Here is a 288,358-nt window from a genome sequence, read left to right on the forward strand (position 1 = left end):
CTGGAGGAAGTCTTTCATTCGTGTAACAGGCATGAACGATTCAACCCTTCGCTCATTTAAAGGGCTTTTCCTGCAGTCTGCAGTCGACACCTCTGCCTTGAGGCGATGAGCCATGATGGGGTTGCAATGAAGGCCGCCAAACAGTAAATCCTTCCTTTTCGTTCACCGTGCTGTGCGGTGTCTGTCAAAGCCTCAGAACCTCAGTATTGTTTTTGTGGAAAACGAAACATGATAGTACCTAAACAAACTACTATAAAAGTATATGACTAAAAACAAAAGAAAAGAAAAGAAAAGAAAAGAAAAGAAAAGAAAAGAAAAGAAAAGAAAAGAAAAGAAAAGAAAGCAGAAAAACATAAATAAATAAATACACTAAACCAAAACAAAAATGAAACAAAAAGCAAAGCAAAATACCAAACAAATCAAAAATAAAACAAAACAAAACAACAACACAAAGCAAAACAAAAATGAAACAAAAAACAAAGCATCAAAGCACTAAACAAAAAACCCACAGCAATAAAAACAGCGAAACACTAAACAAAATAAAAATAAAATAAAAACTGAACACAAGCAGCAACAACAACAACAACAACAAATAAATAAATAAATAAATAAATAAATTAAACAAAAAGCAAAGTATTAAACCCTAAACAAAAAACCTGAACACTAAAGCAAGACCCTAAGCAAAACAATAATAAAAAACAACACAATAAAGCAAAAATAAATAAATAAATAATAATAATAATAATAATAATAATAATAAAATAAATAAATAAAACAAATGAAACAAAAAGCAATAATATAACAAAAAGGAAACAAAAAATCAAAGGAAAAAAAAGGAAAGCAACAAAAACACTAAACAAAAAACCTGAACACTAAAGCAAGACCCTAAGCAAAACAATAATAAAAAAACAACACAACAAAGCAAAAAAATTTAAATAAATAAATAATAATAATAATAAAATAAATAAATAAAACAAATGAAACAAAAAGCAATAATATAACAAAAAGGAAACAAAAAATCAAAAGAAAAAAAGAAAAACAACAAAACACTAAAATAAAGAGAAAAACTTAAGGTCATTAACAGACAGAAGGACAGAAATGGACAAACAATGTATGAAATGTCCTAGCAGAATTCAATAATTTTTCACTAAATATGTTATTAATAAAATATATGAAAAGTTTTTTTGCAGAAACAGTTAACTCCGTTTTTTTTTAAATCATGTTTTTATTGTTTCAATGTTTTAGTTAGCTGTATTTTTTTAGTTATTATTTAACCTAATCAAAATAATCCAACTGCAGTTTAATTGGGATTAATTGGAATGCACAATGAAAAAACATGGTTTTATCATGGAGTTGTCGGTTTTTGCAAAATAACTCCTCATATTTAATTTTTTGAAACTATATTTTCTTTTTTTTCTATTATTGTAGTTATTTAAGCATATGTTTGTTTGTTTGTTTTTTATAAAACCAAAGGTACTGTTACCAACAACAAAAAAGTGGATATAGATTTTGTAAATGTTGCAAGCTAGATTTAAATTCTGCTTATATCAGCCACGTTTATGACTTCTTCTCAAGTCTACTTTGGTAAAGATGAATAACAATGATCCATAGGTTTATGGTGTGGTGTCATCTCGGGGACGGTGGGAAGAGATGCTAACTGCACTGATAAATGGCCTTATACTGTCCAGCTCTGCCTATTAAACATGTTTCTTATTATCGATCAAGCTAAACAACCTGATGGAGGGGGAGAGAAGTCACCTTGATATAATTCTATCTATCAATCATTCCTGAGGCCCTCTTAGACACGGCTGGCACTGCCATTAGCACAGGCTGGCATTATGTTCGGGAAGAAGAGCTACTGGGTTTTTGGTGATTAGACTGATGAATGGTCAAACATCACATATATGATGGTGTTTTTTACTCATTCAAATCTAATTTACTATGGTTGAAAAATTCTGCATTTCTTTTCAAAAGTATTACAGACATTTTGGCTGTGTTTGTTTCTCTGGTTCTCTTTTCGTTTCCCAATCTAAATGCATACTAGCTAGAAAAAATATAGGCTTGGTGAACATATATATGCTTGGTGTATGATTAAGCTCGCTCCCCTTCTAGACTCAGTATTACCATAATACAGAAATCTACCGTGAAAAATTAGTCAAGAATGAAAAGGCTAAAGAGCTCAGAGATCACGTAAGCCTAAATCCTGGGGCTAAAAATAGCCCAAAGTTCAAAATATGGGCATATGAGTGTCATTGTATGCTTTCTGGATTTCTAGAAAATGCTGTTTGCATGGGTGAACATCAGATACCATTTAAATGTAATTTTCAATGCTATTTCATGTGGCAAATCAAGCATATTTTTGATTTACCAATCAACAGGAAATATTTTCCCTTCTATTTTTTGGCATTTCTACTATTGTTCTAACTTCAGACTGCTTTCTCCCACACAAAACAACTACTGCTGGACCATCATCCTTTGTGTACAACCCAAGGCCAGATTTTCCAATGGAACTGGAATGGAAAAAACACAGATCTTACATATCATAAGTCATTATGGACAATGTAAGAACACTGGATAAAGGAATGGAAGACTCTCAGATCTCACCAGGATCCATGGGGACTGCGAAGATGGTTTTCTCTCTCAGAAACTTGACTAGGAGCCGATACTTCTGATTCCAAGGATGGACTTGCTGGAATTTCAATCATATACACATATACAAGCAAGAAAGCTCTTGGGCAGCATGGCTGGGACAGTGTTCTTCAACTACTTGAGTGCCTTCAACAACACCATTTGGATTCAACAACACCATCTTAATTCATTATTCAATTACGATACTTTTATGCTGCTTTTTTTGCCTTTTGTAGAGATTGACACCACTCATCCTCATTGACTGCGATTATGGGGAAATGAGTGGCTCGGACATTCTTCAAAACATCTCCATTTCTGTTCAACAAAGGTGTGGATTTACATGATGGTCTGTAAATGATGACAGAATTGTTGTCCTTTAAAACACTCTGAAACTGAAAATGTATCATCTGTAGGTTCAAAAAACGTGTCATTTAAATCACATACCAGAGCTCATGTATCAGATAATTATAGCAAAATGTTGTCTGTTTAAACCTAGCAATGATAAAGTAATCACAAAATAAAAATGAAAATTTACCATCAGGCTCCTCATGAGGCTCCTGTTTTCAGCTAAAGGTCAATGACTCATCCATGTGGCCGCTGTGGCCCTTCTCTTGTTCTCCAGCCGCTCTCCAATCAGGAAGGCGCGAGGAAACAATTTGCCCAACACCTGGTCTGGGATCATGCTGGAACACGCTTGGTCTGCACTCGTTCGGGTCGCAGCCGTGATGGAGCTCTCGCGGCTTCCAGAAGTTTCTGTACTGTTGAAAGACATATGGCTGGGCACGGTTTTGCGTAACCTCTCTGAGCCCTTACCATCTGCCTGCAGGCCCAGGTGTGCCCGGTCTGGCAGGCTTCAACTCAGCTTCCCCGCACCACTGGAGTGCTGTCATTCACCACTGCACTTCAGCTGATCTCAGACCAGCTCCAAACATTAGATCAATGAGCCCACAGCAGCAGGGGCTACAATTAAATCAACAACAGACTGAAAATTAACTCGGTTCCTCTGATCTTTCATACACTAAAACAATATAAGGATGTCACTGCATGACAGACAGATTAACCACAGACTGGATGGTCGTTTGCTGGTCCAAATGTACTGCTTCTGTTGATTTGAAATCTGTTCCAGCCAGAGGCTAGTTTTGAAACTGTAGCTTGCCCAGTCAAAAAGCTAATCAGAATTTAAAGCTTGAATGTGTTTCATTTTTTAAAAAACAACAAAAAATCCAAAATCCTATACAAACATTTTGACCAAAAAGCTGAGAAAAATTGCAGATTGGATTCAGAATGATGATCAAAACATAGATGGAGTAGGTCACTTCCATCAACACCCCCAAAGCTGCACAGTCCTATACCATATCCTGGGGGTCAACATTTAATTCGTTACCGTTAGGCAGTTTTGATTTATATAGTGTTTATAGGGATAGTTCACCCCAAAATTAAAATTCTGTCATTAATTCCTCACCCTCATGTCATTCCAAACCTAAGATGTTTTTGATGAAATCCGAGAGCTTTCTGACCCTCCATCGATAGCAACACAACTGACACATTCAAGACCCAGAAAGGCAGAAAGGACATCATTAAAATCCAAATCCATATGACATCAGTGGTTCAACAGTAATTTTATGAAGCTACGAGAATACTTTTTCTGTGCAAAGAAAACAAAAATAACTACTTTATTCGACAAATTCTTCTCTTTCATGTCAGTCTTTAACATGCATTCACAAGAGTTTCACGACGCTTACGTGTGCATTCTACATCAGAGTGTGTCAACACACTTGCAGTTTTATCTTAATTTGTGTACCAAAAATAAAAAATTAAGTTCTTACTGGTTTGGATTTTGAAATCAGCTACTATTTAATTTTATTGCCTCGCGTCTCCAACACTGATTTCAGTTAGCCATTACTAAGGTTAGCCAAATAGCTATTTAGCCATTGTTTTAGCAACGACACCATCTTCAGCTAAAATCAGTAAAACGTATGTGTTTTGACCTTTTATTTACATGACAATGGCGTTTTGAAAATGCAAACTTGTTTCAAAGAGCAAGTTTTTGGAAACAGTATTGTTATAACCTCTGTGTAAACTAAGAAAATGTGATTTTGTGGAAACCGTGACATTCTGCGCGTGTATGTGCACAGGCACATAGTGACATCACCATCTACTGGCCTGGCATGCATAATACAGCGTTTTTAGTCATTCTTGTGGATCCGTGTAAATGGGAATTGCTTTGACAAGATTGACGTCTGGATGCAAAACCTGTTTCCAAAACCAACATTTTTTTTCAGTTTAGTACATTGTTGTTGTGTAATCATACACTCAGTCTTGCTCTATTCTGACTTGTAATGCCTACTTTTCAATTAATTCACAATGGATAAAACCCTAACCATTTTTTCTTATTGAACATCCTGTGGGATTTTAATGGCTTCTGACAAGTGCAGAATTTTGTAAATTTTAAAGTTGTTCTGACTTAAATATACTGGCGACAGACTTGAGAAAGAAGTCCAAAGTTTTTACAGCATTTCTGTACATATAATTCTTCTAGTTGTAATTCATGGGTGAGGATTATGCTAATTATGAATGAGCAATTTATTTACGAGTTACTGGAATTCATTAACATACATGTTTAACTATTAAATATGAGGTGTATGAAGCTTTTGTGAACCTGGAAGAGTTTTCGGGAATTACACCGAATTTACTCATATATCTACCAAAGTTTAATGGAAGAGGTCCGTTGAGTTTAAATCTAATCACAGATTTTCTATCACAGTTGTCTGAAAATGTGCAAAAGTGTGCACTGGCAAGTTCAAAAAACCCCAAGAGAGCTTTCAGCAACAAATTATTTGGTTTTGTTGACAGTGAAGCCATAAATGTGCCATGAATACACTCTACTGAATGTGTCGTCTGTACCCCAGTCCTACAGCATTCAGAACATGTTGGAGGCCTTGATCTATTTTATCCATTTTGCCATTTCATTTTAAAACTCAAACATACCTTTATGCAGTCGTGAAAAGACATGCAGTGATTGTAAAGACGTGTTCGTTCAATAACTTGAAGCCCCTTGCTGTGCCACCTGTTGCCAAGCAGGCAAGTCCTCTATTGTGCTTCCTGCCATTAAGGAGCCAGTTCAGAATAACTATAGCAATTCATCCATTACAAACGCAGCCTTTAGCTCTGCACGTTTTTGTTCCCTAAAGGAAAATAACAATCACTGAGTCACAAGAGCATTTTTTTTTTTTGAGGACCTACGAGGTTGTGAAGGGTTTTTTTTTTATAAATGTTGATTGTAGGGACGTTCTAGTAACATGGTCTGCTGAATTATCAGACTACAACATAGGATCGTAGGGAGAAGGAAGCAGCGTTTGATCAGTCATCAGGTGTCAACGGCAGCTCTGAAACGCAGGCCGAGGCGGCAGCTCTTGTTTGTGTCTCGCTCGTAGCTCTTCAAAGTGCCTCGGCGGCTCACCAGCGCTCATTTAAATGGAAACTTTCTTTCAAATTTCCACCGTTGCTCCTGTTGACACAGGACAGTTTCCTGAGGAAAAAAAAATACAGTTATTTCTTCCTTTATTCCTTTTGCTTTTTTTTTCACTCTGCCCTCTTCTCTCGCGCATGTTTGTGAGGATGATTAATGGCCGGATCTGAGATGCAGAACAGAGGTTATCAAAGGATTTGAGCTGTTCTACAACACCACATTAATTACATCACACGGCAGGGAAGGTGCCGAGCGGCACTAGGAAGTACAACAAACACGGTTTTGATTTGCACAGGAACTGTGTTCTGTATTTTAATGGAATTGCATTAGAATGTTTACAATGTAAATTTAACAGTAATTTATTATAAAATTGGTTTGTGGTCAAAATATAACCATACTGCACTACACTGTGGGATAATAGAACTAAAATTATTCCTAAAGTTTAAAAAGAGAAAAAAAAACAATAAGATTAAATGTATAATGTTGCAGATGTCTCTTGATTTTTCTACTGAGAAAGAAAAACCCAGTGATCTCGCACGTGTTTCCTAAAGTTTAAAAAGAGATTTCAACATCATCTGTGCTCAGATTCGCAAAAATGCCAAAGTCTACAATAAAATATCACTAATCTCTATATAAACTCAACAAATTCTCATTAAATTGTTCTAAAACGATCCGAGCTATAGTTATTAATGCTGTAGTTATGTACTCATACGGTATATTACCAAATGTCTCAGTGTCTATTGCTATCTTTATCTTTTATGAAATTTTAGAATGTTTATGATTGTAATCACAAGAGTAATCAGAAATAAAAACAAAAATAATAAAATAATTGATAATGTTAATAGATGCATTATTATTATTATTACAAATATTTTTATTTTTATCTTTAAGATGTTTATAATTGGAATCACAAAAATAATCAAAAAACTAAAATAATAAAATAATTTATATTAATGTTAATATATTTATGTTTAATCATAAAAATAATAATGTATTTCACACACATTTAAGGAATAATGGCCAATTTTAATAATTATCTGTGGTTAACTTTTAGTTTGGGTTGCTAACTGAGTAAATAGAAATCAACAGTCTTAAATTATCTTAGCTTACAAAATATTACATTTCAAAACAGTATTATTACAAACTATTGAATTTTATTTATTTATTTATTTTTTCATGCTGGGAATTAAAAGACTGCAAAGTTGGGACATTTAGACATGCTATTACAAGTTATGTGTAAATATACAACAGACATAACTGTGAATCCTGATTGATTATTAATAATAAACTTTATATCTACAACTACTCTAAAACTGTGAACACACAGCTACTGTAGCAGAGAGGAATACACTGTAAATACACAGTAAACTACCTCGTATATTTAATGATGAAGAGATCATCTGAGCCCATCATGAAGACATGAAAAAAACTAGCCTGCTCCCGTTCAGCCGCAACACCCTTCAGGAGCAACAGACAACCTGAACTTCTCAAGTTAACTTTAACGAAAAGGAAAAGAATCGAATCTCTGTATATACGCGGAGATGGTAAATGTTAGCCCGCCTGCTGCATCCTACTCCATATCACTTGGCCCGTTATGAAAAATAGTTTGCTATTTTGGAACCCCCCCCTGGCAGCCATAGTGGATCACCACAGACCCCGAGCTCATTTATCTTTTGTCAGAGATGAAGCCAAACTAACGCCATCTCCCGAAGCAGCTAAAGAATGAGGAGGGGAGAAGGGAGGTAAAAATAAACCGCCAGCACTCAGGTAACGACACGGAGAAGTCACTTTACAAGTAATGTGTGGCTTTTTAAAAGTGGAACTCTGTCGTTCCATTAGGACATTAAACACTTTTTGTTCCCAGGCAACCTGATTAGAAGTGTCTTTCCCCAGCTGAAAGTTTGGGAAGAAACATGACGACAGGGAGCAAAATAAGAGAAGTGTTTTGCTGACTGGTGAATGACTCGCTCGCTGTCCTGAAACATTAATGTCTGACAGAATCAGCTCAAATTGAGGCGTGATGGAGACTGCAGAGAAACTGTGATACAGTTATGCTTGTTTTTGTCACTTTCTCTCTCTACTCTCATAGAGTGGTGGGGTGGGGTGCGTATTAATGTATGCTAAATCTTTATAATTTCATTGTAGGTGAGATGGGGGCTAGTTGTCACAATGGATACATCTCAATAGCTATAAGGTTTTAAAAGCCACATTGCAACTTTGTCCACCAAATTAAAATTATAGTGTTATCATATTTTTATTTTTGGGTGAACACAATAAAACCACAATGACATTCAAGAGCCAGCTATATGATTAAGCAAGTGTGTATTTCCAGAAATGCCTCAGCAAGTTGTCATATGTGTTCTACAGATTTTATGTTTTACAAGTGTTTTTGTAATTTTAGGAACTGTATAAATTACAGTATATGTCAGCCAAAGCAAAGAATATTACCTTTTACATTTTTGCTATTTTACGTATGATTTTTTCAGTGTTTCACAATTGTTTTACTGTTAAAATTGTGCTAAACAGCCTTTAATACATTTTTAAATGACAAGTTCCCATTGTGATAACATGCCCAGCTATTAAATTAACTGGATATTTTTTCCAGAATAATTGAATTTCAGTGTTTATGATTTGCTACTTTATTGTTTCAATTGCTCAAATAAAGAAGCTTCACATATTTTGATTATATAAAGAACATTTTTCACTGGAGCTTCAATATTTTTGAATAGCTTCACTTTGTTTTTCATATAAAGAACATTTTTTCCCATCAAATGAGCATTTTAGTGCTGTAGTAAGGCTTGAAAGTGCATTTGTTTTTACCTAATAGATACTATATGTTTTTAAAAACAAATGCAATATCCTTATTCTATTTATTTGTATCATATTTGTATTCTATATTCTTAAATATACCATTAACTGGGACAATATTAATGTTAACATTTATATTCACAGGCTAATTACCTAAAAAAAATGGATTATGGCATGTGAGCAAACATAGCTGTTGCAATCTCCTAGTCTCAAATATCTCTCTCTCTCTCTCACTTTTCTTTGCCTGAGGCCATGTGATTGCCCATCACTTCAAGGTCTGTGGCTCCGTGCACGACTGAGTGCGCTCGCCATGCGATAAGCCAGCCGCCTCTGAATAACACATCTGCCTGACAGGGCAATGATCGGCCCGTCTCTGTAAAATAATCGTCCCAGAGTTCCTTGCCGCCCAGGTATCAGCGTTTATGATTTTTACTCAGGCATAGTGTAGGACGTGACAACAACAATCCTTGTCCCATGTGCTCAGCGTTGCAGCCAGCTGCCTCGCCATGACAAAGACTGACTGACTCCTTCTTCTATCACAAATACACACGCACCTCAGGGGAGCGCCGTCACAGTTTCGGTGGCATCGGTCCAGAGAGATAAACACTACCGGCCCGGTGCTGTACCTCTGCAGCTCTGTCAGTCAGGACATATGCTGGGATTATAAATAAATAAATATACGGCCGCTCCATCGTGATTGCCTCTCCATGCCTGATGTGGCACGCTGATGGCTCACGGCCGTTGGAGATGAGCACATGATGACACGTCTGGAGTCAAACGGCAGTAAATGACACACTGAGAAACTGTCCCATAATGCAAAATGATGATACAACAAGATAAAACAAGTTTCTGTCTGCCTTAGTATTCCCCTTGTAGCTGGAATATGTTATAAAAGCCTATTACATAGTATTTGAGTACTAATTATGGCAAAATGCAAACATTTTTAACATGTTGGCATAGTTTCTACTACAACATTCCACTCAAATGTCAACTGCTAGCAAAACTAATGTGGATTATGATAATTATGTACCTATAAATGCAATGCTTAATTTGACTTAAAACTGCTGCAAGTCATTTAACAGATTACATTTCATAAATATATATTTAAGATACAATTTAAGTACATCAAAAATATCCAGAAAACATGATTTCAAAAAGTTCTCTCTGACCTTTATGAGACACATAAAAATACACATACTTCATCAACTATTATTCAACACTACTGTACAAAACAAAAAAAATTATTAAAATTTTTTTTTTTTAAAGAAGTCTGTTATGTTCACAAAGGACACATTTATTATTATAAAAAAACAGTAAAAACTGTAATATTAATAGCTGTTTTCAATTGTAGGGTCAGAGCCTTCGAATTAAGAAGTCAAAACAAATAGTTATTTTTAGTCATATTAGTAATTTGCATGTTGTTTAAAACTTCCTCCATATAGTGGATGTTAAGCTAATTGACATTCAATTCTAATTTGAATTAGCGGTCTTATTTCCGAAGGCGTCTTTCTAGTCTTGCATACAGTGGATGCTCAAGCGGGCCTTGTTTTTTGTGCCTTTGTAGCACACCAAAGTTTTAAAGGGGAGGGGTAGGGGAGCACTGCTGCTCCCTCTGGGAGGGGTAGATGTTGCCCTCGTTCGGCTTTGGCCTGCTTTCTTTGTTGTATCCTATTCTGGTAACATTTTTTCGACGCCAACCTGTTAAAGTTGTGAAATGCCCATTGTTCTTCTGACAACAAGAGTTGCGGGGGTTGAATCCTTTGACATGAACCCAAAGGAGCGCTCATGATAAGTTATTGAGCTCGTGTAACCTGGGCCACTATTGCATCTGCCTTTGTTTTTGCTTTTTTTAATACCACATCCCATAGCACTGTCACAGAATCATACACAAGAATTCGAACAGCTTGTTATTTCAGCACAAACATACAGTATGGAAGCCTAAAAAGTCAAAACATACAGTATGGAAGCCTGTTTCCCCAACTGAAAAAAAAAAATTAAAAAGTCAATTGTGACTTTTTATCTCGCAATTCTGACTTTTTTCTAACAACTGCGAGTTTATATCTCACAGTTCTGACTTCTTTTCTCATAATTGCGAGGTATAAAGTCAGAATTACGAGATGTAAATTCACTGTGTGAGTTTACATTTCGCAATTCTGACTTTTTTTCTCAGAATTCTTTATAACTTGCAATTGTGAGTTTACATGGTCGCACAAGTTTTTATGGCTTTTTATAAAAAAATTCTAAGAAAAAAAAGTCAGAATTGCGAGATAAAAAATTCTGACTTATTTTTCTCACAATTGTGAATTTACATCTCGTAATTCTGACTTTATACAGTATCTCACAATTCTAAGAAAAAAAAAAGTCAGAATTGTGAGATCTAAACTTGCAGTTGTGAGAAAAAATCAGAATTATAAGTTTATGTTGCATTTCTGACTTCATAACACACAATTGCACCTCTATAAATTTCATTATAAACTTAATTGTGACTTTTTATCTCATAATTCTGACTTTATTTCTCATATTTGTGACTTTATATTATGCAATTCTGACTTCTTAAAGAAAAAATTTCAGAATCGCAAGAAAAATTGAGAGATAAAAAAAAAATCGCAATCACTTTTTGATTTTTTATTCAGTGGTGCAAACAGGTTTCCACACAATTGCTGTGTTTTTTGTTTTTGTTTTTTTTTTTAGCACGGAAAACCAGTGTGGATGAAACATCAGGCAAGGGGTGCAGAACCCTAACAGAGCTCCTGACTAGCAGAGATGGTGAAAAGGCTAGAAGTGGCTTATTGTGCCACAGACAAGTACATGACCAGTAGTCCTTTAAAAAATCCTTTCAAGCACTGGTTATCACTTGTGAGCAGTAATAGTGGGCCGCTCATTAGAAAACTGAATGAAAATGAAATGTGGAAATCATTTACATTTAATAAGAATATGTGCTCTACCTCAAAATTGTATTCGTTTTGGAAAATAAATGTAAAATATTTTTATTATTCATATTTTTTATTATTATTAATTTATATTGTTTAATAAATTAGGAAATATTTTAGTTCATTTATAAAATTTTTGTAAAATTATATGTTTTTGACTTTAACACAGGCATGTTTTTATATGACAATCAATTCAGTGAAGCACACAAACAGTTAACATTGGAAGGAATAAGAAGACATATTTTGGAATCATGAAAACCGCATATTGAATTCCTTTAAAATACAGCTAAACGGAAAGCTGGGTAATATCTGGAACATTGTGCTTGGAGCAAGTTACATATCAAATATAGGCATAAAGGAACATCCATAATCTGAAAAACCTTTCTCGGTTGTGGGGCATAATTTTCATGAGTGAGGTTATGCACACGAAACACACAAAATGTTAATCTGGAGTTATGAAATAGTGACGCCGATTAAAAAAAAAAAGAAAGACAAAAGACGATAAAGGCACTGCAGACAAAGAAAAGAGTTCCTATTTAAAATCACAACCACAAGGCTGTGATAAAATCTTTCTTTTTTTCTCTTTGCACAAAGGGTCTACTACTGTAACTCCCTGTTTCTCATTCAGTCAAATTCTGAGGCTATTATAGTCATATATGGCACCAGCTATAGTGTTAAACAACAAATGATCAAATACTAACATACATAAAACACAACAAAACAAATACGCTGGTTGTGAGGTAACATTACACACAAGTTTGTGAGGTACAATTGCCAATAACAGCAGTATGCTGGTAATATTTAGACCAACAACATGACTATGCGTGTGCTAATGTTTTATACAATACATTGATAAAGAAGTTAATACTGAATAACTTACATTTTGTGTTCACCAATAGAAATGGTTCCAAACAAAGCCGCAGTAGATTAATAACAGTCATGTGTCCAATGAATCAGAATGTTTGTTTGCTTTTAATAGACTGATGCCTCTGCAACAATATAATTACTAACTTGGGGTTTTGGAGTCATAATGATTGTTCATATGATTCTTTAAAATCTGGAGACTGAAATGCAGTATGCATAAAAGCTGTATCATTCGAGAAAATTATTTAAAATATGGACCCTTCAGGAAAAGAAGTCTGTGTGTTTCACAGTGTCCAGGAATGCTGTTAATAATGAAGGGTGTTGTTAGCGAGCATGCATGAGTGTGTTTTATGTGTATGCTTGAATCCATGCGTAAACATACAAACAGACTGCAAATACTGCCCAGCCAACTGGCAGTCACATCCAGCTGGGTTACAGGCCTGACTGCCTAATGAAAGTCTCTCTCTTTCTTTTCGCCTCTTTCTCACCCTAGAGACTGCAAGCCTTTTAAACTGTACACTGTAAGAAGAACTGAGGGGCTTGCACTGGCTTCTGCATGCATGCTCTCATACACCCTGATCCCCCCAAAAAACAGCAGGAGACACACACAAGCACTGGCTGAAGGTGTAGCGTTGTGTTTACATCTCAAAATACATCCATATCGATAGCCCAGCTGTGCATCAAAAGCCCATTAATGCAATAGTAACCCGTTTCAAAACACAGGAATGCATTTATGCTGCAGAGGATTGCCAATAGCAGTTTTATCAACCAACTGCTGGGGCTGAACATAAAAATGATGGCAAATCAAATATCTGGACATGAAACTGCTGTTTGAAAAGGTCCATATTGATTTTTCTCTGATAAAGTCAATGCATACACTTTATTTAAACTGACATGTCCTCCTCAGGGAGTCTTTTGTGTCTAAACTCACTTATGAGGTCCATATGACGATTAAATTGAAGGAGCAAGACAAAAAGACATCTTTATTACTCAGAGGTTGCTCTTTCATTGCTTAGGAGACCTTATTTTTTATTCTGGAATACAATTTTATGCTTAGACACCTGGTAGATATCACTGAAATAGCTCTGTGGCATCCTTAAAATTCATTCACACCAAGAACAATAACTGTAAAGATAACTATAATCGTGACTATATAAGTGTCCATAAGTGCACATTGCAGTTTTGTCGTCTTCCACTTTAAATGCTCGAGCTCTTCAGTTGTGTCGATTCTGATTGGCTGTCAGTGTTTTTATTGCTCACCTAGTGAAAAATAAATATACTAAAATGTATTTGAAAAACATTTATTTCATGCTAAGTATACTATAAATACATTTACATATTTGTGTACTTATACCCTGCAATTGTACTTTTAGTATACTAAACTGGTTTACTTAAAGTCTACTAATTTTGTGCTTAATGTACTTTAATTGTGTGGAAGTCCAACTAAAGAGACACTCAAGTATATTAGATTGTGCTAAAGTGCAACTATTGCAAGTATATGTCAGGTGTACTTTAAATATTTAGCATTTAAATTATTCAATATTATTCAATAATTATGCAGTATTATTCAAAGTTCATAATCCTCATCAATAGTGACATTAAAACACATATCATTGCTGCCATGTCATTGGAGTGCAGTTATTCTTCTTGTTATTTACCTATAGCATCTAATAGCATTTAGTATGATTTTCCCCTGACTCTTTTTCTGAAGGCAAAACAATAAAACCAGAAGACCTCAATAAAATGTACTGTCTCAGAAAAGCAAGTGAGATATTATTTGTGATTTAGAAGGATCTAAACTTCCTGTCAGAGACTTTTAAAGAGACTTGCAGTGCCTCGCTCACCTGTTAAGTGCTTACGAACAACAATGTTCAGAAACAGTCTGCTTAAATAGCCTTTGCTCTGTGGGCCTATATATCGAGACTGTAAGGTCTAATAAAAGGTTCAAGCGAGAGTTAGTTTCGCGGCGAGGGAAAGGGCAGCGGTTTTTCCCTGTGCCCCGCTTCCATTAGCGCAGCTCCCTTGTGTGTAATGACCAGGCCCAATGCTTATCCTGGCATAAGACGTAAAGCAATCGAGCCCCTGCCTCGAACGGCATGGCTGGAGCGATTCGGGAAATAACAAGGAGCCGCGGCCCTGACCGGGTCTGGAAACAACTGAACGCTCATTAAGAACGGACTGATGGGAAAGAGAGAAGCTAATGTAGCAAGTCAAACGGATTTGCTTTCTCTCATTATTTCTCTTCCTGTCTCTCTCTCAGCTCACTTCCTGTCCCCGCAGTCTCCCTTTAAATAATTCTTCTCATCCCTTCATAATCTGAAAACGAGAGGGTGCACTTTGCACATTTAGAGAAACTCTTCAATGAAAATATTTAAGCAGTCTAGTCAAACACCTTGTGGAGAGTTTGAGCCTGTAGAGGCTAGAAAAAGCGGCCGTGAGCCAGGGAGCAGTTGCTGAGAATGAATGATTAGGGGCCGTCCGCTCTTCGCCAAGTGCCACGGGGCCAAAGTGGCTCGGGTTTACAGGGGCGTTATCGATAATTTATTGGATCATCTGCTTTTTCTCTCACGCCAAGCCAAGATAAAGAGGAGTGAGGCCTCTCGACAGAAGCCAGCGCTCAAACTCACTTCACCAGAGCGGATGGTTCGACAGACGCCAACAAGTTATTTGCATCAACATATGGGATTTAGCCTTGTGACTGCATTGTAACGCTGTTGTAGAATGGGGCACAATTAGACAGTTTGAAGTTTTCTTTTCCATAGAGGAACTTGAATTTGACTAATGGCCTGAGTAAAGTGAATCACATTTTGGAAAACTCCTTTGACGGAGAGAGTTCTTGGCGATAACAAAGTATCTTTTCTTGCACATTACAGTACATCAATTCTTAAAGTCTGTGTGAATTGCCCGTTTCACTTATACTGTATAATATGATGCATTGCAGAGTGAAAAGGGCTATTCAACAAAAACAAAAAGGGGCATGAAGTAATTTATTTCCATAATCAGAATGGAATCAAAAATGAATGCCAGTTTATTAAATTGGCATCTAAATAGTTATTTGGTCATTGGTTAACAATAAGAGCATGATGCATTTTTTTGGCTCCTAGCAAATGTACTCAAAAATACATTGAAAAGCAATTAACAAATATACTGTTTCAAATGTCTGTATTAAAAATGTTTCAATGTTTTTAAAGTTTTTTTTAAAGGGATATTTCACCCAAAAATGAAAAGTCTGTCATTAATTACTCACTCTAATGTTGTTCCAAACCCGTAAGACCTTAGTTCATCTTCGGAACACAAATTAAAATTTTTGACAGAATCTTAGAGCTCTCTGACCCTCCACAGACAGCAAGGATATTACCATGATCAACGCACAGAAATCCCATGTGACAAATGTCCATGTGACATCAGAGGTTCAACCATAATTTTACGAAGCTACGAGAATACTTTTTGTTCACAAAGAAAACAATAATAACATAATTTATTTAACAGTTCTTCTCCCCGAGTTACTGTCTTCCACCATTTTGGAGAGTACCCCAGAACGTAATCAATGTAGTAAGATTAGGGGTCGTTCACATATCGCGTCTTTTGCGCGCTCAAATTCGTTATTTTAAATGTAGATGTGTGGCAGCCGGCATCATAATGGGAGCGACTCTCATTTTTTATCGAGATAAAAACGTTTCAACTTTTCAGAATGCCGCAAGCGCACTGACAAGAACCAACCAATCAGCTTCATCCTTTCCCGTAACAACATCGAAAGCTCAGCCAAGATGAAGGAACAGCTGATCATAGCTGTACAGGGATAGCCATTTTTAAATAAATTTTGAAGCAGAGCAATAGCAAGTGATTTTTAGTGCTGCAAATCAATTTATCCTTTGCTGAAACTTCCGCGTCTTCATGGGGAGTACAGGTCATGGCTGCTTAGCAATGGCGGACGCCTCCAGAGCGCAAGCACCCAAACGCTTTGGAAGAAAGCAGAAAGCGGTGCACCTCGCGTTTTCCACACATTTTAGGCGCGCGACCTGAACAGCCCCTTACTCTCCAACATGGTGCTTTAGTGTGACACGGAGGAGACGAATTGTTGAATAAAGTCGTTATTTTTGTTTTCTTCGCGCACAAAATTCTCATAGCTTTGTAAAATTACGGTTAAACCACTAATGTCACATGGATTATTTTAACGATCTCAATGTTATGTTTCTGAGCTTGGACCGTATAAGGATCCTTGCTGTCTGGGAGGGTCAGAGAGCTCACGGAATGCATCAAAAATATCTTAATTTGTGTTTCGAAGATGAACAAAGATCTTACGGGCTTGGAACGACATGAGGGTGAGTAATTAATGACAGTAATTTAAAGTTAGTGGGGTCCATATTAATTTCACATTCACTCCACAATGCATTCAATCGTTTGCTCCAAGTTAAAACCACCTTTTGTAATTACAGCCTCTCTTCATTATCTTCCCAATGAGACACTTGTGTCTTGAGCTCGACGCACAGCCATATATGTGAACATGCTTTTACCTCAATAATTCATAATCGGGGAGGGATGCTGAATAATTGAACTGAACTTGAAGGCTTTTTTGCACAGTGGAGCTTTTACATTGGGCTTGATGTATCTGGAAGAGAGCAGGAGGGGGGATAGAGTGCATAGTGCTAAGCTGTGTTTTCACCACTCGTCTCATTGATCAATAATTTAGAGAGACCCTCTGACTGGGACCTGTGCACGCCAAAAACTAGTCAATGACACAACCCAAAATCCCTTTCACGCTCCTTAATCCACCATTACCTCATACTGCACAAAGGCACGCTTGAATTCTGAAAAAATGGAACTCGCCCTCCACAGTTCTAGGAAATACTGAGGCAATATTACAGTAAGTGCCTTTCATGTAGGAAATGAGGATTGCTGGTGGAAAAAACAGAATAGCCAATACGAACCAATGTGGGCACTGCAGGGCAGCCGTGCTCGCGTTCTCCCTGGCTGATGGGAAAAAGAGCAACAGCTCAGGGCGGCGCTTTATCGCACGAACAAGCTCTTGAGCTCCAGACCCGCTCACCAAACCATCATCAAAGGCTGTGGAACAGAGAGAAACTGCCCCGTCGACTCTGATCTCGGGTTGTTAAGGCATGGCAAGTGACTAATTAACACAAAAGAAACCAGCGGGCGCCTGCGGAGCAGTAGGCTGAATTGAGGGATGCTTGAATGTACCTGGAGAGCACATGAATTCATAAAACGTGCAGAGGCCTGGTGGAGACTCGTTTAAACGGTATGCAGATACACTTTTGGGAGGGTTGCGTCAAGTCCTGGAGACTGAAGATCCAGAGGCAGTTTGAGGACATCGATTGCGCTTCCTCTGATCTGGGCTTGCAGACAAACAGGCATGGGTAGCGCAGAGGGTGTTAGCAATTTATACTTCACCCAGACTTGATCTTCAAGCGCGAATCATTTGTGCTCTCCTCAAGTCCTTCTAGGGCAAAAGAACAGAACACTTTAGCACAGTTTTAAAAAGATGGCTTAGTATGGAAATAGAATACACTTTTAAATGGATAGGTTTTTATTATTATTATTTGTTCTTACAAATGAGGAAAATTGTCACGTTGTTCCAAACCTGTACAAGTTTCTTTTTTCTGTTCATCTCAAAAGAAGAAATTCAAACAGGTTTGGAACAACTTGAGAGTGACTAAATGATAACAAAACTGTCTTTTAAGTCTGGACTGAATGTGGTGTTTTTTTAGACTTTTAATTGCAATTAAATGCAATTCTATTGCTGTTTATAGTACATTTACATTAAATGAAATTAAATTAACTAAGTGTATTTAAGTGTGTTAAGAGACAGTCATGAAAGTATCTCGAAGTACAATTAAATAGTCTTTTATTTAATATTTTATTTAGTTTTATTATAGTTTTATATAATATTAATATTATATTTATTAGAATTACCTGATACAGGAGGACATGGCAAGAGCTTCCGTCTACTGGAAAGCGCACACCATGGGGCTCAAGACATGGATCGTTTGTTTTTCCCACCTGGACCGTGGGATTCCTCAAACATTGTTCAAAGCTCAAACCAAGACTAGAAAAAAAAAAAAAAAAAAAAACACCCGAGGTTATGAGCAACCCTCACCACTGAGAATCTGAATACGACGATATCTCCCCCATTTAGAGGTCAAGCTGGGCTTTGTCTGATGTGATTTATGATACAGAAGCTCACCTAGGACTATTGAGGAAAATACTGTACATGTCACCCTGCATTGCTTGGTTAGAAAAACAGCATCTGATCACTGGTGATAGCCGGAGCTTGTAGAAATGAAGACGGGCACAACATGTCCGAGGCAGCGGTGGTTAATCTTCATCTGCGGTCAGAGGTTCCTCGTGTCCCCTGAAGTTCATGTTTCCTGTATTGATTAAAGGCTGCTGGATGGGCCCTCCTGTTTTGAGGGGGAAAAGTTCTCCTTGATGAGTTTCTCAGCTGACTTACCTCTATTGTTCAGATAGAGGATAAATAGCACAGCACTTGATGGAAAAACCACATAGGACATCTCTCTAATATCTCAACTGTTTCCCCAAGATCTCCAATGATGTCAAATGGAGTGCAAATTGAGGTTTTTGCATAGGTTTCCTGATTCTCAGATGTGTCTCCTGTAAAGAAGATCCTTCATTACATAAAATATACGATCAGTTCATGCATTTCCCAGCAAATGAACACATGACCTTGGCATTGCTAGTGTCATTTTCTCCAAGAACTCACATCTGCTTTTTTCCAGAGTTCCAGAAGAGATCTCAACAGTCTCTCAAACTGTGCTCAGACTTGCCAAAGTACCAAATCTACAAGCAAAAGTCACAGATTTCAGTATGCTTTATTGATATGTACAAATATAGAAGCAATCAAAATGAAAACTAGACTAGAAATGAGCTAATATAATAATTACTATAAACTTTATTAGGTATATATAATATTATATTTTAAAGGAAAATTTAAAGTGACTCCTGAGATCAATAATATAATATTTTATGATATATAATAATTTATATATATATTTTTTATCATACTCATTATATTATGTCTTATAATAAAATATATAATTATATAATATATTTGTATTTGTAAATATTATAGGCCTACAATATGTTTCTGTTATACGTATAAAAAAATGTTTACACATTTATTTTTTCTAAGGAACTTTCATTTTATTTGTTTAAATATTTTTTTTTCATAAGGAATTTTAGTAAAGTACGTGACTTTAGAGATTAAGTATATAACATAATATAATATTTATAACACTTTTATATATCAGTCATTATATTATAAATCTTAATAATAAAAAAATGCAATATAAATCATTCCTTTTTAAATTATTATACAGTATGTTGAATGTAAACATGATGATGAATCTTTATTTTTCCTAAAGATTTTTAAAAGCGACTTATTAGAAATTCTTTAATATACATTATATCTAAACTTTTATAAACTTTTTGTTTTTTTTGTTTTTATAAACTCCTACTGTAATAAACAAATATAATTATAAGTATAAATTTTTACAGACTATATTACATTTTTATATAAATCATGGTCCTATGTGTGTAAATAATGATTTTGTGTAATTAATATAATATCTTATTGTTATCTTATTGTATTGTACAGTATGTCCCTATTGTATGTAAACAATGATTTTGTTTGTTTCCATATTTTCTTTTCCAAGGGAATTTAAAAATGACTTCTGAGATGAAGCTGACACTTCACTGAAACACTGTGAAGCCCCCTCTTCCAAATAAAATATTCCTCAGGGAAAATAAAATAGCCCTCTGTGAGTTTGGCCTTACTCTGCTAGTCATACAGACCATTCATAATGCTAATAAAAACACCTACGCAGCTTTTGAGTTCTGAAATGTTTGATCAAATATGTAAAAGCGTATTAAATTGAGCGTCAAGCCAATACCGAACACACTAGACTGCCTTTTATAAATACAGACATGGAAGAGAATCAAAAGACGGCAAGTATGCCACCAGCCGCCATGGGAAAGGGCTGCAGCGTCTCTCGTCTTTGTCTTTCCTTCAGCAGAGAAAAAGACAACAGCGGCAGCTCAAACGCGGCGCGTAGTCACGCAGGTTATATCTACGCCTGTGTTCTACAAAGACATGATGGCAACAAGCACTTAATTTGTGGTTAGGTCTTTATAGTGAGGTGTGCTTATCCCCACAGGAGTTCATTATATCCACAGGCCTGCTTCATTGTCTTCTCCCCCCCGACACACTCCTCTTGTGGGATGATTTAATGCAATTCTCTCGGTAATAAACAACTGAAGTGCATGACCACAAACACACCGCATATATTATCCTCTTGGTTTTTTTTCTACTTTTTTTCCTCTTTGGAAGGTTATTCTATCATGTAAATGAGTCCGTGCCAAAACATATTTTTTAGCCGCTGTTATTATTCTCGCCGAGTATCATTTGCAGTCAAGAATGTGATTTTTATTGCCCTTCAGAGGATTGTTATAGATTCTTTTATTATGCAACAGCGAGGCCTTTAAATATATGATGAGATGATGATTTTAAATATGACGATATTAATATATCAGATGGAAGGAAAATCATTTAAAATCATAAGAGCGTTAAAATAAAATTGTCCTTTTAGAGTCCAAGCTATATCAACTGCCAAAAAGGACTTATGCTTTATAATGTTAGTGAAATGAGCAAAAATAATAAACACAAGCAAAGAAATTAAATTGTAGGAATTAACATGGTGATCTCATACATATAGTATTTATAAAAGTCATAAAAATGTTGCATTAGATTACTTCAAGTACCAAGTATGTAAAAGCCCTACAGAAAACTAGTTTAAAACATGTGCCATGTATTCTTTGTATTCATGCTGGCTTAATATGGCTTTAACAAATTTATAACCTTTTCAAGAAAAGTATCAATTATAAAGTCATGTGGTGTAACCAAGTAAAAAGTAATATTTTCCTTGTGCCTTAAATACTTAAAAACATAAATATGTGCAGTGTATGAATCATCCTTTTCAAAAAGTATTTAAATATGTATTGTATTTTCAAGGTAAAAAGTATTTATTATAAATATCATGATTTACAGATTTATAAATATATTTAAGTTTTAGGGGAGTTGCACCACATGACATCTTGAATTAATGGCTCCAAAAAAATACCAAAATTATTTATTTGTTTTGAGAAACTTTAAAATGCAGAAATGTAAACATTTAGAAAGAAGAGGTGCATTTTTATTAGAATGTTCATATTTTTAAATTTCTTATTTTTCATTTTAATAACTTACTAATTAAAGTTGTAGTAATTTTTTTTTTTTTCAAATAAGTCAATATAGTTTTTGATCATTTTTATTTCAGTTTTAGTTATTTTAGTTCAAATTTTCATAAAAATAGAAATGTTGTCTTGGCATCCAGCTGAACTTTTTAATATTTGATTTTATTATTGTTTATTTTATAAATAGTCTTCATTTTATAAAATTATAAATATATATCTTAAAATTTAGAAAATTATGGATTTTTGTATTTTCTATTATTTTAGTTTTGGTAAACTATTATATCTTTTGTATGAACTGCATTTTTAATATAATACTTAATAAATCCAGACAAAAAGTGTCACGTCTTTGATATTGTTTGAATCAGTGTATTGAAACTGACTGTACATTTACTAGAAACACACTGTTAAAAATAATTTAGCTCTTTATCTTTCAATGCCATCCGACTATTCTCAATCCTCGCGTGGGCCCACGTGAAGAATTATGAACATGAAGCCAATTGTCTTGTTCACTAACTTCTTCTTAGTATATTATTACATTCATACATTTTTTATAAGAGTATGATATAATTTAACACACACTTTATGTGCAGATACTTATGAATACTAATCAGTAAAGTAACAGATCTGAATCTCTCTTTGTACGCACACTTTGATTTTATCTCTGACTGCTTTTATTTTACACACCCAGCTGCTAGACAATGGTTTCTGTAAGTGTGTTCTCTCGCTTACAGAGCTGTGTTCTTTAAAGCCTCGGTTCAAGTGTTCGTTTTTAAACTTTTGCCTTGAGCTGCGGCGACTGCGGACCATCTGTGGTGGCGGAGGGGACAACTGTTGCTAACTAAATTAGCCAGCTCCATCATCTTGATACATCAGTGGAGTACCTGGGCTCTCGATGACCTTTCCCTCTCCCTGTACCCAGCCCTCTGTCCTCGCTAATATAGATGCAAACAGAACTGGGTCAAGCTCCAGGTATAAATCTTCCTTGGCAAGGCACAGCGCTGTTTGCCAGGTCTCCACCGCGGGCACGTGTGACGGACAGAGAAAGAGAGAGTGGGAGAGATGGAGAGAGAGGATGGATGGGGAGCAGGGCTGGAGGCGCGGATGGCATCGTCACTGCCCGTGGTTAAAGAGCAGGCGGTTGCTGCCCGAAGGCCTGCCTCCTGCTCAGATAGCAGTTGGTCTGTACCTTGTGTTTCGTTGAACGGCAGAGTGTGTTTTTATAGGAGGGTTGACCAAGCATTTATTTCCTGTGCCTAAAAAGTCAGCCTAGGCATGAGCATGTTTTTCAAGGAAAATTAAATGAAATCAGGGAACGGAAAATGAATGATTTGGGCGGAGGCGGGGGGGAAACTAACTGCAGTTGCTAACTGGAAGGCATTTTAGGGGTTCACTTAATTATATTAAACTATTTTTTGATCTAAAAAAATAAATGAAACAATTATATTACACACACGTCACAATATAATTATTCAATATTATGCTTTCTTGTTTTTTCACACACACACATACAGTATATTAATATTAATATATATATAATTTTTTTATATTCTGAGCAGAAGTGATTCAGTTGACCTATCGGTCATCTTTAGGTTTCAGCGCCATAGAGAAACATTGGAACATCCGAAGCTTTTATTCGGTTTAATGGTGTTTATGCTACAAAAATGGAAAAACATGTGCCTGTGGTACTTGTAACACTGATTCCAGGTATCCAGAGAGGATGGGCAATAGAATTTATTTTATTGCATTACCTAAACCAAAACAATAAAGAGCAAAATGTCCCTAAGCATTTAACCCCAATCCCAGTGAAGACAAAAACGTTCCTTTTCTGGCTGTCATACTCTCATTAAGTTACCATTTTTACAATAGTGATGGCAGTAATATGAGACTTCTCCTGCTTGCATTGTGATCTGTAAACCCTTGCTTTGAGTTACCCACCATATTTATTTTAAAATATTTTATATATCCCTCCATGGAATATTTAATTCCCACTTGAATGGTGGCCCTTCTGTGTCCAAAATTATGCAAATACATCGTGGGACCAGGTTTTCACACTGACAGCTGTCATTGTGAGACACTGAGCAGCTCCGTTTGTTTGTCCGAGGGAGCAACAGTAACCGAGGGGGGCGGGACTTACCGATAGGTCAATTGGAGCACGAGTCTGAGCAGTAGTAATTCATTTGGCGCCTGAGTCTGAGTAGTAGCGACTAATGTGTAATTAGATTTTTTAGTTTGGCTTACATTGTATTTGTTTAAATGGAATCTTTAGTCAGCCAACAGGAGGCGTTGAAAAAGTTTTGACTTCACTTTTGTTCACACTAACCATTTAAAGTCAGAAGTCTGAAAGAGCTTTATTGCCAAGTATGTTTGCACATACAAGGAATTTGTCTTGAAACAGTGTGTCACAAGCTTCCAGTACACATAGACAACAACACACGGATAATAAAAATATGAATAAAATACACGTGTATAAATATATATTAAACAACAAAAAGAAAAAAAAAGACACAAAGAAAGAATAAATATGTACAAGTGTGCTATAGATAAAATAGAATATTAATTGAATAAAAAATAAAGTTGTAGGGATCCTATGTAATAGGATGTAGGGTGATAAGTATAAGGTTATTGCACAATGGGAGAACATTTAACTGTTCATGAGGTAGATTGCCTGGGGAAAGAAACTGTTCTTGTGCCTGGCTGTCCTGGTATTTGGTGCTCTGTAGCGCCGACCAGATGGCAAAAGTTCAAAAAGGAGATGGCTTGGATGTGATGGATCCAAAGTGATATTCTGAGCCATTTTCCTCACTCTGGATGTAGCTATACAGTTATTGGAGGGTGGGCAGGGAAGCACCAATAATCCGTTCAGCAGTCCGAACCATTCTCTGTAGTCTTCTGATGTCTGATTTTGTAGCTGAACCAAACCAGACAGTTATTGATGTGCACAGAACAGGCTCAATGACGGTTGAGTAGAACTGTTTCAGCAGTTCCTGTGGCAGGTTGAATTTCATCAGCTGGTGAAGGAAGTACAACCTCTGCTGGGCCTTCTTAACAATAGAGTTGATGTGAGTGTCCCCCTTCAGGTCCTGAGAGATGGTGGTTCCCAGGAGTCTGAATGACTCCACTGCAGTCACAGTGCTGTTCATGATGGTGAGTGGGGGGAGTGCAGAAGGTTCCTCCTGAAGGCAACGATCAACTCCACTGTTTTGAGCGTGCTGAGCTCCAGGTTGTTAATGCTGCACCAGACAGTCAGCTCTTTTATCTTCTGTCTGTAAGCAGACTCGTCTCTGTCCTTGATGAGGCCAATGACTGTAGTGTCTTCTGCAAACTTCCGGAGCTTGATAGAGGGGTCTTTAGAAGTGCATTCGTTGGTGTACAGGGAGAAGAGCAGTGGGGAGAGGACACGACCCTGAGGGGTGCCAGCAACCAGTGACTGACTGTCACAAAACAGAAATTCAGCGACGTCAATATAATGTGATTGTTTATCAAGTCATATGATCCAAGTTGGCCTTTACACTTTCTCTATGTTAAAGCATGTTTTATTCATGTTTTAGAGTATGGTTTAAAAGACGAAGAAAAAAAGTAGAAATGGTACAGTACATCGCCATTTTGCTCTTACTTTACTTGAACGCACCTGACATCGTAATTACAACTTTCCAGGAGGACTTGAATACACAATAAGGCCATCTATGGCCGTACATGTGTTATTTGTTCCCTCCGTAAATCAATTTGCTCTTTTCGTGGAATTTCATACCCAAAATTACATACTTCCAAAACAGATGTTTGGAGGAAATGTGAGAAAGAAACAGAAGCCATTTTCCCTATTAGAAGTTCATCAGATTGATTGTGAAACTGACATTTCAAGAAAAAAAAAAAAAAAAACAATGTACATACAGTTAGTTTTCAAACCTGACAGCGCAATTCAAAAAACATCCTTTGTTCCTCATTACAACAATAAAAATATTCCTGGCTTTCTCTGGGTTTTCGCTGAATCAAATCAGTCCTCACAGCTATAAAGCATTTAGGCGTAATTGCGTTTCAATCACCTTGTGCAAAGGACAGTAGTTTTACGGACATCATGTCCCTATCATGTCTCTTTGGTGACATACCGTCTGTGTAAAATTAAATCCTCACTTCAGCATTACATCTGTGTGAAATCATAACTCAGGTTTGAGAGAACACAGGCCTAGTCGGCAAAATACAGTCCTAATCAATTTTACAGCTGCCTTCTGGCACTGCGCAGGTAATGAGAAAGAAGTGGCTACAAATTTGAACGCTGACAAAACCATGAGTGACTAGCAACTCTTTTTTTCGTAAAACCATGGAAGCTTTATTGCCTTAACGTCTGCTGGAGCTTCGCTCACTCAATATTTACAGCCGGGTGCAGAAGTGATGACATGATTTAAATGGACGTTTGCTGAGGCGCTTTTTTATGCGAAGGCTTTTAGGAGCTGTCTTTTTCACAGCGATGATGGGCCGTTCCATTGCCCCATTCCGCAGGGGTGTTGTTTGGAGAGATTTCATGGAATAGTGCCATTTTACCCAGACAGACCTATTCCACAGGCTACCATTAGCCTCATGCTCTAGCGTACACACACCTGCGACTGATACGTTCTTTCCTTTGAGCTTCTTTGCTTATGTAACATATAACTGGCCCTTGGGTGCTGTGAGGTAATGTGTGCTGAAACCTCACTATCCTTGCTTGTGTTGTGTGTTTTTTTTCTGTGCTAGCTACTAGCGGCATGCAAAACTTGTCATTTTGAGGTACTTTAACCCTTAAGAAAGGCTAGTAAGTGACCTACTGACTGAAGTTAGCAAGTTAGAGACTGAGTTCAATGGCAAAATGCAAGGTAACTCTGCATGTTAAAGAACTTTCTACATGCTATTGCCTGATATAGATTGTTTTATGAGGAAATCTTAAATTAAAGTTATTAATTGCAAGAAAAAGTCTGAAATTACCTGGATTTTGGGGTTAACTCTTCTTTATAACCTTATTTTGGCAGCATCAACTTCCACTGAACATATCCTGTAGCAGCTAAGCAGATTAGCACACCAATTTGAGAAGATTCATCCTTACACTTCTGAGTTCATTGATATTTTTGGGATTCCTTGCGAGAACTGCTATCACGTCACTGCATATCAATCGAGTAGGTCTAGAGAATTCAGAAAAGTTTTCACAATTATTTTGCAGTTAGTGTTGTGAACTTAACACCATACATAAATTTAAAGAGAAATGTTCCAAATCTGTATTGTTTTTTAAATAATAAGGATGCACAATATTTACTACACAGAGCAAAACATGCTCAAAATGTGATCGTGGTTTTGCGCAGCTTGTCAGTGAACAACGGCTCTGTATAGTAAATGCTGCTTCACGTGAAAGCACGCATGTGTAGAGATTTACCGCTGATTACAGAACCGGCTTTACTGAAGAGATGCGCATTAATATCGTGCCGATATTTATCATGCATCCCTATTAAATAATAATATATGTCTCATACAGTGGGATTCAATAGGCTCTAGTTTTGTTTTGGACCCCACTGAGTTTCATTGTATAGACAAAAAAAGGTGAAACATTCTTAAAAATATCTTACTTTCTGTTCCACTAAGGAAAGAAAGTCATACAGGTTTGGAACGACAAGAGGGTGAATAAATTATGAATATTCAGTTAATTTACTGCGTAAACTGTACCTTTTAGAATCATTCTAGTGCATTTCAAATTGATCACAGACACACACACACACACACACATACACACACAAATATCAAACACTGTCCTTTTCAGTAAAAAAAAAAAAAAAAAAAATCTTAGGATGGCATAAGGGAAGACAAAAAGAGCAATTAAAGAAGAGTTTTAATTTTCTCTCAACAACTGCTATAGCTCATTCTCATCTGAGGAAAATGATCAAAGAAAAAAACAAAAGCTTCGAAACCAAAGTACTGCAGCTTTCTGTAGCAATTAATGAACTGAAGCCAATGAGACAATTACAATTGGTCTTAAAATGCAGCAAAACATTTATATTCTTGAATCTGAATCTATAATTACAACAAACCATCACCATTAAAAACAACAGTTTATCAATCAATCAATTTATCTGATTAGGAAGATCATTCAGTCTGGTTTAATAAACTATAGATCTACTGATTTGTTTAAAATATTTGACTCAGTAGAACTATTTGTTCATAAATACTTTAATATTTTAATCATTAACGTGTCAAAGAAAGCTAGATCTGGCATAAAGCTATCAAATGACTTCAGAAGACTTGGAATAAAGTGCACAAGTCACACTTGTGCAATATTTTTGCATTCTTTTTAAATTTTAAAGACCTTTGGTCACTGTAAATACACGGAGAACACGCTTTGATTTTTTTGTATCTTTTTGTATCCCACAGATTAAAGAAAGTCAAAGGTAGCAACATGAGGGTGAGTACATGACAAACCATTCATTTTGGGGTGAACTATTCCTTTACGGAATTAATAGACTGATGTTTCATATGTGTAATTATTTTAATTTTTTTTTTTTTGACCAAACAATTGAAATGAAAACTCCTAAACAATAATTAGGCTGGACTCAGGATCATGTAAAGAAAGTGTTTACATCACATTTACATCATTTACTCACACCAGAAATCTTTTAATGCATCATAAAGGCAAAAATGAAAGAGAATTCAAAATAAATCTTATTGATACGGCGCACTTTCTCCTTCAAGTTGTTTTGCATACTTCAAAACAACTACACATACTGGAAGTGCCAGAAGACAAACTGCAGTACAGTTCAAACAGATGAAATAAATGATTATGGAGAAGCATAACCCACAGCGACGGCTGAGTACCAGCGGAGTTTGTGAACCAGAAGTTTACACCAGGGGTTTTGGTTCCTCTTTTGCACTGATCTTGAACCTGTTTTTCTGAAGAGTACCTGATGCTATATTTTCAGAAGTCTGGTCCGAGATCAGCATAAAAAGACACCCACCCTGGGGCTCTAGCAGGGACTAAAAAATACACCTGCACGAGCGCATGCATCAGGCGGACTCCAGGCCGCTCTACAGATAAATCGTGCTCTCTCCGAGCGGGAGTGTGCCAGCCTCCAGGTGCTCTCGCTAGTCGGAGTGATATTTCCTGCTCAGCTCCTCGCAGCGCTGTGCCACTGCCCGGGGATGCAGCAAGACTAAATGAAACACGGACACTGTACAAGTTTCCAATCAAAATTTCCATAATTCATTTTCACGCCATTTTTTTTTTCCTGGAGTGCATATTAGAGGGAGGGAGAGGAAACCCCCAACACACTCTCTCAGGGAATATGAATCCTAATCCTACCACAGGCTGAAGAGCGGCGTTACCTGCCATCAATACACTGACATTTTCGGCCACTGAACATTTTCACCCAAAAGTCACATGTGAAGAGCTGAAAGATGAAACTGAACTGGAAATACCATTGATCCATTTGAAATTACCCAGGTTTAAGCATATATTGTAAATGCTGGCTGACTTGCAAATTAAAAATCAGCCAGTGTCAATATTTGTGGTATATCTAGAACATGAAGAATTGTTTCTGCACTGATACAAAAATAAAAAATGATGCTATACTACAATAAAAAAATATTTTTTTATAATAATAATAATAATAATAATAATAATAACAATAATAATAATAATAATAATAATAATAATAATAATAATAATAATTATTATTATTATTATTATTATTATTATTATTATTACATGCATTATAGAGAACAAAAAACATTTAAATCATTATTAATAATTTCCTAATATTTATTAATTCATTGTTAATAATAAATATTATTACAACAATATCAAAATAATAATAATAATTATTATCATTACTATTGTTGTTGTTGTGGTTTATGCATTATTATTTATAATACTGTTGTCATTTTAATTATATATCAGTACAATATTAATTATAATAAGAATTATTGTTGTTGCTGTTGTAGAATTATTATAATTGCTTTATAATTAAACTTCTTTAGATTTGTCATTTATTAATAATTCTAAATAATATTTTATTATTGTTTTATATTTTTTAAATATTTTATATTTTTTTATTTTATTATTAAGCTATTTTTTTATTTTATTATTAATTATTATTATTAATATTATTGTTCTTATTTTGAGTTACATACCATTAGATTACAATACAAAGTAATAAAAAATTTATTATTATTAGAATTATTATTATTATTATTATTCTTTAGAATGATTTTATTAGTAGTTTCAGAAATAATATTGTATTATTGTTGTTATTCTTTAGAATAAATAACAATAACACCAGTGATAAAACAATACTAAAGAACAACAAGAATATTAATTTATTATTATTATTATTATTATTAATGATTATTATTTTTAATTTTTTTAATTAATTGCATAACATTAGACTACAATATTCATTTCAGTTTTATGTCTGCAGAATTTCTGTTTTCAACCAATAATTTTATTTTAACTTATTATGAACTGAAGGACCAAACCAGCTGTCCGTGACGCTCGGTATGCCACAACTTTGAAAAGCCTCCTCAGCTTGCCTGAGCATCAGCAGCGATTCATTTCAAAGCTGCTTCCTCACAGTTGTTTCTTACCTTATCAATAAATAACGTCTCGCTCTTTTCCTCCTTTCCCACTCTCTCTTTATATTTATCTGACTGGCTCGCTGGCTTCTTCAAGTCTTTTAGCTGCCGTGGGATGTCTAGGGGCTGCTGTAAAGAGCAGTAGCTATTCTCTTTTTCTGTACGGTTAAACGTTTCCCGGCAGTTCGGTTGTATTTTCTCCCTCATGCTCTCCAGAACCGTTTTTCCTCACATTTTTTTTTTTTTTAACCGGAATAGGTCCCAAAACGACTGGCCAAGCAGATAAACACGTTTGATCAGGACTACTTTGTTGTATACTCCAAAATAAACAAAAGAAACAAAACTCCCCAAACTTGCTCAACCGCCCATATAACGGACGCAGACGCACAAACACCGCACGCTGACTCCATGTTGCAAACGAGAACAAAATTAAAACCTAACCCTCGAACCAGAACCATACTTATCCCTCATCCTTCATCTTCGCCGCACTTCCACCTTTAAATTGTTTATGTCTCCTTTACATATAATTTATTATACATTTTATTGACAGTTTTGTCAAAGAGCTTTTAATTAGAACTGGCAAAGGAGTACATTTCGAAACAAAACCAGAAATGCAGCCAACTTCCAAATCCAAACCGTTTCTCCCGCTGTCTCTATCTTTTCCCGCTTTCTCTCTCTTCTTTCTCTGTTGAAAGGGCCTGGACACCAGGTGCTCATGTAGATGTAGAGCATTTTTCCCTGTGGCGTGATAAATTGGTCCACATAAAGGGGGTATTCATCCAAAAAACTACAGTCTGCCTCTCATGCTCCTGTGTTGAGAGAAAAAGAAAAAAAAACAGACAGAAATGCAACTGATATCGCTTAATAAGTCAGCATACATTTCGCAGTCACTGCCTTATTGCCCACAGGTTGGATGTTTGTGTGCGAATGTAAGGTCTGTCATTGTTTACTTGTCCTCATGTCCTTTCTAAACCTCTGTGACTTTCTTTCTGATAAGTGTTTCAATTGTTTTGTCATACAGTGGAGGTCAAAGGAGTCCAAACATCTTCGTTTGTGTCCCATATACATTTAGAACGACATGAGGGTGAGTAAATGATGACTGAATACATTTTTGGGTGAAATATCCCTTTAGAGATGCTATGAAATCAAAATTGGAGTTTTGTGGCTTTTAGTCATATATCTGTTAGCTTTTAGGCTGAAACATTAATGCTATAGTGTACTCAAAACAGTTAACAAAAAAAAAGAAAACAGGCCTTTAAGAGGAACAACAACAATTTATTATTATAATTTTTATTATCATCATTATGTTTTCACAGAAGGCTGTTTATTATAGTATATATTATATTATTAGTATTAATTAATTATTATTATAGTTGTAACAATAATAGTAAATAAAAAAAAAAAAAAAAAAAAAAATAATACTAATCTTAATTCTAAACTTAAAAAAAAAAAAAAAAAAAAATAATATATTATTATTCTGATTGTTATTCTTAATTTAAAAAACTACTAAAAATAATATTATTTTATTACTTTTTTTTGTTCAATATTTATAATTAAATAAATACATTTAATAACAATAATAATAATTGTAAAGACAATATTAACCATATTTATTATTATTATTTTTATTATAATTATTATTAACATATATTCATATTAATAATTATTAAAATAAAAATAATAATAATAATAATAATAATAATTTAAATATAATAATTCTAATTTAAATCTAAAATCTATTAAATATAAATACAAAATTCAAAATTCTATTCTATTACTGTTTTTCTTTAGACGTAATAGTTTTAAGGAATAAATATCATATTCATTATTATTATTATTATTATTATTATTAATGTATTTCAAAAATAAATAATAATCAATAATAAAAAAAAAACTTTAAAAATAATTAAAAAAAAAAATATATCCCATTTACTCAGAATTATATAAAATCCCCTTTACTCAGAAGTATGTAAATTAATAATAATAACAATAATAATAGACCAGTGGAGGGAGCTTGGACAGTGCTGCATCACTCTTGGGTGTCTGTACATGTGAAGATCTCTCCTGGATTAAATATTTACAAGCACAATACAGCAGTGACAGCAAACATCACTTCTGCTCTTGAAGGGTCTGCTCCTCTCCAAAAATTCCCCCCTTTTAACCCCCCACCACAAAAATCCCTCTCTCAAAAACACTTTCTCCACACTATAACAAAAAAGATATCACCACCGCCTGTTCAACAATATCGGCCCAATACTCAGTGTGACAAAAAGAGTTTATTTTCTTCCCTTTCGGTTATCAGCCGAGGATGAAGAAGACGAAGAAAAAAGCAGAATCCTCAGTGTGAGATATAGCCTGAGGTAAGACACAGGTGGATGAAGCCAGGAGCAGGGTCACGGTAAAGATTTATATTATGTACAAAGTAAAGAACAAGAAGAAAAATGGCCATCCGTGGAGCACTGCAGTGAAGCGAGTGAACCAGCTGTTCATGAAGCGCAGGGGGAAGTGGTCAGGTAAGACAGAGGCCTGGAAATAATAATCACAAGCCCATCTGCTGACCTGAGACTGCATGGCCCCAGGGCCCAAGACACACCGCCCTCCGTATGGAGCTTATGGCCCCAACAGGGGCACCGCATTCAGCCCAGGCGCGGGCTCGGTGTGCTCCTGACACACGGCCACATGCTCCCATTCTGTGTTTGTTCCTGATACTGTGATGAATGCTGCTGGGTTACTGCTGTGACGGCTTTATGGACGGGGTGAACGTGGACGGGTGTGAAGCTATGGACACTTCTGTCCCTGGGGTCCATTTTTATCAAATGAACACACTGTAGTGTTTTACCCTTGCAGTAGATCCAGATTTTTAAACCTGAAACCTATTTTTAAAATACATTTTAAAAACCTACTGATATGAAATAATATTTTTATAAATATTTAATATTAAATGTATTTCACCAAAGAGACAACAGTGTCAGTGATGAGCTTTAGATAAAATGAGGATATGTAAATAAATAAAGGTAAATATCACTTGTAAACAGAATTTGTCATTTCCACAGCTGTAATTTGGTTCAGTAGTATTAAAAATAATAATAATAATAATAATAAATAACGTCTTGCTATGGCTAATTTCATAATTAGCATTTAATTATTTTTTTTATTTAATCTAATATATACATATCTATAGATATCATCATCTCTATATATATAATCATATCTATATATATATACATCTATATATATATCTCTATATGCGACAATAGAAAATCAAGGTATTTTTTCATGAGTTAGTGAATTTTCATCAGCGACAATAGAAAATCAAGGTAAACTAATGGTCAACAGAGCATTTTTATTGTGCGTCATTTCCAATCAAGTTGCAATTTTGTCAAATTATGCAAAAAATAAAGTGTAAAAGTTAATGTGTGAAAGTAGGCTATTACTGTATATTAGCTTTAAAATAAAACTAAAAAAAAAAAAACAAACCAATCCACTACAAAAAAAAAAAAACAAAAAAAAAATAAAATATTACATTAATAAGAGATGGGAATTAAATTTGTACAGAAAAATGACAGAAATCGCTCAAATAGATAAATCACATTAAATAAATTAAACTAGTGGAAAAGTAAAAAGTAAATTTATGAAGAAAATATATGTTCCTTACAGGGCCAGAAGTGGCCATGGTTGAAGAAACACCCGTCTACGTTCACCTGCGTACCTGGAAAAATGAAACCCGTTGTCTTTCTGTTTATACAGAGTGATTGCTTTAAAATGGATTGCCTTTAAATCCCCTGTCTTGGGTTTTGTTCTAATGGGCTGTTATCCCCACAGCAAGCGTGATGATTTATTCAGTCACGCGTAATCTACAATGTGATGAATTTCACGCCCGCGGAATAATACACAGAGGGGTGCTTTTCAACATACAGCAAAGCTGAAATGCCTTGAGAAAAGCCAGCTCATATGTCTAAAAGCCAAACTAGTTCTATTTTAATTTAACCATTTATTTTTGGCGTTTAATAGAGCTTGAGATGGCACATTAACGAAACCTGAGATTAAAACATTTATCATATTAGAGTGCTTATAGCTGATTTCCAGCACACGCATCCATAATGGCCTCTCCTGGAACAAATCAATATTGTGTTACACCATAATTGACCGATTAGGAGGCTAAGAAGAGTGAAAAGTCGAATTATAATTATACGTGATAAAAATAAGGGGCTGGAGGAACGTGAGGAGAAGCAACAAAGATGAGCCATACTAGGAGGCCCCTGAACGCTGACTCCGATCTCACGGATCCGCCACTCCGCGCTCCCTTTGAACCCACTTAACAGGATACATGACAGGCGCGAGTCTTCAACGCGGCCCCTGCTGCTAATTATGAGCGCCAAAGAAGAGGATTTTTAAACTGAACCCTGCAAGAGGCTACTTTCCATCGCGATGGTGAACATGGGGCTTCACCGTTGACGGGAAGTGAGCCCCGGTCCGGCATATGAAGAACACACAAGTCATAAATCATAGCGGTGTAGGACAGGTGCGTTGGCCAAAGAAGAGACGCTTGAGGAGGGAAGCACTGGAGTCGACCGCATGGAACGTCTATGGAGATCTATGGAGAGGAAGTTATAAGTAAATGTATACTTAACAACCAAGACCTTTGACTCTGAATCCAATAGAGGGCCTGATGGGCTTCCATAAAGGTTGAAGTTGAGCCTTTTCTTAAGCTCCACCCCCTTTGGATTCTGTTGCTCGCTCAGACAAGCTTGACAGAGCATATCATAATAAAGTGAAGATATTGGTGAAAAGAGTAGATAAAAACATGTTATTCTTGGCTGGAATGACAGGGAAATTTTTTTGTAATCATTTTCTTAAGAAAAAAAACAAATTATACAATAACATGATTAAAAATGGAGACTGTCAAGTCATTAAAATAGAGATTTACTATGTAAATAAAACAATCAAAAAAAATTAAACCATTAGTCAAAAATACCATTAATTTAACATGGGTCTCAAGGCATGGTCAGATTAGTGGAATTATAGCAAAATTTCACAAGCAAAAAAAAGTGATCCATTTGTCAAAAATTTAAGTAACTTTAAAACCAAGCCGATTCTGTTGCCAATACAGCAAATTCTTGTGAAAAACCTGAAACCCATGTGAAATGTGTGACAGGATTTTTATTTTATTTTATTTTTTGATCCACACTCACTCACTCATGTAGATTCCTCTTGAAATTACGAAAATTTCACAGAGCAACAAAAAATGCAAAGTTATTGTTTTTTTTTTGTTTTTTTTTTTTTAGAAAAACCATGACATCAACATGCTGACATAAATTTTAATTTATTACACTAAAAATAAAATCATTTGAATAGAATTAATGATAATTAAAATATCTGTTAATGGAGACTCTGCCCATAAATAAAGTTACAATTTAAGTTACTACCATTAATTTAACATAGGACTTAATGCATGATCATTTAGTAGAAATTCTGCAAAAAACTTTGCAAGCAATCAAATTTTTGCAATACATCCAAAATTTGTCCATTGTCAATAATATGTAGCATAACAAAGTACCGCTCACATACAAGTCACTTTAAAACCAAGCAGCTTTCTGTTGGTCGATTTGGCAAATTTGCGTGAAAAACTTGAATTAGTTTTATCTTGATGCGAAATTGCGGATTGCACTGTTCTGTCCATGAATTTTCACAGAGCATGGTAAATGTGGTCATGCCATTAGTGATATGTTGTTCAACAATTGCTAAATTAGGATAGGTCACCTATGTTTTTAAGGCGGGGCTTAGCGAAAGGTTAGTTAAAACCAAAAACAGCCCAATGAAGCTGTTTATCATTTACTCAAATAACTATTTTTAAGATCTTTAAAACCAAGAACCACAAAAGCAACACACTAAATTTTGAAGAACATTTTCAATACAATAAAAAAATTAATATAATTTAATATAAATACTGATTATTACTAAATTTAATAAAATACATTACATTTAGTAATAATAAAAAATTATACTGAATACAATTTACAAAAAATATCCTTCAATAATTTCTCCGAGATTTTTCATGAAAAAAAAAAAAAAAAAAAAAAAAAAAAACAATGAAGAACCAGAGATGATAAACTGTTTTTATGTATTATATCTTTAATAATAATCTAATAGGGTTGCAGATTTGTTCAAATCATTAATCCTAAGTATGAACATAATTCAGCTTCTTCTTTGAGTTCTTATTGCTAATCATCTGAGTGCTTAATCTTATCAATAATACGGATGGACAATTCGTGCCACCCTTTCTAAAAAAGGCAACCATGCAGAAGTGCCACAGATTGTTTTGTAAATGTATACAACTTCACAGAAACTCATACACACGCGAGATCCCTGACGTGTGCATTCAGTATGCGTTACACAAAAGCAACCTTTATTGACTCTGATGGAGAGCAATAAACAGATCATCACCCCATCATAGCCATCATACTGCTGACCTAAACAGATGTTTTGTCTTACAGACAGCAGCCTGTGAAGTTCGCAAGCAGGCTGTCAGTGACGATAGTATTGATGCAATTTTGAGGGCTGAAGAAAACAAGAACTTTGCTGAGGTTCCCACTTTGAAATGAGAAAGGAAGATCGCACAAATAGGCGAAGGCAAATTTTAATTACATCGATTCAGCTCCCCAAAATGTATAATTCTTCCACCCAGTCAGCACAGTCTGTGTTTTCTCTCGCAGCCAAGGGGAGACGGTGTGTTTTGTAAAGCCTTGCACTTCACACAGTCAATACACAAAAAGCACCAACACAAAAGCTCAGTTTTGCCGCTATCAACATAATAAGTGAAAGTTCTGTGACAGAGGAGGCAAAAAAAACCACGCACAGTATTCAAAAGCCCCACTTAAAAATGATCACCATCGCAAAATGGCAGGGAGGAATATGAAATATGTAATTATAGAAAGAAGTGAGATGCGTGTTGTTTACCCCATAGTAACTAATTCCATATTTTATTAACACCTCTGTTTTCCTGCAGCAGACACATCTGCCATGCTGATCCACCATTTCTTTTTCTAATAGTAGACATTATGCATACAGAATGATAACCTTTCAATGTCAGCAAGATGACAAAGGAAGACATGCATAGCAGACATATGTGGTTCAAAACTCAGGAGTAAAGAAAACATTTATGATTCTCTTTTTTTGGCTTTGGGCCTCAATACAAATGGTTTAATTATAGAATAATTCTTTCTTAAAATTGCCTGCATTTGATGTTTCATTCATTCATTTCAACACTGTTTTGCAGCACACCAATTGTTCTGTTGAACAAATGTAGAATAACCCATCAACATCCATCCAGACTGAAGAAACTGTTTTAGTGAATCTCATAATAATATGTGCGGGTCATATTTAACCCCTGTTATTTGGACTACGAACCTGTTATTAGGGCTTCAACCCTGTTATTATGTTGTTTTAAATAGTAACATTCATTTCATGACAATTAAGCACATTTTCTCCGATAATTATGATTACTGTAATGCATCATTACATAAACCGGGTAATTCCGGTGTTGACAGTAACAGGGTTGACAGTTTTACAGTTCATTTAGCCACTTCTTTGAGTGTTTATCGGAAAGTTTTCATATTATATAGAATGCTGACATTTTTATAGTTAATCCAGTCGTTTAAATGTACAAAATCATTGTAACAGGGTTGACATTTTTGGTTTATTTAGCCATTATATAGGCTATTAGCAAACCCAATCTCATTAGAAATTGTAACTATTTTACCTGCTGGCAATTTCGTATGAATTTGTACAATGTGACTGATCCAGAAATGTACGATTTTAAGAAACAAGAAAACATGAAGGACAACCCCTAAAGCTTAGACTTCAGTGGAGCTTAAGCCAAACATAAAAATGAGATCATAGCACCAACTCTCAAAAACATAAAATAGTTATGAATTTGCATGAGAGTGTGTTGATATTAACTTTAAGCTCAAGGTCATGACACTGCAAGGTATTTATTAGAGAATTAATAATGTTGATATTTCTACAGATTTTTTTATTATACAAAATTTTGGTAACAGAGTTGACTATTTAAGACTATTTAAGACCCAACAAAATATTAGTATTTATTCACATCCTAAAAAAGTCATTATAACTATACATCTTTTTTATAAGGGGACGTTATTACAAAAACAGGGTTGACAGTCTGGAAACAACTTCAAGCCTTTTTAGTAAAATATCATTAGTATCAGAACATTATGAAATATTAAAATCTAAAATTATTTTCAAAGTGCTTCTTGTCATACAGTATTCCAGAATTAATAATCCTGACATTTCTACAGATTTTTTACTGTACAAAATTATAATAATAGGGTTCACTATTTAAATTCCTTTCCCTGACAAATCCAACTAAATATTATTAGTACTTTTTCATACCCTGAAAAGTCATTATGACTGTAGATCATTTTAAAGGGGCATTATTATGATAACAGGGTTGACAGCCTGGGAACAACTTCAGATATTTTAGTAAACTATTATTATTATTATTTTATTTATATTATTTAAGTATTAAAACATTCTGAAATATTATAAAATAAAAAAAATTAAAAAAATTCTCAAAATTATACTCATAAAATATACAAAAAATCCAATAAATAAAACAATTAACAATGCTGATATTTCTACTGATTTTTTTAATATACAAAATTGTGGTATCAAGGTCGATTAACATCATCCCCTGCAGACAACACCCAAGAAAATATAATTTTGTATAATTTTTTTAAATAAATTCATCTATTATTATAATGTTTGGGTGGAAAATGTGCAGAATTTTCAGGAAAATACTGTCAAAGTGCAAAACATCTTAATGCAGGAAAAGAATCTTTAAAGCGAAATGTAATGAATCTTCATGGGATTCATCCTGTTTAAGGGTATAAAGAACATGTCTTTGTAGCCCCACAGCATTTATGATACAGTTTCCTGTATTACATACGAATTGATCTGTTTCACCACTGCATGCCCAGCTCTCAGTCAAAAAAGAAGAAAACAGGCGAGGAGAAATGATCCGTGTTCTACGGATTGCCTAAGGCATGAATTAGTTTCCACCTGCCCTCCTCTGTTACGCACTTAGCACCCTCTTTTTCTCTGTAATGGCAGTTGGCGAAAGCCAGGGGCTAAAAAAACCTCTTTCTGTTCACTGGTTTGTTTTGAAGGCTGAGTGTGGAGATGGCCATGGATAATTTCGCCGGGTTAACTACTCTGACCTAAAGGTAATTGTCATAAAAAGTGCTGTCATATGCCTTTTATGTCTCCCCTCCTGTGTCTTTCTTTAGTGTGAGCTGGTCTGGTGCGAGAGGACAAGAAGAAAAAAATACAACTAGCTACAATGGCAGCCACACAAAGCTTCAAGTCGACATGAAATCAAAATTTACTTCTTTTTTTTTACTTCCTTAATACATGGTGAATGGTGCTGGTTCTTTGGAACCAGTAACTAAATATTTTACTACATATCCTGCCTCTGAACAGACATGCTTCAGGCGACAGATTCTTAAGTAATTTAAAAGCAGCTTTTGATGCAATGTTCAGATGCAACAGTCTCATTATAATTTGTACGAGATGAAATCATATAACAGCTATATATGGCTGGTGTTGGTGTACAAGTTTAAGAAATTATATAAAGCCTATTTTAAATAGCTGCAAAGGAAATTGATGGGAAAATGTCCTGAAATTGTGTATGACATTTTTATATGGTTAGTTATTTAGTTATTTACAAAATAAATAAAACATTTTTATTACAACAAATAAAAACAAAAAAAAACAAAAAAATTAAAATAATAAAAAATTAAAATAATAAAAATTAAAAAAAAAAAATCAAAAAAAAAAAATTACGAGGCCCCAGCAATAGAGGGAAGTGATTTAGTTTTGTTTTGCTAAAATCTTGCCACACTACCTAAATCTACTAGACGAATAAACAAACAAACAAATAAATAAATAAAACAAAATATATATTAGACGGGAGCGGTTTTGTTTTGTTTTGCTTGATATTTTGTTATTCTTAAAAATGTACTAAATTAAAAAAATAAATAAAACAAATGTCTAAGCTATTTGAAAATGCTATTGTTTTATTTTTCTTAAATCTGGCTTGACTTTTGTTCTTCTTAAAAATGAACTTGATGAAAACAAAACAAAAAACAATATCTACAGTAAACCTTGCTAGACTAAACAAACAAACAAAAAGACTAGACTTTTTGTTCTTTTAAAGAATGTACTTGATGTAAACAAACAAACAAAAAGATAAAACACAAATATGTAAACAAACAATATTTAATTCATATTCATATTATTTAATTACATAATGCTAGACTTCCAAAACTAAAAATCAACAGATGAGAGTGATCAAACAAATCATCTACAAAATATAGATATACCTCTTTTTCTTCCTAAAATCATTATATAAATAATATTCTAATAAATTATACAAAAATTAAAATATTTTAAGACCTGATGCAAAACTTCCTAGCCTAAATCTAGAGTTGAAATGGTTTCATACTAGGTGCCGACACCCTACCGATAAGGTTTGTGTGATCCTAATACAATGATACTCAACTCTATAAACATCTGATTAGTGTACAGCTAACACGCCCATCCGTGAGGTCCATCATTTTTGAGTACTTCTCAACTCGACCTGAACCGTGGCCTCTGAAATCACTAGTAATTGCATGAGGGAATATGGATGCGAAAGCCCACTGCGAGATCCAGGCAGGGCTGCTTGAATTAGCGACTGGTTAGGTTGATGTTTCAACTCGCTGAAGCTTTGACAGCGCTTTGTACTGAATGATTGTTCTCCAGACAGCTGAGCGAGGTAGTGCGCTCGCGCTCCGTGTTGTTTGAAAGCCCAAAAGGATACGCAGCAGCATCATCATCAAAGTCCAGCACGCCTTCCATGTGTCAGCCGGGCCTTAATCTCCCTCTCTGAGGGCAACGTCTCTGATCACTCTATTCAATCGATGGTGTTTGAATAAAGGAATATAAAAGATCTAGCCTGCGATATTTCAGTGGCATACAATTACGGAAAAGTATCGGGTGGTTTTACGGCTCTACTTATGACAGATACTATCAATCACTAGTTCTACCAACTCACACGGTAGATAAAGTTGATATTAGTCTATATAGGACACATCTGTTTCTGTTAGTTGAGTCAAAGTTTAATTAATTCTCAAGTCGTTTTTATTTTTAGATGCCGTATTTTTATTTATTGCCATGTGGTAATGAGGCTGAATAATGGAAATGTGTTGCAGTTAGCTGGGGGTATGCAACGCATCGATGCGCAACACAGCCATAAAAAAAAAAAAACGAATGTAGCGCTCAGCCTAAACCCCACTTTGTACCTTTTTCGTCTTTTATATCACCTCAAGACTCCGGTTTACACTGGAGAATCACTGGAGGATCATTTTTTTCCTCACAACTTTTTAAAGAGAAAATTAGTCTTCTCCCCTCCAGCGGAGTTCAAGGACAGGTCTGTACAACCCAGAGAAACACACAGCAGCTAGGACCTTGGCTTTAGATGGAAACGGCATCTAGGGACCCTTTCATGCCTGGATTGAGCTTAGACAGAGGCGTAACCTTAAGCCCTTTGCTTCCTAGATCAATAGGAGTTGAACCAGTGCAAGTGCTTTGTCTTCATTGGTCCCTTTCCCAACAGCTAAGCCCAACGTCATTGAGTTAGCTTTGGCAAGTCACTGGTTTAAGCTAATGGGCAATGTTAGCATGGCATTGGAAACAATATCTCGGAGTACAATGATTTCTATATCAACACTATTCGATTGCATGTAGCCATGCCATTTTTAGGGCATTAAGTTAAAAATGTCAGGGTGGTACAACTCTTAATAATAATAATAATAATAATAAACTCTTAATAAAATTAAATGAATGGAATTCTTGCAAAAAAACCTAATTAAATAATACAGTTTAGCTTAATACATAATTATTAATGATTTAAGTATTAAAACTATACTTTTGAGGGGGAAAGGTCATTTGGTGACACCAAAAACAACAACAACAACCAAATTTCCTGACTGTGTTTCAAGGTCACTGAGTGACACAAGTGACCTGAAATAGCTGATAATTTGAACTTAAATTGACAAGACAAAGCTAGTTTAGGCTGTCAAATGTCATGTGGTATGACTTTCAAAAAATATAATGATATTTAATTAACAAATAGTTTTATATTTGCAAGAATCTTTTCACTTTGAAAAAATAAATTTAAAAACCTTTTTGAAAAAAGAAAATTTAACAAGCAACAAAGATGCAAAGTTTAAGGAAAATGTTTTATTTGGTTACACCACATGACATTACATTTAAAAACATTTCTTGGAAGTTTTTTTTTTTTTTTTTTTTTAAAGCATATGAAATCAACATGAATAGAAAAGTGCAATTCTAAGAACTTGTCACACATTTTTAACTATTTATAAATATATAAGTTTTTTTTTCTTTATTGTCTACACTCATTGACCCATATTACATAAAACATTTCGAAAAAATACAAATAAAAACTAGAATTGCATCTATAAAGTGATTCTGTTTTGTGGTTAATTTTTGGTTTAATAACTCTCTTGTACATTCACATCTCTCAATTGCCTTTCACCGATCATGTCCCACAGTAGGAAGTGACAGCTATAAATTCATGCCTTACAAGACTTTACTATAATTAGCCTAGCGTGAAAAGTTCTTTCCCTGGTCAGATGGTCAGCGCTTGAGGGCAATATGTCACACCGAGTGGGCACAAAAGGTAGCCAAATAATGCCTATTGAGGACCAGGTGCAATGGCGCAAAAATTTTGCTAGAGTCTGCCAATTTTAGGCAATGCTAAGCTAAGTGAAGATTGCCAGGCTGCTAGCGAGAGACTAGTATGAGACATAGCTCTACAATTCACCCTCATGGACAAATTGGTGCCTCCTCAACTAAACTTAAGGAACTTGATGTCCTTGAATGACTCCTGAAAGTTACAAAATAAAAGGAACAGAGGGAGGGAGAAGTCAATGTCCAACAAAGCTGAAAAATCAACTATGGATCTCTGTAATAAGTTCCAACGTCAAATCTAAAGTCGCTGTTTTGGCTGCAGAACTAAACAAATGAGGTTTGTCTCTGTAATGATGTATTTGAGCAGAGCGCTCCATGCAAGGGCAAGACCTTAATCTGTCTTCATTTGTCTGACTGCGTGAACTCAACTCAGTTCTTTTTAGTGGATATGGGCAGCCTTTCAGACATCTAATGTACTTGGCTTCGTCAATAAATAGTATATTGTACAAGAACAAAATCAGTGGTTTTCCACATATAATCATGCTCTGTGTCCTCAGATATAGCTTTACCTTTGTCCTAAAGTGGTTTGAATAAACAATCAGTAATAAATATAATTAATTAAAATATATTAATAAAATATTACATAAATATATATTAAAATAAAAAATATATATATATATTTTTTTCATTAATTTAAGGGGCCAGCCATGATATTTAAATGGCCTTCCATTATTACTTTTTTCCATATCATTATAAAAAAAATAAACATTAATTTAAGGGGCCAGCCATGATTGCTAAATGGCGTCTCATTTTAAAAACAATAATAATATTCATTTATTCAATATAACATTTTTCTATATTTTTATATATAAAATCTATAACTATTTTATTTACATGAAAACATTCATTCATTCATTCAACGTAATAATATAATGTAAGCTTTAGCTTTAACCTTTAAATGCAGAAAAAAATCTATAAAGATTTTATTTCAATTTAAAATGACAAATTATTATAAATTAACCTTATATGAGTTATAAGTGCAACGTTGTAGTAAAACTAGTAAAATATTTTTCTGGCATGTTTGCTGAATTTATGACCGTCTGTTGACCTCTCACATCATTCCACCTCAAGTGATCTCCACACCTTTCATTTCCACATGGATTTCACACCATTACATAAAATTGCATTACATATATTGTATATCATCTGTTTTCATATAGACGCAAGATTCTTAATCAAAAATGGTTGTTAAATAAGCAAAATAATGTGATAAAGATGCTTTATTTCCTATCCTTCATGCCACAATCATTAAAACTTCCCAATATTTATGATTGCTGACTTTCTCAGAACAAAGACTGAGTGAAAATGTTTAAAATTCAGAACCGTTTTTTACATTCCTGTTGAAGTTTTGATCAATGAATGCAATCCCAATCCCAACCAGCACAATAAAACAAAACAGAAAAAATCTGAAAGTCTGGAGGTACTGCTAGTTATCTGTTTCCCAGCTGAAGTTTTTGGGTTAGGATAAAGGAGTGCGGTGTCCTTGTAGAATATGGATGATAAATTGTTCTTGCCGTATTGATACCGTGGTTATGAATCTTTCAAGGTAGATGGAATGTGAGAAGAAAGGCATCGGAGAATAAACATTAATGACGGGTCAATTTTTTGCGACTCCCAAATCAATGCATAAATAAATAATCATCATTCAGTGAAATTTATTGATTGTCCGCTAATGAGTAAGATCAGGTTATTTATCACGTTTCTAAACTTGATGAACAGCATCCTGAAAACCTTTTCAAAACAACAAGAAGTAAATTATGTGCAATTTAAGACAAAAAAAATCATATTGTGATAGTACTTGCTCTCTTAGATGCTGAGAACTTTCTAACTCAACAATCTTTTGCAGACTGAACCAGCAGCACAGCAACAGGGCGAACATCAGTATGGACCCTTGGTGCGTGCAACGGGTCGCGACCTCTTTACACGCGGCCCCGCGGAGGCCCGGGTCAGCACACACCTGAACCCTACCCCTCGCACTGGGCATCCGGGCTCAGAGCCACTGAACCAGCCTGACCTCCACTCCACACTCTTACTCCTCAGAGACTTTACAAACAACACAGGAGACACACACTGGCACTTTGTTAACATATACTTCACAGTCTGCAGCCAGCCAGGGGAAATATAGACAGAGATGAATGTATAGACACTCAGTTTATAGATGATATATGGGCTGAATTTGTATGCATGATGGCAAGAAACTCTCATTAGCTATTTGCTTTATTAGAGATATTGCTGTTCATGTTAGAGTGATTATACACATGTAAAAAACAATTTTTCAAAGTTGTAAATAAAACAAAGATTATTGAATACACTTTACATTTAATTTAGCGTTACTTAGCATTTCTTTGTAATTATTTGTGAAATTTACTAGATGTTTCCTGGTGAAAACTGTTTTAGTGTATTTTTGAGATTTATAAGCACACAACAATGTCACAACAATATCATAATTACACAAAAAATCATTTTGTCTCGTGTTCCTGTAAAAAAATATCTATTTTACATTTTTTTTAAAATGTATTCAAGCTGAAATGATATAAAATAAGAATATATATATATATATATATATATATATATATATATATATATATATCTATATATATATATATATATATATATATATATATAACAAGGTTAAAGAAAAGGTTTAGATTTAAAACCAACTGGAAAAACTATTTGCCATGGAGTAAGAAAAAATCTACTTAATTAAAGATATATTTTCTGAAAGTAAGTCAAATTTTATTTAATTATTTTTATTAGACAGATTTTTAAAGGATGTTTTGACAATTTAGCTGAAAAAAAAGACAAAAACACTGATTTAAAAAAATCATTGTTGCTGTATGCCTGTGACAAAGCTTTTTCTTTGAGCTGTTTCATAATAAGTCATAATGTAATTATATTATTATTAATCACATAAGTATTCATTGGGAAGATTTACGTGAAAAAAACTACATTTCCCATCATTCGCTTTTGGCTTTTTATTTTGTTATTTAAAAAAGCTTCTTGTCTTTGTTGAGACATTAGAAAAGAAAGTTCTCCAATATGTCTATGTTATACCAATCCAAAGGAACGCTATATTGTATTTGTGACTTCTAAATGTCTCCCAACTTCCCAGGAGGACCTGAAGGCATATCATTTTCCATTAAGTCAGGCCTTAAAAAATCAGCCTGTATTTTGGTCAATATCACCATCTTGTGGACATGAACCTGTCTGTGCCCAGGGTGCCTCAAAGAAGAAAAAGAGCTCAAAGAATCACAATACCTGAGATCTACAGTGCCACACCATACAATGACATTCTAGAAAACCATGTGCTTTCAACACAAGTTCGGTGAGAGTTTTGTGTGTGTGTGTGTGTGTGTGTGTGTGTGTGTGTGTGTGTGTGTGTGTGTGTGTGTGTGTGTGTGTGTGTGTGTGTGTGTGTGTGTGTGTGTGTGTGTGTTTGTGTGTGTGTGTGTTCTAACATGTCCATGTGATATACATAAAGAAATGATTTACAGAGTGACCTACACAAAACCCAAACATCAGCTCTTTTGGGAAGAATTGAAACCTCATTTATGCTCTTGTGTCTGGAAGGAAGGAAAATCCCTGTGTCCATGTTGTGGAAATCCTTTCCCAGAAGAACATTTAGTCATCATTTACTTACACTCATGATGTTCCAGACCCGTGGAACACAAAAAAAGATATTTTGAAGAATGTTTTTGCTATTTTTATCAACACAAATCAATGGCCTTAAAAAGTTTTAAACTCCAAAAAGGGCATAAAGGTAAGGCAAAATTGATCCATACTATTTGAGCGATATATTTCTAGTCATCTGAAGTTTGCACAATCACTTTGTATATCTAAAAAAAAAAAAAAAAAAAAAAAAAAAAAAACAGAAGCACACACATCACAGAAAAAAATTCTCAAACTGGCTGCTCAACAAAAAATTATTGATAATGAAAAAATATTTAAAAAATAACAGACTATCACAGTCTGTCTGTTATTAAATCTTTATATTTTTGGAGCCTAGGTGCCTAGCCTTTACGCAATTACTTTGTCTGAATTCTTTTTTAATATTATTTTTTCAATATTTATATTTAAATGTTTACATATTTATACATAAATAAAATGATTACATTTAAATATTTGTAAATACATATTAAAAATATTAAAAATTAAAAATTAAAAATAAAGTATTAATTATATTAACATATGCATACACAGACTACATCAAATGTAGCAGCACCTTCCTGTGGCTGAGTGGTAGAGCATTGGATTAGGAGCACAAAAGGTCATGGGTTCGATTCCCAGGGAACACACATACTGGTAAAAAAGTGTATAGCCTGAATGCACTGTAAGTAGCTTTGGATAAAAGTATCTGCTAAATGCATAAATGTAAACACTGGATCATGCAAGTCACATGATCAAACATCAGGATTTTGGTGATTTAATTTGAGAGTGACTTTATCTAAATATCGTTTGTGAATTGCAGAAGAAATAATCTCAACATGAGGGTTAATAAATGATGGCTATTTTTGGGTGAAATATCCCTTTAAGACAGGTGGTTTTTAAAATCAAATGCTGGACAAGCACACATATATGTGATTCTTGGGTGCCTGCATTCTTTTGGCAATATGCTGTATTAAGAATTGACATTTATGTACTAGATATCACATTCACAAAAAAAGTGGGACTGTCCAGAGATTTTCCAGGAAAGAGTAACTGGGAAAAGAAGAAAAGCGGTAAACAAGACACTCTCATGAGTGAAGTCGTTTGTCCACATCTTCACCTGCTCAGGGTCAGACAGGAAATGAGATGACTTTATCATTGTTGTCACTTTGTCTTTGGTTGGTTAGGCAGCTTCCTCTCATGGATTGGCTTCGCGGATGATGGCGCAGGTGAGCCCCGCCGAGAGATCCACCACCTCTCTCGAAGAGCCCCACTTTTTAATATGCAACATCTGTGCCGGGGAGAGCATTCCAAAATGGCTGCTCCTTGGAGGATGACAGCGGAGTCTGCTCAGAACTTGGGCAGGGGGCGTTTGTAACTGCGAGGTTATACACAGATGTTAGCGATGTTCACAATGTCACTTTGTCCTTTGTTACAATGGCCCGGGGAGAACTATTTTTGGGCGATTACTTCTTTGCTTCTACTATCCACAGAGTTTCCGCTGTCCGTATAACATTCCTGCTCTTGGATCGTTCGGGTCAATGGACTCCCGATCAACCAGGTGCTACGGAGGTAATCTGACATGCAGCGAGAGCTGAAAACTCTATGGAGTGCCCGCATTCTCCACCAGCGGGCTTATCTGAAATCTTAAGAATGTGAGCGAGGAGGTTTGTGCACCTGCTGCTCCTCTGGGATCTCTGGATCTTAGAAGAAGAGGCCTGGGGACTTGTTAGGCATCACAGGGATGCTGGAGATTTAGGGGAACGTGTCTGTGTGTGACTGCCTGTGTATCTTGAGAAGACCATTTCTCTGCAGACACTGGAGGATTCGCAGATGAACAAAAACACTCTGAGAATGATGACGGAGCCCTGAATAAAGACACGTGGAAAGAGCACGGTGACAGCTGAGAAACGGAGATCTTTGTACTGTATATACACGCTGTGTAAATAAGTATGTATCTGTGTGCTATGCTATTTTTATTCTTCTTCAGAATTTTCTGCAATTAATTCAGCTCAAGCCGCTCGAGGGACAGTTCTCCCAGAAATGAAAATTCAGTCATTATTCACTCTAATGTTGCTTTTCTCCCTGGAGAATTTCTCAAGAATGTTCACGCAACTCTTTTCCACATGACTGTAAACGTGGTCCATACAACGTGTGCACTATATTCCAAAATGTACTGAAAACATACAGTTTTGTGTGAGGACCAAAAGAAAAATACAAAAATTCAAAAATCTCAATCGAACTGGCATTCAGATTCAAATACGATATGTTGCCGCAACAGATTTAATATGCAACACAATTTGGTCGTTTTTTTTTTTGTTCCGTTGCCATCCATTTATATGTATGCAAATGCGTCAGACCAGAAACGCAATCTCATGCAAAAAGTTTTACATTTCTCTACATACAGAAGTTCAAGTTTGGTGAATTCTGACCAGCAAATTCGCAATCACATGAAACTGCTTTACATTGAAAGCATTGAACTGTGACCGACCAATCAGCTGTAAGCATGACTTCAGCAACAGTTAAATGGATGAAACCAATGTATCCAAATTAATTTAGAAATGAAAATCAAGCTCGTTAAAGCAGGAAGGATTCTGATAGCCTGTGATTGTTTTTATCATTCATCAGTTGGATTTTTTTTTAAGTGATTCCATTGATATCACTCATCTGTATCGTTAACATTACAGTTATAGTGAGGACTCTGGCAGATCAGACACATCTAAAGCTGACATATATATTAGGTTGTATATATATATATATATATATATATATATATATATATATATATATATCTATATATATAAATAGGTTGCATGAAACAAAAATTGTGGCTGTCTTTTCAGTGTGTACTAGGAATTGCCGTCTACAGCAACGTCATTTGTGTTTATAAATCATGGTGGGTGAGGGTGTTTTCGTACGCGTTTGGCCAATCAATGTCTACTTACAGTATGTCACGGGTAGTACAAGTTGTGCTGGCTAGACCCTGCTCATGATTAGGAGCTAATTTGGTTCTTGAAAAAGCCAATCCAGTACTAAAATCGCACCCAGTTCCGGTGGTGCGAAAACGCCAAAAAGTGGGTAGTTCCATAATTAGTTCTGGTACTATGAAAAGGTTCCCGCAACAAGAATACTTTTTTTACACACACACAAAAAAAATAAAAAATAACGACTTTATTAAACAATTTGTCTCCTCTATGTCTGTCCACATCACCGCATCACAATTGTTGAATAAAGTCATTATTTTTGTTTTCTTAGTGTACAAAAAGTATTCTTGTCACTTCATAACATTACGGTTGAACCACTGATGGCAGCTGGACTATTCTGAAGATTTCTTTCATACTTTTCTGGATCTTGACAGTCTATGGGACAGTCAAAAGTCTCCCGGTTTTCATCCAAAATATCTTAAATTGTGTTCCGAAGACGAACAAAGCTAAATAAACTATTTAAACCAAATGGGGGTAAGTGATTAATGATAACATTTTTATTTTGGGGTGGGGAAGGGGTAAATAAACTAGTTATATCTATAACATACTAAAGACAGAGAGAGAGAGAGAGAGAGAGGGAGAGAGAGCAAAATAAGTGTCAGGCGTAAAAGAGCATATAGTTATTGTGTTGGGGCCCCATGCCTGAAATTTGCTTAGGGCCCCCAAATCACTAAGTCTACCCCTGGTGTTGATTCTCAAACACAGTCAAGTTTCTAAAGCAGAGTAATTTATGCAATAACCAAAGCCTAAAATATAATCTTACCTGAAACTTCAACACTCATATATCCTTTTGGAATTGCAAATCTAGTTTCATTTTTGTGATTTAAATGAAATAATATATTATCTTATGAAACGGGAAGTGCAAGGATGAACACACAGACTTTATCAACAGTATAGTGAGGAATAAAGCATGAGGTAAGTCACAACAACTGATCCCATCTGTGCAACAGCGGGGAACAGTCTAATTCAGCGCCAGTTTATTAATATTCCCCTTCTTTAAAGAACAAAAATAATTCAGCTATGATCTGAAGGGGTCTGTCAATGGGATCACACTGCCAGTTTTCAACCAAGACACTGAGGAGAAACCAAGAGCGAGAGAAATTAGAAATGAGTAAAGAATATCAGGCGATAGAGAGCTTGATTCTTTTTGCATGCTTACGAACGCATTCATATTTAATGCTCATCATCAGGGGCTGCGTTTGAGCATAGGAGGATGCCATTGCTATTTTTTCCCCACACCCCTTGAGCCAACTCCTTGTGACAGCCCTCCGCTCCATCCCAGCAAATTATCTGCATGAGTTCCTGCGAACAAAAACAGCCCAGTGCCAACGGAGCGAGGCCCGGCCACCGCCGTCGTCCTGCGACTGGGAGGGGACGGTCAGGCACGGTCGGGCACGTCACTTTGGATCAGCCGTCTCTCCGTACCTCGCATCATCTCGGTTAGAGGATGAATGTAGAGGAGGGGAAGTCTAGGAAGATCCCAGCTGCCGTCGCTGGAGAGAACAGAGATAATGTGGCCATATGTGGAGAATGGCATGAGATAAGTAGCCACTGAAACGCTGAGGTGGCTTCCCAGAGGCCTTTGATGCTCGTGGCTATGCGAGTTGACTACAGGCCTTCTGAGAAGACTAGTTGTCTTGACATACTGTGTGTCGCTCAGATTTAACTTAGTCTCTTTGATGCAATAAATAACAGCATGCATGCTGGTAGTAAAACTATAGACATGCAACACAAACAACACGTGATTTGATAAAAATATCATTATAGCTGGATATTAAATCAACATCTAAGCATCTTTAGATCATTGAATTCAAAGGCATGGTCTTTTATCTGCATATGATAAAGTATTTAATTTATGCAACTGGCTTGGCAAGGCTAGAGCACTAAACTGATGATTTTTTAAAGTTTGGTTTTTCTGAATTCTTTGAACAAGGTAAAATAAATATGAAACCAAAAAAGGTAATAAGCTACATCTTTTTAATGTGTATATTTAATGCACTATAAAAGTGTTCTAGTGCACACATAATGTTATAAACAGAATTATACATACACCTTATAATTATATTCATGCTCTCATAAATATTTGTAATCAGATATTATTAATTATAATACTTTACTATTTAAAAAATGAATTAAATCACAAAAATAAGATAATCAACACTTTGATATCTTATTCCTAGCCAAAGTTAAGACTTTTTAACTTTACAAGATTTTTTTTCTTAATAAAAACAGAAATGCAAACTATTTAATATATGTTCATATATTCAAACTATGCTATTCCATGAAATTATATATATATATATATATATATATATATATATATATATATATATATATATATATATATATATATATATATATATATATATATATATATATATATTCATGGATTTTTTTTCATGGAAAACAGTTTTTTTATTTTACAGTTTGTGATTTTATAATTCTATACATTTTATTATATTTTCAATATTTCCAGTAAGAAGTCTAGAGTACTACTTAGCACTCATGAATAGTTAAGTATTATGTATTTTATAAAATTTATGGGTATTTATATTTTTAAATGACTTTTTTTCATTATAAATGAATGATTTAATAAATGATTTCATTATATTATAATGTTTTTAAAATTCATAAATGTTTAGCTATTTTTAATTTCTATAATCATTTTGACACTAACAGCAAGTTAAATTCCTTGAACTTCTGAAAAATGCTTTTGAAGTCTAAAATTATATCACGTGTACTATAATGCATTAGGAATAACTTTAGGCTTCTTAGAAAGCGTTACCAAAGAAATGATAAAACAATATTTTCCTATATTTAGGTTTCACAATCACTTCTCACTTTTCACTCATTCATTTTCAGTTACAGTATTTCCATTTTTAAATTACCAATAAGGAAGCTTTACAAATCAGACTGCAGTATATGTTAATGTTGATAATTAAGAAATCTTTCCAGCATGATACTAGAGGAACATCCTCATATCTCAGCGTTTATGTAGAGTGCAACAGCATCCTCTCCTGGCCAGCTCTGTTATGACACCTTTAGGATGAAGAGTTTGACCACTGGTCCACTGAGACCTGATTAGTAAATCATCTCTTCTCTGGCCTCCTTCTCAAGGATATGAGTTGACGCCGAAGGAGACTTGAAAAATTGACTATCGTAAAAATAAACTTGTCTTCGAAGATACATGCTCACCGAGCCCCAAATTGGCCCAAATTTAAAGCTATATACATAGACATCCCTTCAATTACACTGACTCGCAAAGTACATAGAGGACAGAGAACTTTAAAAGACTCAAAGCCTGGTTCTTTTGATTTATGCATGACAACAAACCCAGTTTTAATTGACTCTGAAATACGATAAATCAAAGTTGTGCATCACGGTGTTCAATTAAAAGCAGCGTGCATCAATTATGAATGAATAATGAGTTTTTGCATACCCTATTTGAAGAACCTACGGATGACAGATTTGGTTTTAAACTAGTTCACTGGCGTTTCAAATCTTGAATAAATAAAAGAGCAAGAAAATAATTTGAAACACAATTTCATACATTTTTATAAGGAATCTGCCTGTTTGGTTTGTACAAAGCTGCATGTACTTGCTCAAATTAGTTGTAGGGATTTGTTAGGAACCTAAATCCTGAAAAAATAACATAATCCTTTTGTGAAAGCTTTCGAATGTATTGCTGTCACTCTGCGTTCTGAACAAACAGCACAAGCAGGATATGTCTCCTAATTGCTGTAATGGAAGACTTCTTGTTGAGGATTTTTGAAAGGCGCATACGCATTACCTGCAAGCATGTTTGTGTTTTCGTTGCAGCTTTTTTGCTCAAAACCACATTCAACAGCACAGTGTGCCATCCATATTCATGCGATATTTGCTGGGAGGCATTTTTGTGTCTCCTAAAAATAGCACGTGGAAGAAAAAGAGACTCACAAAGCCACAATGCTGCATTCGTATGAGCTTTCTGGAAGGAAGCCGGTAAACAAATGTCTCTTCATTGAACCTTCCGCTCGATCTGCAGTGTAAACAAGAGTAAATTATTTGCAAGGTCACTTTAAGGTAAAGTTCAGGGTGTCGATACACGGGAAGTGATGAAATAACGTTGTGCTTTGTGCCTCTGAGGTCTCACACTTATTTCCATACGACAACGTGGCGTCTTATGAGCTCATAACTCATGTCACGTTGTTGCCGCCTATATGATTGTATAAAGTAAGAGCTGCGAGTGTGTTTAGTGTGTAGCAGTGACAAATTTATGGATTTCGGTATTGGCTTGTGAATATGTCACTCTGATTTGTATGATTTAGATGGAAGGTTCAGGCTTTTATGGTAAATGTCACAGGTGTTTGCTCAGATAGAGAGCAACACGAGTTATACATGGTGCATTAAAAAAATTGTTTACCCACCTTGTCCATTTTCAAGATGTAGATGAGTTTGTTTCTTCATCATAACAGATTTGGAGGAATGTAGCATTACATCACTTGTTCACCAGTGGATGCTCTGCAGTGAATGGGTGCCGTCAGAATGAGAGTCCAAACAGCTGATTAAAAACATCACAATAATCTATAAGTAATCCGCACTACTCCAGTCCATCAATTAATGTCTTGTGGATCAATTACTTGTGGATTATTGTGATGTTTTTATCAACTGTTTGGACTCTCATTCTGACGGCACCCATTCACTGCAGAGGATCAATTGTCGAGCAAAGAGATGTAATGCAAAATTTCTCCAAATCTGTTTTGATGAAGAAACAAACTTATTTATATCTTGGATGACCTGAGGGTGAGTAACATTTTTTTTAGCAAATTTTCATTTTTGGGTGAACTATTTCTTTAAAGAACACTGTAATGATATTTTAACAATATTTGGTATAATCTTTCTTTAATTATAACCTATATAATAAATATGCAAATATATATCATAAAACAGCCTAATAAACAATTATTTTACATTTATTCAGAATGAATTTAAAACAAATGCATACAAATACTACCTTTTTTAACACATCAAGAAAATGAGAATTTGGTGGCAAATGAGCTTTGGATATGCATTTTTTTTTAACATTCTGAAACACAAAAGAAGATATTTTGAAGATTGTTTTATATGCACAAAATCAGTTGGAACATTCTTCAAAATATCTTCTTTTGTGTTCACATTTTAATTTACATTTTAATGGGTAATATGAAAATTGAAAGGGAATTTATACCTCTAACAAACATATAATGAAATTTTCAATCAAAATTGGCATTGTTTTGGAAGACAGGGGCATGAGGGCAAGTAAATAAGCAAATGGTTTGAATAACCTTTTAATCTGAGCTCTCTAAACAGCAGGTTATCACGGCCACCAGTAGAGGACAGCACTCGCTCAGTCTTTAATGGTCATCACCTTTTGTCACTATAAATTAATTCTGTCTGTTGTGAGCAAAATATCTTTCATTCTCTATTACCTGAGAAACCACCAGCATTTAATTAGACCTACAATACCAGATGGGAAATACTGAACTTTGTTAATCAAATCCTACATATATCACATATAATCACTTAATGAACCTTCATTTGGTAGATTAAATGGGCTTCTGTTGCAGAGCTCTGTTCATTTGTTATGCATGCCTTTCATTTGTGGCAAAGCTCCCAGGTTAAATTAGTTTTTAGATTTTTATCACTCTGCTGCATCCGTTTTAGCCTCTGTGATTCCGATCACAGGCGATACTGATTACCTTTAACGCTTAAAAGTTTAAAAGTTGCGTCCGGTTGGAAAAGCTTATTTCTGGGAAGCTGGAAATAGCTGCCGTGGCTGAGGCAGTGCTCTCAAACGTGTGTCTATACAAACACACACACACACATGCATTCAGAAAATCATGACAGACCTGCAACTTGGTATCGTAACATGGAAGATGTTGACCCAGATGTGACCCAGACCAGCAACTGAACCTCAGATATGATTAGGTAGGCATCAATGCTGTGGGTGACGTCTGACTGATTTTTAAATGATGTCTGACTAGGAGAGAATAGAGTATAATAGATAAAGAACACGTCACATGATCATAACTAGTCACACTGTCTTTGATCTCCTGTTGAACTCAATTGGCTTTCAATATGTATGAAACAATATGATAAAATACAATACAATAGCAAGACAAGTACTAAATATCATGAATTAATAATTCATAAACACCATTATGTTTTCGAGGAGTCAGAACTAATCTTGCCTTGTTATAAAAAGGTAAAATTATTTGATATTTTAAGAGATTTATTGATCATGGCACGGTCATCAAGGACTGCATGGGTCTGGTTTTGTTGGTTGCACCACATGACTTTGATTTTGTGAACAAATTATTAAAATATTTTTAATTAATATTAATTGTATATATTTATAAGCAGTGAAGCAATGTGTGTGTGTGTGTGTGTGTGTGTGTGTGTGTGTGTATGTGTGTGTGTATATATATATATATATATATATATATATATATATTATTATTATTATTATTATTATTATTATTATTATTATTAATAATATATATATAATACCCCCGACCCCCCCCCCCCCCCCATTTCATCCTTTTACTGATATCATTATGATTTCAGGACAATCAAATCACATGTGTAATTGTGTAATTACATGTGTAAACTCCATTTTTAATGAGTAAATAAAAAAATATTAAATTAATTAAAGAGCAAAAAAAAAAAAGTGTCATGACATCAACCCTATGAGAACACCAAGCCGCACAATTTGAGATGTCATTGAAGCCAGTTGCACAAACGGTGAGGGACAAGTTGCACACCAAAGTTTAATACTTAAGGTGTGTTTTGAATCAAAAATCAAATCTATGAATTTATTTCACACTGTCTACTGTCAGTCAGGGATATTGTTTCAGAATAATGAGACAGAACATGAGCTGTATCTCTTTTCATAGGCAGGCGGCACGCTCCTTATGAGCCTTGTTGTTGACAGCATGCAGGGCAATTAAAACTAGAAATGAACCACACGCTGCACAGTTTACCCCTCTATGAGCTGTTCAGATGCCAGGGGCTACACTGAGCTGTCAACCTGTAGGATGTCTCTACAGGTACCTGTCACACAAACACACACATCCAGCCTGTCATCGCTTCCACCATTAGAGAGTGACATGTGTACAAACAGCCTCATGCTACGAGATCTACAAAGCACACCCACACGGCATGTGGATTGTGACCTTAAAGGCAGGAATCAAATGCATGTTGAGCCGGTAAGCATGCAGAGATTTGTTTTTAATACACATAGGCTATACACATACATACATATTCATCAAAGAAAATCTGAATTTTAGCCTTACCTTAGCAAACCCTCAGAAGACCTTGGCTACAAAACACATGAAATTAAATAACTCCCCAATAACCACAGAGAACACTTTAGTAACCACCTAACTAACCAACCTGTCCTCCAACCAATTTGCCCGTATAGGTCGTTTGTCCAAATCCCTGAAATATGACCAATCAGAGTGTATACTACAATTGTGCCCCTATCTGCAAAAGGTAGTTTTCATATTAAGGTTTTGTACTCAGGTTTTGTGTAGCTCAGTTGGTAGAGTATTGTATTATACGACGATATGTAATTATGCAATCATGGGTTCAATCCCAGAGAACGCACTTGCTCATAAAATGTATAGGCTATGCTCTATAAATCATAATTTAGCATGATTTCTGTGAGGGGAAGGTTTAGGGGTGGGGTTAGGTGTGGTTATTCGAACGAATAAGCCACCTAGTAAAATATGTACGAATTACTGTGAGATCGTTGTAATAAGTCCACACATTGCATTTAAATAAACGCGCATTTTGATTGGTAATGACGTTTTAAGGTGAGATTTAAATATTGCAGCATTATAATGTCATTTTTACACAGAGATTGGTAGGTCTGTTAGTAAAATTTGTTGACTATAGCAATCTTTGTTGCATTATGTGCCAATCATGACCGTTCAAAAATGGGGAGAGAGCACTTTCCAAGTTTTTTCTCCAAAGTGTGCTTGCCTGTAACTCAAAAAGTATTAAAGATATTTTAATGCCCTTTTAGATATTGGGTCTTAACAAACGTTCCTTTTGGTATCTTAATTTTTAAGGCCCTATATGGTTCGGTTCCAGAGATACTGGAATTTCAATATGGCTCCAGGAGTAAATCATTAAATTATACACTGCACAAAGAAGAATATGCAGGGTTTTTATACATTGTACATTGAACACTTTAGGAAGCACCCTAACAACTATACCTTAGCAATCACCAGAATGCTCAAAAAACATCTACCAACATCCTAACAATAAGCAAGGAATCCTTAAAAAAAACACCCAGAACAATAGAAGTAACCATGTATCAAAATCCTACAAATTAGCCTTAGAAACTACCCTCCCTTAGCAACCATCTAGCAACACCCTAGCTACAACATAAAACAATTCAACAACTGCCTTTCAACCACATAGAACACTTAAATAAACACCTAGCAACACCCTAGCAACCATTTAGATCTCCTATATCACCTAGCAATGTCCTAACCACTCAGAATACCTTAGCAACCACCAGAATGCTAAAATAATTATCTAACAATATCTTAACAATGAGCAAGAAACAATGAACACCTTAAAAACTACCTAGAAACCACTCAAAACACCTTAGCAACCATCTAGCTACATCCTACCAGTGACCTAACAACCAGCTAGAACAGCGTAGATGATGCCTAGTAAACACCCAGAACACTCAAGTAACCATCTAGCAACATTCTAGCAATGAGTCAAGACACCGTAAAAAGAACTATCTACCAATGTCCTAGCAACCAGCCAGAACACCATAGCACCTGCCTAGCAACCACCCAGAACAGCACAGACATTTTTTTTTTTTTTTTTCTTTGAGACATGGTTTTGTCAAGACAACATTCAAAGTTTATTTTGACAAAACTTTTCTAGTTTTCACTCTGTTTTCTTGAAGGTCGTTCATCAAAAGCGGTGGTTCGTTATGTGTTTAAAAGGGTGCTAAGAGGAAAAACAACAACATCCTTATCACGATTCAGGTCGACACAGTGGAATATTCAACACTGTTAATTGCAGGCAGTATTTTTCCACAACACTGTGACATTTTGAAGCGGAAACCCTCTCAGACAAGGTGAATTGATTGGTTTAGCACTTCAAAAGACACTTTACAAAATACTGAGTCAGCATGAAAGGGCCTTGTGCTAGCAGAGGACTTGCACCAGACAGCAACCAACCTCTGATGTCTCTGAAAGGCCGAAATAAACCAAAATATTTAATGTTTGAGTAGTGCAAGTAACAAAAAACTAGGTATTAGCATTTTTAGAAAAAAAAAACGTGCTTGCCAAAACTCGCCAACTTAGCTTCAACACAGAACAAGTTAACAACTGCTCAGCAACCACACCAAACACTTTAGTAACCACCCAAGCAACCACTCGGATGTTCTTAACCACCTAACAGCATCCTAAAAACACTCAGAGTACCTTAGCAACCAGCAGTACCATCAAATAACCATCTAGGAACATCCTAACAATGAGCAAGAACACCCTAAAAACCACAAAAACCACTCTAAACAGCTTAGCAACTATCTAGCCACATCCTAGCGATGACCATGGTGCTAGAAAGTTGCGGGTTGTTGCCATGTTGAATTTAATTTTAGGGGTGTGTAAAGATCCCTTACCCTGAGTATAAATGATATATGAAAGTATGTTTCAATTGGTGCATTCCATTTGTACTCGGAAGTTGGAAATTCCAAATTCCCGGTAGGAACTTTCAAGTCCTAAATTCACAATTGTGAGATAACATTAAACTTACAAAAAATTAAGTTGCAATTTTGAGATTTAAAAGTTAAGTTATAATTATCTTTTTTTTTTCTTCCATGGCAAGCACCATTAATGAGATAAAATGAACCTGTCAAAACATGACTAATGAACATGTAGGTGTAAGTCAGGTCAGACAGGGTGTAGACTGCCCTACATTAGCATCATAACCTTTATTAAACTGTGACATTTACAGGAGTAGTTCACCTGATGTGCCTCGGCTGGTTACGAGAGATCCTCTCCAGACCAGATATTCATTATTTACACTCATGATGTTAAACCACATTCAATGTACGATTAATTCAATAAATGGTTTTATACAGACTGACTTTCCACATTTAGGTTCTCACAATGAAGTGCTGTTCTGTTAATCAGAACTCTGACATCTCACCTGAGGCTATGTCTCATGATTTCACACAAGGACTTGGACAAATGTGCACCTCTAGTTCAACTCCAGGATAGCTTAATGGTCTACCAACCTCCTAGCAATGTCCTAGAAACCATCGAGAACATCTTAACAACCACTTACTGTAGCACTTATCTGTCCCCCCAGAACATCTTAGAAACCACCTCGAACACCTATGTAACCACTTACAACAGGGTTTCCTAAAATTTGTCCCATGAGAGCCACTGCCCAGCAGAGTTCCACTTAAACCCTGATTAAACTTGTTAATTCTACAAGGCAGTGGCTCTCCAGGGATGGATTTCAGGATCCTTGAACTAGAACAATCCTGCTCCTGGACATCCTTGAAGTTTCTAGTAATCCTGAAGACCTTGATTAGCTGGTTTAGTTATGTTTAACTAGAACTGGAGCTAAACTCTGCAGGACAGTGGCTGTCCAGAAAAGGATTGGATACTCCAGAACACCTTAGAAACCACCTAGCAATGGATTAGCAACAACTCAAAACATCTCCCTAACCAATTAAAATGCCCAAGCAACCACCTAGAACAGGGGTTCCTAATCCTGCCTCTCAAGGGCTAACATCCTTCAGAGTTGAGATACAACTTTCTCCAGCACACCTGCCTAAAAGCTTCTGGTTCAGGTGTGTTTAAACAGGATTAGAGCTGATCTGGCCCTCCAGGAGCACAACTCACAAAATGCTAACCATTTTTAATGCCACTTAGAGAAGGGTGCATAAATCCTGCTCCTCGAGAATTAGTGGTCCTTCAGGAGCAGGACTGAAAAAAAAAAGTCAAAAAGTACCTTAGTAGTCTTTGAAGTATCAAGTAAATACCATGTGCATGAATGTAGACATCATTCAGTACTATATCAAAATACTACGGCATTACCATCAGATTCTATCACTGTGGCTTGGTACTGCCACATTACTTTATAAGGATAGACAAATATCTTGCAATTGAAACTAAATCAAGCAATATACAGTGCCTCGTAAAAAATTCAGAGGCTGTTCCATCAATTTTCCGAGGCTTCCACGTGGTTCTTTTAAAGTCAGGGCTTCTTTGTGCCACCCTCAGATGTTATGCAGAGCTCTTGACATGCTTGACTGCTGCACCTTTATTCTGCTCTCGACTCCTGAACTCTGAAGCTCCTTCAAAGTTATTGTTGGCCTCTCTGTGGCTTTTCTCACATGTCTGGGAGGTTTGATATAGCTTCCATTTCCTGATAACCCAATATGCTGTGCCCATTAGGGCATCCAAGCACTATAATAATGTTTTTTTCTGATTCGTGCATTAGTTTGAGTTTATTTCTAACCTGTTTGGAACACACTTCAGTCTTCATGTTTACAGCTATCCTTCGTCAACAATTATTAATTACCCTGGGGTTTTGTACGAATATGTGGCAGAAATTATGTTATTCACAGGTAGAGGCATCAGCTGTGCCTCTCAAAGGGACAGTCTTCCTTAAAATGAAAATTTGTCCCCATTTATTCACTCTAATGTGATTCCAAATCTATATGACTTTCTTCTATAGAACACAAATGGAGTGATTTAAAGATTCAAGCTTCAAACATGTAATACATGGGGGCTGTTTCATAAAAGATGCTAAGAAAAGCGAGGACTAAATTCCAAAACCTGAATTGAAATAACCTAACAAATCAATCGGTACTAAAGCGGTTTCATAAATGACAATTTAAGTTCAAAACATACATTCTGCTAAAATATTTGTTGTCATTGTGTGAATTCGTTCTAACTCGTTTTTATTCACTCGTTTAGTGGACTATGTTAGTCACCATATTTGATCCCCAAGGTATTGGAATTTATACTGACATCTGCTGGTGTGGATGGATGAAAATATTGTGTTGTGATTGGATGAGATTTTTTTTTTTTTTTTTTTTTTTTGCATTTTTCAGACTTTCATTGTAAAAAAAAAAAAGAAATATGTTCTTCAGGACATTTTACTTGAGTTCAACAAAAGAAAGTAAGTTATTTGGATTTAAAACATTTTTTAATGGGTGAACTAACCATGTGAAGAACACAAAGCAATGTCACATTTAATAATCAGTTGCTTAAGTGCCTAAAATGTAAAATATCAAACTTAATTTCAACTAAACTTTTTAAAATTCAATAAAATTGCAAAATAAGATTCAGTTAAGGCTCTGGATACTTGCAAAGCAAACTAAATAAACCACTACGTGTCTATATGCTTTTTGAAACAGTGTTTAATGAAGCCACTGTAGCTCCTTGTATTCATGTGAGTGAAACCCTTTACCATCCGCATATGAAAGAGTAGGATTGAGTATTACATTCTCTGTGTGGTCTAAATGACGTTAATTGCTGCGACTGAAAAGGCTATTCAGGTGAGTGCGGCATGGATTCCTCTCCCTTGTTGTGTCTTTTGTGGAAAGCGTAGTCACAACGAAGGCTTCCATGGTTAGGTGGGTGGGTGTGTGTTTTGGCTAGTTGTCTCATGCAATAAGCTTCTTCTCCCACACAGTGATTCACAAAGCAGAGTATACATACAGAAGCTCATAAAACAAAACAAACGATAAAAAAAAAAATGGTTTACTTTCTTTATCGTACAACATTAAGCCTACTTTATTGTTTGTAGAGCTCACATTAGTGTTATATTACCTACATTTAAAAGAAGAAACTGAATTTTAAAGGGATAGTTCAAGCAAAAATAAACATTTTGACATAATTTACTCACTCTCATGTCATTCCAAATCAGTTTGACTTTCTTCTGCAGAACACAAGAGATGATATTCTGAAGAATGTAATCTATACTTTGGAGCCCAGACTTTCACGGTATGGACAAAAAATGTTTTTCAAAAATCATTTCGTACAAGCGAAAACATTTTCATTTTTTTATGTGTGTACTTCTCAAACCACAATAAAAAACTTGTAAATTTAGCTGCATCCATTAATATAGAAATCTATGAGTTGAATGCAGAAACATTAGGGGGCATTTAAGATAAACACTGCCCTTTTACTAAAAACAACATCTCACACCACAAAAGGTTTTCTGGATCATTTCACATTACCAATGAAACACCTCACTTCTCATTAAGACATCTTGAGCTACAAGCAAACAGCCCAACACTAAGGCTCCGAATTAGCTTTTGTCCCCCAGTCTATATTCAACCAGATGGTTCAATCTCTAAAGAAATCAATGCAATGTGATCTTTCACCACCATTTCATTGCAAAATGCCACACAATGAGATTTTAATGGGTGAATATCACAAAATCTGTTAGAACATTGCCTTATTCAACAATTTTATTGAAATTCTTAACTATTTTACATTTTGGTGAAATGGCGGCTAATTCCTATGAATTTGTTCAATCTAATTTGTGCATTTTTTTATGATCTACGCCCTACTGATGGTTGTTTAGAGGTAGACTTTATGATTACTTTTGCATCTGATAAATTCATATGAAATCTCCACTTTATATTATACTTACATTATTCATAATTAAAGTTGATTTCTAGATTCAACAATATTTACGATTAATATTCAAATACTGCTGAGCGATAGTAACAAAAAACTTTGTCAGAAAATTAACCTTTAAATATCAGTTTCTGCTAGTTAGCAAAGCCTTTAGTTAACATAAGTAGATGCACAACACTCAGGGCCTCAAAAAGCTTGTTTCTCACATAAAAGTTATTCATAAATGAACTGTTGTGGATATCGTTCTCCTTGGTTTTGTTCCAATTCGCCATTGTTAAACATACATGCATCATTTTTCATGCTTGACCTAATTGCTGTGGCCTTTCCGGAGAAAATAATGCTCACAATATCAAAACCTGTTGTAGAACTAGCATTATGTAATACAGTGAACTCCATGAATCATGTACACGAGCCAGCCTACTGTACAACAAAACCACAGAGGGAAAAATAAGGAAGAATTCACAGCGGGAGCTCTAGCAACGACAATTTAAAGCTCCCACCGTGAGCCTCTCTTTGCTTCTCTGAGCACCTGATTATGCTGAGAGAGGCTGCTTTGCACTGCGCTATTGTAAAACAAATATCTGGATGTCATCGGCACATCTTTCCCCGGTTTATTCCTGACATCTCCAATAATAGCTTCCACTCACGTTTCAATGATACTTATGTTATTCGAGCACTTTCTTTAGCCGTTTGACCGTCTACTTGAGCGTAGTGAGGTGGGGGACAGATCAGAAGGATATGATGTGGTTTCATCTGCTTCTCTCCTAAAATGGACTTGAGTATAAAAATAAGACAAGCGTAAATACATGTAAATAGTTTTTCTGTATAGTGCAGAAACAATGAAAAGCTGGACTGAATCTAATTCTCTGCCGGCTGCATCTATTTTTGAACCAGGCGAAGTTATATAAGATGTTCACTTGGAGTGAGATGTTAATTTAATTACTGCTAATCATTTCAGTTTTGTCGTTTTACTTCTTAAATATTGTCATTGTAAAATAACTGTATTTTTGTTTCTACAACTATGGATAATATTGAAAAAGAGCAACCATATAGACTACAGAGAAATGCCATACTGTTGTACAATGATGGCATCAGATGGTACTTTCACAATGGATGATATCATGTTTATGTACTATGGTTTTTTCGAGGTACCTCACATAATACTATTGTATTGCTATAGTAAATGACCAAAAGTTATTGTATAATTATATACAGTGTCTACCGTAACGCCATATTGCAGCTGAAAATGCAAAATAAATTTACTACTATGAAAATCCATAATAAATCACTATAAAATTGTTCAAATAATGTAAAACATGTTTAGAATAATTCTGTCATTCCCATTTATTTATTTATTGGTGGAAACTAGAGTACCATGGTATTTTTGTGATAATTAGCTTGAAAATGAAAACTGGGACATTCTTTAGATAAAATAAAAACAGCAATTTCCTGCTTTAATCTACTTTGCATTTAAGCTGAGATTGGACATTTTGTCATTAGCAATAGGATTTTTCTCATTTCTAATGAAGTTTCATGTCATTGGTTGTTTTTATGAAGACTCCACTGGTGTAAACTGATATGTTAAACACTTTCAGGCACGAAAAAGGATTCAGGTTTCCAGAAATAACCACTAATTAATTTACATATTCGCAAAATAATTGGCTGTATTAATACTGACACTTAGGCATATTATCCCAAAAATGTCTATTTGAATTAAATTTCATTGGCGTCCTGTAGGAGTCACTGCTGCCATAGAAAAGCATACATTCACTCAAGTATTGAGTGCATTATTATAATAATTTGGCAAACACTTATGACTTATGTAGGTCATTTACTATAAAATATCTGTTTTCTAGGTCTTTTTCATGTGATTTGTAGACTATTCAATCATATGTTAGGACAAAACAACTTATCCTAATAGACTTGTCCTTCCTCCTAGAGAATTCAAAGCATCATTTCATTGAGTCCTCAAGGTTTTAATGCATCATAAATGTCCCTCATACCTGAAATAAGGCTGTTCTGAATTCATGAATTTCTCCAGCCTGTCATCACGAAGTGATACCAACCATAATTATCCCACTTATAACATTTTGAATTTTACGTTCAGTGGTAGCTGTAGCAATCTGAAACCCGATTGGCACCTATTGAGATTATTGCTGCTATCATTCAGCTGTTGCAGCTTTTGACGCATGAGGACACAATTTAGCGTTGAGTGTTTCGGAGAAAACCACTCCAAAACCTTTTACTGTAGGACAAAATTTCCCTCCTACAGCTGTTTGGAGAAGATCAAGGGCGCTAAATGTTAGCAAAGCTATTCGTTATGCTAAGGCTACTTTGAGGGCCTTTAGTGTCGCTAAATCAATGCTAAGTAACAATAAACTTGTTGTCACATATTGTTTTGTTTGAGTGAGTTGGCAAACACGTTTCCTGTTTTTTAGCAGCACAGTATGGGGATCAGATGTCAGCCATCTGGATATAGGTGAGTCAGTCCCACTATTTGGCTTTGGCCTTGTTTGAGAGACACTGAGAGAGATTCTTATGCAGCATACTATTGTAATTATGTGTCATCTTTTTGCAAACTGTGTAAAAACAGCAACAATTCATATTCATTCAAGTAAAATGCTGGCACTTTGATAATGTTTTTTTAGTATATTTACACAAAACCCACTACTATGATGCTAAGCTGTTGTTATGTAGTTGATAAGGTGTTCTGAATGTGTTTACCATGTTTTATCTGTTTTTGTAGTCTGTAAGACAAAAAATTATTTGTCTAGAAAAATTATAGCGCAATTTTCACACGATTATGATTCACATCTGTTGGGACAAGTTACATGCCAAAGTTTAATACTTGTAATACTACCAATGCGGCAGATGGGCTGAACAATTTTTTTGACAGTAGGTGGCGCTTACAGGAAAGCCGAAATACCCGGTTACTATGGTACACAAAAAGTGTTTGCCCAACTTTCTCTTTCTGACACCTGTTTGTTTTGGAAAAGATTGGAAGTCTGTTTGTGAGCGCCACCAAGTTTATAGTTTCGTGTAACAGCAGTGGCTCTTGGCATGTGACTGAAAACACAAATCTCAATGGTTGGCCAGTTTTATTCATAGTGTGATGGAAATAAGATCACCTCTCTGAATAAAAAATTGTGTCACACTGACAACATGCGAATGTTCGTGAGAGTCTGAACAGACAGTTAACGGACATTTATTTTAATTAAAATATTCATTACACCAAATTTTCGCACCAAATATTGATTTCGATGTGAATAGCGATTTAGGGTTGAAAAAGTATTAAAATCTCGAATGTTAAGTAAAAGTTACAGCAATAGTAATGTGTTTGTTTAGTAAACACCGCTAAGCGGTCGCTCCAACTGAACATTTTTGCGTTTAAAAAACGTAATGCGCAGGACAGAAATAGAAATAAATGGTAAAAAGGTTTTAAGATGCTTTTTAAAAGTTGAACTACTTTTAACTTGCCAAATATTCAGAACGCACGTGCATTTACATATAAAATCACTAAATAAGCACTGAAAACATTCTGTGCAAAACAGCTAATGCCGCTAATAAAACATATGGAAAACTACACTAGTAGCATTGCATGTGTAATATTCATTTCATTTAAAGAGCGCTTTGAAAAGTATAAGAAAGTCAAATATGCCAAGTTGGTGTTTCAAATGGCATTATTTATCTTTTCATTGTTTAACTTGTTACAGTACATAGTGTCATTCTAATTGTAAGATCACAGTATTTTAAGCAGTCTGATTCTATAAATGAGGTACATGCGAAATCTCAACTGTATACATTTAACTTCTAAAAGTATTCAGCATATGGTGTTTCTCAGTGATTAGGGCCTGGAAAATGATCCTCATGTGCATGTGCCAGTCTCACGTGAGGGCTGTGGCACATGCAGGGCTGATGGTTTGGCATTGGTATGCACTGATGCATAAATGCATAAAAGCAACCAGGGCCTGGAAGTGAGCCTGAATGAGCAGCAGCCACTGGTCCATTAGTGAACTATCAAATTAAATCTGAATAAGGAATTTTTTATCTTACAGTATATAGCCATATGCCCATTGCTTAAAGGATCTCATTTACATTTATGGTATTTATCTGACACTCCAGAGTGGCTTACTGAAAGTGATTTGACATAAGAGACCGCCGTGGTCAACAGATGGCAAGCATGAAATTCAGAAAGTCATCTGCCAGGAATAAAAAAATCATTACCTGTAAAACAATAGTTATAGCTATCAATGTCAACACAGGTCGTTTATAACAGTTTATAGTAGCTTCAATCAACGTGTCATTATTACATAACTTCACATATATAGTGCTAGTCAGTTGTTCATGTTCTCTCAAAAATAAATATATGTGAGAATATTTTGTTATGATTTAGGCTAAAATAAAATAAAATAAAATTAAATTAAATTAAATAAAATTTTTCTCAGACCAAATCTGAAAAGAAAAGCCCAGCTGATATTTATGGTCAGTGTGGGAGTGTGGATAAAAGCCCCTTTCAGATGAAAGGCAGGATCTCCATGTTTTTTTCTCCCATCCTTTCCAGCCTTTCTGTGTTGCCATGGATGAGAGAAAGAGAAGGCACAAAGGTGCTTTTTTAATGCTAATTTGGGACGATTTTCTTGCTCTATGTGCTATATTGATGAACTGCGTCTACCCTTTTGCAACTCTCTGTGATTGCTTCTGTCTGGTGTTTTGAATTAAAGAAAGGGATGGAAAAAGTGGGATTATGACTGCTTATTTAATTAATATTTTATAATATATATATATATATATTATTATATATATATATAATATATATATATATATATATATATATATATATATATATATATATATATCTCAGCCCTGAATCAACATCCATGGGGTTTCCCGTCATCTAATATAATCACAAGGAAGTGATTACTCTGTGTGTTTTGAGCTTTAGATCTTACTGTAATCTCAATGCTCTCAGCCCTGAATCAACATCCATGGGGTTTCCCGTCATCCAGGAATTCAACTGACTTTCTGTGTCACATAGTCTTCAATGACAGGGCTGATCCCTGGGCCTCCAGAAGGTGCTGTTTGCATATTAAGAAATGATTATGCTACATCCTGCTCTATAATAATTAAGCAGGGCATGAGTAGGCACCTGTTCTAATATGATGGAGCCTTGAGGCATAGGGTATTTGCCTTAGTCCAGCCCCCTATATAGGGTCAATCACCAGAAAGCCTATGAGTTCATCTGAGCAAAGAAACACTGAGCTAATTACAAAGCAAGGAAAATATGAGGTCATATCCGTAATCTCCCTCACATACATGGAGTCAATGATGTCTAGAACAAATGAAGTAATAATTTAAATAATAATAAAAAAAATAAAAAAAAATAATCTTATAAAACAATAACAATAAACAGCAATTATAAAATAACAACAAACAAACAAATATGGTATTTGTATATTGTGAATATATGTTGTGGAAATGATAGGTGGTAAAAACATTTTCGAATGTGTTAGTAAAAGCGTAATAATTGTAACCAATTGTAACTTAATTGTAATTGGAAAAGGGCATGCCATATGACATATTATTTAGTCCATAAAAAAAAATTACTTTAATTTTTAATTTTATTCATAAAATGGCATAAAAATCTCAACAAAACGTCATTTAAAAAATCGTATGCTTATTATTAATCTTAGTGAATTATGTTTTAATTAGACACTTGCTAATTGAAAATATTTGTTTGAATGACATATTAATCCATAAAAAGTTACATGTAGCTATCAAATGCCATGAACAAATATCTACAAAACATAAAAAATCATATCAATCATAACCATTATTTTTCCTCTAATTTATTTTTGTATTCATAAAAAATAAACATTTTATTTAAAACAGATTTCACTTTATTGTCATGGTGGACTGTAATGTGTTTGAAGTTAAAGAATCAGCCTTGGACCTGCATGTTTGTTCATTGTGGACATCACAGGTTGTGAAAGTCAAGGCTATTGCCAGAAGACGTGTTCTCACATGCATCACGTCTAAAAGGTGTATCCTGTTTATACAACCATAATTAGATCTTAACTGTAATCAGCATCTTGTCATGGTTGGTAAGAGCAGAGCCGGTCATGGTTGATGTCATCTCCATAACATGTATGTGTGTTTGGACACGTATGTGTCAGGATTACAGTGACTACATAACCCAGGCCAGCTGCAGACGGATCCAGTACGTGCAAAACTCACACGTGCCCAGCAAACCTAATAACCCCTCTATACAGTACCTTCAGAACTAGTGAATTCTACATTTAAAGGGATAGTTCACCCAAAAATTAAAATTGGCTGTGAATACTCATCCTTATCCCATCCAAGATATAGGTGACTTTTTTTCAAGAAGAACAGTAAATAAGTTTTTTACCTGAAATTGTGGTCCTTAGTGATTAATAAAACTCTAGTCATCGGCTACCATCAATTTTAGAGTCATAAAAGCATATCAACCCAAAATTAATACCTGTGGCTCCTGACGATATATATTGAGGTCTTACGATATGAAACAAACAGTTTGTGGATGAAACTCAACAATATTTACAGCATTATTACCTGTGATCCACAGCCTCAGGCAAATGGTCCAGAGTCCGGTTTGTGAACGAATCATTCTTTTGAACTGGTTCTTTTTGGTGAACTAGTTGAATCAGTTCACCAAATCGAACTGAACCGTCTTAACAGTTTGCGGCTCGAGCAGCACAGAGCTACTAAATCTTACTCAATTAAAACTGACTTTCAGACATGCCTGACAAATAGTGAGCCAGTGATATGCATATGTTTGAACCAAATACTTGAATGAAGGGGCGATTTGAATGTTTTTAGGGTTTCTCATTGTTTATGTAAAAAGGTGAGCTGAACACTTAGCTATTCACTTCATATGCAAATATCCACATTTCACATCATTATTGGATGCTTTAATAATATAACTGTGTATACGTTACATCATTGCATGATTATGTAAATGAAACTAGTGAACTGAACCAGTTCATTTAAATGAACTGTCCAAAGGAATCAGTTTGTGGAAAATAATAAGATTTCCCCGTTGCATAAGACTCAGGATTACAGGTAATAATGTAGTAAATAATGATCAGTTTCTTGCACATAATAACTCAATATATCAACAAGACCCAAAAGTATCAATTTAAGAATCAACAATAAACTTTATTTTCCTTAAAATCCTTTTTTATTCCTTTTATTCTTAAAGAAAGTCACAAATCAAAAATTCCAATGATTTCAGCTAAAAAATCTTCTTTACTGTGCTGCTGAAGAAATAAAAAAAAGTCACCTACATCTTGGATGGCCTGAGGGTGAGTAAATTTACAGAAAATGTTCATTTTGGGTGAACTATCCCTTTAAGACTGCTCTTATGTGTACTTGATGTTAGCATAGTTGTCATAGAGTCTGCAATAACAAATGCTAGCGGCAAGCTGAAAGAAGATTTTTTATGAGGTCAGAACTGTAGAGATAGGAGAGTATGCTTAACTCTTCAAACCAGCTTCCACACAAATCAATTGATTTAGGATGTGTTCAGCATGTCATTAAGTCATAAACATGACAGAGGAACATTGTGAACTCCATGCAAAATCAAATATATGAATCAGACTATGAAAGGTTCACCAAAGTGCAAAGTGTAATATAAAACTGTAATTGACAAGGTGTTAATAACAGCAGATGCTCAGTGCAAAAAGTGTTTAGTTCCAAACTGAGACAAAAGAGAACATTTAAAGCCAAGTTAGTCAATGTGTTACAACATTGTACAGCACACTACATAGTGACACCTTGGCAACCATCTAGAAATCAACACAAAACACATTAGAAACGTCAAAATCCTCCAATGTAACAACTTAGCAACTGCATAGCAACCACACAGAAAACCCCTTAACAACCACATATCAGTGTCCTACCAGTTGCATAGAAAAAAGCACTAAAATATTCAAAACACCCTAGCAACAGCATATCAATGCCCTGTCAACCACTCAGAACAACATAGCAACTGCACAACAATGTGCTTAAAAATCTCCTATGCAACACCTTGGCAATGCATAGCAACACCCTGACAACCAACCCATAAAACACACAAAAATCCTTTTGCAACCACAATTAGCAATGTGCTAAAAGCACAGAACACTAGCAATGATATAGCAGCACCCTGCTAACCGCATAACAATGCAGTTAACCATCCAGAACACCCTAGACAAGACATAGAGATGTATAAATATATATATATATATATATATATATATATATATATGTGTGTGTGTGTGTGTGTATGTGTGTGTGTGTGTGTGTGTGTATACTGTATGTGTGTGTGTGTGTGTGTGCGTGCGTGCATGTGTGTGTGTTAGTATGTGTGTAAAAGTAAAAGAAAGATGGAGAGCCGGGCTCAGGCGTTCATGTGGAAGCTGCTCCCCAAACGGGCATTGTGCATGACTGAGCCGATTCATTTTCCCATGCTGTGACGCAGGAACATGAAGCTGCACTCATAATCATGGCCTGCTGATTACTCTGAATGACCGAGACACACTGACTCTATATGCAGAAGGCCGACAAGTTCAATTAACACAAAATGTACTGCAAACACACCACTGGGCTAACACGACAGGCAAATAAATTGATGTTAAATTATGAGGTCTCGCTTCTCCCTTGATGGGGAACAGGGCCTACAGAGGCTCGCCGCTCAGGTCAGATGTTATTAGGATTTGAAAGACATCCAAATCAGTCCCAACAGAGAACATAGACCACAACGTGTGTGTGTGTGTGTGTGTGTGTGTGTGTGTGTGTGTGTGTGTGTGTGTGTGTGTGTGTGTGTGTGTGTGTGTGTGATGCAAAAAGTATATTCACATTGTAAAAGTCAAACCTGTGATATGGTTTCAGAGTACTGATATATATGCATACATTGATGGCCATTTTTTCATGATCCCCAGTAATGGAAAATAAGGATTTTTAGTAGCATTTGTTCTGATTATTAGCAGCAAGCATCAATATATTACTGCTGTGCTTTAAAGGTTTTGGTCAAACCCATACCCTAAATATTGAGCTTCAGTGCATAACTCATCCCACACTGTTTGGACATGAATGCATCTCAGATCATGCAGTTTGTTGAGAAAAGTTTTTCTAAGGACTTTTTTGCACATTTGCAAAGCCATATGTTTAAAATCTTCAAAACACCTTAGAAATGTGCTTTAAAAACACTTTAAAAAGCACTTTAGCAACTGCAAAACAAAGCCCTGGCAACCACTCAGAATACCACACACAACACACACAAAATGTCTTACAGCAATGTGCTAAAAAATGCCACACATATCACCTAATAACTGAATAGCAAAGCCCCCACCCCCCCCCCCCCCAAAATAAAACACTTTAGCAACTAACAACACCCTAACAACATCAGAGCAATGTTCTAAAAAAAAAAAACTTCCCACACAAAACACCTTAGCAACCTCCTGGCAACCACTCAGAACACCATGAAGACTACATGGTAATGTGCTAAAAAAAAAGCCCACATTAAACACCTTGGTAACTGCGTAGCAACAACCAAACTACATAACAACACCCTAACAACTTCAGAGCAATGTGCCAAACACACACACACACACATACAAAACATCATACTAAAATATGTCACATCACCTTATAACTGAATAACAAAGCCCTAAAAAACAAAAAGATTAACAGCTGCATAGTAACACTCTGGCAACCACTCACAATACCCCAATGACTGCAATGACGGCAATGTGCAAACAAAACCCCACACAAAACACCTTAGCAACCCCATAGAAACACCCTAACAAAATTAGAGCAATGTGCAAAACACACACACACCCACACATAAAAAAAACTTAACAGCTGCATATCAGTGCCCTAGCAACTGCAATGTAATGTGCTTAAAACCACAGAAAACACCTTAGCAACCTCAACAGTGCACAGTACACCCAGCAACTACCGCGCTAAAACACACAAAACCACATTTTCATTTGAGTTTTCAAATCCTTCTCTTTCCAATCAGGAGAAATGAAAGCAAACTTGACTGTGACTTCAACATGTCACAAGACTTCTCAAATAATCTCTCCACCGCAAGCAAAACAAATAACACAATCTCAAATGTAAACTAGCTGTTTAATTGGCAAGCCAAGACTCTGTCAAAATACAAACAGACGATATGGAAAGTGTGCTTGTATCCCCTCCGTGGTTGTTGGAACCGCATGGAAGGAAGCCAACGAAGTTAAACAAACATGCCGCCTTTTACCGTAAATGACTGTTTTTACTTTATTCACTGAAGGAAGTGTTACTCCAAAAGTTTATTTAGGGAAAACCCTCATTCATTAAACATGCAAATAAAGTGGCATCTGAAACTATCACTCCTTGCAACAAAATGCACCATCCGATATTTGGTATCAAAGTGATCTTGTCCTAAAACAACAGTAAGCTATGTCGCTAACAGCATGATGTCATACCCATTACAGAGAACAGGAAGACAATTTGCCAGTTGTCAACTGCCGTCCATGTTGACTCTCATAGATTGCAAATACAGCCAGATGCGACTGACAGTGATGTCGAACACAATAAACTCTGCTCTCACGGATAACCGATAGCTAATAACCGGCTTATGATGAAAATACATCCACACAATATGTCCATTTATTAATGAGGTGGACAAGTGACGAGCTAGTCGTTTTGTTGTCATAAAACAGACGTGTTGCTATGCATTAAATCATCACTTAGACATCATGTTTGGCTCTAAAACTGTTCAATATCCATGTCAGAACTGCATGCTAGTCAGTTTTACAACAAGTTTCTCCTGTCGAGGATCAGATATGGCTCACATTTTCCTGTTGTTAGCATTAGCTCACACACTACATCCATTTCTTTCTGGAAAAACAAGAAAAAGTTGAAACTGTAAAGCTACTGATGTAATGGCAACTGTTCTGTTCTGTTCTGTTCTGTTCTGTTCTTCTGTTCTGTTCTGTTCTGTCGTAGCTGTGAGTTTAGTACTTTGTGAGGAAACATGTGATAGTTCTTAGTGTTACCCAGAAAACAGGATACAGGTTTAAATCATTTGAAATACTTATGCTTAATGTTACACTGTCAGATATGCAAAAGAAATCTATCGTATCTCTTTCTCTGGCTACTGTGGTATAGACCACCAGGGCCATATACAGAATTCCTAAAAGAATTTGGAGATTTCCTCTCAGACCTGTTGGTTACCGCTGATAAAGCGCTAATTTTCGGAGATTTTAACATTCATATTGATAATACAAATGATGCATTAGGACTTGTGTTTTACTAACTTATTAAACTGTTTTGGAGTAAAGCAAAATGTCACCGGGCCCACTCATCGTTTTAATCATACGCTAGACTTAATTATATCGCATGGAATCGATATTACTGACATAGATATCGTACCTCAAAGTGATGATGTTACTGACCATTTCCTTGTATCGTGCATTCTGCGTATTAATAATAATAACTATATAGCTTCGCGTTATCGTCCGGCAGAACTATTGTTCCAGCCACCAAAGACAGATTCGCAAATAACCTGCCTGATTTATCTCAACTGCTCTGTGTACCCATAAATACACATGAACTAGACAAAATGACTGGCAATATGGGCACTATCTTCTCTAATACATTAGAAGCTGTTGCCCCCATCAAATTGAAAAAGGTTAGAGAAAAACGTACTGTGCCATGGTACAACAGTAATACCCACGCTCTCAAGAAAGAAACTCGTAGTCTTGAGCGCAAATGGAGAAAAAACTAACTTGGAAGTTTTTAGAATTGCGTGGAAAAACAGTATGTCCAGCTATAGACAGGCTCTAAAAACTGCCAGGACCGAGCATATCCACAAACTCATAGAAAACAACCAAAACAATCCAAGGTTTTTATTTAGCACAGTGGCTAGATTAACAAATAACCAGACGCCACCCGATCTAAATATTCCCTCACAGTTAAATAGTAATGACTTTATGAATTTCTTCACTGATAAAATAGATAACATCAGAAATACAATAACAAATGTAGATTCTACAGCGTCTAATACTTTAGGTTTATCTATCGCACCCAAAGATAAACTGCAGTGCTTTACAACTATAGGACAGGAAGAGATAAATAAACTTATCACTGCATCTAAACCAACAACATGTTTATTAGATCCTGTACCCACTAAATTACTGAAAGAGTTGTTACCTGTAGCAGAAAAACCGCTTCTCAATATTATTAACTCGTCGTTATCTTTAGGTCACGTCCCAAAACCATTCAAGCTGGCGGTTATTAAGCCTCTTATTAAGAAACCACAACTAGATCCTAGTCAACTGGCAAATTACAGACCCATTTCAAATCTTCCATTTATGTCTAAAATTTTAGAAAAAGTTGTGTCTGCTCAATTGTGCTCCTACCTGCAAAAAAATGATCTCTATGAAGAATTTCAGTCGGGTTTCAGGCCCCATCATAGCACAGAAACTGCACTTGTTAAAATTACAAATGACTTGCTTCTTGCATCAGACCAAGGCTGCATCTCATTGCTAGTTTTACTTGATCTTAGTGCTACGTTCGACACCATAGATCACGACATACTCATAGATAGATTACAAAACTATACAGGTATCCAAGGGCAGGCTTTAAGATGGTTTAGATCCTACCTGTCCGATCGCTACCACTTTGTTTATCTAAATGGGGAGTCATCTCATTTATCACCAGTAAAATATGGAGTGCCACAAGGATCTGTCCTAGGTCCTCTGCTATTTTCAATATACATGTTGCCCCTTGGTAATATCATTAGAAAATACGGGATTAGTTTCCACTGTTATGCTGATGATACTCAACTATATATCTCAACAAGACCAGGTGAAACTTCTAAATTATCTAAGCTAACAGAATGTGTTAAAAATGTAAAAGATTGGATGACCAATAATTTTCTCCTATTAAATTCAGATAAGACAGAGATATTACTAATTGGACCAGAAAACATTACACAGAATCTCGTAGATTACAATTTGCAACTAGACGGATGTACTGTTACTTCCTCTACTCTATACTAATCTGGGGGTTATATTAGACAGTAACTTGTCTTTTGAAAATCATATTTCCCATGTTACAAAACAGCATTCTTCCATCTTAGAAACATTGCCAAGCTACGAAACATGTTACCTGTTCCTGATGCAGAAAAGCTAGTTCATGCATTCATGACCTCTAGACTGGACTATTGTAATGCACTGCTAGGTGGTTGTCCTGCATCCTCATAAACAAGCTACAGGTAGTCCAAAATGCAGCAGATAGAGTCCTTACCCAGGTCAAGAAAATATGATCATATTACCCCAATACTACAGTCTCTGCACTGGCTACCTATTAAGTTCCGTATCAGTTACAAAATATTATTACTTACTTATAAGGCCCTTAATGGCTTAGCTCCTGCGTACCTAACTAGTCTTCTACCACGCTAACAACCCATCACGCTCCCTAAGGCCCAAAACGCTGGACTTTTGATAGTACCTAGGATAGCAAAGTCCACTAAAGGAGGTAGAGCTTTTCGCATTTGGCACCCAAACTCTGGAACAGCCTTCCTGATAATGTTCGGGGCTCAGACACACTCTCTCTGTTTAAATCTAGATTAAAAACACACCTCTTTGGCCAAGCATTCAAATAATGCATCTCATAATTTTGGACTGCAGTTATATCTGATCAAATGTGCATTATTATTCTTTAGCTTGGGTTAAACAAATTAATTTTACTTGGCTGGAACAGCAGCTACGCTAAAAAAGACTATACCAGCCCCTCAGATTACCTCAGATGATACATCCCGTGGTAACTAGGATTTACACAAGCTCCAGTCTGGATCCAGAACACCTGAGAAGAGATGATGCCAGCCCCTCAGAGGACCTCAGATGATGCTAACCCAGAGACAACATACAGAACTACCACATTTTGCTATAAGTTTGATTGCAAAATTGCTGTTAATAGTGTTAATCGTCTGTTTGTTTACGTCTTTTTATTGATTTTTCTGAACATTTCTGCCATATGCACATGAACTGACAGTCACCACTGATAAGCTACTACTAAATATTGTAGAAACTTAATTTTCTGTAAAGTTGCTTTGTAATGATTTGTATCGTAAAAAGCGCTATACAAATAAACTTGAATTGAATTGAATTGAATAGTTGATGCTGACTTAAAACTTCTTGATATTAGTGTGACTAGCCAGACAGAACATTCCGGCCAGGTATGCCATCTCCGAGGAGAGGACAATTCAAAACCTTGCTCCCTAATCAGGCACTTTGAGTTATCTAGAGCTGTGCCTTACACCATGTTTGCTTTAGCTGGTGAAGCTAGTTGATTAGCTTAGCAAGTACAAATTTACATAACTCATGCCACACTGTTTTTGTTGATGCATCACATCATACAGTTTTTTTTTTAGGAGAAATGTTGTAGGCATTACCCTAGAAACAGCATTGCAACATCCAGAACACCTTAGCAACCACATAGCAACACCCCAATTTGATGTAATTTAGCATGAATGATTAGCTACTTCATTTTTTTGTTCATCTATAATGAAACTAAGAATAAAAAGTACCTCAAATTCCCCCATTGTGGAACTATGAAATATGTTTTCTGAAGATTGCATGTGTACGGCCAGTGCTTGTCGAATCTTTTATGATGTTTTATTGGTTAATTAGGATGTAATAGTCCTCTCTGTCCCAGGAACATAGAGATTCACCTGCATAACCAAGCAACAGCTCGCTCGCTGGACACCAGAGAAGATTTGCCTTCCTGTCCAGAAAAGACAACCACTTGACACATATTCATATGAATCCAGCATCTTCTGCAAAGCTCTGGAAAGTTCTGAATAATACATTGCAACACTACACGTTCTTCAAACATTTCTGCTGAAACACTAAACACTTTCTGTGCCTATGACAAATGTGCACAAAATCCCTCCTATTTTCATTTATTTATTACTTTATATCAATTGAATTATAGCAGCCTTATAGAAAGTATATGATTAAAGATATAATAGAATATAATATAATATACAAAATAGCAGAATATAAAAGTGCTTTATGTGGCAATATTATTATACATTTTAAGATATTAACTATAATTAATTTAATGAGACAAAATGAATCCTTATTCTTCATAGATAGAGCATATATTATATTATATAACAAAATAATAGAATTGTATAATTCGTATAACAAAATAATAGAAAAAAGTGCTTTAATTATACATTTCAAGATATTAATAAATAATTTAATGAGACTAAATATACCCTTATGTATAATATAATATAATATAATATAATATAATATAATATAATATAATATAATATAATATAATATAATATAATATAATATAACAATTAAAAATAATTAATTTCATATGAATAAATCAACCTGACTACATTAACAAAAGGGTCAGATCAGGTATGAACAATGAAAACTTAAGAATTTCAAAAGTGTTACTTCCAAGCCTTGAAAAGTAATAGAAATTAATTAAATCCTAAAATCTTTCTATAGCCAATATACATTTTTCTATGAGCTATAAATGGCTCTTTGTAAATGTAATCTCTACAGAATGATTTTTACTGTGAAGTCCTTAAATGGCTGGAAATGTCCTGAGAAAATCATGGCACACTTTTGCACAGCTGTTTTGATATGAAAGGCAATCCGACACGTGGCAATCAGCCACCAACAGGCAGTGGGAACCACCTGTAAATCCCCATTTGTAACATGACCACGTCAGCTGAATCAACATGGAATACAAAGATGGCTGCTATATCTGCTCCCACACAGGCTCTGAGAAAACCCATTACACCAAGCTCCTGAACAATAAACACAATAGCAAGGTGGTCTTACTCCTTTATGATCGCACTAGAATGGGGGGATGGGGGGGGGGGGGTTAAACGTACGTCACTAATGGAAATCAGAGGGGGCTTCTCACAGGATCGTCATAAAGAATTGTTAAAAAGACACAAGCAACATTGTGGAGTATGTATGTTCACGTACAGAATAAGTGAACCAGTCATGATCGCAATATTTTTTTTTTCCTCAAGCCAATCTCTGTATATATAAGCAGTACCTAATAATAATAAAAAATATATATAAAAGTGAAAGTAAACTCGATACAGTAAATGTTAAAGGAATAGTACACCCAAAAATAAATATTTGCTAAACAATTTACACTGACATTTCTAATTTCAAATAAATCATCTATCCATAATATTGCTTTCACCTCGTCAGATTCATGAGAGAAATATGCACAGATCAAGCACTGTTTACAAGAAAACAATCCAAAACAGTTCTAAAGAAATATGTTGGTGGATTTTTATGTGAGAGGAGAACAGATATGGACTTTTTTTTATTGGAAAAGTGTTATTATGGATCATTGACTACTGATATGTTAAAAATTCTTGATGGATATGTTTCTTACAAACACAAAGCTTTTCACTTCACAAAACATTAATTGATGAACTTGAGTGGTGTGGATTACTTGTGAATTACTGTGATGTTTTTATTAGCTGTTTGGACTCATTCTGACGGCACCCATTCACTGCAGAGGATCCATTGGTCAGCAAGTGATAAAATGTCTGAATGTCTCTGAATCTATTCTGATGAAGAAACAAACTCATGTAGATCTACATGGATAGCCTGGGGTTGATTACATTTTTTGCAAATTTCCATTTATGTGGTAAACTATGCCTTTAAGTCCCAAAACCTCAAAATATTAGGGGATTTTCAAAAGCCCCTAGAAAAGTCAACGAAATTAATGCATACTGTAAATCTTAAAAAGTCATATTTAGTAACTCTAAACCAAAGGTCAAAAGGATGATTACACAAGGAACTGTTTTAAAGGTTTTTGTTTGTTGTTATCAGAGATTAAAACACATTAAATATGATAGTGTTGTCAGTTTTCAATTGGCCTGTAAATTATTATACACTTAAAACCTTTACTTTTTACTTTTAACCTTTAAGACTAATGACGATATTTTATTATTTTTCGTAGTTTGCATTTTCATTGCACATTTCTTGGCCCTTCTTTATAGCGCCCATCCCCAGAGCCAGACTAAAAGCTTTAAGCTTAATATTTAACCACAGATATCACTAACTTAAAATAGCAACGGATGCTCTGAATGATACATCAGCACTGCTGAAAGCAATGCATATCACTCCAGAAAATTAGTTTATGGTCCTGTCTGCTTTCTCTAAAAACAACCAGCCAGACTATTAATAAATAGGCTGCTGAGGTAAGAACTGTACTTTGGGCCTCTTAGCTAAGTGGAAATACAAGCAAAGAGACATTAATAAATTAAATTTGCCCTTGAAAGCCAAAACAGTGGATTCACATTCAGTGGATGTATTTAGCAAGTAATGTGACCAAACCAATGTTTTTTTCCTGGTTTCAAATAGAGAAATTATGCATAAAATAAGCAGCTGGGTAATGCAATCTACTTTGATTGATGCCAAAGCAGATGTACTCAGCCAGGCTGATTGCTCATAAATCAAATGCTTAATTTAATTTGATTTGAGGACATAATAACAATACTACTGAACAATGATCAAAAAAATAAAAAATGCTTTACACTGTAGAACAGTGACAGAAAAGAACAGTTAATTCATCTGGAAGGCCAAACAAATAGCAGTGATTGCTGTTGACAGTGCCTAACTGTGCAGAGCTCGACGTGGCAAGACATTGGGCCAATCCATGCTGAAAGGAGTTGCCTGGCAACAATCAGCTCTCTCTCTTTTCCCCATAGATTAAGCCTGGACTTTCTGGAAAAACGTGAATAAAGTATAACTAACTACCATCTCTCTATAGAGTAGTCTATAAAGGAGTATGATTCGGGATGTCATTTCTTGCACTGCGGTGCTGCTTAATGCATTTTACATGCATTTCCACTCAGCTATTTACAGTGCATTATGAATCATAGTTAATTTCATGATTTTACTAAAATGTCGATGTGATTAAACGGGCAATGTCGGACAATAAAACAGGCAAGAAGTCATAAAAACATTGGAGTGTCTATTAACACTAAGGGTCCGTTTACACAACATTTTTAGCCAAAAAGTGGAAACTTTTTATGCATTTTGCCTGTTCGTTTACACGACAACAGCGTTTTGGGGACCGAAAATGCATATTTTTATAAAACGGCACCGTTATCGTTTCTGTGTAAACACCCAATACGGGAATCTTTGAAAACGGTGACGTCATACACATGAGTAGTACTTTTTAGGTATGTACGTATGCAGTACGTGTCAATTTTAAAGGCAAGCGCGAACAAACATACACAGCAATGGAAGAATATATGTTACTGTTTTTGCTGCTCAAGAGTTTGCTAACACTTCTCCAGCAAAGTATGGATTTACTTCACCAATATTACAACCAACAGCAGAGACACATCATATACAACATACTGTATATGGCCTGGCATACGTAATACAGCGTTTTTGGCCATTTTCACAGATATGTGTAAACATGAATCATTTTGATAACATTGTCGTGAATTGCTAAGAAAATATGTTATTTTCACTTAGTGCAAATAGCCTATGCCTAAAAACAGAGAGGCGCCCAAGTTATACCTAGAGCAACCATCCAAAACTTGCAACATGCAACTACATAAAAATCTAGTTTAGAATGGTATTATTTAAATCATTTTAAATAATACATTTTATTATATAATTTTTAAGTAAACAACCCAAAAATATATGCAATATTTATCATTATGTATAGAGTTACATTTGGTAATTAATTACTTTCTAAACATGACTCTTCATTAGATTAGTTTAAATTAAATGATTCAAACTGTCATCCATGGCCATCTGTCAAAAGCATGTTATGAATATTCTCATGGTTATTGATATGTATGTTCTTCATGTATATGTTAAGAGGCTTGACTTCCCTCTTTCATTCATTTCCACTAATATCTCTCTCTCTCTGCGTACTGATATAATGAATAAGAGCGCACATAACCCAGAGCAGGCTGTATGTGGTTTTGTTTTCAAGTATTCCAGCACATGCATAAATGTGACAGTTTGGCCGGGAAGCACATGGCAAACCCATGTGCTTCAGGGTGTTATGTGATCAAAGTGCTTTGCGCAAAAAAGAGTGCTTTATATGCGCACTGAAGTAAAATGATCAGAGATGGACGAGTTTGACAAAACTTTATTATTCCTGGGTCTCTTACACTCTTAAAAATAAAGGAGCTTAAAATGTTCTTCACAGCGATGCCATAGAAGAACCATTTTTGGTTCCACAAAGAACCATTCAGTCATAGGTTCTATAAAGAACCATCTTTTTTTACCTTTTTATAATTTGAAGAACCTTCTTTTGCCACAAAAACCTTTTGTAAAACAGATAGGTTCTTCAGATGTTAAAGGTTTTTTATGGAACCATTTAGACAAAAACGTTCTTCTATGGCATCGTGAAGCACCTTTATTTTTAAGAGTGTACTGTATGTGATGTATTCTGTGACTGCTAACTAGAATTCTATTCAAGTTTTAATGGAGTGGGCTATTTTAAAGCGCAAACTGCATGTGAGGAAGAATTCCACTATTCTTCTCCCAAAAATGTTTTTTTTTTTTTCATCAGTGTACTCAGAAATCAATCTTTCAAATCAATCTGAAATCAGTTTAAGTCTTGAAATGGTTAAGATCAGGGGTTAAGTGATTTTTGATCCATGGAAAATCATAACCTTCCTTTTACTCATGCTAAATGCTTGTCTAGATGGCAAGCCTCGGCCTAGGCAGCAAGCCTGTTTGAAAAAAAGAAAAAAAAAGGAGCTAGTTTAATGAGAATGAGCCATCTCCTCCTCAAGTTACTCCGGGTATTTATAATCCCTGCAAAGGTCAGCAGGAAACAACAGGCTTAGTGGAAATCAGAGAAGGTGAGTTCTTTTGCAATCAGTGCGACTTGTTATTATTTACCTCCTCCAATGAAAGATCATGTTAATGGTAAGCCCCACCATTTACAGTAGGCATTACTGACGTCTCAAATGGCGCACTCTTTTAAGTTTAGCGATGTGGAAGGTGCTGTTACTGTAATCCCAACTACCATCCACCCCACTAACTTTTAATAAAAGATGCCTCTGTAAGGGGAAAAAAGGAAGCCATTGATTGATTTACTGGACATATGTTGCCTGAGGTAATAGTTAAAACAGCAGCCTCATTTGTCTGCCACAAGAGCAATTGTATAGTGATTTCTCCATAATTTGTATATTGCATTTAAAAATCTTGTTACATGTGAACGGCTACGTGTAAGAGTGTAGTGGAAATCAAGCCGCTCAAGATGAGACAAGGAAAAATGGAGGCCATTACGGAAGCTTTTAAGACTGCCGTGCTTTGATTCAGTCACAGCTGTTCTTATCATGAATAAAAGATTATTTGTTGACTAAATACCTAAAATCATGCTTCCCATCAAGAATAAAAGACCACAAGACTGATACAGTTTTTGTCGTTTAATAAAAAAGAAGTCTTTGGCAGATAAACAGATTTGGCAATAAATAACACTTCCTATAATATATACAAATACATGCATGCACGCACTCACACAAAATAAATTAAGCAATTGTTGGATTTATAATGTGACAATGCAAGTGAGAGGAAGATCACAGTTGCCCAAAATATAGTCTCTTTTCATGCTGGACATCTTGTTAACGACTTTGAATCGGAGCAACCTCTGGCAGAGATCATCCTCCGATATACTGTCAAAGAAAAAGTCCTCATTAAAGATCGGATTGCGGCTCTTCCTAATGACCGTGCTGCGCTGTTTCTGGACTTTTCCGGGCATTAGAGAGAGACTGACGCTGCAGTTAATGCTTTTAGGGTCCACCGACAGAGTGTACAGGCCTTCCGCACTTATGAGGCGGATACGCAGTCTCTGGTTTTCAGGGCAGTACTCCGCAGACAGCCGCAAGGTACCGTCCCTTCCTACAGGCACCAGATTCTCCTTCATCACCCTCTCCCGGTGCAGAACCAAGTCCATGGGGAAGATAGCCGGAGGTGCCAAGCTGAACCCACACGGGAGAGGTTCAACAAGGCCTTCGGATGCTCTTCTCATAATATTGGGGCTGTTGTCTGTGGAGCTACCCTCATCAGTCGATAGGGAATTGTTTCTGGACATGGCAACCTTCCGGAGGTTGCGGTAGTGAAGTTTCTCATAGTTAAGTGCTTTGAGGAGTGAGGGTTTTGGTGGGCATCTGTTCAGGAGAGGAGAACTGAAAGGGGAGGACTCTGCTGAGGAAGTGGTATCGCTATCTAGAGTTCCCTGTCGGTGCAAAGAGAAGCCTTTTGGAGAAACTCTAGAAGCAAGAGTATTTAGGCTGAAGGAAGAAGGGGAGGATGTAGATGGCAATATGGGGGAAGCTGATTTGGAGCAAGTGCTTGATCTACTGCGGGGAAGAACCAAGGGGATTCCACTCGAGTTGGGGTCGTTGTGGAAAAGGGACTCCTTTCTCCTGGTGTGGGGACTTTCAAGCAAGGTGCAAAAGCCATAGCAGGTTTGAGCTTTAGCTAAGTGGGGCAGGGACAGTGCAGCCTGGCTTTGAGGATCAGCATTGGTGGTTTCCTCATCACTACAGCCGTTTTCAAACGGCCCATCATCAACACTCTCCACCTGGATAATATGGTTATTGGAAAGCTCTCGGGCAATGACCTCCTTCTTTGGACTTCCTTTGTCACACAGAGACACTCGGATACATGGAGTTGGCCTCCCCTGCTCCATACTCTTGCCCTCCACTGGGGTTGAGATCTTGGGGGGAATGCAGAACTCGGGGATAGTGTCCGGGGTAATGATGTTTGGACACAGCAAGACTTTCTTGGCTTTGTCAATGGATGACTTGTCTCCGAACATGATGTCACCGATTTTGAAGCTGTATTCCGCTATGGGAAGTGGCAGGTTGGTCCTCTCGACGGACACTCGGATCTTCTCTACCACCCACATTGGAATTCCGTTTGGACTCAAAGTAGAAACTCTGCAAAAGTGGAAGGTTCTGCAGTTATAATACTGGTCCACTTAGATTTATTCCAAAATTGTGCAATAGTCGAAATGTCAAAAGTTCATCAAACATTTTGAAGGCTGCTTACCTTATGCACCTGGTTCTCCAGTGGAGGTCTTTAGCGTCTGTTTAGACAGGACTTTGTTCTACACACTGCATTAAACAGGGTCTTCAGGGTGATAGCCAAGACTCTCTAACCAGCAGGCTCAGACTCTCTCCTGTTAGACCAGCTTGTCATTGTGACACATGTGAAGGGCTCTTGGCCTTTTATAGAGAACAGCATTGTGGGTGGGGAGAAGGGCTATTTGAACACACCCTCGAGTGGTAAGAGAGGGCTGCCCTTCTCACAAGGCTACTGGTTCCTATAGAAATGTGCAAGCCATGACACTTTAATCTAAGCAACCCAACAGTGGGAAAGGTAAAGGCCAGTGTGATAAGAAAATTGCAATGAAATTCAATGCATTTGGTTGATAAAACAAAGCCATGTGTTTGTGTTTGATTTTCCATTACTCTGTGTGAGAATCGTGATGTTAGATGTGGGTTATAGGTTAGTAATGATGCACATCCAAATGCCTCTGGCATTTCTGATGCAAAGACGTCAATACTGGATATACCAGTGACAGAATACAGCCTTTGATGTATCTAGGTCAGCAAATATTAAGGTCTAAAGCAAATTTACTGAGCTTACAAACACTCATTTACAAGCTAGGTACAATAATATATAGTTGCATAAAACTCTAATGGAAAGGGGTCTGCTGATTGTAGGATTTGTGCAGGTTGTTGCTTAAAATGAAATGTTTTTTGGCCATTTTGCTATTTTTATTCAGAGATATTTTCATATCGGCTGAACTGCTGGTTAGTCCACATGCTGAAATATTTATATAGCAAAGATTAGCGACAACACTGTTTACTTCAGTCATTTTTTTCATGCACAAAATAAACGTTTACATGCACAATCTTACACTGAATATGCTTAATACTCGACAATGTGTATGGTCATGAAAACAAGAAAATGCAATGCAGAAATATAAAATAGTCTACCTTTGCAAGACATTGATGGAATAACAAATGCAGACATTTCAAAGATGCCCTCTTGTGGCAGGATACAAAACAGCTCTGCAAAATTTGAATGTTGGATTAGCTGTATAGTTCTCTAATACTCAATATTCTCATATATCTCTGAAATATCATATTAGTCGTGTTTCACCAGATATTTCCTAAATATTTGTTTTGATAAGATGTGTGCAGGGTAGTATTAGATTATGTACCTTTACATGGGTTATTTACAGTATCTCTCTCAAACTAGACAGCCTTCTAAGACGTCATGCTTGGTATATATGTCTTTGTTGACTGTTAGCTCATGGTCAAAGTTCAAGGGGGCATTGCAGTAACCTTAGAGAATCAGAGAGATTGTTCGACGTAATGATCCTAGAGTGTGGTGATGCTTCGCTGATGGTTTCTAAGAACTGTTGTGATCACACTGAGTAATATTTAAGGCCTTTAACAGCAGGAAAGGCTTACTCTAATGTTTGAAAAGCATGAAGTAAACAAGTGCTCCAATGCTGATAAAAGTTTTTAAACAGAACTTAGAAAGTCATTTAGAGATTACAAACAGCTGTACAGGAAATAACTGCCTTATAAATAGGATTGTGAGATCACACTGTGACATACCGCAGCAGAAGTCACCCCCTGCTGGTCCCACACCAGTTTGGTGGATTTAGCATTAGGGGGTCCCAAACTTTTAAGCCCGCGACCCCCATGATAAATGCGCTGCTGCCTCAAGTAACCAAACATCAGCTCCCTTTTTTTTGGAGCCTCCAAATGCAAAAAAAAAAAAAAAAAAAAAAAAAAAAACAAAATATTAAACAACAACAAAAAAACAACAAAAAACAAACATAAAAAAAAAAAAAAAAAAGCTGTGCTGTTTCCCGCGACCCCCATTATAAATGCGGCTGCTGCCCCGACCCCGCACCCCCCCCCCCTTTTTTTTGGAGCAAACAGCCGGATACGCTGTGTTGCTGCGCGTGATGTACGTACGTAACTTGATTGTGATTGACGCTGACGTAATGTAATGTCTGGGACAAAATTTTAATCCATTTTAGTGCATCAATAAAACAATAAATAAAATTTTTGAATTTTCAAATTAAACCATTTTACAAAATAAACAAAATAATTACAACAATAAAATTATTATTATTATTTTTGAAGAAAATAAAGAATTCTTATTTTTAACTACATAAAACAGAATTCTACTACAACAAAGAGTTTTACACGACAACATTTTCAGCCAAAAACGGGAAACTTTTTATACGTTTTGACTGTTTGTTTACACGACTACTGCGTTTTGCAGACTGCGTTTGGGGACTGAAAACGCATATTTTTGAAAACGGGTTTCAAAGTGCACGTTTTTGACTAAACCCACATCTATTCCTTTCAAACAAACGATACGGGATGCGTTTTGCAGAATCTTTTTTTGAAAAACACCCGAGACGATGTCGAAACGGTGATGTCATGCGCGTGCATAGTATGTGTTAGGTATGTAGACATGTGCAGTACATGTCGATTTTAAAGGAAAGTGCAAACAAACATACACAACAATGGCGGAGTATATGATACTGTCTTTGCTGCTCAAGAGTCTGCTAACGCTTCTTCAGCGAAGTGTGGATTTACTTCATCAATATTACAACCAACAGCGGAGACGTATCATATACAACATATAATCGTCACTTCCCTACAGATTTTGTTTTTTAACAAGATGACAGTGCCAACTACTGGCCCGGCATACGTAATACAGCATTTTTGGCCTTTTTCGTGGATATGTGTAAATGCAAATCTTTTGAAAACGTTGTGTATGTGAAACTTTTTAAAAACGCAAGGGAAAAAATTCAATTTTTGACTACATCGTTGTCGCGTAAACGTAGCCTTAGATCACATCGTACTTCTCAGAAAAGTTACGTTTTTGTACACCACACACCATTCACAGTTCTTCCTGTTTTTTTTTCTTCTTTTAAATGGGTCCCTTTGAGCAGCAGTTGGTTTTAATGATTATCATCATGGGTCACCATGTAATGAACACCATGTGTATAGGGTCACCTTTAAACGTGACCTCAGAATACCACCCTGAGAGCTATTTCACTATACTGCTTCAAAACAAACAAACAAACAAACAAAAAAATACATAGCCCATTAGAGGACAAGAAGGCCTCTAACAGTATAACATGAAAAACGGCAAGGTTTAAACCCTGCAGCTTTCAGTGTGAACACTAGAGGACAGCATCCTGTTAGTTATATGACTAAAGCTTATCCGTCAAAGGACACTTTGAGGTCACGAGGGCATGGAGATGAGCTGACTGCGCTGATGACTGGTCATGACTGCCTCTTTATTTACATTTCCTTTGTTCCGGTTAATCCATAATATATGCAGCAAAAGAAACAGCAATAATTACACAGTAGACTACTATATATTGGCAGTGTGTCAATACATTGTTGTGTATACGCCTGCATTTTCACACTATAACATTAATAATTTCAAATAAAATCTGTATAAATAAAATATTATAAATATAATATGTATGTATATGTAATACAATAAATATTAAAGTGTATGTGTGTGTCTGTGTGCATACCAATTAAATTTTAAAATATGTTATGTATGTATGTATATATGTTAAATACATGTTTGTGTTTTATACATATATTCATTTCAATAATTAAAAAATATACTATTTTAAAATATTATAAATATGTCACAATACATATTAAATAAAATTTATGAATGCGTGTGTTTTATTACTTTATTTTTACATTTAAACAAATTAGAACATCTTTAAAAATCTCCTTTATCAACTGATTCAGTGACAGATGCGTGTTATATATTGGTGTAAAAATAGAGTTCTTGGTGATTTCCTTTGGTCTGTCTGCGAGTACTACACACACACCTTTTAATTCTTTCTTTTTGCATTTGACAGTACATAACCTCTAATAATACATCTAATTTTCTGCTCTATTAGCCTCATTAGTGGTGCTTGCATATTCATCATGTACACAAGCAAGCAGCAGTTCAAGCTCCATCATCACGACAACACTATCAGTTACAGCCAGGGTTCCAGATGAGCTACAGTGCGTGCACACACACACACACACACACACACACACACACACACACACACACACACACAAACACACACACAGACAAACCAACTGAAATCAAATCAGAGCTTATATATGACTCTACGCTTCAGGAGAAATACTCAATACATACTTCATAACGTCCCAGACCGGTCACTGCAGTAAAGGTCACACTGTGTACAAGACAGACTGCAGACAGACGTCTGTGAAGCCTTCCGGGACCGGCCTATAAATGTTTGATGACAGCTCTCTCTGAGTATCACTAACATATGGAACCTGAGCATCTCTCTGAAAAAGACAACTGACTCCCAGCCTGTTTTTAACATTTGAGTTGTGAATCCAACACTCAAATGTTAAGTTAAGTACATTTAATAAGAACATTATCTCAGGCTGAGACAACATATCTAGCCTCAGTAATGGAGCTTTTAGCTTTTATTAAAAAAAAAAAAAAACCTATCAGTAGGTAATATCATGTAATATCAGTAATACACAATTAGATTTTTACTACACACTGTAAAATCATGGTTTTCTAAGGTTGCATAAATAAAGCAAATATTATTGGAGTATGTTTTACAAAAAAATACAAATAAAAAATACTGTTTCTTTCTACCAAAAAAAAAAAGAAAAAGAAAGAAAGAAAAAGTAAAATTTTGTACTTTAAAATGTCATGTTTAATTCAGTGTGTTACTTGCCATTTCTATGTCATTATGTGTGAAAATTACTAGCAATCTCTGAGTGAGAATTTCAGTGCAGACGGAATGATATTTTTCTGGTTTTGGCCAATTTGAGAAAATCATGGACTGCTAAAAAAAGAAATGGAAATTATTTTGTGCATTATTTCCTAGGTAAGGGTGTAGATTCTTTTTTTCTTTCTTTTTTCTTTCTTTCTTTCTTTCTTTCTTTCTTTCTTTATTATTTATTTGTGTGTGTAAATATTGTGTGAAATATTTCTATTTTTATATATTTATCTAATTTGCTATTACTAAATTATATTGTACATTTTATGTATCAATTTTATTACCTACAAAATAAAATATTTATATATTTTATTTAATTTATAATATATATTTAGTTCAGATGGACTGATATTTAGCCTTTCTGAGAATATCAGCATCTGCTGAAAATAGAGATGAAAGATATTTTGCATTATTTTTGCAGTTTCAAATTTCGTTTACAAGTGTGTAAACATATTGTGCAAACTTTTTTTGGTACATATTGTGTAAACTATTTTTTTAATGCAACGATTATTAATTTGCTACGATTGAATTATAGATTTTACATTTGTAAAATATATTTCTACATAAACTGTGTATTATGTATGTATGCACACACACCCATATGATTTTGTTATCTTGCTTTTGTCCATTATATTACTATTATTCCTGCTTCTTCACTATGCACATTTAAAGGTCCAGGTTTTGAGATCCACACAAGTTTCGCTCGCATACACACACTGATGCACGTCTTTAGTTTATTATCTGGGTGTGTAACGCTGATAGTAAGCAACGAATCGTTCAATAATCGCACTTGAGCTGAAGGACTTATCTCAACATCCTATCTCCTCGATGGGGGACCCTAGTAACAAGAGGGGCGGGGCTTCGTGTTCCAGAGGCAGGACCGCAGCTCGGCTCGCGCTGCCTCTAAATCAACTCAATCATCTCTCGCGCACGAGAGTGCTGGCTGCCTTTCAGGTGAGAAATCCTGATATTTAGCTTTTTCTGTTATTTGTAAATGAGTCGTTTTGAGGCGACGCAGGTGTAGTTCCTCTTTCGGTCGGAGTTCAAGCCGCTTTGGTGTTGATTTATGGTGGACGTGTAATGATGGAGCCGAATGAATGGGCGGTGTTGAGTCTCGAGCGGCGTGCTGTTTGAATTCTGCGATCTGTCAGTGAATTTGAAGCCGCTGATTTATTCTTTCTCGCATGTGAGTGCATGGAGCGTGCATATTGATAATCTGTCATGATTTCGCCTGCTGGCATTTTTAATATGTTATTCTGGTAAATTCAAGGATAATTTCAGCTATTCTAGGTGCATGGAGAGTTGCTTGACACAGTTTTACCTTTTCTGAATATATTGTTGGAAGTCACGGTGATTTTGGGATTCATGGAGTCCCACAGCGTTTTGACATCGAGGAACGGGGCGCGTAGCCTCCCTCTCACGGATGATGGATGGATATCTTTGGAAATTATATACGGCCTTTTTACATGCAAGGTGCCAGCGCAAGCTGTTTGCAAATGACTTAAATGTATCGATGTGAACGAATCGGTTTTTTAATTATTATTATTATTCGGACCTGTTCAGTGAACCGATTCACAAAACTGTTCTTAATGATTCGGTCTCGAGTGAACAACTCGTCGACTTTCTGAACCCAGAACCGTGGCTGACTTTAGCATACTGGTGTTTTTATTTATGGCATATCTTTACTGTATACAGCATACAACGAGTAGTATGTTAATCTTACGTTCTGTTCGAATTCAGTGCGTTTATTTCGAATATGATCGAGTCGCAGCGATCCGGGTTAACTACTCGTTTAACAGAACCGTTTGATTCGAACACGTTCGATTCGTAATGAGTCGAAATCCCATGAGTGTGCTGATTGGGTGAGATGATTTTGGAGAGAACCAAGAATTTGACTGATTGGGCGAAACGTAAGTTACTTGAATAAGAGAATAACAGACATATGCAAAATGACATAAAATGCGAAATAGCTTACACCTGGTTTTATTAAAGTATATGTAAATGCAATTATGATTGGGATTTAAAAGAGTTATTATCTATTTATTATTTTATTTTTATTATCTAAATAATGGAGTTTCAATCTTTTAGATGTCACAGACCCCCAGATATGATCATCTTAATGCCAGGGCCCCGTCCTAAAATTTAAAAGACAACTCTATGTGAAAAATTAATATTATTTAAAAATATTTGAATAGTATTTAGTAGGGGTGTGACGAGACACGAGACTGGGTTCATGAGAACGAGACGAGACGAGATTTTTAGACTTTTTAAAAAGAAATCCTCATTGACTAAATATATAGGGGAAAGTAGGGTTTTATTCAACTGAAAAACACAAAATGCAAAAAATTTAGAAGCATTTTGAAATCAACATGTGCTTTATGAAATTAAACTTCTATTATATATCTACATAATATAATATATCTATTATATACAGCAATAAACAACCTGTAAACTAGAGCTGCACAATTCTGGATAAATTGAGATGTATTTTTATATATAAATTAGAGATCACGATTATCTCACAATTCTGAAGAAAAAAAAAGATTAGAAAACTAAACAAAATAAAATAATTTACTAGTTGTTTTGACAAAATGTTCATTGCTTAAGTCCTAATATATTAATTAAATATATTAATTTAAAAAAAAATTCAGTCAGTGTCTCAATTCATAAAGACTTGCTTCATTATTAGAACCTCCTGAATGAATGATTCAATGACACATACTTTTTTTAAACAGGCAGATGTCGCCACCTCCTGGCGGAAGAGGATAAGCGTTACAATACACACGTGTTTAGATAATTCGTTTTGAACGCTACTGTAGAGAGTAAGTGTTTATACCCAAACTATAAACTTTTATCCAAGTACTTATGTTAATTAAATGTCTGTAACACAGAAATAATGATTTTTTTGTGTTGCTCTTTCTGGATCGGCAGCGGCCTGAATGATTCATTAACACGGGCAGCGACAAAACGTGCTCTCACGCTCCACGGACACTCACGATGTGAAACAGTCGTAATAGACATAGCTGAATCGTTGTCTTTCAGGAATAAGATTGCGTGTGTGTTTGAATTGAGATCGCGATCTTTAAACGATTAATTGTGCAACTCTAATGTAAACTGCAAATTGTTTTGCGAGGATATCGCCACGTTCTTGCGAGACCAGACAGATCTCGCGGGACACATCGGATCTCGCGAGACCTCGTACCACGAGATCTCGTCACATCCCTAGTATTTAGTTTCTGTTATGTTACATTACCGTTTTTTCTACTCACTACTGTACTGTTTTATTTTTTATGTATTCATTTATATTATAATTTACATTTATAATTTATAATATTTTTAAAGTCAATGTATTTATTTAGGTTTATCTCATTTTCCCCTAAACTTCCTCTAAACCAAAGTACAAAAGCGGAACAAAAAAATGAAATGACAATAAATAACATTAGTGATAAAACGTAAAAAAAATAAATAAAATCAGATTTTTTTTTTAAAATCCAATTTAGCGTACCTAATTTTTTTTAGTTAAATAGGCCACGCCTTTAATATTTTGTCAGCTTCAGCCCTTTTAGCCCATGTTGAATTCGAAATCAACGCGTCTTTGATCATTTTCACATTGACATTACATTACATGTTGAGACTACATGTATGGTGAATTTGGTAGGGATCAGGCAAAAAAAAAAAAAAAAAAAAAAAAGTAATTTGCAAAGGTAGTTGTTTTTTGTTTTTATGTAATATCCCTGATGGAATGCGTGTCTTGAAGCTATAATGTTGTATCAAGAAGATGGCTCTTGGTAATTTGTAGATTAATTGTACTGCGGTTACATCAAACTATCCTTTTAGCCCAATAGCTACTTGATTGCAAGTGCATCTTAACAAACATTGTTGTGATAAGCCAGGAAAGCTAAGCAGGTAACAGATACATCACAAGATGATGCATTGAACCCTCACTTCAAAATGCATTCTTGCCTACAACATAAGTCATATTTTCTTTAGAGTTGCACTCACATCTTTTTTTCAGCAAGCAATATCAAAGCATCACACACTATACACACTTTAATGGCAGTCTTCTCCACAGTTAATAGCCTGAAATGGATTATTGTCTTAGGTAATCACACATAAGTGGATATATGGACTGTGTGCAAGTCATATCCATATATAAGGCAGTTCAGGCTCTTTGAAGAAATCCGTGTTTTCCTCCAGTGCCGCGTCACACCCCTTGCAATCTGTACTTCAAAGATATGACAGCTCATAATGTATGAATGTACGTTACCTTAGAGCAGTGCATATCAGTATATAAGAGACTGAACTAGCAAAGCCAGAGGCATCAATAGATCTGGATTTGATCATTTGGTGCGATCAATAGAGTTTAAATGTAAACCAAATGATTGAAAGTGCATTTCACTTCTTCATCACCACCATCTCATGCGTCACATGAGGCAGGATGGCGCATACAGTGTGACTGTGACACAAATAATATGCACTTTGACCTAGTTTTAACAATCTATTAAGATAGTCAATCAATCATGCCCCTATTGCTACCAGCTTGGTTGCTTTTTAAAAAACAACCGGGTTTGTGTTGACCTGAAATGCATTAACATTCACATTTATTTAGCATAAATTGCATTTAAATTTTTGAATCTGTGTTAGTTGATACACTGAGGATGGCCGTCGTCACTATGCAAGGAAAAGGAAATTAGCACGGCTGTTTTGACAGGAAAAAGGAATGTGTCTGTATGCGCTGGACTTTGTCACAGTCATATGAGGTCAAGCTGCTGACCTTTTAGTATTATATTTTGTTCTTAATGAGATACATTAATTTTTATTAATGTAATAAAAATCCATCTATCTATCTATCTATCTATCTATCTATCTATCTATCTATCTATCTATCTATCTATCTATCAAATCTTATGATTATTGAGATATTATCTGATTTGAACAGTTATTTTTCTGTTGCTTTCATTTGGTGAATGATTCCTAAAGAAATAAATTACCCACATTTTATTTATATATTTATTTGTTTGTATCAGCTGATATTGCATATTTAATTCTTTATGCTCATTTCTCTATTTTTATCATTTAGTTTGCCATCATCTTGTGCTAACTAGATTAAGTTAATTTAATTAGTTAACGCCGTTAACTATTGTTATGTTTAGAAAATCTCAAAATGATTATCCATTTTTCTTACAGTACAATATAATATTGTGACGCCTAAATGCAGTTTTAGATTTTAAGCTCTTAAAATTATTATTTCAGTTTTCCATGTCTTTTTACTTTGTTTAGAAAATTGTATTTGAATGAGTCCATGAATGAGATTATTTCTGGGCACAATAGTCTAATTTGGTTGCATCCTTCTGATTCATGAAGTCTGACTGGTGAAAAGGCCTCTGGTACTCTAAGATGACACGAGAAAGGATGTGTGTTTTTGTGATGAAAGGGCACGATGGGAATTAAAATGCATGATTAATGGACAGAGAGCTTGATGGTAAAGGTTATTGCTTATTATGTGTATTGATTATTTTCAGCCTCTTTTTTTTCAGCTGGGTGATGTAAAGATGTGGTGAGCATCAACTGTATCTTTGGGGAACATTTGTTGTTATTTAGCCTATATCTCTCAAAATTGCTTGTATGACCACTTTGTGTATCTAGAGTATATCATTCAGTTACATCCATATTCTTGCTGTTGGTTTTTCAAAAAATGGTCAGTTTGCCAAGTGAAATGTAGGAAATCATGCTTGAAATTACTAGTTGGTCATGCTCTTTGCATTAAACTGAAATCTTATTCAATTTATGAAACTTTACATTTTTTTCCCATATCATCGGGAAGGAGATAATACAGCTAACACCTGCTTTCCTCTGGCTGTATATCCCATATGTGAGGTTATAATTAGCTCTCGCTCTAAGTGTCACAATCTGGGATGCAGCTTTTTGCTTGCCAACTACATCTGATAAAATCTATGGTACTAGTGACACCACACGCAGAGGACAAAACGAGAATAAAATGGAGGGGAATGGGAAGAAGCAATCAGCTGAAAATGTAAATTCATCTCAGAATCTCTATCACCCAAGAAACAAATAAAGAAAAATATTTCAGACAAGATGCCGCAATTTCTGTGCTAGTGTACAAGAATATCTCATGAGAGTTGACTAATTGACTGATAGTCCAACAACTGACTAGTCGAATAGTGAGAAGTATAGGGCACTATGAAATCAGTCTTATTTTTTTTCTCAAACTCAGTTTTATTTTTATGAAATGATTTCCATTAATTTTATGGATTCCATTTTAATTGTTTAATAATCAAATGCATTTCTAATTAATTGATTTTATAACAAATTATTTATTATTTTCTTTCTTTTTTCAGAAATACTGTGTTGTGGATTAACATTTTTCTTCTAAATAAATTCTGGTAAATTATTTTTCTGGTAAATATTCATTTAAAAAATAATATTTTAATTAGGGCTGGACAATATATCGAACGATATGATCATGCGCATCTCGTCAGTAAAGCCGGTTCCATCGCTATATCGAGTTATTATTCACCTGCTTTCAAATGGAGGAGCTGCTGGACAGTTCTGGAAGCTGTCATTATCAAAGGCGACTCTTCAATAATGAACTCGATTTCTTCAACTACGTTAAACCAAACTTTTAGGCCGCGATTTACCGGCTTTAATCATGGAACCAGAATATGATGAACATGCTATGACGATAGGAGCTGCCATTGAACAAGAAGAAGAATATGATGATATTATTTTGCTTATTGAACAAGAAGAAGAATATGATGATAGGCCTAGTTCTTCTCAAAAGATATGGTAAAATGCTCCTAAAATGACTCTTAGGGCAGTTCTAGAAATTGTTTATGTGTTCATGTATGATTCAGCGATTCCGTCTGTGTCGTGGGAATCATAGGGCCCTATATAGGGCAGTTTGTCATTTTTTTTGTATTTTAATTTTTAGTTTTAATATTATAGCTTGCTATCATTTAGACAGGTTACACAGTAAAACTCCTTTACATCTTTAAGTTTAACTTTAAGCCCAGAGAACTGTTGCTTGAATGCTAAGTCTGAGCATTTCAATTTAATCTGACTGACGAATTCTGTAGTGCCCCATTAATAATGTATTGATTGACTGAGAAAAAGTACTGTGAAAGCAGCACTTTCAAGATGCTGGAAAAACTTGTAGCAGCAACCAACTTCATTCTGAACTCCTCTGAAACTGGTATGAGGTAATATGATTGGGTAATTAATGTGAGTCATATCAGCTTACCTCTTGTACATTCTACCTACGTATTTTCCCAAAGAGTGTAATTAAAATCATGCTTTCTGAATGTGTTTCTTTTTTTTTTTTTCAGTTGGATCATGGGCCTGCTGTTAAGTAGGTCATTATCAAATGGCTTTGGATTACATTGGGCCATTATGTCTTGGGATATTTGGGCTGTCCTCCAAAATTGAAATAGTGAAAAGGCAGGAGATTGTTGTTTGACTGTTGTGGATGGTTGGCTAATCTGGCTATGTGCATTTTAAGATTAAACTAATACTCTTAAATAGGCCTATAGGCCTTTGGCATTAGTGAGGTCCTAATGATGTTGTGATGCCCTAACGATATGCCATATGGTAAAGGACATCCGTCCAGGATTAAAATCAGTCACCTATTTATAGTTATTGGTATAGTTCATCCAAAAATTGAGACATTAGTCATCAAAATCCCACTCTGATTTAGCTTTTGCATGTTTTATGAGTGATTGTGAGTCATAAGAATATTTTTATGCTTTTTTTGTCCTTTATGGATCTTGACATTCACTGATCCCAGTTTACTTTTATACGGAAAAGAGCAGCTTGAACATTCTGCAAAATGTCTCCTTGTATATTTCATAGAAAAAGACACATAAACAAATTAAGGCGAGTTTGGGGTGAGTAAATCTCCAAAATGCTCAATAAAAGATTTCCAAAATTCATGTTTAAATATCCCATAGTATTTTTCTTTGGGAAACTGGAAAAATATTGGTGGTAGACCAATGTAGTTGGCAGCCAAACTGAATGGGTTGACGTTTTGCGTAGCTGATTTCTGAGGCTTTTGATTATAGCCTAATGTTTATAGCATATGGTTCATTAGGCTAATTGAATAAAATGTACTCACTTCACTTATGGAATTGATTCGGAGTAATTAGTTTGCATCTTAATGAGCTGTGGCTGATTTGCTTGGTTTAGTATCAGTTTAGTTTGATGTGTTTTGGGTTGGTAAATTAATGTTTTACCATATTAAGACAGCACAGTCAAAATACTACAGTTCTGAACTGAGCCGTACTGAGCTGATAAAGCTTTGTGTTGTCTGCACAATAAGCCTAGTCATTGTACATACAATGGATGGAGAGATAAAGTTTCTTGCAAGTTAGTTTAACTGGGTAATGGTTGCCCAGTTTAATGTTATTCATTGTAATAGCTGGTAACTTGCCTTTAACACGATTCGAAAGCCCTTAATGATAAGCTGTTTTGTATTAACTAGAGCGACTCCCCTCTTCCCTCTGCAAATCAATTAGCAAGTGTTTTCCCCATTTCTGTTGTTGCAGTTGTTTCATCTCCAAGAATAACAGGCCTGGTTGGAATTCCTCAGGAAATGTTTAGTTGATGGACCAGGAGACACAAAGGTTCATGGCTCATTGTCAGTGGAGAAAATCAGTGTAGAGTTGGTCCAGAAATGAGTGTGAATCTGTGGGTGTTTTTTTATGGTTGTACTGTTTAATTTAAGTTAAACCTTTGGGTTCTCCATCCAACTGGTAGGCTAGGTTACCCAGCAAACATCATACTGGTCTATGATTATGTTTTTGCTCCACATCCCTAGGGTGCCTTTTATAACAGAATCTTTGATGGATTTCACTGAATGGCCAAACAGTTTCACAGTTTGTGTTTCACAGTAAAAAGAAAGACATATAGGTTTGGAATGACATGGGGGTGAGTAAATGATGGCAGAATTGTCATTTATAGGCGAACAGAAAATCAAAATGTACCTAACATACTTTCTTAACAACCTTTCTGGTGTTATAACTAAGTCTTTTTTTTCATGGGAATATCATGATCTCATAAAGAATAATAAGTCACACTGTATTTTAAGGTCCAATTCTCGCCATTAACAAACTAATTAACTATCAAATTTGCCTCAAGAAACTCCTAGTTTGCTGCTTAGGTAGTTGTTAAATTTAGGAATTGGGTAGGATTAGAGATATAGCTAGAATATTGTCATGCAGAATATGTGCTTTATACAGTAAGTACTAATAAACAGCCAATATGTTAATAATAGTCATGCTGATAAGCAACTAGTTAATCGTGAGAATTGGTCCCTATACTAAAGTGTTATCAAATAATATTAATCAGTAATATCATATTCAGTGTTACTCTGCAATACTCCACATTATGGAAGTTATATTTGTTGTGAATCATGTTGTCTTTAACACAAAGATCATTTATGAGCTCCTTCAAAGATTTTAATTGCAAGGATCCATGTTGACTATGCTTTGAGCAGTTAAAATTAGCTCTTTCATTCACAGGCTAGCAGATAAAAGGAAGAAATGTAGTGCTTCATCTTTTGTTCCCAGTGAGGCTGTTTGGCTTGAATAGAGGAATGTTTGAATGGTTCTTGTCTGGCCTGGTCCTGCTTGTAAAAGTCTCGGGTGTGGATTGTGTTATTGTCAGCTTTGGTACTCTGTGGATTTGTAGTGTACGGTAGCGGAGGACAATGTGGTATTGTGTGTTAAGGTCTATTTTGCATGAGTACTTCAAGTGCAATCGATGAAAATTGTGCCATCGGAAAGCACAGTATGTCAGCGTATTTACAGTACTGTACTCTAAAACCATTAGCGGTAGTTGCATGCCAGCTCTCATCAAAGTCAAGATGACAGAATGTTTCCCACGAGTGCTTATGCAGTTCCAGAACCACACCTCGACTCATTTTGCCTTTCTTTCCCATTGTTTTTCCAGATGAACTAAACTCGACAGAAGTGTAAGGCACAGGGGGCTGGGTGGGGGGGATTGTTGGTTCTATGGATGTCATTGTTGGAATGATTCTCTCCTCCTCATTCACATTTTCTAGCTCTCCACTCACTTCCTCTCACCTCTCCTCACAGTCGGAGGACACTCCAAGGGGGCTCGTTCAGGGTCGGAAGTAAGCAAAATAAAAGGGAAGACCAACAGAGTGTGTCCCAGTGTTCGGGCGGTGCTCTGTGATTAGACGGGACTCTATCTCTGTAGCTGTGTTGTGGAACTGTTGCTGGGTTACTGCTCAGGGAGCATGGGGTGTTGGGAAATGGGTCGGTCATGGAAGTCATTGTTTGGTCAACTTTGGAAGGTTTGTACAGTTGCCAGGAATTTTACTCTGGAGAGTTGTTGTTAGAAGATTGTTGCTGTTGATGCTTGACAGATGTTGATTATGATAAGGATTGAGGTGATTATGATTGCAGAGTACATGTTGGTGATGGCAAAAGTGGCAAGGATAAAGATATTACTGTTTACTCTTGTATGGGCTGCAGTTTCACCATCATCATTCTCACCGTCTGCGGTATTTATATGTGTGGAAGACTTATGTGGACTTCAGGGTAGAAATCAGCTCTGTGACTGGTAGGATCTTGCAGCCTACATGTTTCTCTTGGTTAAACATATTAACTCTCACCACTGACAGCTTCACTGAATTGATGCATCAAATGTGGTTTGGATACAGAGCCACCCTCAGTTTTCTTTGGTTTACATAAAAAGGAGGTTTCTAATTACTTCACCACCAGCTGCACCATACGGAATTGCAAAAATAAGCAGATTTTTACATTTTCTGGGGAAATGAAACTCCACAACATGATTCTGGTCAAGCATCACCCAAAAATTATGTCATTAATTACTCACCCTCATGTAGTTTCAAACCCGTAAGACCTTCGTTCTTCTTCGGAACACAAATTAAGGTATTTTTGATGAAATCCGAGAGCTTTCTGACCCTGAATAGACAGCAATGCAACTGACATGTTCATGGCCCAGAAAGAAAGTAAGGACATTGTTAAAATAGTCCATGTGACATCAGTGGTTCAACCGTAATTTTATGAAGCAACGAGAATACTTTTTGGGCACAAAGAAAACAAAAATAACTTCATTCAACAATTTCTTCACCTTTTCCACGTCAGACTTCAGCGCTCATTCGTGACAGTACCACAACGCATTTTTAACAATGTCATTGCTACCTTTTTGGGCCTTGAACGTGGAAGTTGTGTTGCTGTCTATGGAGGGTCAGAATGCTCTCGGATTTCATCAAAAATATCTTAATTTGTGTTTCGAAGATGAATGATCTTTTACCGGTTTGGGACGACATGAGGGTGGGTAATTAATGACAGAATTTTCATTTTTGGGGAAACTATTTCTTTAACCCTGCTCCTGGATACCCACCATCCTGCAGAATTTAGTGCCAACCCTAATCAAACACAAGCAGCACATCAAGGTCTTCAGGATCACTTGAAAAGGAGCAAGTCGGAACATTTTTAGAACAGTGTTGAAGATATTTGTTCTAAGATATCATGGTGGTTCTCCAAGGTCTTTCTATGGTGTTGAATGCTGAATGGCTTCAAGTACATTTCTGTGTGGTTGCTAGTGTGGTCTGAGTAGAACTACACTGTAAAAAAAAAAAAGTTGGGCTACTTAAAAAAAGTATGCAAACTGATTGCCTTGAAAAAACTAAGTGAAGTGAAATAGGAATAGTATGTTGTACTGACAAATGCTTAGTTAATATAGTTAACTTACACAAGAGTTCTAGTAACTAAAAAAAGAACTGTAGGGGGTACTTGATCCTTTCATTTAGGTTTACTCACAACTTCTACTCACTGACTCCCAGAATGCATTGCGCAGAATAAATTATGCAGTTGCTTTGTTTTACAGTTGTTGTTTTTATTTGCCAATTTTATTTGCTGTCTTGTGTCAGTAGTAGCACAACAAAAAGAGCAAATAAAATGGCTATTGTTACAATTAATGAAAATAAATTAAACTTAATTGTTACCATTGTTGTGATGCACGTGATGAATGTTTAAGCGTGTGTGACTTCAGCATATTACCACACAATATTTAAGGATTATATAAAAAGCATATCAAGGTATTTATGAAAAATAAAATCTCAAAAATGTCATTATTAAACGCACACAGAAAAATGCTTTAATTAAAAAATATGTCATTTTATAAAAGAAACCTATTTATTACTTCTCTTTGAAATCAAATAACTCTGATTTCATAATGCATTGCTGCATTAACAGAGAAAAAATTATAGTGACATAAATGAAGTTTCAAGTGCACAACCAAAGGGAACGCTAATCACTATCATGGTGAGCTAAAAACAAAACCCGCAATTAGCAACATATTAGTGCACTGTTGCCTCTCACTGGTTTATTAATGTCATTGGTTCCTTTGTGGCTACTTGAATATGTTAAGTAAGTGTCACTCAAAAAAAGTAAGTAGATTGTTTTATTTGCCTTGAAAGTAGCTGCAACTTAATAAAACCTAGTTAGTATAACAACTAAGTAAAGATAACTAATTAAATCTAATGTATGTCTTTGGTTTCAGCAGGTCGTGTAGGTGGGTACTTACAGTATAGGCCCAAATTAGGGCTGCACGATTAATCGCATGCATTTGTCATGCGTGTCTCATCAGTAAAGCCGGTTCCGTGATTAGCGGTAAATGTCTGTCACCTGTTCATTCAAACAGGAGCGGCAGTTAATACACAGGCCGTAGTTCACTGAAAAGCTACGCAATATTCTGTTCATAATTGAGATTAATCGCATTCGATTATGAACACGATATTGCGTACCTTTTCAGTGAACTACGGCTCTGTGTATGAACTCCCGGTGCATTTGAAAACAGGTGACGGATATTTACCGCTAATCACGGAACCAGCTTTACTGATGAGACACGCATGACAAATGCATGCGATTAATTGTGCAGCCCTAGCCCAAATCAAAAGATTCCACCCCAAGTGATTTTCTTATCTCTGTGGCTGAATTCCCTTCTTCATTGTATGTCTATGGTATTGTACTATGGTAATTAAGTAAGAACAAAGATTTCAACGTCTTCCATTGTACTTTTAAATGGTTAGCCCAGACCCAAACGCACACCATTGATTGACACATCAGACCACTTAATCAAACGTAGCAATGGTTTGACAGAACCACAGAAGACAGTGTTTACACTATTCAGGAATATAGCAGTCATAATTGTCTCTGCACTTGGATTGGATGGGTGTATTGCTTTGTTTTTGTTTTTATTTAGTTTTATATTGCTTTCTAAGTTTCATAATCCCAGATGTAGCCTTTCTTATTCAGTGAAGATGAATAAAGCTCCGAGATAGACACATTCTGTCAGATGTTTTCTTTCAATTCTTCACTTTTTTAAATTCTGGTTTGTCACAAAATAGAAGCCAATTTAGTATTTTTGTATAAAAATATTCTGCAGTAATTTCACACTAAGGTGCATTTATTTAGTAGTATTGTATTGAGTCAAGCCGTTTACTCTGTTTTCTCCTGATCTTGTCGTTCCCTGGAAAAAGACAGCAATTACAAATATTGGCCCTTGTGAACTGTTTTGACCCATGGGTCAATGGTTTGTACAGCCTTTGTGACCTTAAACCAGAGGTCAAAAGGATGCATGCTGGTAGTATAGACAAGACAAACATACACACTCTTGGGGTTTTATTGATTGATTTTGAGGGCACAGCTTGCTCATATATTGAGGAGACTCTGGTAATTGGCTTGGAGAAAAAGTGTTTACACGTCGGCCTTTCATTAATTTTCTGTGGGAGATCATGAGATACTGTCTCGCGCATACTGGGGCATTGTGGAAAAGAAAAGTCATTGATTCACTCACTCAACCTACCACACAAACAGGAAATGAAAACTAACAAAGTAAAACCAAAACCTCAATATATGAAGCTTCTGTTAAGCAAGGCTTTTTCCTCATTCGGTTTACACCATTTAAAGAAGTCTGTTGGAAAGTTTCAAACATTTTTGCATCTCAAAAGGGTTAATTGATTAGCCATAGTGTTCACAGTTTTGCTTAAATAGCCTCCTGGATAAAACCTACTTGCTTAAAGGTATAGGCTAGTTTACCCAAAAATAAAAACTATCCCATGATTTAATCGCCTCAAGCCATCTTAAGTGTATATGACTTTCTTCTTTCAGACTAATACTATCAGAGTTTTATTTAAAAACGTCTTGTATATTCGTCTTAAAGAAGAAAGTCATATATGTCTAGGATGACTTGAAGGTGAGTAAATCAAGGGATAATTTTCATTTTTGGGCGAACTGTCTTTTTAAACCAGCCTGAGCTTTAAAATAAGCAGTTTTTTATAAACTTCCTAAAAATAACAAATTCAAATTCCAATCATAAAGATTGCATGAAACATCTGGAAAACTGTTTTAGTTACACAGTGCCTTTTTAAGTGACATCAGTCAATAAAAATTGGAAATAATTTCCTTGGAATAATTGATCCTTGGAATAGTTGGAATAATTAAGTGATCTTTTGCACCATATGTTTGCGAAAAGTAATTTCGTAATTTCGTTTGGTCCCACTAGTTGCACAGAAATTACTTTAACTGACCTAGAAACCACATGCCACATCCTCTCTGTATCAACTAGCATCCCTCAGCTCCTTCTGTTCTCTCCAGCTAAGAGTGAGCGTGCCCACTGTACTTTTGGCAGTGTCACCATGACTCCAGTCCATTAAGAGAATTAGCATGGGGCTCTCCCGAGGCCATGCTGGATGGGATTGCCCCACCAATCAGCACACAGACAGCCCCACTTGGCAGCCCGTCCCCTCTGGAGTCGTAGGTTAATGACAGGGCTGCTTAAGAGATTGCTCTCTGCACAGCTCATTCAGAATGAAGCAGAGAGAAGAAACGGCACGATAAATTGATCCGGTGCCGATGGGTGTCTGTCTTTTCTTCCTGCGGAGGCATTAATTCTGTGTTACCGAGGATTTTTAATCAGCATCTGCGGGTAATGAATGACCACCATGGCTGGAACATTTATTCTCGTAGATACTTGTAGCTGTGATTTTTGAATGACTGGATGCAAAGGAATAGGAATCCATTGGTAAGCACATCTAAAGATCTTCTTTCGAGAATCACGTGTAGTTATCACCTGGCTGGAGGATGTCCTTGTGAGTGTCTAGTGAAGATGTCATGTCTGTTCTCTGTTTACTGCTGGGAATACTGCTGTGTTCTGCTGAGGTTTTCTGTGACAAGTTGCTGACCCAGCAACAACAGCAGCAATCTCTCTTCCTCCGCCTCTCTTTCTGCCGTTCACTGCACTCCACTTGCCTACTTCCTTTCCATTCCTGTCTTGGAATGGATTCACAGCTTTTCTTTTTCTCTTGATATTGTCATATCCTATCCTATCGCATATCTTCTCTTCTCCTCTCCTTTTACTTGCCTTTTCTATCCAGTCCTAGCCTATCCTAGCCTATCCTATCCTATCCTATCCTATCCTATCCTATCCTATCCTATCCTTTTTATCCCTTCCTGTTTCTTTGCTTATCCTATCTGTTCATATCTTTTTGCATCCCTTTTTGCCTATCCTGTCCTGTCCTATGCTTTTATATCACTTCTTGTTTCTTTGCTCATCCTATCCTTTTTCATCTTTTCACATCCCCTTTTCTTTGCCTTTTCAGTTTAATAGTTTCTTATACTTTTGCATCTTTTTTCTTTGCCTTTTTCTGTCCAATCCTATCCTATGCTTTTGCTTCCCTTCCTGTTTCTTTGCCCATCCTATCCTTTCATATCCTTTTGCATCCCATTATTTCATATCATGTTATCCTATCCTGTGCTTTCGCACATTTATTTCCTGTTTCTTCACCTATTCTACACTCTAAAAAAATGCTGGGTTAAAAACAACCCAACTTGGTTATTTGGCAACCCAGCGCTGGGTAAATATTGGACAGAACACATGCTGGGTTATTCTGAACCCAGCTGGTTGGGTTAAACATTTTACCCATCATGCTGGGTCGTTTAATTTATTGTTTACATTTTTTTAAATTGCTAGCTTAAAATGGGCTGGAAATTAAAAATCACACACATAATTACTATAGGCAACAGCAATAATCAAAAGATGAACATTTTTTATTAAGCAATCACACCCATGGACAAACTAGCTAGTTAACCTTACTAATTGACAAGTCTTCTGTTGGATGACTTATTGACTAGCTGACCATTGTGACCCATCAGACTTGGATGAGACGAGTGTAAACAGCATGCTTTCACCTGAGAGAGACACACAGCTTAAAGAGAGAGAGCTTATATTGTGTTAGCAAAAAGCATAATCATTGACCTTGTCTTACGGTCGCACTTGGGTTTTGTTCCCTATGAAGATAGCAGAGAAAAAGACTCTGCGTGAGTGATATACCTGCCTTCATATTAGAGATATATGTGGTGGCTTGCTTTACAAGCTCTTTGGTCGGTGTGTGTTTTCTGATGTGTCTGTAGTGTGGACAATCTCACTGCAGGGCCTGTTTAATTCTGCACATGAGCTTTTTCATTACCCTCTACTTTAACTGTCCGTTCTAATCGCTGGAGCAATTAGCAGCCTGAAACGGTGCATATGAGAGGGTGGAAGAAAAGATAACGTCAGGATCTCTAAGGAATCTTACCTCCACAGTGTACTTAATGATTATTTTGTCCTCTAAAAGATAAAGACATCGTGCCTGGGAACAAGAATAGCTGAGGACAGCTGCTCCGTTCTCCAGGTGTCTGTGTACAGAGCTGTTTGCCTGTGTGTATTTGCGCTCTTAATGAAGAACAGGGTGGAGGACTTTTATCAGGGCAGTGGGACGACCACAGAGCAGTGATGAGTGAGCTGCCTTTGAGGTGCTTTTGTATCAGGTAGAAAGGAACTGTATCATATTACTGTCTACTCAATAGCTGTATCCAGCCTCCTGTGTTCATGTTTACCTGATTGTTACCAGCTTACACATTGTTATTCTGCTAATTACATGTAATAAAATGATAGTCTTTTGACAAGGCACAAAGTGTTTATGTAATATCATATTTAGCAGATACCTATGTTATCTATCACATCATTTTTCCAACCCTGTTGCTTCTCTCTTTTTGAAAAATGCCAAAAGTAGCAATGTCAAAAGTATCAAGGATTCGGTTGATACTAAAATAAAAACAATTAAACACATTTTATTCTAATTTGTTCATTGGGTTTTATTGCTAATTGTTTATTTAATTATTAATTGCATTGAACGTGAAGCTGTAAAGGGTGACATGGTTCGTCATTTGATGTTATTATTGTTATTATTTGATGATTATTTGACATAACTTCATGTTGTTCTGTTTTCCCGTTCTTTTGCCTGTTTGAAACAAAATCTCAATGCAATGGGACAAAGCATTGTGTTTGCTCTCCCAAACTCAAACTGACATTTAATTTCCTATTTAAATTTAAGAAGAGTAAGCAAACCTGTGCCGACCCTCTTCATCTCCAAGCCAGAAAGCTGCATGAAATTCAAGCAAATTCACACGGTTGCAATCAAACAAATATGCTGAATCCCAATTTGCATAATATCCATCCTATATAGTCTAGAAGATAAGGATTTGCATATCCCAAGTCACTTTTTACAAGACATTTCTGGGAAGGTGTACTATTTCTGGTGGATTTTTAAAATATGTATCCATGTATGCGTTTTTGGTTGTTACCCATAATTCCTTGTGCCTACACAAGATGTTTGTTTGCGACGGTTCTATTTTGGATATCAAGATTATTCTCAACACAGGCTTTAGCCTCACTTTGTGCATAAAAGTACATATATTGCTACATACATTGCATACATAATTCAAGTTTTTAGTGTAGTACTACAGCTATTACCCTGTCTTGTTAGCGTGACACAATTTGGCTTCATTTGGAACGAGTATACTATTTTTTTCTTTCCCTTTGTGGCTTTACATTTATGTCCGACTGTTTTTCACCCTTGTGTTTAATATATAATACTCTGCTCATTAAAGTGCGCCGTATTCATGCACTGCCTCATTATAAGGAATACGAACAGAGTGTTGGCCCCTTGAGAGCTTTGCTCATGAATGCTGGGTAAAGGGTCTCTTTTATTAATGGTAGAGGTACACAAGGTGCTATGATTCACTGAGGCAAATGAGTCCGTAATATCAGTTGCAGATAAATGCATGGTTACAAAAGGACATAAGTACTAATATGTACCAAAGCAGTAGCCAAAATGAGCAGAAATAGAGTTCTGAATGTAATGGGTGGCGAGAGATGTGGTGCAGATGGTCTTGTGTTGTAGACAAAAGAATGGGTCACATGCTTAGGGGTTCATATAATTCTATAATGCATGAGAGAGAGATATGGGAAATGTAGACAGGTGTGGCTTGCCATTGGTAATGGAGTGGCACGAATTTAGGCATAATTCAGTGGTTATCCCGCTCTACCTGCATCCACCTTAAAGTCATGGAAAACAAAGGGATGATGGTGAATGGATGGTGGAAGTCTTGTTGTTGCAATTAGATAGAATCTTGTTGAATACACACATTTCGAGTTTGTTGGATTCTGGTTAGTCTCAGCACAAAGCAAAACACAAAAACATGCTAATTTAAAAATGTGACTATACTTTAATTTAATCCAAACTGTGTACATATTTAATTTTAAAGGGCTTTTGAAAACATTGTAGAGTTATTCAGCCAAGAATAACAACTAGGTTAGCTTAAAAAAAAAAAAAAAAAGCCCAGAACTGGTTTTCTGACTGATATACATTCTCTAACACACATATTTTAGATTCACAATTCATTCTGGTGTTAAAAATAGTAAATATCATCATGTCCTCCTGTTTTTTTGCCTAATAAAAGTTATAGGAGCATTAAATAGTTAAAGAAACTTCATTCTAATGCTCATTATATTAGCGGTAGTCGCGCTTATGCTAACATTTAAGTACTTTATTAACAGCGTTCATTTCAATCCAACATTCAAATTAAAATATTGAATAATAGTCATAACAGAAGGGGTGTTTCCCACAGACTTGCACTCTATTTGTGGTGGCATATATAGGCTATGCAAATTCATTCTCTGCCAGCAGGAGGTGATTGTAGAGCAGGAGAGATAGAGGTTTCCCCAGTAACAGCTGTAATCAAATAAGTGCTGCGCTCACAAACGCTGCTCAGGCATTACAGGCAAGATGAAATGAATATGACATCCATAATTTTCTGAAGACAGTTGGTTTCCTTCAGAAATACAGTGATATAAAAACACCCGCACCGCTTTTCGACTTTGACATGTGCAGTGCTCATGCTTATTCAGTGAAGTCAAAGCCTTTTGGACAATCTATTTGTGGTGGTCAATTTTGATATTGTGGAGGGCCGCCACAAATAAATAAATGTATGGGAAACACAATGAAACTTACCTGCTTGAACTATTTCATTTGATCTGGGTGTCTGTCTTTAAAGTGTTCTGTTAGTTTGGTGTGTTTCCTCCTCCTGATGTTGCCACGTCTCAGTGCTTTTATGAAGGGAGCGCATCTGCACACCTTTCGGATGGCGCTTCAAGAACCGGGTTGACCGGGCACTCGGTACCACCGGTACTTTAAAAAACCTGGTAGCGTAACATTTTCATTTTTTTAGTACCGATTTGGTACCGAAGTACCGGGTCTTTTGACAACACTAGTTCAACTATAGTATCATTATAGTTATCGGTGTAGTTATCAGCCTTGGTCTGAATAGGATTTATTTTGTTATTATTGTATTTTATTTGTAGTTTTAGTTTTATTCATTTTTGTTTAAATGTATTTAAGTTTTTAATTGTTAACTTATAATCAATAAATTGGTGATATTTAGGGGTCCACGATAAATATCGGCCGATAATTAATGCGCATCTCGTCAGTAAAGCCGGTTCTCTAATCAGCGGTAAATTCCATCAGGTGCATGATTTCACAGCTGCTCTATGTAAAATCACACACCTGATGGAATTTACAGCTGATTAGAGAACCGGCTTTACTGACGAGATGCGCATTAATTATCGGCCGATATTTATCGTGCACCCCTAGTGATATTATAATCATTTTAGCCATTTATTGATTATTGTTTAACAAACATAATTCAGTTTTTCATATTAGCCAGAATTTCAGTACTGATGCATACCTTAAAACATTCATAAAACAAGAATTGGATTATGGAGTCAATATAATATCACATATATACGCAAAAAAATAAAGTTTTGCAAAAGAAAATAAAGTTTTGCAAACAAAAATTAAAGTATTGAGGAAAATAATTTTGCTTTTTGCAAACAAAAATAAAGAATTGCAAAACATAAATGATACCGCGCGAAAGCAATGATTTTGCAATACATATTTTCCATGGTCATATCTACAATTTTATTTGCAACACTGATTTTATTTTGCGCGTCAGTCTAGTTTGAGCTTGCGCTGCAGTTTTTTCCTGTGCGCTTCATTTTTCTGCGCGTCTCGCTTTGTGGCGCTGTTTTGACGTGGGGGTGGAGTCAAGGGGCAGGGGCGTGTACAACATGCCTCCCTGGAAATGACGTCATCGGCCCGAGACGCAGCTCACTGATCCAGGTACTGTCATGATGAGCAGATGCATGCGAGTGGATCGCTTCCTTTTATTCACTAGCATTAAAACATGCATGGTTTCATTTTATTAACTTTATTAACAAATGTATATGTGTATTAGCAGCGTTTGCTCAAGTTAAAGAAGTTGTTACCATGCACATCTGTTGTTTATTTCTCTCGATGTGCAGTCTTTTACTGGCATAAAGTTGGCTTGACGTTGGAAGTTCGATATTCGGAAATCTAGGGACCGTCTCTAAAGTTACATGCGAAACTACTATTACACACTTCTCTAACGTCAATAGCATGCAAGTAGAATGACTAACAGTCATGAAAACAACTGTTAACTGTTCATCCAGGTGTCAACTATAATGCACATCTTTTATATTTTTTGATAATTATTAAAATAAACTGTAAATCATATGTAAAATATTGCTACTTTTCATTACACTTTTCATTAAAGTGCACTTTAGAGGATGAAATTTAACAATAATCTTATAATAATAAATACTAGAATTATAAAATGAAATAATTCGCTAGTTTCATTTGTAAATGAAAACACTAATTTAACAAAGAACGTTAATTAGGTAAGCAATACACGAATTAAAAGGGGAAATAAGCATAACAATAAATATAAAAATATAGCCCTATTTAATATAATATTATTATCAATTATTATATACGGTTAGCCTATATGAATACATGAATGATGCATTTATATAGCGTTTTATAATGTATTGTTGTAACACCCAATTTCGCTGTACGATTCATGTGGGGGGTCTCTCCCTCAACCACCAGCAGTGTGCAGCATCCACTTGGATATATTATATATATATAATGATAAGATAAAATAATAAAAGCCCCTTATATGCACATATATTACATAAAAAGACACGATCAACGGACTGTGGGATGGATAAAAAATATTTTATCAATCTCTGATAATCTCAGGTTGCTATGGGGTCACGCGGGTTTGTTTATGCATTAAACTCGTGCCAAAATTAAACCAAAAAGATTCGAGCTTCATTTTTTTTAAATCTTACAATGACAGTCATTTATTAATTTATGCCAGGAGTTATGTAAATGAAAAACGAAGTCGAGATCGATATAAAACTTGAGTCGTAGACCTCTTTAATGATGTACGTTATAATTTATGAAGTGAATTGCATAATTTTACATTAAAAACTAGCAGTAACTCTGAACTAATGTGAACAAAGAACGCTTCTGTGCGCTGGCGTCCTCCCACAGGTTAGATCTTAAACAAACACTGTTAATACACATTCAGTTAACCAAATGAAACACATACACATTTAATGCTATAAAAATTGTGTGACTGGCATAAAGTTGGCTTGACGTTGGACGTTCGATATTCGCAAATCTAGGGGACCGTCTCTAAAGTTACATGCGAAACTACTATACACTTCTCTAACGTCAATAGCTTGCAAGGAGAATGACTAACAGTCATGAAAACAACGGTTAACTGTTCATCCAGGTGTCAGCTATAATGCACATCTTTTATATTTTTGATAATTATTAAAATAAACTAAATCATATGTAAAATATTGCTAATTTTCATTACCGAATGGGCTCAAATGTAAAATATGCCATAATTTGAAGCTCAATAGCATTTGAACAGAATGACTCACTTTCATAAAACATACTATAAAGTGTTCATCTAGGTGTCAACTATAATGCACACCATTCATATTTTTCATAATTATTCAAATAAACTGTAAAATCATATGTAAAATATTGCTACTTTTCATTACCGAATGCACTTAAATACAAATTTAAAGCTCAATAGCATTTAAACAGAATGACTCACTTTCATAAAACAAACTGTAAAGTGTTCATCTTCGTGTCAACTATAATGCACACCGTTCATATTTTTCATAATTATTCAAATAAACTGTAAATCATATGTAAAATATTGCTATTTTTCATTTGAGCTTTTGAGCTTTAAATTAGTGTTTACGTCCATTTGGTAATGAAAAGTAGCAATATTTTACATATGATTTACAGTTTATTTTAATAATTATCAAAAAATATAAAAGGTGTGCATTATAGTTGACACCTGGATGAACAGTTAACAGTTGTTTTCATGACTGTTAGTCATTCTCCTTGCATGCTATTGACGTTAGAGAAGTGTATAGTAGTTTTCGCATGTAACTTTAGAGACGGTCCCTAGATTTGCGAATATCGAACGTCCAACGTCAAGCCAACTTTATACCAGTAAAAGACTGCACATCGAGCGAAATAAACAATAGATGTGCATGGTAACAACTTCTTTAACTTGAGCAAACGCTGCTAATACACATATACATTTGTCAATAAAGTTAATAAAACGAAACCATGCATGTTTTAATGCTAGAGAATAAAAGGAAGCGATCCACTCGCATGCATCTGCTCATCATGACAGTACCTGGATCAGTGAGCTGCGTCTCGGGCCGATGACGTCACTTCCAGGGAGGCATGTTGTACACGCCCCTGCCCCTTGACTCCACCCCCACGTCAAAACATCGCCACAAAGCGAGACGCGCAGAAAAATGAAGCGCACAGGAAAAACTGCAGCGCAAGATAAAACTAGACTGACACGCAAAATAAATTCAGTGTTGCAAATAAAATTGTAGATATGACCATGGAAAATATGTATTGCAAAATCATTGCTTTCGCGCGGTTATCATTTATGTTTTTGCAATTCTTTATTTTTGTTTGCAAAAAGCAAAATTATTTTCCTCAATACTTTAATTTTTGTTTGCAAAACCTTTATTTTCCTTTGCAAGAATCAAGAATTGGATTGCGAAAAGTTGGCATTACGTATCAGAATGGAATTTCATTTTGTCCATCAGGAATCAAGAATTGGATTGCGAAAAGTTGGCATTACGTATCAGAATGGAATCGGTGTTTTAAAGGGAGAGTTATTTCTTTGTCTTTGAAACAACATAAACTAATGATTTGTACGACCATGAATATTTCTATCATGTTGATATATCATAAAGCAAATTGTGTACACCATGTAATAGACCAGACTTCATTCCAGTAGTCACATCTCAGAGTTCTGGTTTATAATAGTGCATTATTTGTATTGTTCCACTGAAAATATTTTACGCGCTGCATGCATTTTTAAAGATCCTATAATAAGTGCCACAAGCTGAACTCATTCCTTTTCAGAAGAGGCTATGCAAATGTCGCTTTGTACAAAGTTATACAGAAATGTAAAATCAGGAGGAATATCTAATAAGGATGTTACGGAGGCGTTGAGGTGATTTTGAATGTTCGAATCGTGTCCCTTCCACGTAACGCTAAGCACTGAATCTCCCCCTTAACTGTTATCAGTTCTGGAACAGTCTGCTGGTTGCCCCGGATTGGCTCCAGATAGAACGGGATTACTGCCATCCTTATGATCTTGGAGCAGTGTTTACTCTCCCCAGTGATATTAGACCAAGCAGCAGTTAATAATATTGTCATAAAAAGTCAGTTACGCGTTTGGAGACAGATGAGAGAATACCTTAAATATAAATCTCTCTCTCTTTTAATTCCAATTGCAAATAACCCCCTCATTCCCCCCTTCAAGGTTGGATACAACCTTTACTCAATGGAAGGAATTGGGTATATGCACAATCAAGGACCTTTATCTTGATGGGGCTTTAGCTTCCTTTATGCAACTACAACAGAAATATAATCTCCCAAAAAAAAATCATTTTTTTCAGATTTTTTTACAAATAAGGAATTACCTACGTACATATAAAGTTTTCCCTAGACGAGGTCCCGCCCTCAGTCATAGATGATTGTCTTATACAGTTCAGAGGAAACAAATGTCAGCTATCTTTAATTTATGGAAGGTTACTAGCAGTTACTTCCCCTTCTACAAAGTTGATCAGAGAGGAATGTGAGCGAGAGATTGGAGTTGGAATCTCTGAGGAGGTTTGGCAGAGTGGCTTGGAGGATATTGATAAACAATCAGTCAACACTAGACTATGCCTCATTCAATTTAAGGTTCTACATAGATTACACTTCTCTAAAAAGAAATTACATAGGATTTTTTCCCAATATCTCTCCTATTTGTGATAAATGTAAAAGAGAGGATGCGGATTTGGCTCATAGTTTTATTTTCTGTCATAAAATACAGGGATTCTGGTGTGAGCTATTTAAAGTGCTTTCAGATATTCTTAATGTGAACTTGGCTCCAGACCCTGTGCTCATTATATTAGGGCATTCTAATTATATATGCTCATTGAACAGTGCTCAACAGAAATTCCTTACATACTGTTTGATAACAGCCAAGAAATTGTTATTATTGTTTTGGAAAAAGGTTAATCCTCCCGCAATCAAACTATGGCTTGAGGAACTGATATCTACTCTGCACTTGGAACGAACCAGATATCTTTTAAAAGGCAACATTAAACAATTTCACAAGATTGGGACCCTTTCTTCTGTTACCTCAAAAGTAATTATATTCCTTAATTCAATGTATTGTAACTTAAAAGTTATTTTGAATGTCACTGTATTGTATATTAACAGGGCTTGGGATGGGGTGTTACAATTTTGTTATGTTTTTGTGTTTTTTGTGTGCATATAAGAAAATTAATCATGGATCATCTGATTATTGTAAGGTTTTTTTGATAATTGAATAAAAAATTTATTTGACAAAAAAGTAAAGTGACCATGCATTTACCTGTTATCAGTTCTACAGTCACAGCTAGAGTTAATTTCCTTATCACTGATCTCAAATCAGCGCTACAGGCAGGACAACAGACGCATTGATTTAATGACCGTCAGTATCACTGCAAGTAAACCGCAGACCGGGGAAGAGCTAATCGCGGCGATGGAAATATGTGCAGTATTTACAATTTGATTTGATTTCTCCGTTGCCAGGGGAGAAAGGCTGTAGTGAATTATGAGGCCGTCATGCCAACGGAGGCACATTGGATTAATCCACAGGGCGTTTGGCGGGGGCTCGAGTTGCTAAATTGTGCATTGTTTGATGAGAAGCCAGATTTGGGTAAAACTCCTGAGGGTCTCCTTGACGGTATAGAGTGCAACAGTCTGGTTCCAGAAGTAAAAACTCCATTCATTTTCTACATGGGGAAATAATTTTTTAATGGTTACATTCTTATAAATCTTTAAAGACAGACCTACTGTGAGCTCCAAGATTGTTAATCAATGGTATATGGTTTAGTTAAAATAGTTAGTTTGCATTATCTCAACTTCTCTTTAAAATAATCCAAATTTGACCAATGTTTAACAGCTGAATTTGTGCTGAAAAACTACATTACCCATGATTCTGTAAAGAAAATTCCACTAATCAGAGGCCACATATAAACTGTAAAGTTTCAAGAGTCACAGCTGCATTTAAATACTGAAGTGAATCCACTAAATTGTTATGCTCGGTGACTAAAAAACCGTTGACAGGGGCATCGTGTTTTGTTTATGTTTGGAAGGCTGCTTTTCAGAGCGTGTTCTTGAAGGGTTTCCATGTCTTATAAAAGGGATAGTTTACCCAAAAATTAAAATTCTGTCATTAATTAATCACCCTCATGTCATTCCAAACCCTTAAGACCTTTGTTCATCTTCAGAACACAAATTAAGATATTTTTGATAAAATCTGAGAGCTCTCTGACCCTCCCATAGACAGCAAGGGTCCTAACATGATCAAGGTCCAGAAATGTAGCACGGACATTGTTCAAATAGTCCATTTGACAACAGGGGTGTATGCGTCATGATATTCTCCACAATGGTTGCACGCCACAGCAAAGGGGATGAAGAGGAGAAGAATTGTTGAATAAATTCATTATTTTTGATTTCTTTGCTCACAAAATGTATTCTCGTAGCTTCCTTAAATCACGGTTGAATCCCTGATGTCTCATGTACATGAGGGTAAGTAATTAATGAACGAATTTTCATTTTTTGGGTGAACTAACCATTTAAGGATTTGTTGTTTTAGCTTGGCTTATGAAGCGATCCAGTTTAGCAAGTTAATAAAGTAGATGGGTGCAGGTCACAATATTTGGTATGTGACTTAGTTCTGACATAAAGCACTTGGATTTAAATTTATTATGGCCTTGTTTTTATTGCTTGGGTTTTTCCTAGCAAGATCTGGCAACACTGATGAGTCAAGACATCATCATCGGTGATTTCTTGCACCGTGCATATAGAAGAAAGACACAGATACGCATTTAAATACCTCATTAACAACTAGTTGTTCAGTTTGGTCTTCTACACACTACGTAGAATTATGCAGTTCTCGCTAAGTGAAATTTTTGGGTGTCAGTTTGGTTGTGTAATATGGTTGTCATTCTTATAAATTACTGAACTTTATGCATGGATTAAGCACTAAAAGGTAAATTGACATACAAATTTAGTTGCAAATCTATCATGATTTCATAAAGCACCGCGAATGAAACAACCGCTATAATCACGCTATTCTACCAAAATGTTTGTGCATATTTCGCAATAAACTTAATATTTATATTTTTTTATTTATATAATGCAATATAATATGTTTTATAGGGCAGATGTCTGCAATTACATTATAAACTGTAATCTCCAGTTATGTCATAAAGCTGCCCAAACAACACGCTGAACATGTTCCCTTAAATCATGCACCTTTCTTGCTAAATGTAGCCCTGGCATGCTTGGCCATGTGTGGACAGAAGTATCTGATTCCTTTCATGGTAGTGGGTAGTGAGCTAAGCTTAGAGACTAATTTCATTACTACTCTTCCCATCATCTCCCTCTGAATAGAAGAGCATCACTAATCATTCAGAATCCTTTGAGGGGGTGGGGTGGGTAGGAGTGGTTCTTTTTTAGTCGGAAATGCAGTGAAGTGCACACTGTGGTTTAATTTGCTTGTAACTCTGACTAAATACTGTGTAACTCTACACCAATTTTTATTGAAATGGAATGTTTTGGGATTTCATTAGTAATTTGTCTTTTATCATTTAGATAATGGAGTCCCTTGACAGATGTTATCCAGACAGACACTTTATGGCTCATAATGGTGTCATGCAATCATAGAAGTGCCAGTATATGATCTATCCCATAAATTATTTTGAATTGTGGCAATCTTAATGATTCTAAGCGACTAGCGCATACACCGGATGCGAGCAGCTCGGCGCGACAAAATTCTATAGAATCCATTATAATCAGCGATGCTGTCTACACTGGATGCGGCGCGACACGACACAACAAATCCCCGACAGTAAACTGTTGCCGCATTCTGTTTATGATGTACTGACACAAAGTTCAAATGATTTTTAACGGTCGCTTTGCCGCGTCCAGTGTAGACAGACTTTAGCTGTTGCGGCACGACAGCTGTCACGTCCGGTGTAGACACTGTGTTATTTTGCATTTAAGTTCTGGCATTTTTGGGATGATAATCATTAATTAGCACAGATTTTGCATTTTAAATCTGATATCTCAATGAATTCAACAGGTTAACTAACACTTATTTTAATTATCATCTCTCAATGAATACAGTCATCAGTATCACTTGATTAAATATGGACTCTATCTTAATGATTTTAATCACAGTTTTTAAATTTAAAAGTTTTAATTTTAAAATTTCAATTACGATGAACTATCACTGATTTTTAGTTGACTCATGTCTCCATGAACACAGTCATTAGCTTTCAGTGACTTTGAATTTTGATGTTTCAATAAACATTCATCACTGATTTTTAGTTTGAATTATTCCAACTGTATTACAGTCACCAATTCAAAAAAACAAAAGTTATTGCAGTCACAAAAACCTGGTATCTTTTGATAAGTGATGTAAATTGGTGCAAAGTGTTATCAAAGTGCCCCAGAAAGTCCTGTCTATAGGGCCTTTCGCACCGCTTTAGTTCCAGAACTACATGTACAGTACTAAAGTACTGGGACGATTTTGTGCAAACTATTTCCCAGTACCATTTAAAGGGTTGCATTCACACAGACGGTTTGTTCAAGGAAGCGATGTAAGCCGGTCGACAGTGACGTCATTTGTGCGTGGCGTTCAACAACAGAAACAAAGAACAACGTTAAAAACAGGAGGATGGGGGACGCTGGGATCAGAGCGGTTTTTTGGTTGTTTCTCGTGGGTTTCACAATAACACAAAAATGGAAATTCAACGTATACGTAAATCTAAAGCGCTTGAAAGAACGGAAAAGACGACAAACAATCTCCGACGACAACTGGCAGTGCTACATTTGCTACAAGTTCATACACTTCACCATACTCCCAAATTTCACATATCACCATAATTAACAAATAAGTTTACATGGTGTTTTAAATCATGGCGGGTGAGGGCGTTTTCGAACGTGTCTGGTCATTCAATGTCTACTTATGTCACGGGTAGTACCAGTTGTGCTGGTTAGACCCTGTTCCGGAGTAGGAGCTAAATTGGTTCTCGAAAAAAACAATCCAGTACTAAAATGGCACCCAGTTCCTGTGGTGCGAAAATGCTCAAAAGTGGGTAGTTCCACAATGAATTCTGGTACTATGAAAAGGTCCCCGGGTTTCGAAAGGCCCTTATGGCCTTCCTGTGTTGTTCTGTTCATAAATCAGATTCCAGTAACATCTGCAGCAGTAATGCTAATGTAGCCCAGTATGGAGAGACAAAAAACGCATTGATTTCATTTCCTGGCCCTCTGTGTAGCTTTGGACTTGATTATACGGGAATGTCATATCTAAGAGGAAGATTAGAGGAACCTGTGTCTATGGGGACTGAGACTATGTGCTCTGCCTCACAAGTAGAAGAGCTTTAGTTTAAGAGGTCTGTTTTCCCTCCCTTGAACTTTCACTCACACTTAAAGCTCAAATAAAGCTCAAGAGAAAGACCTCATGCTTGTTCCAGACTGAGTTTTCGTGTAATTGGTCAACCGTCTTTGTCTCTTTTGGTGTACTGATAATGAAATGTATATCTGGTGCTGTCATCTCTGGCAGGGATCTTTCAGTTTAATTAGAGAAGCTCTGAGTTTTCCATTTTGTGGTTTGCCGAAAAGTCAGAAACATTTTGTGTGAATATCCTTGTACATCATATCTGCCATTGTTTTGGCCAATTTAGAAAAAAATTGTTTACCTTCAGAATACATTAATGGTGTTGTTGTCAAATTATTCTTCAGTGCACGTTCTTCCAAAGAATTTGTTTATCTTTGTAATTTTTCCTCAAAATATAATCATATACTTCACCTCTAGAATGACTTTCCTTTTCGACTGTCAGCTTTGGCTTTACTGTGCAAGCTATCGCTTAATGCTAAGTAGCTATTTAAGTATTGATTTAGGCCAGGTAATGCCAACAGTTTTAAAATCTTGTCAGTACTAATTAACTAACTAATTATTCCAATTTAACACAGTTAAATTTATGGCAGTTCATTTAAAATCGTTTTCTTAAAAGCTTTCCTTTTCTTGCCAAATATCCTGCTATTCCTCACTTTGAAAATGACATTATAGAAGTAAAATGGGTTGTAAATTCTTTTTATGTTGACTTCAAATATTAACCTACAAATTTAAATAGACCTATATATAAATAATTGAATGACAAGCTACATATTTTATACAGTAATAAGCTAGTTGAAGCTGATGATAAACTTGTTTGTCTTGTTTTTTTCAGCATAGAATATATGCTGAAAAAAATTTGATATATCTTCATTACATTAATATATTTCTGTCACAATATTTTCAAGTTAAACCACACTTTTATTTTGACGGGTTGCTGTGAAGACCTTTTAGTTTCTGTTTGTAGGCTGTAAAATGCTCATGACATGACTCTCAGAGCAGCTGGATATTCATTTTATGCCTTCATATACTCATTTATTGAGGCAGCAGAGACTGACATCAGTATGTTTGTAGTTAATGTAACCGTGTCATTCATTTACAGAGACACGCAGAACATGCAGGATTCATATTCAAAAAGTATTATTGCAGCTTAATATTCACATACACTAGTCGTGTTTTGATCCAAGTGTTCTTTTGATTTATCCATCCAAAATTTGGCAAATTCCACGCTATACAGTAAATTCTGTTTTTATGACTGGATTCCACGATTAAGTCCACATTTTCCACATTGTGTAAATCATGGAGCCCTAAATATGGTTATTAGTAATGCAAGACCAAAATGAATTAATATGGAATCTCTTTCAAACAATGTAGGTTACAACAAATTTACAGTAGTGGTGATAACTTTAGGAAAGTATGTTTACTGTGAATGTTTAACCATCCATTTTCTCAATATTTATTATTCTGAACTGGAATTATTTTTATGCTCTCACATGATACGCCAAGTATTGTTCATTCATTGTAATGTATGATAATGGTATGAGATTTTGCTGAAGGCATCCTGTCAAACAGGAAACAGTCACTGTATTGAACGTGTGGGATGTTTTTGAGTAGGTACGAGATAAAACCCCCTCAGCAATAGCACCTGTCCATCCTTTATCCGACGGCATTTGTTCTGAGACGTGACTCTCGTCTTTATGTCCCCCTTGAGGGCATAAGTGTTCAAACTCTATAGCCATGAGACTTTCTGTGGTATAAGCAGTTCTTTTGATACTGTCATATAAAGCCAAGCATAAATAGCTTGCCCTTTCATTATATCCTTGTGGTACAAAAGCTTGAAAGCATTTTTGACTTGTATTAGATTACACTGAACAAGCTTTACCCATGTTGGTGTTACGAATAGATTTAATCTGAAACCTGAACAAATTCATAATTGTCAAATAGCAGCAAGTACATTGAATAAGTTTATTTAGAACATGAACATCAAAGCTTTTTCAATGTTATTGTTTGTCTATAGCACACAATAGCCTTATGAAAATGTACTGTAATTGTTTTACTATAGTAACAGTAATATTTTAGGGTAACTATGAATTATTGTAGACTAATTATTGATTAAAAGAGATTTACAAGAGATATACTACTGTAGTATATTTAAAGGAGTAAAGGGATAGTATTTATTATACTACAGCTGTGACAGTTTCTTCAGTTAAAGCCATAGCTATAGATTTTAAACAAAAAAAAAAAACAATTTTTTTCTTTTAATTATTAATATTATTAATAGTAATCAAACGATAAATAACAGTTAATTACTTAAAAACTCTGCAATAACAAGTATTTCTTTATATTATTTTTGTGTAATCTAACGCTCAATTACAGTTAATTACTTAAAAAACAAATCTCCAAAAAATAACAATTACCAAATACTTTATTTATCTTAAAATACAATAATGCAAATTACGCCTCATAAAAAAAAATTAACTAAATGAGTAATGAAAAAAAAAATTTGGGCATTTCCAAAACACAGGCATTGCTGTGGCACATGTTTGTGGGTGAAGTTTATCCACAAACCACCAAAACATTACTCTATTAATGGCTTTCCCTAATTTTTTATGATTTTGGGAAGTCTTAGTTATCTTAAACTTTCTGACTTTTCAAGCCTTTCACATGAATTCGTTGCAATTTTAAAGGATCGTCTTAAATGTTAAAACATTACCATATTTGTGTTGTGTGAGCGTGTGTGTGTATATAAACACTGATTTGTGTTGCTGTACTAAGAGTTAGACTTCAGCTCTCTTTAATTACACTCTACATTTAAGAACGGACCTCTGGCACCATGGACTACTGATTGTGTTTTTATACAAACCGAACATGTTGTACCTACATAATTATTAGGGACAGAAAGCCTAGAAGATAAATTTATCTTGTATACTGTGTTCCAATGAACGGAGGTCCCGTCACGGGTTTTGGAACGATTGCACAATCTTTTTGGTTTTTGGTGAACTACATTTAAAGTACTACAGTGCTTTGGACAATCTTCATCCATAATAGGTCATATACTGAACAAAGATGACTAGACAATTAAACTACCTTTTCCACAATAAATAAACATTCAAAGATAAAGAAAAACTAATTTTTTTTTTTTATTGACTGCTATATAATAATATCCATATTGATTTAACTTCCCCTGTCAGATTGGAAATGTCTATAACATTAAGTTTTCCTTAAACATATCATAACCATTTACACATCCTTCAAAATGCATCTATATAAAAAGCTATCGAGCCAACAATTAAAATGTCTATAATGCCCCAACCACCAAAACCATGCTCTATTAATGGCTTTCCCTAAGATTTTGGCAATGCCTATTGCTTTTAGCGTCCCCAAAAAATAGCCCAACAAAAACATACATACATATTTCATAGTATCACATAAAATCAGCCTAATTGTGGCTAATGCTGTAATGAGGAGAACCATTTAAGGATACAGTGATTTGAGGGTTACAGATCTGCTGGGTTGGCAGAGCTGGTCTCGCACAGTCTTAACACTTGATTCTGGATTCTGAAACTACCTTTGCAGGAGAACAGAGAAATTTGTGACGCCTGCAGTCCAAAAGCCGACCCCCCTGCCATGTTCTGTAAGCTTTAAGTACATTGCAGTGATCCAGTCTGCTGGAAGTCAAAAAATTCCTATAAAACCTGTGTAATTTTTGTTTTTAGCATCCCCGTTAATTAGTTGGGTAGTTCACCCCCCGCAAATACAGAAAATTCTGTAGCTATGGTTTCATATTTTTTTAACTTCCATCTCACTCTCACTCACTAAAGAACACAGGAGCCCATTGACTTCCATTGTATGGGGAGGGAAGAAGGGAGGGAAAAAACCTAGACATCTCTCTCTCTCTCTCTCTCTCTCTCTCTCTCTCTCTCTCTCTCTCTCTCTCATCATTTTAAAGTATAGATGTTATTGTATGCATTATTCTGTATTTTATTGCAGTAAAACTAGGCAGCTATTTGAATAAAATATTTATTTGTTGTTTAATTTGCAAAATTATGTATTTTTAAAATATAGTTTTATGTGCAGTCTGTATTGTTTTTTACATTTTTGCAGTATAGATTTATATTTGTTTTAAATAAATAAAAAAATCAGTAATCAAATAAATAATTCCTATTTTAAAAAGTATTTATATAATATAAAGCATATTATTATAGGGTTGCAAAAAGGTGGAAATTTCAAGTAAATTTTTTAGAAAGTTTGCGGACATTTTCCACCCCTTTGCAACTATAATTACATAATATATAAAGTACAACAAATAAAATAATGCATTTTAATCTTAATGGACAAGTATTAAATTACACAAGTATTATTTTAGTATTATTTATATAGTATTACAGTATTTATTAATATTTGCCTTTTTATTTTCAGTTTTCAATTTAATTTTAGTTTAAGGTTTAGTAATTTTGTGTGCTTTTGATTATTATGAAAGACATATTTTTAGCCTTATTTTTATTTTTTAGTCATTCTAGTACTTAAAATTTCACTTTTACTTAATTTTTCACTTTCACTTTCAAAATTATTTCAGTTATTTCATAAGGCAAGCTTTCTAATTTCTTATCGTTTAAATGTTGCACCTGATATTCATGTTTTATGATATTCAGCTTTATTTCAATTAACTGAAATGCTTTTTTAAAATATTTTACTTTTAGTTAACAATAACAACACTACAAAATAATTGTTAGTTGCAGCCCTAAAAATTTAACAATAAAATGGCTGTGCTTATCATTCATAATAGAAAATAAATAAATTGGAATATACGTAGACAAATGCAAAATAGCAGCATGTTCGCTGGTGGTCTCAGACTTCAGGACCCCTGTGTAATAGGCTACACGGCATGCTTCTAAATTCAGTGCATGGGATGTTCTAAATGCTCAGCTGTGGATTCTAAATTAATGCTAATTAATGTAAGCTATCATACACACATGTTGTCCCTGTCTGCTTAACACGGACTTTAAACAGAAACAAATCTGTTTAGCAGATTGTTGATTTGCTGAGTAATTCACCTTCATCAAAAAGAGAAATAATCTATTTTTCCACTCGCAATCAGCAGATTTTATTGGACACATAAAGTGGACATATTGAATCATTTCTTGAACAATTTGGTATTTTTTTGTTGTTGTGATTGTAGGCTTGTGACAGAAACATGGTCCAGTCTGGCTCTGAGTGCTCTGTTACCCACAGTCCCCTGTCCAGATATGCCTTTCTGTCTGTTCTCAGTGAATCAGCTTACTCCAGACATCCATCATGTCCCTGAATAGCGACTCCTCAGGGGCTGAAACACAGTATCTTGCTCTTTCCAAACAAGGGGCTTCTTCCACGCTAGCAAGAGAATCTTGCAGTACCGACTGGATGTGACGTCACCGAAGAGCAACCGTGCCACCAGCAGTGACCCCAGCACAGTGTCTCTTTTATTCATCTGGTCTTGAATTCTTGAAAGATGTGAATTGGTTCTTCTTGGCGTTCTGTAGCTCCTGTGTTTCCTGTCTTCAAATGGTTTTTGTTACATGTCTTATCAATCTTCTGCTACATGGGAGACGTCTGTTCACCACATGCCATCTACATACAGATGGGCACTGTTCATTGACTGCAGTCTCTCACAGGATATAGTTTTATAATGTTGTACTGTTTGTTTGTTGTATAGACATACAGCAAAAAAATAGCCAATAGTGATGTGCAAAGCTCGCAGTCATTCGGTTGTTAGAACAAATTCAAACAAAGTCATCAATCTAAAAGAATGAATATCGAGTAATAATTTCTCACCCTCGTGTTGCTCCAAAACTGTGACTCACTTTCTTCTGTGGAATACAAGTGAAGCTATTTTGAAGAACTGTTTGCGTCCACATAATGAAAGTCAACAGTTGGTTTAAATCTAGGAGCGTGCAATATATTTTTGTCTACGATAATATCGTAATTGATGTTTTAAGGATGTGTGAGCTGACATTATCGAGTATGTCACTCTCTTTGCAAAAAAACAAGCAAAAACGCATCTCGAGAGTCCAAAAGAATTGACTGTGTGATGAAGCCAATTATAGTTAGAATGCCGCCATAATTCAAGTTATGGAAGCAAAACAATATCCCTGTATGTTCTTCTTTTTAAATATTTCCAAGATATGATATAGTTAATTAATATCACTCAAGCAAGACTATGACACACTATGACTATTTCATAGTCAAAAATAATAATAAATAAATAAAATAAAATTTGAGGAGAAGGGACAACAAAAACTACTGGAGATGCAATGATAGACGTCCACATTGATTTCTTGTGTAAGGAGGTTTAGAGAGAAACTTTTATCAGCTTATTGCTCATAACTTCTGGAGAGAAATAGCACAGACACTGGACAGATGAAACTTTCTGGTGTGCATATATTATACATTCAGCTGTATGCATACTAGTGTTTGGGTCGAAACTGAAGTATAGGTATTTAGCTGACAGTCTAAACATTAACATGCTAATGCACAGCATGTCGTTAGGTTAGCACGCTGAAAATGAGGAGTTGTCTCTAAATTCATTTTTGCATCCCTGATCAAAAAAAGTAACTAAACCGAATCTAGATAAGTTAACTAACAACTTAGGTTATTGGATAGTTGGTTGTTGGGCAGCTAGTCAGTACTTTACAGTTTGCACTTAAGGGAAAGTGTTTTTCTGCATTTATGCAATATGGATTACCTAAATTTGTTGAACATGCATCTTGGGATTTGAGTTTTCCTGCCAAATGGATGTCATCTGGCCATGAGCAGTGTTTTCATCCTGATCTGCCCTTGACAGAGCTCCAGTGATGGCCATAGAGAGTCATAAGAGGAAGTGCTCTATATTTCTTCTTAGGCTCTTTCCAATGCTTCCCTCGACATCCGTACGCCACCCCACTCAGGAAGGGAATTGTATTGGGAATGTCTCCCGAGTGCCCCCAAGGGTTCAGGTGAGATTTATAAATCATTATTATGCAATGTTATGGTTTTGTCCTCCGGATAGTGCAGGCAATTCAGGAAGTAGAGGAGTTGCAATATGCAGGTAGTGGGCTCAAAAGAGCTCAGTCCTCTAGTGTTTAATAGAGCTGTCAGCACTGATGTTTCCCCTCCTGCTGCTCTTAAAGAGTGCAGGAACTTAAGTGTGTCATGGAAGAGCAGTGTGTTTCATCACTTCCCGTTCACTGTAGCCGACAGCTGAGGTGCTGATTCCTAATTTCCATATTACACAGGAAAACCACTTTGGCCTATTGCCGTGTTAGAGTTCTGATTGGCTTGGGTGACGTTTTTTAACCAATTAGAATCCCCGATCTAAATAGTCTACTGAAACATCTTGAAACTTAATCTCAGAAGTAGGCTATACTTTAGTTTTGATGCACAAGTTAGAATATGAAACAGCCAAATGCATAGCCTTTCAATGTAAATTCTAGCTACATCTACATCTGGATACATTTTAAACTGCATCTTTTTCCCTGGATTTTGCCTTTTTGAAGCAAAATTTTTGCCTTTGAAGAGCGCTTTCAAAAAGTTTGTTTTCCTTGACAAAGAAAAAAAAGAAGCTGTCTTAGCATGGACTGAAGGCCAAAAAGGAGAACATATTAGTGTGGACAAGGCCTGAGGAGACAGAAATAAATCAACAACACATTACTTAAGACAGCAAAAATCAATAGATTGAGGGCATTAAAATATACTCTAGTTTAAACGTGTTCAAAAGTATTGTTTTTAATTTGTGGAGAGAAAAGGTGCAGATACTAGACAAGGATACATCTTTTGCATGTGTCAAGACCCTATGTTCACAGAGACTATATTTAAAATATACTGTGCAGATGCTATCAAATCAAGTAATGTGTGTTTGACTGTGTACTTAATCTAACATAAGCATAAAAATAACCTAAGTATACTTTGGGATAGTGTACATGTAAAAAAACAACAACTAACAAATACTTTTAAAAGCTAAAATGTATGGCTTTGTAAGTTCAGATCCAGAAGGGAGGCTGTTTATGTTCTTGGAGGCGCGCTGACGTTGTGTTTTAGGGTGTGAGCTTGTAAAGGTCTCTTGTAATGAAATGAGTGGGACGCTTGGCATTTGAAACAGTTGTCAGGCACAAATGCCAAACTGATTTAGTCTACATCTTTAAGATTTTTTTTTTTTTTTCAAACCTCCATGGTATGTAGTGGATATACAGGGTTAACCATTACTAATTCACCGTTGACATTGCATAACTTGCAGATTTAGTGTTGTGACATATTTGTAAATGGTTTCAATGAGAAACAGCAGTCTGGTTAGTTTCAATATATTGTATTTGCTGGAGATGTTTTTGTTTTGTTTTTCTTGAATGAGAGTCCTTAGTGCCACTTTGCATTAGATTTTCTTGTATATTATCAGTGCTGGGGTTTGCCAGCCTCCGCAGAAAGACATGCTGTGATTTAAGGCATTTTGATGCTTTGCATGGTGGCGGGGGTTTTGTAGGCATGTATCCGTTTCTTTCAAACTAGGCTTCACAATCCTGTCACAACAACATGTAAATATTCCCAGGCTGTTTGTGAAAAAGCTGTCTGCTCTTTCAGTTTGCTTATACCTCTTATTATTTCCCTACTTTTGGACAATACTTTGAGTTCTCCGGCATGTCCACTTCCCTTTCTCACAAAATGTTTAGCCTTTTTTTTGCCCTTTGAGGTTTCCTGAATTGTGTAATTGGCTTTTCAATGTAACGGCTGTCAAGCCCTTGATGTGGTCCAGACAGTTCCCACCATCTGATTGGCATGTCTCTGCTCTTCTGGGGTTTTTTTTAAGCGTTTTTAATACTGGTGGTTGTATAAAAAAAAAAAAAAGAAAAGAAAAAGATAATATTAATAAAGATGCTTTGGAAAATGTTTTTTAAATATTCAGAAGCTCATTTTTATGTATTTATTTAATTATTTAAGCACATAAAATGTAAACGTGCTTCAGAACAATATTTAAAATTGATCTCTTTTTATTTTATTAATGTTCTAAAGTGGCTTCATATAAAATCTAAAGATGTTTGGGAACCACATATATGTATATATATATTTTTTATTTTGTTGTATTCAAATGTTCTGAAGATCTTTTGTTTGGTTGGTTATTTATTTATTTATTTATTTTAGTGCTGTCAAAGGATTAATCACGATTAATCACATCCAAAAGAAAAGTTTTTGTTTACATAATATATGCATGTGTACTGTGTATATTTATTATGTGTATATAAATACACACATACAGTATATATTTTGAAAATATTTACATCTATATGCATTTATATTCTTATATTGTATATTATATATAAATAACATATTTTTATTAAATAAATACATGCTTGTGTTTGTATTTATATAAACATAATAAATAGCTGTACACAGTATACACACATATATTATGTAAACAAGAACTTTTATTTTGGATGCAATTAATCATTTGACAGCACTTATTTATTTATTTATATTCATGTATTTATTTATATTCTAAATAAGTTATGTTTCTAAGATATGTTTTGTTAATTTAGTTTTTTGTTTAAGATGTAAAGATGCTTTGGATATAATGCTGTGGCAATATTAATATTTTTTGTATTTAAATGTTCTAAAGGTGCCTTGGAGTTTGTTCTTTCATTCATTCATTCATTCATTTGAAATGTTGCAAAGCTGCTTTTGAAAAAAAAAAGTGTGTTAAGTGTGTTGTATATTTATGTAAAAATGTAAAGATGCTTTGGAACGATATTTATTATTATTTTTATTTTATTTTAATATTCAAAGCTGTTTTTTTTTTGTTTGATTCTTGCTATCAAAATTCATTTATTTTTTTTCCCCTGCTCACTCAAATTTAAATGAACCCCTATTGGTGCAAAAGATCTTGACTAATGGGTAAAAATATGTCACAAATATGTAGAACATGGCCCCTTTAAGATTCATTGTAGGGAAGGCTGTTGAAATGGCCAGATTATCTCCAAGGGAGGCCTCTGTGTCCATGTGTCATGCTGGAAATTAGAAAGGCCTTTGCGCTCATTACGGGAATCAAGTTAAAGAGAAATGTTAGGGCCTGACCGGGCCTCAGGCTGTAGCTCACCAGACTCAAACCCCCTTCCTTTCCATCCTCTCCCCCACTAACGACCGGTTTCAGTGACCTCCACACCACCCGTTCGCCCGTATGCATGCTGCTATAATGACCAGCCCCTGATGGCAGGGTCTGCCGGAATCAAACACCCCAACACAAGTGATCCTTTGTTCCGTTAACAGTCCCCATTTAACCGAGTGACAAGTAGAGGAAGACAAGCAGCATGGCCTGTGATTAGACCTTAATGTGTTGAAAGTCACACCAAGCTCGGTTCGTCTATCGTAAAAAGCCAGTCTGCATTTAGATGCTGAGTGAATTCAGCCCATTTAAAAGTACATTGCATAATAGAAACAAAAACTGAGCTAAATTCTTCTCTTTGGTCACTATCCCAATGCCATTAGCAGCATTTGGAGGTTTTATGGTTATGGAATAACTATTTAACATGCAGGCTGTCAAGAGCTCCCAGCACGAAGTGCTTAGATCAGCTGCAGTGATTCAGCAAAATCATATTTGTCAGTCGACTTCCTGTTTCTAATGGTGTGTTCGCTCCCTTTTCAGCTGTGGTGATTTGATTTCTGTGGCAAAGAAGGCAGGAATTTAATCATTGTTCTGTTATTTATTAATTTGAGGATTATATAGACACAAAGGAATACATTTGTTCAGGAGGATTTTGGCTATGATGTGTTGAGCCCTGACGTAGCAGTTTGTGCACTTGCTTCAACACATTGAGCTGTGGTGCTCATTAGGAATGGGGCGGTGTGAGATTTTGATGGTATGATAACCTTAAGCAAAAATATCACGGTTTCACAGTATCGCTGTATGGTCGCCGTGATTTTGCCAAGTAAGACATGTACCTGGATCAACATCTTTTGTTGATCCTGTATCAACATCATTGTCAAAAAATATAGACTTAACCCAGACCATGCCCCTAAACCTAACCCTACCCATAATTTATTCCTAAAATCAGTGGGAAATGAAAGCTGATTAACAAAGGTGTAGAAGAACCTAACCCTGATTGTAAGCCTAAAACAGATATTTCCTGAAAAATTACATCTCAATTCTGATTGGTTGATTGGAATGTTGTTCCAGGATCAACAAGGATGTTGATCCAGGAACATGTTGTACTTGGTGAAATCACGCTCACCATCACGGAATTGTTGTTACAGCTCTGAAATGTGTTATTTTTAAATAACTGGGTAAAAAAAAAATATTTTTTTTTTTCCTGCTGGACACAATATATTTAGTTTTTGAGCAACATACAGAATATTAGTTTATTTATTAATTTTGTTTAAAATAAAAAAATAAAGACATCTTTATTTAACCTAAATATGTAATTACAGTTATTTAATTTTAGTTATATAATTCATATACATATTATTTATATAATTTCAATTTAATTTAGTTATATAATAATAATCATACACATAATTTGATTTAATAATAACCCAATTTGAAGCAAAAACAGAATGTTCTGACAAGCTTTGTGAAATTATACCACGTAAACTTTTCAGAAGACAGTCAGCTCCCCTCAGAAACACATTCATATAAACCCCCAAATCAATATTGAGGATTTTCTTCCAGTAGTTTGTGCATCATGAACAGTGAGTGATCTTCCTGCTACAGAATTTTTCTCTGTGCATCTTCAGCGTCTCTGGCCTGTGTTAACGGGCGTTAACAGGCTTCATATTTTCACATAAATGACATTTTGGAAAATAATTGCATTGCATCGCAGTTTGTCCAGAACAGAGAGTTGCAATAAGGCAAAAAATGGCTGGTTGCCGATCATGTAAAGTCAAAGTATATTTCGGCCGTCCGCGCACTGTCGGCATTACGTTATTTTCGTCATCAAGAGGGCTCGCAGACAGCCGCGCACCCCATGGTACTGCGCAAGTGTCGAGCTCATCCGTGTGCACGAGACAGAAAGGAACGCTGAATGTGAAGTGTACCCGGGCCATCCTACACACACGTGACTGAGCGCTTGCTCGCACCAACAGTAAGAGGAGGAGTCAGTGTTACTCTCTACACTGCACTCAGCCTGAGGGATTCCTACTCTTTCAGTCATCAAGGAAACATGGAAAACAGCGCATACTGCAGGAACGGTATAATGGAAAAAATTAGTGGGCAAATTTTTTTTTAATTTTTGTGCATTTTGTGTTTTTCAGGTGAATAAAAGACAATTTTTCCCTATATATTTCATCACTGAGGATTTCTTTAAAAAAGTAAAAAATCTTGTCTCGTCTCGTTCTCGTGAACCCAGTCTCGTGTCTCGTCTCGTGGGAGAAGTGTCTCGTCATACCCCTAGTGTACTGAGTCTGCAAAGGTAAAGTATACCTGTACATAAGAAATGAGTGAGTATGCTGTTTGGAACATAATACCACAATATAAATATCTTGCAAACCAGTCCTGCAGTCCAAAGTGTTGTGGGCAGTTCTTTCTGAAAAAGAATAAATGGATGTATATGTATATGTTGTATAGGCATAAAGAGATAAAGTTCACCTCTGACCAGCCTTTGACCTCCTGCGCCTTTCGTTGTTGTCCATCATGTCCTGTCCCTTCTTCATTATCCGTATGAATAACCTGGAAATAAAATCCAGTGAGACTTTAATCTCCAGGTGCAGGTGTTCAGACTCAAGCGCTGCTTCAGTAAGGATTAGCGTTGACTGTCACAGTCAGTTGCTCGGACTCCTTCCGAAGGTCCCTAATGAAAAGCGCCAATCTTTTGTTGCTCCTGTGGAGGCCCGCGGCTGGGAAAGCGGCCTGGTGCACCGTGACTGGGGCTCAACAACAGCCACCGGCCTCGGGAACAACCCAAACTCGGGTTGCCATGGAAACCCGCGGATGTGGAGCATGAAAAAAACGTAGCGTGGCAGCATCCCTCTTCACGTGTTAAAGCGCTAATCCTTTAGCTGCTCCCAGCCTCCTCCTGTCCATCTCATGTTTTAACCACTGTGGAAAGCCCTTGGGTGTCGTGGGCATTTGAGTCACAGTTTTGGCATCATATCCAGATGTCCTTCCAGACATGAATTAGTTTCAGAGTAGAGATGGGCATTTGAGCGCGAGAGCAGGAGTGTGTTCAGAATACATTCGCTGTGACCCGCTGAACCCGAGCTATTAGTTTCTCATCAGGGAACACATGACTGCGAGAACACCTTTGTGTTTAATCTTGCTTCACCGGGACTTCAAGGCTGGACAGATTGTTCTGTAATGTGACCGGTGTGCTCTTGCTCTACTGTAATTATTGAGTTATGCTGTTAGGCTCATGATATGGTACTTTCAGACACCGCAGTGGCCTGGTTTACAAATACATGCAAGCTTCACATGAACATCACTTAATGCAGTTGTAATCCAAAATGAAATATGCAAAATAGCATTATTATTGTTATGCAAACTAAGAAACAACAACAATTTGCATAATAGATATTTAGATAATAGATAATAAAACAATAGATTGTTTTTGTTATTTTGTTTATTGACTTTTTAAATAATGTACTATATTAAAATAATGTGTTCTAAATTATTATTATTATTATTATTATTAAAAGCAATAACAATTAGGATATTAATATTTTGAAAGTAAATGCATTAATTATTAAATTATGATTTAAATAAGTAATATTAATTAATATGATTTAATAATGTTAACTACTTATGATGGTTATAATAGTAATTTATAACAATACATTAGTTAATACTAATATTTTTAATTAATATTATATTATTAATTTAATATTATCTATTTATTCTATTTGTTAAATTTGGCATTGTATATTATATTAAAAAGTATTATTATTATTATTATTATTAATTATTATTATTATTATAATAATAATAATAATAATAAATATAAACTAATTACAATAATAATTTCCATTATAAAATTTTATTGTGACAATTTTTTAAATTAAAAGTGAAAAATGACATTTTTTTTTTTTGTAAATGTTATTGTGACAATAATAGTCATTTATAACCATGCAGACTGCATTATTTAATAATAATAATACTAATTATTATTATTATTATTATTATTATTATTATTATTAGTTATTATTCAGTTCTAAAATAATTTCTAAATAGATAAATGAATAATAAATCTATTAATAATAATGTATTATTATTATTATTATTATTATTCAAACAACATTTGCATCATCACCAATAATAATTATAATAGTAGTAGTACATTAATAAGTAAATAACAGATAAATATGTTAAATTATTAGTAATAACATTTATAAAGTATTAGTGATAACAACAACATGCAAAATGCTGTTTCACTGGGATTTCATGTTGTTTGGTTCTTTTTGCTTGGATATCCAAGCAGTAGCAATGAGGTATATTTTTTGGCAGTTATAGTTTATGGAAAAATTGTGTGCTTTTGTGTTTGTCATCCAGATCATGTAGCACTGCTTCTCACCTGAATTCACCAGCAAGTCTATCTATCTATCAAAGTTTGGCTTTGCAGTAACACTGTTCCTGTTATTCAGTGTAAATCAGCTCGGCATTTGCTCTGTTCTCCAGAAACGCCCTTATTTGCCAGCTATCCCACATCACTGCACTTCCTTTGAACACCATGAAGTGAATAATGTTTTGGAGGACAAACCGACGTTTTTCACTTCTTGAAGTCAATTTAAACTTCAATTTTTCATTCTCGTTCCAAAGCTTTTAGTTTGAGCTGTAAAAGGAAACGTGTATGCTTTGACTCCTCTATTCTGCCTTCAGAAAATAATGGTTGATTCTGGTTTGCTTTGGACTCCCAGCTTTGCTATTCATTTTAAACGCTGACTCTGGTTGTTGACCAATCATTAATCACGGCGTTGCCCATACAGTCAGATACTGCCAAGCTAATTGAGAGTGGAGGGAAAGCCAGTCTTGCATGAGTGCTTTATCTAACAGCTCACTGAGAGGCTTGCTCTGTTTTTCTCTTCTTCAGGCCCTGGCTACATGGAGAGGGAATTTGAACTTGTTTACAGGTGTAAACTGATAAAACTACGTTTTAACTTGAATTCGATGGAAGTGGCTCGCTTTAGCAAAGGCATGATCTTAATTTGCATACCTCGAGATACTGAGTGACAACTGATCATTATGCATTTTATTCCAAGTAAACTGTTATACTGTTATTTTTGCTCTAAATAAGGGTTTTGTGATATCCGAATTTTTGATACCATAGAAATTTCATAATTCTTGTCACCATTGTCGGTATCACAAAAAAAAAAATACTAGCCTAAATAAAAAACAAAAATAAAAAATTAGGTGTATAAAACAGCATATTCTTCATTGTGTAAATTAAATATGTATTGCTACTTATTAAAGTTTTAAAAAGTGATTTAGTCAAGGGCAGTGAGAGATTTTCTTTTTTGTTATTTGATTAACAGGAATGACAGACAATAGGAATATTAGACTGCTGTCACTTTAAGAGCTGCTCAGACCCAATACACTGTTACACAGGTGTTTTCTTTCTCAGCTGTTTGTTTTCACTTAAGACCCAAATTACTGTGTTTACAAGGATACTTGTAAAGATGGCCATTTTGACACATACAAGTGTGTGTATTTAACTGTTCAAGGCCTATAAAGTGAAAAAATAAATACTCCCGAGCTCTATGAGCACCATCTTCACGTGCACACACCTCTCTGACAGTGTTCAGAAACAGTCTCTCAGACTGCACGCATATAGCGAAATAAATTCTATTTCGTAGTTGATTACTTTGCTTAAAATTACTTGTTTTTATACCGTAATGCTTAAAAACGTGTGCAAACGATACGTTTTCCTGACCACGTAGCACAGCAACGTCATGTGAGCATGTAACCGCGAAAATCTAAAATTGCTACCGGCTGACAAATTTCTACCTGTTTATCTTCCACCCCTAAAATTGATATAGTGATTTATTTTTCATTTATGAAGACAAAACAGTGTAGAATTTGAATATCATTAATCAGTCATCTACCATAACATAATGTTCTTCTAGGTTTTGGATAGAAATGTAGTATTGATGCATATTTTGCATGCTAATTTCCACAAATTTTTCATGTATAGGCAAAAGGGACTATCCCTTTCTATCTGTCATAATCAATCTCTATCCTATCAGTGATAAAAAAGACAAAAGCATCTCTCCATTTAGTCTCAGCCTCAGACGTCACGCCCACGGAATGCTGGCTGAACGTCTGATGCATATGGGACACAAAAGTGGGAACACTTCAGGAGTGTCAAAGTCGTCATCGGATTGGTTGAATTCTACATGATTTCCGCGAGACGTGTGTGTCGCGTTCTTTAACATTCCGCCTGGAAACAAAGATACAGTGGCGCCAAAACTCCCCATGACAGAAGAAAGCCGCTGTGTTTACAACTGTGACGACGAGTGCTTATTAGGATCAGCTGAACGCTGGATTTTCAAAAGTATGTGAAATATTTAAAGTTTGCGGCATAGAATCTTTCAAATATGTCCGAGAGTTTTACACACTGGTCTGTTATTGTGGCGACATTTCCACGCCTCGAAACGTGCCGCTGAATGAAACGAACTGTGATTGGTTGTTTGACATGCCAGTCAAGCAGCCTCATGGGTGGCCTCGGCCAGTGAAAGCTGCCATGAATTCCAGACCTTCAGTTTGATGGTCTGGCTACACGAGACTACTCTCCATTGAGCCCTTTGTACAGTTCTGGCGATCTTCAATGCTGCTAGCTGACAGATGGCTTTCTCCCATTGCTTTTTCAATTTTTTACAAGCAGTCTGATGTGATCATACTCATTCCAGCTGGTCTCTTCACCTCCTCAGCAGACTCTCCACAGCAGCATTCTGTAGGGTGGTTAGTGTAGAGAACACCTCAAGTGGACGAGAAGTGTTAGTTAAGCCAAGTGTACAACACAAAAAGACAACTTTTTTGGTTTTACATCAGCGTTATGAGTCATATATAATATATGCATTGCAACTTGCAAAATATCATTCAAAGTATTACAACATTTTATCAGTATGTGGTTTATAGCCCTGTGATTTTGCTGACAGAATCACTAAATCCACTCAAAAATGGAATTTACTATGATGAAGAATGTCATGGTGAAATATTGAATATGTGTCTGTGGAATATTAAACTGCAAAAAAGGCTACTTAGATATGAAGTCTGCATATTCTGCAATCTAAGTTTGAATGAATGGCATAAATATATTATTGTTGTACAGTGCTCTTCTCAAAGTAATAATGGGGGGGGGGTGGTCCAGAAAAATTAAAATGATAAACTTAATCTGGAAAAATTTGAAACACATTTTATAATTCCCTAAATATATATATATATATTCTTTTTTTTCTTTATATATATATATATCTTTTTTTCTTTTTTTTTCTTTTTTTTCTTTTTTAGGAACGTTTAATAAACTGTCTTTAATTTATTGTATAATTTTCATGATTACAATTAATTTTACATGCTTTTTGAATACCTTAAAAAAAAAATGATTTCACTGGGCCCAACAAATTCTCTCAAACATCTCGCACAAGTGTGCTCACTAGAAACATCCTGTGATCTAGGGGTTTTGTCACAGATTTAAAGCATGAAAAATAGTGGAAAACTGAGTTTTTGTTTGTGTATATAAGTTGCAACATCGTGTCAATGAGTGCAGACGACCTTTGAGATAAAGATGGCACATCTGTGCCCTACGCAGCATATATATGGACAAGCAGGGGTGCTGTCATGGCAGCAGTGGCCGTCCGGTGCAAATGTACATCCAGCAGCATGTAACCCCAGTCACTTCTCACTTTGATCAGCAGCACTCACTGTATTTTTCTTTCCTGGAGCCGTGAAATACACAAAGTCACGGTGTAGACAATACACTCAGTCTTTGGCTCCCACAAGCTTTTTCTTTCGTCTCAGCTGGACTTATACGATTGAAAACCGTAGTACACACCATCTAGTTTATCTAAACCTGTCAGACCTATCGAGCCTCACCATTGTTTACGCTGACTCGCATAAACTCCTTGCTTGAGCGGCTTCAGCCTCTTTGTCAGCCGTCCTGACTCAATCTCCAAGCGTCCCTCTCGCTGTTCCTCATGTTTAACCGTGATCATGTTTCCAAACATCTCTTGCTCTTCGCTTTCAAGACCTACTCCATTACATCACAGTCAAGGTCTCGATCACGGTTCTTGACATTACAGTCAGCAGGGATTTTAACCCAGTTCTAGCTTTCTCTCTCATTCTGTCTATTGTCTCCTGTTTAGATATAAGCCCAATAATATATATATAAATATTATCTATCTATCTATCTATCTATCTATCTATCTATCTATACAGACAGACTATCGATAGACATATTTTTACTGTGTTTTAGGAAATAAGCCTCTTATTATATATATATATATATATATATATATATATATATATATATATATATATATATATATATATATATATATATATATATATAAAATTTTTTTTTTTTTTTATTTTTATTTTTTTATTATTATTATTATTTTACTCTGTCAGGTTTCATGATAAGGCAAGGTTAATTTAGGTTGTGAAATGTCATGTTGTGGGACTTACAAAAAAAACATAATTATTTATGAATTAATAATTTATGATAACCTAGCATTTAACATTTTTAGACTTATTAAAATCTTTCTTTAAAAAAAAGGTTTCCCAAAACCATTTGAAACCAACAGGAATACAGCAAATACATTTCTGAAAACTTGGCATGTGTTTTAAACTAGATTTTTAAAAGCTTTTTTGTTTTCTTTATCATGGACTCTGTTATTTGTCACTGACCCTGGTTTGCTGGTTGGAAGATTGCAGAGTTGTGATTTACTGCCCTTGGCAGACAGCGTGGGATTTATGTTGCACAAGGCCGTTCGCGTGTGGCTTGCTGCTAATGGGTTAGAGGCTAGGCTAGCTGACTCGATTCTGTCAGCTCATGTTCTGATGTTGCTTTATTGGCTATTTCTTTCTAAACTGATCAGAGCCCTGTGATAAACTTGTAATATCCTTTCACCCCATGGCGTTTTTTTTTTTTTAGTCTTCTCATGTAAGACTGTGATTTTAGCTGACCTGAGACCTGTGTTATGTGTGTTACTCTGTCAAAACATACTTGAGGTCCATTTTAGTGGTTTTGGCAACCATGTCTTTGAAAAGAGAGATTTTCTTGTCGTTTCCTTTGAAGGTGCAGAATGTTATGAGCCAGCAAGTGAACCTGTTTTAGGTTTGTCTGGAAACTGTTACAGTGAAACGTGAGAGGTAACATTCTTAGTGTCTTTTTCAGACACATCGTCATGATTTTTAACTCCAACAGTTGAAACGTTTAGTTCTGCTGAAACTCTAAACTACCACCTGTGGTCGTTCAAAACAGTCTTCTACCCTAATAAAAAATAAAACCTTTTACCTTTAATATGTGTGAAAATCCCCATTTGCATACCTCATAATCACAGAGTTGTTTTGTAAGGTATATTCTAGTGGGTCATTTGACCCGTACACCTCTGTGTTGTGTTGACCAAGTTTATAGATGAGCACTTCCGAGCATGAATAATCAGTGGATTTGCCCCTATATGCTACATATTTGGCATAAAATCTTTGAATTTCATTTGAAGGACATAGTGACATGTAAACTAGATATCTGTGTGTAGATCTGTTTATTTTTATAATATTGAAATAGTCTGTAATTATTCATTTTGAATTGTTAAAAAGTCTACGCACATTTGCTGAGGCTTCTGAGGTATTTTAACTTTATTTGCAGAGGTTTTTGATGAACTTTAGTTTTGTTTTCTGAGGGTTTTAAGGTACTTCAGTATTTTTTTTTTTTTTTTTGAGGTACTTGAGTTCTTTTAAAATTAGTTATTTGAAGTACTTGAGTTGTTCCTTGTGGTTTTTGAAGTATGCCTACTTATTTTGTTTTGTTTTCTAATGTTTCTGGGGTACTTGAATAGTTATTTAAGATTTTTTGAGGTACTTGAGTTCTTTGAGGTTTTTGAATTGCTCATTTTCTTCTTTGGAGTTTTTAGGTGCTTATTTTGTTCTTTGAGGTTTTGAGGTACTTGAGTTTTGTTTTCTGGGGTCTTTGATGTGCTTTTGTTTTCTGAGGTATTTGAGGTTTTTAAGGTAGGCCTATTTGATTTTTTTTATGGCAATAAATTGTGCATCATTTGTTATAGCTAAAATTTTAAAATTGAACAACATTTAACAAATGAAGTAATAATATTTTTTTCTTTTTTAACCCTTCAAAATATTTCTGTTCTATTTGTGTCTCTTAATGAAACAATTTCCAAACAGCTTCTTTGTACCTCATATAGGACAATGACTATCACACAAGCAAACAATATTTTCGCAACCCCTTTGGTCTCTTGTCAAACATGCAATCATTCATACAGTTGCCAACTCATTATGTGGCCACAACTGAAAACAACTTGAATTTTCATTTAAGTGTGGTCAGACACCTGTCCTATCTAAGTGGCGGTTATTGGATAAAATATGCTGGTTAGTTAGTGGACCAGACCTTATGCTGATAGTCACAAGTCCAGCTACATGAGACCACAGGTCATGCTACACACTCCAGCACTGTATACAAGATGACAAACATGAGTTTTCTGCCTTTGTATCAACAAGATTTCCCTTCATAACTGTCACTTTCCATTGACATTCATGCATACTTTAGGTTATCTGGTACATTTACATTTGCGATACTATATCTGTCTGGACAGGTCTATAGGAGAGGAACAAGGGAGGGAAAGAGAGGGACGGAGTGCTAGTAATTGAGTCTTTTGTTTTTTCTTCTTTCATGAGTGAGAGTGAGAATGAGAGAGGACAGAAATAGCTCAGAATAACAGGCCAGTGTTTCTGCCTGATTTGATTACATTCCTGGCAGTGTGTTTTTATATTTCGCTCTTGAGGCAGCCGCTGGAAGGTTACTAGAGATCAGCAAACCTGCTGCCCCTCCTCCCTCCATCCTCCCGCTGACTGACATTCCCTCCGACAGCGGCCCGATGAGAAGTCTGCAGAATTCAGTTGTAGAAAAGCTTCCTGTGAGGTTAATTGATAATGGCAGCTGCCCGGCCCACATCACAGAATTCACTGAACCCCAGTCCACCACTGAGACGGGAGGTCTGGCTGTCTGCTTCACCATCAAACCGTCAGTTTGGGTGGACTTTTAATCTGAGAAAAAGTAACACTGTAAACTTTTAACAAGTTGAATAGACTACATACTTACTCAGCTTCCCGGAGTATGCTGCTTTGTATGTTTCAGAGTAAAGGGCGGCACTGTTTACACACGAGCAGCTCACGATCCAGTGTTTTCAGCAGCTCTGTTCATGGTAAATACAGCAAACTGTATCTCTGCATGTGCTGTGAGTTTAACATGTATTTCGTATTGCATTTTGTGTGCTAGGTTCACCTTATTTAGACATTTGCATAATTTCCAGTGTTTTTGTGGACAGACGTTTACAGCATTTTTACCAGTATTTCGCCAAAATAAAACTTTTAAAAGCTTAAACGTTCTTGAAAGCTTAAACATTTTTGATTGATTTTGAACGAAACTTGAATGTTTGAAAGTGAAGAATTTAAGATGTAAACATTAGTATTACAACTTGTGTAAAACACAAATGTTATGTACATTTGTGTGTAAGTGTAATTTACAACAGTAATGTGTTTTTATTAACATTTTTATAATGCTTTTTTAATGTTTGAGCCCACTTTAAAAGTCAGTTATAAAGTGAAATGTTTATCATAATGCAGTTCAGATCACAATATATAATAAAATAATCAAAATATAGTGTTGTATAGTCCTAAATATAAATAAATGTAAAATCAGATGCGATCAGATCCAATCCCACAATTCTCTTTTTATTCACAGACAGTTTTGAAACCGGTCACCCACCACAGCGTCTGGTAGATAAGACTCACCACTGTGCAAAAACACCTTTATTTGGCTAGTGGTGGGTGTTAATTTGCCACCCTGCTGTTGTTTTTGTAATTTACAAAAATTAGTACATTTGTATTAGCATGCACTTTGTCAAGAATTAACAGCAGTTAACTAGTGATTGTTACCGATTAAGTAAATAGCCCAAATAAATGCCACCAAAACGTTAACTTTATGGTTAGCCGTAGAGTCAGAAGTGTGCCATTAAACCCTAGAGAGCAGTTTGAGTACTGAATCCAGGCTGTTGGGGAGTGAATTGTAATGGAGAGATTATTGGGGAGCCGGAGTGTGTTTTTTGGAGTTAGTGGGACTCCTACCCTGTGAGGCGTGGTTAAGCACTACACACACACACACACCGTGGCCATGGCAACTCAAGCGGGTGGGTGTCTGAGTATATGCAGCTGTTAGGGTGGAGATGAGATGTTCTCTTCCTCTCTCACACTCATTCTCCATGTCTCGTTTCTGTCCCTGTAATAAGATAAGGAGGGATTCTGAATGTATTATGTATTCTTAGTCTTAATGAATCCTCTCATTGGCCCTCACTCCGTCTTCTCCCACAGTATGTCCTGGGATCACAACCTAACACTAATTAACTGGGAGTTTTACTTTGAAGGGCAGGAAGTTGCTTTTGGCATGGATGTCACTTTAAAAGTGCTGTGAAGTGGACGTAACTGTCACAGAATGACTAAGGTGAATGTTAATTACATGGTGCACAAATAAATGCAAAGGATCTAGTAGCAGATAAAATCCAAGTAAAAACTCAATCATTTTGATTATTAAATTAAAAACTAAAAACCATTTATTCTCAGTGTTTCCACTAGGGGTGCTATAGCTAGCATTTTGAAAAGAATCTTGCTGAACTTGATAGTTTTTGTTCAAATGTTCAAACATTTATAGATAGAGACCTGAATAATAACACGTCTGGGTTAAAGGCACAGACATTTGAAGTTAACTCTATCGCCCCCTTGAGTACGGAGGTTTGTTACCTCAAGAGTAAGTTAAAGGGATAGTTCACCCCCAACAATTAAAGTTCTGTCATTTACTCACCCTCACGTCTAAACAAATCTTTGAAGTGTTTTTTTTCCCTATGTTGTTTTGGACCCCATTGACTTTCATTGTATATACAAAAAAAATAAATGATAAACAAAAAAAAAATTTTAGTGCAATGGGACCATTGCACTTGAAATTCACTGAATAGAAATGATAAACTAGTAGTGTGTGTACTTCTATTTGTGATGCCCATGAGCATTTGTTTTTGGGTGTGTTGTTTCCTCACCCTTCTTGACTGTTTGTTACTCTGCCCCTGTGCTTGTTAGGAGAATTATGTCTCTGCAGACTTTCAGCTAGATCACAAGGAATCACCTTATATCGGACTAAATCACACAGAAACCTCTGAAGATGAGATCAGCTTCGGAAAGGGTTGATCTCAATGTCACTGTGTGTTTGGAAGCGCTGGAGGCCAGTGTGAACATGGCAGAAACTTAAAACACACAAGACTGTTAACACATTGATTAGTTTGTGAGATCCAATGAGCTTCAAAGAGGCCAAATTGCCATATGGTTGAGGGTGAATTTCAATGGGGATTGGAAAATGAGAGAGAGAGAGAGAGCTGGTGGTGGATGTTCTACATTGTGTGGTATTTTTAGCGTCTGAAGAGCCTCTTTTTCGGTTTTTCCCAGAGACAAGGATTCATCATTTCTGTCAGCTAGCATAGCACTAGCGTAGTGCTAATATAGCTGAATAAAAACATAACCTCCAAACTCTTTCTTACTACTCCATCATTTTTGTTAAATCCTCAAAACATCACCACTATCATACCTACAACATAACACTTTTAGCATTAATAAACCCTCCATGGAGTCGATTAACGCGTATACGCGTTTTGGGGTATTTTCTCCTGAGAACCCCGAAAAGAACTTAAATTACACTTTCAGTTTTGATCGTACAGATAAGTGCAATACATCAATCGAATCTGTAAAGGGTCTACTTTTTTTTGTATACAGACATTAACAAACAAAACTTTGTGCACTTATAAAAATAAAGGTGCTGTCTGCAGCCTTTGTCTGCGCTCTTCAGATACAAATGCGTCATTAAAATGAACTGTAACTCAGTGAATACTCAACGAAGAGGACTAGGGAGAGAGAGTATCTATAGAAAGCCTGACATGTCTACTTTTAAACTAAACAAGTGTGCTGAAAACCAAATATTCTGTGAAAAGTAATCCATATGAAAAACACGCGATGGATTATCTTCTAATGCGCCAGCCCCCGCGCCCGAGCGCGCTTTTGAGATGTGAAGCGCGCGGCTTTTGAATAGCCCACACAACAGAAACAACGCAGCGAGACTTAAGTTTTTATAATTTTACACACGCGAAGAGGAATAAGTTAATTCACCCATTGATGGTTGAGTTTGTGAGATCCTCAAAAAAAAGAATGAGCTTATTCAAAGAGTTCAAATTGCCATTTTATTTATGGTTTTCACATAACGTGTAAACATTTTACTAGTTAGACTTTTTCCAAAGACTTTTTCCAGAGGGTGATAATCAAGTGAAATATTATGAAGTTTCAATAACAATATACACTACTATACCATCAAAAGCTTGATGGGGATTTATCAATGGTACTGAACAATGGAACAAATTGGAAAATGAGAGAGAGAGAGAGAGCTGGTGGTGGATGTTCTACATTGTGTGGTTTTTTGTATTTTTAGAAGGATTGTCTGAAGAGCCTCTTTTTTTTCTTTTTTAACCACTCAGAGACAAGGATATCATATTTCTGTCAGCTAGCATAGTGACACACTAGCGTAGTGCTAATTATAGCTGAAATTCAAAGTTGAACGGAACCAAAAAGTGCAAACTCGAGAAACAAGATGATTTTCACATCATAGAGGCTATTTCTCAAAATATAGCAATTTTACCATCAACCACGCATCCATTTTTTTTCTCAAAAACATCAGTTTAAGCTTTAACATAGCACTTTTAGCATTTATGGTTATTAATTGGGAAATGTTCAGTTGTTTAAGCTTTAACATAGCACTTTTAGCATTTATGGTTATTAATTGGGAAATGTTCATCCAGGCTGGTTTGGGTGATTGACTTCAAAGCAACAGGGCCAAGATTGACCTGGTGGACCATCTTCCCTCCATTTCCATTCTGGTCCAGACTTGTTTGTGCTGCTGTTACCAGCTTAGATCCACTGCTCACTAGCAGAACTTAACTGGTAAAGCTTGTTGACTAGTGAAGCTAGATTACCAAGAAAGTATTGCTGGTTAAACCAGTTAAGAAGCCTCATGGGGATACCAGCATCCAAAATTCTGCAACCTGGTTAGGACAGGAAGACTGCTTTGACTAAGATGATGGAAAAGCTACCATGTTATTTGATTGTCTCAGCCTGGTATGGCCTAGTTTTTCCAGTCGAGTTGTAAAATTATCCGAAACAGTTTGGAGACTTAACAAGAATCCTATCTTGTGTCCACTTCATGTGTTGCATCCATGATATTAACCTCCTTCTCATTCAAGACCGCCAACCTCTCCTGAAATACGATTGACCCAATTATCACACAATGGTGTCAGTTTTATCAGAAGACCGAAAAATCCACTCAGGATCCCAGTGCACTGTAATGTAACTAAGAAGCCAAAGTCTTGAGCAGATTTGACAATTATCTTCGTCTACGGGTCAACGTGCCATTGTCATTTGCATTTAGAACTAGAGCAGGGATTTTCCACACTCTCTACATAGCCGTATGTCCTTTCCATGCAAATCACAAACTTCCATCCCAAATAAAAGTCTTCTTTTGTTCAAAAAGCCTGTCTGAATGATCAAACAATCAATTGCATCATGTTTGTGATCGTCAGGCTTTGTCACTCTGTCCTGGTTTAGCTGGAGCCTGTATTAATTTGCTACATCAGTGGAAGTCCTTAAGGACTTGTCTGTGTCCCTCCTTGTCTCGATGCGTCTCAGTGCCGTAGGGAGGGGCCAGATGTCCCAAAATGTCTTAAAATACCCTGACTAACCTTCCCCTTCTACTACTGAAAGACTAGCGTTACCAGGTAAGAAGTCAGGTTTTTTTTTTTTATAAAATGCAATGATAAACTTGGTTATGTAGCAAAGTTTGACTTTGATGTGGACTCTTATTAACCCTATCCCACACTAACCATAACCTAAGTCTCAACCTACCATTTCCTTCTCATTTAGGTGTAGGTTGGATGGAAATGATAGGTTGATAAGAATGTGAATTGCTAGTCATTGTGAGGGGAAAAAAAGGATGTCCGGTCTTGATGCTTAATTTTTTTTTTATTGCAGTGTAGCAGTGAAGACCCAAGACAAAATAACCCCAATTATTCCAAAACCAGTGCAGTTTGTCAAACTGTTTACCCCACAAGATATGCAAAAGTTGTGGTTTGTGAGGTATTGAAGCTCAGGCACCACATTTGTCTAAGATGGTTCTCGATGTCCTGCTTCTGATCCCTCAGTAAAGTCGATTGATGAACCTCAATTGTTTGGACAGTTGTCCATCACTGTGACACCTTGGGGCGATGTTGTTAAATAAAACTGGTTGAGTGGCATTCATATCACAACAGCCTGTAATTTCTTGCAGCATGTTGTTCCCGAACCAGCATTGTCCTATTTGGGTAAATCATGTTAAGCATTATATTAATTATATAGAATTAAAACGTGGTACACTCTCATAAAAAAAATAGTTCCTTTAGGGGTATATCAGCTTGTCACTGTGGCAATACCCAAAGGGACATCTTTGTACTTTCTTTATTTCTAAAGGTTGCATGGTAGTACCTTAGAACAGTAATATTCATTCTTATGTTACTAATAACGCACGCTTTAAGGGTAAAGAATATACAAAGGTGTTCCATTTGAGAGTACTGCCCTAGTGACAAGCTGATGTACCCCTAAAGGGATCATAATAAGGGGCTTTCGTACCGCGTAGTTCTAGGAACTTAGTTTTGGGAACTAGTCAGAATGATGGTTCCTAAAGAACCAATTTCCCCCTCAGACCATTTTCCTAGTTGCATTTGCAACAGGAACTCTGAAGCAGCTGACAGCGACATCTTTATTCGTACATTTGTGTCACTGGTAGTTCCTATAGAACTGTTTTTGACCCTACTCTATAGTAGGAGCTAATTTAGTTCTCCCAAACGGAGTTCCTAGAACTAAATACAACACGCCAAAAGGCGGGAACTTCCGCCAATAGTTCTAGGAACTATGAAAAGGTTTCTTGGTGCGAAAGACCCTATAATGCCGTAAGAGTAAATATTACTACCTTAAGGATATAATTACTCTAAGGTACTAATAGGTACTAAAGAAGGTACAAAGGTACCCCTTTAGGGATACTGCCCCGGTGTGACAAGCTGTTGTACCCCTAAAGGTACCATTTTTACAAATTTTTTTGGATGGTACTTATTTACAAGTCTTTCTACTCCAAGGAATAGTCTTTTGGGAGTTGTTGAACCTAGCTGATAATATGATGACCTACACTGCACATTAAAAAAAAATTTGTTTGTTTATTTTTTTATTATACAAACTAATTTATAGATCACGATTAATGAGAGTGCTGTATGGATATGGTAAATCTGGTCTCATATTTCTGCTCTAATCACAATGCACTTAAATTTCATGCTTAATGCTTATAAGACACGCATGCTTAAGATAGACTACTTGCTGTTCCTGCAGCGACCCATAATACAGGAATCGTAATGAAGCAATGGCAATGATTCTGGGGTACAGGATAAATCAGACACGGCTCTTTACAGCTCCTGTATTTATGAAGGTTGATTAATGTGCGTACGGAGAGGCAAGCTGTTTTTAAAGCCGTCTGATTTATGGTTTTTCAATTACTCCCAGTTTGATGACTCTGAGATCGTTAATATGGATGTCATCATTTGCAGTGGGGTTGTGGTTGGTTGTGGATCTAAACACAGTTAGCATCATTAATAGCTTGCCATAAGAACAGTAAACAGCTGCTGTGACATATGAGAATGCTTTTGATTGGTTGCCAAGGTTTGCAGTTGCTAGGGTGTTCTGGATTGTTGCAAGCCTGGCAGTTGCTAAGTAGCTGCTAGGAATACTCTATTCAGTTGCTATTGTGCTTTATTTAGGGTTGCTAGGGCATTGCTATGTAGCACTGTTAGTTTGTTCTGGCTGGTTTCTAGGTAGTTGATATGGTGTTCTTTGGGGTTGCTACGGCGTTGATGTGTTTGAGTGTTTCGTGTGTGTATTGCTAGGGTGTTCTGGGTTGTTGCCAGGGCATTTCTAGGGTGCTGCTAGGGGATTACGTAAGTAATTAAGTACTTTTTTTTTTAAATAATTACAAATTGAAAAACATAATTAAAACAGTTTTAGGTCAAGAATTTTAATACTAATATAACTTAAAAAAATACAAGCAAGTAGCAAATAATAAAGGGGAACATAGAAACATATTACATAGAAGCATCTAAAAAAAAATAGTGCTTTCAGTATTTAAGATTATCTGACATTTTTCTGAACTGATCTTTACTGACATCATAGACAGCGGGAGATCTATTAAGCTGCATTCACAAGTAATGTGGCTTGTCCTGTCCGTTTAATCCCTTAAGATATAACTGGATGTGTTTACATTAATTTTGCGTCATAAAAACTTTTTGAGATGCAAGAGCATTAAACCACTTAGACAGAGTTGCCAGAGCCGCAAGCGCGAGCAGTCTTCACAAACAAAGCACACGTCAGCAGTTTAAATTGAAGGCAGCCTTCTGTTAGTGAGGTTCATATTTTAAATAAGTCCACTGCATTCCAAACCACATAAATGATGACTTCATAGAGCATTTGTAAGGAAAATACAGAGGGGCGAGACCACACACTTCAAGTTTAACATCAAACAAAGCGGCCATCTCTCACAGCGCATCCTGTGCAATGAAGCCTGTGAATGTCATTGTAATTCGTTTCAACCTTTCCGAACTTTATGAAAGATTATTTTACGGAAGGTTCGAGTGGTATTTGAGGAATTTGAAGCAAGCAGAATATGGGTGTTTCTAAACCAAACTCGGCGTCATCGTGCATCTGGGTAAAACTAAGCTCAGAATCGATTCTGAAATTCTACGAATCGACCCAGAACCACCCAAAATAAAAACCAGAGAGAGAAACATATAAATATTATTAATTTTTTTTATTATTATTCTCCTAACCCTAGTCTTTATGCAGTTGTGATGTTTTTTAGGGTTCCTATGGAATTGCTATGCAGTTGGGGATGCCAGGCCATTGCTAGGTTTTTCTGGGTTGTTGCTAGGATGTTTTTGTTAGGTAGTTACTGAGGTATGCTTGGTGGTTGCTGGGCAGTTTGCTTGGGTGTTTAGAGCTAAGCTAAGCTAAGTTGGGAGGGTATTCTGGGTGGTGGCTATGGTGTTGCTAGGCAGTTGCTTGGATTTTGTGGGAGGTTACAAAGGTGTTTCTAGGCAGTTGCTAGGTGGTTGCTTACTTGCCCAATTCTAAATAACCCAGCCCCAAGGGTTTTATGAAATTACAGTATGTGATATGTTGAGCCATGATGCTCATGTGGCTGGCATGAGTTTGAGTATGGCTTACACCATTTTCCAGTTTTGTTTCTTCTTTCTTCCTATCATTTTCCTGTCATTTCTTTCCAATTATTGTCAATAAAAGTGGGGCTATGTGATTCACTACCATGTCCTGATATGGCTTGATGAGACAAGCACGTGCTATACATGTGAATGAACCAAGGCAGCAAATGAAAAAAGAGGCGAAGAGAGAGCAGGAAATTACAGGGATGAGTCCAATAATGAGCCGCTTTGGTTCGGTTACTTCAGATGGTCATGGTGATCTGAATGTTGTGAAGTGAAGCGAGTGCTGTCTAAATGCTAAATGGGATTCTTGGAAATTCAAGGCCACATTCTCCTGTGATGAAAGATTGGTCTCTAAATGAAAAATTGTATCATCATTTACTCATCTACATGTAATTTCAAACCTCTATGACTTGCTTTCTTCTGTTGACTTTTGAAGTAGAAGTTTCTGTTTCCTTTTTTTTTTTTGTAATGGGGTCCAAAATAACTATACCACAACAACTACTACTATACAAAAAAAAAAACACTGTCGTTCAAAAGTTTGGGTTCAGTAAGATTCTCAAAGGGATCATATGATGCTTTTTTTAAAGATCATTATTTTGTGTATTTGGTGTAACAGAATATGTTGACATGCTTTAATGTTCAAAAAACACATTATTTTTCAAATACTGTACATTATTTTAGGTCCTCTATTCCCCGCCTTTCTCAAATGCATAATTTTCTACAAAGTCCCTCCTTCTGACAAGCACAGTCTGCTCTGATTGGCCAACTGACCCAGTGCATTGTGATTGGCCGATCACGGCAAGCACTCGTCGGAAATGTAACACCCCTTTCCATAATCGTGATCTTCATCTTTCAAAAAAAAGTAAAGACAGTTAATAAAGTCCTTAGTTTTACCATCAGTTCAAGCCCGAAAGGGGAACAGAATCGAGTGACAGACACAGTGATGAAGCTTCTATGTGTTTGCAGTATACAAGCCACAGATGGCTAAGACAGCTGACTCCACTGTGTGACCCTGTCTCTCTCTCTCACACACACACATATGCACACACAAAACGCGCAAAACTCCGCATTTGAACAGTCAATAGCAAATACTTTAATAATAAAACATACTTACAGTAGCTGATTAAGAAGCGCCAGATTGTCATAGCAAAGTCAGAATTACCTCCTCTCCTAGATTCACAAAACGGTCATCCATAAAATGTGTTGCTGTTCTGTTGTAAGTAATCTTAAAGCTTCCTTAATGCATCTACTTGTAAAGTGCTTTCGCCACAGCATCTCCCTGATGTGGCTGCTTCAACACTAACTGCGGTTACTGAGACCACGCCTTCTTTCTTTGCGTGAACATTTGGGTGGCATTACACAAATATTTCCACATAGTGACGTAGACATGTGGTGGTCTGTTTGAATGAGCCGTTTTAGGGAGACGTGGCAGTCTTATCTTTGATAAAGAATATCTCTTTGGATTTGAGACTTTAGGGCCGTTACATAGTCAACGCGAGCAACGCAAGCAAGCAATGCGAGTGACGCGAACGACACGCTCCCCTTTCATAGTCTAAACAGTGGACGCAAGCGTCACAGGCGATGCGTGTATGCAATACACCGCTCACGCAACAGGGGGTAGTAGAGTCAGGTGATATTAGTAGAGTCGAGTCACGTGATATTCAGATCACAATGGCAACTGAAGAGGAGTGCATTCTATTGCTGATTTTACATCGGCGGCAACAAAGGCACCGCAGAGATAGGCGGTGGTATGTTATACGTATAAGCTCGCATCATTTTTCCTCTTCGCCCGCCATTGTATTCAAACCTTCTTCTTCTGTAAACATAATATACTTGAATTAATGTACAGTACTTGCAATGTCGCCCCCACTGACAACGCATAGTATTGCATGCATCGGCGCGTCGCGTATCAAAAACTAGGACGACACATTTGGCTACGCACCGACGCATAATGGCGGCCGAAGCGTAACGATGCGTAGTCTTGGGGACGCGTATGCGTATTGATGCGTTGACTATGAAATGGCACTTAGTCTCAAGGATCTTATCTATTCACGAACAGCTTGTAACACTCCAAAGAGAAAGGAAAGCTTGAAATCACATCATATGACCCCTTTAAAGGAGCCTCTTATGCTCATCAAGGCTGTATTTATTTGATCAAAAATACAGAAAAAAAACAACTTAATATTGTGAAATATAATTGCAATTTAAATTCCGGGTTTTCTATTTTAATGTACTTTAAAATATAATTTATTCCTGTGATGCAAAGCTGAATTTTCAGCATCATTACTTCAGTCTTCAGTGTCACATCATCTTTCAGAAATCATTCTAATATGCTGATCAATTATCAGTGTTGTAAACAGTTGTGCTGCTTAATTTTTATTTATTTATTTATTCATTTTTTTGGAACCTGTGAAACTTTTTTTCAGGATATTTTTTTTGAACAGCATTTATTCCAAATAAAAATATTTTATAAGAGTATAAGTCTTTAGTATCACTTTGTATCGATTTAACACATCCTTGCGAAATAAAAGTATTAATTTCTTTAAAAAAGAAAGAAAAAAATGATATTTTAAATTGAAATAATATTTCACAAAAATTACATTTCTTTTTCTGTATTTTTGATCAAATAGATACAGCCTTGATGGGCATAAAAAAGAAACATAAAAAAACTACTAATCCCAAGCTTTTGATCTTCTTCAGAAGATCTTTTTGGATAAACGTTCCCTTTAACCGTAAGTTATTTATTTACACGCGTAAAGATTTCCTCATTCCGAGCTTAGATCATCATGTCCAGTTTCACATTCAGATTCGCCTGTGATCTGTGGAAACTCATCAGTTGAAAGCAGCATTATGTCTAGTGCATACCAGAGCAGCTAGGTAAAGCAGATGATCGCTGTGATACGGAGCTCTTGTGTTTGTGTGTGTTTGAGAGGGAGCCTGCTGTAGATCGCCCTCATGTCTTTCCATATCTCCATCTCCCTCAAAATATCCTGTTTGTCTTTCCAAGCTAAAGTTCACTCAGACCATCCCCAAATAGATGGAGTGTTTTCATTTGACGAAAAAATGATAAAGAAGAACAAGACCTATGATCGTCTCTCTATTTATTCGACCTTCGTCAATATTACCTTTGATATCGCCCTTCCTTTGTTGCGGTGCCAATGTTTATAATAAAAGTAAGTCTCACAAAGATAGGCCTTGTTTAACGCAACCATCCTGGCCTCTCATTGCTAGCAGCTGGCCGGTGATGTTTACAAATCACAGCTGGAGGTTCTTGTGTCCATCTTCCAAAGCCGTTTGGAATTCTTGCTCCAGTTCCGAGCGCAAACGCTTCCAGATTGTTGCTCTACGGGGCCTGACTCTCATACCAACCGGGGCATGAGAAAATGGTTTGGGAGACCACATAGACACACATTTGCACACAGTGTGATCATTAGCAAGGATTCAGAAGTTTGTGACTCACTGCTTTTAGATGTTCGGAGAGGGATGGTTATTTGGACATCTGGCGAAACTAAGTAAGAATTAGAAAACAATATCATCTGTAGTACTAACTGTCAGTCGTGTGTAAACAGTAAACAGAATGCTCATAGCAACACATATTGAATAGTTTAGACTTAACAGAAGACAAATTTGTACAAGCTGACACCGCCAACCAATTCTAGATGAACCATAGCCATAGACGTCATACGTCTGGACAAGCCGTGGAAGAGTCAATCAGTGTTTGATACATTTTGTACACAAAAAATGGCAAGAGCTGATTGATTTCGCTAGACAGAATCTGGCTTTTAGCAAGTCCAATCTGATTGACTGTCTTTATGCAATTTCCTGGAGTTGAGCTGTGGAGGTTTTTGACAGTATGCTGGGGGAAAAAAAAACTTCTGCTTCTTCAGAAAACACCTCAAAAAAACACTTTTTTTTTAAAAACAATAAAACATTAAAAGTGCAAAGTTATAACTAAAAGAAAAATTAACATTAAAATGTTAAGAAATCTGAATGTTATTTTAAACTAACAATGAACAACACGTGTAGCAATTTAGAGACTTTGACTGGAATGGATGATGTCATTATTGCATTTTTTTATGGACTCGTTAAAAAATATACATTGTATTACTAAAATATTATATTTACACTAGACTGTTAATTTCACTTTCATGTCTTATGGTCTGTTTTTGATGAGTTTGTCTTATTTTTTTATTTTGTCTGTTTTTTGTTTGTTAGGTTTTGGGGGTGTTTTTTGTTTTGTTTTTTTTTTCTGAAATTTTCACGATTTAAAATAACTTTTCTATTTTAGTGTGTTAAATTATTGCTATGATGGCAAAGCTGAATTTTCTGCATCATTACTCCAGTGTTCAGTGTCACATGATTTTTCAGAAATTATTCTAATATGCCGATTTGCTGCTCAATAAATATTTATTTTCATTTTTGAAATGTAATATATTTTTTTAAGATTCTTTATTAATAGAAAGTACAAAAGAACAACATTTATTTGAACGAAAGTTTTGTATCATACATGTTTTCTTTCCTGTCACGTTTTTCCATGAAGACTTTAATGCTAACTTTATTAATATACATGTTTCCAACACAAATCAATAAAACTGATTAGCTATGCATTGTTATAGTAGTTGTAAACAAGATGCAGTGTGGGCCAAACTTTACTTATAGTCAAAGTTACAATCAAAGTTTTTCCCTGCTATAATACCTGTTTAGGTGAGAAGAACCAGACGACTGAAAGTACACTCTCCTTCCGATCACACACTCTGTAATGAATTCAGGACTAGTGGCCTCTGGGGCTCTGCTCTTTGCTTTTGTTATTACTGCAAATCACCGTACTGCAATCCCTTCCAGATGGCCCCATCTTCTCCCTCGGCCCAATTGAATTGGCAGTTTTTACGACTGCATCCCCAAGCATGTTTTCATGCGTCTTTTTGTCTACATCCGGAAACTTTTTTTTTCTTTTTTTGGTAAATACAACAGCATAACTTAATTTGGCTGCAGTCGTGGAGAAGCCCTGGCTCTGTTTAGAGAGTATGCCCTCGAGAGGCACTTTAAAGTCCAATGTTAAAAGCAGATGATGCTTAGAAAGCATCATGTCAGATTTCATGTCTGTTGCTGAGGCAGGACTGGCTAATTAGCTGATCTTGAACTTTCTGCAGTGGTCACAGAGGAGAAGAGTTGTTCTCAAAAAGCAGAAGTTAGGACTGCAAAATTGTTTAAAAAAGGTAGTATTAAATAAAGAATGATGGGATTACAATTACAGTTTCTACAATTATCTGTTTGTGAAAAGACAGGATTACAATTATTCATGTTATGTCAGAAATGTTATTTTTTATTGTAGTGTGTTTGTAGTGTGTTCATTTCAGTTTCATTTGTTTTGGGTTTTGTGTTGGGTTTTTTGGTTTGGTTTGATTTGGTCTGGTCTGGTCCAGATAAATATTATAACCAGTCACACACTTGTCCAGTGGGTGCATAAATCCAATGACAGATCAGATACATTTCAGTGAATCTACAAAGCTTGAATAAAATTACAATTTATATCAAGGGGAATCATCAACAGTTATGATTTGTCTCATTCTTGTACTCTGAGTAGGTGTTGCATCAAGAGTAGAGAGCTCCAAATGAAAGATTAGAATGTAACTAGCCTAACCTTACAGTTATATAAATGGCTGCTTACCTCACCCACCTCTTTGACAATTCCTCTGGCATCCCTCCACCTCCCCAACTCCACCTTTAGTCTCTATAATTAAATCAATCCAGGGGGGTGGTGTTTAAGGAAAGAGGCTGAGTTGAGTTTCTTTTACTTCTCCAGTGTAGACAGCAAATCAAATCTGTTTGCAGTTTATCATTCTTAAAGTTTTGAACATTTGAACCTCTTGTTAAACTTAGATATGTATGGAATCTTCTTCGACAGAATTGATCAAGATATTCACAATTATATCTGTGGACCTGATTATCATAGTGGCTTGTATGTAACCACCTTGGAATTACCCAGAATACCCTAGAAACCAACTAGCAATGCCTTAGCAACCACTTGGAACACCTTAGCAACCACATAGCATTTAGATTTAAGACATTTAGATTTAAAACAGTACATTTTACCGTATTTAAATCCATTCCCTATATTTTTTGACACAATCAGTTGAAAAAGTGCACAGGGCTTTGGTTAATTCTTATATTACTGTGGCGATTCCTGCTTTCCTAGTGTCCCCCAGGAGTCAATTATTACTGCATGTACAGTAGAGAGTCACATGCTTTTTAGGGGTTAAACAGTGTGAGAGGTGAAATGCTTTGAGCCTGGCTGGAAGTTCGGTAAGAAGTGAGAGGTATTTTTCTGCGTCTGTCACAAAGGGCCAGAAGGAGAAATGGGAGTGTCCAGTGTGGGGCTTCTGGGAGGTTGTAGACGAGAGATTAAGGTGGCAGGCGGTATGTCACTTTGCTTGCCTTCTCACAGTCTTTAGCTTTCTCCATCTTGCAGACTCAGTGTCATATATGAGCCATAGATATGCGGTCATGCGCATTGTGCATGCAAGTACATTAGCAAGGTCAGACGATTGTTCTCGCAATACAGCTGAAGGGTCAATGATGTATAAGAGTGCCTGTGATATAAAAAAAAAGCAAAATTCTTTTAAAAATCTAGTTGTAATTTTACATTTACATTGAATAATTTAGCAGACGCTTTTATCCAAATGAGGAGAACGATAGAAGCAATCAGATGAACGAGAGAAGAACAATATGCAAGTGCTGTGACAAGTCTCAGTTAGTCTAGCACAGTACACAGAGCTAGTTTTTGTTTAACAGAATAGAATAGAATAGAATAGAATAGAATAGAATAGAATAGAATAGAATAGAATAGGTAAGTGCTAGTATTAGTTTGTCTGGTGCTGGTGAAAAAAGTTTTGTCATTAGACGTTTTTTGAAAATGGCCAAAGACTTGACTGTTCGAATAGAGATAGGGAGGTCATTCAACCAGCTGGGCACAGTCCAGGAAAAGGTCTGTGATAGTGATTTTTTTTTTTTTGCCTTTTTGGGATAGCACCACAAGGCATCGTTCACTTGCAGAACACAAGCTTCTGGAGGGTGCATAAGTTTGAACTAAAGAGTTTAGGTATATTGGTGCAGTGCCAGTTGTTGTCTTGTAGGCAAACAACAGTACTTTGAATTTGATGTTAGCAGCTACTGGTAGCTAGTGTAAACTGATGAAGAGAGGTGTAACGTGAGCTTTTTTCAGCTTTGTTAAAGACCACTCTTACTGCTGCATTCTGGATCAGTTGCAGAGGCTTGATAGTACATGTGGGAAGGCCCGCCAAGAAAGCATTACAATAGTCCAGTCTGGAGAGAACAAGAGCTTGGACAAGGAGTTGTGCAGCTTGCTCTGATAGGAAGGGTCTAATCTTCCTAATGTTGTGTAAGGCAAATCTGCAGGACCGGGCCATTGAAGCAATATGGTCTGTGAAGCTTAACTGATCATCGATCATAACTCTAAGGTTCCTGGCTATCTTGGAAGGAGTTATGGTTGACGAACCCAACTGTATAGAGAAGTTGTGATGAAGTGCTGGGTTGGCTGAGTCCACGAGCAGTTCTGTCTTAGTATGTTGAGTTGAAGGTGATGGTCCCTCATCCAGCTAGAAATGTCCCTCAAAATATCAGAAAATCTACCAGAAACCCGTCGGATCATCTGGTTGGAATAAGAAGTAGAGTGGAGTGTCATCAGCATAGAAGTGATAAGAAAAGTCATGCTTCTAAATGACAGATCATAATGATGACATGTAGATGGAGAAGAGAAGAGGTCCAAGCACTGAGCCTTGAGGAACCCCATTAGCAAAAAGTTGTGACTTAGAAACCTCACCCCTCTAAGACACCTTGAAAGACCTACCTGAGAGGTAAGACTTGAACCATTGGAGTGCGGTTCCTGAGATGCCCATCTTTCTTAGGGTGGACAGGAGAATCTGGTGGTTAACTGTGTCAAAAGCAGCAGACAGATCCAGCAAGATGAGTACTGATGATTTGGAAGCTGCTCTTGCCAGTCTCAGGGCTTCAGTAACCGAGAGCAGTCTCAGTTGAGTGGCTACATTTGAAGCCAGATTGGTTGTTCTCCAGTAGGTTGTTCTGTGCAAGGAACATAGAAAGTTGGTTGAACACAACTCACTCAAGTGTCTTTGCAATGAACAATAAGGGATTTGATTAGAAAAAAATAAAATAATAAAAATGCAAATATATATATTTAAATATATATATATATATATATATATATATATATATATATATATATATATATATATATATATATATATATAACTTTTACCATGTTTTTTGTTTTGCATTTTTATTATATTAATTCATTTACATTATACAAACTTTTTACAGAAATCACTCACTAATACAATAAGTCACAAACTAAAACACAAAACAATCGAAAATACAGTCTGTACAGTATAAAAAAAAAACATTATGTCTATGGAATGTCCCCATGAAACAATGAAACCCAATGTGTGTGTGGTCTCTGTGGGACTTCTCATCTGGTCCTCAATACCTCTGCATGTCCCTTGTGTACCCTACTAGGAATGAAAGGACTGTACAGAGCTATTCTCCCTGCTTATTATTGTGTGTATGTGTGTGCGTGCACACATGCACACTTGGTGACTGAGTGAGTAGACAATGTGGAGCTCATTCACAATTCCATTATCAAAAAAAGATTAGTCCTCTCTGTCTTCTGTTAAATTATTCCTGGCGCTGGTGAGATACTATCAGATAGACACATCTCACTTCATACTTGACTGTCAATCACTTCAGCTGGACTGTCTGACTGTGATTTCTGGGTAGTTTGTAATGGTTTCTTTGATTTGAGAGTATGTCTCCTCTATTTGGTCTGAGTTTTTGATATTTATTTTAGTTTGATACTGATTTTAAAGTACTTTGTCAAGCTGAAGTGTCAGAGAATCTGGCCAGGGTCTTTTACTACAGCAGTACCCATATTCTGGTTTACTTCACCTTGTGAGGCCTCAGAGAAACAAAACCATTTTCTTCAAATTTGATGCATATAAGAATCTGATACAGGTGAGATGGCAGTTTGATCTTGGTTACGAGATCATTATCTGATATTAATTGAAAGTCTGATCTCTTTTGCAAGTCTGCGGGCTGTTACGAGTAATAATATTAATAATTCCTTACATTTATATAGCACTTTTCTGGGCACTCATAGCGTTTTACGTAGAAGGGGGTAATCTCCTCAACCACCACCAGTGTGCCGCATCCACCTGGATGATGCAACGGCAGCCATATTGCGCCAGAACGCCCACCACACACCAGCTTATTGGTGGAGAGGAGATCGAGTGATGAAGCAAATCAGTTTATGGGGATGGTTAGGAGGCCATGATGGTTGGAGGTCAATAGGCGAATTTGGCCAGGATGCCTAAGTTCTCAGGTATGAATCTGATCTCAATTTTGTGTCTGATCTGTTACAAATCAAATCTCTGGTACAAATCTGATCTCAGTTACGAGTCAGATCTCTTCTCTTCTCTTCTCTGATCTCTGTGTCTGTTTTGATCTCATCTAAGTCTGACTTTTTACAAATCTCATGTCACATACAGAGTCTGATCTCGGGTATAAGTCAAATCTCTTATGCAATCCTGATATCAATTATGAGTCTGATCTCAGTTAAGAGTTGGATCTCTGTTACGAATAAAATCACTGGTACAAATCTCATGTCAGTTACAGATCAGATCTCTGCTCTGATTACTGTTGCAAATCTGATCTCTCATTTGAGTCTGATCTGTTACAGTTCAAATCTTTGATATGAATCTGATCTGTTGTGAGTCTGATGTCTGGTACGAGTCGAACCTCTGATATGATTTAGATCTCAGTTATGAGTCAAATCTCTAATATGATTCTGAAGTTTCAGGTATGTTCTCTACTCTGAATCTGATCTCTGTTGCTGATCTGATCGCTGCTTTGAGTCTGATCTGTTGGGAGTCAAATCTGTGGTACGAGTCAAGTCTATTTTACAAATCTTATCTCCGTTACAAACTAATTTCTGGTGCAAATATTGTGTCTGATGTGTTACAAATCAAATCTCTGGTACAAATCTGATCTCAGTTACGAGTCAGATCTCTGTACTGAATCTGATTTTTGTTGCAGATCTGATCTCCTCTAAGTCTGATTTGTTACAAGTCAAATTTCTATGAGTCTGATCTCTGGTATGGGTCAAATCTCTTATAGTATACAATCCTGATCTCAGATATGAGTCTGATCTCAGTTACGAGTTGTATCTTTGTTACGAATGAAATCACTGATGCAAATTTCATGTCAGATCTTTGCTCTGGGTCTTTATGTTGCAAATCTGATCTTTCATTTTATCGTTATCTGTTACGGGTCAAATTTCTGGTATGATCTGATCTCAGTTGTAAGTCTTGAAACTCTAATACAATTTTTAACTCAGAAATCTCAGCATATGCTGGTTAGGTATGTTTTGAAGAAATGCACCTGATTTTAACATGATTAAAATTCTCCTGCTCATAACCATTTTATAACCAGCTCAGGATCAGCTTAAACCAGCTCATGACTAAATAAAGCTCATGACTAAATAAAGACCAGATTAAACCAGCTCAAACCAGCTGGCATGTTTTTTTTTCCCCAATAGGGTCTAATTTATGTTGCAGATCTGATTGCTGCTTTGAGTCTGATCTGTTGGGAGTCAAATATCTGGTATTTATCTGATCTATTGCGAGTCTGATATGAATAAAATTTCTTATACTAGTCTGACCTCAGTTACTAGTCTGATCTCAGTTCCAAACAAATCTCAGGTAAAAATCTCATGTCAGTTAACAAGTCTGATTTCTGCAGATCTGATTTCTGGTATGAATCTGATCTCAGTTACTTGTCACTTCTCTACTCTTATGTCTGTTGCCAATCTGATTTCGGCTCTGAGTTTGATGATTATGAATCTGATCTTGTGTTTTTCTGATCTCTATTGATATCTTGTAGCGTCAATCAATCACTACCATAATTCAAAATATTCTGTTTGATCTTAACCTCTCTATAACCACTTTACCTGATTTTTAAAACTGGAATGTGTCTCTCTTGTGCAAAGATTACATTTCATAGCTGTGATATTTGGTTGAGGTTGAGTGAGCTTAGGCTAAACACCCAGTTGACAGTAGAATCTTTTCCTCTGCTCAGTATTTAAAGGGCAGTGCTGTTCTACTAATCTAATAACTACATTACAGACGTCTCTTGGCAGTAAGAAGCTCATATTGTAAGCCTACACAAAGCTCTGATCTCTCTCTCATATCCACAGTCACACACATATCATCAATAATCACTACAATAGAACAAAACAACAAAAAACCACTTGTGTTCACATTTACTTCTGCTCCAGTTAATCCAGATTAAAACATGTTTTGATGTCGTGGTGTGGACCTCAAAGAATGAATGTGTGCTGGTCGTTTCAGAGAACTGACAGATTGTTTCTTTCGGTCTCTACAGGTGTGCTAGTGGGTGCTCCCATTTGAGCAGCAGTCACGATGGTGGCCCTGTCGCTGAAGATTTGTGTGCGACAGTGCAATGTGGTCAAGACGATGCAGTTTGAACCCTCAACTCCGGTTTATGACGCCTGCAGGATTATCAGAGAGCGAGTTCCAGAGGCCCAAAGTGGACAAGGTAAGATTTGCAGAATATTCCTCTAGGCTTCCCACCATTTTACGCTCTTCCATGAGACTACAACTCCCACCTTTGTGATGTTATCAAAACATTTCTGACTCAATCAGTGGTGTGTTTGGGGGTGGGACTATCTTTTTGTTCAACCAATGGTAGATGGGGGAGTTTTCTTGAAAGTTTTCGCAAGTCTTTTTGAAATTCTGTTTGGTGTCGTTAGAAGTTAAAATTGTACGCTTTACTCTTTAACCAGCCTTGGTTAAGTTTGGATTAGGCAAGTCATTTTAGAGGCACAACAATTCATTACGTTTTAAATAAAGATTACTTTTTTATCTTATTGGAATAAAATACACTGTACTATTCAAGTTTGTTTAAATTAATTAGGTTAATTCTGGATTCATATTTACAATTTTATAATTGACACACATGTATTCAAATTGCCACATTTTGTCACATTTTCTGAGGAAAAATCTGGAATTACTTGGAATGGATTTAAATATGGTACACTGTGTTAGAGAAAACAAGAATACTAAATTTTTTGCAGGTGATAGTATTATCAAAATATTCCTTAAACACTTGGGAAAGGGGAACTTTTGTGTTCGGTCTAAATTTTGTAAAAATGTGCAGAGCTTCCCAGAAGTTTGGATTCGATTTGTGTTTATACCAGCTGCTTCACATCAGTAGATGTTTCTGTATCCGTCATGTCAAAACTTGGGCGGTAAAGTGTTACCCTACAGTTTGTGCAACCTCAGCTGATGACCAGTTCTGCTTCAGAGTGAGTCTGATGGATAAGTGCACTCTTTCTCTTTCCATCTCCACTCAAGTCATCAAACGGCCACAAAGTCAAGCATTAATGTTCTCTGCTCACTAGAGCTTGCAAAATGGACTCCTGTGCGCTATCAGCTCAACAGGGGTCATCGCTTTGGGATGAGTCTGCAGCTCTGCCACTCTGTGTACATTCATTATTCGGCCAGCTACAGTTATATGACTGTTTTCCCATGTGATGCACATGATTGCTGCCCTCAATAGCCACAATGAATTGGACTCATTTTATAAATGTCAATTGTTTCTTTTAGGATCAAAGACAAACTGCTTTGTGGTTTTAATGAAGAGTCTGAAATTTATTACGACCGTATTTGTAGACGTAACTGGATCTCTTTGATTTAGTATCTGCTTCCATGGGGCAAGTTGTTGTGTAATTATGTAAAATCTATTGCAGCATCAGATTACGGGCTCTTCCTGTCCGATGATGACCCCAGGAAAGGAATCTGGTTGGAATCAGGGCGCACACTTGATTATTACATGCTGCGGAATGGGGTAAATCACATTATTTGACTTATCTCTATTCTCTTAAGACTTTCGTAAGTTTTTATTTCCATTGTGATTTTAAGCTTCATTTCAGCACTTATTCTCATCGTGTACAGGACGTCCTGGAGTACAAGAAAAAACAGAGACCTCAGAAGATCAAAATGCTGGATGGAACCATCAAAACCATAATGGTGGATGACTCCAAAACAGTAGGGGAGCTTTTGGTCACCATCTGCAGTAGGATAGGTGGGTCCTTCTTTTATCCTGTCAAGTTTGGCATAAATATTGGGCTTACAACTTACCTGGGGGGTATTCCAGAAAGCAGGTTATGTGACATACCCGGGTATGTTTAAGGATAAGCGGATAAACTCAACTTTCGGTTCCAAAAACGGAGGTAACTTTCAGGGTATGTAAGTAGACATAGCAACTTATTCTCTGAACATAACCTGCTCCGTAGTAGGTTCTGTTTCAGGGTTGGTCCACCTTAGCACTATCAGCACATGCTTGACCTACTGACGAGACTCCAGTTGGTGTGACGTGTGTGACGTGTCTGTGCACAGTATTATATATTATTACAATGTAGTTATGTAATATATATATATATAGTAGTCTATTACACAAGTGCTGATTTTGTCCCAAATATCATGAGTATAATGTGATTTTATACAACAGTTCATTAAGTAAGTTGATATTGTTATATTTTTAACTAAAATATTATGTTTTTGCTCAATTTTGCAGAGAACATATTACCTAAAGTCACAGCAGAATTGTTGCACGTCTCCGAGCAACACAGCAGTTTAGTTTCTGAATGAATCCGCATTTTGAACGAATCATGTGAATCAATGATTCAATAGTCTGTTCATAAAGAGAGCCATTTATTTAATTGCTGAATGAATCAGCTGTTGAACGAATCAAATGAACACATTTTACCTGCTGGCAGATTTAGTTTCTCATTTAGAGTATAATTTCATAAAAAAGTAAATAAATAATAATAATAATAATAAAAATAAAATACATTAAAGGATAGTTCACCCAAAAATTTTTAATTCTGTCATCATTTACTCACCCTCATGTTGTTTCAAACCTTTATTTTGTGGAACATAAAAGAAGGTACTGTATTCTGAAGATGGTTGGTAACAAAACTGTTTTAGTTACTAATGGCTTATATAAAAAATACTGAGATGTTTCTCAAATTATCTTCTTTTATGTTCCATAGTTTACTAGTTAAAATATTTCTTACTAAAGCTACAGTTTGTAAAGTTTACTTGATACTTTCTCATTTAACACAAAAACAGCTTTAAATAATCTTTTGTGTGTATTTTCAGTCAAATTTATTTTGCAATTAATTAGATTGATTAATCAACACATCATGTAATTAATTAGATTAAAAAATTGTAATCGACTGACAGCCCTAATAATAATAATAATATATATATATATTAATATATATTTTTTTACTATTATTATTATTATTATTATTGGCATATATAATAGTTATATGTATAAATTATAAAACACTATTATAACAAGGTAATTTTTAATTTATTATATTTTTATTTCATTCTATATTATCTCACACATCATGGGTCTGCATTTTCTATAATGTATTTCTAGAATAAAAATACATTTCTGATATGACTTATTATATAATTAGCATCAAACAAACAATATATTATTATGAATATATATTATTCTCAAGGATTAAAGTTTTAATTGGAAAAAAATAAAAATGATTGCACAACCACCAGTTAAGAAGCATGACGCGTTTTTTCTTAGCGTCCGTTTCCAAATGCTGTGTATAGTAAGAGTAACATTGTCGGTCATCAGGCGATATTGAAGTTTTTCTTTAGTTCTTATTTGTTCCACTTAACTTAAATTGAAACCAAACTTAACTTAAAACCTAACTTAAAACCTAACTAACTTAACTTAATCAACTTAAAGGTCTATATTTGGTAAAGTTGTATTAGGTGCTTGTTTGTGTATGTTAATTGTATCTATTTTCACATTTAGATCATTTAAACTTAATTTTTTTATCTCAAAATAAATATACATTTGTCATACTGTATATTATAATGTTGTGGTGCCTGAATTCACTTGTAGTATTTAAAATGATCGATTTTAGTGTTTATTGTTTATAATTAATACAAAATAGTATACAATTATAATATTTGCCATTTATCGGTATCTGCCAGGATTTGTAATATCGGTACACCACTAGTAGCAATTAAACAAAATATCTTTTATTTTGTTCTCATTATGTCCAATATTGGATTTATGACTCTTAAGCATCACATGAAAAATATGACTTTACATGGTCCTTTTCCATTTAAATGGCCAGTTTAAGCGACAATGTGATGGAACTTAAAGCCTTAGCCTCCTCATTTACATTAAGTAATTTCTTTCTATTTTCCTGAATGATTTACAGTCAGGCTGTTTTCATAAATTCATGTAAGCTGAATGATATTTATTTAGTTTCATACAAAACCTGTGCTGGAGAGTTTGAAAGACTGATGGAAAGAGAGTGCTGATTGTCTTGTGCTCCACAGGAATCACTAATTATGAGGAGTACTCACTGATTCAAGAGCAGGTGGAGGAGAAGCGTGAGGATGGGATGGGAACACTAAAGAAAGACAGAACCCTCCTGCGAGACGAGAGGAAGATGGAGAAGCTGAAAGCCAAACTTCACACAGATGATGATTGTGAGACTCCTGGCAACTGTGAAAATAAAACATTAGCAAACAAACCACCCTGCCAGATTTACCCACACTGAGAGACTCTCAGACAGGCTTAAAGGAATTTTACACAGTCCAGATCTTTTAATGATATAATAACTGGTGTCATAGACCCCCTTAGTATATGCTCACTGGATTTGAACAGTGTTGTTAATTTACAATTAAAAGCATGAATTTGATTGCTAATGCTAACATGGTCCAATATTTAATTCCCAGTGAACTGGCTGGACCACAGTCGGACATTTCGGGAGCAGGGCGTAGAGGAGAGCGAGATATTACTTCTACGAAGGAAGTTCTTCTATTCTGACCAGAATGTAGACTCTCGTGATCCTGTCCAGCTCAACCTTCTCTATGTACAGGTAAAAGATCAGTTTTGATCACTTTTTGTGCCCTTTTTCTATTTCAGACCACATACTGACTTAATGTATCATGTTTTTGCCAAAAAGCTAAATATGCCACAAAACAACAAGGTCACAGCCAATCAGACCATATTTGAAATAAAATATACAGTTATGTGGAGCAGTACTTTTGACCAATGATATTTCACTGTGAGCGGAGCTAGACATCATTACTTTAAATTACATTTAGTCATTTGGCAGACTCTTTTATCCAAAGCAACTTACAATTGGGGGATACATTAAGCGATTTTTTTTATGATGAAGTCAAGGTGCTTCGAAAGAGATGTGTTTTCAGCTGTCGTTTGAAAATTTTCAGAGATTCAGCATTACAGATAGGGGTGGGAAGATCATTCCACCAGCCAGGAATGGTGAACGAGAATGTTCTGGAAAGTGATTTTGAGCCTTTCTGTGATGGTACCACGAGGCGTCGCTCACTAGCGGATCTCAGATTTCTGGAGGGGATGTAGATACGTAGTAGTGAGTGGAAGTAGGTGGGTGCTGAGCCTGTGGCTGTTCTATATGCAAGCATCAATGTCTTGAACTTGATGCGAGGCACAACCGGTAACCAGTGCAAGGAGATAAAGAGAGGTGTGATGTGGGATTGTAGAAGAACCTAGCTGGATGGAGAAATCATACAGTAGAGTTGGAGTTGCAAGAAAGACAAGAAGCTCAGTCTTTGCCAGGTTGAGCTGTAGGTGATATTCTTTCATCCATGCCGAGATATCCGCCAACCATCCTGAGATCCGTGCAGCTAACGTTGGATCATCTGGTTGAAATGAAAGATAGAGCTGTGTGTCATCAGCATAGCAATGGTAGGAGAAGCCATGTGCCTTTATGATGTTACCCAGTGATGTCGTGTATATGGAGAAGAGGAGGGGTCCAAGAACTGATCCCTGAGGAACCCCAGTGACCAGTTAATGTGCTTCGGATACCTCCCCTCCCCAAGCCACCCTGAAAGACCTACCACTGAAATAGGATTCAAACAAGGGATGTGGAATCCCTGTGATGCCCAGTGATGAGAGGGCAGTCAACATGACTTGACGAATGGAAACAAAGCAATCATCAAATGTCTTGCAGAGAAGGGGTTTTGTTTGCTGAGATTTAGAGTGACAGCTTCTTGACCTGAAGTATTTTGCCATGATGCCCTGTGTAATTATTGATAATTATGCTTGATCTTAACAATAATAATCAATTTTATCGACTTGTTTTCACTCTCTTTTACTGACATTCTGTCTGTCCTCTATCAGCCTTTTTGGCTGGTTTAACTGTATTGCACCAGTTAGCCAAAACCTCTTCGTCACCACCTGCTCTAACAATTAATTAATTTCTCAGAGCCACTGTCGCACAGAAATGTAGGTGTTAGATGGTTTTATGAAAGCAGTGAAATAGTGACACAGCTCTTATGAATGAATTATTGGTCAGCCCAGAAGGAAATGCAGATATCTTCACAGTTGCTGATTTGTCGATTGTCTTTTTCACCGCCGTAGGCAGTATGGATTACTTTTCCCTCACATCTCCTCCTAATTAGGCACTTTTTTCAGAGTTTTGCATAGTTTTTCAGATCGCAATAAACTTGAAATGCCAGAAAGCACAGAGAATCAAATGTGGGAATTTAGACCAATGAGATGATGTTCGGGGCGGAGCTAAACAGCATAACACAACATATTTTGATGGTTAGTTTAGAACAAAAAAACTAATTTTTGCAATTAATGAAGCACCAGTTTTTGTAATTTCCTAAAGGCTATGCTAGTGTATCTTTACCACTTGTTAAAAATAAATAAATAACAGCACAACTGATCACAACCGATAAAACTTTATCATGTGATATTTTTTTCCATCATGCTAAGCTTGCACATGATCTTACATGTGATGTCACACACTCACACAAGCATATTTCGTTCTCTCTCTGGTTTGAGTCAAATGGACTTATGTCACAAAGTGGCCAGTGGGTCTTCATGCATCATGTTTATGTATGTAAATGTGTGTGTGAGTAGTGCAGTGTGAATGTGTGTGTCCGCTCAAGGAGCTCTGCGCTAGTGCGTAGTTTCCCTCGAGGCCGTGAGCTGTTGTAGCAGACGGGCCGCTGTGCTCTGACCGGCCTCTGGAGCACACGGCTCGCTGCAGATGCATTAGTGTGTCTGCCTGAGGATTTCAGAGCAACTTCCCACCGACAAACACACACATTCTCTGTCACCTGCACTTAATAACTTATATAAGATGATGGATAAGCACTTATTTTTGCCAATATAAGGTCAGTATTTCTGGGCTTGAAAGGAAAACATGGCTATATCCTTGTTTTTAAACGTGTGTGTACAATATTTCAAGTTTGCACATACCGTACACTTAAAAAATACACAAAAACAAAAAATGTGGCAATATCATGGTGCATGCTGTGGTTTTTACGTAACCAAAAATCATGATATTAGTATGGTAACCTACATACTACACTGTATTACCATGCGTGGTGTTTTTAACCTTGGTACTGTCCAGAAAATATGGTAATACCATGTTCAAAAACATTATACAAATATGGTGCCATATTCATTTATCATAGTATAGAATGTACATGGTACTACATGGTATTTTTAAAGAAAACCATGGTATTAGCATGGTAAATTTCCAAAAAGAAAATGGTATTACCATGGTACTAGTATCATCATGATATTTGTCTTAAACACATAATAATGCCATGGTATCCTGTTATATACTGAATTACTATGAATACTGCATTTGTATACCATTCCTGCTGAGGAAAATAAGCAGCTAAAACTTTTTTTTTTTTTTAATCTGGTCAGGCTGGTCAGCTTAATAACTGATAGATTTACTGAGGTGTTTTGTATGTCCATGCTGGTAAAAAGGTGCATGTGAGTCACCACACACACACACATGCACGCATACTGTAACACTTCTCCTCCCTTTCCTCAGTCTCCCTCTGTCTCTGTCTTCCTCTGTAGTAAACACACACGCCCGCGTGAAATTCTCTGACATGGTGCCACACACACCCACATACTTTGAGAAACAGAAGAGGGCAGCTCTCACACACACGCACACACACACACTGAGGCTGCTGCACATGTATGCGCTCAGGAGTGTTTGGCAGGCTGAAGGGGACTTCTCTGCTCCGCGCTGGGGGCGTGACCGCATCATATCTCAGTTTGTCATGATGTGTTCCCATTAAAACCTCACTGACTGTATCTGCTACTGTTACCATGTTGATGTCATCTGGGAGTGATGCGAGATGATTGGTGGGTGTCCTGAGGGTGGGGCCCCTCACACACGGACTTGTTTATGATGATGTAAAGCTTCCATGACCTCAGTCCCCACTCACAACATCAGCCAAGCATGTGTGCGTACATTTCTGCCTCTGCTCTTCTAATGACTTCCTCCAGATTGATTGAAAACTCACAAACATGGCTCTGCGAATAGATGCCGCTTGTTTTCTAGATGCTCTCTTGGCGGTGGCGAGGATGGCACTAAAATTTTTCTGTAAGATGCACCCTTTCGGGTTTTAAACTGAACTACACTGAGGTGTATATCAGGAGACGCTTGAACAGATGGGCTGTCCGCTTTCATAGCGGCTGCAGGCCGTCTGTAATATTAGACTGCACTCCGTGTCACCACACAGGGTTATTGAAATATCTTAAAGGGATAGTTCACCTAAAAATTATAATCTGTCAGAATTTACTTGCCCTCATGTTGTTCCAATCCCATATGCTGTTACTTTCTCTGTGGAGCTCAAAAAGAAGAATTTTTAAAGAATTCTCGAACTGCTTTTCCATATAACAGAGATTCCTGAACTTTTTTTGGCAGCTGAACCTCTTTTCACATTCACATTTTAATTTTTTTTTATTTTTTTTATTTTTTATTTTTTATGTTGGTCACCCAAAATCAAATGATTCATACTTTTTAGTAAGTGTTTTATTTATTGTAATTTTAAGTATTTTGATTCATCAATTGATTGATTAATCAGTAGCTTTTCATCAACTCACAAACCCCCTGCATTTCCTTCACAAACCGTAATTTGGAAACTCTTTGTTTTCTGTTTGGTTGAGATTCGGTTTTTAATTTAATTTTATTTTTTATTCTTTATTTTTTATTTTTTTTCATTTGGATTTTACCATTTTTAGTGGGGGGTGTTTTTTTTTTTTTTTTTTTTGGGGGGGGGGGGGGGGGGGGGGGGGGGTTGCGATTTTTTTTCTGTTTGTTATTGGTTAGTTAGCTTTGTTGGGTTTTGTTTTGGAGGGTTTTTTTTGTTTTTTTTTTTTAGTTTTTTTTTTGTTTGTTTGTTTTTGTTTTGTTGGGTTTTCTTTTGAGTGTGTTGGTTTGGTTTACTTTATTTTGGTTTTGTTTAGATTGGTTTGTTTTTGAATTTGACTGATATTGTTTGTTTACATTTTACAATTTAATCATTTAGCAGACGCTTTTATCCAAAGCGACTTACAAATAGAAGCAATCAGATCAACAAGAGAACAACAACGGTATACAAGTGCTATGGACTCAGTTAGTCTAGTACAGAACACGTAGCCAGTGAAATTTTTTATTTTTTATTTTAATTGAATATGATAGACAAGAAAAAGAAAAGGTAAGTACTAGTATTAGTTGGTTAAGTGCAGGCGAAAAAGATGAGTCTTTAGAAGTTTTTGAAAATATGAGTAAAGGACTCAGCTGTGCGAATTGAGATCGGGAGGTCATTCCACCAGCTGGGCGCAATCCAGGAAAAAGTCCGTGAGAGTTTTGAACCTCTTTGGGATGGCACCACAAGGCGTCGTTCACTTGCAGAGCGCAAACATCTGGAGGGCGCATAAGATTGAACTAATGAGCTTAGGTATGTTGGCGTCGTTTGGTTTTGTTTAGATTGGTTTGTTTTTGAATTTGACTGATATTGTTATTAGTTGTTATATAGTATTCTTGTATGAACTTGTTTGGAAAAAATAGTGTAAAGTTTCTTTTAAATTTCAAATTTTCCACTAAAAAAAAACAAACAAACAAAACAAGCGTAATGACATGAAATTAAACAAACGATAACAAAATATGAACTAATATGTAATATTACTCCAATTGCTCCTTTTATGCCTTTTTTTCCTTTTGGGCATTTGTATCTCTGCTGAAATAGAGAAACTAATTTTGCCCCTAAGATTGTGTCAGTACAATCCCAGTAAGTCTGTTAAAGCGTGCCTGCAGGAATCACATGTTACGAATTGTGTGCTACTGCTTAAAAAAACAAGATGTCAAGATGAGAAGCCTTCCTCAACTCACAATATATATATTTTTTTGCAGCTATATGTTGCTAAATTTGCTTATTAGCGATGCACAATCTCATCTCCGCACAGAGATTCTTGTTAAAATACTGATCTGAATATTCTTTAAAGGTATTGATGGCTCTTCAGATGTTTTGGTCTGCTTGTCTGCTTAGCGAATGCACCGCATTCTTTCTGTAACATCTTTGTTAGCACCCTCATTACATTCTGTAACATCTGCTCTTGTTTCCTGTCTCTGTTTCAGGCCAGGGATGACATTCTGAACGGATCCCACCCCGTGTCCTTTGATAAGGCCTGCGAGTTCGCTGGAATTCAGGCACAGATCCAATTCGGTCCCCACGTGGAGCAAAAACACAAGCCAGGATTTTTAGAGTAAGACCACATGCCTTGTAGCTGCGGTATCATATGCAGCCCATTCAACACTGTCACTGTAACACACACACACACACACACACACACACACACACACACACACACACAGACACAGGCTCTTTCAGTTGTTATCTGATTACATTTTAGACCAGACAATTATTTGCAAGAATTCTGTGCTGTCTGGAAACCTTAAGAGTCGGTGTGGGCGTACATTGTGAAGATGTAATTCCCGCACGGATGACCTCATGTGTTTTGTTCTGCTCTGATGGAAAAATGTTTGTGTAGTATAAGAGTAAACATGTGAAATGTATTTGCAGCCTGAAGGAGTTCCTACCAAAAGAATACATCAAACAGAGGGGGGCGGAGAAGAGAATTTTTCAGGTATGTGACCCTCTGATGGCTTTACACTATCCGTTATTCTAAGAAAACATACCATTAGGCACTATCCATGACTAACACACAGCCTGAAACAGCCTGAAACCATTAAAAAAAGAACGGATTTTGAATATTTCAACACATGGTCAGTGATTTGTGTATTTCCCCTTAATTTTAAACTTTAATTAATACAAAAATTTTATTTTATACAAAATTGTAAAAATTAAAATCTGAGTAACAGGGTTGAAAATCAAGCTGAAATTAAATCCTAGCTTGTCTGGAATCAAAGCTTTGTTTGTAATTATTGATACATTTGCTAGCAATGGAATTTTTTTTATTATCATTTCTTTCAGTTTTTGTTTTTTATTAAAGTACCTTTGGTAACAGGGTTGAATGGTTGAGCTGAAATCGCAATAAACAACAGAGGCTGTAAAAAAAAATGATGTGTTATATTGCAAAATATGGGATACAGCTAAATATTTAACTTTTGGTAGTTAAAAAGATTTCATTAAAGTTTGTTTCATTGAAATTGTTTTATTACAATGTACAAAATATCAATTCAATAGATAATTTCAGTTCTGTAGATAACTGTATGATTTTAATTACCATTGGCAAAAAATAAGAAAAAAGAAATCTTACATACATTGTTGTTTACTGTGATTTCAGCTCAACCATTCAGCCCTATTTCCAAAGTTATTGTAAGAAAACCAAAAGGAAAGAAATCAAACAAATATTTTTCTAATTAATAGGAAATTTAGCAATAATGACAAACAAAAGTTTGATTCCAAACTAACTAGCTCGTAATATAAGCTACATTTTTCAACCCTGTTACTCAGAGACATGTATGTATGTATGTATGTATGTATGTGGGAAATCGTAGCCTTGTGTATGGGGTATGTCGTGTATGTAGCCTACGTACGTAGAGATGTTTGTATGGGGAAAATCATAGCCTTGTGTGTTAGAGAGTCGGACTCGGCAACTACCTACGGTTGAGGTGTTTGAGCAAGGGCACCGCAATACCCCCCAACTGCTCCCTGGGCGCCGCAGCATAAATGGCTGCCCACTGCTCCGGGTGTGTGTTCACGGTGTGTGTGTGTGGATGGGTTAAATGCAGAGTACGAATTCTGTATGGCACTACTTGGTATGGGGTCAACCTATGTGTGTGTATGAATGTGTGTGAGTATGGGTCACCATACTTATATAATATATATATGTGGTATATATATATATATATTTTTTTGGATGCAATTAATCACAATCAATCATTTGACAACACAAATAAATACTTACCCCATTTTGGATGCAATTAATCACAATCAATCGTTTGACAGCACTAATAAATGTGACCCTCTGTGTGAAATCCGGGCTAAAATCTCAAAATCTAATTATGAGATCATGCGCATCAAAGTTTGATTTCAACCATTAATTTCACTATAATTTCAATCTTTGACATGGCCTTACTCAGTCAATAAAAAGGTTAAGTTTTCTCAGAATGTTCTTTACCTTATAAATGATGATTTTATGTAGAAAACAGTATAATCACAAAAAAATTAATTTAGGCTTTCACAGAGAGGGTCACATCTGAGTATTACTTCTCATAACGTGTTTTTATACATGTTTTCAGCATATATTGAGCTCTCCAGTGTGAATTAAAACCTGATTAAAAACACAACAGACTAAGTTGGCTTGTAACCAAAAGGTTGTTGGTTCAAATCCCACAATGGCTGAGAAGTATTCATATCTTAATCTCCTCACCAGGATCACAAAAGCTGCGGTGAGATCACAGAGATTGAGGCAAAAGTAAAGTATGTGAAGCTTGCCAGGTCCCTACGCACATACGGAGTGTCCTTTTTCCTGGTGAAGGTGAGTATTTTACAGTTCAAACTTAAGATTGTGATTCTGTTGAAAGTGTTAAAATGCAGATAAATATACACAAACAGTTGTGCATGTAGCCAGCTAATATCACACAACAGAACATTTTTATTAAGAGTTATTGCCCTTGTACAGTATAATCCTGTGCTGCACAATAGTTTTCTCTTATCACCGTCAATTCAGACTGCAAGCTCACAAGTCGAGTAAAATATCATTTCTTTTTCTGTGGCGCAGCACTGCCAATACTTACCGTAGCCATGCAGAAAACTTTGGACTGTACAGTAAACCAGCAAAAAGAGTGTTTTGATTAATTGGAACCAATGGAACTAATTCATACTATCAGCACAATCAGAGAATACAAGCACAGACAGATTCAAAATAATGTCCAAAAGACTGTCTATAGCGGATTCTTCAACAACAAGCACTTTATTTCTTAAGGGTAGCTTGAATTTAGATTGGTGTGTGGTGATGGTGTGGTGTGTGTGTTTGTGTGTGTGTGTGTGGGTGTGTGTGTGTTGTGTGGTGTGTGTGTGTGTGAATGTGTGTGTGTGTGTGTGTGGTTGTTTGAAAATGAAGTTAAAATATAAACCCCTTTCCTTGAAAATAAATTTTTTAATTTAAAAAACCCCCAAAATCCTGAAAAAAACAAACCCCGTCCTAAAATTTTACACCAATAGCTTGAATTTTAGGGCACAACAACATTATGGAACAACTTCACCTATGGATTAGTTGCCCTGCAGTATATGTATATTTGTCAACAGTCAACTGTATGAAATGAAAGATGATGTACAGATCTGGGGCGGGGCTAGTGTGTTAACAGCGTTAAAATATTTTAATCGCGTTATTTTTTCATAGCTAATTAAGTTAATGCGTTAAAAATCTTAGAATCCTTTTAATTCATGTAAAATTATTTCATAATTATTTCATGTTTTGTTATTTTTGTGTTTAGAATTTTAGTATAAAAGAATATTATGTATATAATTTTTGGCCACAGAATGCAGCAACTGACCAATCATAATCAAGTATTCCAGAGGCCCTTGTAATTAATTGTTAGATTTAAGCAAATAAGCCTGTGTGTGTTTATCCATATACAGGGTTCTTAGAAAGTGTTTCCGTTTATTTCAGTTGTGTTTGTGTTTTTAAGACTATTAAGCATTCTTAAGCTGTACGGTACACAGAGGAAGATTTACAAGCTGCCCGCTCAAGGATCAGTTTCAGGTCATTAGTGGAGTGTAGCTAAGTGCCCGGTTTCAAATTAATAGCACCTAACATTAGATTGCACTGCTCGGAATGAGCAAAAACGCCGTCCCTGACCAACGCAGACAATTAGACAATGAACATTTACCAAAAAAAAAAACTATATTTACCCACATTGCATAAGCCTCACCCTTGAAAAGCGATGCCATTCAGGACTGTAAACAATGTCAGCAGGTCGTTATTTATAATGCACTCTTATCAGAGGTTGTTATTTTCGACCCACAGGTGAAAACAATAGCCTGGAGATGTCCGGCGCAAGAGGTCATTTAAACGTTTAGTGTTTGTTTTTATTATGTATTTGTGCGGTGGTAAGAGTCCTCTGGCAGGATGCCATCAGTGGGCAATTGTTTTGGTTCATGAGTGTGTGAGAGATGAAGGGAAATGGCAAAAGGCACCAGGCCACGGTCGAGTAGCACATATACTGTAGTCTAGTTTTAGACGCTGCCGCCCATTTAGCAGCTGCACTGCCTGATTGGCTGGATGGTGTACTGTGTGGAGAATATGCATTTACACATCGGTATCAAGGTGCAACTGTATGATTTTGTAAACCAGATTTCCATATACTGTATGTATCATGTATGACAGTTATTAAAGAACAAAGAATCTTGAAGTGACTTATGAGTTTGAGAATCTTAAAAAGAGTCAATTCACATACATTCAGAATCGTAAATGTCTCCAAAACATCTGTTAAATGCTGTTCTAACATATAAACAACGTCAAATAAATGTTTGGTTGAAATATGTGTGCTATCAGAGAGAATGTTCCAGTTATGTTATCTTTAAATACCCAGAGAGATCGTTTGACAAGTAGAGTTTTCGTTCCTGTGTTGACGTATTTCCTGTTGAAACAAGAAGTTTGAGGAGGGATATCAAAGGCCTCTATTTGTTTTTTAATATATAATATGTTTTAGTTATGTCACAAGTTCTCAGCTGAGATCATGATTTGCTTCATGCTAATTGTGGAATCATGAGGCAGAACGTTTTAATTATTAGGAGCATTTGATTGGTTGATCGCTGTAGTGCAGGATGAGTCATCGGTACTTTACATCTGTTTTCCTTGAAAAAGTAAAAAAAAAATGCTAAAGATTACATTTTTTAATTCTATTATTTAATACTCTGAAACACTCAACTGTGGTCAAACATGATATATTATTTATAATCATTTGATTGAATGTTTTTATAAATGTAATGCATAATAAAATTATACACAATTATTTATATATAATTTGTTTACTTGCACTAAATGTAGTTATTAAACACATGTACATGTAGTTATTAAAATACAATTCATATTATAATAATATAGTACATATTATAGACATCTAATACATATATATAACCAAACAATGACCAAACAATCCGTTACTCTGCAGACACTGTGGTAATATATATATATATATATATATATATATAAAATATCCAGACAATGACCAAACAATCCAACACCCTACAGACACATACTCAATCAACATATGACCAAACAATCCGTTACTCTGCAGACACTGTGGTAAGGCGTTGAAAGAGAGTTGAAATAAGGACAGTGAACTGCTTACAGAGCGATACTCTTTCAACATGATTAATGAGCAAAACAAATTTTGTAATCGCATAAATACTGAAATGAAGTCAGCAATCAGCAGCCCATTGTGTATTTCGGTCCTCGCCACACAAAACACAAACGCCATGTGTTATTTTTCAACAGGAGAAGATGAAAAGCAAGAATAAGTTGGTCCCGCGTCTGCTGGGCATTACCAAAGAGTCAGTGATGAGGGTGGATGAGAAGACCAAAGAGGTGGTGCAGGAGTGGCCCCTCACCACAGTCAAGAGGTGGGCAGCCTCACCCAAGAGCTTCACACTGGTACGTTACATTATTCACTCCATTTAACACGAGCCACAGTGTGTTTGGATTCTTCCTTGGATTCTGCATTCACTTTATCTGCTCAGTAGGTTTATATACTTCTGCATACAGTGAATAAAAGTATGAAAGTATTTGGTCACTTAATATTGTCATGGCAGCTGCCTCTGTAATAAGAAATTACAGTAAATTGAAATGTAATGCATACATTTAAGTATTTTTATATCGTATTCAAGACTGTTCTTAATATATGTTTTCACACATTTATATTGAGCGGCATTGACCGTAACCACTTATATCATTGTAAAACTGTTGTTTTGGCTATAATCTAATAATAGTTGTTTTTTCCTTGATAAAATGCCCCAGTCCTCTACTACTTGAGTGTTTTAACCTTGCTGTGCGATGCGCAGTTCTGCTCCACCATTAAGAGCCACTTTTAGCATCTCATGTGCAGCACTTGTGCTCCAAGGACAGTTGGCTGACTTCCTGTCAGCTAAAGCAGAATAAGCTCATCAACACAGCCTTGAGATGTGTGCTTCTCATATCTGTTGTGTGTGTGTGTGTGTGTGTGTGTGTGTGTGTGTGGTGTGTTTTGTGTGGGTGTGTGTGTGTGTGTGTGTCTCTCAACTCATAGCAGAATACATTGTGTGTGTGTGTGTGTGTGTGTGTGTGTGGTTTCATGCAGGATTTTGGTGAGTACCAGGAGAGCTATTACTCTGTCCAGACCACAGAAGGGGAGCAGATCTCTCAACTCATCGCAGGATACATTGACATCATCCTTAAGAAAGCAAGTCACCGGCTCTTCAACATGTGAATTGTGAATTAAAGGAACAGTTCATCCAAAAAGAGAACATTATTCACATTTCCCATGTTTAAACTTTCTGCCGTAATTGTAATTTTTGGGTGAACTATCTCATAGTGATCTATCCTGTAGATATTCCTTTTTTTTGGTGCAGTTTATTTATTTATTTACTTACTAAAATATTTTCCTCCCCTTATTTTACAGAAACAGAGTAAAGATCGGTTTGGTTTGGACGGTGATGAGGAATCCACCATGCTGGAAGAATCTGTATCCCCGAAAAAGTCAGTGGAAATCTCTTGTTCTTGTCCCATGATACCTTGTTTTCAGGCAGCAAAACAGACACCTTCTTGTCACACTTATAATTGTGTTGTGCTAATTTTTTTATTTCTACAAACATCTACTTTTCAATTATCTGAAGTACAAAATCACAGTAACAGGGTTGACTGTTTTACAGTGTAATTTGACTTTAAAAGCCTTTTGCTCAAGGTTGTGATACTATAAAGAGAATGTAATACTTATATTTCTACAAATATCTAGTTTTCATTAATTACTTGCTTACTATACAAAATCTTGATAACAGGGTTGACTGTTTTACAGTTTAATTTAACCTTACAAGCCTTTTGCTTAAAGTTGTGACACCAGAAAGAGAACATAATACTTATATTATTATGTTCTGTTTTTACTTAATTATGTTTGCTGTTTTTACTTAACAGGGTTGATATTTTAAGATAGTCCCATAATGACAAATGTAACAAAATAATCAAAGCATATTATCCACTGTTTTTCACAAAATGAACTCCAAAATATTAGTAAGGATCAGTTTGGTTAGGACTATGATAAGGAAATCCACCATGTTGGATGAATCTGTACGTGTTTCAGCCAACAGCCATCTCATCACACTTTTAATTGCATTGTGATTACACACCTAAAACATTTTTTTTGTTGAATCACTGTGTTTCATTTGTATTCACCTCATAGTGGAACTAAGGTGTCTAATGACATTGGAGGAAATGCTTGGGCTGTACGCTGCCATTTTCGATTACAAGGAGATAGAGACACTTTTTTCTCTTCTTTTACCCTTGATGTGGAAGGCGCTGAGGGCAAGAGAGCGAGATTATTATTTCCACAAAAAGCGCTACCTCATCAGCAAAACGTAATTTAAGCTATCAGGTTTCTGGAAGAGAGAGAGATAGTGAATGTGTGAACATCTCGCTATTTCTCAGCCGCTCAGTAAATGTATCTTGGTATTTATGTATTTGGGTCATTCTGAGTAACGGTTGTCTTTTGCAGTTTGAGTAAGTACATTTCTGTAAATTTTCAAACATTCTACCAAACAAATAAGTGTTGTTAAGAAGTTAAAGTAATAGCAATTAGGATATAATTATGGCTTCAAAAGGGTACTATATAAAGATTGGCAATAACAGGGTTGACAGTTTTATGGTTTAATTTGACTTTAGACTTGATATTTCTGCAAATCTAGTTGTGATTAATACATTGTTTACTATAGAAAATCATTTTAACAGGGGTTGCTGTTCAAAGTCAAAATCAAATTTCAAGGTGCTTCTTAGAGAATTTAATTCTGATATTTTTACGAATATCCATTTTTCAATTATCTGAAACACAGCAACAGGGTTGACTGTTTTATATTTTAATTTGACTTTACAAGCCTTTTTCTTGGGGTCATGGCATTATAAAGAGAATGTAATGCTGATGTTTCTACATATCCAATTATCAGTAATAAGTTACATACTATACAAAATCGTGCTAACAGGGTTGACAGTTGTACAGTTTAATTTGACAATACAAGCCTTCTGTTCAAGGTTGTGAAACATGTTGTTTTAAAAGCATAATTTAATTTTAATATTGATACAATTAGCCAACTTTTAATTAAGCAGATTCTTACTACACAAAAACATGGTAACAGGGTTGATATTTATCATATTTGATAAGGTTTTCCAGACAAATGTAAAGTTCCACTGTTTTTTCACTGAATAAATTTTAATTTACATGCATCTGTATATTAATACAGTGATAAATAGCAGTAATAGATTTAACTAATAGATAACAGTAGTAACAAATTTAGCTACACTTTTTTTTACAGCTTTATTTATTTTTTAATGAAAATGAAATAACACTAATAACATGACAATTTATGAAAAATCAAACTATATATTTGTTTCCCACTTATAGTAAGATCCAAAATTCTTGAGACTGTTTGGAAAATCTGCTTTGAATTTTTTCAATAATTACATCAATAAAAACTTTAAATATATTATTAAAAAAAATTAAAAAAAATTAAAAACAAAAAGAAAACTATTTAAAGTATTATATGGCCCCATACTTCAACTCCAGCAGTGCTTTTATCTGGCCTGGGCTCTGGTTCTGTCAGAATGGGATATACAGATGGGTCACGTCCTCTCAAGCGCTGCCTGAAAAGTGGTTGTTATGGGCGACGGCATCCCACTTCTCTCTGTTGGAGAGGGGGAGACATCGGGCATCAGTGCCTGAGTCTGTCCTTGTGCCAGCCTACTCATGTTACTTCTAGCACTATAATCCTAAAATTGAGGCTTCTCACAATGAGCTGTAATTAAGCAATAGTGCCTGAAGCGTCTGTTTTCCTGGTGTGGATAGGGAAGCGTTGCTCAGCTGATTTTAATGGCTGTCAGTAATTACCGTAACAACAACAACAACCATCATTCGCAGATATAAGGGTGAATGCAGGCTGACAGCATCTGATAATGAGCCATTACTTCTTCGTAGGTCCACCATCCTCCAGCAGCAGTTTAATCGGGTGGGTCGAGTTGAGCATGGGTCAGTGGCGCTGCCTGGCATCATGCGCTCGGGGTCAAATGGGGGCCCCGACACATTCAACATGGGCACCATGCCCTCGTCTCAACAGCAGATCACCATGGGACAGCTGCACAGAGGACACATGCCCCCTCTGGTGAGAATATGCAACTGCAATGATGTTTATATCACTGTCGCATCATATGCGGAGCGGTTCTGCTTTCACGGTTCCATCTGTTGCCTAAATCTTCATTGTGATTTATTTGTGCCTAACATACTGTAAATTAGACTGTCACATTTGATAATCGGGATAATTGGTTGTTTTTTGCTTTCAGGTTTACGATTGTGGCGACTTGGTGAATTATTAAAATTGATAGTTACGTAGCATTTATCAAATTTTCTCTGCACTGCTATTTTAGTGTACAACTTTTTATATTTAAGACACTATTATACTTTTTATTATTATTTTAAATTAAAAATTGAACAAATATTTTCCATTTTCATTTTAGACTAGTTTTTTTCAGAGATTTTGTTTTTTAAATAGTGTTTTAATGAATTTTTATTTCAGTATTCGTTAGCTATTTTAGTTTATTAAGTTAAACTAAATGAAAATTCGATTTTCTTAAAGTAAATATATATATTTTTTATTATTAAAAATGGACTAAAAACTTTGTACTACAAACAGAAAAGTTTCACATACAGATAATAACATTGTCAAAACAATCCCCTCATTACATGGATCTGCGAAAATGACTAAAAATGTTGTATTGTGCATGCCAGGCCAGTAGTTGGCGATATTACTTTGTAAAGAACACTACGTGTCTGCAAACAGACCTATAGATTGAACATGTAATATGTATGCACATGACAAAACGTTTTTACTGTCCTATTAACTGCCAAGTAAATTACACTGTCCATCTGCCATCAGTGGTTCAACCGTAACATTATGAAGTGACGACAATACTTTTTGTATGTGAAGAAAACTAAAATAATGACTTTATTCAACAATTTGTCTCCTCTGTGTCTCTCCGCATCACCGTAGCACCATTTTGGAGAATATCTGCTGAAAGCAGGCAGCGTACGCTCTTCTGTGTCAGCCGTGCCACAAGGATACGTTTTTTACATACGTACAATGTATTTACGTTTTTTACATACTTACAACATATTTACGGTTTGATTTGAACTAGATACAGCGTATCCTTGTGGCGCGGCTGACAAAAAGTATTCTCGTCGCTTCATTACGTTATGGTTGAACCACTTATGGCAGATGGACCATTCTGATGATATCTTTCATACTTTTCTGGACCTTGACAGTGTAAGTTACTTGGCAGTTAATGGGACAGTCTCACGCCTTCCCTGTTTTTATCCAAAATATCTTAAATTGTGTTCCGAAGACGAACAAAGCTTTTACGGGTTTGAAACGACATGGGGGTAAGTGATTAATGACAAAATTTTCATTTTGGGGTGGAGTATACCTTTAATGGCCAAAACAAAAAGTGTTTTCTATTTTTAATTAAAAACAGTGTTAACTATTTAGTTAGTTAACTATATTATTATATTAGTTAAACTATATTATAGTTTAAGTTAATTATAACCTTTTCTAAACCTATGCAGTGTAACCTAGTGGTTTATGATCTAAACTGGTAACCATAGGGTTCTGCGTTCGAATCCCACCCAGGTTTGCCCTTGCTTACTGTAAGGCCAGAACATCTACACAAATATGCAAAATTTATCTTCAAATGTTTGTGGCATTAAACCACTAGGAGTGTACAGCATGTTAAGGTGCACATTTACAGTACCATTTTTAGTGAATTTTTGTGGGTGTATCCAGTCATTTCAACAGGATTCAATGCAATGTGAAAGATTTCCCCACACAGATTTCACAAGAAGTAAAGTGACTGCTGTGTGAGCAATACATAACTACACTATTGACTGAACTTTTTTCTTGTCGAAGTCGAAGATTTCACTGCACTTTTATTCAGGTAGCTAGCTGTAAAATGCTTCTCAAACTGTTACTCTAACCTTACTTGAAAATTAACTAAGATAGTTCATGTGCACTTCATACACTACAATGCACTAAACAGATTCATATCTAGCTTGTGATTGCGTACATCCATAGAGTTTGTTAAAACCCAATTTTTTTTTTTTTTTTTTTTTTTTTTGCATAAAATGACTCTTGTGCCGTCAGAGTCTGGCCCAGCAAGCACTGATGGGAACTATCAACACCAGTATGCAGGCTGTCCAGCAGGCACAAGCTGACCTGGGAGAAGTAGACAATCTTCCACCACTAGGACAAGACATGGTAAGAAATTATACTAAGAAAATCAAACTTTTTTTAATGTAAAGTGTGGAACTAGTGCAAAAATGTTGTATTGCTGTAAACCTTGATATTTCTTAGAAAAAAGACATGAATATGCTAGTATTCACTCTCCTTTCTTTTCTACAAAAAGGCATCCCGAGTGTGGGTTCAAAACAAGGTGGATGAATCAAAACACGAGATTCACTCCCAAGTGGACGCCATCACGGCTGGAACCGCGTCAGTGGTCAACCTCACTGCCGGTATGTAACCGAATGAGAAATTACCCATAAACCTTCTGGACCTTTATTTACATACAAAAAAATACATGGTTTTCATTTTGTTTTTAGTACTTTTTACTTTTATGTAATAAAATTTAATACAATTGTATTAAAGTAAATTAAAATACAATTTTATTTTAAAAAATACTTTTTTTCCTTTGTGCATCTTTTCCAATTAAACTATAAGTATGACAAATTCTGCAAAATTATTATTTTAGTGTGTATTACAGAAGAATAACATTTGAAATTAGCCCTAGCAAGACAAACAATGTGGTGGAAATGAAATTTATGTTGGAAATGATCTTAACTTTCCTAAAAATGATTGCTGTGATGAATATACACTGTTGGACATTATTTCAGGCCATAAATGAATAAACATCATTTGTCCAATACCACTAGTGGATGAAAATGATGATGGTTTAGAAGGAATGGACACATGCAATATCTACTTTTCTTGGTTTATACCAGCAACTGATGAAGGAAAAATGTGTTTCCTCTCACTGCTAAATAATAAGTCACTCTCCAATTGCACTAATAAATATTTCCATTAATGAATGTGAAGTTTTTTGTCCTGAAGCTGAACTGTTTGGCAGGATTTGTGTATTCCTTCCCACGTTCTGGAGAGCTTCCATGCGGACCAGACCAGGTTTTTGCTGGATTTAATCTCCTCATGCCATCTGTTTGATAGTGCGGAGATTTGCCTGTTAACCAGCAGCCCGGCTCAGACTTTACTGCTTTTTTGCAGCCTGTGCTTTACATCTGTTCTCATACCCTGAAGAGCTTGTTAGGATATGATGTGAAGTGTGGATGTGTAAACTAGAGACGGAATGCATGCGTGTTTGGCTTCATATGGATCTCATTTTGAGCGAGATCACTAATAATGATCATATTATAGCATGTTGCAGATCTGAGCAGTGCATGTTGAAGCCATGAAAGTAAAATTGTCTCTACTTGCTCCTGGTTTTATTGTGAACAATTTATCAGTTTATTGTTTATTTTTCTTACTTATCAAATTCAGTCTTAAAATACTGAAGTCAGTAATATAAATATATGACTTATTACATATTTAAAACTATAATCAAGTAAACAAAGAGCGAAATCAACAAACAAATCTGTAAAAATATATATAGATTTTTTTTTCAGTTATTACCAAAATTGAATTGTGGTGTCATTTCTAGAGGTCAACCGATGTATCGGTTTTGCCGATTAATTGGCACCGATAGTTGATTGCTGAAACAATCGGTTATCTGCAAAAATCCATGCCGAAAGTTTTCCGGGTTGCGTCCGTTGCTGGACCGGCTGAGAAGGGTCTTTTTTCATTATACAGCGCTAGAGCGGCCTCTAGTGGTTGAAATCACTGACAGCACGTGCTATTTGGTTAGACACGTGATGCTGCACGCTGAACAGAGCGAGAAACTTCAGACCCAGGTTTAAATGCAGCTAACAGAAAATCCTGCCGTGCCACAGAGCGCCATTAACATAGTTTTCCATAAAATTACATTATATTCACCCCGAATCATTGTTAATGTACATAATGAATTGTATATTGAGCATTTTCATCGAAACATTTGTCTTTCTGTGGCTCTAATAAAGTCTGTATGCTTCATTTATAAAGCTATAATATAGATCGCTCTTTCCGTTTGCTCTGTTTTTTTAAACATTGAACTTCAAACTTATCTTTGACTCATTGTTCATTCTTGAAGTAAACTTGTGTCCGTTTGGTGAATAAATAAACTGTTTTAGACCGGTGCTTGAGTTGAACGTGATGCATTCGGAGTGTGTGTGATACCGGTGAGTTCTCCTAGACTCAGTGCTGCTCTTTTTTTTTTTTTTTTTTCGATAATCATTAAGTTTTCAAGAATAGAAGCAGTTTAAGTGTGAGAGTATACATTGTGCTGGTATAATTGTAGTGCCCTGTAATCTCTGTGATGCGGAAAACGCTGACTGAATCGCGGAATCCAGTCATAAACACAGAATTCACAGTTTAATGCGGAATGTCATGGAATTGGTCAAATTTTGAATTAATTAATTAAAAGTAGGTCATTACACTTAAAACAAATCGCAATATGGACTAGTATATGTTACTGTTAAGCTGCAAAAGTCAATTTAAATATGAATCCTGCATGTTCTGCGTGACTCTAATGAATGACGCAGACGCAAAGTTTTATTTATACTGAAGTGCGTGTGACGCTCGCGGTGATTTCAGCTTCTGTCGTCTCTCTAAATGAGGACGTAAACACATGAACAATATCTCCAGAACTGAGAGAGATTTCATGAGCTTCTGACCATTTGATTTGAGTAAAACTAGCCTCATATCACATACACAGAACCGTAAAGGTATTCACGGCACCCCGTCAAAATAAAAGTCTGGTCTATTTTTCAGTATAATATACATAACCTACTACTACTACTACTACTAAAATGAAACAAACATTATTTATTAAGGAATAATCACACAACATTTCTTCCATGTTTTAATTTAAATAATAAATCCCCTTTTTTTGCCAAAAAAAGTTTGCTTAATTTTCAGTAATTTAAAAGTTAAAAGAAATTAATGTTTCATGCCTTCATTTGATAAAAAAAAAAAAACACAACACACAATTTTTGAAGGGAAAAAAACAAAAAAAAACATGAGGCATCTTTAAGAAAAAAATAAATAAATTAAGTTGTTTTATGGATTCAAATAATCAGACATGCCAAAACACAGAATTTGGTAACAATAAAAAATATGGTGAGAGAAAAAAACATAAAAACATTTCATAGGGCCCTAAACATGTAATTTTTGTGAAACCTTTCATTAAATTGATGTGAAAATTATATAGTTTCATGGTTTATAATTTAATTAGACTTGCTTTTTGATTAATAAACTTTAACTATAAAACAGAGTGGAGAAAAAGACTAAAATGGAAGAAAACAGAAAAACAGAATCCAGAAAAATTAAAACGGAAATAACGGAATTTGGAAAAAAATAAAACGGAATTTAGGAAAAAAATAAAACCGATTTTGTGGTGATTTCAACATTTACTATTACTGTTATTATTACTTTTATTATTATTATTACAAGTATGATTCAGTACTGTTTTTTTTTTTAAATAAAGCACTATTTTAGTTTTTGTTCAGTATTTATTTTAAAAACTATCGGTTAATTAATCGGTATCGGCCAGTGTGGTCCAACCTAGCTATCGGTATCGGCAAAATCCACTATTGGTCGACCTCTAGTCATTTCAGTCACATTTTTTTTCATGTGTCAGAGAATAGCTTAAGATAAAACGAGTCATGTAATGTTTAAAAAAAATGACGTTTAAGAAAAGTCAAGTAAATTTAATCTATTTTGTGCATCATTTCAAAGCTGTAGTTTTGTAGTGTTAATTTAGTATTATTTATATACTATTATAGTTTTAATTAATATTTGAATTAATTTAATTTTTATATTGTTAGTTTTCATTTTAAATGTAAGATTTTTTTCTATATGCAGTACCTTTAATTTGTAGTTCTTAGTTTTAATAATTTAAGTACTTTAACGTATTTATTTCAGAGATATCGTAATTAATTTTTGTTATAGATTGTCATCTAATAGTACTATTTTTTTTAATTTCAGTTTTATTTCAGTTACTTACAATGATTTTTAATAGTTTTAGTTTCAGTTAACAATTACAGCACCTGTCAAGTTATGCAGAAAGTATGAAATTATGATTCAGTTGAATTAAGTTAATTTTATATTCTCAGTTTTTATTTTAATTTTTAGTTTAAAATTTAAGGTTTAGTAATTTTATGTGATTTTTAAATATAAATATATATATTATATAATATATATAATATATATATCATATAATAATATATATATTATATTATATATTTTTTTTTTTTTTTTATTTTATTTTTTTTTTTTTTTAATTTTGTATTTAGTACTGTTTTGTTCCAGTATTTTGCTAGGACAACATTTCTCATTTTGTTTTAGACAATTTTTTTTTCATCTAGTAGTAATACTTTATTTTGTTTGCTATATTTCAATTACTATTATTTTCAATAATTGTTAATATTTTGTTTCCGTTAACAATAACATCACTTGTCAAGTTATACAGAAATTGTGAAATTATGGTTTAATTGTGTGTATTTGAGACACAAAATAATAGATATCTTTAATTCTATTCATATACCATGTTTTAATAATATTTTTAATTATTCTTAGCCAAACAAAAGAGCATTTTTAATTTTAGAAATATAACAAAAATTTCATTCCCGCCACAATCATTTACAGAATATGTGAATAGTTACTGATAGTTTGTTTCTGTTTTTAAGTGAACTCAAACTTTAAATCTCTCAGTCTTTGTCCATCTCTCTTTCCAATCCTTCCAGGTGACCCTACGGACACGGATTACACCGCCGTGGGCTGCGCCATCACCACCATCTCCTCCAACCTGACCGAGATGTCCAAAGGGGTGAAGCTCCTGGCGGCTCTGATGGAGGACGAGGTGGGCAGCGGGCAGAATCTGATGGGGGCGGCCCGGACCCTCACAGGGGCCGTTTCTGACCTGCTCAGAGCCGTGGAACCAGCTTCTGGAGAGGTGACGAATGCAAACACGCAAACCCCTCGACCCCATCACATCTAATCCGCCAATAACGCACTGCTGTTTACAGGCGGATTTGATAATGAACTCGTTAAGCTGTGTTTTTCCATCCTGGTTTGCAGAGCACAGTCACAATCTGTTTACTTGTTTGGCTTGTGCTAGACAGGGTAATTGTAGTGGGGTGCCGAGCAAATAGACAGGATGTGATTAGCAGTGCATTTGAGTTTTGAGACATTGCGGTGGCAGTATGAGGTTCATTTCTTATGTGCCAATATCCCCCCACAGCCCAGACAGACGGTGTTGACGGCGGCAGGCAGCATCGGCCAGGCCAGCGGAGATCTTTTGAAACAAATGGGAGAAGGAGAAACTGACGAGAGATTCCAGGTGCGTCTTTCTTTCTGGAATAGAGCACAGTAGTGAATACAGAAGATTTTTTATTATTTATTTTTTTTACAGAATTTCGAACTTTGATTCAAAGGAAAAATGTATATGAAAATTGGAAGAAAGGATATACTTCATCCTAATGTTATTCCGAACCTGTATGACCCGCTTTCTTCACAAAAAGAGATGTTTTGAGGAATGTTCGTGCTGCCGTTTTCCGTACATGGAAAGTAGTGTTGAATGGGCTGTCCCCCCGTCATTTAAACTGTTTTTGCAAGTCTCTCATGCTCACCAAGGATACATTAATACAAAAAGACAATTATACTGTAGAAGCAGTAATATTAGGAAGTATATTTTAAAGATTAATTTATTAATGTGATGGCAAAGCTGAATTTTCAGCAGCCATTCATTTGTCTCAAAATGAGGGAAAGTAATGTGTAAAAAATAAATGTAAATCTTTTTTATACAATTTATACTGTATTTAAAAAGTTTGTGGTGATTTAAACAGAAATGATGATTTCAACAGACAATTCAGTCATAAAAGTGAAATGTATTCCTAAAAATCAAAATTGTCATCAAATTAAAATTTTAAAGCAAAACTATTTTTGCCCATTTATAATCATTAACATATTACTATATATTATACAATATATATATATATATATTATATAATATATATATACAACATATACTATATAAATAGTAATAATAGCATATATATTCAACATTACTATTATATATATATATATTATATAAATATATCTTTTTTTAATAAGTATTAAAACAGTATTTTTAAGTTTATTACAGAATATATATAGAACACTGATAGCACACATCTTAGAGACGTCTGTCTGATGCGCATGTTTGCATCTGGGTAACATATTTTTTACAGTGTTTCTCAAGTCTCTAGTACGTTTCCTGTCAGACGTCAAATAGACATATAGAAAATGTCTGTAAGAAGTTTATGATTTAGAATGTATGTAACTGACATCTTAAGTTTGTGCACAGCAGATGCTTTCCAGATACATCTGGAAATATATATATCTGTCTTGAATGGATAAAATGGGTAAAAAATGAATGGTATTTTTGTGTCTGCAACTTCTGTTGTGCTCTCTTGTTTGCCTGCATTCACTGATTGGTTCATGTCAAATCCCTCAGCCAATCACATGCTTCTCATCTCATTATTTCTTGGCAAAGCAGTTTTCTCTTGTTGTAAACACTTTAGCGCCCATTTTCGACACGTACAATTTGATTTAGTGTGGTTCAGCTGATGCTGTCACACTCAGTTAGCCTCTGAGAGCCCTTTATTGCCCTCTATTTTATTCTGTTAAACTCTATCCTTGCGTTTATTTCATTCATTAGTCTGGGCCAGGTTGCCTCACAGTGTGTTGCTCTGATGACGAATATGTTTCAGGACATTATGATGAACCTGGCTAAAGCCGTAGCTAATGCCGCTGCTATGCTGGTGCTGAAAGCCAAGAACGTGGCACAGGTGGCCGAGGACACGGCGCTGCAGAACCGAGTCATTACCGCCGCCACACAGTGCGCGCTCTCTACCTCACAGCTGGTGGCCTGTACAAAGGTACTTTTCAGAGTTTGTTGGGGAGTAAATGATGCTGATAATTTGTACGTATTACTGATGACCTTTAAACTTGTATTTATTGAAAGATATCTGGAATATACTAGAGCACATCTGTCTGGAGATAGAATTATCTGTTTGTTGATGTTAGTTTCAGGAAAACTGAGTGGCTAGTGTTTGGGGTCTGTAAGATTTTTTTAGAAAAAAGTCTCTTGTGCTGCATTTATTTGATACAAAAATACAGTAAAAACAGAAATATTGTGAAATATTTTTGCAACTTAAAATAACTGTTTTCTGTTTTAATATATTTTAAAATATTATTTATTTTTGTGATCAAAGCTGAATTTTCAGCATTATTACCCCAGTCTTCAGTGTCTCATGATGCTGCTTCGTATTTTTGTGGAAAGTGATTCATTTTTTTTTTTTTTTATTCTTTTATGAATATGAAGTTCAGAAGAGCAGCATTTATACGAAATATAATTTTTTTGTCATATTTTAAATGTTTAATGTTGAATGTCTTTAATTTTGATCAATTAAATGTATCTTTACTGAATAAAAGTAATAATTTCTTTAAACAAAAAATCCAACACTTGAGTTAACTAAAAAAAAACAGTATGTAAATTGCTCCATAATTTCTACCAAGTTTGAGTGAAGAAATCCTATTTGGATAGGTTTTTAAAAGTAAGAAGTACATCTGCAAAACATGAATTTGAATGGGTCTTTGTAAGATAACCACACATAAGGCACCAAATGTTGTTTGTTGATCATTTAGAATAAGAAACTCCAGACTTTATTCCATCAAAGACTTGACTTTAATCAGCGATACATCAGTTGGTCACTATTTAATTTTACTTCACTTTTTTATCATGTGTCATGTTGTTTTCTAACACTTATTTCAGTTCTGAGTTCATATTTTCATTTTCAGCTCTAAAAAAAACACACTTCCTTACACTTGATGCCCAAAATAATCTGTCGCTATTCTGAACACAATGTCTTCCGTCTGTTTCGGTGACGTGCGATTGTCGTAGGTGGTGAGCCCCACCATCTCCTCCCCGGTGTGTCAGGAGCAGCTGGTGGAGGCGGGCCGTCTGGTGGAGCGATCGGTGGAGGGCTGTGTGAAGGCGTGTCACGCCGCCTCAGAGGAGGGCGAGCTGCTCCGACAGGTGAACATGGCGGCTGGCGCGGTCAGCCAGGCCCTCAGCGACCTGCTGCAGCACGTGCGCCACTACGCCAGCTGCGGCGAGCCGATCGGACGCTACGACCAGGCCACCGACACCATCATGACCGTGACCGAGAGCATTTTCACCTCAATGGGGGACGCTGGTGAGTCTGTCCTGAACCGATAGCTTCCTAAAATTTGCCAGAATTATTGCAATACAGTTGCTAAGGTGTTTTGTGGGGTTGCTAGGGGTGTTAAATTAAAAGAGCCCACCTCCAAGGTTTCTTTGCCTGCTTTTTGCTAGAGAAACATTTCTTATTTTTATCAATGTTGAAAACAGTTGTGCTGCTCAGGGTTATTATAGTTAACTAAAATATTACTTTTTCTATTGTTCTATTATTTATTGCAACATTTTATTTGGAATAAATAAATGTTACCTTTTCTTTCTTTTTTTCAGCTAGTTGCCAAGGAAGTATTTCTCATTTTAGTTTTAATTTATATTGATGTACTTAAATGGAAACTGGAATAAAAATAAATAAATATACAGACAAAAAAAAATAAAATTCAAATATGGATAAAAAAATATTGGTGCTGCTTAATATTTTTGTGAAATCTTTTTTCAAAATTGTTTGATGAATAAAAATGTAAGGTTTAATATATAAATGTGTGTGTGTGTGTACATATATGTGTGTGTGTGTATATATATATATATATATATATAAACATTACTGAGTGTATCATACAACATAATTTAATGACTTTAAATAAATAAAAAAAAAAAAAAATAAAAATAAACATTACTGACACCAAACTTTTGAATAGTGTATCATACAACATAATTTAATGACTGTAAATAATTGTTTAATAAATAAAATAAAATACAATTTTAAAAAAATGCAATCTTTGTATAATTTGTAACAATTTTGTAAAATTTTACATCCAATTATTGTGGTAATTGAATATTAAAAGTGCCCACCTTTAAGTCTGACTGATCTCTAGATGCGACCTAATATCATTTCAGAGTTTTCTTTGCCCGCGTTCTCCACCAAAAACCATATGGTTGAACCCTAAGTAATAGCACACCTCTTCTCAACAAGCTGCAGAATTTGAGCTATCATGCACATTGCAGGATGAATTATGTGCCAATGTTTATTACTTGGGGTTAAGGGATTGTTCAAATCCCCTAACCACAAAAATGAGCAATAAAAAAAAGCGATTTTTGCCTTGGAAAGCGCCACTAAATGCGATAGATGGGCCTGTACCACAGGATGTAAAACAATTCCAGGCTACAGAGAATTTATTTAATAAATGGAAATCAAAGTCAAATAAGCATACAGTAATACGCAAGAGAGCTTTAATATCTTTCAGGCACATCGTCCAAACAAAGCATATCTGTGCTGTGACACGATAGGATTAGCTTTTCCATATTCAGAATTGCAAAATTTTTATGATGTTCCTGGCCTCATTTTGAAGCTCTCAGTTGTGCGCTAACATCTCACCCACTTGCAGTCCTAATTCAGGTGAACCATAAGCAATGTTAATTCTCCAATAGCATGTGCTGACAAATATTTAGCTTGATAGCTTTGCTCAGCCTTTGTTTCTTGTCTCTGGTGTTTTTCTGGGAGAATTTGACCCCCAGTTTATTTTGACTCAGTGAGGTCCTTAAAAGTGATTTTGTCTGCGGTCTGAGCTGTGTTTTTGGGCTATTTTCAAAATTGAAGATGTTTGTTATGCTATGGCCGTAAGTCTAAAGAATCCTCAAAAGATTCTGCGCCCGCGAGGTTATCGAAAACATGTCATATAAAACAGCTACAGAGCATCTAATCTGCTTTCAATCACGCACGCCCTGTCTTTGAACTTTTTAAAGAAAAACACATGGCAAAAGCTGCCGGTGGGGTTGACTACAACTGTTCAAGTTAAACATAGAACATGATAAATGACCTCAGCCAACAAATCATCATCATCAAAGATTTGTTTAGCTTGAGAGTAATAGTGGCAATTGGTAGATATTGCTTTATTTTTTTTTCTTTAGCCAATATGCAGAACCATATTAAATGATTTTATTTACGCTTTTTGAATAACTTTATAATTTAGACTACAATAAATATACAGTAGTCAACATTAGAAGTGGATAAAAAAAGTTAATCAAAGTTGTCTTGAGACAAGAATGCATTTTGGTTTTTGGTTTTAGGACAACTCTGATGAAAGGTTTTGATCCACTTCAAATGTTGACTAGTGTATACTTTATTTTTTATTTTATTTTTATTTTTATTTTTTTACAAAATATTCACTGAAAAATAAGAATAAGAGGTATTAAATCCTTAGAATTTTTCAAGATTTGACTGAATGAATGAATGAAATTATAGAATTATATTTCAGTAATTTTTACAATTTCTAACATGTAAAGTATGATATCTTTATATTAATGTAAATACAATAAATAATTTTATTAATGATGATGATGATGATTTTAATAATAATAATAATTAGTACAATTAATATAATTAAAAACTATTGTTGCAAATAAAATGGTTGCAATTTTATTTAATTTTGCAGTTAAAATGGTTGCAATTTTATTTACATATATTTTTTTTATTGTTAAGCTAAACATTTGTCATTTAAACAAAGTATTATCCAAATATATTAAGTAATCTATTCATAAATACTTTTTTTAACCCACCAAATGGTGCCATTTTTTGGTAAACCCCAAATGAAAGAAGTTCAGAAATGTCAATTACAGCAACCAGTAGCCAAAAGGCTGTTTAAGCATTATTTTAGGCTACTGATGTAGTTAATTCACTGATTTAATGCAAATAACAGCAAATGCGCTGCGTTTATAAAAGAAGTGTTACTGTTTAAATACATTGAGATGTTCTCAAAGATGAACCTGACCTCAAGTCTCCACATCCCAGTCAAAAAGCATCCTCAAACGTGGCGGTATTTCAGAAGTGAGGCTGTCGCCCACATTCAGCTGTGAACTTGCATTCAGGTCTGACTTCATTCTGTTATGAAAAGCCTACTTTTCATTTTGAAGTGAATCAAATCAAGTCCAGCCTTTTTCTCTCTCTCTCATTTAACTCTGAAATAGAGAAAATAAAATGGGTGAATGCTGCTTCATGTTGATTTAACAAGCTTACTATTTTCACACTGAATCCGTCCTACGTTTCGAGAGGTGAAACACCCCTTAAGCACACCTCTCTCCCTTGATAATCTTGTCAAAGCTTGTATTTCTGGATCTCTGTAGGTGTTCGGGAAATACAGAGTCCATTTATGGAAAACGAGTAGGCACGCTTTTGAAAGGGCCATCGATCAATGATGTACTTCAGGTCACAGGGGTGCACAACCATTTGAGCACTTCGGTTCCTGAAGCGATATGCAGAGAGAATGCAGAAAGATTGATTTTCAAAGAGAGCAGCTTCAGCGGAGCCAGATTCACACACATCAAATAAACGTGGAATGGCTGTTGGTTTTTTTCTCCTCCAGTCTGGAGTCAAGGACAGTGAATATGCTGTGGATGGAGCCAAGAATGGTGTTTCTGAAGAAATATAAATTCTGCCCACACAGCATGCTGATATTGTGGCATTTAAATTACATTTATTTTCACATTTACAGGTGAAATGGTACGACAGGCGCGGGTTCTGGCCCAGGCCACCTCGGACTTGGTGAATGCAATGCGCTCTGACGCCGAGGCTGAAATCGATTTGGATAATTCCAAGAAACTGCTCGCGGCTGCCAAGCTGTTGGCCGATGCCACTGCCAGAATGGTGGAAGCTGCGAAGGTATAAAAACTAGAGCAAGATACAAACTCTGCATTTACAGTATAAAAAACACCTGGATTATGCCATCATTTCATACCATGAAATTATATTTGTACCATGACAATTTCCACCAAATAATAATTTTCTATTTTTTAAATAATGTTTGTTTTAAATTGTTTTTATTTTTTGTTTGGTTTTTGTTTTGGATTTTTAGATTGGTTTAGGGTTTTTTTTTTCAAGTTCTGTTTTGTGTGTTTTTGTGTGTGTGTGTACGAAAAATGTGGTTTCTTCTTTAATGGTTCAAACACTGATGAATAAATTAAACGCACGCAAACAAATTTTCATTATTGAAAATTCTAATTTAAAATGTAAAAATCATAAAAATTATATTATGCCTGTTTTTTAATGTATATAAATGATAAATTTAATTTCTAGCTCTTTTTAGCATCTCTATACAGATGTTAAGGGCCCCTTAGTGCTACTGACGTGGCTACCAGTAACTTGGCTTCGACATTCTTATAATATTTATCATTTTTCACACATAAAAGCATGTATGAAATACTCATTACATTTATTTGCAATTAACTGTCACTCCAGGGCTGGTTCTACGGGAGTGCGAGAGGGAACAAACGAAAGCAAAAGCACCTCAGTTGAAGAAATAGGTTACTGGCGAAACATATTATCCATATACTTCAGTGTGGATTATGAGTTTGAACTCTGGAGAGCTTCAAAGGTTTCTATTTTTTTCAATGTGTTTTTGTAGCACTGATCAGTGTAGCCAATCACCAAGTTGATTTCCTAAACGCAATGGCCAAGCGGTTAAGTTCCAATCCACTCCATGCCACAGTTTTGTTCAGTACTGCATGCTCGGGAGTCTCTCATTATAACAAACAAAGTTAAAAAACGAAAAACAAATGGACGCAAAAGTACATGGACCGTGTGTGTGTTTTTTTTTTTTTTTTAGTTTGTTATAGAGTTTTTGTTTCATTTAGTTTGTTTTTTGTGTTTTCTGATTTCTTTTTTTTTTGTTTTTATTTTTTATTTTTTTTATTTTATTTTGTTTTGTTTTGTTTGTTGTTTTGGTTTTTTGTCTTGTATTGGTTTTCTTTTTATTTGTTTGGGTTTTTCAGTTTTGTTTTGGAGTTTTTGTTTTATGTTCCATTTTATTTTTTGTGTGTTTGTTTGGGTTCATGTATGTATGTAGGTATGTTTATGTACTGTATGTATGCATGTGTATATGTGCAGCATGGTAATACCATGTTTTTGAATATTCATCATGGCTGCTCCATGCTTTAGGACATATACCATGGCACGATCATGTTACTCTTTGGAATACCTTGTCATATCATGGTAATATGATATTTAATCATTCAGTACTATATCAAATGTTTAACATGATACCATCACTGTACTATGGTACTGCCACAGATCTTTTTGTAAGGGTAAAAAAGAATGCTCGTTGTAGGGTATTTTGTATGTTTCCTTATATATATCCAAAATCAGAAGGACCCAAAATCAGCAGCCACACTGTAATGTGTTCCTCCTCATCACTGCTTCATCTCCGATACCTAAAAGAGCCCTGAGCCATCATTTAGATTTGACTCGTGATAAGATGGACCACAGATTCAATTTTCAATCCCCATCAGCAGCACAGAGAAGTATAAATGGTCAGGATATGATTCTTATGCAGCCATATGAAGTGCAAGCATATGGTTTGTTAGGCACATTTGATACATGATACATTAATCACAACATCACTGCCATTATCAAACGTAAAGAGGAGGAATGAGCCACAGACAGTTTCCTTGGTAACAGAGATGGAGCAGACAGCCCCTAATTCCTCTTTGCATTGAATGTTTTGTAATGCGCCGTAAATGTGTGGCTGGTGTAGCTAAGAGTTCTGCTGTCACTGACAAATTTCCCTTCACAGGGCTGACCGAGTCTGGGATTTATCTGTGACAACTTTGTCCTCTGAGAATTGCCTTTCACTTTCTGTTTAACCAAACAAACAAACAAATAAAGAACAAAAAAAAAAAACAACAATTCAAAAAAACGACATATTAGCTACTAGTTTTTAAAGTAATATGCAGTATGTATACTGTCAGTGTTTACATATGACTATGGTATATATGACTATATTCAAAATATAACACAGCCTCTGCTTAAACTACAAAAATTTAAATTAATAAACTATATAAAACAGTCATATAATACATTTATACCACATTTATTTTTTTTACAAAAATGTAGATTAATTAACTGTATTAATCTGTGTTTTGATACCTGGATACCACTTGCTTACTACTGTAAAACAGGTTATTCTATAAAATATAGCATATTATTTTTGGTGGAACAAATGTCAGTTGAAAGTCTATTTCCACATCATAGTAAAAACATTAGGCAACTGTGACATGTTCTCTCATTATTGTAATGTTTTATTTCATTATTGTGACTGTATCTCATAGTTACATCTCCCAAATGTTCCTTTATTCCCATAATTGTGATTGTATCTCATAATCGTGACTTTATATCTCACAATTGTGATTTTATTTCCCATAATTGTGACTATATCTCATAATTGTGACTACTGTATATCTCACAATTTTGGTTTTATTTCCCATAATCGTAACAATATCTCATAATTATGACTTTATATCTCACAATTGAGGTTTTTATTTCCCATAATTGTGGTTTTATTTTCCATAATTGTGACTATATTTCATAATTGTGACTTTATATCTCACAATTGAGGTTTTTATTTCCCATAATTGTGGTTTTATTTTCCATAATCGTGACTATATTTCATAATTATGACTTTATATCTCAGTTGTTGAGTGTTTTATGCTGTCCCATAAGGTGGTTTATTTTCCATAATTGTGGCTGTATCTCACATTGTGACTTTATATCTCCATAATTGTGTTTTATCTCAATTATGTGACTATATACTCACAATTGTGGTTTGTGGGGGTTAATAATTGGTTTTTTTAATAACACATTAACATACACAATAACTACTACATCTTGTAAAATTCACAAAAACAACTATAACATTAAAAATAATTGCAACTTCATTTTTTATTACTGTGGCTATATTGTGTATATTACACATACTGTAATTGCAACTTCATTTTTTATTACTGTGGCTATATATCTGAAAAAATGCAACTTTATTTAGCGCAATTCTTTTTTTAACCTTATTTTAATTTGAACGTTTTTATAAAATGAACATAGCCCATAAGAAAAATTACCCAAAACAAGCTATTGTTGCATGTTAACAACACACATACATTAATGTAGACTGCTATTAAAACCAATTCACAGAAGTAGGTACAGTACATAAGACTAATCTAGTAGCTGTGTTGTTTTTGTGCAGGGTGCTGCTGCATACCCAGAAAATGAAGACCAGCAGCAGAGGCTGCGAGAGGCTGCTGAAGGGTTACGGGTCGCCACCAATGCAGCCGCTCAAAATGCCATCAAAAAGAAACTGATTCACCGGCTGGAGGTGAGGACATGTATTATGCCACCTCCTGTTCAGTGTCCGCTCTGTGTTTGATTGTGTTTGCCTTGTATCACACAGTTTTAACATACTAAATTATATTGGTGTGGAGGACGCTAATAAAATGTAAAAATGGATTACTATACAAGCCCATTTTTAAGCTCTTTAAACTGCATCCATCCCCCGTTTTGTGTCTGTTTGGGTCAAAACTCATATTAGCAAGAAAGAGGTGGCTTTTTATCAGCCTGTATGTGGTAGCAGTCTTCCCATCGTGGGTATTTTTCCATTGGCCGACAGTTTCTGTTAGTGCAATCCAGCGTTCTGGTTCTGTTTGGTCTCTTCACATCAACAAAAATGGCTTTGTTCTTGAAGTTCTTTTTTCTGTCTCTTCCAGCTATCATCCTTCCTCACACATAGAATATTCTTTCATAAAACAAAGAATCTTTTTCTTGTTGCTCGCCTTCTTTTGTTCTTACTTCTAAAGTGTAGCATGCTGCCACTGGATTTTGCTAAATCCATTTGTGATGGACATCGCCAGAAGCATCCCAAATGCTCTACAATCCTTGCTGAACCTGTAATGAAATTCACTCAGAACGGTCGGGTCTTTGTATGGTTAACAGTACATCTAACCTGGTGCAGAGTGATGCCAAATGTTAGGGCATGTTATGCTCTAAACTGTTTCTCAAGCATGTTCTCTCATCACCGCTGCTGTGTGAATATGAAGAATCACAACACCACAGAGACCCGAGGAAAAACTGGGATTAAAGTCCAAAACCTGACTTGTAATAACCTAACAAATCAATCGGTTCAAAAACGACAAAATTAAATTCAAATCAAACTCACAAATTCTCACAAACTTACTCTTAAGCAGACCTAACCATACCATAATGTAATGTTGATCATGGATCAAATCGATCCACCATGGAAAACAGTGAATATATCTGTGCTGTTTAATGCATTTAAGACATTTTCCTCAGTGCCTACCTGACATGTCACAGGTATATTTTTCATCTGTAAATGTTAGAAAGTCATGCAAACATATTAATTTTGTTGTCAGGAGTGGACAAAGCACGCAAGAGCAATGAACTAAACAGACACAGCACAATCGAATCGGAGCACAATAAATATACATTTTGCTAAAATATTTGTTGTTGTACATTAAATGTCTTTTGTAGAATTTTAAACCTACATGTAAGTGTATTTTTTATAATAGCAGTAATTGTAAAGATACTACAGTACTAATTACTAAGCTCAAATTAGTTATAATAGTTATAATAGCAGTTAAAATGTAGTCATTTTCTTTATTTTTATTTTTAAATCAGTGATTTTAACTTTTAATTTAGTTATTTTAATGGTTTAAAGAGCAATTTTAGATTGTAATGTTCTAATGATCTGCTGTCTGTTAACTATAAAACTATAAAAGGTACAGCTGTCATAAAACCAGAGAGAAAGGCTGCATGGCTAGAAACTGTAAAAAAAAAAAAAAAAAATTAAAATTGCATCGCATCGGTAGCTGCTTCATATGTATCTTTAATGTATCGAATCGGCATCGAGAATCGAAACGTATCATCGAATCATCAAATCAACATATGCACATCCCTAGTTTGTAATATAAAATTATTATTATTATTATTATTATTATTTTCTTAAGTACTTGATTTTTTTATTTTACATTGAAATATTACAATATTTTTATTTACTAGTTTTATTTAGTAGTAGTAAAGTAAAATTATAATAATATTAATAACTATTATTATTATTATTATTATTATTATTATTCCTAATAAATAAATAAAATAATAAAAATGTATTGTAAAAAATATTATAATTTATATTTCTTAATTTACAATGTAATATAGCAATAATATTTCTTATTTTATTTATATAATAATATTATTATTACTTAATATTTATATTTGTATATTTGTATTTATATAAAATAATATTTATTTACATAGAAATTGTAGTAGTAGCAATATATTTATTATTAATAATAATATATATTTATTGTTGTTGTATTGTCATATTTATATATATATATATTTATATATTCACTGCATTTTTGGTCAGATAGTGCTGTCCTACGTTTTTTTTTTATCACAATTTTTTTTTTTTTTTTTGGCTATTAGTTTTTTTTTTTTTTTTTATTGTTTTTTTTTTTTTTTAATTGTGCAGCCGTACCAGATGCAATAGTCTGCCACTGTTTCCACATTTGTTATTTGCTGTGTTAGTAATTATTGAAGCTGTAATTCGTTATTGTTATTTGTCTGGAACAGAATGCAGCTAAGCAGGCCGCAGCCGCAGCTACGCAAACCATTGCCGCCGCCCAGAACGCAGCTGCATCCAATAAAAACACCATGTCACATCAGCAGCTCGTGTTCAGCTGCAAGGTATTGTGGGTAGTTCTGTTCTATTTAGTTCAGGTTTTTTGTATTTGAATGAAACTATTCTGACTGTGGATTTGTGGATGCTCTTCAGGCAGTGGCTGACCATATCCCACAACTAGTTCAGGGAATGAGGGGCAGTCAGGCCCACCCTGAAGATCTTGGTCCAAAACACCCCCATAACATCCCAACCAAAATTTCCCTCAAGTAAAAACCAAAATCACTTTGTTTATTTAGCAGGCTCTGATTTGACGTTTAAATGATCCTATCATTCATTTCTTGTCTCCAAACAGCCGGGGAGCAAAATGGTGACGTCTGCTAAAGCGGCCGTTCCGACGGTAACCGACCAGGCAGCTGCGATGCAACTTGGTCAATGTGCAAAGAACCTGGCCACCTGCCTGGCAGAGCTGCGCACAGCTGCACAGAAGGTGCCCACAGTTCACTGCCTCCTAGTAGATCCAAGACACCTTTAAATACTGAAGCACACTGTAATAATAACCTTCCTCCAATGCACTACATCAAGCGTAGAGTTTCATCCTTCCATTACTCATGTTTTAAAGGGACAGTTTAGACAGAAATTATAGTTTTATTATAATTTAAGATGTGCTCATATTTTCCGCAAATCACCAAAATTAAAAAACAAACACAATAATAACACAAAATAACCTTCCATGAGATATTAAGACAAACTTTGGGCTTCGGGTGTGCACTTAAATGAACAAATACACACAATAATATGTCAAAATGTCCGTCTTGGTGAGATTTCACCTACTGTTAACGCAATCAGTTATGTCTTAAGTGAACATAAACAGTTGGGAAGTAATCGAAGGATTGTTAGTATATTAGTTCTGTGCATTCAGTCTTAAAGTGACTGCAGCCTAATAAACCTGCTGCTGTCTGAGTCATTTAAAGTTAATCAAACAACAAATGAAATTGAGAGAATCATACATTTCTCATCACTGAATAACTTTAGTAACTCAATTAAGAATGGTTTTATATTTAATTAATGCTATGCAGTTTTATATTTGATTACTATTTCTGTATAGTTAGGCTATTGTTTAAGAAGGCTAAATTGTTTGTAGTCTTTATCTTTTTTATTCTGTATCGGTCCAATTGTTGGTAGTTTTCTTCTTTTTATTGTATTACAGACTGTTTCAACTGTTTATTGACATTAAAATGCTCTGAAAAAAACATAGACAAATTTGGCAACGCAGATTTCACAACATTTTCATTGAATTGTCAGTTTGAGCAACAGAAAGCTGATTGTTTGAAAGTGACGTGCTTCGTACATCTCTACACTATTGATAATAGACTTTAGTCGGGTTAGACGCCATATTGAAATTAACGAGGATGAAAACAAATAGACTTAGTCTTAACAATGGCACTGTATAAAATAGGGCTGTGCAATTAATCGCATTCAATTGTCGTGCGCATCTCATCAGTAAAGCCGGTCCGTGATTAGTACTAAATCACCATCACCTGCTTTCAGATTGAGCGGGTTTCACTACAAAGAGCCGTAGTTCACTGACAAGCTAGACGATATCGCGTTCGAAATCGAATGCGATTAATCTGCGATTATGAGGGCGAACATCAAAAACTTAAATTGAAAAAAAAACATACTTAATGAAAGCCGCTCCATCTGAAAGCAGGTGATGCTGATTGCTGAGATGCGCACGACAATCGAATTCGATTAATTGCACAGCCCTAGTATAAAAGTCCTAGATGACGTAATTTTGCGCAACTCACTTTCAAAACCGTTTTATGAGGTTATTAACTACTGGAAGTAGTTTTTTTTTTTTTTTTTTTTTTTCAGAAAGACATTTATCAGTTAAAAAACTGATATATTGTTAAACAACAGTAGAATCTACTAAACGCACTGTACTTCAGTCCCTCGGAGCTTTGTGTTCAGTCCTGTCAAAAATAAAAAATGGCACTACCCTGTCTAAGGTGTATGGACAAACTTTTCACGAAAGTTGGGTGAAAATGATTGTTTGTTTGTTATCTTTGTGTTTTGTTCCATAGGCTCATGAGGCGTGTGGTCCTCTGGAGATCGACTCGGCTCTCAACGCTGTTCAGACTCTCAAGAGTGAACTACAAGATGCTAAAATGGCCACACTGGAAGGACAACTCAAACCGCTGCCGGGACAATCGGTAGGTGAAATTTATCATATAAAACTAAATCATCAGACTTTTTAGCAGTAGTCCTCACCGTTACTTCTTCACACTTGTGTCTGTAGTTGGAGAAGTGTGCTCAGGATCTCGGAAGTACATCTAAAGCTGTGGGCTCCTCCATGGCTCAGTTATTGACCTGTGCTGCCCAGGGCAATGAACATTATACTGGTGAGATGACCTATGTTGCTTTTCAGCATATGAAACACAATATTTCAGGAGAATATGTCTATACTGAAAATGAAACGTGCAATATAACAACAGGATTTACACAAGTAGGACATGTTCCTGGATGAACTTTGGGTCCTTGATTGTTTGGTAGAACACAAACAGCAAATGTTGATCCATGAACATGTCTTGTTTTTGTAAATAATGTTAAACGGAATGATGAACTATTTGAATACAAATTTAAATAAATGCTTCAAACATGCTTAATCTGAAGCAATTTACAATTCGTTCGAGATATATCTTGTTATGTGTGTTTGCCGGGAATCGAACCCAAGACCTTGGCATCCCTAGTGAAATTCTCTACTAGCTGAGCTAAACAAAAAGTACTGTAGTTAATCATCCAAGTATCTTTTGCGATTTTTTTTTGCAACAAAAACAGAGACATTTGCAGAAATATCTAAATTCTTCTCGTAAAAATGCATCTATGAGATGCTTGTAAACTGGTTGAGTTTTCCCAACAAAGCTGCTTCTTCCAAATTAAAGGCATGAAAACTGAGAGGAGAGCGATACTGTAACTTACCTGCACCACCCATCAATTTTTCACTCTGTCTGCCTGGATCGCCAATCTCAGGGGAGCTTCTGAAGACAGATTTTAATGGCATGCTCGAACAAGCTCCTGCAGCTTCTCAAGCCAAGGGTATAACTAACCCCCATCCCTCATTAATCTTATTTTCAGTAGATTTAACATACCATCAGCAATTGGGCTCTACTTGGCTGGATAATGCAATTTGATGCAATTTGACTGCATTGGCCCTTCCTTTTTTTTCGCTTTCTGTTCTATAAGTAAAGGCCAGATCCCATATGGCGCCTTATTTTCTTTCCACACTCATTTGCTGGAACAGCAGGGGCATTCTGGGTCAACCACACGGCAAAATGAGGCTTAAAGCTTTATTTGGAGCAAGATTTGAAAAATGTCCCTCATTTTGCATTACAGTTTATTGCAGTCGGTCAGTAGACGTAAAAATAAGGTTAAAAAACAAATGTGTTGCTAACTTATTATTTATGGATATGTAAGATGTGCAGACATGGATGAGACCAGAATGAGTTTTTTATGACTGATACCAGTGTTGATAACTAAGAGAAGAATGTGGTTGAACGCCATTTATAATGCAATAATGGTATCAAAAAATTAAATAAAAAAAATCATACAAATTGGCAAAACTAGATGAACATTTATTTGGCACATTTTCTCTTTGAAAACAAACAATCTGAAGATTAATTAGGCCAAGCAGATATCATTATTTAATTATGCAGATAATCAGTCTTTTACAATGATAGACCGATATAATGCCAAATATCATCCAATTAATCGGATTTGTCCAGTCAGTTATTGTAATAGATGTAATCTCATAGTATCAAAAATCAGATGATTAATTGTTCAGAGTGATATATGCCGTGATTGCTATGGTAGATATAATATCAGAATGTCAAATATAATTTATGATCTGGCCGATGTATTGATCGATAACTGATAGATATAATCTCAGAATGCCAAATGTTCGATTGCTATGATAAATATTCTCAGATTGCTAGATATCATTGTAGTCTGCCCAGTTTATCAGAGCACTGATAATTATAATCTCCTAGTGACATATATTATAGATTAAATGATCTGATTAATATATTGGTTGATCATTATGATCAAAATAATCTCATAATGTCAGATATTGAGAGATTAATCAACCAATAATTGCCAAATTCAATGACTTATCACTCTAGTCAATAAATCAGCTTATCACCGAGATAGATATAATGTCACAGTGTTAAATATTGATGATATATTGGTCGATTAATATGCTAGAAAGATATAATATTAAATGTCAAATTTATGCAGATTAATCAGACGGGCCAATATATTGGTCACTCACTATGATAAATATAATCTCAAAATTGTTCAGTCTGGTTGATGCATATTGACTGATTAATTGGTGTTAAATTGCCCAATTGCTATGATAAATATCATCTCAGAATACCAAGTATAGTCTTGTTAATATATTGGTTGATCACTGATATAATCTCAGAAATATTGCAAATATTATCCGATTAATCGGTCTAGCTGTTATATCGGTAGATCACTGAAATAGATATAATAGCAGAATCTCAAATATTGTACAGTTAATTGGTCTGACTGTAATATCAGTAGATTACTGTAATATATATATATATATATATATATATATATATATATTATATATATATAGTATATATATGTATGTCTGACTGTTATATCGGTAGATCATTGTAATAGATATAATCTCAAAATGCCAAATATTGGTTGATTAATCAGTCTGACGATTATATTGGTAGACCACTGTGATAGATATAATCTAAGAATGCCAAATATTGGCCAATTAATCGGTCTGTTATTTCGGTAGATCATTGTAATAAATGTAATCTCAAAATTGCAAATATTGGCCTATTAATTAGTCTGATGATTATATTGTTAGATTACTGTGCTATATATGCCAAAAATTGTCCAATTAATCATCCTGGTCCGTATATCAGTTATAATATATATACTTGCAATTGCTTATATTTGTGTGTGTGTTTGCGGCAGGTGTGGCAGCCAGGGAAACAGCTCAAGCTCTGAGGACGTTGGCCCAGGCCGCGAGGGGAGTGGCAGCGAGTACCGTGGAGCCCCAAGCTGCAGCGGCCATGCTGGACTCTGCCTGTCACGTAATGGAGGGCTCGGCCATGCTAATCCACGAAGCCCACCAAGCCCTAGTGTGCCCTGGTGATGCTGAGAGCCAGCAGAGATTAGCACAGGTAGAATTCCACCTTTAAACAACATGCAAATAACGACAGATGTCCACCCATCTGCGAGAACATTTATTCAATGACAAGCTAAAGTAGAAGTTTGGTTACATAGTTATCCAAAAAAAGTGTTTATTCGTCTTTATATAAGGCCAGAATAGTTTTTGTCTTCTTCAGCTACTGTGTTAAAACCGGATCAGTCTCCCATCAGCTCCCTCTTGGCAATTATCTGCAATAAACTGAGCTATTTTCTATTGTCTCTCTGTTTCTCGGCGGCTCTTTTTCTGGAAGGTACCAGCGTGCCTCCTGATTCGCACAGGCTCCTTTGGGATGCAAACATATTGCTCGGCATATGTCTGTGACAGTGGCATAAATTAGGGACACGGATTTCTCTGTTGTGCCGAGGGGCTGATTTGAATTTTAGATTCACGCCGCATCTCTCCGGGCCTTTGTAGAGTTATTGATGAATGTGTGTGTTTGTTGGTGTTTTTCAGGTGGCGAAGGCTGTCTCTCACTCTCTGAATAACTGTGTGAACTGCTTACCTGGACAGAAGGATGTGGACATGGCTCTCAGGAGCATTGGCGAGGCCAGTAAAAAATTGCTTGTGGAAAATGTATGTTTTTTTTTGTCAGTTCTGTGTAGCTACTAGTGAGTCTAAACATAAAACTGTGTAAATGATCAGATAAAATGTTATTACATATATTGTCGCAATTTTTAAATGCTGTTGACAGAAATTCCATCTGATCATGTTTCATGAATGAGGCCCAACAGTGATCAACCCTAACTTTTTCCAGCTTCCTCCATGCTCCAAATCCTTCCAAGAAGCCCAGACGGACCTGAACCACACGGCAGCGGAGCTCAATCATTCAGCCGGGGATGTGGTGCAGTCTTCACGTGGGAACAGCAGCCAGCTGGCTATGGCTTCTGGGAAGTTCAGCCAAGACTTTGACGAGTTTTTAGATGCTGGCATCGAGATGGCTGGACACACTCAGGTACAGTTTCAGTGCCCTCTAAGAGCTGAGAGATGGTTCTTGACATGCTCCGCCCACAGAGAAATCTCATTGGTCCATTCATGCATTTAGCAGACGCTTTTATCTAAATCAACTTACAAAAGAGGAACCAAACAACTCTTCAAAGAGCTAACGATATTCATAATACACATTGCCATGTTTATTAAACAGCTAGATTAGGTCCAAAATCCCACTTGCATAACTTCGCATTTATCAGATATGTTCTTTCTCAAAGTGAATTTGTTGCTTTGCACAACATTTTGCTTTCAGTGAAATAACAATCAATTTTCATGTACACATGTATACTGTTGTTCAAAAGATGTAAGATGTTTTTGAAAGAAGTTACTTATGCTCACCAAGGCTGCATTTATGTTTAAAAATACATTAAAAAGAGTAATTTCACAAAATATTATTGCAATTTAAAATAAGTGTTTTCTATTTGAATATATTTTAAAATGTAATGTTTTCCTGTGATCAAAGCTGAATTTTCAGCATCATTAAAAAGGAATCATTCTAATATGCTGATTTGATGCTCAAGAAACAATTATGATTGTTATCAATATTGAACAACAATTATTCTTATCAATATTTAAAAGCAAAAATGAAACATAATAATTCAAGGAAAAATGAAACATTTTGATTCAAAGATCAGCATTTATTTAAAATAATATTTTTTGTAACAAAAGTAGCAGTAAACACTTTTAGAATTTAATGCATCCTTGCTGAATAATTATTACTTTCTTTAAAAAAAAAAATCAACTTTTGAAAGGTAGTATGCACAGTGTATATGTTAAACAACTAACCAAAGAGAAAAAACTAATGGCAGTCACATTTTCTAAAATGATTCATTTGTTAATTAGCGCCTCACATCTAATTCACTCAGGCACATAATTGTTCCAGAGAGCATGAAGATGCTCCACCCTAATGAAATCTTTGATGATGTTCTCGTTCTGCATGTTTTGTTGATTAATTTGGAGAGGCGGGCGAGCAGAGGGGTTGATGGAGCGTGACATGCCCATTAAAGGATGACTGAGAGATAGTGCGGGACACAGAGGTCTAGCAGGACAAAACAGGCCAGAAGCCATCAGCAGATAGTCTTGCTCTTTGAGATTAATGCCCATTGAAATGACATGTAAAATAAGAGCCACTGTTTGCTTTTTTGAGGGCAAAATTAGAAAAGCAAACACTGTAAATAATCAAAAGTTTGGAAAACAAGGGTTTAAGGCAACCAGCTTCAGGAGATATTTTCAGTTTATGCAACAAAAAGTTGAGAAAATTCAAAAATCTACTGCAAAAGCAAATTGGAAAAGCTCTAAAATCTCCTGAAGCTTGGTTGCCTTAAACTCTTAAGGTTTCTCAACTTTTGATTTTTTTTTTACAGTGAATCAACTTGGATCATGAATATTAATTATGTGGAATCATATAATTAATATTCAGTAGGCCTACAATTGCCTTGAAAGGCAGACAATGGTTTACCACCTGTTTTGGTCTGTTCTTTACACAAAACTGTCATATGTCTACAGAAGATGTGAAATATGTTGCTTAAGTAAGCTGTATGGACCACATTTATGATACTTTTATAGTATTTTGCATCCTTTTTGAAGTTTGAAAGCTTCCCCATTTATACTTGCATGGAAAATATTACAAGCAAGTTTACATTTTGCATCTTAAAATTCTAAGTTTATAACAGAATTGCAAGAAGTAAAGTTAGAATTGTGAAATAAAAAGTCGAAATTAACTTTGTTTTTATTCCGTGGCAGAAACAAGCTTTCATAGAAAAGTGACGAATATGTTATTAAAAACATCTTTTGTGATCCTTAGAAGTAAGTAAGTCATATGGGTTTAAAACAAAAGAGCGTAGTGATATTTTTAGGTAACCTATCCCTTTAAATTTTGTAACCATAAAATATAACCTGTATTCAAAGAACACCGCACATTTTTCTGCTGAAATAAAGTTGAAGAACAACACAGGCTTAGCTGCCGTCTTTTGTTTCCATAGTCCAAAGATGACCAGATCCAGGTGATTGGCAACCTGAAGAACATCTCTATGGCATCCAGCAAGCTGCTGCTGGCCGCCAAGTCCCTCTCCGTTGATCCAGGGGCGGCAAATGCCAAGAACCTCCTCGCAGCTGCGGCACGGTAGGAATGAGCTTCATTCGGCGGTCTAGAGAGAGTTTAGTGATCATTAACCACTCAACCTGAGGGGCAGCCTGCTGGCCAAAAACAAAAAATGAGCTATTCAGCTGAATGTTTTTGAAAAATGAGAAACTGTGTGTATGAGTGTGTGAGTGCATGCCTAGCTAACCATGTTTTGGAGACATTTGTATCCAGAAGCCACACAAATTAAACAATGGAAATAAGTTTTGTTGGTCACGCTTTATTTTAAGGTCCAGTTCTCGCTATTAACAACCCATTAACTATGGCTTTTGCCTCAATAAACTTCTGATTTATAGCTAATTTAAGTAATATAAGAACTAATAAACAGCTATTATTAATAGTTATAAATGTAAATTTTAAGTTAATGGAATTGAATAGGAATATGGAATATGAACATGCACAATAAAAAAACAAAAGAAAAAATAAAAAACTATAGTAATACATAATAACTAGTACAGTTTTGCATGCTAATAAACTATTAAAATAAAAGTGTGAATTAGGCAGGATTATATACGTGCCATACTATTAGTTGGGATTCATTTCGGACTATTAACTATGAATGTTTGGCAAAAACATTTTTGTGTTATGTTAGCCGGTAGTTGTTAAGTTTAGTTGAAAGTCTCTTCACATCCCGATAGCAAACACCAAGTAAAGTGGTCTAAACTTACATGTGTTTATATCATCTGTGGAATGCATAGGACCATAAAATGTTCATCCAAAAATGTTTGTATGGTATACTTCATTAGCACGTCCCATGAAAGTGAAAAGGACATTACGATAGGCTGTCCTGCCTGCCTGTCAAAATATGTATTTGCATACCTCTGCGCACCCTGTTTATGTAGAGATGATACGTCATCAGCCCGTTCCAGCGAGAGTGAAAAGGCGCTATTATTGTAATATTATGCGCTTTCTGTATTTTTTTGTTCTCACGGGTGAATGAGACATGAGGTAATCTAACAGCGTTACATTCAATCCTCCACCAAAGCCATCTCTCATCGTGTCACTGGTTATTCTCTGGTCTGCCTGTGTGCGCGCTCATGTGTTTTGGAGAAGGCGTGGCTTTGCAGAGTCATCATGCAGGGAGGGCGGGGATCAAAGCTAGCTGGCTATCGCTAGCCTTTCTGAAATCGCCTACCCTACCTTTAATAGTGAGCATTAGTCCTTAAAATTGAATTGTCTATGTTCTGTCTACCAAATGTCACCTTGAGGAAAACAAATGAATACACACTACTCTGGTCAAGCAAACATGTATGGAGAGTGTGTTTGTTCATCTGTTTTTGTTTGTTAGTTTGCAAGTGTTTGTATTTAAGTGAGTGTGTATGTTTGTTAGTGCATTTTGTTTGATTATGTATGAGTGATTGAGTAAATGTTTTGTTTATTAATTGTTGTTTTTGCTTGTGTGTTTGCTTGTTATTGTGTGAGTGTGTTTGTGATTGTTAGTGTGAGTTTTGTTTGTTAGTGTAAGTATATTTGTGTATTAGAATGCATTTTTGTTTGTTCTTGTATAAGTAGGTTTGTTAGTGTGCATTTTATGTGAATTTTGTTTGTTATTGTGTATGTTTGTTAGTCTGTGTGAGTATTGTTATTGATTGAGATTGTTATTGATTGATTGAGTATTGTTATTGATTGAGAATTTTGTTTGTTATTGTGCTGGCATGTTTGTGTTTGTTATATTGGTAGCACTTTATTTTACAGTCCTGTTCCTCATGTACATACAATGTACTTATTGTAGTAATTACAATAACTAGGCACTTACCCTGAACCTACCCCTAAACCATGTAGTTATCTTATATTACCAGTACTTTCTTGGGTAAGTACACTGTAATTATATGTAAGTACACGTACTATAAAATAAAGTGCAACCATTGCATTTGTTGTTGTGTGAGTATGTTTGTGTTTATTATTGTGTGAGGGAGAGTTTTGTTATTGTGTGTGTGCTTTGTAAGTATTTAAGTTGTTTGTTATTGTGTATGTTTGTTGTGTGTTTGAGTTTTGTTTATCGTGTGAGTATTCTTTTGTTTCTATTGTGCATGTTTTGTTTGTTTAATGTTTAATTTTTTTATGTGTGGGCGTATTTTTGCTTGCACATGTGTTTGTGTGTGTGTGTGTGTGTGTTAGCTTGTTTGTTTGTTGATTTGTTATTTGGATGTTCTTGAATGTGAGTGTTTTTGTTTGTTATTGTGTGAGTATGTTTGTGTTAATGTGTGTTTGGGTGTGAGTGATTGGATTGTTAAAAGGTTTTGTTTGGATTTACATGTATGTGAAAGTTTTTGTTTGTGGTTTTATTATTGACTTTACTCCTGTGTTTATTAGTGTGTCAGGTTTTTGTGTTTTGTCCAACGTCCCCCACACAAGCGTAATAATACAGCATTATAGACATATAATAAATAATGTCATAAAGAAAATAGGAAGAAAAAAAAAGGAGAATTGTTTTGGGCTCGAGTTACATTTACGGCCAGAATTAGGGGATAGAAAATATTATTAGCTCAATATAAAAACAATCAAAGTCAGTGGAAAATACCAATCATGATGAAAAACATTTCTGTGTGTGTGTGTGTGTGAGAGAGAGAGAGAGAGAGAGAGAGAGAGAGTGCTGCAGAATCCTCTCAGGTATCACCAGAAAGCAGCTGCTCCTGAGGGTTTTGAGCTAAATTGATTTAGTTTCCTTAATGAAGGAGAGAGCATACTGACACACATACACTCCAACACACACATACACTCACTCACTCAAATCTTGGCTCATATGAGTGTAACAAAACCTTGTTTGTCATGATTCTGATAAATTTATAAGACCTCAATGTTAGTGCCTCCTTCCTACATTTAGGGACTGAAAGCTCAATGAGAAAAATAGATTTGATAAGTGAAGTCTTTGAAGGAGCTTTTTGTGTCATTCTGACTGTGTGTGATTTTCTGTGTTTCAGAGCGGTCACAGAGAGCATTAATCAACTCATCACACTGTGTACCCAGCAGGCACCAGGACAAAAAGAGTGTGATAACGCTCTACGAGAACTCGAGGTACTAACACACACTTAATCTCTCAAAGTTTTATCCTTTTTATATTTGAGTATTGATGAAATTATGATGGTTTTGTACTTCTATGAATGTAAAGGAAAATAATTAATTGCTTTCTTATTAACATACATATATGAATATTTCTATATATATATATATATATATATATAAAATATATATATATATATATAAAATTTATATTCATATTTTTAATAAATATTTAGAATTTTTTCATATATATTTCGACAAACAGTATGAAATAAACTTGATAAGGGCCTGTTTTTTCCCACTAGGTCTTCTATGGTGGTCTTATATAAATAAGATCAATGTTAGATCATATTTGGCCTTATTTGTTGATTAAAAACAGCGTTTTATGTGATGTCTTTGTGAAAAATTCAAATATACCAGCCACAGGTCCGTTGTGTGTTAAAGTAGAGCCAACAATGATGATTTGGGGTCTGTGAATTATTATAATTTATGTCCAAACCTGTGTGTGTCACCAGTAATCATTTTAAAATGGGTTGTTTCTGCCCCACACACAATGCTTTTTGTTCATTTTCTGAGGTATTTGGTGGTGTGGTTTTTATTACATTTATGAGCCTTGAAATATCTCAGAGCAACAGGCATGTTCAACATCTTAAGGTGTATTAACCTTTCCCTCTCCCACGTACACACAGGCTGTTCGAGGAATGTTGGATAATCCCAATGAGCCGGTCAGCGATCTCTCTTATTTTGACTGCATTGAGAGCGTTATGGAGAATTCCAAGGTAAAGAATCCATCACAAACATTCCTGAATTCTTTAAAGAAATGTGTTCGTTCCAAATGTTTACACATCTCGCCGTCTGACTGAACAGGTTCTCGGGGAGTCCATGGCTGGAATCTCACAGCATTGTAAGACGGGAAACGTGCCAGCGTTCGGGGATTGTGTGGGTGTGGCGTCCAAAGCGCTGTGTGGGTTGACTGAGGCGGCGGGACAGGTGAGCTTTTGGCCTGATACTCTCTGAGGCTGCTTCCACAATGCATTTGAAGCATTATGCTTTAGAAATGCAATTACAAATTCAATAGCTAACTTTTATCAACACCATTTGATTTAATCGACAACTTGGACTTGTTTTCATTCATCAGTAAATTATAATATAATATAATACAATAATACAGACAGAAAATAATAGATTAAAAGATTCAAAACATAGCTGTGCTGCTATTGATTATATACGTTTTTTTATATTTTATATATATTTTACTGTCTACAGTGCATTGATTTTGTCAGCAGAGATGTTTTATGTGAAAAAAAAGGTTCATTTTGGAGTAGTATTAGAATTTTTTTTTTAAATAATGTTGTGCAAAAGCTAATTAAGAAAAAATGTAATGTATAATGTAATGTAATAATTATGAATATATTAATTAAAACATGTAAAAAAAAACAAATAAAGAAATTAATGGATTAAAGAAACAAAAGTAATTTATTGTGGTTGATTAATTGGTTAGTATTCATTTTGTCTCGCCTCTTCATATGCATTTAAAAGTAATAATAAATATTTATTATAATAATGTACACTACACAAATGAATCTTGCACAACAAGTGAAATTTATAAACATTAAATAAATATAACAATTAATATAATATAATAATATTAAGTAAGTAAATAAATATGTATATTTTGGTTTCAAGTTGAATTTACTAGTTATTAACTCCCAACTTCTTATTTTGGTGTGCCTTTGTTTTTCGGCAGGCCTCTTATTTGGTGGGAGTCTCAGACCCCAACAGCCAGTCCGGTCATCAGGGATTGGTCGATCCCATCCAGTTTGCAAGAGCCAATCAGGCGATTCAGATGGCCAGCCAGAATCTGGTGGACCCGGCCAGCAGCCCATCCCAGGTTACTGGCTCTTTCAGTATCAAGTTTCATTCTTTATTTTCTACTTGTCTGACCATATCCTGCTTGGGTTTTTGAATCTCTGTGGCTTGCATTTCCTCATCTTTTTGTTTGTGTAGGTTTTGTCAGCAGCTACCATTGTTGCAAAGCACACCTCGGCTCTTTGCAACGCCTGTCGTCTGGCGTCTTCCAAAACAGCCAATCCTGTAGCCCGGAGACATTTCGTGCAGTCAGCCAAAGAGGTCGCCAATACAACGGCTAACCTTGTCAAAACTATAAAGGTGCAGCCTTCAATTAATTACCAAAAGATCATTCGGTACCAAAGTAATTGATAATTGATTTAATCGTGTTCATTAGCATGAAAAACGTGAGCTTGTCTGAGCATTTGCAACCTTATAAGCATTATTTATGTGTGAGGGTTGAAGTGTTTGAGCAGATGTGATCTCTCTGCTGTGTTTCTCAGGCCTTGGATGGGGATTTCTCAGATGAGAACCGCGAGAGATGCCGAGTGGCCACGACCCCGCTGATAGAAGCTGTGGATAATCTCTCCACCTTTGCCTCCAACCCTGAGTTTGCCAGCATTCCTGCGCAGATAAGCCATGAGGTGATGAAATACTGAATACCACAATATTTCATATATATAGCTCGTTGCGATCACTCTCCGTGTTGATAAAGCAACGCTCCACTGATTTATTGTTCAGCGACTCTTTGTAAGAAATCATTTATTTGTTCTATTTAAGTACAGTAAAACTTTTTAGTATCACAACAGTTCATTACAGAGCTGCATTACAGAGGGTCGTATGATTCACATATTCGTCCTTTTATTCTAAACTAGCTCAAGCAGCTATTAATGTTTTTTTCCCTCTGGTGATTTGTTTTTGTTGTCATTCGGATTAGATAACGTCTCATGTAAACAGTCCACTGAATCTTTCATTCAGAATGATTTTAATCAGAATGACAAAAAGTGTACATGTATATGTGGCTATTGAATCATTTACCTAACCGATTTGTTCAAAAGGACTGATTCTTTCAGGAACAAAACAAATGACTGTCTTTGAATGAATCATTTAATCATTCACTCAACTGATTTGTTCAAAAGCACTGATTCTTTCAGGAACAAAACAAATGACTGTCTTTGAATGAATCATTTAATCATTCACTCAACTGATTTGTTCAAAAGCACTGATTCATTCAGGATCAAAACAAATGACTGTCTTTTGGAATGAATCATTTAATCATTCACTCAACTGATTTTGTTCAAAAGCACTGATTCTTTCAGGAACAAAACAAATGACTGTCTTTTGAATGCATAATCATTTAATCATTCACTCAACTGATTTGTTCAAAAGCACTGATTCTTTCAGGAACAAAACAAATGACTGTCTTTGAATGAATCATTTAATCATTCACTCAACTGATTTGTATTCAAAGCACGGATTCATTCAGGAACAAAACAAATGACTGTCTTTGAATGAATCATTTAATCATTCACTCAACGCTGATTGTTGTTCAAAAAGGCACTGATTCATTCAGGAACAAAACAAATGACTGTCCTTTGAATGAATCATTTAATCAACCGCGAACTGATTTGTTCACGAGCACTGATTCATTCAGGATCAAAACAAATGACTGGTCTTTGAATGAATCAAATCATTCACTCAACTGATTTGTTCAAATAAGCACTGATTCTTTATTTAATCATTCACTCAACTAATTATTTAAAAAACAAATCAAATCATTCACTCAAAAAAACTTAAAAAAAACACTGATTCTTGTTCAGGATCAAACAAAATGACTGTCTTTGAATGAATCATTTAATCATTCACTCAACTGATTCGTTCAAAAGCACGGATTCATTCAGGAACAAAACAAATGACTGTCTTTGAATGAATCATTTAATCAACTACGATCAACTGATTCTTCAAAAGCACTGATTCATTCAGGAAACAAAACAAATGACTGTCTGTTGAATGAATCATTTATCATTCAACAGTCAACTGATTTGTTTCAAAAGCACTGATTTCATGGAACAAAACAATGACTGTCTTTGAATGAATCATTTAATCATTCACTCAACTGATTTGTTCAAAAGCACTGATTCATTCAGGATCAAAACAAATGACTGTCTTTGAATGAATCATTTAATCATTCACTCAACTGATTTGTTCAAAAGCACTGATTCATTCAGGATCAAAACAAATGACTGTCTTTGAATTAATCATTTTATCATTCAATCAACTGATTTGTTCAAAAGGACTGATTCTTTCAGGAACAAAACAAATGACTGTCTTTGAATTAATCATTTTATCATTCAATCAACTGATTTGTTCAAAAGGACTGATTCTTTCAGGAACAAAATAAGTGATTGGTTGTGTCTGAAATCATATCCTCATTTTTTTAAAATAAGTAATTACTTTGCAAACATAAAAAGTGCTACATCCATAATGTTTTCTTTGTCATGTGACCTACCAGCATCAGTTCACAAATATTCTCAGATAATCGCCAGATGTAGTAAGCCTTCTGTATTATGAATATTGTGATTTCGGACAAATTACTACTTTGACATTTTTCACCTACAGTATAGTAGGGAAGTATGTGATTTCAGATGCAGCCCGTCTTTATTAGTGAGTCACAGAACTGTTCACTTGACCAATTTGATTAAAAGCACTGATTCATTTAGGAACAAAACAATTGACCGTCTATATGAGTGAGTCATTGAATCATTTACTCAACCTATTCCACTTACTTATTCAGCAGTTTATCAAGTGACTCTGTTTTTGAGTGAGTAATTTAATCATTTATTCCAAAAATTTGTTAAAAAGGACTGATTTATTCAGAAACAAAACAAGTGTCTGTTTTAAGAGTGGGTTATGGAATTATTCACTCAAGCAATTCATTCAAAAACACAGATTCATTCAGGAAAGAGACCCCACTAGCGTGGATTGCTCAAAGACAAGCAAAGGTTGATTTGTTTGTCTATTTTTTTATACCATCAGTCACAATGGTTCCGAAGTAACTGCCAATATTTTGTCTAAAATGAAAAATGTTCAATTTAGCACACACGGTTCATTTTCACTTCACATGTACTGTATTTCTTTGTAAAATGTGCCTACACTGACTTCGTGAATAACTAGATGACTCCTCTGTCTTTGAAATGTTGCCTGTAATCTTGTGCCAAAACAAAGTGGTTTCTCTCCGTTCACTGACTGTTTGACACAGGACTTCCTCACAGGAAGTCTAAAAGATCATGGGAGTTTTGCAACGTTTCTTTTTTAAACACAAGTCCCTGACAATTTTATCACCTCAGTCTGTTTCTGGGGTTTGTGGGAGTTTGGTTCTGTTCTTACAGCAGCTTCTTGCATGTTTTTAACATCTTGTTAGTTGTGTTTGTATCAGCATTCAAACATTTTTGGTGTTTCATCACATTTTTGCATTTGATGTTCAGTTTTTTGATGGATGGGTAATATAATATTTTTTTTAAATATATTTAAAATGTATTATAAATATTATAAATATATATTTTTTAATTACAAATTTTAAATATTTTGTAAATATTTACAACATTTTGGTTATTATTTTCCCTTTATATATGGGGAACTTTAAGAACAAAATAATTAAAAACACTGTTTTCAACGTATTTCTTTCCAATCCCAGGGTTCAGCAGCCCAGGAGCCGATCCTTCGCTCAGCCCGTTCAATGCTGGACAGCTCCACCCACTTATTAGAGACCGCCCGCTCTCTCATCCTTAACCCCAAAGACCCGCCCACCTGGTCCATCCTGGCAGGCCATTCCCGCACCGTGTCGGACTCCATCAAGAGCCTCATCACATCCATCAGGTCAGCATCGTACAAATAATCACCTGATTCAGTGGTTTGGTGAATTTGAAAAGCTTGCGGCTTCAGTCTCCGTCAGGTGATAAATAATAATAATGCGGGTAAAAGATGGGGTTTAAATGAAACTTGTATGAAATAACTGAAGAGCAAGCGTTATTAACAGTAGCAGCTGTTCAGTCCTCACACACGCTCTCGTTCTCTTCTCAAATCTTCCCGCACACATTACAGCTCCAGGGGGAAGTCATATCACCAACAAGCAAGCAGTGAAATGGAAAACCAGGGAAAGCCAATGAATAGAGAATATTATTATATTAAATTGAAACATAAACAGTTAAGCAAATGAATGTATAAACACACAAAACTCTCACAATAATTATTTAACAAAATCAATTTCACCTATGTGTTAGATTTAGTACACAGTATATTTAATAAATACAGTATGTGTTTATTTATTATTTGCTAATATGTATAATATTTCGATTAGACCTAGTTTTTATTAGACAAACACTGAAGTTTGGCATCAGTAAGATTGAACATAAAAAAATTTTATTCAGGAAGGATGCATTAAATTGATCAAAAGTGACAGTAATGACATTTAAAATGTTACAAAGATTTCTATTTCAAATAAATGCTGTTCTTTTGAACTTTCTGTTCATCAACGAATCTTGACTGGAGTGATAATGCTGAAAACTCAGCTTTGCATCACTGGAATAAATTATATTTTACATCGAAAATGGATCCCAGTGTAACAGTTTCAATAAATTGCTTATTTAACAAAATTATTACTGTTTTACTGTTTTCAAATAAATGTAACCTTGGTGAGCGTAAGATATATCTTTTAAAAACATTTCAAAAATCTTATTGACTATTAAAAATGTGTTTTTATTTCTTTAATAATATAGCCTTTCTTTCTTTCTTACTTTTTTTTTCTTTTTCTTCCTTTCTTTTATAAAATCGCTGGTGCTTTAATTCAGTTAAAAGTGACCATAAAAAATAAGTGTATATAAATAAATAAATATTTATTTCAGAGGTTTTGATAAAAGCTTAAAAAGTCCTGCATCCATAAAAATAATTAATAGTAATTATAACAATTGAATTGAACAAAACACAATAGTTTTTTTTTTTTTTTTTTTTTTTTTTTTTTTTACATTTAATATTTTTTCTTTTCCAGAGGCCAACAGTTGTTTTACAGTAGGTTTGTTTTTTTTTCTGAAGGATTGATTTGAAGACTATTTTTCTGTAAATAACAGCTTAATAACAGACTGTGTCTGGTGTCACTGGGCTGTATTTTGTGGTAAGTGACTCTTTCTGGGTTTCTCCCTCCTCCGAGAGCACTGAGGTTGATTGATGTAGCATGAGGAGACTGAACACAGATCAGACACTCCTCCATGCTTCTGCACGCAGAGCATACAGACGACCTGATCTGAGATCAGTGACGGTGTCTTCTCGACTGTAACGCTCTCAGCAGTAGCAGCAACAGCGGCTCGGCTCGGCTCGCTGCCCATCTGGCTGCCCTCCACACACTGTCCTCCCAGATCAACCAATCAGAACTGGAGCTCAGCCAGCCCTCTGTGTGTGTGTGTGTGTGTGTGAGAGAGAGAGAGAGCAAAAACACCCATGTCTGCACTGACTCTCCTGTTTTATGAAACTGTAATGTACAATATCTGGATTGAGTTGAAAAATCTAATTCCATTAAGCTGAAAAAAAACCCACGGCAACCCTGTAGCAGCCTCGTCTCCTCTCTTGTGACAGGGACAAGGCCCCTGGGCAGCGGGAGTGTGACCAGTCCATCGACAGCATCAACAAGAGCATCAGGGACATCGAGCAGGTGTCCCTCGCCGCTGTGGGTCAGAGTCTGCCCCGCAGAGATGACATATCGCTGGAGGTACACCAATAAAACACCTGTCTGTGTCAAAACCTGCCATCACTCTGTAGTAACATTACATTTCACTAATGTTGCTCCGGTACACTCTTACGTTCTGTTAGGTCTACAACAGCTTGTGTTGTGACATCAAGTGTTATGAATCTATTGAGGACTTAGGAGTGCTGCTTAAAAAAAGATTTAAAATGAAATTAATCATCAATGTATTTATTTACAAATTAAAATGTAAGTACATAAAATACTTAAATTACAAATTTAACAAATACATAGACATATACATCTATTTATTTCATAAAAAGTTAATTTTGAAATCGAACATTTAAATAGCATTTTTATAAATGCTGTACACTGCTTTTCTATATGCATTTAAAAAAGCTGTGTTGTTCAAAAAATTGGACAGTTCAAATGTGGGAGCAGCTAATGAACTTTCCACTGAATTTTAAGACACTTACCTATAAAATGTTGCATTTAATAATTTGTTATTCATGTATTATTTTATTGTTGCATTGGACTACATTTTTAAACCATTAAATCAACTTTTTTTAAAAGTCTATTTATTTGCCAATTTTATAAGTAATTTCTTTACTTTTTTAAATTAATGAATAAATCAATACTTGATAAATTTTATTTTTAAGTGGCACCCCAGTTCTCCATCAGAGATCTAGTGTTATTTAGAATTATTTAAATACTTCTATAATATTAATAATTTGAAGTAGCTTTATTTTTATTGTCAGTTTTCATTTAAATTTTAGTTTGCGTTTTAGTAATTTTGTGCTTTTGTCTTTTTTTTCGTATGTAAAACTTTCAAAATATAGTTTTAATTCATTTTTGTAACATTTTTATTTCTCCTAGATTTCTGTAACATTTTTAATTCAACAGAAACATTTTCAATTTTTTTAAATTTTTTAAAAAAAAAAAGTTTTTTATCAAATAATTTCAATAATGTATTTCAAAAACTGTATTTCAATAAACAAAAACTATTTTTTAATAGTTTTAGTTTTATTTAACAATAACAGGCCTTTTTGTATCAAAATGCCTTTTGGGGATTAATAATTGTGTGTTTAAGTTAGTTAAAAAAAAAACATTGCTGGTGATAATGTTAGTATTATTGTTAAAGAGGGCAATTTTGTTCCTTTTTCCTTTTAACTATATATTGTAATATAGTTTTAATAACCATTTTCACCCTCGGAATCAAGCAGGTTTATTGTACCTTTAATAGTTTAAGAATTTGATCCTGTGTCTTTAAAAGTCACACTTTAGTTTCAGGTTCAATTCTAACTAGTAACTAACTATTACCTGCAACTTTCCCCTCAGTAAACTCCTAATTTGCTGTGTATTAATAGTTAGTAAGGTAGTTGCCAAATTTAGGTAAAATATCTCATAAACTATCTCATGCAAAATAAGGCATCGATATGCACTTCATAAGTATTAATAAACAGCCAATATGCTAGTAATATGCATGCTGATAAGCAACTAGTTAATAGTGAGAATTGGTTCCTACTGTACAACAAAATGTTACCCCTTTAAGAATATATTTACGGTGAATAAGATTTATTTTGATTGGCTAACCTCTATGTACTATTCAAATCCCAGTGGACCAAGCTGTGGAAAACAGGCATTGCTATGTAAATGTGGCTAGTCGTATGTTAATGTTAATAGTTGAATCATTTTTTTGAAACTTGGTCTTTAGAAAGAGGTCACACTTTGATTTCAAAAGAGCAAATTTATATTTTTCATATTATATACCCACTTTAACCTTGGTTCTAGTATTAATTTAATGCTAATGTGACTCTGCTCCCCTCAGGCTTTACAGGAGCAGCTGACGTCCGCCGTGCAGGAGATCGGTCACCTCATCGACCCCATCTCCACGGCAGCGCGAGGGGAAGCGGCTCAGCTCGGGCACAAGGTAACGGAGACACTTTAAACGTGGAAGTGCAAATAATGTTGCCTTTGCAGCGAATCCATGATTGGCCAAATACGAAATGTTCCTGGATCAACAACCTCGTCCTTCTTTATACTTTCATGTATTACGTCTTTTTTGTGCAAATCACACAGTGCCACTCGAATAAACATATGACAGCATGTCTAAAAATACCTTTAAAAACTGGTTTTAATTAAATCTGGCTTTGTTTGTTGCGGTGAGATTGATGCCTCCTGTCTGTAGTGTTTGTCAGCTTGTCATTACAATAAATAGCTGGAGAATAAAGTTGTATGAGTTCACTCTATATATCACTCTTGCCTGAAATATACACGGGAAACTGTATGTCTGCTTGCCAGATAATCCTAACACGTGTTTTGTTTTTTTCCAGGTGACTCAGTTAGCGAGCTACTTCGAGCCAGTGATTGTGGCGTCGGTGGGACTGGCGTCTAAACATGCGGACCACCAGCAGCAGATGAATATACTGGATCAAACCAAAACCCTGTTTGAATCTGCTCTACAGATGCTCTACGCTGCCAAAGAGGGCGGAGGAAACCCTAAGGTACGACACATGGGCTGTTTTTATGAAAAAAGCTTGATGTTCTAAAACCACCTGCAGCATCCGACGGCACATTCCCAGAGCTTCTGGTTAGAAAGAACAGACTTTTATTATGTGTATGTTGATGAAGTGGTGCTAATGGGTCTACGTTGGCCATCTTTATCCCATCAGCCACTATTTTTTTGTTCTTGTAGGCGACCCACACCCATGATGCCATAGCTGAAGCGGCCCAGTTGATGAAGGAGGCAGTTGATGACATCATGGTGACCTTAAACGAAGCGGCCAGTGAGGGCGGGATGGTGGGCGGCATGGTGGAGTCCATCGCTGAGTCCATTGGAAGGGTTAGTGACTCCACGTTGTGTTTCCAAGTCTAATACCTAGTGCTAATATCAGGAGATCAGGGGGGCAATGGCCAAAAAAGTCCAGATTATAATAATAATAATCCTAAACAATTTTTGTAATCTAAAATTTTTTTTTCACTTTTCAATACCAATAATTCCTATAAAATGATGATGATGTTGATGATGCTTAATGTAAAAGAGCTCCCTATAGTTTAGAGCAGAGGTAGATTTTTATAGATTTCCTTTTTTTTATGAGGTACATTTAAAGAAAATTTTGAATTCTGATCAAATTAATTAAAAAAAAAGCAATTTGGCAAGAGCATAATATATATATATATATATATATATATATATATATATATATATATATATATATATATATATATATATATAGTGTATAATAATTTATACATCATAAAAAATTATCAAATTAATTTATTTAAATTCCCCTTTTTATTAAAATCTATTCTTTTTGGTAGAATGCAAAAGAAGAATGCTGTAGAATGCTTTCTGATCAAAGTCATCTCTAGCTGGCACTCGTATGTTAATGTGTCACAGATACTACAGCTGCCTCTGTATCTCATTATTAGACTGAATTGGCACAACATCTCCATTTATCAGCTCTGGATGCACGCAATCTTTCATTATACTGTCATGACTCACGGTGGAAGACAATGACAGCCAATGGAATATCTGCACTCTGATCATTTTCTGTGGGAATGATTGCAGCGTCGTGCACACGTACCACGCAAAGACGGTAATTTGTATTAGGACTGGATCCAGCATTACTTCACTGTTATTTGGGTCTCTTTGCTTCATAGATGGATGAAGGAACACCGCCGGAGCCTGACGGCACTTTTGTGGATTACCAGACCACCATGGTGAAGTTTTCAAAAGCCATCGCCATTACTGCACAGGAAATGGTGAGGACGCTCACTTAAATTGCTTCAACATCTTCTCACATCTTTAGTCACTGTATCACAGCTTATGCTACTGTTATGTGACCCAAGATGACGAAGTCAGTGACATGTCCGGAGGAGCTGGGAGGACTGGCGTCTCAGGTGACGGTGGATTACAGCCAGCTGGCACAACAAGGCCGTCTGGCAGCTGCCACTGCTGAGCCAGAGGAGGTGAGGATCAGTGCAGCAAGTGTGTCTCTACCCCCACCGGAGCATTGATCTGAGAAATGCACATTTACAGACACGCTAATGGACGCGCAGATGGCCTAAACCTCACATAAACTCCAGACTTAAAGGAAACAGATCACTTAAAACTGAAACTGAATTTTCTTCTGTGAAACACAAAAACAGGCCTTTGGAAGTCCAGAATGCTCTTTACCATGCAATGAAACATTGAACTATTAAACTTCAGAGAAAAAAAACACCCTAAATGTCATTAATTTTTTATATGACTAATATTATTATATACAATGCACAATATTATTATATAGCCCTGCATTTTGCAAAAAAAAGGCATTTTATTACCTAACTTGATGAGACTGAGTTTAGAAATATCAATAAAAACTCTTAATTTTCACAAATTAAGAATATAGGGTTTTTCATTTATCAGAATTAATGCACGTATCAAAATCAAAAAGCAGTCAAATGCCAAATGGTTCCATTTTAATGACAAAATGAAGTATTCAAACTGATAATCTGCAAAGGAGTGGGAAAAGTGTGAAAATCGGCTTAGAATAGAAAAAAAATACTTTTTACCTGGCTCAGAGGAAGATATGAATCATGCCTTTGTGGCAGTTTTTCTGGTGATTAAGAATAAGACTTCAAATAAAAAAATACTTCTTCACCTTACAAGTGGTTGTTGAAAGCCAACAAAATGCATCATATTCTGTAAAACATTGTGACATACTAGAGCAAAACAGGCAATATTTTCGGAATTATTAAGAAACTAGTGTTTGATTTCATTCAGTTAATATGATGCAGGCTAGCATTATTATTACTGCTGTCAAACGATTAATTCATAATAAACGCATCCGTACTGTGTATATGTATGTATATAAAAAAACACACACATACATGTATATATTTAAGAAAAATATGTTATGTTTATATATTAAATATATTTATACATAATATAAATAATATGAATACAGATATACAGTATGCATGTAAATACATGTAAATATTTTCAAAATATACACTGAGTATTTATTTAGAAGTAATAAATAATTTATATATAAATGATAAATATACACAGTACACGCATTATGTAAAAAAAAATATTTTGAATGTGATTAATTGCAATTAATCATTTGACAGCACTAATTATTATTAGTATTAGTATTATTAATAATATATAGGAAAATAAGTCTAGAAAAATTAAAAGGAATTAAATAAAATAATTGTTTGATCAAAACAGTAAAAAAAAATGTTTATATACTTTTGTTATAACAGAAAGTTAATATAAAAAACTTTTAAACTGTCTTATTGGCAATATATTCCAGTCTTCTGAAGCCATTCGATAGATTTGTGTGAGAAATAGATAAATAAGTGCTATTTACTATAAACTACTTCATTATTCACTCTCTAATCCTATCCACAATAGTGTATCATGAGCACTGAAATATAATAAAAATAAACTTATTCACACCTTCTTATTTAGTGATTTAGTGCAAACACATGCAACTTGGTCAGTTTCGTATAACAAACCTTATATTCCACTTTGCATGGTGTTAAACCTGTGAACAAAGGTGCGAATACCAACTGACACATTTCACACCTTTGCTCTCTCCACATTAAAAAAAAAAAAGGAAGCCAATACATAGACATATGGTAGCCACCAGCTCTCTTCACTAGCATTTTTACATAAGCGGCCGTTACCGTTACCATAGCAACAGTGCACCCCCACAAGCCTTTAAATCCCGTTGCGATATTCATAATGAAGAGCCACCCACCCATGGATCTGTGTGTCAGGTAATGAACATACAGTGCTGTCGGGCCCCCTCAAAGGCCGTCACAATCACTTCTTAATTATTGGATAGAGCTTTGTTGAACGGAGGCAGTGGCTTTCAGAGCAGTCGCAGAGCACGAATACATTCAGATTTCGACCAAGACTGAGGCTGACTTGGATGCCAACTCTTTCTTAGACTTGATATCATGGCTGTTTCTAGGTGGGATCTCAGATCAAGACTCGGGTGCAGGAGTTGGGTCACGGCTGCATCTATCTGGTCCAGAAGGCCGGAGCCCTGCAGATGAGCCCGACGGACAGTTTCTCCAAGAGAGAGCTGATCGAATACGCCCGCGCCGTCACAGAGAAGGTAGGCTCACTCGGTATTGTGGGAGGCCGTGTCTTCTGTGTAGTGTGCTGCATTACTTTTTGTTTCTATTAACTTTTTATCACGGTATTAGAAAATATATATTTTTTAAAGCCTCTTCTGACTACACTTTAAAAATAGTGCTGGTTTATTTAGAGGTATACTGCACTTGCTAAGGCTCATATTCACATTAGAAACAAATAATGGTTGAAACTTATACTGAAACTTATATTGAGACCAGATTATCATACAGACATTAGAGGAGGTGATACCAGCGTTCAAATGTTAGCGGGAAGTTGACTTTTTTAAAATGACAGTACCGACTGGTACCGAAGTTGCTACTTTTGACAACACTATAGGGCCTTTTGCACCGCAGGAACCTTTTCATAGCAGCATAACTAATTGTGGAACTACCTACTTTTTGGCGTTTACACACCACCAGAACTGGGTGTGATTTTAGTACCGGACTGCCTTTTTCATGAACCAAATTAGCTCCTACTCCGGAGCAGGGTCTAACCAGCACAACTGGTACTACCCGTGACGTAATATACATTGACTGGCGAAACGCTAATAAAAACGCCCTCACCCACCATGATTTATAAACGCTGTGTAAACATACTGTAAATATTGTGTCAACTTATTACGCAAGTATGATGAACAGCGATAGATGGACGGACGCTGAAGTGCAGGCACTTGTAGCAAATGTAGCACTGCCAGTTCTCGTTGGAGATTCTTAGTCCTCCTTTCCGTTCTTTCGATCGCTTTACGTATACATCGTCATTCCATGTCCATTATTGTGAAACCCGCGAGATGCAACAAAAACACAGCTCCGATCACAGCGTCCTCCATCCTCCTGTTTTTAACGTTGTTCTTCTTTGTTTCTGTTGTTGAACGCCGTGCACAAATGATATCGCTGTCGACCGGCTTACGTCACTTTCTAGTACACACTGTCAGTACGAATGCAACCCTTTAAATGGTACTGAGAAATAATTCACGCAAAATCGTCCCAGTACTTTAGTATTGAACTAAAGTGGGGTGAGAAAGTAACCACCACAACCATCGAACTAAAAAATAGTGGTGAAGAAAGTAATACAAAACCTTATCGACCCTACCATAAAAAAAAACTAGCAACCACCCTGTTAGAACACCTTACTGATTAGACACCTTAGTGATAGCAAAGATAAACCTATTTAACCATAGTAACACTACCAGTAACATAGCAACGCCCTGTCAACAACCACCCTGCAAAACCCTACCAGTAACAATAACCACCCACATCTCGTAACATAGCACTACCCACAAGACCAGTAACTGGCAACCACCCACAGAACACCCTAAAAACATAGCCCTGTCAACCCTTGGTAATAGCATAGATAAACCTATGTAACCACCCACAACACCTTAGCAACAAAACAATAAAAAAACCTAACCAACCACCCACAAAAAACAACCAATAAAAAACAAACACAAACACCATAAACTTAGCAACCAACATAGCAACCCTCTATTGATTACTGACATACCCACAACACCCTAAAAAAATAGCATAGCGACACCCCTTCCTAGCAACCACACCTAAAAAAATAGCATAGCGACACCCCTGTTGTGCAGTCACAACAGCCTTCCAATCACATAGCAACACCGTTGACTACCTGTAACATCCTAGCAACTTCATAGAAACACTGGAGCAACCACCTATAATGCCCTAGAAACCACATAGTAGTGTTATTGATACCCACTACAACATCTTAGCAATCACAATGCCACACTTTCAACTACCCCCTAGCAACAACATAGCCACAATACTTTAGTATAGCAACACCTGCGCAACCACCCACAACACCCTAGCAATCATATAACAGCACTCTTCCAGCTAAACTTGCTACATCATATCAGCAATATAACAACAGCCATAGAACCACCAGCAACACTGTAGAAACTGCATATTGACGCCCTGTCAAACACTCACACTCGGACAGGCACGATGAGAGTCCCCTGCTTATTTTCAGTGACTGCACTTTTCATTCTTTGTGTTCCGGCTGTTTTTCTACTATTGTTGGAATAAATTCCGGAAGCCCCAGTTGAGACTGTATACAGTAGATGACATTTGTCAGTGTGTCATATTGTCTTTGATTACATGTCAGTAGCTGGAGTCGGTCTCTCCCGCTGTGGTGGCGCTGTGACCCCTCGCTGCTTTAAATGAGCTCTGTTAAATGTGTCCACGTCCCCCACCGGCCCTGTTCAGCTTTAACCTCAGCTCTCCCTGCAGTCATTTCTGTATTAAACGTGAATAGGGATGATGCATTCGAATGTCTCCTTATGGCTTTTCATGTACTCGTGAAGAGAACTCAATCGTTCTCTAAATCTATATCTCTGTCTCTCTCTCTTTCTTTCTCTCTCTCTAGAAGAAATACATATTTGTATTGTATTGTAATTGTAAATATGTTTTCAAAAGGATACTTCATATAATAACATAATTTAAATAGTTTAATGTATAATAATATTTATAAATAATAATAATTTTGGGACATTTTTATATAGAATGATTACGTCATTTAAATAGTAATTAGAAATGCATAATATATTGTGTATTTCTAATTCAACTATTTAAATTATGTAATTATATGTTAAACAAAATGTTGTAAGCCTTTTATTGTTGTTTTTTTGCTTATCAGTATAATTATTTTATTATATTTTTAACTTGTTTTTTTTTCAATTATTAAATAATATTTTAACTTTATAAAGCTATTTTTGTTTATAAATATATGTATTTCTAATTAAACTTTTAATTATATATGTATAATATACAAAAAGTTATTGAATTATTATTATTAATATTGTTAATAATATTATTAAATATTATATTTGTATAATATTTATTATCAATTTATATAATCTAAATATTGTTAACTATTTCTATAGTCTATTTATTTAAATTATGTAATTATATTAAACGGACTTTTAAAACTATTTATTTATTTGTAATTATAATACAATGCAATGTATGTAATATATGTATTTCTAATTGAACTATTTAAATTATATAACAATCAAAACCTTACAAAATTATTAGTATTATTATTATTGTTGTTGTTATTTGTGTAAATAAAACTGTCATTTTAATGTAAATACATTTAATACATTGAATAAAATAAATGAAAAGTTGTTATTTTTGTTATAAATACCCAAGTAAAGTGCTCCAGGCTTGGAAAACTGTCCCAGCTCTGCCTATGGAGTTTATAATGAAGTGTGATTCACTCTCTCCTGCAGGTGTCCATGGTGTTATCAGCCCTGCAGGCTGGTAATAAAGGAACTCAGGCCTGCATAACTGCAGCCAGTTCTGTCTCCGGCATCATTGCTGATCTGGACACAACCATCATGTTCGCCTCTGCCGGCACACTGAACGCAGAGAACGATGAGTCTTTCGCAGACCACAGGTGAGACCTAGTAGAACATAACAGTTTCAGCATCACATACATAAAATGTCAGGTTTGTTTTATTAATGTCGGCATAATCTTGGATGTCTCATTGAGTTATCTGAAACATTTGTTCCTGCACACTTCAGAGAGAACATATTGAAAACCGCTAAAGCTTTGGTTGAGGACACCAAGCTGCTTGTGTCTGGTGCTGCATCGAGCCAGGACAAACTAGCCCAGGCGGCCCAGTCCTCTGCCAAGACCATCACACAGCTCACTGACGTGGTCAAACTGGGCGCTGCGAGCATGGGATCAGAGGACCCTGAGACACAGGTGCGTGTTTCGCTGTTACAATCTGTCATAGTATTTTCACGACACCAAAATTTCAGACATTACCCAATGCCCAGTGTGTTCTAATTCTGTCTGCTCCTATATTTTTATCCTGGACTATATTTATCCTTTTTCACACCCTGACAGAGTGTAATGAGAATATCATTAGCTCTCCTCTCAAATATCTCGACGTTTGGGTGCAGACACTCTCTGACTCACTCTAACAGCCAGTGGCATGTATCATGACACATCTCTGCCCAAAATCTAAATTTCCAGTTGAGGATTAATAAATCATAATGTATTGTATGGTATTATGAAGGTGGTTCCGATAAAGAACTGCACCCTGGAGGAGTGCAATGCATTATCGGAGTGGATAAAGCCAGTGGCATATCATGACTAAAGGTGGTTGTGATAAAGTCTTCTCTCTATCTCTTTCAGGTTGTACTGATAAATGCAATCAGAGACGTCGCTAAAGCTTTGGCTGAGCTGATTAGTGCCACTAAATGTGCCGCGGGCAAAGCAGCAGACGATCCATCCATGTATCAGCTGAAAAGTGCCGCCAAGGTAGGGTTGGTTGAAGAATGTTATGTGCATGTCTGTAAGTTCCTGTTTGTAAGAAAGCCAATATGTGTCTTAGTGAGGATCATGTCTTATTCTGATGACTATCACTGTGTGTGTATGTGTGTACACCTGTCTAACAGCTGGCCCTGTCTCTCATTTTCTTGGCTGGGTGCTGACTTCACTCGCTGTCATCTTGGTGTGTGGCCACAAATCAAACCCTACCTTACAGTGATCATAGTGTGTATGTGAGTGACCCAGTGGCCACGCAGCAGGGTACAGAACCAAGCTGTGTGTGTGTTTACAGCATAAGGACTGCTTCCTTCCCTTCCTCTCTTCCTTTTTCTGTCTTCTCTCCAATTCCATGTATGATTTGCTACATGGCAATACATATTAATTTTGTAAACCTAATAAAAAGAACATTAAAACGGCACTCGTTTATGCAGTTATTCTGTGGATCAGTGCACACGGTTTATCATGTGAAGTGAATAGAACTATCTATAGGCTTGTTAAAACAGAAATTGATGTGTACCACACATATTTTCAAGCATTTTCTAACCCCTTAATTATTCACCTGGTGCTGTTAAACCTCTAGGATTAACTTCCACATACATGCAACATGATATGTTTTATTTAACATACTTAAATAATGAGGTGTTATGCAGTTGTGACCTTGATGGAACGATTTTTTACATTCCTCCAACATATGGTGACTTCAGATCCTCTGGGATTTTGCTTCATACATTGTATGCGCTTGTTTCTTCAGTGTGTGTTGAAAGTAGTGGTGGCATCCCTCAGGGCTTTGTCTTAGGCCCTCTTTTGTTTTCTTAGGTTTCCTCCTTTTTCCTTTTGCTTTTAAAACCATGCCTAAAGCAAGATTTATAATCCATTACAGACTTCAGCTGTGGTCCATTAAAAGGTCCCGCTTGATCACCTGACAATATTCTGATGTTTTGATGTATGATTTAGATTTAAAAGAATATCAGACATGGTTGACCTTGTCTGATATTTCACTGAGCTGTTTGATGCAGCTGTTCTTGTCATAGCATTGCATCTGACCTTATTTCAGTATCTCAGGTGAAAAACTGGCCACAAAACTGTTGACATTCTCTGTGTGATACTGTACATAAAGCAGAAAAAAAGAGTTCCAAGCCAGTCCGAAACTTTGACTTTCCTATGTTTTACAGGTGATGGTGACGAACGTGACCTCTCTGCTGAAAACTGTGAAAGCGGTGGAAGATGAGGCCACTCGCGGGACGAGGGCTCTTGAAGCCACTATTGAGTGCATCAAACAGGAACTCACTGTACGGAACATTCTTTGTGTGAATATTGAAATATTCTAAGAGATAATGTGCTTTCCACACTTAAAGAATAGTTCCTCAAAAGGGACATACAGTCATTATTTTCTCACCCTCCTGCTGTTCCAAATCGTTATGATATTTTTAAAGTCAATGGGATCTAAATAACATTGTATGGACAAAACATAACAATGAGACATTTGTCAAATTACCATCTTCTATTCTTTTAAGCACTTGGAAATAGTTAGTACATGTCATGCTCATTTTGATCCTAATTAAGATGCTAATACAATCAACTTGTATTACAATCTGGCTGTGAATTAGTAACAATTAGTTCCAGCCTAATTAATTTTAGCCTGGACAGAGGTAAAAACTCATCCATCTGTGATATGAACTGGTAATACAGAGTAATATACCATGCAAACGTTTGCCTGTTCTCCACCTACTCCTCGTTCTCCTTCTCCCATGGGCATCCCTACTCCACTTATCACAGGCCGTGAGACAGACTGAAGTAGTGGTACAGGAAGGCAAGAGATTTATCTTTTGATTTAAAGCTCCTGTTATCAGATGCCCATCAGGACTTTAGGAAATCCTGATGGCATTACTGTATTATCGCACAGAAAATCGTCCCTGATAATGTGACCGATTCTAAAAATGTATGATTCACTTAAGATCTGTAGATGTTATTTCTGTTATATATAAAATATTATTTAATTTCCCTGAGTGTTGCATCATCTGCTTTCCAGTTTTTCCAGTCCAAGGACATTCCGGAGAAATCTACCACCCCGGAAGAGTTCATCCGCATGACCAAGGGCATCACCGTTGCGACAGCCAAAGCGGTGGCAGCAGGCAACTCTGCTCAGCAGGAGGACGTGATATCCACTGCCAACCTGAGCCGCAAAGCCATCTCCGACATGCTGACCACCTGCAAGGTGCTTATCCACCATCACACAGACATATGCCCTTTCACACAAACACAATCTCACCGTATGCTGACCAACTGTAACACTTGAATACCAACAAAATGTGTTTATATACACTCATCATAATGTGCAATGAATGCTGTTTGCTCTATTTCTCAATGTCATTTGTCACTAACCTACTTTTGACTCCTAAATTACGCCCTCTAGTGTCGTCATGATGTAATGCAGTTCCTTCATTCCACACATTCTTATAAAGCTAGAGATTTTTCCCTCAAAATCACAAAAATCTGTAGATTCCATCTGGAGCTAATCATCAAGTACAATAAATTTGTGTTTGTGTCTTGCAGCAAGCCGCGTACCACCCAGAAGTGGGCGAGGATGTGAGGAATAAAGCTCTGCTCTATGGCATCGAGTGCACCACCGGATACATTGACTTGCTCGAACACGTCCTGCTCGTGAGTGGGCGCGCCGACAGCTTTTACAGGATGTGTTTGTGCTTGGGTTTCTGTGATTAACCTCATGTGTTTACTCCACACAGGTCCTGCAGAAACCCACGGCCGAACAGAAACAGCAGTTGGCCGTGCTGTCCAAGAAAGTGGCGGGCTCAGTCACAGAGCTCATCCAGACTGCTGAAGCCATGAAAGGTGAGCACACACAAATTGATATGCTACAGTGGGTCACGTAAGGAAAGTTCTGGGTTTTTTGGTCCCAAAAGTATTTGTCTTTATTGAATATTGACGGAGCAACACAATTAGAAAGAGGTTTAATTTTTTGCTTACAATTATTTTTTAAATAAAATGCCAAACACTCATAATAAAGGGGTAGCTCACCCAAAAATTTAAATTTGCTGAAAATTTACTTAACGTCAGGTCATCTAAGATGAAGAGTTATTTATTTATTTTTTCTTTTTTTTAAGGAGTCCACTATCCTTTATATTGTGGAAAAAGTCTGAATCAGGAGAGAAATATGCACAGATCAAACACCATCTGCAAGTAAAAACTGACCAAAACCATTCTAAACTGATATCTTGATGGATTTTGATGTGAGAGGGCAAAAGCGGATGGACTTTTTGACTGGGATGAATTATTCCTCTAAATATAATTTTTTTTTTACACTGTAATTATCCAAAAAAGTAAATATTGCCTTTTTTAATATTTATTCAAATTTTCAAAATCCAATTATAAGGGAAAAAATCAAACACATTTAATTTAATTTTTCCAAAGATGGGTTTTCATATTCTGTTGAGCTTTCCGCAAGCACAGATCTCTTGCAGGCCTGGTAATGGTATATGAGTTTGAGAGGTAATGGGGAAAATCACAGGACAATTGAGCTGAATTTGTGCAGGTTTAATAGAGCCATTGGGCTGATGGTGCTCTTGCTCTTTTCTATAACACTACTTTGTTGTTTTTCCTTTTCTGCCACAGATGGAGGTGAGTATGATACACAGTGTTGTTTTTCTCCAATATCAGGCCACACACATACTTGAGTCACTGACCAGCATGGACACACACACTCATACAATGAGTTCTAGTGTGAGAGAAAAGAGAAGAAGGGATAGAATTGAATTCCCTCAGGTTTAACATAATCCTCAAACACATTCTCACCATCTGTTTTCACAAGCTGTTTGAACAAAACAGACGTCTTTTAGTGCCTCTTGAACGTCGGTAAAGGAGAATGTATTTGCAAAGCACATTTGCTTCATAAATGGCAATTAACATAAAGATGTGCATGTTCATCTAAGCAATTAATGAATGATTGTGACTCTAATAACCTGCCAGTCCGCACTAAGAACAGTGTTTATCTTGAAGTTATAGTTTTTAAAGGTTGTGGCATCCTTTCATCATCATAAAATATACAAACTGCTGCCCCTACCAAAATTTCCCATGATAACCATAGTTTTTTCTTTGTAAAATTAAATACATTTAAAAGAGAACTTATATTTGGCAAATGTGTTTTTTTTTTCCCTACCTTGCATATACTGTATATATACAGTTATGTATATATATACAGTTTCTGTAGAGTATTAACATCTACATAGTGACAATGGTGTTTGATGAAAAGTTCTCATGGTCATTTTTGTGGTGGAATGTGATTTTCTCTATACAGGAGGTTATTGGTTCGAATCCCCATCGCATGCTTTTTTCTTGAATTTTTACTTAAAGTTTATTTTGTCATTTCATACCATGTGTTTACTCTTCCCATGTGAATGTATTATATATCAGTAATGTAAGTGATTTGAAAATGAGGGTCATGTCGACTTTGTTTGCTCATCCTCTCAGGTTCAGAGTGGGTGGATCCAGAAGACCCCACGGTGATAGCGGAGACGGAGCTCCTGGGTGCTGCTGCGTCCATCGAGGCCGCGGCCAAGAAACTGGAGCAGCTGAAGCCCAGAGGCAAACCAAAGGTATCCTTCCATCCATCCATCAATTTTCACTGAATCCAAACACATACACACATAGCCCGCCAGCACAGCTATGTCAGATCAGTTCCACCAAAGGCTGCGGGATCGTTTTATTCCTGTTTTGTATTCGGGGGGAGGGATGTGATGTTATTTTTGTAATTTTATGACTTCAAGACTTCAGGATGTGGTGTTTTTGTGTTTTCATGGTGTTTGGGAAGTTTTGCGCACATCTGTGTAGCTTTGTCTTTGTTTTTGTACGTTAACAATTGGAGATTTTGAAGTCTGGTGAGCACTGAACTCGAAATGATCGTCTGGTTTTTGGGCTGTTTTGTGATCTGTTTTGCGTCTCAATTATTCAGTAGTATCATGAAGTTTCGTTTTAGAGCGTGCTGAAACTCATCTCCAGGAAGGTCAGCACTTTTTAGAAATGATTTTCCCTGAAGCGCTTTTATTGTTTCATCCATCTGTATTATAGCTCAGCTGTCAGTGATGCTTTTCACCTAAAAAAAAAAACATTCATCCACATTTTTCCACTCAGAGCTAAAACTGTTTCCCCCCTTGAGTGTGTCAGTGACTATCATTTACTGCCACAGACCGAACACTGAACAGAGAGACAACATTCATCTATCTGTCTGTCTCTGTCTGTCTATCCCTCCCTCAGCTCTATAACTCTCTGTCTCACTATGTTGTGTTAGTCAGATCAGGTTCATATATTCTAGAAAGAAGGATGAACAGGAATCTGTGTAATGTTGTCACCTTCAGTCCATTCCGACATTCATTGTTGATTTTTCATTCCATTAACCTCTGCAGACTCTGATAAACCACATTTCACAGACTGCCTCACATTTAGAGCTCTACATCACTCCCCAAGACTCATTCTGAACTGGTTTATAGCACATAAACATGCTTGTTCACTATTACATGTTTTACAATGACGTTAAAATTCAGCACATATCAGGATACAATGTCATTGGTGTTTATTATCGCCCCTGGAGCTTTCTTTACTGTTTCCCCTAATCTTCATTCCTCACTTCCCTCTTGAGCTTTCCCTCCTCTATCCATCCTTGTCTTTTCCCTGCTATCCCAGCATGCCCTGCTCTCTTGTGCTCTCCTATCCTCTCCTCTCTTTCCCCACGTTCTGGAGGTGAGGTAGACCTGGAAGCCTTTCTGCAGGGCTCTGTTTGATATGTTTGATATATTAGGTTGTTATTCTGTCCAACTATATATCAAACATATTCCTACAGTGTCCTGCTCTGTCTCCAGACTTGTGTGTGTTCTGTTTATGACTTGTTCATGAACGTGTGTGTTTTTGGGGCTTCAGACAGATCAGTTTGTGTAGGTAGCATGCAAGGGTGTGTCTTAGGTCCGTTAGAGTTGTGCCGTTTCCTTTGACGCTGTTGATTCTGAACAGTGTAAACCTCGGTGGCACCTCCATGCCACAAGGTGTCACTCTCAGATCACTTTGTCGAAGTTACATCTAACCTTCTCATTTTCATCAGCTTGGCCGTGTTTGAAATAGCATACTGCCATACTACTAATACTATTAATGCAGTATGTACTATGCTTTTTGCACCAAATTTTCATTTAAGTTTTAGTATATAACAAGAGCACACAATGCACTTAATGTAACCATCCAATTACAGTTTGATAAATGAACTACTGTAGAAGAAATATCTGCAACATTTGCAACATCACTAATTATTATTTAATCAAACTTGTAAAACCGAAGGGATTCAATGTGCAAAGTAAATGTTAACTTATTTTCACATCATGTGACAACAGTGTGGCATACTGCTGTTTTGAAACATTTATCATTTCTCTATTGCCATCTGTTTCACTTACTGTTTGTTTTTTTTAAATAGTTGTCTGTATATGCTGTACAGTATGCAGTAGTCTAGTATTCCATTAAGAGTATAGTGAAATAAAGAGTAATTTCAAAATAGCATATTTACCATACTATTTGTGATATTATTGCAGTATGCATTATGCATATTGTGCATAATATCCACACTGCGTGGTTTACCGTATCCCACAATGAAATGCTCCTTCCATTTCACATTTCATGCATACAAAAATGAGCATTCTGTCAATATGTACTGGAAATGTATTACAAGCAGACTAGTAATATGCTGGTTCTGAACAAAATAATACTCTTTGTTTGTGTAGTGGAACGTATGTAAATCTGTCTTTCAAAGAGTTTGATTAACCAATCAAAATGAGCAAATCTGTCGTGTTAATGATTTTTTTTTTTCTGGGAACATCAGCATCTGTCTTGCTAAAAAAAAAAAAATAGATATTATAACACAAATTTTTATGACATAATGGCTTGGCAGTTCATTAGCCTAGATAAAGCATTTCATCTTCATAATAACTGCATTTATTTGTAGGTAATATCATGGTTTCATGTCTAGCCATCATCCAGCAGTGAGCCAAGAATATTCATTACAGTTAATAAGGTCACAATCTACAGTTTGTTACATCTCTTGCTTTCTTATTTACGCAGCAAGCCGATGAGTCTCTGGACTTTGAGGAACAGATCCTGGAAGCGGCAAAATCCATCGCTGCAGCAACCAGCGCTCTGGTCAAATCTGCATCGGCCGCACAAAGAGAGCTTGTAGCACAGGGCAAGGTACTAAATTCTTTTTTTTTTACATAGGATATACATTTTTCTACTTTTACAGTGTTGTTATTGCTATTAAAATTGTTTGTGTTAACTTGAAAACCTGAAACAGAAATTGCCTGTGCAACTTACTGAACTAAAGGAAGCTAAAGCACTAAAATGATTAAATCTAAAATGAAATAAAAATAAATTAAAGCTAAATAGAAATATTGAAAACCACATAAAATTACTACAACTTTAAATTAAAATGAAGTTAAAATTTTAAAGTAAAATCAAATGATATAATAATACACAACATTATATAATAGGACATAAATAATACTGAAATAGCACTGCTACTTTAATATTTTTTTGTATTTATGTTTTTATTTAGGTGGGCTCCATCCCTGCCAATGCAGTAGATGATGGCCAGTGGTCCCAGGGTCTAATATCAGCTGTAAGTTCTTACAATCAACTATTGTAATTGAAGTAAAGTTCCTTTGACAAGAAGCATCAGCTAAATGACAATTATTACTTTAAATCCTACCCTCTTTTAGGCCCGAATGGTTGCGGCCGCCACTAGTAACCTGTGTGAGGCTGCTAACGCTTCAGTCCAGGGTCACGCCAGCGAGGAGAAGCTCATTTCCTCTGCCAAACAGGTGGCAGCTTCCACCGCTCAGCTGCTGGTGGCCTGTAAAGTCAAAGCAGACCAGGACTCAGAGGCCATGAGGAGATTACAGGTTACAATCACTTGAATAACACAAAATAATATGAGATGTAAGTCAATTATTCAGTTAAAAAAATCGTTTTTGTGTTTGCACAGGCTGCTGGTAACGCAGTGAAGAGAGCGTCTGACAACCTGGTGAAGGCAGCACAGAAAGCAGCCTTTGATAAAGCCGAAGACAACAGCGTGGTGGTTAAAACCAAATTCGTAGGAGGAATCGCTCAGGTGAGATTCTTTACAGTTTTTGCATTTTCCTTGACTTCTGAAGTAATGCTGGACAATTCAAAAGAGATTTGACATTTATGGATCTACGAAGCCATCAGCGGGGTTTGAAAGCTCTGGTTTGTACCAAGCATCCACAGCTGCCATCCTACACTGGGTTGCCGTTTCCACAAACATCTCATTTCCACGTTTCATCCCGGGCCAAATGCACATTAATTAAAGACTGTGTGTCTGCCTATTCAAAGCTTCCTTCCTCCCAGAATGCCTTGATGTCTTGTGTTCATCTTGAGAGGGCACTGGAATATTGTGAACATCTGAGAAAGCCCGTTTGAGTGGATGGCGTGAGTGTTTGCATGCACCCTTGAATCCTTGCCAGCACAACAAAAAGAAGCTTTTTGCACTCTTCAGAAGGTCAAGCCTTGATCTATCCATTCCATTCCTTAAATCCACAAAAATGTTACTCTCCTTGGAAAATAACGGGATGTCTATTGCAGATCCAGTCTCATTTTTTAACAGCACACTTATGCTAAAATTACACATTGCACTAAAGAATATGAAGCTTTTTCCTCTTTCACTGAGACAGCAGCCAAAGGAAAGATACATTTTGAAAAAAAAAAACTGGAAGGAAACACATCCCTTGGCAGTTTTCCTTGGCTATAATATGTAAGCTTTATTTATGTATCATTGTACCACAAACGATTTGGCTGTCTTCACCTAAGGAAACTGGTTTTAAACAATCCACAAGACTGATTGGAGATCGTTTTTCAGATCTGAAACTTCAGCATTGTATACAAACATTGGAACTCATTCTTGAAGCATGAAAATAAAGCATTTCTGTGTGCATTGTGTAGAAACCGATTCTTACATAAATTGTTGAGTTTATGCTTGGAATGAGCAGAATAAATCTTTGTAAATCATTCTTGCATTGTTTGCATTCATGTGACGCAAGTGAAACAAATTTGTACAAACCATTCATAATGGTTTTCAACCAGGCTGCATTTATTTATGCACAAAACACAAGCAAAAAGAATTTGTGGTAATCGTTGGTAAAAAAAAACAAAAAAAACATTTCGTAAACGGTTTTAATACATTTTTGCATTCATGTCACATTAATTCATGAAACATGACCGGAAAGAATTTGTGGGGTTTTTTTAAACCATAAAACCATTCTTAATTCTCATTTTTCATGAATGTTGCCCATTCAGTGACTAATAGTTTTGCATGGTTTCCAGATCATTGCAGCTCAGGAGGAGATGCTAAGAAAAGAGAGGGAGTTAGAAGAAGCCCGGAAGAAACTCGCCCACATCCGACAGCAGCAATACAAGTTCCTGCCCAGCGAACTGCGAGAAGACCAGAGCTGAACACGTCTCGTCTGATTGGACGCGATAACCGTCGGATCATGATTGTTACGGATGATAGGCTGCTCCTTGTATGCAGAACTAGAGATGTCACACATCATTGGTTGTGTAACTGTCAGGTGACTAGTTAAAGTTAAATGTGATTGGCTCACATGGGATTATCACCACTGATTGGCTGTATGTTGGGGTATGAATGGATTTCCTCTTACATAGGGCTAATATTTTATGTTCCTGTTTTTCGCGTGACTGTGTGTTTTACGTATTAATAGTATGCCACGCATCGGCGATAGCTTACAATAAGGATCTCGATAACTAATCCTACACAATGCCAGTGCATCAAGTTTTATAATGAAACTATTAATATCTGAACCTGGCAGCAGAAAACCAGACACATTTTACTCATGAAGTATGATGTCAGACCGTAAGCTTTCATTATTCGCACAGTTCTGATTCAATTGACGATAAGCTTCGAACGCCTCTAGAATGCACTGCTCGAGTATCCTTCTCTAGAACTGTATTATGTTTGTACGGTTATGAATTATAGGTAGTTATAAGGAAAGAATGCACTGGTGTGCTTTGTCGTGTTATTTATTGTTAGCAGAACTTTAATAGAGTAGCTTTTAGCTTCTCTTTGTGTTTGTAGGTCTCGTTGGGGGCACGAATGAGGTTGATTCATGCAAATAGAGTGCTTTCATTCAGTCCTCTCTTCATACCTCGGCTGTGGCCCAGATTGTGACATTTCCCATGATTCCTCTGTGTGTCTAAAGTTAGTCAGGTGGACAGGAATGAGGTTTGCCCAAACACAACGGATATGTTCGGAATAACACGCTATCACACTACTCATACTATTTCTGCAGCATACTTTCAGTATGCAGATTTTCTGCATTAAAATAATCGCATAACATTTTGTATACCACAATGCAATGCCAATAGTCTTTTTTTTTTCTGTTTTATGAATGAACAAAATGTAATAGTAGCCTCAATTTTGGCTGGCATACTAACCAACACAAAATTGGATAAAAAGGAAAAAAAAATAAAAATATTACAATAAATGCAACCTGTCCTCCAACTAATCCGCTCGTATAGGTCGTTTGTCCAAATCCCTGAAATACGACCCATCAGAGCGTATACTACAATTGCGCCCCTATCGGCAAAAGGTCGTTTTCTTATTAATGGTTTGTACTCTTTTATTTGCACTGTGATTTGTGTTTCGTGTAGCTCAGTTGGTAGATTATTGCGTTATACCTTGATATGCAATCATGCTATCATGGGTTTGATCCCAGAGAACGGACGTGCACGTAAAATGTATATGCTCAATAAATCATAATTTAGCATGATTTCTGTGAGGGTTGGGTTTAGGGGGTGGGGTTAGGTGTGGTCATTCGAACGAATAAGCCACCTAGTAAAATATGTACGAATTACTGTGAGATCACACATTGCATTTAAATAAATGTGCGTTTTGATTGGTAATGACGTTATACGTCATTTCATGACGACAGACGCAACGCGATACTGTCATTATTTTTACGCCCGCTAGAGGCCGCTTAACTTTAAAACGTAATTATAGGTTGTAATAAGGTGCTTGCACAAATGACCTATATGGTCGTTTTTTGTTGGAGGACAGGCTCAATAAATGACATTATAGGAATGTTATATCCCACAATGCATTGTGCTTCTTTTTGTCCAGTGTAATGAATGAACAAGAAGTTATACGAAAAATTGCATTACTACATACGTATATTTTATATGCGTCAAAATTTTCGAAAGCTTTTGTATAAGATGTGGATAAAAAAATGTAAACAAAAAAGGAGAAAAATTTCCAAGACAACTGGACATAATTAAATGTGCATAAAATAATACATAATAATAAGGTCATGTTTCAACACACTATGCTACGTTGCACAGTATGCACATTTTCTGTATTGAAATAACCAGATGACCTACTATTTTTGCCAAAATATGCAGTATGGAGAAACAGTACACTGTGTGGAACACTATATCCCACAATGCAGTGCGCCCAAATTCGTTTTTACCTTCCAGTGTGATGAATAAACAAAAACGTAATACCAGACACAGTTTTGGCTGAATTCAAAATACTGTAGCATGCTACATATCTTTTATTTGATATAAAATTTATATGATACAAAATTTAATACGAATCTGAAAAACCTTTTGAAAACGATCCGAATTAAAAACGCAAAACAATGAGGTCATGTGTCAACAATTACTGTTTGCATACTGTGCACTATTTAACATACTATTTTTTAAATAGTAGCTAGTAAACACAATAAACACAATGCTGGCATTTCATTCCGAACATAACCTGCGTCTAGAGCTGTGTAAAAAGAAAAACTTTACGCAAAATTCGCCAAACAAACTACGTGGTGAGGTCATGTGACGACAATGTAGCACACTTACCGCTTGAAATGTTTATTATCAGTTAATCGTAATAATCCAGACTGTTTCACATACTGTTTTTAAAACAATAGTAAGCATTATACAGTATATACTGTGCAGTATGCAGTACGCAGAGCGCTAGTATTCCATTCTGAACGCAGCCAGAATCTCAGTGTTGTACTTTCTAATATCACAGTTCTCATAAAACGCATTCGTTCGCATTTCTGGTCTACTTTGAGATTGTACTGTACCTGCATGGCTGTTAGGAGCACAGCAGGAAGCGCCACATCAGTATCTTCGTTGGATTCAATGGCGTCAGTGTAGTCTTCCCTGCAAATAACACGTCTCTTCTGCTTATCGTGTGCTTCGTGTTTGTTTCTGGTTTGAAAATCCCAGTGGAATCTTTTCCGAGGGTGAAACTCCCGTTTCATTTCCTGCTTGCGTTGTGGCACTTACAAGCTGTGAACTGACTGTTGTGACTTCAGATCTGGACTGCATTGTGTCATAGTGCCTTATTCTGACTTCTTCAGTAGCGCAGTGTGTGCAAGTTGCTCTTAAATGCTGCTTGCGGACCAGATTTCACTCGAATTTAATGTTTAAGTGTTTGGGATCAGCAACAGAGCTCCGTCTAACGATACTGAGCAAGTATAAACATCGTCCGTCTTCAGATGAGTGAAGCAGACGTCTTTTGTCCTTTTCAAACTAGCTTTGGATGTGTACAGTGTTGTTTCCGGTCTAAGTCGCGTATGACGACTAAATCTGACATCCATTGGGCGGCTGTTTGATTCTGGTTTGCAGTATTGTACCTACTGAGGCCTAAAGATGCACTTGCTTTGGCAGGCCGCTATACTGCTGCACCATGAACTATTTCGACTTCTAGATGTAAAAAAAAAAAAAAGTTAACAAATCACGAGAAGGAAAAGAAAGGATGTGATTGTTTCTGTCCGCACTGACTGCTTTCAGCTTATCCACGTAAAGAAGAATATTAAAATGTCCCAAAAAGGAACAAAGTCAGCTTGCTTTTCATTTCAATAAAACACTATGTATGAAGTTTTTTTATTATTGTTTACTTCGAGTTATAGCTATAACGAAGATATTGCAATATGTGGTTGAACATGTGGTGTCTTTCAGTGGAGCCGAAGAAAACAGCAAGAACTATCGCCTTCTTTTGAACTAGAGTTAGGGCTGTCTTTAATCAACTGACATAGTGACATTAATAATAATATTAATAATGAACATTAAAATGCTGTATGTATAATATTTATCTGGTCACAAAAGTATTTTTTGTATTGCCCTGAAAATAAAGAGTTTCAACAAAGTATGATTTGTGAAAGCATTTTTTTAGAGGGGGGGGGGGGGTTGATAATTAGACAGGATTTTGATTATTAATAATAGTACATTTTTAAGCAATAAATGGGTAACATTTTATTTTAGTGTCCTTGTTACACATCTTACATGTACTTACTATAGTAATAACAGAAAGTTGTGCATAAGTACAAGCAACTATCCCTAAACCAACCCTAACCTTAATTACAAAGGAAATGTTAATTCATATTTATTAATATTAGTCAGTAATTAGTTGTATAATAATTACACTGTAATGAGGGCACATGCAACGATTGTGTAATTGTTCAGTTGTATTTATTCTTGAAATATATATATTTTTAATTATTAGGTTTTAATGAACTGTGAAAAAATACTGTTTGAATTTTATCTTGAAAAAGAATAGTGTAAAATTATTATTTTTATCAGTATTATTATTATTTGTGTTTGTATGTATTTTTCAAGATAAAATGTCCCTTATGAAAATTAGCCATGGTTTTATTAGTAAAAGTGTAGTTTTTTTTTTGTTTGTTTGTTTTTTTTTGGCGTATTGATTACCATTTCTATAACCACAGTTTTACTACAAACACCATGGTTAAACTATGGTTAGTGTAGCTGGTTAATTTGCGGTTACCGTGGTTTAACAATAGTAACCATATTGCCTTTTTTCTTTTTCTTTTTTTTTCTTTTTTAGTTGCAGAAGTAGTAGTAAAAACATGGTTAGCAGCCCACATGAAAAAAAAAATACTATAGTAATTTATAGTAAATACTAGTGTTTTTGAACCATACTATAGTAAAGTGTATTATACTGTATATATTATAGTATTTACAACACTTTGTTAATGAATGCCAACTGTAATAAATACTGTAGTATACTTTAGTTTTTACTACAGTAAACTGTAGTGTATTGTAGTATAATATACCCTATTGTTGTAGAAAACTTAGTACAGTACCACAGCAGCTATAGAACTACCACACCAAATTAATTCAAGTACTTTACTATAGTATAGTTCAAAAAACGCTATAGTATTTACTATAAATTACTAGTATTACTAGTATTTTTATTATAATTTTTATCATATACTTTTAAATATCTACCATATCACACCCAGAAACCCACAGGAATCTACACACTTTTCTTTAAATTTGAAATAAATTAGACTCAATAAATTGATGACATTCTTCACTGAAGCAGACTGAATCTGTTGTTTTCTCTGCAAAGTAGGCTACACACACTAAACCAGACAAATGCTCACAGTGTTTTCACGAACGTTATAAACATTTAGGCACAGAAATGTGTTCACAATCTTTCACTTACATTTTCTGCATTTTAATCTCATAAATATCCGTGCAGCACAGTTACTGGATGCGACACATTCTCTCCAGCAGGTGTCGCTGTTACTCCTTCATGTGTTGTGGTCAGGCTCATTCTGGGAATTATACTGTGGATGGCTAAATTACAGTCTGTGTGACCAAAAAAGGACATGTCTATAAGAGAACAGCATGTTCGACCAAAATGGGAGAGTAAAAAGAGGGTTAAATCAACAAATTTGCACTGCTGATATGAGGTGAGACAGCATTATTTAGTCTTATTCTGTTAGTATCCATTAGTTCCCATATTCTAGATATTAAGGCCAGACAGAGGAAGTCCAGCAGACTAGAGTAAAGCTTGTCTAATGAACACCATATTAGGCTGCTGAAGTGTGTTGTATGAGTCCGGCCTACTAAAAAAGAAAAAACTGTGCAGCCATTCAGTCTCTACAAAATACACACCATACTAGTAATAGGAGGGAGGGATGTTTTGGGGTTTGGCTCAGATTGAGTCCGAAATCCATGAGATTTCAACCCTTTTCCTCCACTATATAAATCTGAATGTTCACTAAATATTATTGTTCATATACTGTAACTATTATCAGGAGCTCAGCTGAGGTCTGTATGTGTGGAGCGCCGCTGCACCTGAGCTGCAGGACTCTTTTAAAGTCTGATCTGAGGCATGATGGGAAACCTCATTAAATGATGCGAACCCACATTCACACATGCAGCAAGATCAGACTGTATAAAGTACTATTTAAAGGGATAGTTTGCCTAAAGAATACAAATTCTGTCATTTACTCACCCTCAAGCCCAAACCTTTATGACTGACTTTTTTCTGCAGAAATGGGTGTCTGCCTCTTTAAGCCACTGACTCTCATTCTGACGGCACCCATTCACTGCAGAGCATCCATTGGTGAGCAAGTAATGATAAATTTCTCCAAATCTGTTCTGACGAAGAAACAAACTCATCCACATCTTGGATGTCCTGAGAGTGAGAGAATTTTTAGCTCATTTTAATTTCTAGGTGAGCTATTCTTTGACAGATTGTTGATGAAATATTTGCAGTCCATCATTGGTTACAGTATGTGCTAATACTCTACTGTATGAGCAGCACATGCCGTACTGTCGGTTTCCTGTGAGCTGGACACATTTTTGTGAAATTAGAGGCTTTGTTTAGATTGCTGTAATCGTACCACAGGAATGACGCTGGTATTGAGCGGGCAGCGGTCACATTTCTGTCTGATATGCTTCAATGATTTATGACTCATGAAGCTGCTATTGTTTGAAGTTTTGTAATATTTGTTGAGCAAAAATCCTCTTCTCAGAGAATCTTACACACAGGAATTTTTATTCTTACACATTTGGTTCTTGAATTGATTAAGAAATGATGTGTAAAGTTTAGACGATGGAATGCCAGTTAGAATGTTTCAACCTTCTAGAATTTAGTAATGGGATTCTCATGCTTTATGTTTAATTAAAGTGTGTGTGTGTGTGTGTGTGTGTGTGTGTGTGTGTGTGTGTGTGTGTGTGTGTGTGTGTGTGTGTGTGTGTGTGTGTGTGTGTGTGTGTGTGTGTGTGTGTGTGTGTTGGACATGTGAAGATCAGCCATCTGATAACTCAAGTGCACGGCAGTTTTATTTTCCAGTAATCTTAACATCACATCAGGCTTGAAGTGGATTCTTCCCAAAGAAAAAATGAGGAGAAACTGTTGTCACAGCTGTTTGACTAATTTTAAGCAACGCTCTCACCTAGGAATTAAAACTACTGTAGCTCACATTTGTTTGCTTTGCTGTGTGTCCATTGTTAATGAATTTCTGTAGTGTTAGCACTGCTCTCAATGCCTTCCAATCTGACACTCCGTCTGCCAAAATACGTTTTGTGAAAATTGAATTGGCCACACATCAGAGTTATTGTAGTTAACTAAAACCATTAAAAAGAAATAAATAAAATACAATTTCATTACTTTTAAAGAACTAAAACTGAAATAAAAGTAATTAAATCTATATGGACATATTTTTACAAAATGACAAAAACACACAACCAAATTACTAAAATGTTGTCTTAAATTCAAATGAAAGCAGAAAATATAAAAATGAAAATTAGCCTAATTCTAAATGTCATTAAAAACTATAATACTACCATAATGATATTAAAATAACACTGGAACACATACAGGATGTGCAAGTGGACTGACAGAAATAAAAAAAAAGAACTTTACTGCACTCAATCAAAAGGTTTTACAACAAAACAAATAATTACATCATTCATTTGGAAAGAATTTGATGAATGATTTATTTCCTGAAATTGTTTGTTTTATATGACAAAATATTGTTATGACTTAAATCAAAAATATTATTATGACAATATCCACTTATAAAAAATTTAAATGGACAATATTTTTATTTAGTCATGTATTTAGTAAATTATAAGGAAATTAGATACAAAACTGCCATTAAAAAATAAAAGATAATAAACAAAAAATATAATGAAATTAAATATATATTTATTATTGCTGTCAAATGATTAATCGCATCCAAAATAAAAGTTTTTGTTTACATTATATATGTGTGTGTACTGTGTATATTTATTTTTCATTTTATTATGTATGTATAAATACACAAACCTATAGTATATATATATATATATATATTAATATATATATATATATTTATACGTTTATACATTTATATATTCATATTCTTATATTTTATATTATATATAAATATAGTTAATATATAAACATAACATATTTTTCTTAAATATATACATGTATGTGTGGCTATTTATACATACCTAATAAATATATACAGTATACATACATATTTTATGTAAACAAGCAATCGAACTCGGGTTCAGACCCAAATAATATAATATGAACGCAGTCCAGCGGGGGCAGGGGGAGTGGGACGCTATCGAACTCGGGTTCGGACCAGGAAAGCGAACCAAGTGTGAAAGCACCCTTAGTGTCATTTTAAATGTTGATTATATGTAATGTTTCTGAAAATATTAAATCAAAATATTAAATGAAATGGGTTATTAAAATGTGTAATTTCTTTATTTAATTCTATTTCTTATTCCTTAAATTCAAGTCTGAATTACACTGTGCATTCTGCATTCTAACACAATTTGAAATAAAGCAATGAATCTGCATTTTCAATTCTGTTCTAAATGGTGTACGATCCTGTTAGTTGTGAGATGAATAATGAACCAGCGTCTCTTAAACACAGTCAGTCTTCTTTGTGTAGATGAGAAGGAATCTGCTTGGAGTGATGGAATGGTCCGGACTGTACACATGCCTATTTTAGGCTTGTTCGTGAAAGGGGTTACCCAATTTCCGTGTGGTGTCATCCCTGAGGAGCGAGACTCGTGGGACGCTCTCCGTGTTCTCCAGGGTGGCTGTTTATTGTCCTCTGACAGGTTATTACAGCACATTTCCAAATACAGCGTGCTGTCATCTGTTCTTAGTTAGCAGTGTCTGCTAAGACAAGCATCACTACTACTAACACTTAGAATTAGGGATCTGAACAAACCATTACCTAAAGTATTAAACATTTATGTGTAAATAAGACAAGCTTAAAACCCATAAACTTACGATGAAGAAAGGACACAGTCGATTTCTAGGATCTTTAAGCTTGGACCAGTAGGTAACCAACTAACAACCACTCAGAATGGCCTAGAAACCTCAAGGTACATGGTCCCCTTGGACAAAAATTAAAATAAAAACAGAACATTCAAAACAATTTTAAAACTATAGTAGTAAAATAACTAAAAGGTACAAAAATTAACTCAGAGATGTACATTTACTGTAGTAATGATATACTAAAATAGAACTAATATGGTAAATGTAAATTTCTGAGTTAATTTCCATAGTTCTTCTGGAGTAAATACAAATACCTTTCTTTTCACACTCTTCATGTCTGGTTTTACTTTCTCCAAACTATCCCTTGAGGAACCTCAGGGAACATATGTATTATTTGTTTTTGCAGGCCAGTGTCTGCACCTGTGGGGGACGTTTGGTCTGAGGATCACATTAATAACCTCCTCTGGTCTATGCATCAGCTGAGACGGACGACCTACTGACCTGCCTCAGGAGGCCCACTGGGACACAGTCCTGCTGAAAAGATGTGAGGACAAACCGGTATAGACATTGGAGTAAAGGCTCATTCAGGAACAATAATATAAAAACAACTATTAATGTTTAATATTAATGTCCACAACAAGGGATGATAACATTATGTTTATGATAAAATTGCACTGCTTTAAATGCTCGAGCTTTAGTCTGCTGCATAGTCTGTTTTTTAAATGATTGAACTCTTTAAAGTTGGATGGATTCTGATTGGTCAGACTTTTCATTTTGAAAAAAAAAAATGTTCTGAAAGTGTTTCTAATGATATTTGTTTCTCTGTGTTGTTGTCATTATAGATGTGGTGTAGACTTTCCTTTTCTCTTAGAATTATTAAACTTTATAGTTGTGATGAGTGGGGCGCAGCCGAGAGCCGTGGGAACTAACCAACACAACTTAACAATACAATAATATCTCATTATTAAACACACAACCCACACACGTTCCCACAGCTCTCGGCCCCGCCCCACTCATCACAATAGTTATTGTTATAATTGGGGTGAATGGCTCTTAAAGGGATAGCTCACCCAAAAATACATATTCTGTCATCATTTAGTCACCCTCAAGTTGTTCCAAACCTGGATGAGTGTCTTTGTTCTACTGAACACAAAAGAAGTTGCTTTGAGGAATGTTGGTAACCAAACAGTTGATGGTAGCCATTGACTTCCATAGTATCGCACTTCCATAAAATTACTATGGAAGGCAGTTGGGACCAGAAACTGACAAATGTAAAATATCAGGTTAGATTAACTCATATTATTTAGTTTATATCATGACCATCTCCTTCGTTATATCTCCTCACACTGCTGCTGCGAGTCACCATTTTGTCACGAGCTGTGGATGAGAAGGTGGAAACATTTTTTTAGATAATTTAGGACGTTATTTTCCACCATTTACCTTTTTTCTGACTAAAATGTATGTTCAAGCTGTCTTAACTGAAAATATCTTGTACTGGCAGATCTTTTAATATGTCAGTGCCATTGTCGTGTCTCAAGATGCACACCAGTAAAGTTCTCAAGGCATTTTTATAGAAGTTATTTTAACATCCTGATTTAACCAAGGCCTAGTCCTGGCTTAAGCTAAGCCCCGTCTGTGAAACCCTGTCTCTGTGTTCAAACATGGAAGTTATACAATAAAGAAACAATGTCGTTGTTAACATCAGGCATGTACATACATTTAAATTACTTTATGCACTCTCTCCACAGTCGAGCTGTTGATGGTCAGTGGGGGGTGGTCAACGGAGTTTCTCCTGAAGTCCATCACAACCTCCTTTGTCTTCTCCACATTGAGGGACAGGTTGTTAATGCCACACCATTCAGCCAGCTGTGCCACTTCCTCTCTGTAGTGCGTTTCATCGCTGTTGCTGATAAGACCTACCACCGTTGTGTCATCCACAAACTTGATGATGTGGTTGGAGCTGAACTTGGCAGTGCAGTTATGGGTCAGCAGGGTGAAGAGCAGCGGGCTGAGCACACAGCCTTGTGGGGCACCTGTGGTCAATGTGGTAGTGCTCGAGGTGTTGTGGCCGACACGGACTGACTGAGGTCTTCCAGTTAGGAAGTCCAGAATCCAATTACAGACGGAATTGTTAAGGCCCAGCAGGTTTAGTTTATTAATAAGCTGTTGTGGGATTATTGTGTTGAATGCTGAGCTGAAGTCGATGAACAGCATTCTGACATAGGAGTCTTTTTTTTGTAGGTAGGTAAGAGCCAGGTGGAGGGTTGAGGAAATTGCATCGTCTGTAGAGAAGTTTGGACGGTATGCAAACTGGAGTGGATGGAGTGTGTTGGGAAGCCTGGTTTTGATGTTGTGCATGACTAACCTCTCAAAGCACTTCATCATGATTGGATTTTATTTACCACAATTTAACCAAATATAGCTCAACTGGCTGCATTTTAAGTATTAAAACAAGAGAACAAATTAGTACAACATGGGCACAAATTAAGAAGTCATGCATGTCAACTGCAGGACTCCATACATTTGAAATAAAAACAAAACATAAAATATACATAAAACTTTAGCAGCTTTAAAATGTAGTGTACTAAACTGTACATATCTGAGGTAGTTAGTGGTTTCCCACAGGTGTTGAGTGGACCATTTTTGTATTATTCTTTAAGTGGTCCACTACTTTAAAACGTTTGAAAACCAGTGCTCTGATTTCTGCTGTTGGCTATCAGATAAGGAACCTTCCATGCTGTTCCAATAACCATGGTGTGACTAGGTGTCAGCATTTCTGAGTCAGCAATGATGCCACTGATATATCTGGATTCGAGCTCATGCTGGACACCAAATACTTGAGGTGAGAAGCTAGTGTCTTTTAGCACCCTAAAGCTAGCACTGGTCTTAAGAACGCTTTCAATCATCTAGACACACCCTTCCGTATTAATGACACCTCTCCTCAGACAGGCGCATCAAACTGTCCTCACAAACATTTTATAGACCAGCATTTGAACCTTTCAACACTTCACAAATAGATCAGCATTGGTCGTTTTAAATGCTACATGTAAATTTAGCCATCACAACATTATAGTGTATGGTTGCAGGTTTGTTTTTTCTAGTCTGGACCAGCATGGAAGTTCAGTTAAGATGGTCTGAGCATTTTGAGAAGTACCAGAAACGAAAGCTTAGAGATGTTGGCAGCGATACTGCACCGTTTATTCATTAATGCTAGCCTGGAACCATCAGAATTTGTTTTTGGTGTAATGCAACACCTTGCTGTCTCGTTCTTAGAAAGGAAACCTCCCGATCCAGGAAGTTTTTTGCCAAGAAAAGAAGCCACATTTTTAGCAGAAGAAAAGGCCTGCCGTAAGCGTTTTCTTTCTTTTTCTGTCTCGCTGCTGTGGCTTTCCCCACCCAAACACCACTAAAGCTGAATAAACAGCAGTGAACAAGGGCTTGCTGAGTTTCTGAAAATATGCGGAGGAAATGGGTGTCTCATTTAGACAAATGGCCCTCTTTTGAGAGGAGTCAAATGAGCCTGCATGGACTGAACTGCAGGTTGGAGAACATGTTGCTTTCAGTCAAAATGAGAAACCGAAATGAACACTGTTGAAGTCTAGATTATACTGACTGAGCCTTAAAAAAATGTACTGCCACCTCAGAGCTTTAATATTTTGTTTAAATAGCAATGTCAGTAGCAAGCTGTTTGGGGTTTTGTAGCCTAATGTTTAAATCTGTGGGTTGGAAACTGAAAGGCTGTAGGTTCAAATCCCACAAGTAATTCATTATCTACCACAATTGTGTTCTTTATGAAAGGCTGTGTATTCAAATCCCACATGTAATTCATAATCTAATGACAGCTGTAATGATACGCTGTAGGTTTGAATCCCACATGTAATTCATTATCTACCACAATTGTGCACTTTATGAAATTCTGTTGGTTCAAATCTCACACGTAATTTATAATCTGCCACAATAGAACTCTTTGTGAAAGGCTTTAGGTTCAAATCCCACATGTAATTCATAATCTAATGAAAGCTGTAATGAAAGACTGTAGGTTCAATTCTAACACAGAATTCATAATCTGCCATAATTGGACTCTTTGTGAAAGGCTGTAGGTTCAAATCCCACATGTAATTCATAATCTAATGAAAGCTGTAATGAAGTGCTGTAGGTTCAAATTTCACATGTAATTCATAATCTGCCACAATTGTATCCTGTGTGAAAGGCTGTAGGTTCAAATCTCACATGTAATTCTCAATTTAATGAAAGCTGTAGTGAAAAACTGTAGGTTCAAATCCCACACATAATTCATTATTTACCACAATTGTGCTTTTCATGAAAGTCTGTAGGTTCAAATCCCACACATAATTCATAATCTACCACAGTTGTGGTCTTTATGAAAGGCTGCAGGTTCAAATCCCACACGTAATTCATAATCTAATCAAAACTGTAATGAAACCCTGTAGGTTCGAATCCTACACAGAATTCATAATCTAATGAAGGCTGTAATGAAATACTATAGGTTCAAATCCCACATGTACTTCATAATCTGCCACCACTGTGCTCTTGATAAAAGTTTGTATGTTTAAGTATTCCATAATCTACCCCCATTGAACTCTCAATGAATAATTCTAGGGTTAAATCCCAAATAAATAATTCAACATATAGAAGCCCATTTCAAACTCAGAGTAAAAGCATAAAAAGGTCGTTTGACTTTATTTCTCCTTAATGTAACTTGATATCTCCAAATGTGATTTTATGTCTTGCAGTGACGTTTTATCTCCTAAATGTGACTTTGTTTCTCGTAATTAAAAATGCATATCTCACTATATTACTTTGTTTTGCATTGTGACTTTTTATCTCAGAATTGTGTATGTCATAATTGTAACTTTATCTCATAATGTGACTTTATTTTTTAATGACTTTACATCTCACAAATGCAATTTTATGTCCTGTATTTTAAATTTTATTTTCTCACAATTGTGTCTTTGTTTCTCACAATTGTATCTTGTGGATTTCATATATCACAGTTGTATTTGTGACTTTGTTTCATACTTAAACTTTATTTTCTCATAATTGTCACTGTATATCTCAAAATTTCTGCCTTGTTTCTAGTTCTCTAGACAATATCTGATTATGTGCCTTTATGATTTTTTGCAATGCTACTCTATTTGTTATTTTAAACTTTATCTCAGAATTACCTTTCTCTCTCTCTCTCTCTCTCTCTCTCTCTCTCAGAGCTGGAAACAGGCCTCCATAATAATATAAGTATGTTTGTCAGTCCAAGCATGTAATGAGTCAAGAATGAGTAAAAATTTTGTGATTCTGGTTAATTTATCACAGTGTAAATGAAGGGTCAAGTTGAGTGCATTGCATTGTGGGATAAAATGTCCCATTCAGTGTCTCATTTTGACAAATGTGCCATGCTATCCAAATATTGAAATTTTGCAAACTGTGCATGAGTAGTTTGTTATTCTGAACATTGGTTTGGATCACAGCATCAGTGAAATTACAAATTAATGACTAGATCAGCGATTGCTTGAGGCTAAGCAAATCATATTCTGATAAAGTTGAAGGTTTTGCAGGTATAAATGCTCTATTAAAATCATTATTTCATTCATTTTACTTTCTTGTATTTTTTTATTATCTTTTTTAATCCATCAAAGATAAAAGAGCCATAATGTTAACCATGTTTCCGTCATCTGATTGGAGATCTTTCAAAGAATCTGACCCTTGATTTTCAGACTTTCATCAGACGTACTCTTTCATCTCTTTCACAAAGCTTTGAAGGGATATTAGACATCACACTGGTGACTGTTAACATCCCATGCCAGTTTTCATAAAACATCATAAGCTCAGCATCAGATTTTATGACTAAGTTCAGTACAGTCAGCAGAGGAGTTGATCTTAGATGAATTCTTCTAACTGATCTTGGCCTCTCTCCCATTTCTTCCAGCTCTCAGACATGAAGTGTGAACCCCCCACCAAGACTGACATGAGAACAGTCACAACATCTGAACAAAAACTCACAGGGTCACGAGGGCCTGATCTGGGGTGAGTGGACAGCTTGTCAAGAAGAGTGGGTTTCTTTGGTATGTCTCACTCAAAACAACTTGCAGCTGTGATGTAGAGTCACCATTAACATTTTGTCTGTGTGTGTTCCAAGTGAGTGTGTGTTTCACTCACTCAAAACCAGGAATGCCCTCGGCTTTCCATGCAAGTGTCTAATGTCACAAACCAACAGACAAAGTTCATGGTTCATGGAGTTAATATATTTTCATTTTGGCCTTTGCATGTTGGTAAGCTAATGTGTTATAGTGTAATGGTACACAAATAGCACTCTCTATGTTAAGTGCACAAGATAAAAAGGTATATTCCAATAGAGTCTGATATTAGCATCTTGATAAGCTAAAGTGTAATGCATACACATAGCACTGGATATTCCAACAGTTTTGTTGTACCATAAGTGCAGAGGGAAATCAAATCAACAATATATTCCAATAGAGTTTGCAGATAGCGCTAATATGCTAATGTGTAATGCATACAATTAACGCTCTTCATGGTAAGGCTACTGGAGAATTAACAATATATTCCCATAGAGTTTGGTGCTAGCATTTTGCTAAATTAATGTGTTAGCTCTAATATGTGATGCAAATGTAAATTCAATTGGCTTGTTCGTCATCTTAAAAATTCTCTGAGCTCATTGCAATGCCTTAGAATAGAGTCTAAGTAGACCGCACACTACGTTTTGCAACAAACAGGCCAAAGAGCTACTTCAGAAATGCATGCATCCTCAGGTAAACCATCCAGTCTCCTCATTTAGCCCTAATTGATTTGTCCCGACTGGGAGAGTTGAACATGACACGTGGTCAGTAATGAAGACGAGCACATGCCCAAAGGTTTTATAGCTCAGTGAAATGGAAACAAAACTATTAAGGAAGCCGTAAACTCAACAGCGGAGCTCATCATGTCAGCACCCAGCTCCATATATGGGAAGATCTGCTACTGCTCCCATGGAAAGTTTTCACCTACTGACATCCAGGAATGGAAAAAATGGGGGAAAAGTTCTGTCAATGTCACTGATACGTATACTAACACACATGCTAAATTGCCTCAATGTTAATTTCACAACCAAGCTGTCCAAAGCATCTGACTTCAGATCTGAATTTTCTGCTGCTGAGACTAGATAGATAGTCCTTATACATACCTTAGTTTAGTGGAGTCTGTCACCAGAACAGCTTGAAAAGATTGCAGTGAACCTCCTAAATGAGGCTCATCAGTGCAGAGAATTCCTGATCTCCATCCGGCCCTGATGCCGTTATGGAATCTCTTATCTTGAGGATGCAAAGTAAAGCAAACTGCCAGTAAGTGCTGTTGACTCCTTCCCAACAGTGCTGGATTTCTATGCTGATTTAATAGCTAGAAGGACTGTTGACTGACAAGCAGTATTTGATTTTTAGTCTTTTTAACTTGTTTATCCATTTATTTTCGAGTGGAAATGGATCTACGGAACATCTGGAGGAGAATAATCGCTGTCATCTCTTGTCTCATATGAATTCACCTTTCTGGTCATATGATGGTGGTCTGTCTAGCATGAGATACGGCTCTGAGTTTTTTCCAGCTGTGTTAGTGGAACACAAACAAACACTTCGTAGGGAGGAACCCTCACTAGCCCGCAACTATTCAACCATTAAGGCTGCCACCCGCATCAAACAGACTTTCAAACAAGAAAAAAGAAATCCCTCAAATGAATCACATTCCACTGCCAAAGCTACTTGTTTTTCACATTATCATGAGTGACGTAAAATGCAGAGGAGTTTGTCTGCTTATTTTCCTCTCCATTTTTATGACCGGGGAGTTGCTTTACTGACAGATAACAATTTGGCCAACAGCTTAAAATGAGTGGAGGAGATATGTAGTTCCCGGAGTGACTGGCTGCTTGGTAATTTGCAGGCTGTTCATGTGAGGATACTGTCTTGCCACATTGCAGCGAAGGGCAGAATAAAAGCTGTGATCTTTCCATTGTGGTTATAGGAATAGAAGAGCAATGTTGGCATCATGTTTTTTCACTAACTAACTTCTCTTGGCAGAACATCCTGATGGCAGTTTCTCCCATGATAGTTATGATTTATGTACAGTATGCACACAAAGGCTGTTCCAAAGTAGTCAGGAAAATTATGCTACTCTACAAGACCTCTTTTCTTTGACAGAAAGATAGTCTGCATTGTGACTAATAATTGGTACAAAGTAAAAAAAAAAAAGGAAAAGCTGACTATTTTTATTTGGTTCTGGAGAATACAGATTTTGGGAACAATTTTTATTTTTTAGAAAATGGCCTATCGGTTCGCTAGATAAGACTCTTATTCCTCAGCTGGGATTGTAGAGCCATTTGAAGCTGCATTGAAACTCCAGCTTGGACCTTCAACCCACTGGTTCACATTGAAGTCCACTATATGGAGAAAAATCCTGGAATGTTTTCCTCAAAAACCTTTATTTCTTTTAGACTGAAGAAAGAAAGACATGAATATCTTGGATGACATGGGTGAGCAAAATACCAGGAAATTTTCATTCTAAAGTGAACTAAACCTTTAATGTGATTTTGTTGTCATATCCCATTTACTGCTTTCATTTGTGAAGCCAAACACTCCAGATGTGTCTGAACCACGTTATCCAACTGAACTGCATTGCACATACCAAATTTCTGCTGATTAAATGCCATTATAATGCAGTGTTGGACAGCTATCCAACTAATCACTATTGTTTCCCGAAACTGCAGCGATATGGTCACATATCCATCGTTTGAACCACACTGGGTTGACAGTATATGACTGCTGTTAATGACATCATGCACAGACAGCGGAGTAATAACTTCTACTAGATACAGTATATAGTGTACTGCATGTTAGCTTGCTTATTGTGCACAAAAGCATGATCTATGCAAGTTCAAATATGATATTAACAAGAAAATATGCTTCTAACCACAGGTCGAAGGTTGTAGTTCCAACTATGTACGTTTGCAATGCTGATTGCGAATGTTCCTTTGAATTATAGTTTTGGGAACCACCAAATCGTTGAACTATGTTGGTAACGACGGAACTTGTGACCACAGTTGGCTAACATGCTTTTAGGAAATGCACCCCTGGATGGCATGCCAACTTAAATACCACCACGCAAACCACAAAACCTACATTTTATTCAAATTCAGCACAGTTCTCTACTTTAGATTGCTATGGGGAAATACACAGGATAGCTAGGAGCTTGGATTATAATAAAAGTACTTTCTGCTAGAATGCTGCCTACTGTAGTATATGGACTGCAGACGGTGAGACTCCTCACAGAGTTCAGGAGCAGTTTCAAATCAGTGCCAAATAATAAAAGAATCCGCCCCTATCGTCCTCATCTCTGCCTTGGGCTGTAGTCACGTAGGCCTTACAGTAGACATGCACTGGCGTTCAGGGCGAAAATATGCCGGAACCTGCCAGGCATTTCTTCCGTCCCTGCTGAGAGACCAGCTCAGATCCGATCTCTCTCAAACAGCTTGCACATCTCTTTAATGGGTACCAACAATCCAAACATAAGACCCCTTATGCCAGGGTGTATTAAATATACAGCCCATAGAGCGATCTAGTTCACCTCTCTCCTCATGTTCATATTTTTTAGTTTTTTTCTAAACGTCATCTGCTCATAAAAAATTCTACATTCATTATTAAAAAACATAACCTAACAAACAATGCCAATAAAGTATCTCAGAAATTGTTTACCCCAATGACTACATTAAACTCTTAAAGACAGTGACGCCAAAGAAGAAAACTGTTTTTTCTTCATAAAATAAAGTATCTTTATTTTATATGACTTTATTTAAAAGGCTCCATGGATGTTGAAGGTTCTTTATGGAACCATCAATGCCAATAAAGTATCTTTATTTTATATGACTTTTTTTTTAACTAAAATAGATAAAGAAATGGATATGAGATAGACAGCACAAAGTGATGCAAGAAACTAGTACTGTTATGTAGGAATTTGGTTACCTGAGACAATGGTCATTATATATACTGTAATATTTCACCACAGAAAGATCCAACTGACCAATCAGAATCAAGCATGATTTTTGATTTTTCTGTAATAATTTTTTCAGTATTAAGGGAGATCTCTTCTGTTTTCCGTCTCATATGTTTCGATATGTTATGTAAGTAAAGCTGCTCTTCTCAATGCAAAAAGTACCATAGAAGTACTCCTATTATATTCAAAGCCATATTAAAAGAACAGCTTGGACATTTTCTTTAAATAACTTGATTTGTTTTCCACAGGAAAAAGAAAAGTCGTATGGGTTTCCAATGAAATGAGAGTGAGTAGATGCTGACAGAACTGTCATTTTTGGCTAAACTTGCTTTTTTGTCATATACAGTATGTTGTATACTAATTCAAATAGAGTTGGTGAGACCTTAGTGTAAACGATACATGAGCTTGTTATTAAATGCACATGTCTCTGGTCAGTCCTCCACTGATAACTATCGCAGGGTTTGATTTCACTGGCATGACCGGGTGGAAGCAAGTGTGCGCGTGTATGTCATCACCCCCTTGATATGTGTGTGTTGGGCACTCAAGTTGCGGTGGGGTCGAGTTGCACCTCTGCCACTCCCCCCCCCACCCTGCACTTCTCCATTTGCTGTCCGGAATGAATTTACCCCAGCATGGTACTGGTTAATCCTCTCTATATATACACTGCAGTTTCCTAGAGCTCCTCAGATGGTATCAGAGAGGCGAGAGACTCCTGAGAGACCCAGAAAGTCAAGTTTGTCATTGAGAATGAATTCTCTGGGGAGCTTTGGCTGCTTCCTGCCACAGGGGAGAAACAGAGATAAAGTGAGGGTCATGTGACTGTGTGTGGATTAAGTTTAGTGAGACTTCTGGGACTTTTGGATAGCTTTAATTCATATAAATTTTATTCATAGCTCATTTCTTGGTGTGAACCGCTACGTTGTAGCATTTTCGGAAGAAAATGTGAGTGGTACTTGCCCGTGCAAAAATCGCTGCCAGAATGTCTGGGTGATGCGAGTTGTTCCCAGGGTCCTATAATGATGTTCTGGGTGGTTAGGTGCTTGCTAGGATTTTCTGGGTGGTTTCTAGGTCACTGCTAGGTGGTTCGGATGTACTGGGTAGACAGCTGTTAGCATATTCTTGGTGGCTGATACACAGTGTTCCATAAAGTTGTCGTTGACTGGCGGTTGCTTAGCTTGGTTAACAGGCAGATACTTGGTTTTATGGGCCCGTTTAGGGTGATTGCTAGGGCACTGCTAGACAGTTACTAGCAATGTGTTTGAAATCACATACTGTCTGTCTGAATAGTTAGTACATTTGAATTTGAGCTTACTTTGCGACTGTTGAAAGTTACATATACAGTAGTATGAATATGGGTAGTATGAATGAAATCTGTACATTAGGGATGTGCATCTCCAATACTGTTGATGCGATACACATCTTGATGCATAACCAACGATACCATACATTAAAGATACATATTAATCATTTCAATCAAATGCACACTTCAGTTTTTTTTTAATACTATGAATACGGACATAGGCCCACAACTGTTTTGCTTTACTGTTTTTCACATATAGTATGGAAGTATTCAATTTCAGACTCTGTGTAGGTGGTTGCTTAAGAGTTCTAGGTGGCTGCCAAGGCATTATTTGCCAACTGTTTAGAGGTCACAAGGGTTGTTCGTTCATTGCTGGGCAGTTCCTAGGTGTGCACTACCTTTTTAGCAGCTTTTGTCCAAGGAACTTTTTTCCCCCCAGACCTACTGCTGTCCGCGTTTCCATCTTGGCCTAAAGTACCATGAAGATTAAGCAAATAGTCTGGTGACAAAGGACTGCTCCTCCCAGTCCAAGGCCGTTTCTCAATACAAAGTATGCAAATTTTGGACTTGCGTCCTCTGTAGTTTAGTATTCGATAGTTCGACTCAGGAGTGTGAACTCCTACGGATGGGACGATGCAAGTCTGATAATAAAAAAGAATAAATAAATAAATAAGTGGGGTAATTCTGCAAATGGAACAGCAGCCTACTTGATAACGTCAGTCAGCTCGCCTAGGCTACTGCAATTTTCCTCACTGTATTAATGATGAGACGAAATATGATATCAAACACCACTGCCTCTTTTCGTTTTCATATTAGTATTAGTACATACAGTATTTAGTACATATACATATATACTACATGTTAGTAGCCACAGAAATGTAGTTCAGGGAATATACAATACATACATTACAATGAAAAGAATATATCAAATATATCAAACAGCATTGCCTCTTTTCATTTTAACATATTAATAGATTAATAGAATAACAGAATAAAGACTAAAGATTACCTGTTAGATATACCCAAAACTAATTATATCTCATGTTTAACCACTACAGAGAGATCAGTGCCAGTGGTGATCGCCCATTGATCGCGTGGAGCTCATGTCTCTGAAATCGGCGAAGCACATTTTAAAATAGGCACCGTCTTTATAAATAGACCTCAGATTTGACTACATTCTCGCCTGAAATACTTTTAAAACTACATTTCATGACACAATAACAGTAATATTTCAAAAAAATATATGCAAATAAATGGTGGTTGAAATAACAATGCTGCGTGAACTCAACCAATCAGCATCTTCAGTGCCCAAGTCCCACCCCCGAAGTTCCTGTTCAAGTTCCTGACCTTTGAAAAAGTACTACCTTGTGAGCAGGAACTTTCTAAGGGGCAAATTTTTACCCAGAACTTTATTTAGATCCTGGTTCCTGCAGTGGAAACACTGTAGCTTAGTCCCTCGTTCACAATCGTTCCTGCAGTGGAAATGGGCTTTTTGTGAGTGATTAGCAGACCATTATGATTTAGCTTAGTCCCTCGTTCTCAAGCAATACTGTAAGCCCCCCCCCCCCACCCAACCACACCCTTAATACGGACAAGGCATAAGTTACTTAGAAAAATAATATTGCATCTTTATATTTAGCCACATAACACAAATGCTTTAAATCATAAGCCCTGCATATGAGAAATAGTAATAGTCATATTTGCCCATTTGGTCAACGGCTTAAAATACATCTTAACATTTAATGTTGAGTACTATATGTAAGTATGTGCAGAAAGACTCTTGTTCTTGTCAGCTTCTCTGGTTTCCTTTGCCTTTCATTCCATAATTCTCAGTAGACATGGGAAGTGTGACCTTCTCTCAGAAGCTCAGAAGTCATTAGTAGAGCCTTAAGGAGGACTAAGATACTGTGGTCTTTGAAGCATGAATTTGATCAATTTAGACATCGTAAATTACAAATATTAATGCATGGTAGAGTGCACCTATTATGCAAAATTCACTTTTACATGTTGTTTGAACATAAATGTGTGTTGGCAGTGTGTGTACACAACCACCCTATAATGATAAAAATCCACCCACCCACTTTTTTTAAAATCCCCATAAATCATAAGCAGTGTCTCAGAACAAGCTGTTCACAAAATCTGTAAAATGTGATGTCAAATTTTGCAGGTCCCTCCCCCGACTGCTGACAGGCACTGCTGTATTAGCAGAGACCCTGCCCTGAATGAAACGGACACAATCCGCCATTTTTGTGTAGTAGCTACTGTATATTACGATGCTGCCGCTTAATACAACGATCTAGTATAAACTAGATGTGTCCACTCCATTTGCGAGAAATGGATCTCCGTTCCCCGCCAGTTCCCAGGGATTAATCACCACTGCCACTCCCGACCCAGAGCCCAGCCCACCATCTCCCCGATGTACGGAGCGCAAGCCTGAGCCCACCGCTGGCGGAGAGCCAGAGCCCGCCGCAACCGACAAGACATCGCCGCAAGGAGCAACAGTGCTGAGGATCGCCACGGAGCCAGTGCTGCTGAAGACGTCAGTCAAAGTTTGTGAGCCGGCAACAGCGCCTGCGACAAGGGAGAGTGCCGCTGATGGTGTGAGCGCGTAGAGGAGCTCTGCCCCCTACACCGCAGCTGAGGGTGAGCGGACTATGGAGCGCCAAAAGGGCCAAAATGAGGAGGTGGATCTTATTGACTGGGAGTCTGAACTGGAAATTGAACTGCCCCCTCTCCTCTCTCCATCGTCTCCGCTGGTCCCGTCCAGCCCTCCTTCGTCTGGCAGCACCTCTGCTCACCTTCAGCGCACCATCTATGCGGTGCGAGCATCGACCATCCTGCGCCTCAGGACTCCACTTCTCTGGCTTCGCCTCGTCCCTCTGGCTCCGTCAGCTGAGGCCTGTACTCCTCCTCGGCCCATTGACCTGTCGGCTCCACCATGGCTCCTGCCTCCCTCCTCTCCGTCGTGGCCCGTAGATCTTCGCCTCGTCCCTCTGGCTCCGTCGACCATCCTGTGCCTCAGGACTCCACTCCTGTGGCTTCGCCTCGTCCCTCTGGCTCCGTCAGGCTCCTTTATCCCCTCGGCTCCATCTCAGTCCTCTGTCGCTTCGGCTCCACCGTGGCCTCATGGATCCACATCTCCGCATCGGTCGCCGGTGCCATCGGCTTCACCTAGGACCTCCAGATCCTCCCTGTCACCCTGGCTCTTCGGCTCTCCATGTCCGCCTCAGGCTCCTCCACCACCTGCTCCGCCACCTTTGGCCGGCCCCCTGGAGTCGGCAGCCACTCCTCCGCCATGGCTGCTGTTATGGCTGTGGTTTGGGTCCTGCTGGGCTCCTCCTGCTCCAAGCTCCCCCTGGCTCCTCCCTCCGTGGTCTCTGTCTACACAACCCCCCCCCCCCCCCCCCGGTTCCACGGTGTGAGGTCACACCTTCTGGGAGGGGGGAGTAATGTCATGCCCCTGGACTCATTGTGTTGTGTTTTTCCTCCCCAGGTGTGCCATGTTCCCTTTAATTAATCATTCCACTCACCTGTGTTTCTTCTTTTATCTTGTGTATAAAGGTCCTAGTCTGTTCAGTCTGTGTTTGTCAGGTCAACTTGTTTGCTACATGTGCTCCTACTGTGGATTATCCCTGTGATTCCTGAATTAAAGACTCTTTGCTTGTACTATCCGTTTCTCTCTCGTTCCTCCCGCAGCGAAGTGTGATAGTTTTAATGCTTTCTATAATGTTCTATTTTCAAATCAGTTTTAACAGTTAAAACACAATTGTCCATTTTTCTCCATGGTGTATTTTAAAGTACTTGCTTTCTGTTTGGGAAAGGACAGTGTTCCGCAGTTGAGGTCACATCCCAAGGGTCCGCAGATTTAGATAAACATGCATCTGATGCCAGCGCAGATCCCTAGCATGGAGGGCCTTGTATCATTAAACCAATGAGTTTGTTACGGTACAAGATCACCAGAGATGATAAACCGTCAGAAACCCAGAGGAGAGAGAACAACAAGAAGACATAAACAATATATTTTCCAAAGCAACCTCAGCTTTTCTTATCATCCCTGGTACTTGTTAGTCTTTATATGCTGGAACAGATGGGAAAAACAATAATATATTCATGTCCATCAGTCTGTTCCGTTCATGCATATTTCTTCAAATATAAAAGGTTTGATTTGTATTAGTTGGACTAGAGAAAGCTTAATATTAAAAGGTCTCAGATAACATTTCCTCACTCATCTCTACCCAGCCTGTCACTATAAATTTGTACTGAGAGGGATTGTGGACTAATCCAAAATGATCCTCATACTGTATAAAAAGTGTTTATTAAAGAGTTGAACAAAGCCAAGTATCAGTTCACACTGTCAGAAACTTTTTATTTTCTAGTGGGAAAAATATGAGGAAACCATTTTAGTCTGTCTCAATGAGTTACTTACCAAACGACCAATTAGATGGTGGCCAATATTTTTAGATAATACGTCTTTAGAGGTCTGCACTTCATTTTAATCTTCTCAGATATTGTTTTCCAAAATATAAACTATTGTCTAACGCTCCTTTTAATGATACTCAAATTCCCAAATTGGCTTGAATGCTATGAATGTTGCAGGCCTCAGAGGTATTTATGTTATGGGTTTAATAAAAATATTTACCCATAGTTCTTTGGGGCTTGTTTATATTAGCTGAAACTAGCTTTTCACCACTAGCCTTGGAAAAAAATGGATATTTGTTAAAGCTCTGGCATTGCAATAACAGGAAATGACATGCAAAATAGGGCTTTGTCTCTGTCTGTCATAAACATAAGATTTACATTTACATTTAATCATTTAGCAGACGCTTTTATCCAAAGCGACTTACAAATGAGAACAGTAGAAACAATCAGATCAACGAGAACAACAACGGTATACAAGTGCTATGACAAGTCTCAGTTAGTCTAGTACAGAACACGTAGCCAGGGTTTTTTTTTTTTGGGAATATGATAGAAAAGAAAAAAGGTAAGTACTAGTATTAGTTGGTTAAGTGCAGGCGAAAAAGATGAGTCTTTAGATGTTTTTTGAAAATGAGTAAAGACTCAGCTGTTCGAATTGAGATCGGGAGGTCATTCCACCAGCTGGGAGCAGTCCAGGAAAAAGTCCGTGAGTCCGTGAGTCCGTGTGATAACATAATAAATTGCATTCTCATATAATTTGTCATTATTAGAAGAAAGAAATTGTATTAAAAATGAATTTAGGACTATTATGACAATTAAACTCATTACTCATTTCATTACTGTAATGCAATGCTCATTACACCGTAAAAACTTTTTGGAAGTTGTAAATAAAGCTTATTGGAGAATATATATATATTTTTTAATACTATTTCATTCTTTCTACTTCAAAATTGTAATTTTAATCAGCTACTGTTTCTTTGTATATATGTATATGTTGTATATATATATATATATATATATATATATATATATATATATATTTTTTTTTCTCAATATAAAATATTTCTCAATATAATATATGACATTTCAATAAACCTTTAATGAAAATGATGTGATTTTCAAAAACAACCCAACTGCTTTGAGCTGTTTAATACAATTACAAGAGAACAGAAATAGTGCAAGACAACCGGGTATTATATTTAAGACTGGGGTTATTTTAGGGAATTATCACATTATGTTTGACCACTTGTCTAAGTGTTTTGAAATTTGTAATTTAAAGACTGGGCCAGGTGGTCGGGCATTAAGACAGCACTAAAAATACTCTGAGAAGCTTGTATGAGGAGGAGAAGGGCAGACTGAAGGATAACAAAGTATTCAGTGCGCTCAATATCCCAAAAAAACAAACTGAAGCTCTTCTTGCATCTATCATGGGATGCATAAAGGCAGATTGCTGAGCCTGTTGATGACATTATAAGCCCATGTAATGTTTTTGTTAATTTGTATTGTGCTGAAGTGTTGAAATAAAGGCATGTTTGAGGTCTGATAAGGATCAGACCAGACTGATAATGAGATATCATGAGTCTAAAAGTGTCCAGAAATATAAGAGTTTGTCATCGATGACTCTTGATTCAACACTTTTCTGTAAGGTTGATGGATCTTTTATCCCAAATACTGTAACTTATTTAGGACAACACCGATGGAGTAACCTCAGGTCATCAGGGTTACAAAAGGCCACTGAAAGGGACAAAAATGCCACTGAAATATTTTTTTTTATTATTATCAATTATTACAACAAATTCCATAATATATATTCTTCTTAATTGCAAAAATAATATTATAATTAATTATTTATTTTCTAAATTTTTTAGGAGACTTTCATTCAAATAAAATTATGTGTATGTGTTTTTCATCTATCTATCTGTCTATCTATCTGTCTATCTGTCTATCTGTCTATCTGTCTATCTGTCTATCTTTCTATCTATCTAGAGCTGGCTAGATTACTCACAAATTGTAGTCCATTACTGATTTCTAAGTACATGATAAAAATTGTAGTTAGTAACTTAATCCATGACATTACAGTTAATGTAATCAGGTAATAATTACATTTTAGGTAATATAACTTTCTGATTACTTTTGGCGAAACTTGTTTATCACATCGAATTAAATAGGATAATCTTGTACCATATATATCTATATCTATATCTATATATATATCTATATATATATATATATATATATATATATATATATATATATATATGTATATATATATATATATCCATCTATATCTATCTATCTATCTATCTATCTATATTATAATATTAATATATATATATTATATATATATATATATAACAATATTAAGTGCTTTAAACATTATATTACGTCAAGGTTTTCAAACTGGGGTTCATAAAGGAACTGCAGGGTGTTTAAAGAGTTTAATGAAAAAGCTTTAATCAATTTATAAAACTGTACTTAAAATCATGTGGTTAAATAACGAATTCAAATAAAATTTAATGTGTTTAGTACTTGATGCAATGTTGAAACCATTATAAACCTGAAATGGTTTTTGTAAATCAGTGGTCAAATGCAGTGTATCCGCCTGAATAATGATCTGATGACTGTGAATAACCTCAGAACTGGAAGACTTTTTATAATATAAATATATAAATGTATGTATAAATATTTTCAAATATATACTGTATGTGTGTGTATTTATATATATGCATAATAGGCTAAATAAACACAGTACACATACATATATTATGTAAACAAATACTTTTATTCTGAATGTGATTAATATTTACAGCACTATATATATATATATATATATATACAAACAAATACTATTTGAATATTTCATATATTGCCTCTCTCTCCAAAAAATAATAATAATATCACTTCAGGAGCAAATATACACCTTTCCCTGGATTAAATCAAAGGAAGATATAATATATGATTTTTTTATTTTTTTTTTATTTTTGTTTAAGAAGGAGCTGTTTTGTAACATTTCATTTGAACCCCTAAAATAAAATGAATCAGATGATTGCATCTCATTCCATGAGCGTTGCGTTTTGATGACAGTGCGTCACGTCGAAAACGCGTCTCGAGACCCCCGTCTGCGTTCTGCTCCGTTTGTCGCGCTCAGTATGTGTGAAGACGTCTTGAGGAGTTCGCCTTGCCCATCACACCCCTTATATAGGCATATAAACGGTCAAATGTCGAGCAGCAGCGAATCGCCTCTCAGATCCATAAAAAAGACACGGGGCATGGAGAAGCAGCCCAATGCGGCTGTTTCCAAAAAAGTATTGAATGTCCAGAGGAATTCCGTCACCCCTCCCGTGAAAGCGCGTATTTGAGAGCGCGCACAGGAGCGGGCGCTCGCACTCCAGCTCTGCGTTCAGTCCCAAGCGCTTCTGACCCTCGCTCCTCTTAGGACATTTCTCTACCGCAGCCGAGCAACCCATAAGCAGCCATGGATGCCATTAAGAAGAAGATGCAGATGCTCAAGCTCGACAAGGAGAACGCCTTGGACAGAGCTGAGCAGGCTGAGGGAGACAAAAAGGCAGCGGAGGACAGGAGCAAACAGGTCTGCGCTTTTTATGAGGACTTTTAAAAAAGTTATCCATAACGCGCACGCGCCGCACCCGCGCGCTACTTGATAAATCTAATATTACTGATAATGACAGAAAATATAAAAACAAACAAGTTCAAAAATAACAATTTAAAGAATTAAACAAATTAAATTTCAATTAATTCCCAATTCCCATTTATTCAAACACCAAACGAAACCCACATAAAACTTAATACCTTTAATTCATTAACCTTTAATGTTCTTTTGATACAGGATCAACTAGCTTACTGTCGAATAGCCTATTTCTGTAACTTCTATTCGATTGTATTAGTTTTTAAGTGTTTCAACTATATTTTCATCATTAGCAGGCTTATTAAATTCAAAATGGTTGAATAAGATAATGACAGTAGGCTATAGCTTAACTTTTGGATTAGGCTACTTAAACGGAAGTAATTTCAAAAATAAACCCTTGTGTTTTCCCTTCACAATATTCTTCTGACCAAATGAAAACTCGTTTGGTAGATACTACTGAGGCTTCAACCCTTTGTGGTATCATGAAGTAGGCTACACAAACTTTTAAGAAGTATGATCCCAACAAAGCACACTGGAAAATAAATAAATAAAACAAATGCAAATAAAATGCATGTTAAGTATATTTTTGAGCTATTAAATAAGCCTTTGGGTCTCCGAGACCACAGACAGAAGCAAGGGTTAAACAGCATATTTAGTAGGCGATTTAAAATAGACATGTTTAGTAACACTTCTAATAAAAGTTACCCTCATCTGTTATGAAAACTGTCATTTATGCATGTGTAGTTAGAAGACGAACTAATTCAGTTGGAAAAGAGGTTGCGCGTAACGGAGGACGAGCGTGATAAAGTGCTCGAGGAGTACCAGAGCGCCGAGGAGAAGCTCCTGACCGCCGAGGAGGTGGCCACCAAGGTATTTCCCTGAGTGTTCCTGTCTGATCTTTTCTTTCTTCCCTTCTCTTTCTCTGTCGGTGTCTTTGCCCTCCACACCACACGCGCACTCTGCTTCCCTTCTCCACTGCTGTCAATCAATCACTCAAACACGCGCAGCTTGAGGATGACCTCCTAGCACTGCAGAAGAAGCTGAAGGGCACTGAGGATGAGCTCGACAAGTATTCTGAGGCTCTTAAAGATGCACAGGAGAAACTGGAGCTGGCTGAGAAGAAAGCTGCAGATGTGAGTAGCTATCACCGCCTTCCTCACGCATCTTTTCCTGACACTTCTGGCATGCCACACCTCTGTTATTTACAGATAAGAGTCTGTTTTCATGTTTGAGGATGGTTATGAATATGCTTTCGGACCCAGGTTGCTCTTTTTTTTCTCAGACGTCAAAATAAAGTGACATCATGCCATATGTATTGGGCTCGCGCTGTGTGTGTGACGTCACTCGCGAACTATATGGCCAAAAAGTCGCCTATGGCATGGTATTATAAACACAATCCGCATATTTCTGACCAAACATGGTGTATTAGTATAGGTATGCAAACATAAATAGGCCTACACGATTTTAAATTACAAGACTTGCATTCCAAGACAGAAGAGAGAGAGCAGGCAGGCTGTTATATTTAGCCTAGTGCTTTATATGGTCAAGACTCAGACCCACTCCTTGGGCTCTGCCCTTGAGAAAGACTGAGCGACTGAAAGTCTTTCTTTTATTATTGCCATTGATTCTTTTAAGACTAAATTGTATTATGAGAATGACATGTGTAGACGATCCAAAGTCTTGACAAGTATTTGCATTGCTTTGCATGATACAGGATAGTCCTCTAGCCTAAGCCTCATTTGATCTTTTGAGTCGTTTGGGGTTTCATTGATTCGTCATGGGTTATTCAGTAATTGAGAGATATTTAAAATAAAAATAATTTAATTAAAAGAACATACGTAGAAACTAATTCTCACTCAGTTTTGTTGTGATCACTCACTCAATTTTGTTTGTGATAAATCTTTGTAGTATGTCTTGAAAAGTGCACACTTGGCCTCCCCCTCGTGTACATCAACAGAACTACACAAAGGGCGCACAAATAGGTTGCATTTAAATTTCAATTTTTTTTTTTTTTATATTATTGGTTAATGTTGATTGAATTATATAAATGTAATAAAAATTTAATAAGTAATTAAGTAATAAAATATTAATTATAAAATAAAATAAATTAATTCTAAATATAAAAAATATATTATAATATAAATGATAATTTATTATTATAAATTAATTTAATTTAATAGTAATAAATTAATATAATCACAATAATTTAATATTATTCTAAGTATAAAATTATTTTTGTCATAATTTGCCATAATATTTTGTCAAAATATGTTTTTTAATGGCAAAATCCAAATGTTTATAAATAAAAGTTATATGTGTGTGTGTGTGTGTGTGTGTCTGATATATAATAGTAATATAATATTATTAAGTTAATAAATTATACATTATTTAAATATAATAGTAATATAATATTTTTGTAATAATGTTATAGTAATAAATTAATATAATCATAATAATGTAATATTATATATATATATATACAATCTAAAATATATAATAGTAATATAATATTATTTTAATAATTTAATAGTAATAAATTAATATAATCATATTAATGTACTATTATTTTATTAATATGATTATATTATATACATAAAAAAACATAATTGTCCAAAAAAAAAAAAAAATGCAACGGCAAAATTAGCTCTGATCAATGCTGTAGTTATTCCTATAGAGGTCGCAACAGGACTAAAGTGAAAGTGAAAAAAAGTGAAAGTCGTGACATTTGTCAAGTATGGTAACCCATACTCGAAATTGGTGCTCTGCATTTAACCCATCCAAGTGAACACACAGCAGTGAGAAGTGAACACACCGTGAACACACACCCGGAGCAGTGGGCAGCTATATCCAGCGCCCCCCCCCCTGGGAGCAACTGGGGGTTCAGTGCCTTGCTCAAGGGCATTCAGCCATGGGTATTGAGGGTGGAGAGAGCGCTGTTCATTCACTCCCTCCACACTACAACTCCTGCCAGCACCGAGACTCGAACCTGCGACCTTCTGGTTACAAGTCCAATTCTCTAACCATTAGGCCACAGCTGCCCCTTGTCTCAGCTACCCCTAAACAACTAGATCCGAGGCCCAGAACAACGCGCCCCCTCCCACTGAATCTATTCCATATTTAGCAGCTCAGTTTCAGCACCAGCACACTAGAGAGTCAATTAAGCATCAGGCTATTGATGAACGCATCCAGGTGTGCAGCTGGTGCAGGATGCAAACATATATTGCACATCCTCCAACTGACTTTAAAATAAACTACTATTGAAATGAATCGATAACATGTGTTTTTCATGAAACTAAACATGCCTTGCGGTTCACCTCGTAAATGTCTGACATGGAAAGACTGGTAGATAAGCCCCAGATCACAGTAATGACGTCGTTTGAGGCTCGCCTATGAAAACATGGTTACTTCCGGTGTGATCTGAAACGTTGCTCCGCGTCTTCTTGCGCACACAGATCAGAGGCAGCAGCGTCTCTGAGCTGAAGGAAACGCGGTCAAAGACGACGCTTTTAGTGCTTATTTAGAATAAGAATGGCGGGTACATCGCTGGAAGCAGTGAAACGGAAAATAAAACTGTTGCAAGAGCAAGCGGACGGTGCTGAAGAGAGAGCGGAGAAACTGCAGAGGGAATTAGCGCTGGAGAGGAAAGCCAGAGAAGCAGTAAGAATGATACAAAGTATCAAGTGCATGTGAAATGCGCCGCGCTGCAGTGTCACGTCGCGCGCGTTCCAAAGTGACGGAGTTCATTTAAACAGTCGCGTATGGAACGGATACGATAGCGCGCACGGTGATGTGCGGTATGAACGTAGCGGAATTTCTCAGACGCCCTCTGCGCACTGTTTACCAGCCCGTTAAACTGCGACATTTCTTTCACACCCGTTTTTTAATAACTTACCTTTTCTTATTTGCAACAAACAGGAGACGCGAATTAAATGTTTGCCAGTGTGATTATAACCTGACGCGTGTAAATGTAGTTTAAAGGTGCTGAATTATGATAGCCGATTCATATCCGAACGAGTCGTTCTTTTGAGTCGAATCTTGTAATTGAATCAGTTGAACCGGTTCACCTAATCGGTCTGATTGATTAGTTCAAGAGTTTGACTGAAACGCTGTGAATGCTCTATACAATAATTAATTGACTATATTAAACCTGTCCGACTACTGATTAAGCGAATTGATAGGCGGGAATCGTTTCGTTCGAACGTAAACGATTCCAAAAAAGCCATCAACCAACTGATAATGTAAACTGAAATGATATCAATCATACAAAATCGGTCTTAATCATTTTTTTTTTTTTTTTTAAATGGCAAAAACTGTCAGCTGGGAGATTTAAAAATACACTTTGGACTAAATTTGATTACTTAACGTGCAAATTCATGCTATAGTTTGAACTGAATCATTATTATTTTATGTAAACTAAAACATGACTGCATACTGAATTTAGAAGACGCATGAAATTATATTTGAAAACACCCATTTAAAAATGGAATCTGGATATTAGGGACTATGTGATGACAATTATGTCTTAATGTCAATTAGCGAGTCGGTTCAAATAATTCAAACGATCAAAAGAACAAATTAGTTTAAATAACAAAGAAGTTTTGAAACAGGACGTTTAAACAATGTTGTTTTCACCCCAAACTTTGAGACTGCTGACAACAGCTCTGTGCAAGACTCATCCCTGTGTTTTCAATCTGTTCTTTTGTTGACAGTTGTAATTGGAGAGTCTGGTTATAATCCAGTTAGTTAAGTAAGTTGTGCTGCTGTGAATAGGTCCTTGTTTGACAATTTACGTTGGAGCAGAGGCTCTGAGTGTAATCATTTAAGGCTAATAGCCTACAGCAGTTCAGTAGTGATCCTGGACAGAATTGTTTATGCAGGCTCTGCTGTAGAGGTTTTATCGTAATGAATAGGTGGTGCTGCTGCTTCTGGCTGTGTGTTGACATCTCATGAAGCATTTTAGCTCTTTGCCTTATATGGCCAGTCTGCATCATCACATACAATAGGACTCTCCTTAGTCATGCTGAAATAAACAGCGATGGCTCTAGTTTGCTATAGAAGCATGGTATTAATAATTAGTCTTAGTCTTTTCTAAACAAGCATGCTTGAGACTCTTGGCCCTTTAAGGAAATGTAGGAGTTCAATGCTGTCTGTCAAGGTTATCTGTGTTGCTTTCTAGTTTTTCATATCTCAGCTGACAATATAACATGCACTTTGCCCCAGGTAGTTCCCTTTAATGGAAGGCCTTTGCTTATCGCTGGACTGGGACTTAAGCAGAGGTTATTTGTTATGCATGCTATAAAAACATAAATATGCACTTATATTTTGGTGGTGTAACACTATTACATATTTAAAATACTTAGGAATATATAAGTCAATTAATTAAGCATATGTTAAAAGCCAGTCTTACAGGCCAGATTATACATTGGATGTAAAGTGGTGGCTTAACATTGTCTAAACTATCAAAAGTTGAACAAAATTAATGTGGCAGATGAGTTTGATTAGGGCTGGCTTTCACTGTAGATGTTCAGATTAAATTGAATTCAGTTCAGAATCTGTTTGGTTCTGATTCATTTAGGTATATTTCAGTAACTGTATTTTTAATCATTTGAGCGATTTACATTCCTTAGCGACTTCTAATGCAACTAATGGCAAGCACGCAAGAAATGTACAAGTGCACATCTGAATTTGTGGCGAACAAGAGTATATGAGCCCTAGGTTTATTTGTATATTGTATATCCTACACACTACAGTAAAAATTTTTTTTATTGAATTTCACAAAAAAAATTTTATACAGTACTTTCATTCCTCTTCTGAATATCATCAAATATAAATGAATTTTTGTAGAGTAAAGAACTAAAATAGTTTATAATGTTTGTAAACGTTTCATTTTATTGATTGGTATTTTGCATTATTTCTGAATGTAATAATAAAATTTGACGCACCGATTTAAGTTTTCGCAACAATGGTATTTTTTATTTTCGGAAAAATATGTTCATATGTGTATTAAAATAATTATCACTCATTTAAGGCTGTAAATTATACTTTTTGAAAAAGTAACTGAGATCTTTTTGTAAATTAAAGTAACGCGGATTTGAAAAGTAATCCGATTGTATAACTCGCATTACTTGTAATGCATTATCCCCAACAGTGCTTTTCAATGCATGAATGATGTAGTTAGCTGCATTGTATTAATTGCATTTAGCATTGTGAGAACAGAACTGTGACCCATTTCTGGTTCACAGTCCGCCAGGAGCCCACAGTTACTGCTGTATGACTTCTACAACAAAATTTGTCTTCATCAAAGCCCAAGCTTCATAAAGCAGCATTGAGTTTCCCTGCAGTCAGCAAAAGTATTTTTGAAATGATCCAGCTTGTGTGTTTGTCAGGTAGCAGGAGCCGCCTGTAGTTCTCCACTGGTCATGTGTGTTTGCCCTTTGACAGTGTAATCCGTGTAGGTCCACTGGGACTCCCTCTCAACGCCTGTTAATGTTGTCCCAGAGGCTCGGTAATGATCCGATGGCCTAGTCCTGTCTCATCCGTTAGCGTTGCTGTCATTATGTGCTATGTGATGTGTGCGACCACAGCAGAAGAAATCACTCCGACTCAGTAGATCTTAATGGAAGTTAGTTAGTACTGCCGTTTATAACCAAATTACACCGTCGCCAAAACCTGGTTAAAAATACAAGCCTAACAAGGTCTTTACTCTGAATGGGAGCCGTCAGCATTTGTGTGGTGTAGGTGACACTGTCTGTGTGAATTGTGTGTGAACATCTGGTCTTGAGCTTTTATACCAGTTCCTCTGTGCTCTTCAAGCTGAGGGTGATGTAGCTTCCCTGAACAGACGTATCCAGCTGGTTGAGGAGGAGTTGGATCGCGCACAGGAGCGTTTGGCCACTGCCCTGCAGAAGCTGGAGGAGGCCGAGAAGGCTGCCGATGAGAGCGAGAGGTTAGTACAGAACACGGACATTCACTTTACAATTACAAAGAATGGTGTGGTACAGTCTAAACAACTGTGTAGTGAAATGAAATGCGGTAGAAAGTACACACAAAACCCTCTACAAAACTGTATATATAACAAAAATTATATCTCTGCACAACAACAACACTAAAATTTTGAGAGAAAAACACACATTCTCCTCTTTCAGCATTCACACTCTCTTTTACGACGTTTTTTTTTAGTGTCTTCAAAGACTGACATTTTAAGTGTGAGCTGAGGGCTATTTAATTGGTTGGATCTACTGAACAAATATGCTCTTTATTGAATGAATCGGCTGCACTCAACATCTTGTGCGCAAACTGAATAAACGCAGAATCTCATTTGCGAACAAACCAAATGAACATGGTTTCTCAACAGAACTCGTATGTAGTGAAATAATCATAACTTAAAACATCTTGCTTGTGAGCGAACTGAATAAACACAGTATTTTGTTTGTGAACAAACGAATGAATGCAATATCGCAGAATCTTCTTTGTGAACAAACTGACTAAACTAAACTGAACGAACTATCTTATTTGTGAATGATCCAAATCGAATGAACTTGCAAATTCTTTGTGAGCGAACTGAATAAAGACAGAGTCTCGCTTATGAACAAAATTGAATTAATGCTGTATTATTTATGAACAAACCAAATCTTGAAAATCTTGTTTGTGAATGAACCAAATGGTATCTCTATTGTGCAAACTGATTAAACACAGTATCTTGCTTGTAAATTAAATGAATGAACAGTAAGAAACCAAATGAATGCAATGCAGTATTTCGCTTTTGAGCAAAACAAAATGAATCGATTAGACACTGCATCTCACTTATGAACGGAATAAACGTGAATATCTTGTTTGTAAAATAACTGAACTAAATGAAGGTAATATCTCGCTCTCAAATGAATTGTCTGACAGAATGATTCACTTACGTATTGATTCACTGACATATTCACATATTGAATAAATCTTTTTTTTGAATGATTTAAATTATTTGAGACACTGGGATGAATCAAAATCACAACTAAACATTACTGATTTATGTGTGAGACTAAAATTATTTACAATTTTAGTTGTAATGTTTCTTTTTTGTTTTGTTTTTGATTAAAGATTTATTTTTGGCGTTTTTGCCTTTTGTTAGGATAGGACGGTATTGTAGACCGGAAGTGAAGAGAGGGAGCGGGGCGTGGTTTTGAGAAAGCTCTGTGAACCTCAGGACGCTGAAGCGCAACTGTGCTGCCCATGAGGCTATTGGCACCGACAGTTCAATTAATCTTATCTTGTGCAGCCAAGTTAGAAACAAATAGAAAAAAATCAAATGAAGGACCTTTCAGTACTTATTTAATTCTCTGAAATGTCCAAATGAGTCAGCTGAGCAGGTTCCTCCCCCTCTCGCAGTAACTGTGCTTACTCTGTGCAGCTCGGCCGATGTGTTGCTATTGAAATGACAACATGCTGCCACTTCCTAGCCTGCACCGCACATCTGGTGCCCTGCATAAAGACTGTTTGTGTGCGCTGAGGGAAGTCCATGTAATTTACTAATCACCAGCACCGCGACCCTACATCAGTAGTTCATAATCATAGTTGTTTAGGCAAGTAATAGTAGTATTATTATTATTATTATTATTATTATTATTATTATTATTATTATTATTATTGCTTTTCAAATATAGTTTTTTTTTTTACAATTTTATTTTTATTTTAACAACAAAATAAGCTCATTTTTACTATTCATAATGCTATAAAATAAATTAAAGCATTATTTTAATACATAAAGACTTATAAAACATTCAAAAATGTATAGTGTTTTCATTTTTCATTTCATTTTGTTTTTCACTTTTCACCAACAAGCCTTTTTTTTTTTTTTTTTTTTTAATTTTTAAAAATAACCTGCAAATGCCTCTGCACATAGCAGAAAAATCAAGGGCATGCAGTCGGTTGTAGTTGTGTGATGCTGTTTTTGGCCTAAACAACTGACGTGAGCTGTTTGCGTAGAGCCATTGGGTTCCTGAATAAACGGCAATTTGTAGAGGCACTAGGCTGCGTTTCCCTTCCTTTGTTTGCACACACAGAGTCCCTCTGTCTCCAGCCCAGCGCGCCTGCATAGAACCACTCTGTACCGAGACCTGGTCTAGCTCTTAGGTGCTTTTTCCCTCCCATTCATCCGTTCTGACAGTGACTTGTGATAATCCAAGAAAACATGGGTTTAGAAGCTAAAAGTGTGTCTTGATCCCAGAGCTTAGCTGCAGACAAGTTAGTGGCTTTAAATGTAATTTTTTTTTTAGCAAGTTATTGATCCAAATTGAGTCATAGTGATGCTATAGAGAGATTTTGTTCTCTTTCAATCCATTTCTTGCTTTCTCCTTCCAGAGGCATGAAGGTCATTGAGAACAGAGCTCTGAAGGATGAAGAGAAGATGGAGATCCAGGAGATCCAGCTCAAGGAGGCCAAACACATTGCTGAGGAGGCCGACCGCAAATACGAGGAGGCAGGTTTCCTCAGCCACCAAACTGCCTAGTCACATGACCTTGTTTCTGCCTAGTATGACCTTTCACAATTAAAGTGCCATCAACAATATGAGTGAGAACAAGCATAAGCTTAAAAATAAGCATAAAAAAAAATAAAGTAGCAAGCAGATGCTTGCAGTTCAGCATAAGCATAAAAAAAGATTTGCTGTATTTTGCAGTCTGATCAGATATAGCTTTGTGGTTTTTGTTTTGTTTGTCTTGGCTTGTTTTGTGTTCTTTTTCCTTGTATTTTGTCTTGTTTTTGTCTTGGTTTTTGTTTGATTTTTAGTTTTGGATTTTTGTTGTATTGCCTTTTGTTTGTTCATGTTTCATGGTTTTGTTTCTTTGTGATTTTGTTTTGAACTTTTTTGTTTTCTTGTTTTGTTTTGTTTGTTTTCAGGTGGTTTATTGCTTTGCTTTTGTTTTTGTTTGTTTTGTATGTTTATTTTGTCTTTTTTGTGCTTTGTTTTTGTTTGCATGTTTTGTCTCTTCACTTTTTGTCTCGTTTCTTTTTATGTTTTCATTTTGTCTCGTTTAATGTGTAGAAAGTATTTTCCCCCCTTTTAAATTGGCTATAAGTACAAGTATGTAACTGTCCCATGATCTGGCCTGTGTGTGTGTGCAGGTGGCCCGTAAGCTGGTGATCGTTGAGGCTGAGCTGGAGCGCACAGAGGAGCGCGCTGAGCTGAATGAGAGGTACGGGACTTTCCTTCAGCCTCTGCATGTCTGCACATACACACATTCATATTCATGCATGTGCCTCACTCTCTTCACACACTCACACACCCTTACAGATTCTGTGTCAGGAGGCATACACACAGAATACATGAAACACTAACTAGCCTTTTACTTTCTGAGGCCAATGAATGCAAAATGTATTACTAACTAGAGCTTCTCTGTAACTGATTGTTGCTTTTTTTAACATTGGTTTCTGTCATACAGTCCTTTTTAACCAGTATAAGAGCCTCTTCTGATATAAATGTTACTTTAGTCAGCACTCCGTGTGCTCTGCTTGTCCCGCCTCCAACTTTTCATGATTGGTCCATTGATTTAAAACTGATGTATTTTTAACTTGACATGAATTGTCTCTGAATGGCATACTCAGGTGTTGTGATCTATGCCTGTATACAAATATCCCCACTTCTGTGCTATCTAGTATGTGCGAAAAAACAGTAGATCAATAAGTTGTATGTCTGCGCACAAATAGTACAGAAAATACTTGGATGACCTTCTACTTCCGATTCTAAATCTTAAGTTTGCAGTTGATGCACATACCAACAGTAGCTTAGATGTAACACAACAATGCGTCCCGTGTGTACATCCCCTAAGAATTGTACTACCATATTGCTAATGGCTAATACCTGCTTCACATTCCTGTTTCTTGTTTTGGTTGTCTTACGTTTTTTTGATTTTTGCATGCACTGTTAACTTGCATGTGGCCCGTGTTTGGAATGGCCTTCCCTCTGCACACACTAACAGACGCCTTCGAAGATTACAGGATGAGCTTCAAGTGTTGGACCAAACCTATAAGTCATTAAAGGCATCAGAAGAACAGGTACTGCGCGCCAGTCATTAGGTCACATACATCTAACCTTGTGTACTCTGTAAGAGGCAAAACCACGGTTTCCCCTGCTTGCTACCCGTGGAGCTTTATTTGGTCCATCTTTTTGTTTGTTTGTTTCACGCCCTTCTAACTTGGCAGGAATGCTGCAACTTGATTTCTTCTCATACGGTGCAACTCCTAACAACTTGCATGCAGCAGTTATGTAGACTTCGATTCATCATCATGGCACATTCCTGCTGTGTTAAGGGGACTTCGAGCTCCCCTTGTCCACCATCCCTGTTTTGATTGATTTTGGGGTTTTGTTTCTTTTGTTCCTCTTTTCTCTCTTCCGGTTCCCTGATGTCCCTCTGTTCCAACCTGCTTCTGGTTCTCCTCGTTTCAATGTACCTTTCCTCCTCTTGTTCCTCCTCCTGTGTTCTGTGTGTAAAACACCAGCAAATGCGCTGAGCTTGAGGAAGAGTTGAAAACTGTGACCAACAACCTGAAGTCCCTGGAAGCCCAGGCTGAGAAGGTAGGTGTGCTCTGCTGCTGCTCTCCCAGGCGCACCCCTCCTCCTCAACAGACCGGGATTACCAGTGTTTCTGTGTTTAACAAACCATCTTTGTCTGTATATTTCAATGAGGGGTTGAATTGTGTGCTTACTTGCTTTTTTTTTTACTTGATTGTTATTCTGGGGAAGCTTTCTGGATGACCATTATAATCTTATTAAAGAATAAAGTCAGTCTGTGAACACTCAAGGGCAAGTTAACTGTGTTTCTGCATCCGTAGTTATACACATGTATGAATATCTGTATCTGCAATAGACTTTAGCAGATGATTTTGATCAACATCAGCTTACATGACATTAAAAAGTTACCATATTTTAAAAACCTTTAATATTGAGTTGCTAGTACTGTCAAATCGGTTAATCGAGATTAATCACATCCGAAATGAAAGTTTGTTTACATAATGTGTGTGTTCTGTGTAGATATTTATATATAAATATGCGCATGCGTATATATTTAAGAAATATATAGAATACATTATTTATTTTATTTATGAATATAAATATACTTAATAAAAAATATTTCTTAAATATATCTGTCTGTGTATAAATGTGTGCAGTACATACTCCTCTTGTAAACAAAATTATATTTTGGATGCGATTTTAATCGATTTGACAACCCTAGTACATATTAAAGACACAAACTAACACATTTTCGTCTGTGAAGATAGTCCCACATCTTTGGTAATTTACATGTCAGCAGTTTTTATCTATGGATTACACAGTCTGAACATGTATATATCTCTGTGTGAAAATGTGAATAATGTTAACAAATTAAGAGAAATCATACAAAATGCATGGTATTTTTTATTTAGCACTGCCTTGAGTAAGATCTCTCAAAACAAAAAGTCACAGGTCATCCAGGTAACCACACACTGTATTAAGAACTAAGGGTGTGTGTATATATATGTGTATATATATGTGTGTGTGTGTGTGTGTGTGTGTGTGTGTATATGTCTTTGTGTAAATATTTGTGTGTGTACTTATATCATTTGTATGTGTTATGGTTTAACAACATTTTGTGTGTGTATAAAAATATATATACTGTGTATATTTCTACAGTGGCAATTACTCTTAAACTTTTTGATGGTGCTTAAGCCGCTTCTACGGCATCTGAAGTAGATATTATTGAATATTGACTGCACTGCCCATGATGATGTTATCGTTTACAAAATGACAGTGCAAGTGGTCAGTCCTAGATATGAGAATTGTAGAAAAACAATTCTGTTTATGTGCAGTAACAAAGCCTAAGAGTGTTATTGAGCGGAGTGCTAATGTAGTGTTAAAGGCTCATGTGCTGGTTTGTGTTTTGACGTCTGTCCCTCTTATGATGTCTTCAGTACTCCCAGAAAGAAGACAAATACGAGGAGGAGATCAAGGTCCTCACTGACAAACTAAAGGAGGTATGAACATCATTATCATCATCATCATGAATAGTTTAGATCATTGTTATGGTGTATATATCACACACAATAATAACTTATCTGACTAGATTTTTTTCCCCCACCAGTTCTGGGCATTTAAATAGTTTATTAGCTACAAATGACTGTCCCAGCAGTCTCAATGATTTTTTTTCTGCTGCAGGCCGAGACCCGTGCCGAATTCTCTGAGAGGTCAGTCGCCAAGCTGGAGAAGTCCATTGATGACCTTGAAGGTACGACTTTCATTCATTCATCATTTCAGTCATTTCAGCCCATGTCAAATTTTCATTCATATGTGTGATTGTGAAGTATTCAGAGCGACTACTCCTTTCGCTTCCGGTCATATAGCTTTCAGCCTTTTTTTTTTTTCTCTACTGTCATTCTGTTCCTCAAACCTTCTGCCCTACTGGCCTTCTTTCAGCTTCCTTATCGGTTCAGTCGCACAATTAAGCATCACCTCTCTCCGAGAGACCAGTCATTGTGCAGATCCACACACACAGACTTCACATTGTTTTGTAAGATGACACTCGTTTTACTGAGGTCCAATTACACGCAGCATTTAAACTTGATTAGGCTTTTATGAGCTGCTGTTAAATAGTCTTCTCCTGTTCTGCTCATATTTGGATTTACACAAGCCTAAGTTCATTTTCATAACCGTGTTTGCACTTTAATGTATCTGTGATAATAAACATCACAGAGAGGCATCAGTAAGAACCTTAACAGGGATAGTTTATCCAAAAATGAAAACTGTTATTTATTTGCGTTCATGTCGAACCTGTTTTATTTCATTTATTTCTGTGGAACATGAACAAAGATAGTTCACACATGAATACCCTGAGTGCTCCTTTCCCATAATAGGAACTGAAAATGAGTGCTAAAATGACAATGAATGCACCATTAAGGAATTATTAAAATACATTTTATTCGGAGAGGATGCATTAAATTAATCAAAAGTTACTCAAAAGTACTGACATTTGGTACAAAAGATTTCTGTTTTACATAAATGCTGTTTTTATTCATTAAAGAATCCTGAAAAAAAATGCATTATGGGTTCCAGGAAAAATAAGCAACTAAGTTGATAATGTTTTTGCACAGCAAATCAGTTTAGGGTGATTTCTGAAGGATCATGTGACACTGAAGACTGGAGTAATGATGCTGAAAATCCAGCTTTGCATTACAAGAATAAATTACATTTTAAAATGTATTCAAATAGAAAACAGTTATTTTAAATTGTAATAATGTCACGATTTTTCGAAATACAGTTTTTCTGTATTTTTGAAATTGTAAATAATTTGTGAACGATTATTAAAAAAAAAAAATTATGTTTAAAGGGTTTTGATTAAAATAAATACAGAAAGTACCTGTGAAATAGTCAGTAGCTTGTGTTTGCTTCCAAATTTATTAATTAAATTTGAAATGTCGCATAAAATAAAAACATTTGAGCACTGCCATCAGTGAGTTGAAGAATACAAAATGGTCAGCCTGCTTGCACTAAATATCACAAAGAATGGGAATTAGGAGAGACACTGTTTATAAAAATGATAGTATTGTCGTTCTAAAATGCTTGAGCAAGTTTGGGAACACAGTGCTTATAATTTCGCAGTTAATTATAACGAAGCACTTTGACGAAACTTTGCACAGCATCCGAAATGATAGTATTGTCGTTCTAAAATGCTTGAGCAATGAGATCAGTCCATTGGTTGGTCCAGGTATGCTGTCCCATCGCAAACTCACATCTTTTTTGATGCGCATTAAGGTATTTGTTCGGTTAAATTGTTCCCATCATATTTTACGTGCATGTTTTCTTACCGGATTACTTAGTTGAGCGGATAAGTTTTGTTTTAATTTTTTTTAGTTTTTTAATAGGTGGATGGAAACATAGCTAATGACTTTTGCACTATATAAAAAAAGTATACAAAATATACAAAACATGACCGTTTGACTAATGACTAGAAACCCAGAAACCAGTGACACATCTAGAAAAGCCATAATGAGTTAAATGAGATTTAAAAGCTTCAACAGCTGGGAAAAGAGCATTCTGGGCATTTTGCTGACGTTCCTTTCCACTGAAGAATTCAAGTCCTACAGGTTTTAAATGACATGAGTGAATAAATAATGACAGAATTCATTTAACATCTCGTTAAGTGACCTGTGAGCGACCCTGTTTGGTGTTTCACGGTGACTCTGACGAATTTGTCATGGTCTTTGCCTTGTGTTTCAGTTCCTTTCCATTCCTCCTTAACTTTATTTTCTGTTTTCCCTCCACTCTTTCTCTCTCTCTCTCTCTCTGTCTTCACGTCACTCTCTCGCTGTCTGTCACTCGGTTCACCGGGGCTCATCTTGCCACTGGATTGGATGCTTCACTCCTGCACCTGTTTTTATCCCTTCCCTCCACCTCTTCCTCTCCACCCTCCTCTGCCTCCCCTCCATCAAACACACCATCCCGAATCCCGATAGATGAGTTATATTCCCAGAAACTCAAGTACAAAGCCATCAGCGAGGAGCTGGACCACGCTCTCAACGACATGACTTCAATGTAATTCATCTGCTGTCTCTGCCTGTGCCTGTGCCCCTCCCCCATTACCCATAATCCCCCTCTCACCCGCTCTAAATAAGGTCTTGTATCTTCAGTTCACACACTATATGACTCATTCTTCTGTTTAAATCACTATCTCTGTAACTCTACAAGGCTTATGGTTCTTGTACTGTTATTTGAGGTATTTGAACTATTTGCTTATTGCAAATTTGTCTATGGGTGTTAATGTTAAGGCCATGGCTTGTAGAGTCAGTGTAAAGGAGTTTTGTGATTTTAAATTCATAACTATTGTATTACTTAATTTGAAATAATATTGTGAGAAAACAAAACTCTTAACTTTTAATTGTTTGGTTAAATTTTTGCTGGTCAGTACTAGGGCTGGGTGATATAGCTTTAGAAGTTTATTTATATTTTGTTATATAAATGTAAAATTAAAATATATATATTTGTAAATTATATATATATATATATATATATATATATATATATATATATATATATATAAAAACATTAAATTATTGTAATGTTTGAAAAAAAAATGTTTAAAACTTTTTTGAAAAATGTGAAAAGACATTTTTTTCCTCTAAAGAATTGCTCAGAATATTTAATTTTTATATATATATATTAAGATGGCATGCATATTGAATCGTTTCTTCATATGTATGTTTGTATGTGTGTATGTTTTATATATAATGTAATATATATATATATATATATATATATATATATATATATATATATATATATATATATATATATATATATATATATATATATATATATATATATATATATATATATATATATATATATATATATATATATATATAATGCATGCACACATCCATTCAAGAGTTATAAAATAATGTAAATTAATAAATAAATAAAATAAATGCATCTTAAATTATTAAACATTACTAATATTTTTCTTCAGCAAGGATGCATTAAATTTAGAATTGACAGTGAAGAACTTTATAAATGACAATTTTACTGTTCTGTGTAAAGGACCATATATATAATAAGTTATTTTAAATTGTAATATTTCACGATTTTTCTCTATTTTTTATCAAATAAATGCAGCCTCGGTGAACATTGGAATTTCAAAAACACTAAAATCTTACCAACCCCAAACTTAAATGGTAAAGTGTAAATTAACATACAGGGATTTAGTCAGTTAACTATCTTTAGAAATGTTCACAGTATTTAGGATACTGGTTCATCTTAAAACACAAGCACAATAATATAGAAAGATTGACTATATCACCCAGCCCTAGTGGCAGCTCTTAACCTCAAAGCATGTCAGAAATGCACCACGGTTTTACAGTGGGAAGCGTTTCTTGCTCAGTGACTTCCTGTGTGTGGTGTTTCTTCTCTGGTGGAAATTCATCTACTAACAAGGTCTTCTTCTGTTCAGAAGACAGGCCCAAAGCCTGCCGTGTAGAGATGTTTTCTGATCACGTATGATGTTGTCTCATCTGTAGTAGTTGTTTAGGAGCGTGAGCTGCTTGGTAAGTCAGCCGTGTGGTTGTTTGGCTCCCCTCAGCATTAGCTTTGATCTCAGAGATTCATGGAGACTCTTTATAATGAATAAGCAGCATCGTGGCTCCTGTATGTGGTGGTTTCTTCCCTCTTCTTGTGTTTGATGGCTTTCTCTGTCCCTTCCATCACCTTTTTTCTTACTTTTTCCCCCCCGCGCAGATAAATTGTTCATCAAAGATGCTGCCCGCCGGCTGAACGACTTCACTCTGCTCTTTCCAGCCTTTCTTTTCCTCTCATCCCTCTACATTGTGTTTTGTTCTCCATCTCTTCTTGTACAGAACCTTTAATTCTTTCTGCTTTATGTAAAACTATGTAAAGGTCTCATTTTTTGTTTTCATTTCTGTGTGCTTTAATTGCTGTGGCTCTAATAAAGTCAGAAGCACTGGTAGAAGTCATGGGTTTCTTCTTCTATGGTTATTGTATGAGCTCTTGTTCATTAAGTGTTTAATAAAGGCGATCTTTTCATGTGGAGAACGTTCCTAAAGCGCTGCATGTTGGCTTCCCTGTATTTACATGTTAGGCAAATTCATCCTCTCCTACTATTCAAATTTCTGTGGCTTTTTAATCAGGTTTTCTCAGGGAAGTAGATGACGGTCAATTCTGTTCTAACGTCTCTTCATTAAACCGCATGATTACCTGTCTTTTATCAGCTATGCTAGTAGTAAATGTTCTTCCTGTGGTGATTAAACATTCTCTCTGTTTGAGAATAGCTAGTATCACTAATAGTTAGGGTTGTGGTTTTAAACAAACCACTGACATAATATGAAATAAGTATTCAAGTCCACTGAAAATGAATCCTTTGTCAAATTGTACTGCGTGTTGAGGAGAGATCTCATAGACTTGCATTACGAGAGCGGATCTGAGCCATATATGTGAGGATGTTATGTTTAATAGATAGAGCACCCTAGCAACAGTTTCTTTAGAAAGTATAAAAGTCTCCAGATCCTGCTATTATTACATAATCTGAGTAAATTGTTGCTATAATGGTGTTTTAAAACAAATTCCCCACTTTTTACTGTAAGAGAACAGTGTTGCAATAGTTATCTAGAAAATAATGTAAAAAAGTTTAAATATAAATTTGATATTAAACGGGTTTATTTTATTTTAAGTGCTTGGAGTATTTAAACTTCATATGCATGTGTTGTCGACTATTTGTGTTTTCTCAAAGTCAGCTGATCTTCATTTACATATTCTACGAAGGCATTAGAATTCAAATCCAAGTACACGAATGTCATTCCTATGCTAGTTAGGGATCTACAATAAGGGTTTTTCTTCTGCTTTCTTTGTGGCGTGAAAAAAATAAAATAATAAGCTTTCCATTGATGTATGGTTTGTTAGGATACTATTTGAAAATCTGAGGATGCAAAAAATCTAAATCAAATCAACTAATCAAAAATTAAGTTTTGATATATATATATATATATATATATATATATATATATATATCAAAAACTTAATTTTTATACATATACAGTGTGTGTGTGTGTGTGTGTATATATATATATATATATATATATATATATATATATATATATAAATTATAAATTACTAATTATAATGTATAAAGTAATTTACATAAATTCCTTTTTAATTTACATAAAATTTCAAGCTCTAGTTTTTTCTAATAGCTTAAGTTCTGTCATATAGGTATAATGTAAGTGAAAAGGTTTGCATACAGTACATATGCAATGGCAGTTCCTTAGATTAATGATTTGTTCAACATTTCTAAGACTGTCAAGTAATTTTCCCATTTTTGCGACAGCTTGGTCTGTTGTCTATCAGCCGCACACACCACACTGTACACTTATTGTTAGCTCTGCTAGTGAGTATCTGAGCGCTCGGTGTCCTTCTGTCTGATCATCTGAATCACCTGCTCCAGGTTGGTTTGAGTCTGAGTGAAATGCTACTAACCTGCAGCTGTTCTCATTTCTTCTTCACTCTGTTCTTTCTGTGTTTCTCTCTTGTCTTAATCTGCTGCCGCTCCTGTAGACCATCTCTACCAGCAACTCGAGAAAAACCGCCTTCTCTCTAACGAGCTGAGAATGGCCTTGGATGAGGACTAAAACTAGTGTGGACTTGTTTGGTTCTCATCACCAAATGGTGTCTAAAATGAATGCTTTATGAATGAAAGTTCAAGGAACATGTTGTTGTAACAAAGTTACACTTTTGCTGCTTTCAAGTCATGCTGGAAAGATAATAACGAGTTGAGATTTACCACAAAATAACTAATTGTTTGTGTGTTGCATTTTGTGCACTATTGAAAATTTCATTATTTAAAATTCTATTTAGTTTAATATTACATTTGTTTAAAAAAAAAAAACTTTTTTATTTATTTATATTAGTGCTGTCAATCGATTAATCGGGATTAATCACATACAAAAGAAGTTTTCGTTTACATAATATAATTTTGTGTACTGTGTATATTAAGTATATATAAAGAGACACGCATACAGCATATATTTGGAAAACATTTACTTGTATTTACATGTATATATTTGTATTCATATAAATTATATCATATATAAACGTAACATTTTTCTAAAATATATACATGCGTGTATTTATATATACATAATAAATATACACAGTATACACATTATGTAAACAAAAACTTATTTTGGATGTGATTAATCATTTGACAGCACTTATATAAATATATATTATATAAATCACCTTTCCTGTGCTCTAAATTGTCAAGGAAAAAAAAAAAAGTCCCGACTTTGTTCATACTTTATATTTAATAGTATTGAATGGTATTTTTATTAATATACATTATTTAAATTCTAAGTTATCCTTTGCTCAGAATTATGTCGGGAAATGACAAGAGAAAAAACACCCTGTCCAGTAAAAGAGAAATTGACCAATGCATCTATTTCATTGCAAACCAAAATCAATAAATTGCAATTTCCGAACTCGTCCCAGATCTTGAAGGCAGCGTGTGGTTAATGGATGGCTAGCACTTTAATCAGGATGTCATCTAATGCCTTTTGCTCTATGCAAGAGTCAGCACTCTTTTACTGTGTCCGTCATGCATTTATATATTAACACATGTATATCACTAAAGTGTATCTCAGTTATGGATATAAATATGAAAGCATGAACTGAGTGTGTGAACCATGTATGTTCAATGCTCAAGGCATCCACTGCATGTTATTCCCTACATGCTTTGCACTGATATTAACGTGTCTTTCACTTGATGTTCTAACAGAGAAACTCTCACATGCTAAAGAAGAGAACCTCGATATGAACCAGATGTTGGAACAGACTCTATTGGAGCTGAATAACATGTGAATCCTGCTCACGTAATCATGACGATGTCTGCATTTTGTACCTTTTTTTTTCCCCCCGTCCTGACAGTAATCAGACTGAAGAACATGTGCCATTTGTTACAAAAGCTTTAGTTTACCTTGTATTTTATTTTATGTAATATTGTGGTACATGTTTGTTTTTATTCTGGTTGTGCACAAAGTTAGCAACAATTGCACTTAATTCAATATATGCACATAACGGTTCTAGTGGACACGTCGAGTCTGAAGCCAAGTTTAATTGAAATTGAGCGTTTATTTTATTTTATTGTGTACATGGGATTAGGTTGTCCTGTGTATACTGGTGCTACTGTGAAGGCGGATGTCTATCAGTGTGTAGCTTATAGAATTTATGATTGAATATATACACTTTTTCAATTTGGATATCGTTCTTTGTGCCAATATTTAGCCCTAAAGGGACTTATTTACACTCCAACTTTTATTTATTTTTGATTTCCCTCCCGTTTTGCTGCAAGATGTCAGGCAACGTTTATTTGCGGAGTTCACTTCTGCCGAAAACCCTGTTTGAAAAATGATTAACTCATATTTGGTTGTGCCTCGTTCATTTTACTCGTTTTAAATGTACTGTAGGTGTATTAAATGTCATATAAAAATGTACAAAGCTAAAAAATATAAATAAAACCACTCCGTTTGACATTTTCTAAAGCCTGGGGTCTGTTTTTGAGCTGTTTTTAGCATTTCAAGTGCACTGAATTGTTCACTGTATTCACTACAGAGCTTTTGATCTCCTCCCACTCATTGCTGAGAGGATGTTGCCTAACAACACATGCTAATCAGACTACCTGCTTCCTGTTACGTTTCTCATTTGCTTATTCTGTTGCTTATATGTCTCGCTGCAGGAGTTCAGTTGTAGTGTCTGAGCAGCTGGAAGGTGTAGTGTGTGACATTGCAGGACGTGAACTAACCGAATGTGTTCAAACTGTTAAAATTACTCGATTACAAAAGCAGACCATTTCAGACAAAGTCTATCTTGAGGCTGTGCTGTTAAAACTGATGCAACATTTGTGCTGTCGGCAAGAGTGCTGCTGCATGAAGATGTCAAGGTGATGTTTTGGCTTCTCAGTGTTTTGATTTCAAACTGGAAACAGACTATTGTAGAGCTTTAAGCTGGACAAATTCAGGGTCATTGTTGACCGTTTCAGCA

General features: G+C 35.9%; 2 protein-coding genes and 1 pseudogene across 17 annotated transcripts; 2 read left to right on the top strand and 1 right to left on the bottom strand.

The window, feature by feature from the left end:
- Nucleotides 1–84,000: 84,000 nt before the first annotated feature.
- LOC109098550 (C2 calcium-dependent domain-containing protein 4C-like) lies at nt 84,001–86,070 on the bottom strand. The gene is made up of 2 exons (XM_019112140.2): nt 85,768–86,070; nt 84,001–85,655 (listed from the first exon to the last, which is right to left on the bottom strand). Exon 2 carries the CDS (start codon nt 85,622–85,624, stop codon nt 84,260–84,262), a length of 1,365 nt encoding a protein of 454 aa, XP_018967685.1. The 5' UTR covers nt 85,625–85,655; nt 85,768–86,070; the 3' UTR covers nt 84,001–84,259.
- Nucleotides 86,071–91,348: 5,278 nt separating this feature from the next.
- Nucleotides 91,349–239,922, top strand: LOC109098077 (annotated as a pseudogene).
- Nucleotides 239,923–266,433: 26,511 nt separating this feature from the next.
- On the top strand, nt 266,434–287,853 carry LOC109078612 (tropomyosin alpha-1 chain-like). Of its 16 annotated transcripts, none has more exons than XM_042753177.1 (10): nt 266,434–266,745; nt 267,547–267,672; nt 269,723; nt 273,616–273,748; nt 276,148–276,265; nt 276,910–276,980; nt 277,764–277,839; nt 279,733–279,795; nt 279,977–280,046; nt 287,097–287,853. In XM_042753177.1, exons 1-10 carry the CDS (start codon nt 266,632–266,634, stop codon nt 287,177–287,179), a joined length of 855 nt encoding a protein of 284 aa, XP_042609111.1. In that variant the 5' UTR covers nt 266,434–266,631; the 3' UTR covers nt 287,180–287,853. The 16 variants fall into 16 exon arrangements, with proteins under 16 accessions (XP_042609111.1, XP_042609108.1, XP_042609107.1 ...); XM_042753174.1 differs by lacking the exons at nt 269,723; nt 277,764–277,839 and adding exons at nt 267,810–267,939; nt 278,284–278,359 and having other exon boundaries at nt 266,443–266,745; XM_042753176.1 differs by lacking the exons at nt 277,764–277,839; nt 287,097–287,853 and adding exons at nt 278,284–278,359; nt 282,271–282,353 and having other exon boundaries at nt 266,450–266,745.
- The last annotated feature ends 505 nt before the right edge of the window (nt 287,854–288,358 follow it).

This window comes from Cyprinus carpio, chromosome B25 (genome assembly GCF_018340385.1).
Source record: "Cyprinus carpio isolate SPL01 chromosome B25, ASM1834038v1, whole genome shotgun sequence".
In the NCBI taxonomy this organism is placed as follows: domain Eukaryota; kingdom Metazoa; phylum Chordata; class Actinopteri; order Cypriniformes; family Cyprinidae; genus Cyprinus; species Cyprinus carpio.

Coding starts and splice junctions, on each gene's coding strand:
- LOC109098550 (XM_019112140.2), bottom strand. CDS start 85,624: ATGTGGGTGGTAGAGAAGATCCGAGTGTCCGTCGAGAGGACCAACCTG.
- LOC109078612 (XM_042753174.1), top strand. CDS start 266,632: ATGGATGCCATTAAGAAGAAGATGCAGATGCTCAAGCTCGACAAGGAG. Junction 279,796..279,976: donor TCACTGACAAACTAAAGGAG/GTATGAACATCA, acceptor TTTCTGCTGCAG/GCCGAGACCCGTGCCGAATT. Junction 280,047..287,096: donor GTCCATTGATGACCTTGAAG/GTACGACTTTCA, acceptor ATGTTCTAACAG/AGAAACTCTCACATGCTAAA.